At 40.5% G+C, this 288,358-nt stretch overlaps 8 protein-coding genes across 9 annotated transcripts; 6 read left to right on the plus strand and 2 right to left on the minus strand.

The window, feature by feature from the left end:
• Window positions 1-1,978: 1,978 nt before the first annotated feature.
• LOC124281615 lies at window positions 1,979-8,608 on the plus strand. The gene is made up of 7 exons (XM_046717549.1): window positions 1,979-2,377; window positions 3,190-3,588; window positions 4,447-4,639; window positions 5,051-5,155; window positions 5,797-5,981; window positions 6,441-6,693; window positions 7,062-8,608. The coding sequence occupies exons 1-7, from the start codon at window positions 1,979-1,981 to the stop codon at window positions 7,355-7,357; spliced, it is 1,830 nt and encodes a 609-aa protein (XP_046573505.1). The 3' UTR covers window positions 7,358-8,608.
• A 2,031-nt stretch (window positions 8,609-10,639) lies between these two features.
• LOC124281631 (39S ribosomal protein L22, mitochondrial-like) lies at window positions 10,640-15,358 on the minus strand. The gene is made up of 8 exons (XM_046717565.1): window positions 15,288-15,358; window positions 14,610-14,649; window positions 13,935-14,115; window positions 13,185-13,243; window positions 12,991-12,997; window positions 12,661-12,738; window positions 12,228-12,297; window positions 10,640-11,818 (listed from the first exon to the last, which is right to left on the minus strand). Exons 1-8 carry the CDS (start codon window positions 15,307-15,309, stop codon window positions 11,601-11,603), a joined length of 675 nt encoding a protein of 224 aa, XP_046573521.1. The 5' UTR covers window positions 15,310-15,358; the 3' UTR covers window positions 10,640-11,600.
• Window positions 15,359-15,735: 377 nt separating this feature from the next.
• On the plus strand, window positions 15,736-52,938 carry LOC124281616 (gem-associated protein 5-like; the record flags this gene model as incomplete). The annotated part of the gene is made up of 15 exons (XM_046717550.1): window positions 15,736-16,137; window positions 17,596-17,777; window positions 20,622-20,774; window positions 22,572-22,788; window positions 23,374-23,527; window positions 23,888-23,984; window positions 25,059-25,174; window positions 25,434-25,519; window positions 33,481-33,563; window positions 37,119-37,243; window positions 39,352-39,425; window positions 41,395-41,588; window positions 42,371-42,510; window positions 43,055-43,226; window positions 52,574-52,938. Coding segments are annotated over exons 3-15 (1,947 nt in total), but the record flags the coding sequence as incomplete, so codon positions are not given.
• LOC124281630 lies at window positions 52,937-210,268 on the plus strand. 2 transcript variants are annotated; one of them, XM_046717562.1, is made up of 13 exons: window positions 52,937-53,092; window positions 71,272-71,475; window positions 79,065-79,211; window positions 144,829-144,924; window positions 181,982-182,119; window positions 193,010-193,157; window positions 198,620-198,739; window positions 199,465-199,675; window positions 200,032-200,170; window positions 201,039-201,241; window positions 206,618-206,780; window positions 207,245-208,659; window positions 209,130-210,268. In XM_046717562.1, exons 1-13 carry the CDS (start codon window positions 52,939-52,941, stop codon window positions 209,328-209,330), a joined length of 3,339 nt encoding a protein of 1,112 aa, XP_046573518.1. In that variant the 5' UTR covers window positions 52,937-52,938; the 3' UTR covers window positions 209,331-210,268. The 2 variants fall into 2 exon arrangements, with proteins under 2 accessions (XP_046573518.1, XP_046573520.1); XM_046717564.1 differs by lacking the exons at window positions 52,937-53,092; window positions 71,272-71,475; window positions 79,065-79,211; window positions 144,829-144,924 and adding an exon at window positions 178,250-178,385.
• An 8,655-nt stretch (window positions 210,269-218,923) lies between these two features.
• LOC124281618 (E3 ubiquitin-protein ligase RNF130-like) lies at window positions 218,924-221,809 on the plus strand. The gene is made up of 2 exons (XM_046717551.1): window positions 218,924-219,305; window positions 221,481-221,809. Exons 1-2 carry the CDS (start codon window positions 218,924-218,926, stop codon window positions 221,807-221,809), a joined length of 711 nt encoding a protein of 236 aa, XP_046573507.1.
• A 13,799-nt stretch (window positions 221,810-235,608) lies between these two features.
• Window positions 235,609-256,285, plus strand: LOC124281632 (tubulin beta chain-like). Its single transcript, XM_046717566.1, has 10 exons — window positions 235,609-235,745; window positions 244,742-244,850; window positions 245,887-245,997; window positions 246,139-246,383; window positions 247,282-247,489; window positions 247,761-248,004; window positions 248,171-248,184; window positions 248,662-248,847; window positions 251,333-251,451; window positions 255,940-256,285. The coding sequence occupies exons 1-10, from the start codon at window positions 235,689-235,691 to the stop codon at window positions 256,000-256,002; spliced, it is 1,356 nt and encodes a 451-aa protein (XP_046573522.1). The 5' UTR covers window positions 235,609-235,688; the 3' UTR covers window positions 256,003-256,285.
• Window positions 256,286-266,670: 10,385 nt separating this feature from the next.
• Window positions 266,671-267,606, plus strand: LOC124281619 (uncharacterized protein K02A2.6-like). The gene has a single exon (XM_046717552.1). It carries the CDS (start codon window positions 266,671-266,673, stop codon window positions 267,604-267,606), a length of 936 nt encoding a protein of 311 aa, XP_046573508.1.
• A 6,526-nt stretch (window positions 267,607-274,132) lies between these two features.
• On the minus strand, window positions 274,133-277,313 carry LOC124281636. The gene is made up of 4 exons (XM_046717569.1): window positions 277,034-277,313; window positions 276,053-276,282; window positions 275,156-275,265; window positions 274,133-274,291 (listed from the first exon to the last, which is right to left on the minus strand). The coding sequence occupies exons 1-4, from the start codon at window positions 277,068-277,070 to the stop codon at window positions 274,138-274,140; spliced, it is 531 nt and encodes a 176-aa protein (XP_046573525.1). The 5' UTR covers window positions 277,071-277,313; the 3' UTR covers window positions 274,133-274,137.
• Window positions 277,314-288,358: the final 11,045 nt, after the last annotated feature.

A 288,358-nucleotide genomic window follows, 5' to 3' on the forward strand; every position in this document is an offset into this window, starting at 1 on the left:
TTGAAGAATTTCATCACCAAAACATATATTAATTTTCAGTCTCATATAATAAAATAAGAAAGATGGCAACAGCCGAAAACACTTGTGAGTGTCCGACTAAAGCTTACATTATCTGTTCCTATACACCTTCTCTGGTGTACCCTAATATTACCCTTCATTACATTAAAATCATTAAACATTTTGTATAGTGAGTGAATATGGATAAATGCCACTTTTAGCAATATTCAAGCAATATCATGGTGGAGGACACCAGGAATGGCCTTCATGCATTATACCCATGTTGGGAATCGAACCCAGGCCTTTGGCGTGACAAGCCAACACTTTAACCACTAGGCTACCCCACAGCCCCAACCATATTGTATAACTTGTACAATACTCAAAATAGTAATTTCTTCAGTATCAAATATTAATATTGATATCATTAATAAGTGATACAGATAGTTTCCTGTAAATCTGCATTAGAGAGAGCTGAAATTATCTTGCTTAATCATATACTAATTAATATCCACCACTGTTAGTTTCAGCTTATGATGTTTATGTTGTGCATTATACAAGATATAAGACGACAGCCAGTAAATGCCGAAGTCAGGGCAAAATGACCGAGAAATTGAGGAACAGTTCATAGAAACATGACTATCAAATCCATCATGTCACCTACATAAGTGAGAGCAGACTGACTTTATAACTGTTACTCTTAGAAAACAGCAACAATGAGAACACTCGGCCCCTTCATGTTTAACCCTGCAATTTAAGCCTCTGGTATGAAAACAATGTGAAAAGCACAATAAAGAGGTTGCTTTAGGCCCAACTGTTTTCATTTCAGAAAAAGTTCATTTGTATACTAAAAAGAGACAAAAAGTCCAATTACATGATATGACTACACCAGGTATGTGCATGGTCATCAGAGCAGATACTTCCCTCTCAGGTTTGCACAATGACCAAGCTTGAGGATGATAGGTAGTGAAAATTGGTATCAGACTCCTTATTATTAACGTTAATTGAAAATATAATGTTCACATGCTTATATACAGGTGTTAGCGAGTCAAAGCTATTTGTTACCATGCTGTGGTTTTCAGATGGCAGCAGTATAGATTCAATGTTGCAGCAATACGTACATGTTTAAGTATCAGTGCAGTTGACTTTTTGGAGAGTTCAAAGCAGCTTAAACATGGCAAGGTGAGATCGATCACGCTTTGATGAAATAAAAAAACGTGCACTATTCCCTTTGTTGCACAGCTCAGATTATTGTCCACGTGAAACAATTTCGTCATGTATGATCATGTAGGAAAGCTAGTTTGTGAATGTCACCTTCACGGTACACAGCACTACTCTGTAAATAGTTTTTGTCTGAAAACGATTTAGTGGCATGCTATTGTGAAATCAATGCAAGTGGATAATAATTTAGGCATGTCATGTCTATGTAACTCAACAGAAGACACAAGCTCCTAGTCTACTGTTTACTCTTTCGTCAATGTTAGCCGAACTGCTGTGGAAATTATCCGATTATTCAACCTCACGGAGATCGATGGTGTTTCTGTCGTCAGCTGGTGATCAGATATTCAGATCACACGCTCGAAACACTATATCGTAATGAGACATACCTACTAGATACAGCAAAATTAAACGACCTTCTTCTCTGAATACCTAATCCGAGCACATGCCTTGATGAAAATAGGAAGCGGAAGTAGAGCCATGACATGCGCGCATAACGACGACCTCTGACCTCACAGACGTAAACAATAGCACGTGTCTGTAAGGCGTGATGTCGTTCGGCAGAGAAGGGTATGATAAAGCGAAGGAAAGAGCATCGAAACGTTTGGGGAAATGGGCAGACGATACTAGAAATGAAAAGGGAAGTGGAATTGAACGTTTATTGGCAGGATATCCAAACATTTTGCGTAGAATACAATTTGACAAATACCCAAATGTGAGTAACATTTACAACAGACCCATGCCCATCGTTCAAAAACGTCAAGACATGGCACGGACTGATGTCGCACCCAAAGAAAAGAAGATTGTCAGCGCCTCAGCTGAAACTGTATCTCATCAACCAGCCACGGGGCAGAAGAAAGCCATCTCAGAGAGCAGTCTTTGTGAGAGTCGCGTTGACAGTAGAAAAAGTCGAAATAGTCGCGCGTCTCGTGTTTCAGTTGAAAGTCCGTACAGGTTGTGTGTTCTCAGCTCAAGGGACCGAAATACCGAATCAAGACTGCGCGCATCTGAACTCTCCAACTATGCCCAACCAACAGACAACGATCATGATGCGTTGAAAAACATTGATGAAGTAGAAACTTGTCAGATTGTTGGCAGCAAACAAACTGTGTCCTTTGAAAGCCCAACGTGCTTAGAAAGAAATGACTCTCTCAAGACACCAACGGTAAACAGATAGTTTGTCCGTTTGTTGTTTAACGCCGCACTCAGCAATCCTTTAGACATCGTTTGTAAATAATCGAGACTGGATGACACAATCCAGTGATTGACATTATGAACATCTATCTTATCTAGGCAATTGGGCTACTACGACATGCACCAACGAAGTCTGACCACCTGATCCCGTTAGTCACCTCTTACGACAAGCATAGGTTCATAAAGGCCAATTTCCTTACCCGGTCTTCTCGGGTCGTAAATAGACAATGAAAAAAGCCTGTTCTTTATTATAAAGAATGTTTATTGAAGTACAGGCGCTTTTAAAGCTGACATCTAATTTTGTTTGTGAATGCTACGTTCAGCATGTAAGTTTAAATGTAAACTGTGGCTCGGGTGGTCAGGGGCGCTGATTTGGTTGACACATGTCGTCGTATTCAAATTGCGTAGATCGATGCTCATGGTGTTGATCACTGGATTGTCTGGTCCAGAATCGATTATTTATAGACCGCCACCATATAGCTGGAATATTGCTGAGTGCGGCGTAAAACTAAACTCACTCACACACTCACTCTGAATATCGTTCACTGCATGGATCGATTACTGACAGTCTGCCGTCATGTAGCCGGACTAGTGCAGAGTTAAACAAACAAACAAACTAACTAACAAACAAGATTGATAACGACTTGCTGGTATTAAGAAATTATTCTGTATTACTTACTCTCTGACGGTATGTACACCAGAAGTAATTCATAAATTTTCAAAATTCTACTGAATGATCAGGGTGATTCTTGACCACTTTGTCTCAACGATATATGTTCCCAGAATCGTCGGCGAAGTACGCTGTCTCAAGCCTTGTCCAAGACTATAACAATACCAGCTCCGCCGCCCTGTGTCTCCGTCACATCAATTCCCGCTGATCCCGTCGTCCAACCCCAGGAGACGGTGAAGTCCTCTGGTGACAAGCCTAGACTGGTGCAGCTCTTCAAGAAGATTTACAACATCGTCCTGCTGTTTCGTGGCACGAGTCGCCAGTTGGCAGGGCAGGTTCAGAAGGACGACCAAGTGTTCCGGGTGATTGGGCGGGACGGCAGAGCCATTAGCTTTGACTTCCGCGAGTTCTGCACCAGCTCTAAGAACTATGGGGGATTGACGAAGAGAGCTAGAGAGGCCCTCGCACGCAGATCAGGCCAGAGAGGTCAAGGGGATATCAAATGTTTGTTGGTGAGTGCAGGGACTGATGCCATATGACTTGTCTTTATGTCATTTGCATGTGCCCTACATCAGTGTGCTCAGTATCCTCTTAAATATCTGGCCTTCAGTGCAGGTTACCATAGAGAAGGTCATTGTAGCATCCTTAACTCAACTGAATCTCGTATTACTCGAGGTATCGTTTAAGACGATGTGGCACAGAAGTTTAAGACGATGTTGCACAGAAGGGGATTTGGTAGAAAGATTTGAAGAAATAAGAATAAAAATACTTTTGCACTGGGGTTGACTTAAACCACATACATGCTTTACTCTTTGACTTCTTTCTACCCTTGTATTCTTGACCCCCGGCCGCGACCTTATGCACAAAATCATCTTATAAAATTGTATTGCATCATTATGTTAATTGCTCAAGGAACTGCGATTCTGGTTACCGATTCTGATGACGATTCGCGAATTACCGTTAGGACAACCCAAATGTATATGAAAACCGATCTCCCCATCCCTCCCATATTAATTATCCTCGCCCTGTTGGCATACCGAAAATTCAAGTCCAGGTATCCTGCTTGTCTCGATCTTAAGAACTTTCAGCATATTTTAATAGCCTCGATACTAAAAACTATACAAAATCGTATTCGTGTGCATGTGGTGTGTTCCACTCGCTTAAAACCGCGTGGTCATTTGTGACGATGTAACATGATCTTTCTTACCCAAATATCTATGGTCACCAAACTACGAAACATATATCCCTTTCCACATGGCTTTCAACCCATAAGGTTGCACTAAAGATTATCTCATTACCACTTTTTGTAATTACCAGAGGATGGCAGGTAAGCCCCCTGACATTTTCTTATCATTTGCTCTGCTACCCAGGAGGTGATTAATCGACTCCCTGTGTTCGCCAAGTACTCGACGGATGTGAAGGAAGCCCTGGCTGACCGTCTCCACTACGAGCAGGTCGGGGCCGGGAGGGTGGTTATAAAGCAGGGTCATGACGGGACCAATGTCTACTTCGTCGTGTCCGGGTCGCTGGGGTGTAGATTGTCGGAGAAAGACCCACGAACAGGTATTTAAGGGGTTTACTTGCTATATACCTACTGAAAGAGTGTCCCTTGTTACTCATTTGCTGATGGTCAAAGGAATAATTGTTGACGATAGTTATCATGAAATAGTAATAATAATACACGGAAAGGGAGAGTTTTTGCAAATTGAATCAATGTGGATCATAAGGTATTCACCCTTTTCCGTCTATACCCTCCACTGGATATCTGCGGGCATCGTGATGTGTGGTCGACGGCCAAGAAAGAAGTAAGTAGTTGCGAATGGTCGACAGTGTCGGGCATCCTTGCTTTGGACGATCCATCGGAAGTCAAGCGCAACATTCACTCACTCACATAGTTGCTGTAGATGTGGTTGCTTTTCAGACTCAGCTGAACTATTGCTGTTCTTGAACTCAACAAATTCTTTCCTTGCATAGGTGGCGAGTTGGTGACCTATCTCCCCGACATTAAGGCAGGCGCTACCTTCGGTGAGCTGGCCTTTGTCAGAAAAGTCAAAAGAAGCGCCACAGTTATCTGTCACAGTATGTTCCTTGTTCCATTCCTACACACACACTCACACTGGAGAGATACTTTTTATGTAGAGCATGTCCAGGTATACAAGTAAAACATAAAGCTCGACGTGAAGACCCAAAAATATAAACAGTATCTATAAGCGCCGAATAATTCTGATCAGTGGACATTTCAAGAAGCTGGATAATATTAAAGGGGTCTGGGTGGTTATAATCCGTGCCCTTGTGTCCAGACAGCTTGGATAGTTGTTTCAGTCTTTGACTTATCTGATATCGGCTCGATTACTTAACGATAACCGTGCAAAACCTGCAAGTGTAGAACAAAACACGATGTCAGCATATAGAATCTTTTCTTTTAGTATCGTTACACTGTTCTCTTGTGCCTCGTAGATCCTGAGGGTTCTTGTGTTTGGGTCCTGGGTCGCGGTCCACAAAGCGTTCGTAACGTTACGACCTGTCGTAACTCTAGTTTATCATTGGCTTACGAATGTCGTAGCGCTACGAACGCTTTGTGGATCATGGCCCTGGTAGCCTACATGTTCCGAAATCCTTTGCCCATTGATTCTTCGATGAAAAAGGTTGGCGAACATATTCATTAACTGGTCCCCAAACACCATGACTCATTCACTACCCCCTCAAACTCATCTCCACAGCTGACTGCGAGCTTCTGATGTTGAGTAAGTCAGACTTCAACGATGTTGTGAGGGAGGCGTGGGAACAACAGCGGCGGGAGAGGCTCGACTTCCTGCATGGATCTAAGTACTTCCAGTCCTGGACGGAAGCTGAGCTGGGAGCCGTGGCAGACGTGTCCAGTATCATGGACTATAAGGATAATGATGTGAGATTTCAAAATGCCTGAGATAGTTGATGATTTCTGGAGTTTGTCGATACTAGCTCAATTCATTCTTGGTCAAATAAGAACAAAGAGAAAAGGTCTTGTTTTCGTTTACCTTGAGCTCATTGACAGTGTGTTATTTGACAATTGTGTTCTCTACCCTGTTCCAATGTAAGTTGGGTCTCTCTTCCAACTGCCTCTTCTTAAGCATTCACTTGCCAATCTCAACTACATCACAGTAACTCAATAACTGTCTCAGTGTGCTTTAATGTACAATAATATGACGACGGCAGGAACCAGAAAATTGGCTTGAGATTACTCTCATTTCTTGACATTTATTGTATTCAAACCCAAAGTATGGCTTTAATTAGTGTAAAACAATGTCAGAATGTTCTTTCGATGACATAAATATATTTTGTTGGTTGGTTTGCAATTCACGGCCTTTGTGTTCCACGGTTTCAGATCATTCTTGGCAACGTCAAAGGCGTATCACCCAAAATCTATTTCCTCATGTCTGGCAAGTGCCGCGTCATCAAGCAAGTCCCTCTTGTGCGTCTCAAATCCCCTCACAAACCATCGACTCTGGTGTTGCCGAACAAGACGTCACAGAAGGAGTTCTTGAACAAAAACTACGGCCGAGCTTACAGGGTCCATTCACTGCACCCTCGCAACCTCACCATCACGAGGCTGTACGAGGGGGACTACATGGGAGCTGGTGAGCAAGTGAATGTTGATTATGAGTGTAGTCACACCAGGTATTGAGTTATTATAGTTATATAGTACACTGAGGCATGACAGCTCAATACTGTTAAAAACAATGTCAGAGAAAATTTGCCATCCTTGTGATTCATAACGGGTATCATACTGACGTATCAAGGATCACGTCCCACCAATATGCTATTCAAATCAATTGCCAACGGATCGTGGCCCAACTAAAGGGCGTAACTCTGAGACACTGCACCACCAAGTCATATAGTGTGTATATCGAAGATATTGAAATTTAGTTCATGACATTTCTCTCTAGGAATGTGCCTAGTTGTTTTCACTTTCCTATTGACTTTGTTTCCTCTAATTTGTTTCCAGGAGAAGATCTGGAAAATGTATACATGATAGCCGATGGCAAGGCTAAGTGTATATGTATGAACATAGTCCAGTTTGAGATATTTGCCAAGAAGCAGCAACTTCGAGCCATGGCCCAGAAACGGCAGTCCCTCATTCCTGACAACCAGTCCCTGCATCAGCGGCTGATGCTGAACAGGTTGTGGAACAGGTACAAGGAGCAGGTGGTGCTGGAGGTGGTGGGCAAGAAGAAGATCCATGGCAGGGCTACAATGTCCGACGTTCCATGGTCCATCAGGATGGAACCCAGAGCATGGTGAAGCTCAGTGATGTGTCACAATGGTGCAATCTAAGACTGGTGATGTATATTGCGATGATACATCATGAGCATTCTGGGTTGTGCTACTGTACTGGTTTGACAGCATCATGGTCTATGTTGCAATAGTGTTTGGGGACCTTGCTGGCTTGTGTTTTCATGATGTTGAGCACTGCGCATTCTTTCTATATAAGCATAGAAATGACCCAAATATCAGGAAATGTTTTTGAAACGTTCAAGGCCGTGTCCCCTGGAATCAGATAGTTAAAACCAGGAATGATCTGTTCTGAAACTATGGTTTTTCTGTTTTCTTCAAGAAAGAAAGAACGGACAAGACTCAGGAAAATTAGAGCTGATTAATATACTCTGTTATAATCTTTTTTCGTGTCACTCTGAGGACTAAGCGTTTTCACCTTATACAATTTGATACTTTTCAATGAAAGGTATACCTACATGAGTAGGAAGCTACATCTGTGACTTCTGCATATTTGACCGTTTAATTCAAAATGTTTGTTTTTTTGTACCTGTTTTTGAGTTCGTATGTGTATAGATTTGGGCATGCGTGTGTATGGACCTGCAATGCACTGGTGAGAATCCTTGGGGGAATGTAAATGCACTTAGTGTTATTAATTGGAGTTGATAAAAAGGAATCAAAAATATATTTCCTTATGTTTCATACAATCAGGGCATGCTGGTAATATTAGAATGTTTTTGTTTTTTATCTGCACGGAAATTATATAATGCAAATCATTTTTAAATAGGAATGTCTCAAAGCACTCATCAAGTACCTGTTAAAGATTTAGGAGCATGGAGTGCCTTACCTGATTGTATAGTTAGACATTTGGCTGCCCGACATCCCTGGCAAACACAACTCTTTATTCGCTGTCCTTACCTCTAATATCCTATCAGTGGATACTGCCGAGTGGAGCAAACTGTCCTCCAGGTGCATTTATCAGGCCAGGGATGGTCTTTCATTGGACAAGACTCTCCTCAATGCCCGTAATCTCATTATAAGATGCCCTGGAAGCAGGTTCTATGCATCTTTTTCAAGTTTCCATTCCATTTAATTCACCAGTTTATTCTGTTCATTTCAGTTCGTTATTTTTTAACCTTCTGCATAGCAGTCATGTTATTAATATACCGCACTTATTTAAATCATATTTGTTGCATCTGTCAACTATCTGTGGTTTAGTCAACTTCTTGATTGAGCATGTATCTGTTCAACTTAGAACATGATTCTTTAACTTTAATTTCAGTGCAGAGCAATGACAATTCTTAAAGAAAGATCATTACGTAATGCAATTAATGAGCAATTAATGCTGACTCAAGCAGATACATTATATTGTTTATTCTCTTCAGATATTATATTATTTGCCTATTTCATTGTCATGTTACCTTTATTGAGGTTATTGGAGTCTTCTATCAGTGCTTCCTCCATAATCTGTTTGACTCCTGGACAAAAGCCAAGGATGTCACTGTACAAGACTTCAGTAAATATTGGAGACTAAATGTTTGTCTACGTTGTGGACAACACTGGTTCCTGGGGAGCTGGTGCTCAATAGGTTGTGCTGATATTTGTAATATCAGTAGTAATTGTGTTACCTCTTGTTCACAATGGAGTTTTTCATTTCTAAATATTTTGTATACAATTGTATCGATTTGTATCAGGTTTTCATGACTGTGATGTTTTGTTATCCTGTTCTGTGCAATAATTGTACTAACTCGTTTTTATACACCTGTTTCCTGTGAAATATTTCCATGCTAACTGTTCAGAGCAAATGATATCCAAAGCAAGACTTTTGACCTGAATAAATTCCTTGCAAGGGACAAGAGGTTTTGTACTTGAATAACTCAGTGGGTTATACCCATGGTGTCATCTTATAGCTACCGCCAGTTAGTCACACTTCAGCATAGGCGGATCCTCTTTTGTGAAATTAAATGACCATTGAAACTTGGGTGACACACACACACACCCCTTTCTAAAAAAGCTGTATCCGCCCCTGTACTGCAGCAGGCACAAAAAAGGACACAAGACAAGGATGAGTGATCACTAATTATCATATACAGTGGAATCTGTCTATTACGGACTCATTTGTCCGGATTGTAAAGTGGACCGGATTAGACAACTTTTGTCCATTACTGTAGACACTGCCACGATGAGTTACCGTATTTTACCGTAGATAAGACGAATTTTGAGGACCCACCCATCCAAAAAAACAAAACAGTCTGTAGAAGGCGGTCGGCTTATCTATGGGTTACACTATCATAAAACTTTATTTAGGGGGTAAGAAAACCACATCATATCGCTTCATGTGAACAAACAACAGAAAACGACTTACTCAGTAAAGACGTCAAATTTGCAATCAAACATCACTAGACAAGATTATTTACCTTTTCAGTTCTAATTTGTTTTTGCTAGGCATTGTCTTATATACAAGGATTAAGATTACTTTATAAATATTGTAATTTGTGGTGGCAATTCTTCCTTATTGTTGAACACTTTCCAGCTGCTTCACTGCCCACCTCTTGACCATGTCCAAGGAAGGAGCATCACCCCCTTTATATGACACCATGCCCATTAGGGATGCCATGATACATAAGATGGCAGCTGAAGATAAACAAAGACAGCAAGTTATGACCATTTTCGTCATCAGAAAATCATTTTGTGCCTCCTGAAATGCATGTGAGGTCCTGTATTTGCAGGCTCTGATCACTGAAAGGTTTGAACATACAGTGCAAACTGTTATGAATACAGCCACCCAATGTAACTGCCAAATTAATTACACCTAATAACCTTAAAGATGACCTTGACCTGTGACTGACACTGCACTGACATGTCACCAGGAGTTTCCTGCCTCTAACAGTAACAACAGAAACATCCGGAAAGCTTACTTATACTTTCATCATATTTTGACCAAATCCACTTCAGGGTAAGGCTCCATCCCAGACAAGGGACATACAAGACTGAATGACATGGCAACCATCCTCAAACATTTAACATGTTTAAGTGAATGCTTCCTCTCTGTCAACCTCTTCCTTTGACACTTAGCTTGTGCCAAAGAATTCCTCTTGGACATTTGGAATGAAGTCCAAGGAAGAATAATCTCTGATCTGAGAAAACTAACAGTAGCAGGATTTATCTAGACCTGTTTTATCTAGAACTGGCATCAGTAAGTTTTCAATTCATTTTACCACATGTTTGGCAGGATACAGCTGCTGCTGAATTACTATTGGCAATTTTCTCCAGTCAGTAGAACCCAAATTACAACTCCTTAACATGAAAACCAAGATATTTACAGTTTATTCTTCTGTACAAACATTCTCTCACACACACTACTAACTTAGCAACTTGAATATATTATTGTCTACAACTGAGAAGCAGACCCTTGATGCGACACTAGTTTACCACATGATGTAACCCAGATGTTGGTGTGCACTTCTTCGACCTATTTTCCTCAATCTTCATCCTAGTTCCAGGAACAGCTGCCTAGATCAGAGGTGGAAATAACCCATTGCCCGACGCCCCAGTCCAGTGTTTTTTTCTGTTGGGCTAGCAAATTTGTATATCACACTGTACCGGTGTCCAGTTGACTTTCCCATGTTTATTATGTTGTCACGACAAGAAAATAGGCCGGTATAGTGGAAGAATTATCAGGGCAAGTGATTTTACATGTGCCACTGTACCGGAGTACACTAGCAATTTTAAAGTTATTTCCACCCCTGCTAGATAAAAAACATCACATGGAGAGGGAGTTGGTGGACCATCCTTTCTACAGCCCTGCAGGTAACCCACACCAGTTGACTTCCTGTGTGTGCTACTCGACTTACAACTGCTTGAAACATGTCAGCTTTATGATGTATGATGCTGGAAGAGGCCTGTGCTGCACATTGAAGGCATTTACCAGCTGTTTAACACGTCCATAAACCTCAAGGAGGACAGTGATGATTAACCAAATGTCAGTCTGGTGAATCTGAGATTTGAACCAATGACTAGGTGATGCAAGCTGACAACTTAGTCCTCTGGGCCACCCATGCTCCAATTTCATGTGGGAAATTTCAAAATAACATTGGTCACAGATATGAATCACACTGATGAAACTCACCAGCAAGGACCAAACAAAATTCGACCAATAAAGCAAATTGCAAATATCCGAGAACCACTCTGCAAAGACTTGTTATGCAGGTCTAGCTGTGGCAAGTCCTTGTCCCAGGAGTAAAATAAAATAAATGATTTGAAAGGGATAGTCTCATAAAGAGTGAATAATCCTTCTGGATCTCTGGTTCTTGATAAACTCCTCCATCTTTTCGTGTCCTGTGGCAGGAGGGGGGTAGTAGTGTTTGGGAGGGGGTCCCTCCTGTAGTCTGATGAAGATGTTGCAGTAGCGGTAGTGGATAATCCCGTACCTGGGGCCGCGGTGTTTCCGAAGACCCTTCACAGTCTTACCTTTACCAACAAACGACGAGGCTGGAAACATAAACAACCTTTTAGTGAGGGAATGAGTTACGTTTTACGCCGCTTTTAGTAATATTCTAGCAATATCACTGCGGGGGACACCAGAAATGGGTTTCACACATTGTTCCCATGTGGGGAATCGAACCCGGGTCTTCGGCGTGATAAGCGAACACTCTAACCACTAGGCTACCCCACTGCTCCTAAACAACCTTTTAACAAAGCAATGACCAAAACATAAATGCAAATGCTGTTTCTTGCTGCAGTCTGCAATATTCTAGCAACATCACATGGGTCCTGTCAGTATTTTAGTTAAAATCCATGAGCACAGGTATGGTTTTGATAAGCCAAGGATCACTACCTGAAAATAAAAACCACTTAATCACATAAATGAAAACATGCAAACTGACTATAAGCTTCTTACCAATCCACAAATTGGACTTGTATTCTACATTGTGGTCTCGGACTGCCATCTCCTGGGCCTCCTCCAACACCTGTCAACAGTGTACAGATACTAATGTCCAGGGGCACCATGAAATAAAGGAATTTATCAAGCACAGTGTTGTGATTTTAATCTTGTACAAGTCACAGAATGCTTGCCTTAAAAGTAACTAATTATTGCCTGATGAAATAAACTTTTCTCAGATCTTCATGCTCATAGTATGACTGAAACTGACCAGTTCTTTCCATCATGAGATGACGTATGGATAACTGTTTCATGCATTCTTATTTTGTTGTGATACAATGTGAATCAGTCTCACTATTAGTGTATCAAGATATGCATTACATGACAACAAAGTGTGTTGTGAAAGAACAAACCATAACCATTTTTACACTGTTAAGATTAAACAACAAACCTCCTTCATGACAGCAGACCCTTTCCTCTTGTAAAATGACAGCTGTTTCAATGCTTCATCTATTGACATCCCTCGTATCTGCAACATGCAACACACAAATAACTGAAACAGTGAGTGAGTATGGTTTTACGCCGCTTTTAGCAATATTCCAGCAATAACACGGCGGGGGACACCAGAAATGGGCTTCACACATTGTACCCATGTGGGGAATCAAACCCAGGTCTTCGGCGTGACGAGCAAACGCTTTAATCACTAGGCTACCCCAACGCCCATAACTGAAACAGAGTTTCACAAAACGGGTAAAAATACTACATATTCACATTTCCCAACCACACCTCTGTACAAATCTATGAATTCAGATATTTGTACAACATGTGATTCACTCTCACTGTGTTTACAATGTTACATGAAAAGCTTTGTTGTTTCCAAAATAACTGATGAAGTTGTACTAAAGTACAGTGAATTTAACTAGTTCTGTTTTGAATTCATGCACATCCTCTCATGTGAAAAACTCTTACCATTACGCAATGTACCACATCTTCAGGGGACTGTACTTGATTTGAAATCTAGCATGGCAGATTTCCTGAAAACGTTTAAATAGACAGGTCATTTCATCATGTTTGGCAATCAGACATTCAAACATTTGACACTGATACATCCTCGATAATCTCCAGGGTATACATCTCCACTAGTACTCTGGATGCATCTATGGCTTGGCCCGATAATTGTATTACCTCCCTTTGCTGGCCTATTATCAAATCAAGTGTCTACGCTGGGAAGTTGAGCGTACCAATCACAAGGCTTCTATCTTAACTCACTTCCGCTTCTTTTATCTAACCAATTAAACTTAGCAAACACAGTTGTTGCAGAGGTACCCTGAAAGGGGTAGAAGGAGTTCTTGCATATATTTTTTAAAGGTTTCAGACTTGACAACTTGTCTGCATGATTTTCCCCTAAATCTGAGTCGCACAGCCAGCAAACCTTTGCGGCTGTGGCCGCCATCTTTGTTGACACTGGCAAGCTCGGCTGCAACGGCTTATCTGATTGGCTACTGTGAGAAGGTGGAGCCAGCAAAGGGAGGTAATACAATTATCGGGCTGAGCTGTAGATGCATCCAATAGTCAGCAATGAGAGTTGACTAGTGGACGACAAATGTGCAATACCACTTTTCTGTTGGTCTTCAATGTAAACATTTGTTGGATACACATGGTATTCTAACAAGATGCAGCACACCTTATTAAATATATATATTGTCAGAACAAATAGCTACTCACTGCTGGCCTGATATTTTCGCCTTCCTTCTGTGGGGGATACACAATATGGTTATACTTCTCCCACTTCCAAGACTTCATCTTAAAGCCCAAGCTCTTATCAAAGTCTGTGTTTCTGTAAGCTGTGTTGAGGGTATTGCAGGTGTGTATGCAAGAAGCATGGTTAAGTGTGGGGATAAATTGCCTGAAATTATCACAAAGAAATTACATGACAAAGACAGTCACAGCATGTTTACAATCATGCAAACCAATTATCACCTGCAAACACTTTACTCATCTCACAACAAACCTCTGCGGCTGAGTGAGTGAGTGAGTTTAGTTTTACGCTGCACTCAGCATTCTTCCAGCTATATGGCAGTGGTCTGTAAATAATCGAGTCTGGACCAGACAATCCAGTGATCAACAGCATGAGCATCGATCTGTGCAATTAGGGACCGATGACATGTGTCAACCAAGCCAGCGAGCCTGACCACCCCACCCTGTTAGTCGCCTCTTACGACAAGCATGGGTTTCTGAATGTTCATTCTAAACACAGGTACCTCTGCGGTTGAACTTGAGTGTATAGAAAAAACAATCTACCAGAGATAAGTAAGACATCATAATTCAGTGAGAGTGGAAGCAGCTGTTGACTGAAATATGATAAAGAGGAGAACTCAAAGCAGTAAATTTGATGCTCACCGAAACACTGTTTGGTTGCTGGCTCTTAAAAGTCTCAAGCCTACAAAATGAAAAAAAGAAAAATTATCATCACTTCAAGTATTATCATTTGTTTAACTTGATCAAAGTGAGTGTTCATGTTGTATTTGTCATCATTCACTTGATAATCATTTACCCCTGCCTCTGAGGGTGTTTACATAAATTGGTGGTGCATGTCTGGTGGTAATTATTCAATCAAAGACTGCATTATAAATCCAGATCCAATACGAATGAATTACGCATTATGTAATATTAATGCTGCAGTGCAGGAATGGTCAGATGAGTAAATAATTCATATTGATCAAAGGATTAACAAACATAGTTGCCATATGCGCTATTTTAGTTGACCAATGACAGTTAAACGTTAATGTATATTTTAAAATATCAGAAATTACAAAAATGTGCTACATCGAACAGGTTTCTCTGTACAAGCTACAGATTTCAGGATAAGCCAGTTGATACCTGAAATACATAGAAATATCAGCAACACGAAATTTACAATGACAACAGCGGTCAAATGCATTGAATTCGCTTGACCAACGAGTTTATATTGTGTGTGCAACATCTCACCGATGGAATGATCATAACGTATTTTAATCAAGAAAAACTGATGAGATATTTGCAATAAAATGTGGCATCTAAATATGAAAGTGCACTCACATGGCATGCTTATGGACGCCATTTTGATGGTTGCCCTTGATTTACGTACTGTCGTAACAAAAATATGCCGATATATAACAGATTTATGGATGTTATTTGTGGTGTTCACAATACTATAAATATCTAATCCACGGTAATGACATTCACATAGAAAGGCAACGTGAGCAATAGATAAATACGTTGTTTTTCGTTATTACAACGACTTGACATAAATGAGATTAATTAAAACACAAAAACAACTAACACATTTAAAACGAAATAATAGACTATTATTTAGACAAAATTAAGATGTGTCGCATAATAGTGGGTAAACATAAGAATTCGAAATGAATAAAACATATACAAAATCTAAAATGTTTGAGAGGTTAGATATTCTAAAGGTTGGATGCTTTTGATAACATTTATAGTAATCCGTTTTCCAATAACCACTTTTGATAATATCGCGTACTCCTCACGTTGTACCGGGATATTTGCTTCGATTCAAACATTTAGAAGGCTGTTTACTTTTTCATGGAAGCATAACACGTATCATTCACAAAACAGAATGGCCAGCTTGGTTCTTCCAGCTTCACCAAACTGGTATTTGAGTCAAATTAGTGATTCAAATCGCGGTGGGTTCTACGTTTTCGGCGCAAGACACGATGTTGCCATTTTTGACATATCCACTGTACCCCGAACTCCACCTCGGTATGTCAGCGCATTTTCTGGACATAAAGATCGGGTGTCATGTGCTAAGCTTGGGCAGACACAGAGCCAACTGAATATTTGTTGCAGCTCAGCAGATGATTTGAAAGTGAAACTGTGGGATGTCAATACTCAGGTTGAAATCCAGAGTCACTCCGAACACAAAGTAAGAATTAACATAACTATTAATGCCTCTCGTTTTTGCCGTGAGTCTCACCTTGTAAATTAAATCTCACATTTTGTCGTAAAAGTGCTTTCTAAATATCACCATATGTTTTCACCTGAATAACGACTGTGTCCAAATGCATGTGTCTAAAACCTTCCAATAGACAGTGAAAAATACCCCCTATCCCACCATGTTCATGTGTTTATGTACTACAGTTCTGAATGTCCAAGACTGACAGATATCCCATATCCAATATAAACATGATAAAACTGTTATAACTGAAATATGGTTAAAAAAGCCTTACCTCTCTCACACAGCTGTTTGCTTGAACTAACAATAAAACAGCATGTTTAGTATAATGTTTTGCTGTTGGCTTGATGGTCTTGTAACGGGGGATAAGTATAATAGGTGCTATAGATATTAGGAAGGAGTGGGTTGGCGTTAGTAACTTAGCTGGGGGTATAAATCATACATTTTGGGTATATTAAATGGATTTTTCTTACCGGTGTTTGCGGGGACATGCGGGTTACGGCTGTCGCAGGTTTGTTTGGTTTCGCTTGCCGTTTCGGCACAGCGATTGGCTGCACGCACTGGAAGGTTCCATTCCAAGGGTAGGGGTGTGCTCCTCGCTTAGTGGGACAGGTCCGCTATTGCGTATATAAGGAGCGCACCACAGGTGTTTTATTGTCTGAGTTGGAGACACCCGAGGATAGGTGAGCCCTTGTTTTGAGACGAAACAGCTTCCCAGTTGCTTTGCGAAAAAGTAGAATTTGCTCCGTGACGGACCAGTCCTTGCTTCGAGACGAAACAGTTGACCCCCCTCTCACGGCGAAGCACTTAGGAAATAGGAGGGTAGGCATAGGTATAGGTGGTGGAGGGGAATAAAGGTATGTAGTTTTAGGTATATATTTATTTAGATATACAGGGTAATTGTTAGAAAGTGGGAAGGATGGGTGGTTTTATAAACTAACTACCGCTGTTAAAGACAGCTGTAGTATGCTAGATTTATCTTAGGTCGGGATTAGGTGGGAATCATGTTTGTTAATTTAATTTAGATTTTGGTTAAAACTTCCCAGAAATATATTTTGTTACATTTGGAGTTTGTGTAAATAAAATGGTGATATACATTTTGTCTTATGTCCTGAATCGCAAGGCTGCATCTCGTAATCGGGAAACAGCGTAGAGGAGAATTCTGCTCACGGATTTACGGGTTTATACCTGGAGTATACTCTCTTGTGGTAAACATGCCAGTTGAAAGGGAAAAACACAACGCAAAGTAGAACCACACATTGAACACGTAGTTTCCACAAGACAGAGCAAACCACGCCTGTTACAGTCTCCAGCCTTTGAGTGTCACTTCACCAGATTGGTGTGATTTTGGTGAAAATTCTTTTAGTGTCACAGATACCATATGCTGTTGACTGGACATTGCAACTTTGATCATTACTTTATTTACAGGACAAGATCACAGCATTGTCTTGGTCACGCAGCCAGACTGACCTGATAGTCACTGGAGATGAACGTGGGACCGTGGTTGTATGGCGATACCGCACAGATGAACACCAGACCTTTCGACATGAAAAGGATTTCATTTTCAGTCTGGCTTGCTGCCCACACAATCCATCCATGTTGGCTGTAGGGTGGGTTGATATTTGGATATAATTACCCTTAACACTGTAACAATAACAGTATAATAGTAGAAATGAAAGTTAAACCATTGTAGTTCCCAGGTAAATACCACACCCTTTGTGTAGTTATGAAGATGGTAGTGGTGGTCCAATTAATTGAAATAATCAAAGATTGGTCGCAGTGGCTAAATGACCAAGCAATCGATCATGTTTTCTCATAATCGAATACAAACTACAAATACAAAGAACTACATGGTTTTTTTTGTTATTTGTTATTTTTTGTGTGCATTATCAAATTTAATAAATGAAGCTAACCAATTACTTTCGTGGATTGATCGGTTGTAATGAACCAATCATCAATTATGAGATTTTAACCAATTCCCAACACTAGAAGATGGTAAATATCAGGATTTCTTGGTGTCAGGTCACAAGTTGATTGGGGGCGATGGGGTAGCCTAGTGGTTAAAGCGTTTGCTCGTCATGCCGAAGGCCCAGGTTCAATTCCCCACGTGGGTACAATGTGTGAAGACTGTTTCTGGTCTCCCCTACCATGATAATAGTTGTAATACTGGAAAATTGTTAAAAGTGGCATAAAACCGAATTAACTCACTCACAAGTTGATTGATTTTGAATGTCAGAAGAAAAAAAACCCCAGCCATAATCCTTCTTTTTAAAAGTTAAGGTCACATGCAACGTAAAACACAACTTTGCAGATTCTGATACCTTTCAGTATGGACATACAGATACAACTCATCAAAAATGCAAATTCAACTTATAAAGTTCACCTCAGCTCTTGGGGTGAAAAGTGGTTTCAACAGCTGTGCTGCGCTCATAGCGCATACGCAGTGAAATAGGATCGCGCAGCTTGGAAGCGGGATGTCCGGATTTAATATAAGGTCGTGAACAGGAGTAGTCTAATCAAAACAAATAGTAAATAATCTACTCATTACATAAAAGAACCTTGTTAGGATCTAGATCTACTCAGCTATGTGTCAACCAGTGAGGCGTTTGACATTTCAAGATGGAAAACCTTCGCTGGCGGTGAATACTAGGTGAAGGCTTTGATGTGAGCTATTTTTCTAATGCTTTGTTGATATTTCACAGGCGCAAGCTTTTTATATGTTATGACAGTAGATTACCAATTTAACTGTTTTTATAATTTCATTTGTCTATTTCACCACACGCTCTTCTTACCGAGTCACTTTCTCAGTTCGATACTTACAAGCAATGTCATTATTTAGCGTTGACAGAATTTCTAACTGTGATATAGATATGTCGTTGTCACAGACAAACTCAAAGTCTGTTTTATTGACACCTATGTGTCTGCCTGCCTGTCTGCTAATGACCATGATGACAATATTCAATACACAACTTCGAACACCTATCAGGCTATAAACCATAAACAAAACGCATTGATTTATGGCCCGAGTTTGGTCTCTGTCACATTATGTAATTACGCTGACAGGCAGGTGTGATACTTGTACACATGACATGTTTTGATGTCTGTTGATTGCAAAATGTTATACACAAAATATGAGCATGTATTTACAAAACCCAACATCTCTATACACACACACACACACACGCACAATGAGCCATGATGCATCGACAAATGAACCAGCCAATGAAAGACCTCGTTACACTAAAGTCTTGAGTGCACACCAACCCGCTCTGACTGGGATCGGTATCCCGGGTGCTTCGTTTCGAGGAAAGTAAACCCAAGTACAAAATATTGCACTTTTGATTTGCGATTGTACACTTATAAGTTTGTTTGTATTTTTTTTCATAATCAGCAATGTATATTATATGTCATGAATAAGTGATAATTGTGTTTTAATTATGTTTGATTTTTTGGCATGTGACCTTTAAACATAAAATAGAATGAAGATTTCATGCATAGCTATTCAAACTTATTTATCATAGTTATAATGCTTTTGTTATCACATAACTATATGGATGTGAACATGGATCAATGTAGGCAAATTAAGGTCAACCAGAAGTAGGTCAAGTTTAGTTATCCCCTGCCGCACGTTTAACGCGCGAAGCGGGGTATATAGTATTAGTCTCTGTCCGTCCGTACAAATTGGAATATCTTAAGAACCGTTCACTAGATTCTTTTCATATTTGGTACCTAGGTTCTTCTCAGTATAAGAAAGGCCCAAGTCAGGTTTGGTGACCTTGACCTTCATTTCAAGGTCACAAGGGGACTTGAACGTTTTGCCTGCATGTTAAGCTATCTCAAGAACCGTTCACTGGATTTTCTTCGTATTCAATACCAAGCTTTATCTAGGAAGGCGCAGGCCCCAGTCGATTTTGGTGACCTTCACGTAATTTTCAAGGTCATGGCGACACTTTGAAGATTTCAGCATGTAAAACTGCATGTTAAGCTATCTCAAGAACCGTTTGGAGGAATTTCTTCATATTTGAAACCAAGCTTTATCTAGGGCAGGTGCAGGGCCCAGTCGATTTTGGTGACCTTCACATAATTTTCAGGGTCACGATGACACTTTGAAGATTTCAGCATGTTAACCTGAATTGTCAGCAAGATATTTCAAGAATGGTTCACTGGATTTTCTTCATAGACTTTTAAGACTTCCCTTGAATGTTTTCAATAAACAATTTTTTTAGTCCTATTGTTGCATATTTCATACCTATGACATTCATATCAAGGTCAAAGTCAGTCTTGAAAATATGTGCGTGTTTGAACACTTAAAGAGCAAGATATCAAGAGAGGTTGACTGGTCATGTTTTTGTTGACATTTAACTTAAACTTTCATTACTTTATAAGTTTGATTTGATAATTTGCGGCGGGGGATTATGTAACCTTAGTGACTATGCTTGTTTTACTCCTGCCAGGTATAAATCAGGCAACATACTGCTGCTGGATGTGTCATCCCGAGGGTACATCCTGCACCGTCTGCGTGGTCATGACGACGAGGTGCACAGTGTTGTCTGGTGCCCAGTGCCGGGGGGAGAATGTGCTGACCGAGGGAGCTTATTCAGAAGCAGGTTAGTAGGCCAGTGGGTCGAGTGTTCATGTATGATGTCGAAGTAGAGGAGGACATTGGATGCACACAGACTCTATAGACACAAGATGTTTGTTGCTCCAAGGAACATGAATTTTTATGTCATTATTTTAATTTTAGGCACATATTTATTGGAGTAATTAGGCATTAACAGTGTATATAATACAATCATCAATATCACAATAATACATAATAGTAGTTTTAGAAAGACTAACAGGTTTTACTTCTTCAAAGACAATACACAGTTATATCACTGTCACTCTTAACAAGTAGGAACCAAGAAAATAGCACAATGTTGATATTTATTTTAGGTGTAATAAGACTGTGAGTCTCTTACTTTCCCTATTTGTATGGTAAGTAGGTAGCAGACTCATGCTGTTAATCACTAGCAGGGCTCCAGATAAAGGCCGTATCGGCGTATGTATGGATAAAACATAAGCACGATACGACAGGAAATAATTTAGGAAGCGTAGCAGATACGCACCAGAGCAATGGTGTATGGTCTTAGAATCATTTACAGACGTATTTATCTGAAAAATTATTGATTTATTGTATATTGACCGGTTTACACAAGAGTAGCAATGTTGTGGTGCATATATGAAACGAAACACAAGATTATTGATACACCATTAAGTTCCATTCAGTACTCTAAATGTACTCTTAAGTTTTTCCAGTACTCCTATATTGAAAAAATAAGGAGTACGTACTCCTGATGAAAAATTATCTGGAGCCCTGCACTAGATTGTCTGGTCCAGACTCGATTATTTACAGGCCGCTACTATTTAGCTGGAATATTGCTGAGTGTGGAATTATACAAACCAACCAAACCAATCATGTGATAACCATATGACCATATGATTTACACTCTTATCTCTTGTCCATGCAAGGAGTTTTTACAGAGTGCAAACTGTTTGACAAAGGGTTAACCTGCTTAATCATTTGAGCATATCATGCCTTCGGTTTCCTAAGGTCTTCAGGGATTTTACTACTACTATTGTAACCACTAATTATATATATACAAAATGGGAGTCACTAAAAATTTAGTACATATGTACAAAGTTACATCTGCGACAACTGCACCAGGTTCAATTCTGAATCATGGGACATGGTGTTACCTTGTGCTTTAGTGCTTGCTCATCAAATTGATGACGAAAGTTTAGTTCAGCATTGCGCGTGATGGTAAGCTGTTGGTTTGAGCATTTGCTCGTGATGCTGAAGACTGCCTTTGATTTAGATAAGTTCTTGTGACCCCTTTTTGTGACATTGCTGAATGTGGATGACAGATTTCTGAATGTGTCTGCATTTAAATTGATGTCTGGTCAATAACATACATTAACTGCAGTATATTTTACTGTCAGCTAAAAGGGTTTGATCCCGAACATTTTGTGGATAATGAAGACAAAACATATCCATCTGGCAAGTTATTCTCGAAATGTTGGTGGCCCTATGAACTTCTTATGCCCATTCTTAACACATTGGCTACGATCGAAGTTAAGAGTTCTTAGGGCTACAAACGTTTCGAGAATAAGGGCCCTGTAGTGTAAATACGACAGAGAAATTATTTTGAGGGAATCAAGCAGAAAGCAGGACACATCCCCAGCACTTCATGCCCTCTCAAAGGAAGTCTGTATTAGAGTAGTTGATCATGGTCATGTTATTGTGCACTAGTTGGTCTAGTCTGTATTGAACTGTTTACATGTACTATTATATAGCTGTGGTCTTGGTAGTACTGAGACATAAACAATTCATTCACGCATGCCTGACATTCCTGTTTCTCCAGGAGATGATGCGGAAGGTTATCTGCTGGCTTCGGGATCCCGGGATAGAACAATACGAATCTGGAAGTCCAGCCAGGGGAAGCAACTCCAGGTGAAGAAACTCCCACTCAACACAGGCAACCGACGTGACAACACAGATAGTCAAGGGAGGAGCAAGGTGTGGACGTCCCTGTACTGGCCACTGGACAACCCAACACAGCTTGTGTCATCCTCATTTGGGTAGGATTCTTCAAATAGGAGAGCTCTCTTTACTGTATTCTGATGGATATAGGGGCATTGGGGTAGCCTGTGGTTATATAAATATTCCCCACATGGGCACAATGTGGCCCATTTGTCCCCTGTGATATTGGTATTGCAAAAGCTGTTAAACTCAGTCAGTCTGTTGTGGTGGCCTGTCAGGTTCTAAATCTTTCTAATTTGACAGTCAACTTTTCCTTCTGAAATGGCTGCTCATGTGGATAGATATTACTAGATGAAAAGTGAAGAGTCCCTCAAATGAATCTTTTCCCTGGGATTCTTGATTAGAATTGGTCCAACCATTGATTGTCGCACAAGGAGACATTACATCCTGATAGTTGGATATCTGTGTTATCTTAACATCAATAACCATGATTACTTGTATGTCTGTACCAGTTGCGATTATTTACAGGCTGTTTTCTCAAAGCTGGAATATTGCAAAGTGATTAACTCAAAGCATAACATTTGATCACAACCTTTATGTTCAAATGACTGTGACTTAAGTGACTATCCCTTTACTATGTTTATTGTAATGCTAGATATATAACACTGCCTGACTTTCTCTAGGGGTGAGCTTGTGATGTGGGATCTGTCTCCGGTGGGCCACAAGAGGGAGATATTCCAGGCAGGAGACAGTCGTGTCCACTCACGCATCGTCTTCAACATCTGTGCAGGTGGAGAGGAGATGAACACACTGTTTACTGTGGGCATGGACAGGACGGTGAGTGGCCAGCAGTTAGTTACCAAAACTGCAACTTGGAGATCCCACTGGCATCTGTGGGATAAGCTGGTCTTGCATCAGAAAAACATAATGTGCATAATGCCATGAATTTGGATATTCTGAATTCAGAATGTTCATATACTCATAATGGCACAAGGCTCAGACCTGTTCATCCTTGATATATGATCAATTTATTCACTAGCAAGAATGCATCTGGGGATCCTGGACAGGTAACACCTGTTGGTAACCAAGGGTTGAGGGTACCCAGGGGAGGGAGAGACATGTGTTTTGGTTCTGTGTTACAGAATGGTTGTGGTTTGTTATTTGAAAGATGAAATAATTGTGTTGTTTTTCAAACAGATTGTTCTGTGGGACCTTGAGCGTCAGTGTTCCGTCTACTCCATTCCATCACTCGGGGGACACGTGTACAGCTTGGAGACATCGCCACTTGATCCTGGTGAGGAGAAGGATGATTATGATGGTGATGATGATGATGAATTTATATAGTGCCTGTTTCCAAAAAGCATTTGCTCAACGGCACTGAAGAAGAAAGACTGAAAGACTACGAGAGGGATATTGTAAACAGATGGGTTTTTATGGCTTCTTTGAAATGGTCTTTACAGTCAATTTCTCTGATAGTGATTGGGAGGGTGTTAGAGTAGTGTGCGTCCAGAGGATGTACTTCTGTTTAGATAGCTGATATACAACCAGATATGTCCATTGATGTTTCTGCATGAGAATATGTCTGCAGTATCCTGAAGTAGAAGATTCAGATGACTATGACAATATGTGATCTGGCAGATGTCATTGTTCCCAGAAAGCATTTATTGTGGTCATCCTGGTATCTGGTTGTGACTGTAAGACTGAAATGGCCCTGAGGCCCAGATAAGCTGCGTATTTGGGTAAAATACTCACAGAAAATTTCCAATTACACATTGAAAAATAATTGTTGCGTACCAATTACGCATTTAAACTGTTAGATACGCACAAAGTTTAAGACTTATGCGTACGGAATATATTTATAAAAATCACTTGCATAGTGAAAAAGACATCGATTGGTATCAAGTTGTACTGTTAGTATAGGACAAGTGTTGTACTGTCAGTATAGGATGAGTGATTTTTTATGAAATCATTTCCATTATATTTAAGTTGGTTTTGCTTCGGTATGACATAAGGCAGTACATACCTGCTTAGAAAACTTACTCAATGACATATACTTAGGTGAGTAAAATCACTGAAATACCCACATATTTGAAAGCAGTGGGTAACGGAAAATGAAATACCCACTCAACATTCATAATACCCACTCCAAAAAAAATACAGTGGGTACAGTACCCACATGAGCTAAATCTTATCTGGAGCTCTGATGGCATTCATTATCTCTGTGTAAAAAGAGATTATGAGTAAATTCTCTGTAACTGAAGTTACTTAATGACTGAACCAAAACTACCTATCTCACTCACTCACTCACTCCAGTGGTTTTAACCATTGAAACATAGAAAGCTGAAATTGATTGTTTAATGTTGAACAGGTCGGGTTGCTGTCGGTGTTGGGGACAACACCATCCGTGTTTGGAACACCAACAACAAGGTCAACCCTTTTGACATCAACACCTTGTGGCAGGGAATCAAGTCCAAGGTGACCTCGGTGAGTACACACAGTTGATTGTGTGTCATGGGTTTGTGTCTTACTGAAGCCATCAACATATTGTTGGTAGAATCAAGTCATCCCAACACATTAAATGTCAGTATCCACATGATGTAATTTAAAAGTAAAGAAAAGCACTCTTTAAAATGTGTCCTGTTTGTGGATGTATATATATATTATATAACCACCATTATTATGATGTGTCTATCAAGAACAATATGGTGCCTAATGAACATGTCTTTGTGTTTCCAAACAACAGCTCTGCTGGCATCCCACAAAGGAAGGTCAACTTGCGTTCGGCACCGACCATGGCAGTGTCGGCATATATGACGTGATGACAAACAAGTAAGGGCTGCTTCATGATGCGTCTCATACTGCACGACTGTGCATGTCACGTGCATGTCATGTGCATGTCATGTGCATGTCATGTGCAATACAAGTAATAAATAATGCATGATAACAATGTACAATGTGCTCGGAGATATTGCTGATGATGTTTGTTTTTAAAGCATCAATTGTAGTGTTCACGTGTTTGCGCATTTGTTTATACCCCTCACAACGCGTTTTGCGGGGGGTATTAAAATGGACTCCGTCCGTGCATGCGTCCGTCCGTCCGTCCGTCCGTGCACTTTTGTCTTTTCCGGAGCAGAACTCTACAACCGTTCACTATTTCTTCACCAAACTTGGCACATAGATAATTTTTCCTTATCCTGACTCATGCTCTTTTGCTTGTCTCCTTCCTCTTGCGAACATAGTGGAACACTTGTATCTCCCTAATTGAAGTTCCCTTCAATGTAAAATCACTAATTAGTACACCACGAGTTACCTCCCTTCCACAAGCGTGGGAACGAGGGCGCCACCTCTACCCATGTGCCTCACTCTCTCCTTCTTCGCCCAGTGAGCTGGACGTGAGAGCGCCTGTGTCTCCCGACACACTATATCCTTTGATTATATTTAGTTAGTTACCTCGTATAGACATCTATAGAGGTTTAGCTAGTATCTTCAACAATTATATATTGATATTTAGTGGTGTTTCTACTGTTTATTCACGGGCCGTGTTGTTTCAGTGGATTACGTTGATAAAATTCTGTACTGTTGCACATTCGGTTTTTTATTCTGCTGCTGATCCGCATTTAATATGCCTAGCTGTACTGCGCCATGTTTCATGTTATTCACATTGCAGTTGCGGTACTAATTTATCAATTCTGCCTTTAATAAATATTACTTTGCGTTTGAGGCGCGCGCAGCAGATAGAGTCGCGTATGCAGAGTCTAGCCATGACTGATACACCTGAACCCCTCGCCAGTCTACTGCTGTTGGTCGACCCCCCTCCGTCTGGTGTTCGCTAGAGTGGTGGAGGCGTGGGGCGTAGTCCGCCGCCTCAAGAAGCGTCCTGCTTCCCCAGACATCCCATCGTCGCGGCCGAAGACTAGAGGGTTTCTACTGCATCTCAGCGACCTCTGAGGGGAATCAGCGAAGTCTACTTGAACTTTCTCAGCGAGATTGTTCCCGTCGCAGATTTGGGCCTGTATGATGATCAGCCGATCATCATACCTGATAATACATCAAAAGAATGACCGATGTCGACAACAGTGATGTCAGCGCCAGATCAACATGCAGCCTGATGTACCAACGCTGATATTCTTCCTGAGGGTCCGTTAAGCTACCAACACTCAGCAGACTTAGCACCCCCAGGGCAGCGTCGACCTCTGAGGGGAATCAGCGAAGTCTACTAGGACTTTCTCAGCGAGATTGTTCCAGCCGCTGAACTGGGCCTCTCGATGATCAGCCGATCATCATCCCGGCGTCGCATACAAGAAGCGACGGGAGACAGCTACAGTGACATCAGCAGAGATCGCCATGCAGCCTGAGGTCTCTACACTGGCGTCAGGCGACTTCCCTGAGGGCCCGCCCGCTAACATCGCCAGAGAGGGCACCGACTAATTAAATCGCCAGACCATCCCAGATGAACTGTTGCGGCAAATCATGATCATGATGGAGGGCCACTACAGACTGGAGAAGCAGCCAGCCCAAGGCCTGAGCCTTCTCGAAGGTTCCAAGCATGAGCGACACCCCAGAGGCACCCCCATCAGCGTAGCAGCCACGACGAAGCCACCTTTGCGAAGGAAGTCGCCCAGACCACCTCGACGAAGGACCCAGATGTACAGCCTTCCGAAGGCCTTGCTGAAAAGCGGGATAGATCATCACCTTCCTTGGCTTCATCCTTAGATCGCGGACTCAGACCATCAGACCTCACGGAAGCCTTCAGCGAAGGTCAAATCGCCCGTTCCCAGGACCCGGACGCAGAGGAAGCTTTTCGCGAAGGCCTTCAGCGAAGGACACCCTGACTACACAAGAGCTTCGCGAAGCTATCAACATTCTCCTCACAGGTCTCCGAGAAGGTCAACCCATAGGCGCCAGATCACCAACCACGATCTCAGCGCCCGTTCACAGCGCCCGATCTCCTCGTTACATCACCACGCCGTCGATCGTCTCACAGGTCACCACACAAGTCTGCACACAAGTCTACAGTCAGGTCTCCCGGGCGTCACCCGACATAGAGATAGAAATACACAGTCCACCATCAGAAGAGCATCAACCTCTCATCAGCGATGCTGGGATAGAAAATGATGGAGGCATCATTTTCTCAGGCGCTGAGATCGATATTGGATGGTAAACAACCTAGATCTCTCTTCACCTTCCAAGAGTGGCAACTTCGGCGCAGACATACCTGATAAAGGAAGGCGAGGCAGAGCGCCATCACCTTACCTCCGATCGACTTCGATTGCTGCGGTGCCACAGTATGTGGACACAGCCTACCATAAAGCCATAACAGTTCAAAGCGCCAGAGGCGTATGTTCTTAACCTTAATAGATCTAGAGCGATCAATGAGATTCTTATCACCAGATTTAAGTGACCGCGACTTCTGAAAGATGATAGGATGATCTACTCGGCTCTACTTATGCAGAACCAGCAAGAACCACACCCTGTATGAAGCTAGCGCTCATATATTGATCGGATTCTAGACGCCGGCTAAAGGAAGTCCCAGGCCACCTCAGCGAAGGAGCTAGAGCCTCACCAGTTACAAGGGGCGTCCGCGAGGAGTAGTAAGCTTCACCGACCCACATATTGCTGAGTCGCGGTAAAACAAAACACTCACTCACTCACTCCTGTTGAACACAGAGGTGGATTCAGCGAAGCAAGCTCATATATTATATATATACTGATCGGGGCTCTGACTCGATACCTTCGCGAAGGTCGCGAAGGCTAAGTGGCTCAAGTCTACCTCACACAGAAAATCTAGAATGGATACTTCGAGAGCTTAGCGAAGTCTCCGGCGTCCACCGAGGAAATCTCCTCCAAGGTCTCCATATATTAGCCACTTTCGTCATATATAGCTACTTTCGTCAGTCCGTTCAAGACATCGCATAAGTTGTCTATCAACTGTATGCCATATGCGATCTATAAGCCTCTGTGAAGACAATTGCACAGGCTATTTACAACACAGAGCGTCGCTATATTAATTAGTCAGCGGCGTTTCATAGATCTTCACAGAAATCAACCTTTCCGTTATAGATTGCTAGAATATGCAATCCCGGACTCTGATCGATTATCTACATGCGTGACCATTACGCCAATCTGCAGACAATTCAATATCGAAATTGAACAGCAGCCTTGTTACAGCGAGTATAACTCATAATCGTCAAAGTTTCTGAGAAGAAATATGTACAACAAGTTCAGCTTTAATTCTACAATTATGGCGATACATTCATGTATACAGTCTACAAGCTGACAACTTGCAAGTTTATTGTACCTTTATATAAGGAAGTGAATTATATTCAAAACTGAAGTTACTTTCCGACAGCCAGGAAAATAACCTACCCAGCATTAATATTACAGGCGAGGTATTTGGCGGAGGTTTCAGCGTTTACCTTTAACCCTCGAAACAAGTGGTCACTTTCGGGTAACCGAGGAAGCTACGGTGAAGACCGGCGATTATGCTAATATCAGCGGCGGCAAGATTTTATACAAGGTTTTTCCTGCTACACGGTGACATCACAGCGGGGGTATTCTACAGAATCAAAATGCCTTGTTCTGATTGGACGCGTTGGACAGCGACCTCGCGAGAGGTCGATCTTAGTTCACAGTTCAAGACTTACGTTACAAGTGACAACTATATATCAGTGAGCGAGCAAGCCTCCTTACAGTCCAGTTAATCTGAACCTTCATGATTGGGCTGCTTTCTTCAGGTTAGAGACCTCCCCTGTCAAGTTAGGGCGAGGGGCCGCGGCAGTCAGGCAATTTTACATAAAGTTCAGCGAGGACAGACACACCTGGTTGTGCACCTACATCGTCAAAGGACTTAGGCGAAATAACCTAGGCGACGGGATACAAGTGGATCTAAATCCACAGCGTCTCAGACTACAGCTGAATTTCATAATCAAGCTACTAACACAACTAGATGGTTAGTAAACCTACTTAAACTTTCTGATTGGAGAATTAAAGCGGAAGTTTCACCCTCCAACTTGGGGATCTGAATATAGTGCTCCAACACCTCACAAGTGAGGTTTATGAACAACGCCTGGATGACATACTTGGACTTCATGATCACGATGATTCTATCACGATGGCCAGCAAGAGCACTGTAAATTTATCTCCACCGAACCAAACAGAAGGGAATAATGCAACAGATTATTTCCTCTATCATCAACTTCGCAGAATGAAATCTCCGCATTACTATATCTCCGTTTGGATCAGAACTGTCATACTACGTGCATACAAGGCGGATGGACCCAATCCGACCCTCCATGAGCTTTTAATACTCATGATATTAGAAGCTAACTTCTACAATTGATCTACACAATGTTATTTGAAATAATGGAGGTTTATTTTCTGGAGATCGATATGGTGGTTGCCAACCATTATCTGAGAGATATCATCACCGAGGGCGTCTCAGGTATCCACCAATTCGATCCCATGGTCCTCGCACAACAGTTGACAGTTCCTCGGAGAAGATAAGTCAATCTTACAGATTTCTACTTATCTTATAACAGTACTAAATAGCTACATGCTATATATAATTTGCTTAAGTTCTTTTTATCATCACAGTACTATGATTATTACATCATACAATATATAAGTTAACAACTCTACAGAGTTGGTTATTATATATTTACCTTAACTTAATTATATCTTAAGCATAGTACTATACTCAGATTGTAAAAATATATAAGCTAACAAACTCTACAGAGTTTGGGCTATTATATAGGTAGCTTAAGCTTATTCATATCTTAAGCTCAGTACTATGTTTATATCATATAAGTATATTAGCTAACAAACTCTAAAGAGTTTTGCTATTTGGCTTAAGTCTCATCATATCTTAAGCAATATGGTTTACATTATAACATGTATTAGCTAACAAACTCTCTTGAGTTCTTTGCTATTATATATGTAACTTAAGCTTATTCATATCTTAAACGCAGTACTATGTTTATATCATATAGGTATATTAGCTATCAAAACTCTAAAAGAGTTTTTTGCTATTATATATTTGGCTTAAGTTTCATCATAATTTAAGCTTTATGGTTACATTATAACTTGTATTAGCTAACAAACTCTACGGAGTTTTGCTATTATATATATGTAGCTTAAGTTTTCCTTCAAATCTTAAGCTCAATACTATGTTTATATCATATAAGTATATTAGCTAACAAACTCTCACGGAGTTTTGCTATTATATATGTAGCTTAAGGTTTCCTTCAAAGCTCAATACTATGTTTATATCATATAAGTATATTAGCTAACAAACTCTCTGAGTTTTGCTATTATATATGTAGCTTAAGGTTTCCTTCATAAACTCAATACTAGGTTTATATCATATAAGTATTTTAGCTAACAAACTCTAAAGGGTTTTGCTATTATACAATTAGCTTAAGTTTCATCATATCTTAAGCAGTATGGTTACATTATAAAATGTATTAGCTAACAAAACTCTACGGGAGTTTTGCTATTATATATATAGCTTAAGTTTAATTATATCTTAAGCTCAGTACTATGGTTATAACATAAAAGTATATTAGTTAATAAACTCTAAGGAGTTTTTTTTGCTATATACATTTAGCTTAAGTCTAATCTTATCTTAAGCTTAGTACTATGGTTACATTATTAATCTATAAGCTAATAAACTCTACAGATATATATGTAGCTTAAGTTAATTATATCTTAAGCACAGTACTATACTCATATTGTAAAAATATATTAGCTAACAAACTCTACAGAGTTTTGCTATTATATAGGTAGCTAAAGCTTATTCATATCTTAAGCTCAGCACTATGTCTATATCATATAAGTACATTAACTAACAAACTCTAAAAGAGTTTTGCTATTATATAATTAGCTTAAGTTTAATCATATCTTAAGCTTAGTACTATGTTTATATTTTAAAGTAATTTAGCTAACAAACTCTAAGGAGTTTATACTAGCATATTAACAAGCTTAAGTCTATTAGTCTTAAGCATTGTATTAATGTTATATATACTTTATCATAATAAGTACATTGTAATAACCTTTATATGGCAGCTGATAAGTTAGCAGCAGGAATTCATCAGTTCAGTGCCTTTATGAAGTTCCCATAGGGTTATTACAATCATCACAGTTCAAATCACTAATTATTAAAATCCAAAGTATTATATATTCCCACCTCCAATCCATTAGGATTCTACAAACAAAAAGAGCATGAGTCAGGATAAGGAAAAATATGTAATTTTTGAGTAAAATTGATATTTTATACTTATCCTGACTTATGAGGTCAGCCCTCCCTTCCTCCCCAAATAACACTTTGGATTTCCCTGTAAATTCAAATGTTGGGCTCAGTATATGAGGAGAGAGTGAGGCACATGGGTAGAGGTGGCGCCCTCGTTCCCGGGCTTGTGGAATGGAGGTAACTCGTGGTGTACTAATTAGTGATTTTACATTGAAGGGAACTTCAATTAGGGAGATACAAGTGTTCCACTATGTTTGCAAGAGGAAGGAGACAAGCAAAAGAGCATGAGTCAGGATAAGTATAAAATATCAATTTTACTCAAAAAATTACATGATCTGGTGGTGTACTGATGCCTTTTGGTAGTTTTGGATTTCTGAATAAAATACTTTTGGTGTTTCCATGGCAACAATTTCGACTTAGACTGAAATTGGTGGTAGTGCTCTTTTCCGGAGCAGAACTCTAAAACCATTCACTATTTCTTCACCAAACTTGGCACATAGATAGATCTGGTGGTGTACTGGTGCCTTTTGGTAGTTTTGGATTTCTGAATAAAATATTTTTGGTGTTTCCATGGCAACAATTTCGACTTTGACTGAAATTGGTGGTAGTGCTCTTTACCGGAGCAGAACTCTAAAACAGTTCACTATTTCTTCACCAAACTTGGCACATAGATTGGTCTGGTGGTGTACTTGTGCCTTTTGGTAGTTTTGGATTTCTGAATAGAGTATTTTGCCATTGCGGGGGTTATTGATGACTTTGTCTTCTTGTTTTAGTGTGATATGTATTTTAACGGTATGCTTTGTGTAACAAGGCATGGGTTACACTCCTTAAGTCATGGAGCAAGAAATAAGAAACCAAGCATGGTCTATGATACAAGGTCTTTCTTCATTTGTTATCAAGTGTGACACAGCCCACATTCCTTTGGTATAACATTACAGCAATGTGTTCAACAAGTTTGCATGTTACAGTTCTCCAGTTGTTTTGTTCATTGATCATTGTTAGTCAATTTGGTTGGCATTATATCTTTGGCGACTTTTGATTCTTTCAAAATTATGCAGTCACTAACGTGACTACCATCAATAATAAGTGAGGGTTCAGGTAAGTCATCCAAGCAGCAGCTATTGACTGTGATGAGTTAGGTCCCTTTGTTTGCCAGCATCCTGTCTGCTCGGTTTGAATCTGAGATGGTTAGGATTCATGGTATATTTAAAGTACACAAATGGTAATGGGCTTTACCAAAGTGGTAAATGTCAGACAACAATTTGGACTTTCCTCCCACATTAAGTGGACAGAGTGGTATGACTGAATACTGTTCGAGGCAGCATTTAAGCTGAGTTACATACAGTTGTTTTATCTGCTAAGAGCATGGCAGTCGTTTTAACACATTATTCTGATATGTTATTTATTAATCAAAGCAAGTTTGACTTTATTATCTTTTCGATTTCACTGATTTCATTTGGAATGTATACCTTTGTACATAGGCACATTTCTCTTGATAAATCCATTTGATTCAGGTTTATTTTTCTTTATGTGTACTTTCCAGACATCCAAATGTATCTTCGACGTTTCACCGACGAACCGTGTATGTGGTTGCCTTTGGCCCTGGTTCCAGATCTGACGATGCTGGCGAGTGTCCTGTAGCTGGTGTTCAGGGTAATCACTGTACTCTTGTCTGTAAACACTTTTGATATTGGTGCAGGTTATGTTTTTCAGACTACAATCATGTTATGTATTTATTGATGTTAAGACTTTAACTGATTGCACTTTTTGCTCTTGGGTTTAGTTTAGTCTGTGTATACTTGGTGTCCTGTGATCTCAGTCATTCCATTTGTAGAGACTGATAGGGATCTCCTTCATTTGACCGACTCACTGGGTAAACCAAATCAGACATGGATTGTTGGAACATTGACTGTGTTATATGAACAAAAGTTTCCCATAATTTGTTTTTCATTTTTCATTTTATTCATTTTCATCCATACTCATGTACACATCCAATGAGACTCACAGTGGATATTATTTGTCTTCTTTTTTAATCTGTAGAAATGGAGTACACCATTGTTTGCATCCTGGTGAACATTGGTTTGTAGGGCTGTAACAATACATCAAACTATCGGTGGTTGCAATTGTTGAGTCTCCAATAGCAATAAATAGATGGTAGAAACGAAAAATTATTGATGCATCGATAGTATGTGTGACTATCGATAGTTTAATAATTGACGTCCGTTGATAGATGAGCAGTTCAAAATACAGGTGGTACCAGATTCGTTCGCTTTGATTTAGAGTTATCTGCCCCTGTTACTTCTTAAAGGTCACATAAACCCTAGGGGGTACAAATACATAAATCACTAACTGGCATCGTTATAAATGAAACCCCATGATTAAAACTACTCATTTCGACCTTTAATTGACTTAAATCGACCTTTTTGACAACAGTGCACAATTCTCACCCGCGAACGAAATTTCAACCAATCAGAGCGGCGCGTCTCTGTGACGTCATATGAGGAATAGCTTTGAGGGCCGATGCAGAATTCATCTACATTTTAGGGGGTAAATTATCTTGTTTACAGGCTTGTATAAACCTGAAATCGTGACAATTGTTGTGGAAAATGAAAGCTATATGTTCTCACAATCTACTGTCATTTAATTTTGTCTCCTGCTTTGCCTAGTTTCGAGTTACAACTTGTTTTCATAGACGATTCTGTCAAAATCGATTGGTGTCGTTAGGCCCTATTTGTATAATGACTGATCTAAATTGATCCCATTTCTGTGTTTTTTACCTCGATATTTAATCATGTCATGTAAAAATCTGTTTGTATTCTCAAAACAGTGTCGGCCCATAAGTTTTCACATGCAATACAGCAATTAATACTCCTTGTTGTAACCCGTGTTAGGTGGTATAAACCTACACATGTTATTTGTCATCATTCACTTGATGGTCAGTTAATGAATTTATAACAGGTATAATTAGTGGTAACACACTTAGATTACCCGACAAAGGTTCCCATTTGGCATTTCTTGTGTCTGCAGTAAATATTCAACATTATAAACATCGATCAAAGGATTAACCGATAACACGCTGATTGATTAATTACTTTTATCTTACACAGCGGAATTGTCAAAAGGTAGTGTTTATGTATGTAAATTTACTAATCTATACTGAATACACTCTGTCGTGGTATTAGATGTCTAGCGTAAAACAACGTGCTTAGTTCAAAAGATTAACGGGCAATACATTGATTGATTGCCCATTATTGGCTAACTAAATTACTGTTTTTAAAGAAAGGCGGACATTATGCAATTAGTTGCCAGGTGTGCTATCTTGGGTGACCAATGAGACTATACACCAATACCTGAAAAGATTGATCACTTTTTCGTATATTAAACTGTTAAAAGACACATCATTTGGAACAGTTTTGTGTGATATTGATGGATACATTCCTCGAACAAGGTAATGGCCTGATATTGTGCCTATAACTTTAATCTGTTTTAATTTTAATATTTGCATTTTGTTTTATTCATTTGTCGTAGCATTCAACAGAATCATTGTTTTCACCGTGAAGTGTAATGAGACAGACAACATACACTAGGGTGTGTGTGCGGATTATGATTCACATTGGCAAACTATAAAATGTCTAGCTATTACAGTTTTGTTATAAATTCACTATAAGTATCAGCAGATCGTCTGCTTTTATTTAGTTTCAAAATGCATACGTATGATAACAAACTAATTAGGATTATAAGGCCAAATATAAAGGCGTATACATTGACTAGTATCTACATACTGGTGAGTGGACATTAACCATGTGAATGTAGCAAGACATTTACCGCGCCAGTATTGTCACTTAGCCCCCCACCTGCAAGCTTCCATGGAAGAAATCGTTATGTTATAAGTTGTGTCATGCAAAATCCGTTTGGTTATGATTCCAATACATATTTAGCTTCACGAGTAGAAAGTAGTTTTGATTTTCTAACTTGATGAAAACAAACTATAATCTCATTAATTCTAACAGACTTTACGATTTTCAAAATGAAAGAGCACCCTGTCGGGAAATCATCCGCCAGTCTGAGGATAAATGCTATTTAGGTTTGTTTTCACCGAGTTACAAAATCAAAACTACTTTCTACTGGTAGTAAAATATTTATTTTATTTATGGCCAATAGGATTTTGCATGACATAAGCATTATAACATAACAATAACAATTTCTTGGCAGCGGTGGGTGTCAATATAATACTACTTATAATATTATTGTTACCGACCACAACCTCACTTCGAGGAGAAATCGTTATGTTACAAGTTGTGTCATGGAAAATCTTTATGGTCATCAATCATATACATATTTCTACTACAACTAGTAAGTAGTTTTGATTCTTTAACTTTCGTTGAAGCGATCTGAACACAAGTAAGATATCGTTTCAGGCTTCCACAGCGCCAAGCCGCACTCAACAAATATAACCCATTTAGCACGAACTGCGGGTCCTGTGGAAATCTGTGCATGGTGACACCATCGCCCGACCCCTAAGAGCAATTGGCGACAAAGCAGCGATTCAGCATGTCGCCGTTGATGTCGAGAAATCATCAAAGATGAGCATGCTACACACTTTCTATACAACTAACTGAAAATCGTTCCTCATATGACGTCACTGCAGTGCTCTGGCGACAGAGTTACGTAACCTGTCTGTGGTTTTGTTGGCGGGCGAGAGAGAAGCAGGCGACTTTTTGGCCACTTTTAATCGCTCGGTATTAATTAACCACAAGTTTTTAAAGAATAAATTTGGTGTTCAGCATAAGACTAACCACAAATCTTTCATATGTAATGGTTAAAAGAGTAACAAAAAACAAAGTTTAGTGGTTCTTTAAACAAATATGGTGGCAAACACGGCATGGCACTCGAGTTTGAAATTGTGAATAACAATAAGTTTGTTTTAACTGTTTACTTGATCAAGTTTCTTGTCAGTTATTAAAAGAGACTGGAACTACTTGAACTTGTTTTTATTTCATATAACCTTTGGGAAATGTGGGAAATTACTCTAAATGAGACAATTCAAGAAGAAAAAAACCTATTGCAATAGTTGGTCGCAATAGACTATCGCTATCACAATAGTGTGTTGCAATAGACTATCGCTATCACAATAGTTGTTTATCCCTCAATAGTCACCCCTATTGGTTTGTCTGTCTTCAGCTGAGTCGTCCTCCATCAGCTTGTACAGTGTGGGGGACTCGACCGTGCTGGAACACAGGCCCCACGCATTCAACAAGGATGCTGTGGACATCAATCAACTCATTGAACAAGTCAATGGAAAAAGGGTAAGTTTTCTTCAGAGTTAAGTTTGCCATAAAGAATCTACAGGAACACATTTAGGTTACTTTGTGCGCATGATTGAGTGATTGGCCAGGGCTCTGCATCCACAGGTTGGGCCATGAGTGGACCTTCAATCTGGGACACCAGTGAGCAGACTTGAAACCTTGAAATCTGGTTTTTGTTTGTACTAAATACAATGCCATCCGGTAATTCCGCACACCTAAGCACATCAATCGCAACACGGCAACTAGCGTCTCTTATTTTTTGTGGTTTACGTGACTAAACATGCTGGTATGCATCATATTTACCTAGAAATATAGGTTTTATTGACGACTATAAGATTCAGCAACTGATGCGCATAACATCCAGCTGGGGATCCGAAGTATGGAAGCGTATTAGGGCCAAATTATTTTCAAAAATCACTTCATCAATTTACTAAGGAAGAGTGTTTCATATTAAATCCAATTATGAATAATGAAGAAAAAGGTTAAAAAATCTGAAGAAAACAAATTTTCATAAAACTGTCAAATTATCTGTTAATTACTGTTATTTACTTACCTTTAGTGATTAAAAGCCAGTCCCTTGTAGAAATGTCCCGATTTCAAGCGTAAATGTGGTAGCAGACGATGTTTACCTGCGATCGGAAGTTCGCTATTGCAGCTGCGCAGAATTACTGGATGCGCAGAATTACCGGACTCGCTTGTATGTGAAAGAGCTTAATTACTTAAAGGTCACATGCAACCAAAAAATCAAACATAATTAAAACACAATTATCACTTCTTCATGACATATAATATGCATTGCTGATTATGAAAAAACAAATAAACAAAATTATAAGCGTATAATCGCAAATCAAAAGTGCAATATTTTGTACTCCCTCGAAGCGGGCAGCCGGATACCGAACCCAGTCAGAGGCGGTGGGTGTGCACTCGAAACGAAGCAGCCTAGTGGTTAAAGCGTTAATTTCACCGTCCACGCCCGAAGGCGGTTTGACCATGGGCAGTCAAGCCCATTTCTGGTGATATTGCTGGAATATTGCTGCACTCAAAAACTGTAACGGCTGGTTCATTAGCAGATGCCGCCTTCCGGCCTCATTGTGTGTGTATATATAGAGATGTTGGGTTTTGTAAATACATGCTCATTTTTGTGTATAACATTTTGCAATCAACAGACATCATGACATGTCATGTGTTCAAGTATCACACCTGCCTGTCTGTGTAATAACATAATGTGACAGAGACCCGAACTTCGGGCCATAAATCAATGCGTTTTGTTTATGGTGTATAGCCTGATTGGTGTTAAGTTCAAATTGCATGTGGTCAGTGATCGCAGTTGTGTATTGAATATTGTCATTAGCAGACAGGCAGGCAGACACACAGGTGTCAATAAAACAAGACATTGAGTTTTGTCTGTGACAACGACATATCAATATCACAGTTAGAAATTGTGTCAACGCTAAATAATGACATTGCTTTTAAGTATCGAACTGAGAAAGTGCCTCGGTAAGAAGAAGCGTGTGGTGAAATAGACAAATGAAATTATATAAACAGTTTATTTACTGTCATAACATATAAAAGCTCAAGGCTTTGTGAGATATCAACAAAACATTATGAAAATAGCTCACACCAAAGCCTTCACCGGTATTCACCAGACAGCCCGCTTCCAAGTTCGCGCTGAACCTATTTCACTCGCGCCGCATACTATAAGGCGCAGCCCAGCTGTTGAAACCCGTATTCCCCAGAAAAGTCTGGGGAAAATTAGTGAAACGTTTGAACTCCGATTTCGCGCGTTTTTTTTCATCGCGTTATTTTTCAACTTTATAAGTTGAATTTGCATTTTTGACGCTTTGTTTCGGTAAGTCCATACCGAAAGGTATCAGAATCTGCAAAGTTGTGTTTTACGTTGCATGTGACCTTTAGGGCTTGCCTCACCATCGAGCGGAACGTCTGTGATATAACTGGAATACTCCAGTTAAACCAAACTCACTGATTCTGTAGTCAAGGAACTGAATGGAAGATTGTAATTCAACTCCCTGTTCATGTACAGTGTCATTGTTATGAAGCCTTGGGCTATATATTGTGATGGTGGTTCTGATTGAGATTTGTTGTTTCAGAGCCACAGCCAGGGTAGAACAGACATCTGCTGGAAGCCAGACAATTCAGTGGTGGCAATAGCCAGTGATGATGGGTCAGTAGCTCTTTGGGCAGGGCTTGGGTCACTGTAGAGAAGGGGTAACTACAGGGCTAGGGTCACTGTAGGCTGGAGGGAGGGGGGTGTCACAACAGAGTTGGGGGTCGCTGTAGGACTGGGGGTCACTTCAGTGCTGAGGGTCACTGTAGGCTGGGGGTCACTGTAGGACTTGGGGGTCACTACAGGGTACCCACTACAGAGCTGGGGGAGAGAAACTAGGTCTGGGGGTAGGGGGCAATTCAGAGCTGGGGGTCACTACAGAGCTGGTTTTCAATGTTGGGCTGAGGATCACTACAGAGCTGGGGGTCACTGTAGGACTGTGGCTAACAGCACAGCTGGTTTTCACTGTAGGGTTGGGGATCACTACAGAGCTGGGGGTCACTGTAGGGTTGGGGGATCACTACAGAGCTGAGGGTCACTGTAGGGTTGGGGATCACTACAGAGCTGGGGCTCACTGTAGGGTTGGGGATCACTACAGAGCTTGGGGTCATTACAAGTCTGGGGGTCACTGTAGGACTGGGGCTTACAGCAGAGCTGGTTTTCACTGTAGGACTGGGGGATCACTACAGAGCTGGGGGTCACTGTAGGGTTGGGGATCACTACAGAGCTGGGGGTCACTGTAGGGTTGGGGGATCACTACAGAGCTGGGGGTCACTGTAGGGTTGGGGGATCACTACAGGGCTGGGGGTCACTGTAGGGTTGGGGGATCACTACAGAGCTGGGGCTCACTGTAGGGTTGGGTGATCACTACAGGGCTGGGGGTCATTACAGGTCTGGGGGTCACTGTAGGACTGGGGCTTACAGCAGAGCTAGGGGTCACTGTAGATCTTGGGGTCAGTACAGAGCTGGGGGTCACTGTAGGGTTGGGGGATCACTACAGGGCTGGGGGTTATTACAGGTCTGGGGGTCACTGTAGGACTGGGGCTTACAGCAGAGCTAGGGGTCACTGTAGAGCTTGGGGTCAGTACAGAGCTGGGGGTCACTGTAGGGTTGGGGGATCACTACAGAGCTGGGGGTCACTGTAGGGTTGGGGGATCACTACAGGGCTGGGGGTCACTGTAGGACTGGGGGATCACTGTAGGACTGGGGTCACTGTAGGACTGGGGGATCACTACAGGGCTGGGGGTCACTGTAAGACTGGGGGATCACTACAGGGCTGGGGGGATCACTGTAGGGTTGGGGGATCACTACAGGGCTGGGGGTCACTGTAGGACTGGGGGATCACTACAGGGCTGGGGGTCACTGTAGGACTGTGGCTAACAGCAGAGCTGGGGTCACTGTAGAGCTTGGGGTCACTACAGGGCTAGGGTAGGCTGGGTCTGTAAAACATAATGGTCATTTTATCAAGTTTCAGGAAATGTGAATCAGGAAATGATCATCATGCATGCCAAATTTACATTGATACTGTGATTACAGACTGTAAGGCTTGTTTCTGGGTGTGTAGCAGTATTTCAGCTGAATCATGGTGGCTGTTTAATAGTCATCCAGACAAACCAGTGATAGATATTATGAGCAGTGTCCCATGTCATTTGGGTATGGTGACACACAATAAATGAAACCATTCCGTATGTGGTACATTCATTTAATCACCTCTTACAGTCAGTTAACCTGTGAAGATCTTGGTTGGAACTGATCTTCAGCAACCTATGCATGTTATAAGATGTGACTGATGGCATTAGGTGGTCAGGTTCGCTGACTGGGTTAATGCATGTTATTGTTTGCCAGTGACACAGATCAATGCTCATAATGTCAACCCTTGGATTGTCTGGTCCAGAATCGATTATGTACAGACCGCCATCATATAGCTAGAAACTCCTGAGTGCTGTGGTAAATAACAGACAAACAATTGATCATCAGTTAAGGTTGCTGTTGATATGTTTTAACCTGAATCCAGAAAGGTGGCAGGCTATGGCATCGTCAAGATTGATCCACTGATGTCATAACTTAACACTTGTTCTGCCGGCAGTTCTGTGGAGATCTGTCAGTCGGGGACCTTCAAGCTGCTGTGTGTGGTCCAGGTACATCGCAAGCTCATCAACTGTCTCAAGTGGCATCCCCAGTTCACAGCTGACAAGCCCCTGGGCTCTGACTGTCAACACTGGCTGGCATCAGGTGCCAGCGATGCTCTGGTCAATGTTGTTGATCTGTCCAGCACACTAGGTGAGCGACCCGTGACGGTCCGTGTTCAAATATTGATCTTCAGTAACCCATGCTTGTTGTAAGAGGCGACTAACGGGATCGGGTGGTCTGGCTCGCTGACTTGGTTGACTCATGTCATTGGTTCCCAATTGCGCAGATCGATGCTCATGCTGTTGATCACTGGATTGTCTGGTCCAGACTCGATTATTTACAGACCGCCGCAATATAGCTGGAATATTTGCTGAGTGTGGCGTAAAACTAAACTTACTCACTAGATGAGCACACTGAACCTACATTCATCTTTTGGTTTCCTGAACATTGAGAACATTTTGTGGTCACCGGTTGTCACAATTCCTTCACTTCCATATATGGGACAGCCAAAGTTTTTTTGTCTGTTACATGTTTTTCTTATTCTTATTTAGATGAAACATTTTGTATTTTTAGTTCAGATAAGGGGAAGACAGTCTTAGTTAAAGTATTCTTTCAATAGTTCAATGAATTGTACCAAATTTAGGTCATTAACCATTATTCAGACTTGCATATACATATATTGGTGAGGACCTCTGTGTTGAACTGGGTAAGACTAGCCCCAACAAGTTCATGCTTGTTGAAAGAGTTCAATGATGGAATTGATTTTTAGGTGGAAAATTGATTACAAATAACAACTTTCACTCGCTCAATCCTTCTCCGTTTTGGCTGCTGCACAGAAATTTTTATTGTTTCCAATTTCGCCTAATAAACGATTTCAAGTTCTTTATGAATCCTCTAAATTGTAAGGATTTCCATATGTTGACTATTCCTAGATTCTGGCAATGAGGGTGTTGTCAGCCTCACTGACAGCATCCGTCGGCTGGAGGGGCATAGCATCAGGGTGACGAGTATCTCCTGGAATCCCCACATCGAGGGACAGATGGTCTCTGTGGGATATGACAGCATGGCCTATGTAAGTATAAAGAGTCAATCGCAACTACCACCAAACCTGCATGAGTGAAATTCATGATCTGTCAGTCTAACACATGCTTTACAAACCTAGCACTGACATGATACATAATTATGTTGGACCCGTGAAGACCTGGGTTAGACTTGATCTTCAGATACCCATGCTTGTCATGAGAGGCGACTAACTGGATCAGGTGGTCAGGCTCACTGATTAACTGACTTGTCATTGTATCCCAGTTACATAGATCGATGCTCATGCTGTTGATCACTGGATTGTCTGGTCCAGACTCTTATTTACAGACCGCCGCTATATAGCTGTGGAATATTGTTGGGTGTGACATAAAACTAAACTCACTCAATCACTCTTAATTCTGTTGAGAATACTGACAACAGGATCTGAAGGAAAAATAATATTCATTCCTTAAAGTCAGGTCCCAGATGTCTATTGCAATTGCTTGTTTGTGGCAATGCACTGTCAGGTCATAACTGTGTTGAGAGGAAGTGTTTTCACAACTGAGATCTGAAGGCAAAAAATTCCATTATTGCAGGTATGGAACGTGAAGACAGGGGAGGCAATGTATCAGTTCGAGGGTCACATCCAGCGCCTCCTAGCTGTGACCTGGAGTGGTACCGACCCAGATGAGGTCATGTCCGGGGGGTTTGACTCCATGCTGCATCGATGGAAGGTTTCCTCCCTCCCCAAGGCTGTCATAGAAGTTGGTAGGTTCAGATAGTCAATTTCAATTTACAAGCCATTGTGTGTTACTTACCAGACAGCGACCACACTTGACAATGTTTGTGTCGCAGTTCATTCTTACATTAGTTACATTATTATTACTATGCCAATATTTGTATAGCGCCAATATCCAGCTCAGCTGCTTAAAGGCGCTTTGTTTTTCCCTCAAAAATTGGAGGTCAGTCTCAAATGGCACATCACATTATCAATCTCAACTTCCTGGGGAACATACAGCCACTAGGCATACCGAGTTAATGTGGCTTTCCCATCCTTACGAGGAACCAATTCACACGTGTCCAAAGTTAGGAAGTTATTGTGGTTTGACAGAGTTAAGTTTGACACCATCAATTAGCATTGAAAAACAGGTAACCGCTTCTCTGCACAGTACACTTTCCACAGTCAACACAGCAAAGCAACCTGCTAACATTGGCCTGGCCAATTTGGACACAAAATGAGGAAATCAACAAGTCATGAAATTATAAAATAGAAATGGTTGACCCAGTGTAACAATTCATCAGTTTCATGTTCCTGGATGTTCAACATCAAAACATGAAGGAATCTCTGTACCTTTGGCTGAGAAACAATACATGATGTAAATGATGAAATGTTGACGAGCATTGAACATGGTTGACTTTTGTACACAAGGAGTTGACCAGCAAGATATTGACATATTTCCTGTAGGGGCGATGGGGCAGTCTAGAGGTTAAAGCGTCTGCTCGTCACGCTGAAGACCTGGGTTGGATTCCCCACATGGGTACAATGTGTGAAGCCCATTTCTGGTGTCCACCTACCGTGATATTGCTGGAATATTGCTAAAAGCGGCGTAAACCAAACTCACTCAATCATATTTCCTGTGAAAAATGTTCATGTTGATGCAGCAAGTGCAGATACTGTGTTGGTAGTAAGTCTGCCGCCGACAGATGCAATCACCTGGCAAACATGATTTGTCTGTCCATCACAAAACTCAATGTCAAGCCACATTTCCTTCCTTCATGCTGCTCACAATCATTCAATGTATGGGGGCCATATGTTTGCATTCAAAGTTTACTTTTGAAAGAATCTTGAGACATCTTGACTCCATCAAAAACATTGAAGTAAAGGCAGTCTCTTGCCTAATTAAGCTAGCATGAGATGTTTCTGACACAGCCATCAAGAACAGTTTCCAGCACGTTGATATCAAATCAGTTCAGACTAGTGGTGGTCCGATTAACTGAAATAATCGATGATTGGTCGCAGTGAATAAACGACCAAGGTATCGATCATGTTTTATCATAATCGAACACAAACAATTTTGGAACACTTGTTTTCATCAACATCATTTTTCGAAAGGTTGGTTTTGTCTGTTACATTTCATAAGCACTACAAGGTTGTTCCAAGTAATGATTGAATTTATCTTAAAGACGCCAAGAAATTTATGTTCCTAACATACTAGTCATCCTTTAAAGATGTGAAATTTTGCCCCCCCAAAAACAAAACTAAGTACATGGTTTTTTCCTTATTTTTTTGTGCATTAACAAATTTCATAAATGACGCTTACCAATTATTTTCGATGATTGATCGGTTGTAATGAACCAATCATCAATTATGAGATTTTAACCAAATCCCAACACTAGTTCAGACTACAGCTCAAATTGCTGACCGTCTGCCCTCAGAGATGCCACCAGGGCGTATGCTGAAATTCTACAAACTGAAAGCAAAACTGATGATGATTTAATCGTTTTTGACTGTAAGAAAGACACTGGTCATTCGTTTTAGACGTCATTCCTAGTGACAGAGGGGCGGTGGGGTAGCCTAGTGGCTAAAGCATCCGTTCGTCACGCCAAAGACCCGGGTTCGATTCCCCACATGGGTACAATGTGTGAAGCCCATTTCTGGTGTCCCCCACCTTGATATTGCTGGAATATTGCTAAAAACAGCGTAAAACCTCACTCACTCACTCACTCACCCACCCACCCACTCACTCACTCACTCACTCACTCTCACTCACTCACTCACTCACTCACTCACCCACCCACCCACTCACTCACTCACTCACTCATTCATTCCTAGTGACAGAAGTGAAGATGAAACCGATGTTGTGAAGATGAAACCAATGTTGTGATACTACCAGATAATTGATGTTTTGGTTACCTACTATGAGAACATCAGTGTCTTGAAACAAAACCTGTACGGTAATGAAACGTTTGAAAGTAGTGTACATGAATGAACATGTAAGTTTTGTTTCAAATGTTTCTCCTGTTTGACATTCTTCTGTCAGTTGATCCATGTTTATTTATTAAAGAAGTGAAAATTGAATGTATGAGTTTGTTAGAAGCCAACAGAATTTTTGTAGGGGAGGTAACTCTGGTCAGCTTACGAATCATTCCGGTATCCAGAAATGTGTTTATTCAGACGATATTTGAGGAAATAGAAGTGTCTGGATAAACAAGACCAACTTTAGTAGGTACTAAAGATTCACAAAATGTTCTCTTAAAGCTGAGGTGTTTTTAATAATGATGAGGTATTTATATGGTGTTAAGAATTGAGTCTTTCTGATGTTGAAGATGTTTTTGTAAACCAAGGTGATTGCAGCTATTGGTGGTGCATAGGTAGTGCATAATATGAATGTGAACAGAATGCCTTCATATAAACTCCTTTCTTTGCCTAAGTATTGAAAAAAACCTCAGATAAACTAAATACTGAGATGATGAATTCATTACTTCAAAAAATAAACAAACTTTAAAACCTGATTGTTGATCATAGTGTAACTGACTGAAGCTCCTCTAAAATACCAACTGTGCCCCAAGAATGCAGAGTAACAATGGATAGTAGAATGAGGTGTTGCTGTTACATAAGTAAGTCATAAACTGTAACATAAACTGTAACAATCTAGGTACATTGGACGCTTTTAGAATTAGCTTGAACACAGATTGTGTTGTTGAAAATGTTCATTCATTTAAAAGTAATGCAAGCCACTTGCCAGCTTGATCATTTCCAAGTTGTACCTTTCAACAAACTCATTATTATTAATGAATTATGATTAATAATTATGTAAATTATTAGTTCAAAGAGATTTTTCTGAGCTAAAAAAAGTGGAATCTTACAGAACCTTTGCCCCTGGCTTTTAAGATTTTCTTGGCAATAGTCGCCTTGAATCAATGCCACATTGTTTTGGGTAAATGTTTAATGTATGCTTGTATAATAAGGCAGAAGCATGGATCAGCCAGTGTGGCTCAGTGACTTGGATGACTGTGTGTTATTGTACCCAGATGGTGCGGCTGTTGCTCATATCATCACTGGTTTGTTCGATCCTCATTTATTTACAGGCATAAACCTGAAAATTGTTACAAGACTCATCAATCAGCAAACAAACCAAAACAACAGCGCCTTTGATATAATATATATGTGTGTAGTGTTGTGCAGGAATCTGAATGGTTTTCCAGGAGAGTGGTGTGTTGTCCAGGAATCTGAATGGTTTTCCAGGAGAGTGTTGTGTTGTCCAGGAATCTGAATGGTTTTCCAGGAGAGTGTTGTGTTGTCCAGGAATCTGAATGGTTTTCCAGGAGAGTGTTGTGTTGTGCAGGAATCTGAATGGTTTTCCAGGAGGTGGAGTGTGCAGTGTTGTCCAGGAATCTGAGGAATGGTTTTTCCAGGAGAGTGGTGTGTTGTCCAGGAATCTGAATGGTTTTCCAGGAGAGTGGTGTGTTGTGCAGGAATCTGAATGGTTTTCCAGGAGAGTGGTATGTTGTCCAGGAATCTGAATGGTTTTCCAGGAGAGTGGTGTGTTGTCCAGGAATCTGAATGGTTTTCCAGGAGAGTGTTGTGTTGTGCAGGAATCTGAATGGTTTTCCAGGAGAGTGTTGTGTTGTGCAGGAATCTGAATGGTTTTCCAGGAGAGTGGTGTGTTGTGCAGGAATCTGAATGGTTTTCCAGGAGAGTGTTGTGTTGTGCAGGAATCTGAATGGTTTTCCAGGAGAGTGGTGTGTTGTGCAGGAATCTGAATGGTTTTCCAGGAGAGTGTTGTGTTGTGCAGGAATCTGAATGGTTTTCCAGGAGAGTGTTGTGTTGTGCAGGAATCTGAATGGTTTTCCAGGAGAGTGGTGTGTTGTGCAGGAATCTGAATGGTTTTCCAGGAGAGTGTTGTGTTGTGCAGGAATCTGAATGGTTTCCAGGAGAGTGGTGTGTTGTGCAGGAATCTGAATGGTTTGTTGTCCAGGAGAGTGTTGTGTTTGTGCAGGAATCTGAATGGTTTCTGGAGAGTGGTGTGTTGTGCAGGAATCTGTTTTTCCAGGAGAGTGGTGTGTTGTGCAGGAATCTGAATGGTTTTCCAGGAGAGTGGTGTGTTGTGCAGGAATCTGAATGGTTTTCCAGGAGTGGTGTGTTGTGCAGGAATCTGTACTGTTTTCCAGGAGAGTGTTGTGTTGTGCAGGAATCTGTACTGTTTTTCAGGAGAGTGTTGTGTTGTGGTGTCTGAATGGTTTTCCAGGAGAGTGGTGTGTTGGAGGAATCTGAATGGTTTTCCAGGAGAGTGGTGTGTTGTGCAGGAATCTGTATGGTTTTCCAGGAGAGTGGTGTGTTGTCCAGGAATCTGAATGGTTTTCCAGGAGAGTGTTGTGTTGTGCAGGAATCTGTACGGTTTTCCAGGAGAGTGGTGTGTTGTCCAGGAATCTGTACGGTTTTCCAGGAGAGTGGTGTGTTGTGCAGGAATCTATGAATGGTTTTCCAGGAGAGTCTGTACTGTTTTCCAGGAGAGTGGTGTGTTGTGCAGGAATCTGTACGGTTTTCCCAGGAGAGTGGTGTGTTGTGCAGGAATCTGAACGGTTTTCCAGGAGAGTGTTGTGTTGTGCAGGAATCTGTACGGTTTTCCAGGAGAGTGGTGTGTTGTGCAGGAATCTGAATGATCTTACAGGTGTGTGAGATGTTGTACAGGAGGCTGAATAGTTTTACAGGAGTGTGTAGGGTTGTATGTGAGGCTGTATGCTTTTCAGGGAGTGTGTCATTTTGTACACGAAGCTGAGAGGTTTTCCAGGAGTGTGTCATCTTGTACAGGAAGCTGAGAGGTTTTCCAGGAGTGTGTCATTTTGTTTGGGAGGCTGAATAGTTTTACAGGAGTATGGAGGGTTGTATGGGAATCTGATCCTGATCTGTGGATCAGCCAGATCACCATTAAGTGGACATTGATCTATGGATCAGCCCGATCTACATACATTGGAGATTGATCTATAGATCAGCCCGATCTACATACATTGGACATTGATCTATAGATCAGCCAGATCTCCATTAAGTGGACATTGATCTATAGATAGCCAGATCTAGATACTTTAGACATTGATCTATAGATCAGCCAGATCTACATTAAGTGGACATTTACATACATACACACAAAAATGTCAAATCTTAGCTTGTGTATGTACGGATAGATAAAATAACTGAGGTATATTGAGAGGTTCTATTTCAGGACATGAACTTGACAACTTGCAGTCTTTCTTAGTGTTCCTCATATTACAGATCAAATATAAATAACAAGCATTGACATTTAAACTTTATTATATTTTAAAATTAATGGAAAATGGCAAAATACCCAATTGAGCCTGAGTAAGGTGAGTACAGTTTATTTGGTTACTCAAAGGAAAATTAGGATACCCAACTGAGATGAACAGAAGCGAGTACATAACTCAATGACCCCAAAAGTTATCTGTAACTCTGTATGTACCCCGCTGGGAATGCCGAACTCATTTGGTACTTCGTAGTAGTAATTTTTTATCTCGAATAACGTTGAATCATGTATGATGTACAGAAATTACCAATGTTTTGCGAATGCAAATCGATGGAAGGGAGGTAACTCTAAATATGTTTTCTTGTCGCCTTATCGTCTGGTACTTCATACTATGATCCTATACCCGTGCTTCAAACAGTTCAAAATTATCATTGAGGTGATCGGTAAGATAAATACGTTGTTCACTGGTCCCTCGGGGCCCATGGGTTGATGTACCCTCGATGTTTCTTTATGTTCCCCTCGCCCTTCGGGGTGTCGTGTTGTGTGGTGTACCCTCGATGTTTCTTTATGTTCCCCTCGCCCTTCGGCTCAGGGAAAATAACCAAACATTGAGGGTACATCGGCCCATGACCCCCTCGAGACCAGTATACAACTTATAATAGATCAGCCAGATCTATATACAGTAGACATTGATCCATAGATTAGCCAGATCTACGTACAGTGGACATTGATCTGTAGATCAGCCAGATCTACATACAGTGGACATACTGGTAGAGCAGTGAAATTTCATCAGCCGTTTCGGCTGTCTCCCATGGTAGCATCTGGAACTGGTCATTTGTGAAGTCATTCAGACTTTACGTCACAATATGATTTGAATTATGTCATCACAACTGACGACATAACAATACAATGGTGTGAGCGATGTTTGTACGTATTAATACGCAGCGATTTTCCGGGAAGCAAATACCATTCGATCATGTTTTTCAACCAATCATATTAAAGAACACAGTGACTTTTGGTTTACAATACGAAATATCCTCGTCAGACTGAAATGTACCCATGATATCTGAGCATCGTCAGTGCATTTTAGTGTGGTGCATTTCTAATGTTGTTCAGTATATCAACCAGTTATTTTCTGATTTCCATTGACATTAATAACATCTTGACTAATTTCTTGATGTCCAGTTTTACTGTGGTCAGGCTCACTGACTGGGTTGAGCCATGCCATTGTTTCCCAATTACAAAGTTTGACGTTCATGATGTCAGTCCCTGGATTGTCTGGTCCAGACTTGATTGTTTACAAAACTGAGCTGTATAGCTGGAATATTGCTGTGTTCAGTGTAAACAACAAACATTACTTTGGTGAGAAGATATATCTCTAGTTCATATAACCACCATCTTGTGTCTTGTGTCATAGATATGTTAACAATGCCAGTTGTACTTGAAAACAGAGACGCCTGAACCCTGGGATCCCTTTCATGTATTGAATGTTAGGCACAAATGTTCCTTTGCATGTATTCTTTCCATTCTGGCATTTATACACTATTTCCTATTTATCCCTGTGTGACCCAACTGATTCATGTTTTTATCAGCCGGCTTTATCCTGCAGAGAAACCAAGCTATCATATGATATCTTACAACACATGGCACAGTACATTCTTTGGTATCACGGTATATTGAAATACATATCATATTACAGTCTTGAGTAACACAATGTATCACTATACAAAATTCCAGGGAATACTGAGGCCTGGAATCCCAACAAATATCATTTTTTATAATGGGAAAGATCTTGACATTTAACTGTTGAACTGGCTGCCTGCACCTATTTTTCAAACTCGGTGACTGTGAAGTAATAGTTTAACTTCCCTCACTTGGGTGAGCTGATGTCGTCCATCATTTGTCAGCAACATCAGCTGAAGCTTTTTTAATCTTTTACCTCATTTTTTAAACGGCTTGATAATTTCAGTTGAAACCTTTAGTGTGCGTTCTTGATGATAGGTTCTTATGTTTCTTCACAGCATCAAATTGAACATTTCACGAGATGAAAAGGAATATCTTTTTAGAAAATTCAGTTTAGAGGTCTTCTCAGACATGTCAGAAATTACATTTTCCTGTTGCCATCCACATTAAAAAAGTCACAAAGACAAGTTATGATAAGGGCCTTGGCCAACAGAATCTGATGAATTTAGAAAATAAATATGTAAAGCCTAAATTGGAAGTCTTTCTGAAACTTAGCAGTGGTCATCATGTGAAAGAATTACACTCTGCATTATTTAAGTCTCATTAACAGCAAATGTGATGTTGAAGCTGCAAAAAAAGTAACTTTAACATTTGTTATTCCCTTTCGATTCAAAATAGGCCCATATGCAGCCTTGTCCAGTGAGATGAAAAGACAACATATTCTTTATGATCATTCCGGTTGGAAGAAGACATACCAAACTTTGTTTGTTCACTAGTTTGCTATGAAATACCAACATTACGAATTGTCTGGTCAGTCATTGGTCAGGATGAAATCAATGACACTTGCGACTGTCACTTTCTGTTTTACATGGTCAAGACCTGAACTATTCAAATATCCATTATGAAACCCAGTAATGGTGTAAAGAGTAATTAAAATGTGTGCCTGAATTGTGCAGCCATCACTGCAAATATTTTTTCAGCTAGGTCCTTTTGTTGGACGTTAGTGTCTTCATACCTGCAATATCCCCCTTGTACCTCCAGGGATTTTAGTCTGACATACGAATGAATGGCCTTGAATGAAATATGGCATTCTCACAAAGTTCCCTAAGCAGATTAGCAGAATATTGACCATTAATGGGCTGATCTTTACAGAGGTCATCCAATAGTGGGATTCTTTTACAATCCCAGAAAACTGAAGCCATCACCTTGCAAGCTGATGGAACACAGTTTGTGTTCATCAGGAGATGCTATATGGTGTCATTGCTTTGGCCGTCATTTAGTCTCTGCCAGGTAGCGATGAACCCAAGCCTCATCCTTAGTGTTAATCACTCAACCAGATCAGTTGGGGCTGCTTCAAAATAATTTAATATTTCAATAGACATTGAGCATTTCTGATCAAGAGGTCTGCATCAACAACTGTTGGAGTTGGCGGTTGTCAGTTTTGTCCAAGTTTATTAATCGGGAATGCCTAATCTCTTTATTGCCAGCATATAAATGATGCCTGTTCTAGCACATGCCGCCATATAGCTGGAATATTGCTGAGTGTGGCGTAAAACTCAACTCAACTCCAGCACATGCAAGCTGAAGAGGATGTATTGTAAATCCTTTGTACTTGACTCAGAACTCCATGACATCATGTATTCTTTATGCAATTACATTTTACTGATTTTTGTATTTATGACAATATCTGAGTATCAATGCTGGTGTCATGTTTTGTTAAGTGACCATCTATATTTGCCTTTTGGACTATTGCCATGGCACTACTTTTTCTTTACAGATATGATTTGTATTGAAATACATACAATGTGAATGTCACAAATGTTTCATGACACTGAACTCAAGTGTTTGATAATGGCAGCCATGTTTTATTTAGAAATGTACATGTAAACTAATCATTTGTTGTACAGTAATTTGACTATGTTTTAGCTGTTTTCATTTGCTGGAAGACAGAACACACAAAGTAGTTGACCACAAGAGAGATATACGCAAATCACTTTTTGGCTTATTTATGTTACCATATCCAATACTGTTTGCTGAATTATTGTTTTTGGTTGTTATTTCTATAAATATGTTTTAACTGTTTGTGTGTATGAAAAATATGAATGTTTTCCCGCAGTACATGGTGAGCACTATTTCTTTGTTTTCTCATGTTCAAAATAACTGTCTTTGCAGGAAAGAAAAAGAAGAAGAAGAAGAAAGCTATCAGTGCCAATACAGACGCTTGTCTGTTTTCCTCAAAAGGTTCATCACCTGCAGTATCTGAAGCAGCAGACATCGCAGAAGGTGAAGGTAATGGCAGCCTTGTCATTGATGCAAAGGGAGATGATTTACCTGACAAACGGCGTGGACAACCACAAGAAAATTTAGAGAACAGAGAAGGGGACTGGCCAGCTGTAAAAGAGGACATAGCAGAGCGGAGTAAACAAGCAAACAGTGGAAAGAGGTCCAAGGACAGGAAGAAGCTGGACTTCCAGGATGAATTGGCCGAATTGAAGGAGATGTTGGAGACCAGGAAGAAACAGATTGAAGTGAAGGAGATGTTGGAGACCAGGAAGAAACAGATACTGAAGGAACAACAGCAGCAGACATCACAGCACAGTGAACCTGAGGAGACAACTGGAACATCAACAACCCATTATCCACTTGAGCGAGAGTTAACACCTTGTGTGAAGGACGAGAGTGATGATGAAGGTTTGTTGTTTTCCTTTATTTTATCAGCAGCCTATAAAGGTCGGGGAATTCTGTCCATCCGTCCGACATTTTGTTTCATCCAATAACTTGAAAACATTTTGTTGGATTGTTTTCAAATTTGTTAACCATCTCCTTTATCTAAAGGAGAGGTTCTTTACAATTTATGATATTTATATTTTTCAAGAATTACAGCAGTTTACAAATTTGAACATAAAATAGTTTGTCCAACCAGTAACTTGAAAGTATTGTCCTGTAAAAAGTTGCACTTAAATATTTTGATGTGACCCCCAAAACTTTACATGTCCCCAACTATTTAACGTTGCAAAGGACCAAAACATCACAATTGTGACAAAATGTCTCCCAGTTCGTCTTGGATAGAAATCTCTTGAAAGTGGTGGCGAAGTATTTTCATTTTCATTTTGTACTGAATTAATGAGGCTAATTGAATATGAAATGGTAACTATCATACAGTGGTACTCTATTTTAACCTCTTTGGCTGGACGAGGTCTACTACAGTGTGGATGTATCTTGGTTGATAAGCTTGCTGAGCTTACAATGAAAAGGTTGTGTGAGCCCAAAGGACTCTTACAAAAATTGGTTTCTTGTCATTGACATAAGCTGGGGCAAGTACTACAATCAACAATAATGAGGCTATCAACAATACACCATCTCTGAAACAAACTAGCCAAAAACTGTGAGCCCGGCTTACTAATACCCCCGGCCATGACTATCAAATTCGACAGAACATTAATATTAAATATTATCTTACCTTCATGTAAAATACTTTAATTTCATTGGTCAGTGGCGCTTTAACAAGTTTCCATGTCACCCCTCCCAGGAGGGTGACAACTGGAAAAAATATAACGCGCTGCCACGGAAACAGCCGAACTCTCCGCTGAGAAGCTGTATCGCTAACAATTGTATGCATGCAGTGCACAGAGTTCAAAAACCGTTCGATTAGCTGTTACTATGTACACATTTATTTTACCAACTTTCACTGCTTTATTTAAACTATTTGATACATTGAATCGTTTGCGCATTCAACTTAAACATAATTAACCATTTTTATAGCAGTTTTAAGCTTATCAGAATATGTTTCACTGATTTAAAAGATCCAGTCGAGAGACAGGTGCCATTTTGTTTACATGTCATATAGCCAGTAGCGATTATCAAAGTAAAATGATATTTTGTACATTTAACATGGCGGTAGGATAAATACGTAGTATGCCTGCCGGGCTCGGGTGACACTGCTACAAACAGGCGTACATCAGACCGTATTACCCTCGAGAGAAGCATACAACTTATAGTATGTTGAACATAAAACTGCTGTCTTATAATGACATTTAGTGAAACACGAGTGATACACATGAGTGACATACGTAAAGAGGGGGAATTTATGGATGTCGACATCTGTATTATGAGGAACATGACTTTTCGGAGTATCCATACATCATCTGATGAAGGAGTAAGAATATACTCAGAAACATCATGTTCCTTATATCACAGACTTGACATCCATAATTTCCCCCATTTATAAAAATACTTTTATGAACTGTCACTTGCTACAGAATGCATTTTCACAGACTTATCTTATTTCCGGATTTGGAAAACTCTCAACATCGCTTATTGCATAGAACACTGAGAGGAGCTGATGCCTATGTTCTCATTTACTTCTAACACTGACTTTACACCACAGCAATATCTAATGTTTTATGAGCAACTGGTAAAACAAGTGCCCAAATAGTATTAATTTGTGGAATGAAGACCTGTTTTCTGTGTTTACAAATATGAAATTTGAGTATGGTCAACCATTGAAAGACTGTTTCTTGTTTGCGACACTAGGTCGCAGGTATGTGTGACTGTTCATAGATTGACAGTGGACAACATATATATTTGTACTTGACACCAGCACTTATTAGATGCATTCTTTAAAAATTCATACGAATGGACATTTAACAAACATTAGGTAGGATTGTTTTTCACTTTTTATATATTATTAAGGTAACAGTAAAAAATTGAGAACATAACTTTTTATATTTATGTGGTATTATCCTTTGATTAATGCAAAAATAAGTAAAGTTAAAAATTATCTTTAACTATCCCTATTTTCAGTTACTTGTATTTCATTTCTCCAGAGGGGCAGTGGGGTCTCCTAGTGGTTAAAGTGTTCGCTCATCACGCCGAAGGCCCGGGTTCGATTCCCCACATATTGGTACGATGTGTGAAGCCCATTATGGTGTCCCCCACCGTGATATTGCTGGAATATTGCTAAAAGCAGTGTAAAACTAAACTCACTCACTCATTTCTCCAGACCATAGATTAAATTTTCTTTCTTCTGAACGCTTAGAGCTGCTGGTGATTTTCTGCCTCACAACTTCTGTGGTCTGAGTAATTGTGAGTGGATGGCCTAGCTAACTAACTTTCATATTGCTATCCATGGCATGAATCACTGCCAGGATCTTGTCTTGTTAGATGTCCCTTTCCAACAAACATCAATATTGTATTCCCCTGCAAAATTAAATTTTTGACCTTTCTTGCCAATGAGCTTCAGTCGTTTCTTTTTTAAGAAAATCACTGTTCAATATGCTGTTTTACTGCCACAAAGCAAACCACCCAGGTCCTGACTCCCTCCTCATTACTGATTCCTTTGATGTCAGGGCTTCCTATGACGCCTTAACACAACCTATTCCTCGTTGCCCCTACTAATGTCGAAGTTTGAGTTTTCCTTAAGACGTAATTTACTCCATGCTGCTGTTGTTTGTGTTGCTGTTGAAGGGTAAATCTGCTGAAAGAGCTGTTGGTGACGTTGTTGGAGTTGTATTTGCGTCATTGTTTGGGGGAATTCTGAATAATGGCAGCCTAGTTCCTGGATCACTTCTCTGATCCAAATACAATAACTGTGCAGTGGAGGCCACTGATGGCCAAACAAACAGAGCCATGAAGATCTGGGGTAGAATTGGTCTTCAGTAACCCATGTTTGTCGTAAGAGGCGACTAAAGGGATCCAATGGTCAGACTCGCTGACTTGGATGAAACATGTCATCATATCCCAATGACATAGATTGATGCTCATGATGTTGATCACTGGATTGTCTGGTCCAGACTCGATTATTTACAGACCATTGTCATATAGCTGGAATATTGCTGGGTGCGGCATAAAACTAAACTCATTCACTCACCCAAACAAACATGTCAATCTGTCCAGGGCTCCAGATAAGGGCCATATCGGCGTATGTACGGATATAAAATAAGCACGATACGGGGGAAACGATTTTAAAAACGTAGCAGATACGGATGGTGCAATGGTGTACGGTTTCACAATCATTTACAGACGTTTTTATCTGAAAAAGTATTGTTTTATTGTTTACTGACCTGTTTACACAAGAGTAGCAATGTTGTGGTGCATATATGAAACGAAACACAAGATTACTGATACGCCATTAAATTCCATTCAGTACTCTAAATGTACTCTTATTGTTTTCCAGTACTCCTATATTGAACAAATAAGGAGTACGTACTCCTGATCATGAAAGTTTATCTGGAGCCCTGCTGTCATTTGTTTAGTATTGAAAACCTAAGAACTGACGATATGCTTCTCAGCATTTTCATAAATACAACTGCAAACTTACCACTGTTACATATTAGAAGGAAAACTTTATTTAAGCAATTTTGAGACACATAAATCGTCATCACACAGACAAAAGGTAAACAATGAGACCATAATTTTCATCAGTGATATGCACGTTAATATTTCACATCATGTCTCAGGATTTTTTCAAGTAAATAAATAGTTTCCCTGTGGTTGGCATTGCTTGTCTTCCCATAGGGATTCCAGACAAGTTTATGTCCGGACCAATGTGCAAAATAAACACTTGCCAAGTTGCCCATGGCTATCATCTTTTCTTTCTAGCTGTTATAAAAATATAATCTAGGTAGCCTTTCTGGAGGGCTTAGTTTTCTATTAAGCAATAATATATTTATTTGGGCATCAAATATAATTTTAGATGGTTAATTTCAGATTTCAAAGATGTAATGTCATGGTCCCTTGTCTCTAGTTATGCAATGAAAGGAGAATGTTTGATATTGACTCACTCTGAAGCTCTGACAATGCTGAAACTCCAGTTTCGTCTCTATTCAACCAAATTTCTGTGATTGTGTAAGAAAACCTGGCTTCTAAAATAGTCCTGTTAAATGTTTTTCATGGGTCACAGGACTTAACAAAAATGTTTTCATTCACATCTTGATGACAATTTTTACTCTAAAGAAAGATGCAAAATACTGTTTGTCAAACCCACATTTCATTTCTTCTCTTGCAATCTCGTGTTTGAATTATAAATTACATTTTTGAAACATGTCCTACTCTCTTTTCACTGACGAGGTCTTCAAAACAGAGTTACGAGTAAAACATTATTTGCTGAAAGAATTGTTGTCAGTTTGAATTGAATGTAAACAATGTATTTCTCATTGTAAAAGGTTGGTAACTTCTCTGATTGTGTCTTAAATATGTCAGTTATTTCTGATGCTTTCAAACTCTGGCTTAACTGCTCCAAACTTGATTATTTATAGTCCCAGTGTTATAGTTATAGCTGACATCAACATTTCACTCACTCACTCACTCACTCACTCACTCACTCACTCACTCACTCACTCACTCACTCACTCACTCACTCACTCACTCACTCACTCTCACTCACTCACTCACTCACTCACTCACTCATCACTCACTCACTCACTCACTCACTCACTCACTCACTCACTCACTCACTCACTCACTCACTCACTCACTCACTGATGTTACACAAAATCCATTTCCCCTTAGTCTGCAGATGAGCATATAAATGGAGTTAGGGATTATTATAAAAATATTATTGTAATAATATCAATATTTCCTTTAAAACACATACCAGTACCAACTCAAATGTACTTTATTAATAGCATGTCTACAGTTTCTGACTTTCTGAAGAAACATTTGTAATAGATCCTGGCCTTGAAGAATTGTATTGCATGTTTTCCCCTACCAGTGTTATAATGGTTATGTATCATGTTACCAGTAATTCCTCTCAGGCTGTCAATGTTGTACTAGATCAATACAAGGACAGTGTAGGTTGGCAGCATCCACAATCAATACAGAAGCCAAAATATGGTCTTCATGTTAGTATCCAGGATAGAGAAGTTTGATAAAAGGGAACTTATCACGTGGCAGCTTCCTGTTTTGTGAGTGCTGGTCACTGACCTTTGAATTAATGGTTTATCTGGCATTGGTGTCATCTTCCTGCAGGAAATGTTTTTGCATACATGTCTGCTCTTCTGATTTGGGCAGAATCATTTTGATATTTTGAACTGTATTTCTCAGGTATCATTTGGGCGGTGGTGTAGCCTAGTGGTTAAAGCGTCCACTCGTCAAGTCAAAGACCCGGGTTCGAAACCCTACATGGGTAAAATGTGTGAAGCCTATTTCTGGTGTCCCCCGCCGTGATATTGCTGGAATATTGCTAAAAGCGGTGTAAAACAAAACTCACTTACTCACTCAGGTATCATTTAGTGAAATATTTTACAACTTTGGTTCAAGGAAAGCATTGCCAGTGATTTAGACCAGGTTTTGACACCCGTACAACTGAGCACGGACATACAAATATTTGATTGATTCACTTCTGCAGATTTACTATGCAAGGATATATAAATTTGAAAGTTAGGAGCTAGTGACTAATTCTAGATCAATTAAGTTGATACGTTGCTCAATGCATCAATTTTGGGTTGACATCAATATGTTTGCATTGGGAAATACGGTCTGTTGCTATTAACTGTTCTTTCACCTTTTGTTGATGTTAGGTTTCAGTTCAGTTTCATCAAATTTTGAATTTGATTCTGAAGAAAAACTTTCAATTGCTTATCACAGTTTCACAATATTTTAATTGATGTAAACAAAAATCAGTGGATCAGTTTCAAATAGTTTGCTCACACTTTGGTAGATTTTGGGGATAATGATGATACAGTTATTTTGATCAATTGAAGTAATCATAGCATTCTTAATCTCGGAGGTTAGTCAACCAGCTGAGTTAAAAATGGTGGATCCCTAGTTATTCACTAGGTCTCATTCAGAAAAGAGTCTTGTGTACTGTACACTAGGGGTTGTGACAATACCATAGGAGCCTGCAAGTAATGTTAGCTCCAAGGTTTTTACACCAGGTCACAAGTGGGGATCAATCCAGGCACCTTTCGCTTACTAATTAATATCAAATTAAGAGAATGATTCCCAACAGGAAGACTTAGTTTCAACTTCACAAGACTCCACCAGTGGGACTTGTTGGTTCCCTGCAAAGGCTCCTTCAAATACAACTTGCTTTGGTTGTTGTTTAACGCCGCACTCAGCAATATTCCAGCTATATGGCGGTGGTCTGTAAATAATCGAGTCTGGACCAGACAATCTGGTAATCAACAGCATGAGCATCAATCTACGCAATTGGGATACGATGACATGTGTCAACCAAGTCAGCGAGCCTGACCACCCGATCCCGTTAGTCGCCTCTTACAACAAACGTGGGTTACTGAAGACCCGGAATTCTAACACAGACCTTCATGGGTCACAACTTAGTGTAACATTGTACTTGTGGAAGACTGAGCACAGACTCACAGTTGTCCCTTTTTAACGACCATTCAGTGGTCAAACAGCAGGAATCTGGACTCTCGCGATTCAAAGTTTCTCATAGTTGACGTTATTGTTAAAGACTAAACAGATTTCATTTTTGTGACAAGTGAGACATGAATTAGATGAATTCCAATTTTACTCTGCCAAGGATGTGTATGTTTGAATTCCATCAGCTTGATTTACTGTCGAGAACTTTGAAAAAAACCCTGTTTTTCCAGACACACAATTGTAAAAATCAGAGCTCACTAATGTGCGTTTGAAAACAGCATGAGGAAATACTTGCACAGCTTTCAATTACTTGTGATATGAAAGATATTACTTATTTTATTGTTTCACTATTATTATTGTTATTCAGGAAACAGTGTGTCTGATGTAACATTGATTGATGTTTCAACAATAAAACGAAGTCATGACAGAACATGTAGAGATTCCTGGAAAACAGTGTTCTTAGTTTGATGGAAGCTTTATCGGATCAAGACACACTGAAACAATCTGATTAGAAATTTGAAGATAAAAAAATGGTTAAGTTAAATCTCTGCGACTTTGTTGCTTTTGACAGGTTGCACAAACATATTTTGATGACCGCATTTTGATGTTTATGATAGTATTCTTGCAGTGTTTTCCTTCACTAGTTAATGAAATTATTGCAGCAAATACACAATCTCTTCAAGTGAGTTATTGGGTGATACAAGTAAATTGTGATGACGGGTTGAAAGGTGCAGTATGACGCAAACACTCCTGGCAGGCCTTCCGATTGGTCAGCTAATCAGGTCATCTGTGTCTACTGGTCTATCACTGTAATCAGTCTTGTCGTTTATCGGTCTATGACAGCGGAATCAGAGACAGACAGTCCTTATTGTCAGTGCAGTAAGCTATTAATGAAGACATCTCCAAATGTGATTTGCAAAGGAGCTAGGAGGAATTTGGACACCTTCCAAATATGTGAAGTGTAAACAAGAGGATTTGAGACTATATGTCTGCAGATGAAACAAAAAGTTAAACAGTTTGCTGTCTCTCTATTATCTCACTATCTCACTGCTGTCTCACTATTATCTCACTATCTCACTGTGATCTCACTGCTTTCTCACTATTATCTCACTATCTCACTGCTGTCTCACTATTATCTCATTATCTCACTGTGATCTCACTGCTGTCTCTCTATTATATTAATTATCTCACTGCTGTCTCACTATTATCTCACTATCTCACTGTGATCTCACTGCTGTCTCACTATTATCTCACTATGTCACTGTAATCTCACTGTAATCTCACTATTATCTCACTATGTCACTGTAATCTCACTGTAATCTCACTATTATCTCACTATGTCACTGTAATCTCACTATTATCTCACTATGTCACTGTAATCTCACTATTATCTCACTATCTCACTGTTATCTCACTGCTGTCTCACTATTATCTCACTCATATGTCACTGTAATCTCACTGTAATCTCACTATTATCTCACTATGTCACTGTAATCTCACTGTAATCTCACTATTATCTCACTATGTCACTGTAATCTCACTATTATCTCACTATCTCACTGTTATCTCACTGCTGTCTCACTATTATCTCCCTATGTCACTGTAATCTCACTGTAATCTCACTATTATCTCACTATGTCACTGTAATCTCACTATTATCTCACTATCTCACTGTTATCTCACTGCTGTCTCACTATTATCTCACTATGTCACTGTAATCTCACTGTAATCTCACTATTATCTCACTATGTCACTGTAATCTCACTGTAATCTCACTATTATCTCACTATGTCACTGTAATCTCACTATTATCTCACTCAGCTATCTCACTATTATCTCACTTATCTCACTATTATCTCACTATGTCACTGTAATCTCACTGTAATCTCACTATTATCTCACTGTCACTGTAATCTCACTATTATCTCACTATCTCACTGTTATCTCACTGCTGTCTCACTATTATCTCACTATGTCACTGTAATCTCACTGTAATCTCACTATTATCTCACTATGTCACTGTAATCTCACTATTATCTCACTATGTCACTGTAATCTCACTATTATCTCACTATCTCACTGTTATCTCACTGCTGTCTCACTATTATCTCACTATGTCACTGTAATCTCACTGTAATCTCACTATTATCTCACTATGTCACTGTAATCTCACTGTAATCTCACTATTATCTCACTATTATCTCACTATCTCACTATTATCTCACTATCTCACTGTTATCTCACTATCTCACTGTTATCTCACTATCTCACTGTTATCTCACTATCTCACTGTTATCTCACTGTAATCTCACTCACTATCTCACTATTATCTCACTATCTCACTGTTATCTCACTATCTCACTGTTATCTCACTGTAATCTCACTATTATCTCACTATGTCACTGTAATCTCACTGTTATCTCACTGTAATCTCACTATTATCTCACTATGTCACTGTGACTCACTGCTGTCACTGTAATCTCACTATCTCACTGTTATCTCACTCTCACTGTAATCTCACTATTCTCACTCTCACTCATCTTACTGTTATCTCACTATCTCACTGTTATCTCACTATCTCACTGATCTCACTGTTATCTCACTGTTATCTCACTATCTCACTATTATCTCACTATCTCACTGTGATCTCACTGTTATCTCACTGTTATCTCACTGTTATCTCACTATGTCACTGTAATCTCACTGTTATCTCACTATCTCACTGTAATCTCACTGTTATCTCACTATCTCACTGTTATCTCACTATCTCACTGTTATCTCACTATCTCACTGTAATCTCACTATTATCTCACTATCTCACTGTTATCTCACTATCTCACTGTTATCTCACTATCTCACTGTGATCTCACTGTTATCTCACTGTTATCTCACTATCTCACTATTATCTCACTATCTCACTGTGATCTCACTGTTATCTCACTATCTCACTGTTATCTCACTATGTCACTGTAATCTCACTGTTATCTCACTATCTCACTGTTATCTCACTCTCTCACTGTCATCTCACTATCTCACTGTAATCTCACTATTATCTCACTATCTCACTGTTATCTCACTATCTCACTGTTATCTCACTGTGATCTCACTGTTATCTCACTGTTATCTCACTGTTATCTCACTATCTCACTATTATCTCACTATCTCACTATTATCTCACTATCTCACTGTGATCTCACTGTTATCTCACTATCTCACTGTTATCTCACTATGTCACTGTAATCTCACTGTTATCTCACTATCTCACTGTAATCTCACTGTTATCTCACTATCTCACTGTAATCTCACTATTATCTCACTATCTCACTGTTATCTCACTATCTCACTGTTATCTCACTGTTATCTCACTGTTATCTCTACCTCTGAAGGTCCAGGTTAGAATGAACCTTCCATAACCCATGCTTGTCGTAAGAGGCGACTAACGGGATCGGGTGGTCAGACTCGCTGGCTCGGTTGACACATGTCATCGATTCCCAGTTGCGCAGATTGATGCTCATGCTGTTGATTACTGGATTGTCTGGTCCAGACTTGATTATTTACAGACCGCTGCCATATAGCTGGAATATTGCTGAGTGCAGCGTAAAACTAAACTCACTCACTCACTGTTATCTCACTGTAATCTTACTGCTGTCTCAATTATCTCACTGTAATCTCACTGCTGTCTCACTATTATGTCATTATATCACTGTTATCTCAATGTAATCTCACTGCTGTCTCATTCTTATCTCACTGTTTTCTCACTATTATCTCACTCAGCTGTCACAGCACATTGTCACTGCTATTTCTCAGCTATTTCATTGTGATGTGTTGTCTGGAGGTATTGATAGATATATCAGTTTTATCAACAGTGCAGCAGTTATGTAAGCATTCTCTTTGGTCTATTGCTGGTAGTGACATTTATACTACCAAATTTTATAGAACCAAATGTTACACATATTGTTGTTCTGTCAGCATAACTTTGCCATGGTGTTAGACTTCCATTTCAATTTAAGACAGGAACACATGTATCCTCCAAGCAGGTAGTTTCCAGAATGCCCACAAAAGAAAGAACGGCTCATGTATACTAGCAGTTACAGTTCCATAAACTTACACTGCTCATTTTATGGAACAAGCCTTGGAATGGAAGAAACATCTTGCTTGATGAAATGTAGATATCCATTAAGGAAATATTCATGAGTTTATTTTGGAAACTATGGGCAGTCCCCTAACATGTCATCCTGCTGAATTGTGTAAGTTGGTAACAGATGGAAGTCTTGCGGAGCCAGGTCAAGAGAATGAGAAGACTTAAGCAATACTCATGGATTGTACTCCCGGCAAGGACGGATTTGTGCATCAGTACATTCTTCTTTTCTCCGTGTCCAACATCTCACAGTCTCAATTTCATCCATTAACTGCCTTACAAGTGCAGCATGTTATGCTCCACTTTTGTCTGACCTTTTGGAAGATGATCCTTCATAAAGACACCCTCAGCATCCAAGAACATGTCTGATCCCAGCTCATGGGACAGTTTTGGCCTTATTTTGACGTGGTGATGTGAAATGCCTTCACTGTTTTGAATGTTCTTTGGACTAAGCCTGGAAGTGGTTAACACAGGTTTCATGAATTGTCAAGAGTTATTGCTAGAATGTTTCAGGGTCATTTTCAGACAGAGATAAATTATCACAACACGTGTTATACTTAGTGTCTATGAAATGTCAGAAGCTTTGGACCCCAACTAGCCGATGCCTTCATCATTACCAAACCTTCTATGATATGTTCTCCCGTGGGATATGCCTTCTGAACTAGTTATATGACGGTCATTTGCTGGTCGGTCATCACCATAATGTGGACTATTTTTTCTGACATGGGAAGTGTGACACGTGACATGTCCTTTCATGTGAGAGTGAGTGAGTGAGTTTAGTTTTACGCGGCTCTCAGCAATATTCCAGCTATATGGCGGCGGTCTGTAAGTAATCGAGTTTGGACCGTAGCTCCAGTTCTGCTCATTGGTCAGCTTTGGTTCAATCACTAGATTGTCTGGTCCAGACTTACTTGCAGACTGCAATTAATAACTCTAAAAAAATTACTGAGAGCAACTATCAGAAATAGACTATTAGTCTCTTTTGATTTCTATCATGGTGCATATATTTCGGACACCATATTGTACACCGATGTCAAGGACTAACTGCACAGCAATAAGAACATGGCAGATTTATCTTCAGTTAAATGTCAAAGAGCTTCTCTTGACCAATTCTCAACTCTGCTGTTGTCAGAATTATATCAGGTTTCCATTTTGATGAGATTCTCATGTCAGCCATCATAAGACACTGTGACTTATTCAGTTGTTTTCTCAGTTAATGGTCAAATTTACATAAGGGAATGGAAGAATGTAAGTCGCTTGAAACTATCGGGTTACACACTTGTCACACTTGAGGAGAGTGATGGCTGGTTATATCAGAGACCATATAATCTATTATGGGGTCTCTGGTTATATGAACAAATAAAAACGATAAAAGTACAAATTTGATGGAAGGGATTTTAAGGATTGATGAATAACACAATCACGACAGCCCACATATCATGTGTTACCAAGCAACCGATTGCAACTCAATGGCACCTCATTTGTTCATATTCGGAAGAGAAATCTCTGTAGTTTGAAGTTTTCATTGAAGTTTGTTAATGGACAATATCAGTTATACCAGTTCTGGTAGGTCAGCTTTTGTCATAATTCTCATAAAAATAGTGGTAAAAGCACCCATTGAGCACTTTTCAATTCATGGCTACTTCAGTCCTCTAGTGGATGGCGGTGTCAGGGAAGTGCATCACATTCAATATTGCCACGAGGCTGATGGGTTTGTTTCAAGTTTTACATCCTCCTCAGTGTCCGTAACGTGAGACTCTGCTAGGGGAGCGGCTGTCACTACTGCTTAACTAGAACCAAAGTTGTCATATACTGTCTCAGAAGCTGCCAACACGCGTCATATTGGATTTAAGTCAGCCCAGTCATGGTTATTCTATAAATTATTAATATTTTAAATAAAATTCTTTAAAAATGTGTTAATTAGTGTTTGTTGTAATATTTAATTACTGATAATCATTAGCCGTTTATGCATCTACCTGTATTTATATTGACACAATGTATGTATTCAGTGTGCAGTAGTTATAAACAGATACTAATTTCACAGTTTTTCACAACCTAATCAATGACATAATCTGCCTGACCATTAGGGGTGGGCGATACTACCAGTTAACCAGTATAGTGCAATTCGAACTTCACAATATGATATATTGCGGTACACTTTTCGCGAACCGGTTCACCCGATACGATCAGCTATTTCCAGGACCATGATCAGTAATTTTCGTGATGCAGTCAAAAATACTAAGAACACTTGTATTTCCTTTATATTATAAACATTAATATTTTTGAGACCATATAAACCATATCAATAGAAAACTAGATTGGTACTGGCACTCATTGTATTGATAAACAAACCAAACTGGCGGGCGCCGCAGCAGACGCTTTTTCTGGAGTTCAAAACTTTAGAGCGAAGTCTTCAATTTGGAAACATTTTCAATTGATCTCTTGTACAATCACATCTGAGTCATAACAGTGGCCAGTGGCATTGTTTCAAAAGAAAGAAAACGGTAATTTCATTACCTTAACCCATGTGTTACACTTTCACAATAATTTGCAATACGCCAACACATATCACAATATATCGCAATGCGAAAATTTTGCTAATACCCAACCCTACTGACCATACATGAAGAATCTCATTCCAATCAAACATGGGTGAGTGAGTGTGTGTCACAGGTTTTACAGCACTTTTAGCAATATTCCAGCAATATCACCAGAAACGGCAGGGGTGGAAATAACTTTAAAATTGCTAATGTACTCCGGTACAGTGGCACATGTAAATTCACTTGCCCTGATAATTTTTCCACTATACTGGCCGATTTTCTTGTTGATTTTTTAAATGAACAACATAATTAACATTGGAAATTCAACTGGACACTGGTACAGCGTGACATACAAATTTGCTAGCCCGACAGAAAAAACACACTGGACTCGGACGTCGGGCAATGGGCTATTTCCACCCCTGAATGGGCTTCAAACATTGAACCCATGTGCGCGCACGCCCGCATGCATGCATATGTTCATATATATATGTTCAATGTGATGACGTATTTGTTGATTCATGTTTCAATGGTTGGACTGTAAATGCAAAACTTTACATGAAACATCTTTGTCAAGATGATGTTATCCATTGGTGATGATAATGTTTGACATCACGACTGATAGATTTTGGGATATGCACCTGTAAAACTTGTGATGTCGTGACTGATGAACATCTTAAGCATTTTTCTCACACAAAACCTGGTATCTAAAAATATTTTGTTTAGCCCTGAGATATTAATGTTCAACATTAAACTTTCATTGTTGATGTTATTACTAAAGCCATTTATATGTAAATTCTCCCAAGTCGTGTAACTCTCTGAAAAGGAGAAATGGAATTGTTCTGTTACTGCCATGTCTAGTCTAGTACAATGATAAAAGACACAAGTCAGGCAATCCATTATCAGTGAAACTTTAAGGTCACCAACTGTTCAGTCAGCAATATAAAATAGACCAGGGAGCAGCTGTGCACTGAAGCCTTTGTTTTACTGGTTACCTGGGGTTTTTTCCTGAAGGAAGACCCAAGATTGTTTGTTCAGTGTTACTTATTATAGTCCATTTGACTTTGTTTAGACCGATGAATTGCTCACTAACACAAAATCTAATGATTGCAACAAAACCAAATTTTGCACAGTCACATAAAATCAACAGACCAACTCTGATGATTTGTCTCATAATTTTGGACATCCGAATACCAGCAAGTGGTCCTCCCTTCTAAGAAATAGCGAAAAGTGACAACCAAATAATGGTCGTTTGTTGAACAACTTTTTTTATTCAGTTGTCCAAATTATGAGACAAATCATCTGAGATGGTCTGTCGATTTTATATGACTGTGCAAAGTTTGATTTTGTTGCATATGTTAGATTTTGTGTTAGTGAGCAATTCATCGGTCGCAAATGAAGTCAAACGGACTTTAAGTAATGACTCCCGTTCTATTCCACATTTCTAGGGACCCCAGTTCCTGGATGACTACAATGGGACTGGGACTAACACTTAGTCGCTGAAAATATTAAATTTTGATGGAGAGAAAGAACTCCATTAATACTGAATAAGATTGACAGTGAGAACTAGGCTTTGCTTCATTGTCGTATTTTTGCATGACAGTAAGGGCTGGGTACCGGTAAGTGGAAAATAATATGGTTCTGTGAGACAGACTGGGACTGCTTGGTCAGACTCGCTGACTGATTGTATCTTCGTGCCTTGATGGGGCATACAGCTGATCATTCTATCAGTCACAGGTTCGCCTGGTCGGTCATGTAGGAGACATGCAAGGGATTCCTCCCGACTGCTCTGTTAACAACACCATGTTTGGAATTTTGATGACTGCAATGTTAACACCATATCTTGAATTTGCAGATTTTTCTTCTTGACAACATCCTTGGAATATTGCTGACTCCACTGATAACATTTGCAATATTGCTGACTGTAATGTTAACAACATTTGGAATATTGCTGACTGCTGTTAACAACATTTGAATATTGCTGTTAACAACATTTGGATTATTGCTGACTGCAGTGTTAACAACATTTGGAATATTGCTGACTGCAGTGTTAACAACATTCGGAATATGGCTGACTGCTGTTAACAACATTCGGATTATTGCTGACTGCAGTGTTAACATTTGGAATATTGCTGACTGCTGTTAACAACATTCGGATTATTGCTGACTGCTGTTAACAACATTTGGATTATTGCTGACTGCAGTGTTAACAACATTTGGAATATTGCTGACTGCAGTGTTAACAACATTCGGAATATTGCTGACTGCTGTTAACATCATTTGGAATATTGCTGACTGCAGTGTTAACAACATTCGTTTTGGATTATTATGCTGACTGCAACATTTGGAATGTTAACAACATTCGAATATTGCTGACTGTAGTGTTAACAACATTTGGAATATTGCTGACTGTGCTGTTAACATTTGGAACTGCAGTGTTAACAACATTTGGAATATTGCTGACTGCAGTGTTAACAACATTTGAATATTGCTGACTGCTGTTAACAACATTTGGATTATTGCTGACTGCAGTGTTAACAACATTCGGAATATTGCTGACTGTAGTGTTAACATTCAGAATATTGCTGACTGTGCTGTTAACATTTGGAATATTGCTGACTGTAGTGTTAACAACATGAATATTGTGTTAGAAACATTTGGAATATTGCTGACTGCAGTGTTAACAACATTTGGAATATTGCTGACTGTGCTGTTAACAACATTTATTGCTGACTGTGCTGTTATTATTGCTGACTGCAGTGTTAACAACATTTGGATTATTGCTGACTGCAGTGTTAACATTCGGAATATTGCTGACTAGTGTTAACAACGTTTGGAATATTGCTAACTGCAGTGTTAACAACATTTGAATATTGCTGACTGCAGTGTTAACAACATTTGAATATTGCTGACTGCTGTTAACAACATTTGGATTATTGCTGACTGCAGTGTTAACAACATTTGGAATATTGCTGACTGCAGTGTTAACATTCGGAATATTGCTGACTGCTGTTAACAACATTTGGAATATTGCTGACTGCTGTTAACAACATTTGGATTATTGCTGACTGCAGTGTTAACAACATTTGGAATATTGCTGACTGCAGTGTTAACAACATTTGGAATATTGCTGACTGCAGTGTTAACATTTGCTGACTGCCGCTGCTGACTGCTGACTGCTGTTAACAACATTTGGAATATTGCTGACTGCAGTGTTAACAACATTTGGAATATTGCTGACTGCAGTGTTAACAACATAACAACATTTGGAATATTGTTAACTTCGACTGACTGTAGTGTTAACAACATTTGGAATATTGCTGACTGTGCTGTTAACATTTGGAATATTGCTGACTGCAGTGTTAACAACATTCGGAATATTGCTGACTGCTGTTAACAACATTTGGATTATTGCTGACTGCAGTGTTAACAACATTCGGAATATTGCTGACTGTAGTGTTAACATTCAGAATATTGCTGACTGTGCTGTTAACAACATTTGGAATATTGCTGACTGTAGTGTTAACAACATTTGGAATATTGCTGACTGCAGTGTTAACAACATTTGGATTATTGCTGACTGTGCTGTTAACAACATTTGGATTATTGCTGACTGCAGTGTTAACAACATTTGGATTATTGCTGACTGCAGTGTTAACAACATTCAGAATATTGCTGACTGTAGTGTTAACATTCAGAATATTGCTGACTGTGCTGTTAACAACATTTGGAATATTGCTGACTGTAGTGTTAACATTCAGAATATTGCTGACTGTGCTGTTAGCAACATTTGAAATATTGCTGACTGTAGTGTTAACAACATTAATGGAATATTGCTGACTGCAGTGTTAACAACATTCGGAATATTGCTGACTGTGCTGTTAACAACATTTGGAATATTGCTGACTGTAGTGTTAACAACATTCAGAATATTGCTGACTGCTTTTAACAACGTTTGGAATATTGCTGACTGCAGTGTTAACATTCGGAATATTGCTGACTAGTGTTAACAACGTTTGGAATATTGCTAACTGCAGTGTTAACAACATTTGAATATTGCTGACTGCAGTGTTAACAACATTTGAATATTGCTGACTGCAGTGTTGCAGTGTTAACAACATTTGAATATTGCTGACTGCAGTGTTAATAATACATTTGTTTTTAATATTGCTGACTGCAGTGTTAACAACATTTGGAATATTGCTAACTGATCACAACATATTTGGGATCTTGCTGACTGCCGTGTTAACAAGTTTCACTCATTCACTCTCAGTGACGTATATATCACAATAAGGAAGGTCATGTGTTTATAGGTCTTTCACATCTGGCAGTGGCACTGAATGAAATTTGAAATTAGGAAGTATTATTATTTTCAAAGTAGTTCAGTTAGCTATAAGTCCTTGAGAATTAATGTTGTGAAAGACATCCGCTTGGATCTGTATAAAACCTGCCTCTGTAACCCAGATCTTTTTACTCCTTTGATGAACCTGCTAGATAGATGTGCTTCTCCACTCATCACCTGGCTTATCATGAAGCAGTGGAAAACCTTTGAGAGTTTAGCCCATGAGTCACTGTACAGACGAGATGAAATTCCATTTCAAATTGAAGATAGTCTGATGTCCAAGTTTCCCTTGGAACCCTACTGCCTTCCAGTTATCACTGATTACATTCCTTAAACAACTTTCATGAAAAGTCTCCTTGAAATGGCAACTCCTTTTCCTTTGTAAGAATTCACTCAATCTGAGATTCAATAAAACACCCAAGCATTATCCCGAGCCATTAGGGGCCTTGAACATCCCTTGCAGCAACATGGCAGGGATCAGCAGAGATGTAACTCACTTATTTGAGGATTTGTACCCATGTCTTTCTAGGGCTATCAAAGAAGGAAAACTTGCACGATCTTTTACAAGAGGGATTAACTACAAATCTGACGTGGGAGGACGGACAGGCATTGCAGCGTTGTGCCGAGGAAGCTGGGAATCGGGAAACTGCGGCAAACATCCTTGGGACTCGTTACCTGTCAAACAAGAGTAAAGCAGATTATAGCAGCGATAGAGACACCACCAGCAAAAAGGGTAAGTTCTCTCATTGATATCTTTTCAAATCTCAAGCTAGGCTCTTGAACATCATTTCGGGAAGAATACAGATTGGAATAATCTGTTTTTTCATCCTAGGTATTTTTGTGGTTGGATTCATGCCTGTGATTTTATCATTTGCAAACAGGCGAAGGTGTTTTTGTGTAAGACATTTCTAAGATAAGGGAGACTTGTTGTTTGGACTAAGGTTTATTCCCAAATTGAACAGCAACTTGCCATAGTGTTCAAAGTTTGTCCACAGACAGACACTCCTCTTGCTTGCTGTCAGGGCGGTGGGTAAGCCGAGTGGTTGAAGCGTTCGCCGGTCATGCCGAAGACACGGGTTGCTTCCCGCACATGGGTAATGTGTGAAGCCCATTTCTGGTGTTCCCCGCTGTGATATTGCTGGAATATTGCTAAAAGTGGGCATAAAACTAAACCCACTCACTCACTCACTCACTCACTCACTCACTCACTCACTCACTCACTCACTCACTCACTCACTCACTCACTCACTCACTCACTCACTCACTCACTCACTCACTCTTACTTGGTGTCAAGTGTTATGTGTGGGGTTTCCTCATACTATTAATCAGCTGCATGAATGAACAGAGATCACTTGGGAAGTTCACCTCTCTGCGACTGGCTGTCTTGGTGTAGAATTATACTCAGTTGCAGCTAATACTCACAAGTTAGCATGTAACATCATCTTTGTGTATTTATGTCTATTATATTTGTGTGTTTTGGAATGATGAAAAAGAATATATTTCATCAACCTAATGTACACAAGTACAGTAGAGAGATATTTCATAATTAATACATAACAAGCTGCAATAGTGCCTTCATTGTCTGATGAAGGTGTGCACATCCCCCAATTTGTCAGTGTGACCCCTAGAAGGCCCTATGTTTGAAGATGCCTTGAAAACATTGGCAAGTTATACACGCAAGGAGGAGAGTTTTATGGATGTCAACGTCTTTATTATGAAGAGCACAACGTTTCGGGGTAAATCAGGTGTTGGAGTAAGGATATACTCCGAAACGTTGTATTCTCTTAATAACGAAGTCGACATCCATAAAACTCTCTTCCTTATCAGAGAAGGCATTGAATTTGGTGGCCAATCTAGCAAATATTTGGAATTTATCAGGGATTTAACTTCGCACTCTTTTGCAAAATATAGTGTAATGTAAAATACACTGAAAAATTGGTTATGTGTGTGTGCTGTACATGAGGCTGGCTGTACACTAGGGTGGCGACCACTAGTAGTGGACCTTCATATAGAGGTGTGTACTGTACACTAGGGTGGTGACCACTAGTAGTAAACCTTCATATAGAGGTGTGTACTGTACACTAGGGTGGTACACAAAAGAGCTGATGTGAATTGCATTACCATGACATCCACAAACCGCCAACCATCTTAAAAAAACAGGAACAAAGGCTGATGTTATGTTTGTTTCAAATTTCAACATCAGGTCAGTGGTGTCATAGGCACTGAGACAAATCACCCAGAACTGATACAGTATTCAAGATTGCCAGATGCATCATGCACCAGTGAATTACAGCGGAGCCTCTCACATGAAGCTCCATTATGCTGTTGCGTACCATGACAACATGAGCAGGTGGTTCTCTGCTTCTCAAACTGTTTGAAAGATAGCAATTGATAGTCTCACTCAAGCTGAGCCTTTTTTTATCCTGGTTGCCGTTTTGCATTAAACGTTTATGGAAAAAAGAAAGCATAGCCTGCTTAGGCCTGTTTAACTTTACTTGAAAGAAACTGAAGTGGGGGAAGGTTGTTGGGAGCTTGATTTATTATCTGTATGGGGCCCGGAGACTGTTGTGGGACTTGATTTACATATTCATAGTGGTATGTGGAGGATGTATTTGATCTTTTAAAACTGGCATGGAGTTTGAATACCCGACAAATGTGGTGGTGGTTGAAATGTGAGCGTCTTGTGCAATATGTAAGGTTGGTGAGAAATTGTAAGCTTTGAAATCGACAGAAGTATTTAGGCGTATGGCTGAGGCAGTGATTGAAATTTAGAAACCAACAGGCAGTGGTAAATTGTTGTCCATTACATATTACTGTAGTTACTGTAACATGTAGGCAATTTTGAAAATCAGGAAAGTCTATTGTTTCTGACTGATTTCAGATGATGTGTTACCTGGGACTCATTGCTATGATTGTTTTTAGTAGTGATTGTTAGTAAAGGTTTATGCGGCTTTTAGCAATATTCCAGCAATATCACAGCAGAGAACACGTGAAATGGGCTTCACACATTGTACCCATGTAGGGAATTGTTCTTAGTAAAGTGCTCGCCATGATATTGCTGGAATATTGCTTAAAGTGGCCTAAAACTAAACTCATTCACTCACTCATTAAACTGTTGTCTTAGCAACTATTTCCTTTGGCTGCTCCCTATCAGAAGTATCTTTCTGTCATCCCCTTTGACAAACACCAGGTTTCTCAGTAATTCACCTACTTTGTTACATAAACTGTCCTGAGTTTATATTGTGTCCATTGTTTTTTGTTGTTGTCTTATATTGTATAACCTGTAAAGATCCGGCTTAAAATTGATCTCCAGCAACCCGTAGGTAGGTAGGTAGGTAGTATTCACCTGAAGAAAGAGCGAGTGAGTCTAGTTTTTCGCCGCTTTTAGCAATATTCCAGAAACATCACGTCAGAGGACACCAAAATGGGCTTCACACATTGTACCCATGTGGGGAATCGAACCAGGTGTTCGAGTTTAGTTTTACGAAATGAGCAGTGCTTTAACCACCAGGCTACCCCACCTCCCTTCACCTGAAAATGGAGTAAGATGTAACTCTGAAGTGTCGTGTGAAACAAAATACAGAAGTTGATATCCAAACAGTCTGTGATGCTATGCATGTTAATCCCTTGTAAATGCCATTCAAAGAAGAACCACGAGTAATTTACAGTTCACTGACTTATAATGACTGTATCCAGATAGGGTCATTACATATCATCATGATAATAGTACATATATATTGCTTTACACTGTATGACTTTTGAGCAATCATTTATCAGTGTTATCTGTTGTGTCCAAAATAGATCTGATTTGCTAATAATGTCTGTCCGAGATGAATCATAGCTAAAATCATGGACCTGTTTTATCAGGGACACAATTTTATGGATAAATTTTTTGTTTGACTGCCTGACTTTATAAAGGTTTTATTCCAGTAAAGCAATATTCCAGTAATATCACAGCAGGGGACACCAGAAACATGTTTTGCACATTGTACTCATTTATGGGGGTCAAACCCGGGTCTAATTGTCATAACACCAGCGTTTAAAATTCCCGCCTGCCCGACCATCCAGAACGGTCTATTTTCATCGCAGACGGTCAAATTTCAAAAGTAGCCTGTCCGGTGTTCTGGTAGATGTTTTTACCTCTATCAGTAATTATTTCATAATATCAGACAGGTTCTCTGGTCGTCAGTTTTAGGTGTTTAAGGTATTATGATAATTATGTTAACTGATTCACGTCTGGACAGTTCATTTCACAATAACCAATCACAACACATGTACTTTCAGTTTACCTAAACTCGGGGCATTGCCTGTTCAGTACCATGTTGTTCATTGCGATGCCTACAAGCAACAGTAAAGTATTCAGAAACCTGATTATTTTTTTTTCATTAATGAAAGCCGGACAGGCAAGTTTGTATCTGGACTGGTCATTTTTTAAAGTTACAGTCTGGCTGTCTGGCTTGAAATTTTGGGAGTTTTAAACACTGCATAACACATGAATGCTTTAACCAGTAGGCTACCCTTTGGATGACTGGAATACATGTGGAATCTTGAGTTTCTGATTGGTTGATGGAATCATGACAGATTGCATTGTTTTAAATCGTGAAGTCACATGTCAGAGGAATTGTTGATGTAACAGTAATAACATTCTTTGGGGGGGGGGGTGGGGATGGAGCGTTCTTTTAGAATGTTTAGTTAGGGAAGAGTTGTGTAAGAATCATAGACCCATGGTGAAAACTTGTCAGAGGTTGTCCATGAGCTGTGGATGTAGGCCTACGATCTGGTTGATGTAAACTGTTCTAGATTTGAATGGTGCAATACTTGAGCACTTGTAGAGAATGTAAATGACACTCAATATGATCTTGAAGTCAAAGTGAGTTTGCTTTCTTTCATTGATTCAATGCTGCTTGACAGCTTCTCTATGCTTTGTTGTTTTCTGATTTTAGATACATAAGTTATTGAATAACAGTTTCAGATACTCTTCTACTGAAAAGTGTAACAAAGTTGTAACTAATATCACTTGAATCACTGATAAGTTGGGGAAAAATGTTTGTACGGCTGATTCCAGTAATAGTAGATCAGGGCCAGCAAAGGTTTATTCCTGATTTCTCATTTTTCATCCAAGTCAGTCTGCTTCATGTTGATTCTCCAGAAGTCTTTTGTTTGTTTGGTTATCGCCACACTAAGCAATATTCCTGCATCAATGCATTTAAGAACACTTCAGTTCATGCTGACTCCTTGCACCATTTTTAAACCATATGCATGAGCTGGATATAGTGCAGGACTTTCCAATCACTTCAAAACGTTGACTAGTTTCAGATATTCAGTGGTAAATGACAGTTTCTATGGAATAATGAATCGTTTTAGCTGTCCGCTGTCTCTACATGTCACAAGCTGTCACAGCCAACAGACTGTGTTGTTTATGTCCATTGGGGGGGTAACCTAGTGGTTAAAGCGTTCACTCGTCACACCAAAGACCTGGGTTTGATTCCCCACATTGGTACAATGTGTGAAGCCCATTTCTGGTGTCCCCTGCCATGATATTGCTGGAATATTGCTAAAAGCGGCGTAAAACTAAACTCATTCATTTCATTTCTCTGTGTATTCAATCTGATCAAAATTGTATAAATTCACAAACAAGATTTTCGTTGATATGCTGCTAAAGTCTCCACTAACACCGTTATTTAATGCAACTGAAACCTTGTGAACTACCTTAATAATTCTAAAGAACTGTTAATACCTTGCTTGTTTTTAATTTTTAGGTCAAGATAACCTGATTCTTTCATTCCTCGTCAAGCTTTTAATCAATTATCAAGAAGATATATCTTTGATTTCATTTTCTTTGCACTTGACTCGAGAATCAATATTTGTTTGAACAGAGAGAACAGATTGGTTCACAAACAGCTGGCAAAGGCATCCAACTGCATTTGTTCGATATGAAACAACAAAATGCTGCAACTTGATATGGTTGAAAGCTGCACAAGTGATCATAATTTCACCTTTCCTGCCATTGTAACAAATCTATTCCATCAAATAACACAACTTAGAAATATATTTTTAAGTTCTGATTCAATATCTGTGGAACCGCAATTATTTTTAAATGTCACTAGGGATTATTCATGTCTCCTTATTTTCGCATCCCTCAGAAGTCACGTCATGTCCTACAAATACTTCCAGGGCAGTGGGGTAGCCAAATGGTTAAAACCTCCTCTCGTCACGCGGAAGATCCAGGTTTGATTCCCCACATGGGCACAATATGTGAAGCCCATTTCTGGTGTCCCCTGCCCTGATATTGCTGGAATATGATTAAAAGCGGCGTAAAACCATACTCACTCACTCACTCACTCACTCACTCACTCACTCACTCACTCACTCACTCACTCACTCACTCACTCACTCACTCACTCACTCACTCACTCACTCACTCACTCACTCACTCACTCACTCACTCTACAATTACTTCCATGTATATAAAGTGGACAAGAGTGGTCCACATGTCTAAGTTGCCTCAGTTTATTGTGGAGAGTTATATTCCTTGGACTTGCTGGAGACCCTTGTTAGTTTGAATCCCATTTCAAGTTGTTACTGCTTCTAGGTTGGTTAGCACTGTATCCATGCCCATGGGCTTCACCAAACTGCAACATGCTCTGTTTGTGATTACACTTTCTCAGTAAGGGGGTGGTTGGGTAGCCTAGTGGTTAAAGCATTCGCTCGTCACACCGAAGACCCGGGTTCGATTCCCCTCATGGCTACAGTGTGTAGAGCACATTTCTGGTGTCCCCTGCCATGACATTGCTGGAATATTGCTAAAAGCGGTGTAAAACTCAACACACTCACTCATTACTCCAGACCATAGATTAAATTTTCTTCCTTGTGAACACTTGTGCTGCTGGTGATTTTGTTAAATTTTCTGCCTCACAACTTCTGTGATCTGAGTAATTGTGAGTGGAGCTAGATGTCCGGGTCCTTTGCCAACAAACATCAATATTGGACGAGTATTCTCCTGCAAAATTAAATGTTGTCCCCCTGCCATGATATTTCTGGAATATTGCTAAAATCGGCGTAAAACCATACTCACTCACTTTCTCAGTGACCTACAGATTCAAGTACACATTGGGGTTGAGTCCCCTCTGGGATTCGAAAACACACAGGGCGGTAGGGTAGCCTAGTGGTTAAAGTGTTGGCTCGTCACGCCGAAGACCCGGGTTCGAATCCCCACATGGGCACATTGTGTGAAGCCCATTTCTGGTGTCCCCCGCCGCGATATTGCTGGAATATTGCTAAAAGCGGCGTAAAACCATACTCACTCACTCACTCGAAAACACACGCTCTCATTGTAAGGCATCTAACCGCCCACACACAGTAATCTATCACTCAACCACCGCCACTTCGACAAATATATGAAGTCTCACAACTCATAGTCTGGACCACATGCTTTGTTTACCCTTAATTTGGTTACGGCTCCAAAGGCCGAAGCTATGGATGCACCATGAATTTCAGAAAGTGGTCACATGTTTGTATTTGAGATTACAATCTCTCCCTTACACTGAGACCCGTGAAGGTCCAGGTTAGAATTGATCTTCAGTAACCTGCTTGTCTTAAGAGGCGACTAACAGGATCGGGTGGTCAGGCTTGCTGACTTGGTTGACACAGGTCATCGTATCCCAATTGCGTAGATGATGCTCATGCTATTGATCACTGGATTGTCTGGTCCAAACTCGATTATTTACAGAGTGCGGTGTAAAACTAAATTCACTTGTTCCTTTACTTTGAGAGTGTCGGTTTGAATGGCACTCAACCCAATAAAATGAGAAAATGTCATCTCAAACTGAAATGATATGCTATGCCAGGAAGACTCACTCCATGTATTTAAATACTTGGAGATAATTTAAAGATATGTGGTACAGCCTGATTTGATCCTGTTCTGAAGGCACAATTTTCTACAATGTAAATGATATTTGTGAGAAAAAGAACATCATTATGTTGTCATAATCATTTGAGAGCCCCTAAATGACATATAATTATGTTTCCATTCAGCTATGAATAAAATGATCTTCTACATCTCAGCCTCTCTGATCTCGAGAGAAATGGTTTGGAGACAATAACATAGTGTTATTTTGTGCATTACATATCAACAACTTCGTATTGATCTGACAGGATAATGATATTTGCTCCTATTGACCAGTACAACATATTGGTCACAGTTGAACCAATTCTTGCCCCTGTCAAACCCTGTAATTACTTGGCGAGATGAGCATGTCATCTGAAGCTATGTTGTCCTGTAAACCTGAAGAGAGTGGTCATTACTGAGTTATGTTTCTTTAGATTCCAGTTTGCGTGAGTCGAGCAGCACATCCAGAAAGCGCCGGACACGGGCTAAATCATTCTTTCCTGTTTCGGCTAAAGAAGAGAATCGTGGCAAATCAGGAACATTAGAAGACTTGTTGCTGTTGACGAGATTGAAAACAGCAGGTTAGTGACATCTCTTTCAGGACGACCTTGTCACAAGTCATACAGCCATGTCATAATGATTGAAGACTGAGATGGTTGAAAACTGAGATTAAACATCTATGGAATGAAAGAGTTATACTTTTGGTTACCGTACATCCCATTCTGCCTACAGTCCCAATTTGCCTACATCCCAGTTTTCCTACAAAAAAAATTACTGTAGGCGGAATGGGAAATGATTTTTTACCTATAAAAAATAACAACCCATTTACCAGTCACTGAAGGTAAGTTGTTGGGTTAGGAGAAAGGGTAATTAATGCAATTTCACTTATATTAAGCGACATCATGATATTGATGATAGTGAATGGCAAATTAAAGTTAAAAAGTTAAATGGCAAATGTTCATGGTGTTGAATTCTTCACTTGGCAGGCAGGACAGCAAGTATTCTTTGCTGAGTACTGCTATTGCCTTAAAGGTCACATGCAACCAAAAAATCAAACATAATTAAAACACAATTATCACTTCTTCATTACATATAATATACATTGCAGGTTATGAAAAAACATATAAACAAAATTATAAGCGTACAATCGCAAATCAAAAGTGCAATATTGTGTACTTCGGTTTACTTCCCAAGAAACGAAGCACCCGGGATACCGAACCCAGTCAGAGCGGGTGGGTGTGCACTCAAGTGTAACGGCTGGTTCATTTGCATATGCCCTCACGGCTTATTGTGTGTGTATATGTAGAGATGTTGGGTTTTGTAAATACATGCTTATTTTTGTGTATATACATTTTGCAATCAACAGACATCATAACATGTCATGTGTTCAAGTATCACACCTGCCTGTCTGTGTAATTACATAATGTGACAGAGACTAGAACTCGGCCATAAATCAATGTATTTTGTTTATGGTGTATAGCCTGATTGGTGTTAAGTTCAAATTGCATGTGGTCAGTGATAGCAGATGTGTATTGAATATTGTCATTAGCAGACAGGCAGGCAGAATACACAGATGTCAATAAAACACAAGACATTGAGTTTTATCTGTGACAACGACATATCTATATCACAGTTAGAAATTCCGTCAACGCTAAATATTTTTCAACTTTATAAGCTGTTGAATTTGCATTTTGAAACGAACTTTGATTTCGGTTTTCAGTCCATTTTTCAACCGAAGTTGAATCAGATTTGTTGATCCATACAAAGTTGTGTTTTACGTTTGCATGTGACCTTTAACATCAGCCGACAGACTACAACACATTCTACCTTGACTTCAGTAAATACTGGATTGTGATTGGTTAATTAAAGTCATTCAAAGGTATATGATCACGTTATATACCTAGATTTTCCAACACAGTATGTGTTGTTTTTTTTAAATCTTAATAACGCGGTTATGGTAGAATGGTAATAAACATACTGTGTCGGAAAATAAGAGGACTATTACGAATTATAATAGCTCTTAATTTTTTATTTAAAATAAAAACATGAGAGCTATTGTAATTTCGTTATATACCTGATTTTCCAACACAGTATGTTTATCCTCTAATTGGAAGTGTGTGCATTTCGCATGTAAGGGCTGCTGTTCCACAACTGGAGACTTCATTGAATCTACACAACACAGTATCAACAATATTTCAGCTTCAGTTGCGGCCCAGAAACCATTTAGAATGTACCTCAAGGCCATGTGTGGCTGTGTTGCTTAAATATTGAAAAAATAAGTGAATTATTGATATCATAATTAATTTCATTTCTGTCCCTTGTAAGTATAAAGTCTGCAATAACTGGAGACTGCGGTTTGTGTGGAGATAGTCTATGAGCTATGTACTGTATCTGTGTTTGTCATTTTAAGTTGATCTTTCATAAAATGTCTAATTTTATTTTCGGATTCCTCCCACGTCTCGTTTTGTTCACCATTTAGTAGTTGAAATAAAATATAATAACGAAGGGATCTGGACTTTAAATCTTCCATTTGTTCTTCTAATCTCTGTACTTGATCTCTCAAACTTGCAGCCATTGTACAATTTCAGCTGTGTCATGACTGTCAGCAGACTAAGCAGGCATGTTTGAAGTATTTGGGAACTGTGAATGGTGTTGGTCTTTTGCATCAATGATGATTTGATGCTTTTTATCACCTAAATTTTGAAACAAGTGATTATCAATAACTTACAAGGTGCATCATTGCATATGATGACTAGTTCATATCTCATCAAATATGACCTGTAACACATATGCCAGATATCTGTAACATAAATGACATATCACACTTGGTGGAGTGACTGAGTGATCTCAGAAGCTGCTGTGTAGTGATAGCCTTTTGTAGACAGCAGGATCTGCTGATGGATGGACTCCAGATCTTTCCATATGAGTTCACTTGCCTTTTAGAATCCTGCACTAACTTGTGTGTTCTTTGTATTGAAACCCGTAAGGGTCCGGGTTAGAATGAGCCTTCAGTAACCCATGCTTGTTGAAAGATGCGACTAACGTGATTGGGTGGTCAGGCTCGCTGGCTTGGTTGACAGATTGGTCATTGGTTCCCACTTGCGCAGATCAATGCTCATGCTGTTGATCACTGAATTGTCTGGTCCACACTCGATTATTTACAGGCCGCCGCCATATAGCTGGAATATTGCTGAGTCGCGCAAACAACAACCAAAGCAAGTTGTATTTGAAAGGAGCCTTTGCAGGGAACCAACAAGTCCCACTGGTGGAGTCTTGTGAAGTTGAAACTAAGTCTTCCTGTTGGGAATCATTCTCTTAATTAGTGCGACATAAAACTAAACTCACTCACTCACTCACTCCACTCACTCACTCACTCCACTCACTTTGTATTGAATGCCAGCTAAATAGAGATCATTGGTCGGGATTTGTGTCTTTTGATTGACAAGATTGAATGGTGTGGAAAGTTCTCATTACTATCAACCACTGGTTTGACTGGCAATGATGACTTGGGGACTACCATTATATTGTTTAAATGTTGACTGAAGTATAAAACAACATTCAGAGCAGCATGTATTAAATTATAGAATATTCTTTTCTGCTGCCTTCTGATAGAGTACTAGGTGTTCTGGTCACTCGTGATCTGCTCTTTCTCTAAGAGAGGTTGAGTGTTGATGTATCTTCTTGTGCACTGTGATATGACATTCCAGACATGTCTCTACAGTACAGTCATGTATGTATTGTTGCAGACACCAGCTGTGTCTTTGTGACGTTTGATAATATTGATCCAGGTGATCTACAGTTCCATCACACTATTTTGGGGAAATCTATTTTAAGGCATCAGCAGCACTGGGACGGATTATTTGTTGGTCAAGAATGCCATATTTTGCTGTTTGGAAATAGTTGTTCCTGTTTTATGTATCAACCAGTAAAAGATACTGCTTAAAAAAACTGTTACAAATCAGGTCTTGCAGCTTGAAACATGGATTAAGATTTGCGTCAATGCTTCAGTGCCCCGTGCAACAATGAACATATGTTTGCTGTTAGTGGTAATCATGGTTTACCTAGCTCCCTCTGAGGTGTTTGACATCCGTATTTCAACTTCTGGCTGACCTCCCCAAGGTGGCTGCCAGTATGTAAGTAGCTGAAGAATTGCTTATTCTGTCGAAAATTCTCTGACTGACTGCCAACAATCTGCCAACTCCTGATGTGTAAACTCTCAAACTTCCTGGTTTAACCTGCTGCATGGGACATTGACCACCAGACAGGTTGTTGCCCCTCACTTCCTGGTTCAACCTGCTGCATGGGACATTGACCACCAGACAGGTTGTTGCCCCTCACTTCCTGGTTCAACCTGCTGCATGGGACATTGACCACCAGACAGGTTGTTGCCCCTCACTTCCTGGTTCAACCTGCTGCATGAGCCATTGACCACCAGACAGGTTGTTACCCCTCACTTCCTGGTTCAACCTGCTGCATGGGACATTGACCACCAGACAGGTTGTTGCCCCTCACTTCCTGGTTCAACCTGCTGCATGAGCCATTGACCACCAGACAGGTTGTTGCCCCTCACTTCCTGGTTCAACCTGCTGCATGGGACATTGACCACCAGACAGGTTGTTGCCCCTCACTTCCTGGTTCAACCTGCTGCATGGGACATTGACCACCAGACAGGTTGTTACCCCTCACTTCCTGGTTCAACCTGCTGCATGGGACATTGACCACCAGACAGGTTGCTACCCCTCACTTCCTGGTTCAACCTGCTGCATGAGCCATTGACCACCAGACAGGTTGTTGCCCTCACTTCCTGGTTCAACCTGCTGCATGGGACATTGACCACCAGACAGGTTGTTACCCCTCACTTCCTGGTTCAACCTGCTGCATGGGACATTGACCACCAGACAGGTTGTTGCCCCTCACTTCCTGGTTCAACCTGCTGCATGGGACATTGACCACCAGACAGGCTGCTACCCCTCACTTCCTGGTTCAACCTGCTGCATGAACCATTGACCACCAGACAGGTTGTTACCCCTCACTTCCTGGTTCAACCTGCTGCATGGGACATTGACCACCAGACAGGTTGTTGCCCCTCACTTCCTGGTTCAACCTGCTGCATGGGACATTGACCACCAGACAGGTTGTTACCCCTCACTTCCTGGTTCAACCTGCTGCATGGGACATTGACCACCAGACAGGTTGTTACCCCTCACTTCCTGGTTCAACCTGCTGCATGGGACATTGACCACCAGACAGGTTGTTGCCCCTCACTTCCTGGTTCAACCTGCTGCATGAGCCATTGACCACCAGACAGACTGCTACTCCTCATTCCAGGTTTAACCTGCTGCATGAGCCATTGACTGATAGATATGAAAGTAAAGAAAGTTCATGAAGTAAGAGTAAATAGTTTCTCCACAACCAGAAATGTCTTACAATCACTGTATCATAGACTTTTGTCATTGTTTCCTGATTGGCCTACTAAATGACAAGAAAAGAATACCTGCCACAACAACGGTTGTTGAAATGTTGTTGTGCATGGATGGGTATCAAATAACAGAGCTTCATGGTTTGATGCTCACATGTACCGTAAATACCTGTTTGTAAGACATGTCACCCCCGGGCAAAAACCTTCGAAATCCATGCTAATATGTATATATGCAATCTGCAAAGCAATCCTGAAAAAATCCTCACCACCACATCCACAGTCCCTATATTTACAATAAAGAGATGTTTGCCTTCTTTGTGTTTTTTATAAGATGCTTGGCAGGGTAGTACTCCAGCATATGTCACCATTTTGTCGAAACAGATTTAACCAATCAGACATCAACTACTTGTTAGGGTTCGGCGGGACTTTCAAAACGTTTTTGAATTTTCTCTTCCCTGGTCGCTGACACTGGTCTATCAACAAACGAAAATCCGCATATAACACAGATATTTGATCTGCAGTGTATACGCTTATGGGTTTCTAATAACATGATTACTATTAGATTATATTTTCGCAAGATGACATCCTTGAATATTGACAAACACGCTATTTTCAGCGACTGTTTACTCATTACGTGTATCACTCGGAAGCGATCGTGCAAAAAATAGCATTCGGAATCGTTTGAGTTTTTGAGGTAAAGGTTCAAATGGTATGTGCGAATGTTAACTTTTGCGATTAGGTAAGCTGTGTTCTGATTGGTCAGTCCAAAAGGTTAGCTGACGCGACCTTCTACAAGGTTTTGTTAGACTCAGTATAGCAGTGTAACAAATAATACTGAGCCTAAGTTTACTTAGATTGGGTGACTGTGAAATATCTGTGCAATTTATGTATTGAAGTAAGTTAGACGTAGAGAGTCTTTTTCATGTAATTTAATTGCCAGTGACCTTTTAATTTACTAGGCTCAGTTACATTGGCTAAGGTACCTTTAACATATCAACAGATATGTTTGTGTGTACACTGTGCAACTTAAACTGTCCTGGGCCCCGTTCCTCAAAGCGATCGTAGCTCTAAGATGATCGTAACTCCCATACTTTAACATAGACTTACGACAGTCGTAGCGCTACGATCGCTTTGAGGAACAGGGTCCTGTACCCAGTATCAGGAGTCCTTCAGCGACATACTTTTAGTCCATCTGCCACAAACACCAAGTGCTGCAACTGAGAATTGTAAAGTCAGTCATCAAAGATGCAGGGTAATCTGGAAACAAATCTAGCCCGGAAGGGCCTTATTTCATACACTGACGTTAATTCTATATTCGTATGTGGTTAAGATATTTAAAGATATTTAATACAATTAATTCTACTATTATACAGGGCAATGGGTTTGTCCAGTTGCTAAAGTCATTCGCTCATCATACCAAAGGACCAGGTTTGATGATCCACATGGGTACAATGTGTGAAGCCTGTTGTGGTGCCCTACCATGATATTGCTAGAACACTCACTCTCTTGTGTCTAGGCAATGGAAAATTTGGACTGATGCTTAGTGTCTGAATATTATAAGTTTGATTGAAACAAACAATTCCTTTAAACTAAAAAGGAGACCCAGTGAGAAGGTAGATTGAGGAAACCTAAACTTGCTTCATTAGGGGTTTGGTTGAAGGGAAAATAATGCCAATGAGGGACTGTGAGATAATATCATCTGATTGTATTTAAATATCTTTCCCATTCTGAGCAGAGACAGCAGACTTTGATAATGCAGTACCATGTCCAAGTTCAAGTACTAGTAGATAGTGAAATTTGTGTGCAGTGTAGTTAAATGTCATTGCTTTGTTCCAATATTTTGTACAAGGAAAGAATATTTGTGGACATTTCTGACATTCTCCATCTTCTGCTGGTCCTGTCTGAAGTCAGTGGAGCCTGTGTAGGTGAATGAAATCAGCAAGTCCACTCTGTTGAAGACTGCTAGACAACTCTCCAGGGAACACTTTGTATGATCTCAATTTGGGAATCACTACCACTGTAATTGTAGTATCTGGCCGTGATGACTTGACTATCAAGGGAGGCATTGTGAGTTGGAGGTGTTCTGTAACCCATCGGAGACTTATTGGGAGGACTGGTTTGTGAAATGTATACAGTCTGCAGGACTAGACGCTATATGATAGGTCCCCATGGAGACCTGTGCTTGTAGCATTTGTTTATGGAAGGTATGCTGGTGATGTTGGTTTCTTGGATTACTTCATCTCTGATGTGATGACGCTACAGGGAGTTGTGTTTTGGGATGAACCTGGCTTTGTTAACTTGTTGGTGTATAGGGATCAATGTGGGGTCATCAGAAACATGTCTTTTAAATGTCAGAGGCAGGTTTGCATGTTGAAGTCAATGTTTGTTCTGTTCAGGCTGTTTATCAACTAGAGGAGGATTTCATCAACCTGGGTTTGCATGTAAAATGGTCATCACGCCCAACCCGTGAAGATCCGGGTTAGAATTGATCTTCAGTAACCCATGCTTGTCAAAAGAGGTGACTAACAGAATCGGGTGGTCAGGCTCGCTGATATGTCATTGTATCCCATTTGTATAGATCAATGCTCATGCTGTTGATGACTGGATTGTCTGGTCCAGACTTGATTATTTACTAACCGCCGCCATACAGCTGGAATATTGCTGCGACACTCCTTCACTCATCCTGCTCATAGAACTGAAATGATTTTTGTATTTGTGAATGACTATGTATGTTCAATGCTACCTACTTACCAGCTAGGTGGCACTAGCGGTGCTCGTGGGCTTCACCAAAGTGATAATTGTCTGAGACCTGTATCACTGGAGGTTTACTTGCTGCGTCAGACTGATAAGTCATGGTATAAATTAAGTACTGATAAAAGGGGCATTAAAGCATACTCTCACTCACTTACTCACTCACTCCTCTCCATTCTAGCATCCGCACATACACATACACACGCATGCACGTTGTCATATGAGCGAAATATTCCCCAGCGCGACGTTAAACCCAATTTCACCTCACTTCACCTCGTCATTCTATTCCACTCCACTCCACTCCACTCCACTCCACTCCACTCCACTCCCACTCCACTCCACTCCACTCCACCCAAACCCCTCTCTGCTCTGCTCTGCTCTGCTCTGCTCTGCTCTGCTCTGCTCCAATAATTTCCAGAAAATTTATCAAATATCCACTATCCAATAAAAGGGCAGTGGAGTAGCCCAGTGGTTAAAGCGTTCCCTCGTCACACCGAAGACCCGGGTTCGATTCTGCACATATGTACAATGTGTGAAGCCCATTTCTGGTGTCCCCCACCGATATATTGCTGGAATATTGCTAAAAGTGGCGTAAAACCATACTCACTCAGTATCCAATAACAGTTGTAAACCTTTACCATAAAGGTAAGACATATTAGTGAGTGAGTATGGTTTTATATTGCTTATTATATTCCAGCAATATCTCACGAGGGACACCAGAAATGGGCTTCAATAAACCCATGTGGTGAATCGAACCGGTCTTCAGCATGTCGAGGTAACGCTTTTAACCATTAGGCTACCCCACCGCCCCGTAAGACATCTTAGCTAAAGAAGGGTACACTGTATGATTCTGACTCTGTTATAAGCATGTGTTCGTGAACAAGTACCAAGTACTGATGATTAGATTAGGCTCAACTCCAACATCTACAGTGTTTCTGAAAGACTGGTACAGGAGTGGCAGGAAGCACACACACCACTGCCCTCAGTAGAGTCTAGGCAGCTGGAGGCATGTTATCTTGGACATGCCCAATTAGCATCTCCATGTGTGCAGCATGTCATACAGACAGCCCACCTGAAGGGACGTAACAGTTGCTGTTGGCAGTCCAAACAATATTCTCACTTTCTTTTACTTTATTTGCAAATTTGCTTCTCTGACCAACCTTATTTTCAAGGGATTTTTTTTAATGAAAAACTTGTTTTTGAAATTTGAAGTTTATGTTTTGTACAATGAGGATAAAGTAAGTTGCATGAATACATGCAACCTGTCAGTTTGTCAGGGTGAAAAAGAGCATGTCATGTCAATCTGTTTCATGTTTCATTGTTTTTATTTTGTCATTTTCATAAAAATGCTCAGTTCAAGGTTGTAGTAAGACAAAAATGTTGAAAAAACTGTATTTTTGTTCATTGCAACAAGACAGAGTTTTGACAGTGATAGTCTCAATACAATGTGAATTTGGACACATAGCAGTCTGTATGCTAAATAAGTTACAATATGGGTTCAGGGCTTAATAAAAATGTTTGTGACACAAGCCATATTCAGGTGCTATGCTTTTCATAAGCTATTCACCCTGATGTTTGAGATGAATAAGAGAATATAGATGTGGTTTTATTCAAATGGAGTACGCATAATTTAGCCTGTAACCACCTTTCATCAACATAACACTGTGTAAAACATTACTATCAGCAAGAAACATGAACCCTGTAGGGAAACTGGAGAAAATGTTTGCCTTTCGAACTTATGCCTGCTTAAATGAATATGATTATTTATGTACATGCTCTTTCATTGGTTTGTTGGAGAAAGCCACTTGCCACATTCAGAGCTTTTGTAGAAAAGGCTGGGCGGAGGAGAAAATCAAGTGTTTCATTGACTGTGAGACAGACAAGGCTGTAGTGTGTGAAACCCATTTATATGTCTTCTGCTCTGATACTCTCTGAATGTTTCTGCATGTTGCACTTGTTCCACTCCTTGACCTGTCCAGATGACCACCCACACTAGCCAGGTCTGTTCACCTGATTACCTGTGTTCTTACACCTCACGTAAGTCCATGTCTATGTAACCACCACCGTAACACCATCAGCTCTGGCTGAACAAACGCCTGACCTGTAATCATGGATCATTCCTCACAAGTTTCTCTCAGAATTGGCATTGGTTGAAATACTGCTCATTCATTCATTCATTCATTCATTCATTCATTCATTCATTCATTCATTCATCCTTTCAATTATCCATTCTAAATTTTGAAATTTCAGTTTTGATATTCAAACTTCCCATTCAGCAATAGAAGGTGAGCTTCATTACCTAATGTACTGACATTGTACCTAATGGGAGTGCAGTGTTATTAACCCAAATAGCCCAGATTGCCTGGTTGAAATACTGCTCATTCATTTCATCCATCCATCCATCCATCCATTCTAAGTTATGAATTTCAGTTTCAATGCTCAAACCTCTCACACAGCAATAGAGGGTGAGCTTCGGTACCTATTGTACCTAATGGGAGTGCAGTGTGATAAGCCCAGAATGCTTGGTTGAAATACTGCTCATTCATTTCATCCATCTGTCCATCCATCCATCCATCCATCCATTCATTCTAAGTCATGAAATTTCAGTTTCCATGCTCATACTTCTCACACAGCAATAGAAGGTGAGCTTCAGTACCTATTGTACCTAATGGGAGTGCAGTGTGATTAGCCCAGATTGCCTGGGTTCTTCCACCCCACCTGTGAGGACTCGTTTATCTGCTCGTTACTTACAGTGGCACCTTACTCTGGTATGTGGCTATTGCGGGGTCACTCAGCGGTCAGCGCTGGCCACATCAAGGACAGAACAGTGTTAGCTGTGTTGACATAACATGTGCTGTCCAGGACGCCCAGTGTCACAGCTATATGAGTTAATGTAAACCAAGCAATGCTGGATTGTTGTGGGCTAAGTGGAAAATAGGCTGAAAGGGTGGGGTTAGATCACCTAGTTTTCTGTATCCATGTGTGACAACTTCTTTTATTTAGACTGTGGAGTAGAACGGGAATGCTGATGACTGAGTTACATATATTTTAACTCTATCTGACCATGATTACACAATGCCATTCAGAAAGTGGTCAAATGTAACATATGTTAGATTTGGAATTACACTTTCTTAGTAAAGTACAGATTCTAGTACTTTGTGTGCTGGCGATTAAGTGCCTGACTCTTAGGGTGTGGGTTCGAATCCAGATGGGATTGACAAACCTTGATTTTTGACTCATCCTGCTGTTTTGACAACTGAGAGTGGTGTCCATTTTAGTTTACTGATGTTATTGATGAAGTAGAGTCCAATAAGCCTCACATGATTTTGTTCTGAGAGTGACATGGGCTTTCAGAGATGCCAACCCATACGATCTTGTCGTATTCATTCCGAAAAAGGGGCATCGTCACGCAAAGACCGGGTTCAATCCCCAAAGGGTACAACCCATTTCTGGTGTTCCCCGCAGTGATGTTGCTGGAATATTGCTAAAAGCGGCGTAAAACCAAACTCACTCAGTCAGTCATTCCGAAAAAAAAAACACAAAATATGTGACTACGATAGCAGTAAAAATATACAAATTTACAAAAATACATTAATATCAAATAGCATACGTACCATACACAAATTTCAACCACATTTTATTCAGTATCAAGCTATATGTGGATAGTTACTACTGATTTAGGTGAGTACAATGTTAATAACAAGGTCTTAGAATATCTATATATTTTTTATTAAATATGAAAATTCTTTGGAAAAGTTAATACTAATTTTGGCCAAAAAGTACTAATTTTTGTATCAGTTTTTGGCCTAGATACTGATTTGGATAAATCAGGGTTGGCATCTCTGGCTTTTGTTTTAACACCATGGCTTTAGTTCCGTGTAAAACAGGCTGTTACGAAAATGAACCTTAAGAATCTTCACATATATGCCAATGTAATTTGTTTGTACTAATGTTCAAACTGTGTGATTCCACAGCTGAATGTAAGCCCAATGCTCATGTTGATTGGGTGGCCACAATGACTGTTACTGATCTCGTGTCACCATGATACCTGTGAAGATCCATGGTAGCGTTGCATTGTCGTAAGAGGCGACTAATGCCCGGATCGGGTGGTCAGACTCGCTGATTTGATTGAAACGTCATCTTATCCCAGTTACATAGATCGATGCTCATGCTGTTGATCACTGGATTATCTAGTCCAGACTCAATTATTTACAGATAGAGCTGGAACATTGCTGAGTGTGGCATAAAACTGAACTCACTCACTCACTCACGCCATCATGGTCTGGGCCCCGATGTTTCCAAACAGTGGTGTCTTTCAGTGTGGATTGTTTACACATTTGGGAAATTATTGTCGAAGACATTACATAACTTTATTCTCTGTCCAACCACTTAAACATTAAAGAAGAATGAAAGAGAATTGTTTTGCAAGCTTGCCCCACCAGCTTGTGTTGTGTACATAAGCAATGCTCTGCAGCTGGTGTAGCGACTTCAATCAATTAGTGTGGTCTGATCTGTTCTTGTGACGCCTGAAATCACAATTTGATTACACGGAAGACGTAGAAATGGAGGACACAAAGCTGCAGATACAGCAGCTACTTCCTGGTTGGAGCTTCAGTGCCTGAGGACTTGCTTGGTGTCTCAACCATCTGCTGTCAGTCAATACTGTTCCAGGCAAGATGAGGATTCTGTATCTCTATTTGTCTGCATTTACTTTATGTGTCTGTGTCTGTCTGCTTGTGTGTGCATGTTTGTCTGCTCGTTTGTCCATGTTTGTCTGCTCGTTTGTCCATGTTTGTCTGCTCGTGTGTTCATGTTTGTCTGCTTGTGTGTCCTTGTCTGTCTGCTCGTGTGTCCATGTTTGTCTGCTCATGTGTCCATGTTTGTCTGCTCGTGTGTCCATGTTTGTCTGCTCATGTGTCCATGTTTGTCTGCTCGTGTGTCCATGTTTGTCTGCTCGTTTGTCCATGTTTGTCTGCTCGTGTCCATGTTTGTCTGCTTGTGTGTCCATGTTTGTCTGCTTGTGTGTTCATGTTTGTCTGCTTGTGTGTGCTTGTCTGTCTGCTCATGTGTCCATGTTTGTTTGCATGTGTGTCTGTGTTTGTCTGCATTTACTTTGTGTCTGCTCGTGTGTCCATGTTTGTCTGCTCATGTGTCCATGTTTGTCTGTTCATGTGTCCATGTTTGTCTGCTTGTGTGTCCTTGTCTGTCTGCTTGTGTGTCCATGTTTGTCTGCTTGTTTGTCCATGTTTGTCTGCTTGTGTGTCCATGTTTGTCTGCTTGTGTGTCCATGTTTGTCTGCTCATGTGCCCATGTTTGTCTGCTCATGTGTCCATGTTTGTCTGCTTGTACCCATGTTTGTCTGCTCCTGTGTTCATGTTTGTCTGCTTGTGTGTGCATGTTTGTCTGCTTGTGTGTCCATGTCTGTCTGCTTGTGTGTCTGTGTTTATCTGCATTGTCTTGCTGTGTGTCTGTTTTTCTGTGTTTGTGTTGTCTGTTTGTCTGCTTGTGTGTCCATGTTTGTCTGCCTGTGTGTCTGCATTGTCTTGGTGTTGTCTGTTTGTGTGTCTGTGTCGTGTGTGTCTGTGCTTGCATTGTGTGTGTTGTCTGTGTTTGTCTGTTTGTCTGTTTGTCTGTGTGTTTTTCTCTGTGTGTCTGTCTGTCCCAACATGAGAAGGGATCTGACAGGGATTTCACTCACGCGTCAGTCACTAACTATCCAGTATCATTTCATTGTGATAACTTTCTCTATGATTTATTGATTTTGTGCTGGCTGAAAAGCTGCATGAGTAAAGATCATATAACTGCATATAAATCACTTGCCAGGTGCTCAAAGTCTCATATATTCATCATGAGACATTCAAACGGTAAGAGGGGCGGTGGGGTAGCCCAGTGGTTAAAGTGTTCGCTCGTCACGCTGAAGACCTGGGTTCGATTCCCAACATGGGTACAATGTTTGAAGCCCATTTCTGGTGTCCCCCACCGTGATATTGCTGGAATATTGCTAAAAGCGGCGTAAAACCCAACTCACTCACTCACCCACTTACTCAAAGGGTAAGATTTATAATAATTACAGAGTCCTCATCCAAGCCAAGAATAGCTCATTACATTGGTAAGTATGGATGTCATCAGCCAGTTATTGCATTAGATAATGAGCAGACGGTCATTTGAGAAAAAGTCTGCTATTTAACACATAAACTGAGTCAAATGAGTCCGAATCTGAATGACCTGTTTGATCGCACTGTAACAGTTTGTCCATGCTGTCAACCATTGTAAACCACTGTTTGCCAGGCCCAACTCAATTTACAGGCAGTTGTACTCTTGGGAATGATTACTGGACCTGTCTGATGTGACGAAAATGTCTGTTGGTCACCTGTCATTATTGATTCGTGAACACAAGTTCAATTCAGGGTCAGAAGTTAAGGAAATGGGATCAGCGTTAACTGTGGAGAATATTTCTGACCATATCTGGTATAAATAACAAAGATGTCTCTTGGTTACTTATCATTCTTGTGTCATGATCTCAAGTTAGGAAACTGGTGTTCCCGCCGTGATATTGCTGGAATATTGCTAAAAGTGGCGTAAACCAAACTCACTCACTCAAGTTAGGAAAGTAAAGAATAGGAGTTACCATTAGAGTTTTTCAGAAACAGATCTATGACATTTACATGGAAACAGTAAAAGGTCAAAACTTCCCTCATGCACAGTTTACTTGAAAAATATCATTATTGAATTTTCTTTCATTCAGATTTGGCCTTGTCGGTTTTATCTCCTCGTACTTTTGAAGAATGTTATCTTCTATTTATCACAAAACTCTACTGAGTGATTTGTTTCTGAAGAATCTTGTAGGATCATGTGATCATTCCGTAACCTTGTTACTGATAGCATAAAAGATGAATTTTGACTTTATTATTATTGAAACAGTCAATGCAACCTTCCTCACATATATTGACTCTTATACCTTTTTTCTTGTCTATAGTTGTCATGATTTGAGATTATTAGCTGGTTCCATATTGTTAAGATCATATGTAAGGAATAGAAAATAATATATTTGCCAAATTATAGTGATACAGAGTTTATCATATGTATTTATCATATCTATAAAACCAGCAAATTATAGAAATATAATAGAAATATATTTCACAGACATTTTAACATCATAAGAAATAGATGACTTCATCCTATCCAGCCAGATGTAGTGTCATGGTGTCTACGAGTACCAAACGTCACAACCTGTTAGTAACTGGGCATCAATTTAAGGCCATTTTTCATGTTGCCAAGAGGAGAGATTGACCCATAAAAACAACAACCACTCTAATAATTACCCAGTGTCACTGCCGGAGGGACAACCATTTGGTCAGACCAGTTTCTGGTCAAGGGAGAAGCTTCGGTCTGCTTGTACAAGGTTACATCACTGCTGATGGCACATTCACACTGCTAGCAAGGTCAGACTGATTGTTTCTTATGGGGTTCCAGGACCTCATTACCCAATTCAGACAGAAATGTGGATTGTATGGCCATATTTGGTGGTGCTGCATTTGGATATAATGGTGTAGCTGTCCCTTGTTATTTCTCTGAGGTTTGAAAACCTTGCATTGACATTGAATCTAGAACGTCATAATTCCTCTTTGTCAGTAAGGGGCGGTGGGGTAGCATGATGGTTAAAGCGTTCGCTCGTCAAGCCGAAGACCCGGGTTTGATTCCCCACATGGGTACAATGTGTGAAGCTCATTTCTGGTGTCCCCTGCCATGATATTGCTGGAATATTGCTAAAAGCGGCGTAAAACCAAACTCACTCACTCACTCTTTGTCAGTAAACAAGAACAAGAGACTTGACACTTGAGAAAGTGTTGTTCATAATGTTGGTAAACATTGCATTTATTGACAACATTTGTGTGTGACTAAAGTATAAGGCTGCAGGGTGTTGTAGGTGCTGGTCAGTTGTTGCTGAAAATGACCGTCATTGTCCCTGCATAACTGCCAGTGACAAGATTGTTAATAATGTGTATTGCTGTCTCTTCCGGCATTACTAAATCATCCCTCCTAGTGCCTTATACCTCATCCCTCCATCTTTTGCCTCCATTCAGACATTGGATGAGTTACTGAATGGGTTTGGGGGTGGTGGGGTAGCCAAGTGGTTAAAGCGTTCACTCGTCACGCTGAAAACCCCAGATTCAATTCCCTACATGGGTACAATGTGTGAAGCCTATTTCTCTTGTCCCCCGCCGTGATATTGCTGGAATATTGCTATTGAAAGTGGGATAAAACTAAACACACTCACTCGCTACTGAACGGGTTTCACTCTTGGGCAGTGCCTGTGATAATTACTGGCTTCTGGTGGGTCGACCTTCTGTATCACGTGCCCCAGAATGTACAACAGTTTGAGATCTAAGCTCAAGGCAAGCCATCGGGACGGTCATGATTTCTACTGGAAGAATTCTGTCATCTCTTGAGAAGGGTGTGGTCTCACATTGTCACCCAAGCAGACGTATCCAGTAGCCAAAGGGTGTTATGAACATGAGGTACAGCAGTTGAATCCAGGCACCTGTCACTCATCACACGCTCTGTCTAATCATGCCTATTATATGCCTCATTTTGACATCATGTAATCTTCCGTGAACCATGTTGACAACAGGTAATCTTCCGTGAACCATGTTGACAACAGGTAATCTTCCGTGAACCATGTTGACAACAGTTCAGACTATAGTTCAGATAGGTCAAATTGGGTTTGCATTCACAGTCAGTGGTGTATTATTTCAAAGGCTGGTTGGTTTGTACTTCAGTACCACGAAAAGATATTCATATCTAAGCTAGGTATATGCTCAGGCCATTACAAAGATGAATTTACCTATAACATTTGCAGTTGCATGAAGGTGATTCACATCTTTGGTCCAGGTTATCACGTAAGGGTACATTATTTGGATGTAAGCTCCTGATGGTGTCAGGTCAAAATACATGTGAAAGATTAAAAGAAGAATGAAAATTGTGCACCAGTTGCAAGATGGTATTAGGCACAGTTTTCTTTAACGTGATACTGATGCTATTTTGGGGGGGTGTTGGTGAATCTTGAATGAGTTTTGTTTAACTCTGCTTTGAAATATACTTCATTCATATCCTAGTGTGTCAGCTAAATAAGTGCGGGGAGCCTGAGGTGATGTGGGTCTCGGATGTTTAGCACATTTGGGGAAATCCTGAAACATTGGTATAGTGCTTACAAACCTCATAATTAGGGATTCCAATTCCCTGAAATCAGCAAGGAATGGAAGCTAAAGAGGCATTCCTGAAAAGGAAAGTACATATGGAACTTCAGAATGTACAACTTGTACAAATGTACATAGCAAAGAATGTGTTCTACACTGCATCACGACTACGAAAGAGCATCAAGGAAGACATGGTTGGTTGACCATCAGTTAGGATTCAGAGATCTTTTACAAATGGGTTGTTGGGGTGGTTGGGTAGCCTAGTGGTTAAGGCGTTCGCTTGTCAAACTGAAGAACTGGCATCAATTCCCCACATGCGGACATTGTGTGAAGACCATTTCTGGTGTTCCCCGCCGTGATATTGCTGTACTATTGCTAAAAGCAGCGTAAAAAAAACCTCACTCACTCAATCTCTTCCAAGAGTATTACCATGTGACAGCATTTGACTTGAAATGATGAACTTCATGACGGTAACAGGTGACAAAGATGATCAATTAAATGAAATTCAAGCACACCGACTTAATTCCCCTATCAATCTTCTGCATCAGTTTATTGTACATTAATGTCATACTTGGTGAAATTAGCTGTAATCTAAATTGACCTGTCAGTTATGCTTGAAAGACAATCAGGGAATATTACTCTGATCTGATCAAGCTAGGAGTGATACCTCTTATCTGGATGTTTACTCTTCACTGCTTATTTGTACAACAGAAGGAAGGTTTTGTCAGCAAAAGTGTTGTTGAAAACAAGATGTTCATTGATTGTGTTTGAGTACACAACACATCCTGGTAACCACTGTGTAAGTCAAGAGTGTGGCCTTGGTCGGGATAAATATGGTACATGCATTATTGATGATGGTGTGAGTTACATTGTTATAATCCTTGCATATTTGACAGCAAATTATGCAGATACATGCAAGGCATGCAGTTGTCATGGATTCAACGAGAGTATAGGGAGAAATACACACAAGATTACACTGTGTATACATTTTAAAGTTATGATGTTCAAATATACGATGAAGTTGTCAAATTGTCCTGCTGTCACAACTGCAGCGACCACCTCCGTGGTGTGGTGGTTAGAGCATCCGCCGGAGAGTGGAAGGTCGCAGGTTCGATCCCCGACCACGTCATACCAAAAGACGTTAAAATATGGTACTTGTTGGTCCCTGCTTGGCACTCGCCATTAATGGGTACAACAAGGACTGGTCGGCTCGGAGTCAGTATAATGTGTCTGAGTGGGGTATTCATGCTTCACTGCGGCATGGTATCACAGTGGGCTAGCACTATAAAACCAGCATCAGTCTGGGCTAGTACAAGCAGCCGCACATACACATACACACGCATGCATGTCGTCATATGAGCAAAATATTCTCTGGGACCACGTTAAACCCAATTTCACCTCAACTCACCTCACCTCACAACTGCAGCTGACTTGGAGCTGGTCTTCCTCCCAGATGTCATGTCCAGATAGTCTGTCCACATAATAATAAGAATGTGGGTATTTATATAGCACTACATCCAGGTACCAATACCCGCTACAATACAATAGGAGAAAAAAATAGTTTAGACTATATACAGAGAGACAACTGAACATAAAAAGTCTAATAACAGGCAAGACAAAAAAAGTGGGGTTTTAGCGATGGTTTAAATGTGTCCAAAGATTCAGCATTCTTGATGTGAGTGGGCAGGTTGTTCCAGAGACTGGCGGCTGCATGTTGGAATGATCTTTTCCCATAGGATGAGAGTCGAACTTTCGGGAAGAAAAGTAGCTGGTGATTCTGGGATCGTAATGGTCGAGTTGGGATGTACTGACACAGAAGACTGGAGAGGTATTCAGGTGTTTGTCCATGTAGAGTTTTGAAAGTGATACATAGAATTTTGAAGTCAATCTGGAATTTGACAGGCAACCAGTGTAGAGACATCAGTGAAGGTGTGATACGATCTTTCTTGGACTTGAGGCAGACAATGCGAGCTGCTGAGTTCTGTAGTTGTAGAAGTTTCTGAAGATGAGTTGAACTGATGCCAAAGGGCAGACAGTCTGTTACAATAGTCGAGTCGAGAGAGTACAGGGGATCAAACCAAAGAATGAGACCAATCTGTTATGATGAGGTTTCTAATGGAGCTGATGGCCCCTCAATCCTTGATGCCCCCAGATAAGCGTAAGCAGATGTACCCCCAGGGCCCACTTGCAGTAAGTGCTACAATAACACTATCATAATAGTATGACACACATGATGACAAGAATACCAAGTATTAAATCCCAAACAAGATGGTTGTGTGTGATATTGATGTTCATCAACATATATGAAAATAAAAGTTGAATGTGTCAAGCTTGTAAGCAAATTTAGACCTTCACACAATCACTTGATATAAAGGTCAGCTTGCTGCATTGACCACAGCAGTGCTAGAACAACATCAAGGATGATTGTATCTTTGAGATGCAATATGGTGGTCATGGTTGTTGTGGAGGGTTGACTCAGCTGTGAGGAGTAGATGATCTTCGTCAGTTACCTTTGCAGGCTTGTATCCTTCGCCTTCCAGGAGATGCTTGTCAGTGGTTTGAATCCTTGCATCTCTCCTCAGCTTGATCTTTGGTCTGAGGTTTGCCAGGACCATGTCCATGTTTGTGGGTATCACTACCACTGGGGGCAGTGAGGTAGCCTGGTGCTGGCCTCGCTGAAGACCCGGGTCTGATTCCCCACACAAGTACAATGTGTGAAGCCCTGCTGGTGTCCCCTGCAGTGATATTGCTGGAATATTGCTAAAAGCGACATAAAACCAAACTCTCTCTCTTTCTCACAACCTCAGTCTTGTCATGGGAATTCTGAGTGAGAACTGATGACCAGCAACGTAAGGTTCAAATGATTGCATGTGATCAGATCCTATCAAACAGTTACAGCTGCCCTTCTTCATTTAGTTGTCATGCCATATTGTTACCAGAATACTCAGTTGAAAGCAAAGCCAAATTGTGTCAAGCAATGCAATTAGCTGTACAGCTTTGAGTCACTTTGACATGCCAGAAACTTGTGACTGTTTTTCAAATCCAGATTTCCTGTGGTTGTTTCTACGTTTGTCTGGGTCATACCACGGCTGGTAGGAATCATCAAAGTGATGAACATTGAATAAAAGTGACAAAACTCTTCCCACACTCATAAGAAATCTCTGCTAAAATCGATTGTACAATTGTAACTATATCATGAGCATATATTTGCTGTAATAATAAAAATAATAATGCTAATTTTTGCACATTGCTGCTCACTGGTGTTAAACTATTACCCTGACGGAATTGTACTTTCAAAGCCCCAACTAAGTGCTTCGTGCGACCGTATAGGTAAACAAATCGAGTCTGGACCATACAATCCAGTGATTGTCACCATGCGATATTTCTGTGACATGCCTCAGATTTCGACTTTTCTCTTACATCAGGCTGACACTTTATGACTAAACTTCTGCTTAAAGTGTTAAACCAGCTCACTCACACCACATATGTTGCCCAAAGTGGCTCACTCAGTTCTGACCTTGACCAGCACAAGTGCAACCAGTGGACGATATGAAATGCCATGGGAAGCTCCTGATTGGACAGTGTCCAGGAAACCAAATCTGTAATGGACTTGGAGTATGAGGGAGTGAGTTTAGTTTTACGCCGCCACTCAGCAATATTCCAGCTATATGGTGGCACTCTGTAAATAATCTAGTCTGGACCTAACAATCCAGTGATCAACAGCATGAGCATCGATCCACGCAATTGGGATGCAATGATATATGTCAACCAAGTCAACGTGCCTGACCACCCGATCCCGTTAGTAGCCTCTTGCGACATGCATGGGTTACTGAAGACCAATTCTAACCCTGATCTTCACGGGTAGTAATGGACTTGGGAGTTTGTACGCGTACAGCTGGATACCACTCATGATGTCATATCTCAAGCATCCCACCTGCATATTGACCAGTGGCCATCCCAGAATCATCTTAATGATTGATGATACGTTCATGCAAACAGAATATCGGTCATCACGGTTGTGGTGAGAGAAAGTGATGAGGAATTGCTGTGAAATTCCGATGCATGGACCTGGCAGATCATGGACGGATGGCACGCTTGTCCATGCTAATATGAATTGATTTATCGGCAATGTATACAGCTGGGCTTTCAAAAGGACAACGAACTGACATACCATGGAACACAATGCAAGTCAATACAATCCACAATGGTAGCCACATGATGTAGGTATTCATTAATCTCTGTACTGTCTTCTTATCATGGTCAGCCCAGTTAACATATGCTAGTTGTGGACAATCACATTTACATTACAGTTCATTATAATCCCACGGGTGCCATTACTGCATTATATTGGCTGTGGCTATTCCTGACCCGAGTAAACTCACTAGCTCGTCAGGCTGTTACTGTTTATATTGGAGCTGTTTCATTATATCTTGTTCCATTTCAAACAGTCCTAAAGATATTTTGTTGCCTCAAGATATTATATTGAGGAAAGTGAGATGATGATGATGATGATGATGCCACTGGATATTAAATTGAGCAAAGTAAGCTTGGCTAGATGATGATGATGATGCCACAGAATATCATGTTTAGTAAAGTAAGATTTGCGTGATGAGGATGATGATGAGGAGGATGCCACCGCCACTGGATTGTATGTTGAGTAAAGTAAGATTTGCGAGATGCTGCTGCTGCTGCTGCTCATGATGATGAAGATGGTGCCACTGGATATCATTTTGAGTAAAGTAAGCTTGGCTAGATGATGATGATCATGATGATGATGCCACCGCCACTGGATTGTATGTTGAGTAAAGTAAGATTTGCGAGATGCTGCTGCTGCTGCTGCTCATGATGATGAAGATGGTGCCACTGGATATCATTTTGAGTAAAGTAAGCTTGGCTAGATGATGATGATGATGATGATGATGATGATGATGAAGCAACAGGAAGGTACGTATCACTACAATCATTATTACATGCTGTCTTGTAATAACAGTAATTTTGTTTGACCCGTTTCTCTGTGTGTGTGGTTTGTAGAAATAGTCTAAGCCTCATGTCCAATATCTCAATTAGGCCATCTGTGTGGCGGCTTGTTGTTCTGGGTGGCAATTTACAAATGGTCTATTTGTGTACCTATTGATTATGGGTGACCGTGTTTGGCAGCTTGACTCCTGAGAGTTCCTAGGACTTGAGTCCTGCCCCACAACGAAGCACATGTGACACATGTGGTCTCACCTTAGGCAAGTGAGTTTGTTCAAAATTGTCTCTGTTCACCCAGCAGGAAAATGGGTACCCGGTGGAAAAAGTCATATGACTATAACCTTCTAACGCCTAACAGGCAGCTTGGGTTATCCGGGGTAATAATGTGCTGTGCCTTGATTGTTAGCGCTATGAGCATACCTAGTGTGGAGTTTGGCACTATATAAATGGACACATTATTATTATTATTATTATTATTATTATCTGTGGCCTTGGAGAGTACACTGTTGGAGTGGTAGTGGGAGCCAGAGTGGTTAATCCATGTTCCTTCAGTTTCCCATTGGTCAGCCAGTCAGGGATCAACATACCTGAACAAATCATCTTTGTGTTTGTCTTGTTAGTCTTGGTTTATTTGTTCCGGGTTCAAACTCAGTGATGGTATCCAGGCAATTGTTTTTTAAGTTCCTCCTCATTTGTTTTCAGTGATTCCAGGGGCATTTTTATCTGCCAGTCATGTGGACCAGTAACATATGAAAATACTGATCCTGGCTAAAGGTTACTTGTCCCCATGATCACTAACAATAGATTTAAGACTTTGTAATGAAAGTGGGTAAAAACCTTCTTGATTCAGAGTTTTCGTTTTCTTTTCGGAAGAGCTGACATGCAACAGGTATTTGCATTGAGCTTATGGTGTCATCAAATTGTTGAGTTGTCGTGTGCTACTTGGAGTTACTGGAGAGGTAGTTTGAGCTAACTTATGCTTCTTGCCTCTTCATATTGATAGTATACTGGACTTTATCCTTACTCATGAGGGGGCGATATGGTTAAATGTTCGCTCGTCATGCAGAATACAAGTTCAAATCTCCACATGGATACAGTGTTGAAGCCATTTCTGGTGTCCTCTGCCGTGATATTGCTGGAATGTTGTTTCCACATTTGGAAGAGAATGCTACTGTACCTCAATTTGTGTGAAACTAGTCCAGTATGTGTTGATAACAAAACAAAAAATACAAAACAATCCAAATGAAATATTGCTTCTGCAGGAGAATGATCATGCATTTTATAAATGACTGAAATTGTGCTGTATTTTTAAGAAACAGGATTTCCATTGAATTTGCGAAATGTGACATGCCAGCTTTCGAAAAACTGTGATTATATATATACACTGAAAAGTATTTGTCATTCAACAGAGTTAAAAAATGGCTGACCTAAATGCACCATAATGTTAGTTCAATTTGCCTGCATCAATACTGACAGCAAGGGACACCTGTTTCCACTACAGATGTGCTAATTGAGGACTGGTGTGTTTTTCACCAGGGTTCCCTTTCAGAGCAGAATAAAAATCTATATTTATTGTACTTCACTAAACTTTACATAGTGTTTAAGTGACAAGGTCACGATATATTGACCTCTATATGTTCAAAATTACCATGGAAACTACATATTCCTAACCAGAACTTTAAAACCATTTACGATTTGCTCTAGTCTGTTAGCTTAGTTGGTTTCAATTCTTGCCCATGACAATCTGGGTTGGAATTGGTCTTCAGCAACACATGCTTCTTGTAGATGGTGACGACATGGCATGGGGTTGTCAGTAGTGGTGGTCCGATTAATTGAAATAATCGATGATTGGTCACAATGACTAAATCGACCAAGCAATAGATCATGTTTTCTCATAATCGAACACATAATTCTGGAACACTTGTTTACATTAACAATATTTTTCACAAGGTTTGTTTTGTCTGTTACATTTCATAAGCACTACAAGCTTGTTCCAAGTCATCATTGAATTTATCTTAAAGACTCAGGAAATTTATGTTCCTAACATACTAGTCATCCTTTAAAGATGTGAAATTTGCAAATGCATTTTGTACATTTGCAAAAAACAAACAAAAAGAACTACATTTTTTTTTCTAGATTTTTTGTGCATTAACAAACACAGTCAGGAAGATTTGATAAATGACTCTAATTAATTATTTTCGATGATTGATCGGTTGTGATGAACCAATCATCAATTATGAGATTTAAACTAATTCCCAACACTAGTTGTCAGACTTGCTGAGTTGTCATCGTATCCCAATTGCCTTGATGGATGCTCATGATGTTGATCACTGGACTGTCTGGTTCAATTATTTACAGGCAACCACCATCATGCAGCTGAAATATTGCTGAATGGGGTGTAACCCAACAAACAAAGTTTCACTTTTGCTCAACCCTAAGCATGGTTGTTTTAACTTCATTATTCCAAAGGAAGACCATGCCTTGAAAACTAAATTAATTAAAACATAATTCAGTTCATATCCATTCTAATTTATAAACATGAACAAACCAGAATTTTAATACTATTTTACCAGAACAAAACCTTCCCCCCAGTTTGTTAAATTCATGCCTGATAGGCAAGGTCAGTGCTGTGCCAAGGTCAGTTTTGTGCCAAGGTCAGTGTTGTGCCAATGTAGATAACAACTTTTCACCTGTACCATGAGCAACAATGGATTTTATATGATTTAATTAAGCACCTGAGCATTCAGCAAGGACCATGAGGACATTGAATTATGAATAGATTATTACCTATAGTTCCTGTGTTCAATTTGTTGAGAAAACTGTTGAATGCAGATATCATTTCTTCTTTTGTTTGAACCATATCAGTGTTCTTCAGTTATGAGCAAAATGTAATGAAAAAATATCACGTTGCTTTAGGCAGATGTTCAAATAACAGGTTTGCATTAATTCAAAATTATATTTCCATGGGCAGCCTAATGGGTCCAGACACTGAAATTCCCAAAAGCCCATGTCCCAGGTCACTCATAAGAACACAATTTGCAATATCAGACAGACAGACAGACAGACACCACTTGCTGTTTACATAGTCTGAGGGTAGCCTAATGGTTAAGACGCTCACTCGTCACGCCGAAGACCCTGGTTCAATTCCCTACATGGGAACAATGTGTGAAGCCCATTTCTGGTGTTCCCCGATGTGATATTGCTGGAATATTGCTAAAATCGGCGTAAAAGTACATTCACTCACTCATCTAGTCAGCTTTTAGCACAGCAGTTTGCTTCAGACACCACTCCAAACCTTATCCCAAATTTCAATTTCTTGGGATCAAGTGTGCAGTGGGGTATCCTATTGATTTGCTCATCACGCCAATGACCAAGGTTTGTTTCTACAATGGAAGGCAATGACTGAGGCCCACATTTAGTGTTCACTGCCCTGATATTGTTGGAATATTGCTGAAAGCAGCGTAAAACCATCCTCACTCACTCTTCTGATCTACTAAGATGCTAATCTGTACACAGGGATGATCATCTGTTATAAGTAATATACAAAACAAGTAGGATTGGTAGACTTTGGAAAGACAGGTAAAGGTTTGGGGAAATATTTCAGGGATCTGTTGTCCCTTCAGACTCAGCCATGTGCACTTCTCTAATGCCATCAGCTGAGCAGGTGAGCTAAGGTGAAATGGGGTTCAGGGGTGGAAATAACCCATTGCCCGACGCCCGAGTCCAGTGTTTTTTTCTGTCGGGCAAGCAAATTTGTATATCACTCTGTACCGGTGTCCAGTTGATATTCCAATGTTAATTATGTTGTTTATTTAAAAAATCAACAAGAAAACGGACGGTATAGTGGAAAAATTATCAGGGCAAGTGATTTTACATGTGCCACTGTACCGGAGTACACTAGCAATTTTAAAGTTATTTCCACCCCTGGGTTTAACGTCGTACTTACGTAATATTTCCGGCTCATATGACCACGCGTGCTTGCATCTGTATGTGTGACTCGTGTACTGGCCCAGACATAAGCTGGTTTTATAGTGCTAGCTTACTGAGATACCATGCCGTATGAATACCCCACTCAGACACACTATACTGACTCCAAGCCAACCAATCCTTGTTGTACCCATTAATGCCGAGCGCCAGGCAGAGACCAAGAAGTACCATATATAACCATCTTTTGGTTTGACACGGCCAGGGATCGAACCGGCAACTTTCTGCTCCACGGGCAGATGCTGTTACCACGACACCACGGAGGCGGTCGAGTTGAGCATGTATTGATGACTGAAGGATTCAGAACAGTAAATATAGTTTTATTTGCAATGTGAGTATCACAGCAGGTAGAAATATCTTTACTATTAAAAATCTGAGACACAAGCTGAAGAATATCAGAACACATTTTTCCGGCATCTGAATGGCAGGCATTGATACAACATGTATTTTAGGAGTCTAATCAATTATCCAGACTTGCCTGCAAGCATAATTATATGTGTATCTTTTTACAAGATTTGATCTAACAGCAACTAATTTTTTGTCTTTGTGTGTAAAATTATATGAGGAAGTTCTGAAGTATTGATCATATCCATGTCTACATTTTACTGAGTACTGAGGATGTCGATGAATGAAACCCACGAGGGCTCTGCTGAAATTAATTATTTTTAGCGGTAGTGATACGAATGGAGACAGTTTCATTATTATACTGAATTCTGTACCGAATACTTGAGATGTGGTTGTTAAAATAACCATCCCTGATGTAGAAATACCATACAGATAATCCCAACTTCAGGGACGAATCAACAGCTTTATAACCATTTCCACCTCCATTGTGTAGAAGTTACGTAGCTATGTTCTTTTTTTAATCAGGACAACTTGTCTTGTAAGTGCTGTCCAGACTCAAGTCTGGGGGATAATACAGACTAATGCTACATAAAATGTTAGTAATATCAGCTATATTTACGTTGAGTATATATATTTTGAACATGTTAGTCCTGGTCATATTTGTAGTTTGATTCAGTTACGCTAAAGTATTAACCTCACTTTGTTTTCTTTTGCTTATTGATCATGAAAGGTGTAAAAGATAAAATCTGAAACAACTTGATCAGGCTTGATATTGTAGTAGACTACAACTTAATATATAGATGTAGATTTCTATTCAATCCTTGATGAAGACCTCCTCCGTGGTGTAGTGGTTAGAGCGTCCGCCCGGAGAGCGGAAGGTCGCGGGTTCGATCCCCGACCGCGTCATACCAAAAGACGTTAAAATATGGTACTTGTTGGTCCCTGCCTGGCGCTTGGCATTAATGGGTACAACAAGGACTGGTCGGCTTGGAGTCAGTATAATGTGTCTGAGTGGGGTATTCATGCTTCACTGCGGCATGGTATCTCAGTGGGCTAGCACTATAAAACCAGCTTAAGTCTGGGCTAGTACAAGCAGGCGCTCATACACATACACACGCATGCACGTCGTCATATGAGCGAAATATTCCTAAGCACGACGTTAAACCCAATTTCACCTCACCCTTCCTTGATGAAAGACACCGAGGTAGTGGATATCCTTGTAGGCCACACGAATCGGGAGGATATGAATCACTTTTAAAGCAAAGCAAATATTCAGTATGCACTGTGACTGTGCATATAGTTGATTCACAGAACATGACACTATATCCAACATTATAAAGATACACATACGGGTGCACAACTAGACTAACACTTAATCCCTGAAAATGTATTATTTTGACAGTAACAAATTAACCCATTGAGTTGTGAGTTGGGAGATTCAGGGGAAACGTGGGGAAATCTAGACTTGCTTCATTAAGGGCTTTAGCATTGCAGGGAGGGCTAGGTAGTAGGGAAAATCATATGGTTCAGGGACTGTGAGACAGGCTAGATATTGTAGATAAGCACCCTATAGTGTGAGATGGAGTTTGATTGGTTGAGGTATCTCTGACTGTGTTCAGTCAGAGGTCAGTTTCTAAACTGTTTGAGGAACCCATCTGGTGGACATCTTTCTCTTGTGTTGTGTGTCAGCAAAGATGGATTGTACTGTCCCCAAACTGTACCCTATGTTGTTGGTGATATGATGTATTGTACCAGGCCAGTGTGTGGTGGTATAGCTGAAGGATGATCAGGCTGGTAGCTATCTCAGACCTGATGATTCAGGCAGATCTTGTCTCACTCTACTTCAGACCTGCTTAGATTCACCAGAAATGGGCTTATCTTCGCCCACTCACTCACTCACTCACTCCCCACTCACTCTCACTCCTGAAGGATGATCAGGCAGAATTGAAGGATGATCAGGCAGAATTGTCTGGGCTACTTCTGACCTGCTTAGATTCACAACCCATATCACCACTCATCCTGGGCTACTCACTTAGATTCCTCACTCACTCACTTCACTTGTCTGGGCTCTTCAGACCTCACCCATCACTCACTCACTCACTCACACTCACTCACTCACTCACTCACTCACTCCTGAAGGATGATCAGGCAGAATTGTCTGGGTTATGTCCGACCTGCTTAGATTCACTACCCATATATTTACTCACTCACTCACTCACTCACTCACTCTGGGCGCTGGGGTGTGATGAACATATCTAGTGTTCTCTGCCGTGATATTGCTGGAATATTGCTAAAAGCAGCGTAAAACCATACCCATTCACTCACTCTTTCTCTCTCTCTCTCCCTCACTCCCTCATTCACTCACTCAGACTGTGGTATATGTTCCTAGAGTTAATAAACAAAGCATATATATAGAGAAGAAATCATGTAATGCTTTAATATTGTACAAAACTGAATAGAACACTACATACCCAAACTCTAAAACCTGACACAATCTAGCATTCAGTCAGTACAAAGAGGTAACGAAAACAAGTTTGTAAACATGTTATTTTCAAAATGGCAAACAAAACTTCCTGAAAGCTGAGACTTGCAAGCATTTGTATTATTCATGATCAAATGGACAATCCTTAACGGCTTTGTGATATATGACTTTTGTACAAAACATCTGCAAAGAATCAGTTTTTAAAAACAAGTAATACAAAGTATTAAATATTTTTAAACTTGGTGTCATTTCCTCTGTTTACTGAACAGTTTGACTTTTTTAAACAATCCTCTTTGAAAGTGAAAGCAGCATGTAGGTCATTTGAAGAGAAACATGCCACTCCCACTCTGAACCAAACTATAGCTCCAGATTACAAACAAACCATTGTCTACAACTTCCTCATGCCACGATGTCTACTGTGTGACTGATCAATATGAAGAATTGATGGAAAGTGGATGAAAGGTTTTTATGCATGCTGGCTTGCAAAGTCATTTTGAATGTTCCGTGCACTTTCTGTCATGTGAGAAGAGAACGATTTGTCATTCTTGCTTTGACGTTTTGTTCTCATGTTTATAATTTCACTTTGTTTAAGGCATAAATATGCGATTAAAGGTTTTAATGGGAGTGATTTGATATTAATGACTAAAAAAGGCAGAAATATCCTCAACTAGGGAATGATACAGTGTGTCTTAGTGTGGATTGGGAATTTTGTTGTGTCTAGCCCATTGACGAAAGATCAGACCATTGAAGATCCGGGTTAGAATTGATCTTCAGCAGCCCATGCTTGTCATAACATCAGACCCTTGAAAATCCGGGTTAGAATTGACCTTCAGCAGCCCATGTTTGTCGTAAGATCAGAACCTTGAAGATCTGAGTTAGAATTGATCTTCAGCAGCCCATGCTTGTCATAACATCAGACCATTGAAGATCCATGTTAGAATTGACCTTCAGCAGCCCATGTTTGTCGTAAGATCAGACCCTTGAAGATCTGGGTTAGAATTTATCTTCAGCAGCCCATGTTTGTCGTAAGGTCAGTCCCTTGAAGATCCAGGTTAGAATTGACCTTCAGCAGCCCATGCTTGTCATAACATCAGACCCTTGAAGATCTGGGTTAGAATTGACCTTCAGCAGCCCATGTTTGTCGTAAGATCAGACCCTTGAAGATCTGGGTTAGAATTGATCTTCAGCAGCCCGTGCTTGTCGTAAGGTCAGACCCATGAAAATCTGGGTTAGAATTTATCTTCAGCAGTCCATGTTTGTCGTAAGATCAGACCCTTGAAGATCTGGGTTAGAATTGATCTTCAGCAGTCCATGCTTGTCGTAAGGTCAGACCCTTGAAGATCTGGGTTAGAATTGATCTTCAGCAGCCCATGCTTGTCGTAAGATCAGACCCTTGAAGATCTGGGTTAGAATTGATCTTCAGCAGCCAATGTTTGTCGTAAGATCAGACCCTTGAAGATCTGGGTTAGAATTGATCTTCAGCAGCCCATGCTTGTCGTAAGGTCAGACCCTTGAAGATCTGGGTTAGAATTGATCTTCAGCAGCCCATGCTTGTCGTAAGATCAGACCCTTGAAGATCTGGGTTAGAATTGATCTTCAGCAGCCCATGCTTGTCGTAAGATCAGACCCTTGAAGATCTGGGTTAGAATTGATCTTCAGCAGCCCATGCTTGTCGTAAGACAAACCAATAGCCACAGTCACAAGTCTTACTGATGTGTTACGGGAAAAATGGAATTTTTTAGATTTACACATCTTTACAACAGTTTTTAAAAAATAGGCAAATAGATTATGCATTTGATGTTTGGGATGAAAGGCACCTACCACAGTTGTCACCTGGACAGGATGTCATTGAAAATTGAACCCACATTTGTTGGGGGAATCAGTATTGAAAGACACTGTGGGGATTTCTATGTGAAATTAACAGCACCCTTGAAACTGGTCTATACATCAATTTTCATTATTATGACACACCAATCTTCTGTATATCATAAAATCATTTTGGAGGCACACTGAAACATTGTCGCAGACATTGGGATTGTATTAGTGAGTGAGTTACCTCTGGAATATTGCTGAGTGCGGCGTAAAACTAAAATCAGTCACTCACTCACTACTGAGTGAGTTAATATTTAGCGTCACATCGGCTACATTTCAGCCGTATCGTGACGAGAACAATCAGTTATCATATTAAAGATCAATAAATCTGGAAATTAAATACCTGTTGACGATGAACAGTAAAAATACCAGAGTATCACAGGTAAGGTAAAATTAGCATGTTATCATCAAATAATATTAAGATAAGATATAATAATATAATAAGAGAACAAAACAATATAAAAACAGGCTATGGATCGCCAGCAACTGAAGGTAGATCACCATACTCAAGGTCTGTGGGGACTTACAGTACTAAGGCTACCTGCATGCACCCTAGCTGGATTTACATCATACCTTCAGGTGTTGGCGATTGTTTAGCAGACTAGCTATACATTAAAAGAACAGATATGCTACTATTAAAATTCAGAGAATGAAAAATACTTTAGTGCTGTGATTATATTAACTGTTAACTTCAGCACTACAATGATTAATCACCTGTCAAGTCGTGTCAAATGCCTCTCTTCATGTGATGTATAAATAAAATAATAAATTCATGATAAAAATGAGAAATCAATAAAAACATTAAGCATCATGCTGCGTTTTTATTTTCTTTCTTCAGATCAACTCTTGAAAGGATGAAAGCAGGATAGCGTTTAATGATTGTTGACGCCACCAATGCAGCAGATTTTGAGATTATGAAAACCAGCAAAGGTCAAACTGATCCAATCTGTTGTATGAAAATCACAAAATATTGGCTTTCCTTGTTGAAGTGACAAAGTGTAATTAGGGTCATTTACACATCTATTTGTGTCACACACAAACTAAAGTCATTAATAGGAATCTCTTAGTAAACAGATACAATTACATTTTGAAACAGAGTATAGCTTTTAGATTAAACTTTATTAGCCTGTGAGGAGTTGAGTTGATATAATATAAATGTTCTAAACATGACTGATATAATGTTTGATATTAGTCATTTCCTGCAAACAAAACATTAGCAACATGCACACAAAACACATGTTACTTATAAGGGAATGTTAGGAAAATAAATATAATACTAAAATCACTAAATCAATGAAATAAAAATTGTCTGAAAGGAAAAGAAATTAAATATTAAAACTAAAATTGAATATACGTTTCATTTTAAAAACAAACCTTTAATTTGATGTGTTTAATAGATTTAACTGCATCAAAGACCTCAGCACTGATAAGCAAAAATAAGATTGTCTGAAAGAAAAAGCAATATGAAATAAAAATAAATACTTTTCATTTTAAAAACACATTTTTTTTGTGATGTACTTGATAGATTTAACTGCATCAAAGACCTCAGCACTGATAAGCAAAACATGAAAGGAGAGGTGTAAAATGAGTATATTACACAAAGGGAATTAGATAAGATGTCAACGTGTTAAGTTTGCTCATTGTGTTAAGTTTGCTCCATAAGCTGATTGTTTTTTGCTGCGACAAGAAATGTGTTTCTATCCGACATGTAAAAATCACGTCTGTTTGTACACCATGATATTTTTTCCACCATGTTGACCTGCCTCAGGCTCTCTGGCCAATTGTCATCGGGCAGTTATATCTTTTCCACATGTAGGCTAAATGTGTCTAATCACTGTGACCCCTTTGCCCAAAGTGTACAGACTTGCCCCATCTGCGGTAACCACAACTATGTACCTCAGAGGCTTAACCTGATCAGGTCACGGCCCACAACAGAACACACACACATACACAACTCTCAGGCAGTGCTTGTCTCTCGTACTGCCCTGCCTCTCTCTGTTAGCTCTCCTTGTCTCTCTCTGCCTCTTGCGTGTACTGTGGTCCATTGAGCAGCAACTATAGTGGAGGGATAACCCTCAACACGTGGAGAGGCCAGATCGGAGACACACACAGAGGGGAATTGATCTGGAGATCGGAGCTCCTTGTTTCACGGCTCTCCTGGATGGATTTATACAATTCTTCCGTTTGATGTCAGCTGAGCATGTCTTGAGTCTTGAATGTGAGTACTGACAGGTTGTCATTTCGTATTTCCATGAAGTCTTCATGCAGTTAGGAGTACTGTATACTGCCAGTGTTGTGTTTGCTGATCTGTCGTGAAGATGTGGGTGTTTGGGTGATGCAAACTTAGGCCCAAATCAATGCTTCTCTCTACCGGTGTTGTCTGAGGTTTGCCACCAATGTTTTTTGCCTGTTCACCAATACTGTCACAACCATGCTGCCATGCTGTCATTCTGTCAGGGGCAAACAATCACATCCTTCACAGATTCCATCCTTTCATGGTTCTTTACAGTACCAATTTGTAGAACTTTGTACATAACACAAGCATTTAAACTCTGCTGAGAAAGTGTAATGCCATTCTAACATATTTAACATGATATTTTGTATGATAAAAATCAGTATCTGTTATGAATGTCTAATTGTATTATACCTTGGTAGTCTCAATCGTGTCACGTCATTCACTTTGAAAAAGAAAACGGGCATGTTAAATGTCATGGCCAGGAGCAATAATAAGGGCATTTGAATGACATAAAATATCCTCTTAACATTTACAGTATGGAGTAAATGACATAAGGGTTGGACTGACAGTTGGGTTGTGTTCGTCTACTTTATTTAGTGAGAATGTTGTTTTATGTACAATTATACAATGAAACATGACATACAGGTTTGCAGGGTGATGGATTAATACACATGCGACTACATACTGCTCTGTCTTCACTGAGTCTACGCCCCGTGAAGGTCCGGGTTAGAATATTGGCCTTCAGTAACCCATGCTTGTCGTAAGAGGTGACTAGCGGGATCGGATGGTCAGGCTTGCTGTCATTAGTTCCCAATTGCGCAGATCGATGTTCATGCTGTTGATCACTGGATTGTTTGATCCAGACTCTATTATTTACAAACCACCGCCATATAGCTGGAATATTGCTGAGTGCTGCGTAAAAAACTCACTCACTCACTCACTCACTCACTCACTCACTCACTCACTCACTCACTCACGGAGTCTACAGTGACGCACACAGTTTTAATTATCTTTAAGGACAATCATTTTATGTTAATTATATCTTAAAGGTCTGTTTTTGTATTGGTAATTACCAAATTAGTATTATTTAACACTTCATTTTTGCTACAAGAGGGTATTATGTTCAAGATTTAAGCTGAATTAGATTGTGTTAGTGTAGTTTACTCCGTTGATGCAATTTGGAAATAGTTGAAGAATAGAAGAGTCATTGGGATACTTGCGCCAAAAATAGTTTTCCATAGTTTTTTGTTTGTTTTTCTGAGCAAGTTTATGTGTGCTTATATAAACATTATAATGATTATCAGATTTTATCACAACTAGAAGCAGAGGGTGGGTATGAAAGACAGACAGTTCTATATTTTAAAATAAAACAATTTTAAATTTTTCTCCTTATTCAGGGACTTATATTTGGGGTGGATGAGATCATTAAAAACTGTTGCATAGAAGAACGTTACTTGGTTGGGGGCAGCAAGACCTGAGACCATTCTGGCACCCACTCCCTCCCTCCCCACCCCACCCAAAACAACCAGTGCTGTTGCTCTAGACACTGTTTGCTCTTACTTGCTGTTGTAAACATATCTTGGTGTACATGGAGATGAGATAGATGAAGGAAATAAAACACTTCATGTTGACAGGGGATTAGATATAAACTGTGCCAGCTGCCAAATCTCTATTATGTTCATACAGCCAATTGATTTTACTTCATCTCTTTGAACATTGTCATTGTTAGCACAGAAAGCTGGCAAAGTCTCTGATTGTTTATTTCAGTCAGTGTGATGGACATGAGAGACAGCTGTTTGGTACTGAAATGTATGTGTGTTGACAGCAGATGAAGATGTGGAACTCTACGTATTCTGCTGCCAAGCATGTGTGTGCTCTGTACCTGTGTGATGGTCTATTTCGGTCTTCCCTATATATATTGGTAAAGCTTCCTCATCACTTACAGAAAGGATAATAATAAGATGGAATTTTAGTTCACTTTGTCTTTTTATATCCATGGGGATTAGAATAGGTTCCCAGCAAGCTGAGCTTATGTAGAAGGTGGCTGACTGGTCTGGGTGGTCAGGCTCTGTGAATCCATTGATTGCTGGTTATCATTGTCCGTCAGGGTCACTGCAGACAATGTTAATAGCAGATTATTTCCAGGCTGCCGACTCGCATCTTATCTTGTTCATGCTTGAGTATTTCATTTCTTTAGAACATTTTGTTCATACAAAAGAAAAATTTATTTATTTTTCTGAAAACTTATAAATACACAATCGTTGTGTCAGTATAGTTAGCAATGAGGGGGTGATGAGACGTCTCACGGCCCAGGACAGAGCCCTGTTTCACAAAGCGTTTGTACCACTAGGACTGTCATAACTCCTATAGTTTAACATAGACTTACGACAGTCATAGGCCTCCAATCGCTTTGTAAAACTGGATCCTGGTGATCTTGTGTTCACTGTGATTCTGTCTTTGTTATACGTGTACGTGCAGGGGGTGACATACACTCTAACTCAGCATTGAAAACCACACACATTCATTCCGTACTGTCACAACTGTGTACTCTGAGGAGGTGGGGTAGCCTTGTGGTTAAAGCCTTCACTCGTCACACCGAAGGTCCGGGTCCGATTCCCCACATGGGTACAATGTGTGAAGCCCATTTCAGGTGTCCCCCGCCGTGGTATTGCTGGAGTATGGGTAAAAGTGGTGTAAGGCTATACACACTCACTCACTCATTTATAGCATTTACATGCTATAATTTATTCCAACCATGAGAAGCCAGTATTTTAAGGACAGATAGCGGATATGTAACCATCCTGTCTAACAGATCCATATGTAATGCCCCTGGTTGGTCACAAGAGGAACCAAATTATTAGAATCAAAGTTCCAATGTTCTCAAATTAGGAGGATTTTGATTATTAATATCAAATTGTAACATTATATTCATTTTAATGCATTCAACGAAGAAATAACCCAAACTTGAATTCAGATTTTTCTTTATTTCTATTGGAGAATTTGAACTTGCCTTAGGTTTGTCTGTGTCTAATTTCGTGTTGCGTTTTACCTGGTAGATGTTTATTTTACTGCCAACGCAAAGTTGATACATTATGCCAACTATATTCAAATTCATCCAACTGTGGATGTTTTGAAGTAACACTAACACAAACCCACTGTCAGAAAATGTAAACCAGGAGATCTTCATGCAAGCTGATATTATCAAGATTTTGTTGCATCTAGTAAACATCCAACCAATCTATGTTTTTGGGTGCCTGAATGAAATATAGAACTCGAAAATATAAACTCATTTGCTGAGAGCATCACCATGTCCAGCTGCTGAGTGAGTGAAGAAAGGAGATGAAGAGTTAGTGAGTTTAGTTTTTCGCTACACTCAGCAATATTCCAGCTATATGGCAGCAGTCTGTAAATAATCAAATATGAACCAGACAATCCAGTGATCAACAGCATGAGCATTATCTACGCAGTTGGGATACGATGACATGTGTCAACCATGTCAGCAAGCCTGACCACCCAATCCTGTTAGTCGCCTCTTACAACAAGCATGGGTTACTGAAGATCAGTTCTAACCCGGATCTTCAGGGGTTGAAGGAGATGAAGAAGGACAGAAGAACATGAAAAAGAGTTCATAAGGAGGGGGAGTTTTTTATGTTGAGTACTGTAGTTTGGTGTCAGTTTCAGCCTGTGCGAGAACAGTGATGCTTGATTGCCCCTCTGACCCTGTGTATCTGATGATAAAGTATCACATGTTGATGTAGCAGATCTGAAGCAAGGCTTCCTGTCATGTCAACCTGTTCATTATTCCCGGTCACTCAGTATTGTGAGTTTCTTTTCTGCTTTCATCACTTTACTTGTGATTGACAGTTGCATCCTGAACTTCTTTCTGACACTGCTGACATTCGTTGAACTGTTGATTGGAGATTAAATGGCTGAAAGGATAGTTGCAGAAACTTGCCACAAGAATGGACTTGGTGATATATGGTTGATAGTGGGAAAAATTAACACTTAATTAAACTGGCAAAGAACTGTAGGAATTTAGAAAGCTGGTCTTGCTGACTAGTTGAGTCTTATTTAATCTGAGAAATAACAAGATTGTAATAGTATAATAAGGTTAACAAATGGAAGACTGGCTCACAGCAGACACCAATCATGTGGTTTTGTTAATTTGTGTATTGTTAAGGTCTGGTAATAATACTATGGACCACTTATTTACCTGGTTTAACAGTCACTGATTTACCTGGTCATATTGTTATGGTTTAACGGTCACTGATTTACCTGGTCCATATTGTTATGGTTTAACAGTCACTGATTTACCTGGTCTGTATTGTTATGGTTTAACAGTCATTGATTTACCTGAATCCATATTGTTATGGTTTAACAGTCACTGATTTACCTGGTCCATATTGTTATGGTTTAACAGTCACTGATTTACCTGGTCTGTATTGTTATGGTTTAACAGTCACTGATTTACCTGGTCCATATTGTTATGGTTTAACAGTCACTGATTTACCTGGTCTGTATTGTTATGGTTTAACAGTCACTGATTTACCTGGTCCATATTGTTATGGTTTAACAGTCACTGATTTACCTGGTCTGTATTGTTATGGTTTAACAGTCACTGATTTACCTGGTCTGTATTGTTATGGTTAAACAGTCACTGATTTACCTGGTCTGTATTGCTATGGTTTAACAGTCACTAGGTTACCTGAATCCATCTTGTTACGGTTTAACAGTCACTGATTTACCTGGTCCATATGGTTATGGTTTAACAGTCACTAGGTTACCTGAATCCATCTTGTTACTGTTTAACGGTTACTGATTTACCTGGTCCATATTGTTATGGTTTAACAGTCACTAGGTTACCTGAATCCATCTTGTTACGGTTTAACGGTTACTGATTTACCTGGTTCATGTGACATGACACCAATGTAAGTAACCAGATTTATGGACGTCACTAAGCCTTCATATCTCACTTGCTAAAAGGTTGAGGTTGCCATGGCTTCTCTCAAGGGATACTCCTTGTCCCTCTCTGTAGATATGAAAAGAACTGTAAGTAATGCTCATTCATTTTTAATACGGCAGTGGTGACACTTGATGGTATTTCCCTCATTCCCCCATAGTTCTGCCATGTGTCACAGCTATATTATGGATGCTTCTCTAAGTGAAACATTTCTGATTACATAAATTTCGAAATGATGTTTGGACTCAAGGTTTTTCCTTAGATTTTTTCCAGATGCAAATTCCAGCTGGAATAGGTGTTGTAAAGAAATAATTGGTGAGATAAAGAAACAGGGGCAAACCTTACCAAACTGTTCAGAAAAACAGTGATATTTGCCCACAATTAATATTTGCTTGCCCCAGTTACATGATATTCCACAAGCAGTTGTCTACGCCATTATTTAATTGTCAGCACAAGCTGTTTGATGTAGGCCTGTGGAATCTGGAAGTGCATATATTTGCTGCTGATGTCTTTGAAATTATGATTTTCTGACACACTGTTTTTCATATACAAATTTTAGTTGAGAATACATCAAATTCCATTCGTCCAGATTTTTTAAATACAGTCAAATTTCCGATGAGTCGAATCGCTGGGGACCAAGTAATAAATTCGACTTATCGATGTATTGGAGACATAGGTATGTCTATGAGGGTAGAAAAAAAGAGGATCCAGTCCTAATTCCTCCGCCTAAGCATTTGTTTACCTAATGATTTCCCTATCACTAATAGGGGCACCTTATCAGTTCCAGTCTGATTAGCACAGTCAGTGATTTCTGTAAAATCACTAATCTGCCTTTTGAACTCACCCGTCAATGGCGGAAAGGTGTGATCCGCGCTGGTTTGTTAATTGGAACAGTTTGCTACACCAATCAACTTCTCATTGACTGACTTCAGCTTATGTGTACAAGATTGCTGTTGTTTGAATCTCATGGGACCAAATTTCCTTCTCGAGTTATCGTGTGTATTTATGAACGAATTCGTGTAACCGGAAATCAAATGATGACAACTATAACAGGGAATGGTCGGGACCGACAGGTACTTCGAGTTATGCATAACATTCGAGACACCGGCATTCGATTCATCGGGATTTGACTGTATAAAGATTTTTGCCTCTCTTTGACCAATATGGACAATATTTTGACCTCAATCAAGTTCCAGCACAGATGATTAAGTTGTTCTACCTACAACAGGTCTGTAGTGGATGAATATCCATGAAGATCCAGGTGGGAATTCATCTCCAGTAACCCGTGTTTGTCGTAAGACGCAACAAATGGAATCGGGTAGTCAGGCTCGCTGACTGGGTTGACACATGTCATCGTATCCCAATTGCATAGATTGATGTTCATTCTGTTGATCACCGGATTGTCTGGTCCAGATTCAATTATATACAGACCTCCGCCATATGGCTGGAATATTGCTGAGTGTTGTGTAAAACAACAAACCAAACTAAAACCTGAAGTGGATGGTGGGAATGGAATATTAAACTCTCATTCATTAGGCTCTAATATGCTCATGCTATCAACTGTTTGACTCTGGAATATTTCGATTTGGCATTCTTACTATAACCACTGGCTTGGAGATCTCCTGAGGATTTACCTTGTCCAGTGTGAAGCATTACTGTAGGTAAACTTTGTCCAGTGATATGAAACCACTGATTCTAAGGCCGCCTCCGTGGTGTAGCGGTTAGAGCGTCCGCCCGGAGAGCGGAAGGTCGCTTGCTCGATCCTCGACCTTGTCATACCAAAAGACATTAAAATATGGTAGTTGTTGGTCCCTGCCTGGCGCTCGGCATTAATGGGTACAACAAGGACTGGTCGGTTCAGAGTCAGTATAATGTGTCTGAGTTGGGTATTCATGCTTCACTGCGGCATGGTATCTCAGTGGGCTAGCACTATAAAACCAGCAAAATCCAGCTTAAGTCTGGGCTAGTACAATCAGCCGCACATACACATACACACGCATGCACGTCGTCATATGAGCGAAATATTCTCAAGCACGACGTTAAACCCAATTTCACCTCACCTCACTGATTCTAAAATTTGTCGATTATGTTTTCAACATGATTCAGTGACGGAGGGTGAGATACTGCGTCTGTAAATCATGTCTATCATCCAAGGAGACAGTATGCCAAGTCACTTTACTATAGCATTATATAATCGAGCAATGTTCAACTTGAGTGAATTGGGGTATCGTTGAGCATGATATGATGCTCTTGATCGCTTGCTTGACTTTCAGTTTAAACTTGCAAATTTCTGGATCCAAACAGCGAAAAGGTGAAAAATAATATTCCGTTTGGATCTATAGCACAAAATCCTGTGTGTAGGTCAAAGAAACTGAAACAGGTTCATTGCACAGCCTGGATGTTGGCTGTTGTTCTGAGATTCACAGCTCAGTGCTGTTTGACTTATTGTTTGACTGTTTTCTGTACTCTTAATTGCCATTAGTTGAATACATTATTAAACAGTGATCTGAAGCATTGCAGCTGCCGTGTTTGTTCACTGGAACATTTTGTTGATTTGAATGCATAGAAATTCCATGTTTGGTATATATCAACATTTGTGTGGAACTACAGTTACAGCAGGGGCTTTATTTTCAGGTGTGTGTCAGTAGCTTAATGGGTTTCAGATCTATTTCATCAATACAACAATCAGAATTATATTTGTGCAATGACAGAAATGTTTCCACAGCTACTGCCAATTACTGATTTAATGAAATGTTCTGTTTAGCAAATCTACCTTTTTTGCTATCACGTCTTATTAAAGTTTCACAATCATGTGCTTTTCTCCTCATGTCTGAACATGCCTCATGATTAGAATATTCAGAATGGTTACGTTCCTAATGGCAACTGGAGGGGAAATCTTGTGTACATCTGACTGAAAAAATGCTTTTTAATAACACATTCCACCAAAGATCCAGCTTTGAGAAAAAATACAGAGGTAATGTTATATCACTCAGCACAAAAACTAACAGATGTTAAAATGTTTTTGCAATGAATAGGAAAACAAAAATCAACTTTGTGTCAGCTGTGTTTTTAATCATTGCTTTAAAGACAAAAACATAGTGACAGAAACTGTCTTTGTTGTTGGTTCAGTGTCCAGTATGCCAAGGAGAGATAGACTTTGATTTATCGGCCTCTGTGGGAGAGGTATGGGGCTTCATTCCACGGTAATCTGATCGATTTCTGTTTGGATTAGATGTGATCAAATCTTCCAGTTGTTGTGAAATGTGAATAGGGTTGTTTGGACAAAAACATACTAACGTTGAAACTGATTTAGTGAATGCTGTGTAACCTTTTGTGGTCTTATGTGATGCAAGTATGTGTATTTCAGTGTTGGGGTGAGTTGGGCCATGTTTCCTCTGTTAATACAATGTTTCCTCTGTTGGGTGAGTTTTGCTATGTTTCCTCTGTTGGGTGAGTTAGGCCGTGTTTTCTCTTTGGGGTGAGTTTGGCTATGTTTTCTCTGTTATGGTGAGTCTGGCCATGGCTGTTTTTTTCTGTTGGGGTGAGTTTGGCTATGTTTTCTCTGTTGGGGTGAGTTTGGCTGTGTTTTCTCTGTTGTGGTGAGTCTGGCTATGTTTTCTCTGTTGGGTGAGTCTGGCCATGCTTTCTCTGTTGGGGTGAGTTTGGCTATGTTTTCTCTGTTGGGGTGAGTTTGGCTGTGTTTTCTCTGTTGGGGTCTGTTGGGGTCACAGTTTGGTTGTGTTTTCTCTGTTGGGGTGAGTTTGGCTATGTTTTCTCTGTGAGGTGAGTCTGGCCATGTTTCTCTCTGTTGGGGTGAGTTTGGCTATGTTTTCTCTGTTGGGTGAGTGAGTTTTTGCTTTGTTGGGGGTGAGTCTGGCCATGTTTTTCTCTGTTGGGGTGAGTCTGGCCATGTTTTCTCTGTTGGGGTGAGTCTGGCTATGTTTTCTCTGTTGGGGTGAGTCTGGCTATGTTTTCTCTGTTGGGTGACTTTGGCTATGTTTTTTCTCTGTTGGGGCGAGTCTGGCCATGTTTTTCTGTTAGGATGAGTCTGGCTATGTTTTTCTCTGTTGGGTGAGTTTGGCTAATGGTTTTTCTGTTGGGGTGAGTCTGGCCATGTTTTCTCTGTTGGGGTGAGCTGGCCATGTTTTCTGTTGTTGGTGAGGTGAGTCTGGCCATGTTTTCTCTGTTGGTGAGTTTGGCTATGTTTTTCTGTTGGGGTGAGTTAGGCCATGCCATGTTTTCTCTGTTGGGGTGAGTTTGGCTGGCCATGTATTTTTTCTGTTGGGGTGAGTTTGGCTATGTTTCTCTGTTGGGGTGAGAATCTGGCTATGTTTCTCTCTGTTGGGGTGAGTTAGGCTATGTTTCTTTTGTTGAGATAAGTTAGGCTATGTTTCTTCTTCTTGGGGTGAGCTGGGCTATTTTTCCACTTTTAGGGTTTGAAAGAATATGTTTCCTCTGCATGAAAGCATAGAAAATTCAGATGTATTTGCTAACAAATATTTATATGCCAAAAAATAGTACAATTTTGCATCATTTTCTTGATATACCAATGATTATGCAGTAGAATTTGAATGTAATAATGAAATCTGTTACGCATGTTTACAATCAGAATGTTTAAATAACTCCTGATGTGAATGTCAATATTGACAGTTAGTACACCTACACTGACAGCCAGAATGACAGAATTAATACCTTCCTATAGAGGTGGGAATCCAATCTAATCTCTGTGGGCGTCGCTAGTGGAGAAATATCCTGTTTCATCAGTGTACAGTAATGTGAGCACTTATTCAGTTAGTACATGTATGTAGAAGAAGTCGTCTTGCTGTACAGTCTATATCAGGAAACTGAGGAAACATTAGTTGTATTATTTGAAATATACATATTTCCTCTAATAAACGCCCGGGCGCTTATTTTATCAACAGACTTCCAGGCCCTATGCTTATTAGAGACCTGGTGCTTATTAGAGGAAATATGTATATTCCAAAAATCATGTTCTCTGACATGGTATTATTTCAAAGTGGCTTTTTTATGCACTGATTGCTTTAGACTGAAATATACACTGTAAAATTATCTAGTCATCCAAGCTCTGCTTGAACCTGAAGAGCCCTCAGGATATGAATGCTTTAATTTAGTGGTTTTATTTAGCGACTCATTGGGGCTGTTGCCATTATTGTTATTTACATGAATTGCATATAAAATCAGACTGATGAATTTTTGGTTCACCTGAGAGAAATTCAGATTTGCTTTCGTCATGGCCTGTTTGTAAGTCAGGAGCCTGTAAAAAGCATAAAAGTATGATATTGTGATCAGAATTTACAAACTATAGCACCATAGTGGTTTAGTGGTTAACTGTAATATCAATAAAGGTAGTGCCAAAATACATCACTGGCAATATAAGACGTAATGGGTGAAGCATTCTTCCTTATAAAGACCTGGTTCAAGTCATTTCTTGTGTCTCCCACCATGGAATATTGATTGCTTTATGTGGCATGAAATAAAAAACTCACTCACTCTGATGTAACTAGGTCAGACCATTTAGTTGTAAGGTCAGAGAAAGGCCATAGCATCCATGTGATGCACAGAGCTAACTGTAACACTCACTCACTCACTCACAGAATGCCCTCATTTCCATACTTTCTCCTATGACCTAAATCAGCATTTTCTAAGCCCTATTTCCCAATACCGACACTGGAAGTATGGCAGTTTATTTGCCATGATTTGCCAGTCAATCAGTTCCAGTAATAGCCTTTGAGTACCTGTAATAATCGTGAAGAGCCACACACCTACCAGTAGCAATCCGGTTCAAGCATGCGTGTTTAGCCCAAGGAGGGCCGATGATGCTAACAAGGTGAGGGGTGGGAGTTAATGCTGTTAAGGACAGCACTACAGGGATGTTTTGTGTAAATCCACCAGCCTATCTTCACAATACAGCATCATCTGTGACTTGACCCTGCTGGGATTGCGTAGGTATTGTGATGGAAATATCCCGGCCTTCGCTCACGGCTAAATCGGGTTGGAAGTGGAGATATCAGAGGATCGGTAGCATCTTTGGAAAGGGCTCCATGGTGTATCTTTCATACATGTTCGAATCTTAAGATTTTTATATAACGTTTCAGTTCTCAGTTATAAAGTCAAATTTTTTTCCATCATGGTGATAGCCCTTTTTTCAATTGTCCCTGTTGACATTTAAGATATATGGCTTCATATCTGTACTTGACACTGCTTGTATTACGTAGGTATTGTGATGGAAAGCCTGGCCTTCACCCAGGGCTAAACCGGTATCGGCAGATATCAGAGGGTTCAGTAGCATCTGTGGAAATGGCTGGATGGTGTAGCTTTCATACATGGACGTAGGAGCTGACAAAGATCTGTTTGTGATGCAGTTGTACAACCGAGATCAACCTTGTTACAATAGCCTGGCTGGCGATGCTGGGGAGGAAATAATTGTGGTTATTTGGGCTTATTTCTTGTTGTCTGTAAGTCTTTTTTATATGTTAAGCGTTGATGGATTTTTGTTTTGTAAACTATAGGGAAATGTTTTGGAGTCCTCAATGTTGAATCAACTTGGAATCTTTGCTGTGAAATAAGAAATATTGTTTGCTGGCCATACACAGTTGGGGGCGGTGGGGTACCATGGTGGTTAAAGCATTTGTTCATCAGTCACACCAATGACCCAGGTTCGATTCCCCATATGGGTACAATGTGTGACGCCCATTTCTTGGTGTCCCCCGTCATGATATTACCGAAATATTGCTAAAAGCAGTGTAAACACTCACTCACTCACTCATACATAGCTGACTCACATACAACATGACATTAGTTGGACAGTAATTTGAAGTGATTCTAGATGAAGTCTGCCACAAATGACACATACTAATAGAGGAGATTTAAAGATGTTTTTCACAGCTCTGATTTATGCCACCACAACAAGTGAAATATGAAGGGTATGTTTCACGCTGTGATTGTCTGAGAGCTGCAAGGCGAGAGTTGTTTGATGGGTCTACATATTTATTCACTGGGAAAAACTCTCATGCTTTCAACAGGATCTTTTCAAGGATTTGATATTTATTCAGCTAGGAGATTGAAGTTTTGTTTTTAAGTCTAAAAATACAATGCCAAATATTTTGAAATTGTTTTACATAATATCAATACAGGCAATTTTACAGGCAAAAATTGTATTTTTACCACTATTTACATCAATTATTAGTCAGATTTGTCTGCCAAGTTTTGTTGTAATGGTGCTGAATTTGGGTTTGATGTCGCTTCCATCAGTTTTCAGCAGGTTGAACAACAATTTTTGGGCATCCAGTGTGTATCCAATTACTTGTGTTTATTTCTAATGTTTGATATGTACCTGAATCTAAATCTAACTGCTAATTCATTAAGTAAATAATTTGAGGTGTCCAGGCAGCCAAGCCGACTAGTATGTGTAGTACATGGATCCATCATGGCAATACTAACAATTAGATGTTCCCAGCTTCTGGAATAACTAGGTGCAAAACTAGGTGGAGAAAAGGAAACCTTTGTAATTCTCTAGTGATAACAATATCAATATCGATTAATCTCAGAAAGTTGGTCGGGCAGACAGGCTGACAAACATACAGATGTACATATCGTGGGTAAGCTGTATCATGCATGAATACAGAGCAGTATTTGGTTGTTGTGGCACCAGTTTGGTTGATATCTCATGATTAAGTTAACACTAACCATATGGTCAGTATCCTGTGAGATAAAATAGGCTTTACAAGACTTTAATTAAAGTGAAATGTGTCAAAAGGGAGCTATTTTAATTCCTTAGTAATAATTCATCATCTTCATCATCATCATCTACTCGTGAAAATCTAGGTGAGAATATTGATTTTCAGTAACCCATGCTTGTCGTAAGAGGCAACTAACGGGATCGGGTTGTGGTCAGACTCACTGACTTGGTTGACACAGACCGCTGTCATCGGCTTCAACCAGTTATGCAAATATTTGCATGCTCAAATGCTGTTGATCACTGGATTGTCTGGTCCAAGACTTTTATTATTTACAGACCGATGCTCATGCTGTTGATCACTGGATTGTCTGAGACTTGATATTTACAGACCGCTGGAACTTGCTGAGTGCGGCATAAAACTTAACTCACTCACTCACTCACTCATCATCATCATCATCATCATCATCATAATGATGAATATGTTTTTCTAATTCTGTGTCTTGCCATGAGCTATGTTGTTCTGAATTTTGACGCAGGTGTTTTGTGTATTGCCCAGGCTGAAGTGTAATCCAGTTCGTTAACATAACCATTATTTCATGTAAGTAAGAATATCCTTCAGCCAATGTTTTCAATAGTGTTTTAATGTCGCATGACTAAACATAAGCCCCAGGAAATGTTGAGATATTATGATATAACGAGAGTATTACAATAGTTTCCATAAGGATCATATGCTGTAATTGACAGGCAGTCAAATGTTAGCAAGTGTAGTAATCCCCATTAACAGGCCCAGCTTATGTCATACCCACAATCATCTCTTGCATAATACCTACAATCTCTCATCTTGTATAACAGGTCAGTGTTTTGTCACCCACATTAAATTACATTTGTGACGTCCTTCCATTGTCTGTTCGCTCCATTACTTTTCAGGAATGGAGCAATGTGTACCAGTTTCAAAATAAAACCTTCATTTTGTCATTTTGACATTTAATTTTGATAACAGAAATATTCCCAATACTTCGAGTGTAATTTAAGTAGGGTAATATCCTCGTAACTCTCCATTCCTTAAAAATAATGTGCCTCGGCCCCTCGGGGGCCTCGGCTCCATTATTTTTAAGGAATGGGGAGTTACTCGGACATTACCCTCTACAGAAACACCTTCATTTCTGGATCAATAGGGTCGGTGGGGTAGCCTAGCGGTTAAATGTTCGATCGTCACGCCGAAGACCCGGGTTCAATTCCCCACATGGGTACAATGTGTGAATCTTTAAATCACACGTCAAACAATTTTGGAATGATGTCTCACCTTCAACCCATACCCTACTCAATTCTCAAAGCAACCACCAGAGCTCTGCACAGAGAAGCCGGCCATGTAAGCTCTGCACAGAGGAAACTGGCTTCAGTCATGATTTCTATTCGAGGCAACTTGTGTTTGTCTTACGGATGGGTTACATGATACTAGTGTTTGTCAAAGCTACGATTACACTAAAAATGTCCCAGAACTCCCTGCTGCTAGCCTCGTAACTCATTCACTTTTTCACATCTTACGCAGTTCATTCATACGTTTTTCATCTGTTTCATTTTCAACGATTCCACTCATTTACATAAATACATATCATGAAATATTTGACACTCACGGAGAAAAAATGTTAACACCAAAAACCATTTCCATTTGCATATTTATCCTCCACAAGCTGTCATCAAGACCCTACATAGAGCACTTTGATGTGAAAAGTGATATTGTCTTGCACCTCACTGTCTCAGTTGCATTAGTACTTCTATATAATTACAAAAATAGGTATCAGGGTTTTACATCGACTCACAAACATGGAGGTCCTGGGAACCCTAAGTGTCCTTGCAGGCAATACCAGGGTCCTATAAAGTAACAGTGTAGGGAACTGTACGTTGGGATAACGTCTTTAGAGCCTGGAATTGATCTTGATCATGTAGACTAAGGGGTAAAATGATGCAGGTAACTGCTCTGAAAGAAACAACCAAACACTTAGCGAAGTCTGTTGTGGGTACAATGAATGTGGGCCCTGTGAATGTTTTGCCTGCACCCATTCTCTACATTTGTGCATACTGGATGCAAGTTTGCATGTCACTTAAAACTCAGAGTATACATAACAAAGGCTTGCAGTAGGCCTGTCTGTTTGTATTTCAGAATAAGTGCAACTGTTTACAAACAAGAAAAAAGCCAATCATTTGATAAGCCTACACTCTTATGTGGCCACTGATGCAAAATCTTCTCCCATGATTAAGGCATGTAGTGGCAGTAAGCTACATGTATTACAGGGGTTTTAAGCTTTGCAAACAATGCTTCAGAAAGGATGACATATTTTCCCTTTAAATCCACCTTTTCATTAAATCCATACCCACCTGTGAGTTACTGATTGTGAGAGTATTGTGGTTGCGTCTCACCAAGCACGACTGATCAAACCAATTACTGTAAGACCAGAGCTGGCACTGTGAGCCAGAGCTGTTAATAGTGACTGGTCATTAGTACACTTTCAACAGTTGTTGCTGAGCTATGAATTGATGCACTGAGAAAAGTGGCTTCATCTCTGTCGTATAAGATATTACTTGAGTTTTGAGTTAACAATACAAGGTAATGGCATAGAGTATTTTAGTCAATCAGATTTGATATATCATGTCATTTATAAGTTTGAAGTTTATTTAACCTTATATGAAGAGGTGTTTGCAACGGAAGTTTTGGTTTCAGAGATGCTTGGCTATTGGGGTTGAGACATTAAGAGAGTCCTGATCAAACTACACTCTCAAAATGTCTTTTTGTTTCTGCATGGAATTGTTGTACTAAGGTAGCTGGACTTATCTGTGTGTCTCTTTTTGTTCAAATCACAAGCTTTTTATTGTAATTGTGAGTTAATATGTTTTCACCACACAAAAAGCTGAAGCTGAATCATCACACGTTTGTTAACGTTAAGGTGGCATCTGAACTTGTTCTCCCAGTCCAAGTCCAATTTTCAATACGACCATTGGAAAGTTAATTTATGGCCATGAGATTTGGAGATTTAGAGATTCAAAACATATTCTGGGTTTTTACCTTCATTTGACCATATTTGACTCTCAATCGGTTGGTGGGGTAGCCTGGTGGTTAAAGTGTTCACTCGTCACGCCGAAGGCCCTGGTTCGATTCCTCACATGGGTGCAATGTGTGAAGCCCCATTCCTGGTGTCCACCGCCATGATAACTTTGGAATATTGCCAAAAAGACATGTTAAACCAAACTCACTCACTCACTACAGCGGAGTGTTAAAACTGTGAAATAGAGTTTCAACATTTTGTGCTCATGTGCCATATCCACCACAAGCCAGAATCTCCGTGTATATAATTGTTGCTACACAAGGATTTAAGCAGCATGTACTTTTGTACACACATATGGTGTTCAAGGACAAATTATTTGTTTTTGTCACAGAATCTGTTTCTTGTTAGACTCAGCAGAAATACTTGGTGATCTAAATGTTGAAGAGTCATATCAACAAACTAAAAATAAGTCAATTTAGAAACATTCATATCTACGAGCTTGTAAATTGCTTCTATTGACAGTCCATGAAGAACATGTGTTTCCCGAAGGGATGGGTAAATGTAATATTGGAGGAATGATATCTGGACATTTCAGTCATATTGATGTTATTATTATTATTATTATTATTATAGGATATTTATATACCGCACATATCCACGCACTAGTGCATGCTCAAGCCGCTGGTATTTTTTCCCTCGATCATTGGATGTCAATATCAACTGCACATCGTATTAGCAATCTCAACTCCCTGGGGAGTATACAACTCTTGCTGCCACTAGGCACACCGAGTTATTGTGGCTTTCTCATCCTAACGATGTGTTACTAAGGATAAAGTATAGGTGAGTGAAATAAAGTCGTGGCCACCATCTGTCCACAATCACTGCTAGTGTAATTTGGGATCACACTTCTGTCTTTTGTTTGAATTAATTTTTTATCTGTGTGGTGGTTCAGTGGCCCCAGAGTCCCGATATGGCTGAAATATTGCCCATGTGACTTAAATCTTAACTCACTCACTCAGTGGCCCCAGTAAGGCAATATCTTTTGAATTGCACATATTAGAACTAATAATAACAATAATAATAATGTGTCCATTTATATAGCACCAAACTCCACACCAGGTATGCTCACAGCACTAACAATCAGTAGTACAGCACATTATTACCCTGGATAACCCAAGCTGCCTGTTAAGCGCTAGAAGGTTATTGTCACATGACTTATCCCACCAGGTACCCATTTTCTGCTGGGTGAACAAAGGCAATTTTGATCAAACTCACTTGCCTAAGGTGACACCACATGTATATAATTGCATCAGGATCCTATGAGACTGGGTTTGAATCCGTGATGAGTCCCTGGTTGACAGCACCATACCCTTGCTTGTGTTTCATCAAATGTGTACGGCTGAAATCTGCATCCTCTCGGCTTTTCTTCCCACATCAAGCAGGCAGACCACCCCTGAAGATCCGAGTTAGACCCTGGATTCAGCAAAGCCATCCTTTCGTAAAACGCACCAAACGGGATCGGGTGGTCAGATTCACTGACTTGTTGACACATGTCATCGTACCCCAACTAAATAGATCAATGTTCATGATGTTGAACACTGGATTATCTGGTCCAGACTCATTTATTTACAGACTGCCGCCATATAGCTTGAATATTGCTGAGTGCAGCATTAAACAACCAAACAAGCAGACAGACAGACCATTGTATGATGGGCTGTGAGACCAAGTGGACGGAATAATTAGTGTTTGACTTGTTACTTAATTTGCTCAGAGATTAATGCATTAGTGAAACATCTGTACAGAATCTCAAATAGTCCCAGTCAAGTGTTCTTCACTTGATGTAAGAGACAGCTAGTGAATGGGTATTGTATTGTCAGAATGACTTATTGCAGTACGATAATACTCCTGTGAGTGACTTTCTCTCAGACACCACCTTTCTGTACTGGTGAGTGGAATTAGCCTCTGGGTATGGATCTTCAGTTACAATCACTAGTTGCTTGCTCCAGATTCCGGGCCGGAATATGTCCAGGGAAAGCCTTGCTCTAAGTCTGTACTACATGATAACTACATAGAGGTGTAGTAATTCTATCTGTATAGCAGCCAAGTCTAGATGTGTGTACAGCTCAGGACACCAACTTTTTAAAGGGACAGTTTGTTCTTTTTATTCATGTAATCTGGAAATTGTGGTGTAAACTAATATTGCAGAAGAGACTTGAGCAAGTTTCGTCCTTGGACTGCAAGGATAGAACATAGAGCCCTAGCAAAGTATGCACAATGTTAAATGTATCTTGAGGTCTAGCCATTTCTCAGGATGTTTGGGAGCTGTGAATCCTTTTTAGTAAACGTAACTTCAGCTAGAAGACTTCAGGTTTGTATAAGTTCTTGATTGCTTTTCATAATGACGTGAGGGACTAAGATAGAAAAATTGACAAGATTGGTGTGAGTGTCAGCGTGACCAGTTGATATTTAGCCTGATGTCAGATGCTGTACATGGTTAGTTTCATCAAACCTTACACTGCATCATGACTTCGAAAAGAGCATCAAGGAAGACATGTTTGGTTGACCACCAGTTAGGATTCAGAGATCTTTTACAAATGGGTTGCTGCAGGTAATATTTGAATGGGAGACCACCAGGCAGCATGGAGTGGGTGAATGAAGGTGAGCATGAAGAGAAGGTGGCAACCTCTCAGCACTTGAGTGGGTGACCAACAGTGAAGGCCTGGCTGGGTAGCAACCTCAGAGCTCTTGGATAGTAACCACCAAGCAACACCCAGATGAGGGCCCATTAGTGATGAATTTATGTCTATCATTAAGATACAAGCCAGCTGGTCAGTGGGCAACTGAGGACAAAAACAAGAAAGGTGAAATGAGCTGTCAGGCTGTTTTTGCCAGGTTGGTGGTGCTGGGGTCAGTCATGGTTCCAAATCGGCAAGCTGTTTGCTAAAAGTCACCCTATCATAGGTACAATTAGAAACAGTTAAAACACTTTCCTCACTTCCGGAGAAGGAAAACGGTAAATGAAATACAGGGAACATTTCCAAATTCCTTCTTGTGTCCCTATGGTTCTACACATGGTGAGTGGAAGGATGTTTATGTATTCAAGGAAGAAGTAGAGACAGTATGAGGGGAAGACTTACATGTGGCAGCTTCCAGTATAAACAGTCCTTTCATAGCTGATAATTTGGTGTTGACACTGAGTGGCATTGCACTGGTCTACAAATATACAAGCTAGCTTCACAAGCATGCATTATCACTAGTTATGTACACTAGAAAATGTACCGCTCCTGAGGATGTGGGCCTGAGGTGGATGTAGGCCTGAGGTAAATGTACTGCTCCGTATATGGGCCTGAGGTAAATGTACTGCTCCGTATATGGGCCTGAGGTAAATGTACTGCTCCTGATATGGGCCTGAGGTAAATGTACTGCTGAGGATATGGGCCTGAGGTAAATGTACTGCTCCGTATATGGGCCTGAGGTAAATGTACTGCTCCGTATATGGGCCTGAGGTAAATGTACTGCTCCGTATATGGGCCTGAGGTAAATGTACTGCTCCGTATATGGGCCTGAGGTAAATGTACTGTTCCGTATATGGGCTCAGATATATGGGCCTGAGGTAAATGTACTGCTCCGTTATATCGGCCTGAGGTAAATGTACTGCTCCGTATATCGGCCTGAGGTAAATGTACTGCTGGAAAATATCACATCTTCATAGAGTGGCTACATTTATTAGTGCATCTTTATCTGTTCAGACTACTTAATTCCTTTTTGTTTTAGGGTAACATTAGAACAGTTGTAAAAGTATGAGTTATTGGATCAGACTTGAGTGGGATTAGAACTAAGAGGATAGCAGTCCAGATTTGTCATATCAGACTTGAGTGTGACAAGGATTACACAGCAGTCCAGATTCAACAGAATTCTGATTCTGATAGTTCCAGCATAGAAATTTGTTGCTGGTGGACTCTTTGTCACAATGACAATTGCTGATCATTTTGACCTCTAGAGATACTGAGGCAGAGTGGACCCTGTCGGGGTCTGCTTTTGGCTGACGATATTGAAAGTAGACCCTGTTGAGGCCTGCTTGTGGCTGACGATATTGAAAGTGGACCCTGCTGAGGCCTGCTTGTGGCTGACGATATTGAAAGTGGACCCTGTTGAGGCCTGCTTGTGGCTGGCCGATATTGAAAGTTGACCCTTCGAGGTCTGCTTTTGGCTGCCGATATTGAAAGTGGACCCTGTCGAGGTCTGCTTTTTGGCTGGCGATATTGAAAGTGGACCCTGTCGAGGTCTGCTTGTGGCTGCCGATATTGAAAGTGGACCCTGTCGAGGTCTGCTTTTGGCTGGCGATATTGAAAGTGGACCCTGTCCAGAGGTCTGCTTTTGGCTGACGATATTGAAAGTGGACCCTGTTGAGGGTCTGCTTTGAGCTGGCGATATTGAAAGTGGACCCTGTCGAGGTCTGCTTTTGGCTGACGATATTGAAAGTGGACCCTGTTGAGGTCTGCTTTTGGCTGACGATATTGAAAGTGGACCCTGTTGAGGTCTGCTTTTGGCTGACGATATTGAAAGTGGACCCTGTCGAGGTCTGCTTTTGGCTGACGATATTGAAAGTGGACCCTGTTGAGGTCTGCTTTTGGCTGACGATATTGAAAGTGGACCCTGTTGAGGTCTGCTTTTGGCTGACGATATTGAAAGTGGACCCTGTCGAGGTCTGCTTTTGGCTGACGATATTGAAAGTGGACCCTGTCGAGGTCTGCTTTTGGCTGCCGATATTGAAAGTGGACCCTGTTGAGGTCTTTTTACTGAAGATATTGAACTACTGGCCATCACTGACAGGGTGGTTGAGTGTACAAAACACTATAAATGGGACAGGGATTCAAATCGGGTTTAGACTGCAGTCCAGATCAGACACAATTTTGATTCTGGTATAACTGACATAGACTGGCATAGACTAATGACTGGCACAATGTTTGTGTACTAGTAGTAATTGCAGTATATTCTCTCATCATCCGTGTAATGCATCAGAACTATTTTACTGTGGAGGCAAGGTTCAGCATCAGTGTAATTTGTAAACACACTGCTTCTTGCTATAACCACCTTCCCAAATGTGAGATGTGTGAACCAGTAATTAGATTCATATTAGAGAACATCAGTGTTGGTCAAGCACTGCTCTATCAGGCCCAGATTATCCATCAGCAAACATGAGTGAGTGAGTGAATTGGGTTTTACACCGCTTTTTGCAATATTCCAGCAATATCACAGCGGGGGACACCAGAAATGGGCTTCATACATTGTACCCATGTGGGGGATCGAACCCGGGTCTTCAGCGTGACAAGCGAATGCTTTAACCACTAGGCTACCCACCGCCCCTCAGCAACATGATGTAGCAGTAGTATAACTGATACTGCTTGAGCCATCAGCATTACACAAGTCATTCTCCTCCCTGACAAGATAGCCCAAACTTGTTTCTTTACATCTTTCAGTAGACTTTAGTTATGTGGGAACTTTCTGAATTAAGCAAACAAAAACAAACCATGTTTGACAAGTCTGTGGCTTCAGAATCCGTGAAGATCCGGGTTAGAGTTGATCCTCAGCAACCCATACTTGTCCTAAGAGGTGACTAATGGGATTGGGTGATCAGGTTCACTGACTTGGTTGACACATGACATCATATCCCAGTTGCGTAGATTGAGGTTCATGCTTTTAATCACTGGATTGTCTTGTCCAGACTAGATTATTTACACACTGCCACCATATAGCTAGAATATAGCTGAGTGCGGCACAAAACTAAACTCACTCACTCACTCACTGTGGCTTCAGACAAGCTTTCATATATTACTCCCTTTGTCATAAGGGTACAAACATGGAATAGAGATATGCAACTAACATTATCAGGACCTCCCTGAAGTATATTTTGTGGCTAAGTTGTCTGAATGGTCCATCGAAGCTTATATTAATTCAAGAAACTTTTAAAATGAAAATTTCTTCAGACATTCCTGAGACTTTTTATAACACAATAGTTTATTTTACTGCTTGTATGGATTTCTTGTCACTGTCCATAGACGTCTGTGTAGATGGAGAGCTGCCCTGTAGGTAATCCATGGCTGAGTTTATGAACACTTATTATAAATTTGATGTGGGGCCATGCGGCTTGATAGTGTGGGGTACAAGATCATAAAGCATCAGATCTGTCAGTCAGTGTGGGTTTAGGGGTCATAGAATGTGCTCATTGTGGTTTATTTATCAGGTCAGATGTGTTCAGGGTTATTGACCAGATAAATTGTAAACTGGTAGTGGACACAATGCCTATGGTAGATTAATTTTAGTCTGTAAAGGTTGCTGTGTAAAGGGCTTGAGAATCAAGATTGCTCTATATACAGAATGAGGTGTTAGTCAGAGAAATGAAGTTTTTGGAAAAGGACAATCTTTATGGATGAATAACTTCTTTATTCAGAATATAGAAGTTTCTCCTTATCTGAAAATGCCTCTGAAAGAAATAATTTTTTTGTAAGTCTTAAACTACACCAGGTGTAGACTGCAGAGTGATACATTTTGATAAACATGTTTCACGTAGATGATGTTCATGAGTATTTGGAAAACCCTGAAATATCCTTTACTGAAATAACCTTTACTGAAATAGCATGGTTTTTTTCACTTACAACTTCCATACGAAAGAATAGTAAAGTAAGTCATCCACAGTAAAAACAATGACCACTTAAAAAATATTCTTTTGTTTCCAAGAGAAGTTCAAGCCTCTTGGAACAGAAACACATATCATAGACGGATCCAGACTGGGGGTGCGCATGCACGCACGCACGCACGCACGCACGTACACACGCACACCTTTTGTCCTGGAAGTTTATTAAATGACCATTGAAACTCTCGTGAAATCGGGTGAAAATGAACTGTGTACCCCAACCCCCTTTCTCAAAAAGCTGTATCCACCCCTGCATATTTATATGTAGACTAACAACTAGTCTCTGAAATGAACATATTTTACTGACAAAAAGTTCATAGGAAAAAAATGAAAAGGAGCCCTGAGACTTTCTTCATTTTCAGAAGCTGAGGACATCTAGACTTGCGTGGGCTTTCTTGGCTATATTTACTTCAGACGACAGACTAATTTATATGATGTTAACTTTACTTGTGACTATTGACTGACTAACGATCATGATTATCGACTGAGAGGTAGATTTCCAAGTCTAGATGTTTGTCAGACAAACAATGTCTGGCCAATGTCTCTACTGCGTGGGTCTTTAGTCAGGAACAGCATGTGTCACTGGTTGACAGATTGATATCAGGTGTCTTCACAAGGAGGTGTAGAAATGTCAGACACCATGATGTTGATGGGGTCTAGCAGTCCTACTCTGGCCTCAGAAGGAATCAGCTTAGGAATTGCTTCTGTTTCCATTGGCCTCAGTGAATTAACTTGACCTTGAACCCATCTACATGCAAAGGCACAGAACCATTACCATATTGTGAAGGCTGTCAGGACACAGACGTTACATCACCGAAGTTGATGGGGAAATAAAAAGCCTGTTTTTATATGTACTGTCATTTATTGTCATCTGTCAGTGAATGTACGGTTTCCATGGTTATTCAGGTGTATTCTTTGATCATGGTGTTTTTAATTACTGCAATTGAAATGTGTTCAGCATTGTAATCATTACTTGTTTGAAACCACAACAAACAGGGGGCAGGGGATTGCCTTGTGGTTAAAGCATTCGCTCATCACTCCGAAGACCCAGGTTAGATTCCCTACATTCCCCAAATGTGTGAAGCCCATTTCTGGTGTTCCCGCCATGATATTGCTGGAATATTGCTAAAAGCGGCGTAAAACTAAGCTCACTCACACTCTGTTACAACAAACAATGAATTTGCTTGTTGGAAATACCCACTGTTTTTTTGGTTTATATTTTTTCAAACATCCTCCTCACAGTAATGGGGTAATATTAAGCCTAAGACAAGCCACAATACAGATCTTCCGATAACAGTCACGATTTTCTTCTGGAGGCAAAAGGCTAAATTTAATATGTCTTAAGTGCATATTCATGTGTGATGCTTTGTTGTAAGAATTTAGCATAATTAAAAATGAGAAATTTGACTTTTGAAAAGTGTTCAAAATTAATCTTATTGAGTTGATTATTTCTTTGGAATAAAATTAGAAAAATGAATCATGATCAATGACCCCAGGGGCACCTGTATTTTGGACAGTGAGTGGGGTGGTGGGGCTGCTTCGTGGTTAAAACATACACTTGTCAAGTCAGGCAGGCTCACTCACTCACTCAGTGTGATGTGATGATGTAACTAGGTCACCATTTAGCTGTAAGGTCAGAGAAAGGCCATAGCATCCATGTGATGCACAGAGCCAACTGTAATGGCACAGGTGGTCCGGCTCCTGTCATTGAACTCTCGGTGGGAGGGACATAGGGCCATCAACTGATCGCTTCCTGGAGTATTGCCATGCACCCATTTTATAGGTTCAATATTGTTGCACAATACAACAAACAGGGCTAATGACTTTTCTTCAAAGCTAAAATAGTTTTCTCAAGACATTAAGTCATCATTAGTGCCAAATATGACTATAAAACATTCACAATGGCCAATAAAATATTTATTAGATTGCCTGTCACATATTCCCTATCATATCATGTGGTTGTCCTGAAGTGTTCGAAGGTAAGTTATTGGCTACACATATTCCCATGTTTCAGTACTGGATCGCACACAGCTAAAACATTCATCAAAGCGTTCATTCTTCATCTGCTGACAGATGTACACAGATGCCTTCAACAGGTGAATGAAAATCATGTCTCCTGCCTGATGTAGTGAAATGGTAGGGGCGGTGGGGTAGCCTAGTGGTTAAAGTGTTGGCTTGTCACCCTGAAGACCCGGGTTCGAATCCCCACATGGGTACAATGTGTGAAGCCCATTTCTGGTGTCCCCCTCGCCGTGAATGTTGCTGGAATATTAAAGTCACTCACTAACTCACCAAACTCAGATGTACAGTCCTTCAACAGGTCAGTCAGTCTCCTGCCTGATGTAGTGAAATGGTAGCCTTGCTCTAAGGCTGTACTGAAGGCTGAGCCCATGGATTTATAGTAATTCTGTCCTTTTAAGAGGCAAGTCTAGAAAGACGCTAGTCAGCTATTTATAAATTTTAGAAATGATTATTTAAACTTTTAATTATTGCCTTAGAGACTTGTTCAAGTCTAGAAAAATGATAATAAGCCTGGAAGAGTGAGTGAGTGAGTATGATTTTATGCTGCTTTTAGCAATATTCCAGCAATATCACGGCGGGGTACACCAGAAATGGGCTTCACACATTGTACCCATGTGGGGAATCGAACCTGCGTGACGAGCGAATGCTTTAACCACTAGACTACCCAACTGCCCCCCTGGAAGAGTGAATGCAGCTACTTCGAAGACTGTTAGCACAGGGATGGACTGGAATTTTATGTATGTAATGTACAACAAATATTGGGATGTCATGAAAACAGAGGCTACAGTGAATTCGAACACAGGGATAATGGTGTGAACATCTTTAGAAATGGTGACTACCCAGTATCGCCTTGGTGAACCTGTCCTCATCACTTTCAAATATTGCATAAACATTTCCTGGAATGTACACATTGATATGCCTTGGAGTATGAAGGTTGGTGCTTGTCTGTCGGACGGTGTCAACAGTCAGTACAACCTATATATAGTTGTAATAAAATGGGGAGACGTGTTTAGTTCTACGCGTGACCATAAAAGTCGGACGAGTCCATATTCCACAATCAAAACCGAAACCGTCAGCCTAAATCTCCTACTAAGTATGTTTTGTAAAAGAAGGAGAAGGAGGTTACATGGAAATGACATGCTGTGTATCATTTCCTTGAGGTGTGTATTTCTTTTTTCTAAGAGCATTCTAAGGTAACAGGAAGAGAAAAAATGTCAATCAAGTTCAGAAGGGGACCGTTTCTAAAATTTCATCCTCATTTCAAAACAGTTCACACTAAGATAACACCTCATATTCTAATTTCATAGAGACTTTGCAAATTCAAGATAACATTTTGTGTGTAATGCACCAGGAAACCCAAGTCAAGTTTATCCACATAGGTATGTACTGATTAAATGGAAATGATGTAGAAATGTTTGACACATTCCCTGCAAACAGGGTTACAGCCAAGAGTCAATGACTCTATTCCTCCTGTGGTAATGCCGGGGAGAGTTCAGGAGTTTAAATTAGAAACACTTAAAGAACACATGTCATGGGATCATCAACTTAATTGCAGTGCAATGCTACTACCTTGGAACACACACTGAGTGCACTGACAGATACAGCTCAAGTGGCTCTGGAATCGGTAAATCTGTGTTAATGTTGCACATTAACATTGCTGCCATCTTTGTGATGCTGATGAGAGTGTGATTGTTCTGTTGTTAAGCTAGAGACTGATTGTGCATCTGCTTCAAAGCAGAATGAATGAGATGTTGATTGACAATTCATGTGTATGTTGTTGTTGTTACACTGGTCCAGCCATATCATGAGCTCCTGTAAAAGTCAAGTCTGGGCAGGTCAAACCAGTGAGGGAGAGCATGAGCAGGTTCACTCCCTGGGGCTTGGTGACCTGCAGTTAGCCAGGTCACAGAGCCCTATTGCCATTACATTACATTACTTGTTTTTCACAACAGTGAGTGTTTGTTTTTCACACCAGTTCTACCAGAGAATCAATGGGGATCTGTATTGGTAATGTGACTGCAGTCTAAGACAGACACTTAAAGAAAAGTGCCATATGCCCAGTGCAGTATTGCAGCTATATGAACCACATTATTTTTTTCCAGCTGCCTAGCCCTCTGTAAATAAATCGGGTCTTGACCAGACAGTCCAGTGATCAACATCATGGAAATAACCCATTGCCTGATCCGAGTCCAGTGTGTTTTTTTTTTCTGTCGGGCAAGCAAATTTGTATATCACACTGTACCGGTGTCCAGTTGACTTTCTTCCGACCACCTCCGTTGGTTAAGCGTCTGCCATGAGTCAAAGGTCGCTGTTCGATCCCGACTGTGTCATACCAAAAGACGTTAAGATATGGTACTTGTTTGTCCCTGCCTGGCGCTCGGCATTAATGGGTACATCAAGGACTGGTCGGCACGGAGTCAGTATAATGTGTCTGAGTGGGGTATTCATGCTTCACTGTGGCATGGTATCACAGTGGGCTAGCACTATAAAACCAGCTTAAGTCTGGGCTAGTACAAGCAGCCGCACATACACATATACACGCATGCACGTCGTCATATGAGCGAAATATTCTCAAGCACGACGTTAAACCCAATTCCACCACCACCACCACCAGTTGACTTTCCAATGTTAATTATGTTTGTTTATTTAAAAAATCAGCAAGAAAACGGTCGGTATAGAGGGAAAATTATCAGGGCAAGTGACTTTACATGTGCCACTGTACCGGAGTCCACTATCAATTTTAAAGTTATTTCCACCCCTGTATCAAAATTATATATATTCAGAGACTAAGCGTTAGTCTAAGCATATATGTGAGAGTCTGCCTGTAACTGACTGTTATGCAAGATTCACAGTCCATTCCAACTTTATTTAGGTAAAATATTGATTTTTAAATACATGACACTACTGCTATATTTTGGATTTCCGACATGCAGATAGCAATCTTAGCCCATTAAAGCCAGCTGAGCCAATCCATCGGCCTGTTTTAAATACTGCAAAAAGCTGGTTATTGTGTTATTCTATTCCTTGTGCTGTAATATGAGAGGGTAATGAAGTTGTAAGGCATTGTGATGGAGCTTGTTTGTATTTTTGCCATTTTTTATAAAAATCAGTAAGGGAAGCAGATAGACAAATAATAGCATGTAACATGAAATAATCCATTTTTGATAATTCTTGTGTTAATCTTGAAAAAGACATGAAATTGCTGCAATGTATTACTCAAGAATAAACACTGATTGTGAATCTGTGCTCAGTGATTTGTCTCTTTCAGGTTTGATTATCGACATTCTCGTATCATAATAACAGCTAAAATACCTCTCCATGCTCACTCACTTATTCATTGGGGCCTGACAAAATCAATACTATCAAAAAGAATATTTAATAACACCTTTAGGTCGATAAATATTATTGGTTATATTTTCTGAATAAATCAATAACAGAAAATTATGTTCTTCAAGAACTTTGCTCACTCTGCTTTCCTTAGCAATTAGGAGAACTATCAAATGCCTGGTGGGGCTTGTTTATGTTTTGGTGGCCTCAGGAAACAAACATAACTCTCTGTAAGTACTGGAAGTGAGGTCAGAACAATGTCAGGGAGCGAGTTGGCACTGCTATATATTTAGCTGGGCTTCACACCACTGGAGAAGTGGTGTATTTATAGGCTAACTCTCCACTCTATTACATTGCAGTGAATGACTGATCTGAAACACTTACAATAAGATACTGGTGTTGAAGATGGAGAATGGCATTTGGAAGTGATGCCTATTTCTGAAGCATTCCAGGATTTTTGACCCAGTGGAGAATCAGATTTCAATGAAATTAAGATCTTTAGAATTCCTCTGTGTTTGTGGGTACTGTCTCAGTTAATGTAAAACAGTCACATTCACACTTGCTGCAGCTAGTTTTGTGATCGTCTTATTTCACAGGTATAATGAAATTCTTGTCAGGAAAATGAGCAGATTTTTGGGGGTTTGTACTTTTAAATCAGTAAATCTTGTTTGTAGTTGATGCTGATTGCAGATTTGTTATGAATCAACTGACAGAGAATCTGTTGGGTACATGACAGAAGTCAACTAGGTAAGGATCAGTCAACCACGATTAGGGCTGGCGATCGATATGGATCAAGGAAAATCGATAATCGTTAACTAAATATCGATCAATTATTGATAAATGCCTGAGAAGTATATCTAAACAAAAATGTTAAAAAACTCACTATGAAATTAAGATATTTCACATAACTGGTGAGTGGCGATACATTTATTCATGGATTGCCAACCAAAACAGCATCCGGAACACACTTTACAGCAGGTTTTGAATAAAGATATAATGTCGGTGGGTCCATCATGCATTATGTGTGTAAACTGTATTTCTCAAATGTTTCAGTACTGTATTATAGATGACACAATGTTTCTATTGATGATCATTGATAATTCTTCCCATCGATGGTACTTCCAATTATTAATCTTTTTTGCTAGCATTATCAGTGTATGAAATAACTCCCGTCCGACCAACCGAAACTGGCTAGATTTCTGACAGACGGTCTAAATTTACAGCTGGCCTGCCCATTGTCTGGTAAAAATTTTGGATAACATGTTCCATACATCTGAGTAAATTCACCATATCTTAAAATCTATTTTTCAAATTGAACATTACATTTAGACTTGACAATTACTGTTTGAACATTGAACTATCGTATCGCAAGCTCAAAGCACTGCGCTGACGTATATTATCACTAAAACAGCGACACCTATCGATGAGTGGAGTTCTGCAGTAAATACATGTTTCAGATTCATTAAAGTTTTCATTGTAACTAAATATTAAGTTATTGTTTTGGGATTGTCTGGTCTGGTTAAATCTATTTTGGGGTGGTAACATTTTGAAGTTACCAACCCTGATGTCTGGCACAATGGCTGCTGGATGGTCCCTGTTAGATTGATGTACGGTCTGTGCAGAAGAGATGACATCTGTTGTTACCACTTTCATGTACTATTGTGTATTATGTATCAATGATGCTTTGAGGTACACTGAGAAATGTTGTCCGACTGTAGCTTGAATCCCAATACACCTACATATTTACATGTATAATATATTCAGATGGTGCAGTGTGAGATGTAATCTTGAATGGCATGAAAATGAAGTCATTCCAACAGTCTGTAATTCATACACGATTGTTACCCTGTGTTATGCATGCCATCCTCTGAATTTGAGTAATGCTGTGGGGTAGGCTAGTGGTTAAAATGTTCGCTCATCACATCGAAGACCCAGGTTCAATTGCCCACATGGGTACAATCTGTGAAGCCCATTTCTGGTGTTGAATTTGAGTAGATGAAGTTCTGCATATGTCAATGCATATCAAGAGTGCAGATACCATATTCCTAAAAAAACATGTCTTGGTGTTTATTCTTTGATCTGGGTAATGGAGGCCAAGCAGAAGGACAGACCTGGAGCATGATATTTCAACTTCGGTGTTGAATAAGTTGACTCACTATTAAATTGATATACTCTAGAAACTTATGTTCTAGATATGGAATATGTTTAAGATATGTCTCCAAGGAAGTGATTCAAGTCTGACATATTTGGCACATATTGTGTCGTATGCTGCTTCATACCTTGCACTTAGCAGAGTAAAACCTGGTTGATAACCTGTTGGCCTTGTAGTGGGATGGAGGGTGGTTATTACGACAGAAATATGTTGTGTTTTAACCATGCAAGACTGCATTCAGAGTGAATATATTTTAACCTATGATCATAATCATCTTTGAAGGGCAAGAATCCCCTTGCATTGAAGTTGTTTCAATAAAAACTATATCAGTACCATGTTCCGCAATTTGGGGTTTTAATGACCAGGAATGCATGGACTGTTTTCCTAAGTTGCTTGATTTTGAAGAAAAGGACACATCCGTCTCTACATCTGTGAGGTGACAGTGGCTGATTGGGCAGTGTGTTAGACTTGTTTGAAAGTCAGGGTTCAAATCCCTGCAATTCAATTCTTTATTGTCATAAACCACCTTGGTGGTACAAGAGCATATATTGTAAACATATATACAAATACAAATTCAAATTCAAGATGGCAGTAAACAACATATTAACATTTATTTTCTGACAAGAGATGATAGATGTAGGATATATTTTGATAGATTTACTATGTCTCGAGATGATTTTACAGATAATATTTTCGTGAACTTTGTTTCATTGGGAAAAGAGGAGCAAGAAATCAGCTCGAATGTATCATACATTACAATGTATAAACCATGTTTTATGGACCTAAAACTACGGAGTTAGATGTGGAGTCATATTATAGAAACTTTCTATCTGTCCTAGGGTGGTGGGGTAGCCTAGTGGTTAAAGCTTTGGCTCATCAAGCCGAAGACCCGGGTTCAATTCCCCAAATTGGTAGAATGTGTGAAGCCCATTTCTGGAGTCCACTGCATATTGCTGGAATATTGCTAAAAGCTGGCCTAAAACTAAACTCACTCACTCACTCACTGACCCACCTGGTTGTCCCATGTGACTGTCATCCTGATATTGAGTGAACGACAGGCTCTGCATCAGTAATACCTATTTCCATCAGTATAGATGTATATAGCCTGTCTGTGTGTGTAATGAATAGTAATGATGTCAAAACAGTAGATTGAATTATCAAGCGGCATCTTGACCTGTGAGTGATGTATTACAGTATTTCCTAATTAACTCTGTCACATCTGATACCATGTTATAGATTTCCAATTTCTTTTCCTTCACCAAATTGATCCAACTTCCTGGCTTTGTGCTGTATGATTTATTTGCAGGGTTTTCATTGTCGGAAATATCAGCCTATTAGTTAATCGGTCAACAAAACAAGTATGTAGTATTTCCAGTGTAACTTAGGAAGTGCTTGTGATGAATCTTTTCTTGTCCTCACAGACAAGTTTTTCACATTATGCTGTGGCGCAGCAGATGATCGCAAGAGGTATGGAGTCCATGTGCATAACTGTGGGTGTCTGTCGTTGTGGATGGTATGTGTACAATTTGCGTGTAGATGTAACTAGTGATGAGCTCAGTAACTTGTCAACAATCTGTACCACTGGGGTTTTTATGCCGTAAGTATGCAATATTTGAAGAACAGAAAGGGATTTTTCTAGTCTACAGGCAGTAATGTGGCCAAGTAGTTATGTGCCCCTGTCCAGAGACTGATTCAGGCAGACAGTAGGGTGGCACAATAAGGTATCCCGGTCAGATGCCCCGGTCAGGTGGCCCTGTAAGGTGCCTAAGCAAATGGGACCAGTATGGCTCTGTAAGATGAATCAGTATGATGGACTGGTATGGTGGCTTACAACATTGCAAAGTAAGATTGTAAAATTTCCAAAAATGAAGCATGGTGGAAATGAAAAAGACACATTGCAAGAAATATGCATTTTTGAATGACATAACCTGAATGTGAAGATATGACCTCTTTTGTCTCATGACCACATTACACTCTGGAGGTTCCAAGACTCACGCTGCAGTACCTCAGGCTTGTCATGAAGAACCATCTTGTGCTATTACACATGGCACCACTCACTCATGTAGAAAAAGGTATTTCTCAGAAACAGCTGAGTAAGGGAATGTGGTATTTTCCCTAATGTCATTCAGCCACTTGTGTGACCGGGCCCGAACCAATCAAACCAGTGGTTGATAGTGTGAACAACAAACCACAGTTTCATGATCACCAGATCAGTCTTACCATGTACCCTCTACTTTTCAGGCCTATGAACCCTGTGGATACCCGTACCAATTTTCATCACATCTCATTATCCAAGCTAGCAATCCCTACACATATCAAAGCCTTTTAGTGGAATGCTATATGTTCACCAGTATTCCTGTAGCTCTCTTTGATATACGGGGTGGTTCGGTAGTCTCGAGGTCAAAGCATTTGCTCGTCATGCCTAAGGCCTGGGTTCGATTATCCCACATGGGTACAATCAATGTGTGAAGGACATTTTTGGTGTCCCCCGTGGTGATATTTTGCTGGAATATTGCTCAAAGTGGTGTAAAATCTAACTCACTCACTCACACACTCTTTGATATACAGATAAGGAACAGGAGTTGACATACATTACCACTGTGCACTGCCACTTGCTTCATTCGAACAGGTAACAGCTTTGTTAGATCTGCCTGATATGGCCCCGATTTTTTCATGAGATTTTGTTAATCTGTCACTGCATGACAGATTAACTCGAACCAGTCCACTGTTCTCTAACTTCTTCTGAATAGCATACAGCTCTTCTGTCATGTGTTTGATGCATCACTTGAACATGCCAGCCAGTAGACAATGTCATTTTCCATTGCAATGTAAACCAACATGCAGATATAAATACTTGCACCTACCTGGTCTCTGTGTAGGACTTTGACCAGCCAGATTGTCACTAGGTGAAGGTCAATGAGATCTTGAACAATTACATCATAGACTGGGGCCTAGATGACAGAGTCTGATAGCTGTGTGTATGCAGTAACACTGTGTCTGATAGCTGTCTGTATGTAGTAACACTGTGTCTGTTGGTTTACAGATCAAGATGCGGATGTTCGTGTGGAGGATGAGCACAGTGTTCATCTAGGATTGTTTACTGATCGCCGGGGCACGTACAGATGTCTCAACAGAGAAGGTGAGTTAAGTCTTCTGTCAGAAAGTCACACACAGTTAATTATATTTTTCTTTTCTCAACTGATGTTTTTAAAGGGACAGGTGGCATGTTGGAGATTCTTTGATTCATGTGATGGGTCAGGACCTGTGAGTTCACACATGAAGCAATCTAAGCAATCTAGGCACTGAATTTGAAAAGTCCATATTGCAGTAATGGACTTGTGATGTTTGTAGTGCTGTGATCATGCTGTTGTTGAGGTTTTCAGCTGGTTTGGACCCTGTTCCTTATCTTTGTATGATCACTGATGAGAAAAGTCAGGTGTATCTGACCTACTGTAGAAGAAGAATTTGATTATTTTGTGAAATGTAACCGATAGTTTTGTCACTGTCAAGTCAGTTTCCCAGCATTACTCTCATTATGGTTGTCATTGTGCAGATCGATGCTCATGCTGTTGATCACTGGATTGTCTGGCCCAGACTCGATTATTTACAGTCCGCTGGAATGTATAGCTGGAATATTGCTGAGTGTGGTGTAAAACTAAACTCACTCACTCACTCATTACGGTTGTAATGTCAGTGTATGTTTGGGCAAGACTGATTACTTGTTTTTCGTCATCAACAAAATTATTTACATTTTAAAACCCCAGCTGCTGAAATGTTTAAATCACAAATCTATTTAGCAACACATTACAGATAAATGTCTTAAGAAATCTAATGCCCCAAGTCTCATCCTCAGAGCTACAGATAACTTTTTTGGGTCATTGAGTTATGTACTCGCTTGTGTTCATCTCAATTGGGTATCCTAATTTTCCTTTGAGTAACCCACCTCACTCAAACTCATTTGGGTACTTTGCCATTTTCCATTAATTGTAAAAATATGGTAAAGTTTACATGTTGGTTTGCGTGTTTGTTATCTATATTTGAACTGTAATATGAGAAACGATATGAAAGACTGCAAGTTACCAAGTTCATGTGCTGAAATAGAACCTCTCAATACAATGTTATTTTATCTATCCACCGGTATGCAAGCTACGATTTGACATTTTTGTGTGTACACATGCAAAATCAAATTTATTGAGTATTTACAAAAATCCAAGCAAATTGTATGCAAAAGACAAAATGAATTGAGTTTTCACATAAATATTTGCGTAACTTACGCAGATATGCAGCGTATCTCCATTTCTGCTTCCTTATTTATCTATGAATTGAATAATTTGCTTGATCTAAATGCATCCTGACTAAGTGAGTTGCCATGGTTGGCTATGTGGTTTTAAGCATCAGACAGTGCAGAGATGCCAACCACTCCGATTTTGGCAGAGTTACTCCAATTTTCAAATGCAAAATCTGCTCTCCGATTTCTCTTTAGAAAACTCTTATTTGGTCATTTGAGTGAACACTGGTAAAAGCATTCAGAAGCTTAGCGTGTGATCCTTTGGGTGTCAATTGTGTATATTGCGTGTTATTGACGATGAAGTTTCACAAAGTTTTTTCGAATGCATGTCATAGTCCGTATGAAAGTGAAACAAAATGGCAGAGCCACCCCCAACTCGCACCTTTGGTGCTCAGGCCTGGATTTCAGACAGTCATGACTCAGTTTCCCTTAGATTCAGGGTGGGCATCTCTGCACACACCAGTCTGTGCCACTTTTTGTACTGTCACACCAGGATCTGCTGACAGTGGGAATAAACCTGAGGGTTTCTCTTCATGGTCCTTGGTTTTCACACCACCTGACTCTTCATGGGTTTCTCTAAAGTGGTTGATGGCTACAAGGTAAATGTTAAATGGCTACACAGTAAATATTGAATGACTATTTTGGACTTGTCTCCAACCTTAGCTAAAATATTCTTTATTTTTTGCGGGGGGTATTAAAATGGACTCCGTCCGTGCGTGCGTCCGTCCGTCAGTCCGTCCATCCGTCCGTGCACATTTGTCTTTTCCAGAGCAGAACTCTAAAACCGTTCAATATTTCTTCCCCAAACTTGGCACATACATGGATCTGGTGGTGTACTGGTGCCTTTTGGTAGTTTTGGAATTCTGTATTATATATTTTTGGCATTTCCATGGCAAAAAGGTCGACTTTGACTGAAATTGGTGGTAGTGCTCTTTTCCGGAGCAGAACTCTAAAACCGTTCACTATTTCATCACCAAACTTGGCACATAGATAGATCTGGTGGTGTACTGGTGCCTTTTGGTAGTTTTGGAATTCTGAATAAAATATTTTTGGCGTTTCCATGGCAACGAGTTCGACTTTGACTGAAATTGGTGGTTGCGTTCTTTTCCAGAGAACTCGAAAACCGTTAATATTTCTTCACCAAACTTAGCACATAGATAGATCTGGTGGTGTACTAGGTGCCTTTTGGTTGTTTTGGAATTCTGAATTAAATATTTTTGGCGTTTCCTTGGCAACACGTTTCACTTAGCCTCAAATTGTGGTAGTGCTTTTTTCCGGAGCTGAACTCTAAAACTGTTAACTATTTCTTCACCAAACTTGGCACATAGATAGATCTGGTGGTGTACTTGTGCCTTTTGGTAGTTTTGGAATTCTGAATAATTTTTTTTTTGCGTTTCCATGGCAACAAGTTTGACTTAGACTGAAATTGGTGGTTGTGCTCTTTTCCAGAGTAGAACTCTAAAACCATTCAATATTTCTTCACCAAACTTGGCACATAGATAGATCTGGTGGTGTACTTGTGCCTTTTGGTTGTTTTGGAATTCTGAATAAAATATTTTTCGCATTTCCATGGCAACAAGTTTCACTGAAATTGGTGATAGTGCTTCTTTCTGGAGCAGAACTTTCAAAACCTTTTAATACTCCCCTTCCACTTTTCTATATACACACCTTTCTATATATGTCACCATTTGACATAATCATAACTCGTAGACATAATCATGAAGAGTATGTTGCCATTGCGGGGGATATTGATGACTTTGTCTTCTTGTTATAATTGATACCGTGCACTCAAGATGCATTTTGCAACTTGGCCCCAGTCAGTGGAATGTTACAGGTAACCTGAGGGCTAGTAGAATGTTAGGATTTTCACAGAGTTCCATTACTTGTATCACTGTCTTGTATATATGTAGGGTAACACAGCGTGCCTGCCATGCAGCTGTGTCTACTGATGTGGAGTCTGGTCGGACTCAGCATGGTGTATGATGGTGTGTGTACAGCATCTCACAAAGGATGAGCGAAAAGGCTATTCACAAACCTGTTGACAAACCCACCCAACTTGTTCCATACTCTGAAGAACAAGTTTTATGACTTGAGTTTGTGGGTCAGAACATTCATTACCTTCATTAACACCTGCTTTCATCATTGTAACTTTACAGAAACTTCTGAGTCAGTGTCCTTCAAGTTTGTTGCTCTCAGTCTTGGGGAGTCCCTGTATATTGGGTTTTTTTATGATTGATTGTATTTCTTCACAGTAAATATACTCAGCAGCAAAAAAAATGTCAGTATGAATTCAAAATTAGATAGGCACTGTAATCAAATCATTATAGAAATGGACATAATAAGCGGATCAAAAACATTTTTTTGTGTACAATATCCTGACACATCAATTTATAACTCAGCACAATTCCAAGACATTACGTGAACGTTTGCAGTCCATTCAGACTCTTGACTTCAGTATCTAGTGTGACCACCATGAGCGGCAATAACTTCAGCACAATGTCTATGCATGGAGTGCACCAATCGATTGATGAAGGCCATTGGCACCTGGAACCACACTCTGAGAAAGGCCTTCTGCAATAAATCGGCTGTGTTCGGCCTTGGTATGACATTATTCAGTCTCCTCTGAATTTCATCCCAAAGATGTTCAATTGGGTTTAAATCAGGACTAAGGGCTGGCCACTGCATAATGTTGACACCGTTCTGCTGTAGGAAGTCACGTGTAGCTCTGGCAGTATTGGCCTGGGCATTATCATGCTGGAAAATGTTGTTCCGGTGATGTGCGAAATGTGGTATGATGTGGGGTCTGAGAGGTTGGTCGATGTAGCGCACCGCTGTGATGCTGCTTCCTCTCCCTGAACCAAGGTTCTGGAACACCACAGGACCCACTCTCTGGTTCAGGCCTATTCCACCCCATACCATGATGCTTGCACCTCCCCATGAGTCTCTTTCCATAACACATTGGTCTGAGTAACGCTAGCCACGTCGTCGCCATATTATTGTTCTGCCATCTGCAGTTGATACTCAGTACCAGCTCTCATCTGTGAACAGAACAGTTCTCCATTGCCTGTATTGCCAGTTTTGGTGTTGTAGGGCAAACTGTAGACGTTCACGCAGATGATGAGGGGTGAGGATAGGTCCACATTTTGATTGGTTGTGATCTGGTGGTGGGAGGAGTTACATATTCACTGCAGATTATGTGAATTAGTTTGTCACTTCTGATGTAAGTTCTTCCAACTCAATGATTTGCTTTCATGATTTATAAGACTGAGGCTCAGAAGCACTGTTGTATTTGGGCAAAACGTCTGAAGCTCCTTTACTGTTTTCTACAGATCAAGTTAGTTGCGTCTGTCTGCTCTGCCTGGACTCACCACTGACAATTTTGTCATAGTTCACCTGCTGGCACTCAAACACAGTGATGTTCTAAAATTATTCACAAAATGCATTTCTTATCACTGTGACATCATCAACTCAGGAACCACAGAGTCAAAAAAGCTAAAACCTAACATGCTTGTTCCCACCTGTTAGTGATGATATCTGAACTTGCTTGAGACGTTTCAATCTGATTTCAAAATGGCTGCCATTGCAGGCAAAAAGCTATTTGCAGCTGTTGTTCTGCAATCTTTGTACAAAATGTGATGTTTTCATATTTGTTAGCATTTTTTTTTGTATTGAGCATATATATTCTGGGTTGGTTATTTTTGGCGAAAGTGTTCATTCTTTTTTTCTCTTTTGACCCTGCTCTTGAAATTCTTTCACCATTCATTTTTGACTCTGAAATGGCCTGCCCCAGGAATCTATACTTTAGCATATAACTGTTTTTGTGTGTATGGTGACATCTGTTTTGGTTAAATAATTAGATTGTAGTGTAAGGCCTCATTAAGTATTTATGCAGAACTCACTCACTCACTTTACAAGTTGGACACACAGGCCTATTTCAAGTCATGTTTACTGCAGTGATCCTCAACATTGTGAACATTTTCTGTATAACACTCCTGTCTGAGATAACAACATTGATAGAGGTCAACTTTCAGTCAGTCAAGGATATTTCAGGTCAAGTTTGCAAATACCATCTGTTACATTTTGGTATTACACTTTCTCAGTAAAGTACAGATTCCACTGTGAAAGGCATGGCGGCTGAGTGGGTTAGATCACTGACTTTGTGTACTGCGAATAGGTACCTGACTGTGAGGGTTGGAATCCTGCACAAGGCTCCAGTTAAGATTCGTTTCTGTGTAAAATACACATGGATAATTCAGATATACGCATAAAAAGTGAAATCAATGAGTGAAAGATATGCATAACTTTCTCAGAATACGAGTCAGATTTTGTGCATGCATGAATTAAACCTGTCAAAATATTGTTTCAGTCCTACACGTCCGATCTTAAGAACTTGAATATTGTTAGTAGTCTGTATTGAAGCGAAGATTGTCGAGTTTTTACAAATGATCTCGTTAATATTTCTAATCCACGTTTGAGGCTCAATTTGTTTAAAACCTAGCCCTTAAACAACGTTTCTATCACAACGTTTCAAGTCCGTATCAGTAATAATACAGCTTTAGGGCTACTGTAGATTACATGATGGCCCTAAACTAGCATAGGAAAACAATTAATGCGCAATAGCTCAACATGCACTGTCATTTATTTCCTGTCGTCAGCAGTCAGAATGGCTAACCAAAAGCAACTCCAGTTGTTTTCTAAAGGAACAATCTTTCAATTAGCAAGGAAAAGTTAGTGTCTGATATTATTAACGATTTAATTGACAATGTAGCTAAACTCTGTATTAAGAAGAAACACGATGGGAATAGTGTCACTGACAAAACAATTTCTGGTTGGAAGTCAAATTTCCTGTGTTTGCTTGTGGTTATATTGAGCCAGTGCAGGCCAAACAAAAGCTTTAAAAAGCTGCTAAGTGTTATGTGTCTCTTTGAAATTAATAAAACCATGCAACCTGTGAAATACTCCTCCTTTATTTCCATTTGGTATTTTACTCCTCAATTTCAATTTTGAGGAGTGAAATACCCCAAATCAAAATAATATCTGGAGCCCTGCTTGCATAGGACTCAACCTAACAAACAAGTACTGAGAAAGTGTAATCCCAAATTAACATATGTACATTTGACCATTTTCCAAGTGGCATTGTGTATTGACAAATTTGCAAATGTTCTCCCAAAAGACCTGTTTTGTAGGATAAATAACAGTACAATCTTGTGAGATTGTTGTGAGAGAGTTCTCACAATTTTGATGCCATAGGCATCTGTTTTGTATCTGTCCTTTCAGTAATGTTCAAACTATTTGGAAAGGATGATATCAAACTCTTACCAATATGGGGAAAGCAAGAGCATTTAGATGAGTTCTTAAACAGAGACCCCTAGCCATGACTGAACATTTGCAAAGCAAACTATTGACATTGTCGTTCTTGTCCTTTCCTAAACTGAGGTACCTTGTTTCTGTGTAATTTGGACGTCCATTAACTGCTATATCATTTTGATTGAGCTCAAACCTCAATCCGTCAATGAGAAAGTAGACCGTTCTGACCAAAGCTTTCAAGGTAAACATGGTCTGTGATGACAGTATGGTGTATGTGGTCACCAGGGACTTGACTACCTAGTGAGCCTGTGCAAGCAGTTTCTTACGTTACTTTAAGAGCCGCTGCATGTTAAGCCAGAATAATTGATGATTCTGTAGAAATGTTCCCAAGGTTAAAAAAGAAACCCCAAACCCAGTTCAATTGTCATGTTTGTTCTGTTGCTGGGCAGAGATGACGTATGGTAAAATCTCATCTCACAGGTCATGTTCATATTGCTTGGCAAATAGTCATTACAGCGTGTTCAAGACCCGCATCCTGAAACCTTCCACTGTTTTCTTCTCTTCTCGGACAAGGTGACTGATTGCCAGTGCATACAATGTGTTCGACACAGGGACTGATTGAGTTAGGTATCGAGCTGCACCAATACTGATAGCAATACTCATATTTAGTACACTTAGAAGCCACATCTCGGAGCCCTAATCATATTACTGAAAATAAAAGTGGAACATCGTTGTGAGATTGTTGCTAGTAGTAAGTGCTCTCACCATTTTGGCGCTGTCGGCATCCATTTAGTACCTGTCTTTTAAGTAAGGCTGTAAATATTTAGTAAGAATTTTATCCAATTTTCGCACCATGGACATTGCACTTCACAGCAATAATGAGGGTCATCACCTGGCTTGGATTATTAATATCCGTGAATTATTTACCATCTTCTTGACGCCTCTGATGTCAGACTGTTCTTGAGTGACTAGTTTGTTTCTTGTTGAGTAGCTTGTCAATATTGGGACCTGGACCAGACAATTGATAAGATGTGCAATCATCCAAGGTAACAAGCCTGACCACCCAGTCTGACCACCCAGTCTCATGACATAGTCTCACCACCTAGTCTCACCACCCAGTCTCATCTCCCAGTCTCACCACCTAGTCACACCACCCAATCTCACTACCCAGTCTCACCATCCAGTCTCACCACCCAGTCTGACCGCCTGTGCAACAAGCATAGGCTGCTTGAATGTGTTTAAACCCAGAATCATCATGGATGCAGGGGAACAATTTTTGAAACTTTTTCTTGGATTCAATTATTGAGATCTTGTACATGAACTTCCCTCAATAGTCTCTCTCCTTCTCTCTTTCTCTTCTTCTCTCTCATTCTCTCTCCCTCTTTCTACTTCCCTCTCCCTCTTTCTACTTCCCTCTCCCTCTCTCTCAAGGGGTAGCCTGGTGGTTAAAGCGTTCACTTGTCATGCCAAAGACCCGTGTTCAATTCCCCACATGGGTACAATGTGTGAAGCCCATTTCTGGTGTCCCCCGCCTTGATATTGCTGGAATATTGCTAAAAGTGGCGTAAAACTAAAATCACTCTCTCTCCCTCCTCTCTTGTCCTCCCTCTCCCTCCCTCCTTCTCTCCTTTCTCTCTCTCTCTCTCTCCCCTCTCCCCCCTCTCCCTCACAACTGCTGTCATTGTTACCACATGAAAGAAGAAAGGTCAGGCAACTGACTGCAAACTCAGGCATTATATTCTAATGCTTCACAACAGAAGAGACAGGTTAAAAAGCATTTCCAATGTTGAGTGTGTTATTCATGATGGGAACGAGAATCAGGGGTGAAGCATTCAGTTTCTTCATAAAGTGAAATGCATGAGCTTTTGGCGGAAGCACAATATTAGGCCCAGTAAATATGACTACTGCTATTATTCATTCAAATGTAAATATTGTTGACATTTGTTGCTTGAAGGACAAAATATAATCCTTTCCTGATGGCAGAGTGCGAGACAATTTACAACTTGGATCATTCCTGTACTTACCAACTTTCTTACATACACTGTATCATAAAATTGAATGCTTCCACCACACATACACACGCATGCACGTTTTCATATGAGCGAAATATTCTTAAGTGTGGCGTTAGACCCCATTTCATCTCACCTCAAGTGTATGATATAATACTGGCAGCAGACCCATGTAGGGGATTCTATGTTAGAACAGGACTTCAGGTAATGTGCCCTGTATGAAGTGGCTTCATGGTTTGGGTGCTCAGACTCAGTGACTTTGTAAAATATCAATCACTGGTTTGTCTGGTCTAGTTTGGATGTTTTACATGCTTCCTGATAGTAGCAGTGTTAAACAACATTGAAGAAGCATAGAACAGCCACAATGTTCAACAGAATCTCTTGAAATATGGTGATGTCCTTCTCCAGATCAAGGGCAGTAGGGTAACCTAGTGGGTAGAGCATTCGCTTGTCACGTTGAAGACCAGGTTCAATTCCCCACATTGGTACAATGTGTGAAGCCCATTTCTGGCGTCCCTCGCCATGATATTGCTGGAATATAGCTAAAATCGGAGTGAAACTAAACTCACTCACTCTTCAGATCAACAGGTATCACATGCATGTTGGTGTGGAAACTGAAGTTGCAGTTACCGGTAGACCTTATACAGATGCTTACGTTTAATGATGTGATACATATATAGATACAATGTGATACATATATAGATACAATGTGATACATATATAGATACAATGTGATACGTAAGTGTCAATTTTGCTGCAGTTGAACACAGTTCCACAGACTGGTTTCTTTTAGGTTTTTACAAAAGAAATTGGACACCTTGGATAAACATCTGTTTCCTTACTATTCCTTGTGATTGGACATATCCTCCACTGTGTGTTTATGTTGGCGAACATTGCCTTGAGTTCCTTCCTGCCTTCAGGTGCTCATGGTGATTAAGATTACATTTTCAACCACTGTTTACTTGAAAAACTTTCAAGCTATTCCGAGGAACAATTTGCGTGAAGTTTCTCTGGTGTTGAGCAGGATCAGACTAAAGGAGCCATGATAAACATCATGCTGTCATGCTCTTTGCTGAGGATTCGTACTGAAAAGGGATAATTTTACAATTGATTGACACCGTTTGGTTTCTGGGTTCCATACAGGAATTGAGAATCCATTTTGTGATTTTTTTCTGAAGTTTGATATAAGTTTGTAGCTCTTCTGGTAGATGTGGACATCGGCTGAGGTTATCAACTCTTGGTATGTAGAGTTGTGTCCCTTGAACATGCCAGGATCTTATGAGTGATGGTTTGAAATCCAGATTATGCTCCTCAGTTTGTCAGCGCCATGATCTTACTTTCACCAAAGTGGCAGCTTCCAGAGTCTTCTCAAATGCTTTTACATGACCGAAATGATGTCAATCAAAGTTAAACCCAACTCACTCCTGCATTCTGGAAATGAAAACATCTTTCATGCATTAGTATTTGATTTGTCTGAAGGTTTGGTACTATCCTTGTGCTATCAGGTTTTACAAAGTTTTCTAAAGAAACTTTTTTACCTGCCACATTTGAGTAAAGACTTGCACCTGTTGATGCAGTGGCAAGCTATTGACAAACAGATTACCGGTAAATGTTTGCTTCCTTAACTAATTCGGAAATCAAGTGTATCTTTCATGCAGACTCGACCTTGTCAAGGGCATGTTAGAGGAAGAATTATAATTTTTCATTTCAGATTTTGGCTTGTAGTTAAGGAGTTGGTAATTACAGAAAATCATTCTCGCTTTCAAACAACTGCTTAAGACCTGTTTTCACTAACAGGTAACAGATGAGGATTTAGCTCGTTTACCTGCAAAGCAACTACTTTGATGCTTACACATATCCTCTTCCTTAAACCATTCAGCCTGCTCCCAGAGAACCTCATCATACAAACTCAGTCATTTGGAATTCCATTTGGCCATCAGTGATATGTGGTCCAAACAATGTTTTCATATAATGTGTCGGATATCCCCTCATTGTGATACGAAGCCTAATGGCTTAATGTAAAACCTAATGCATCTGAGGACAGTGTGCTCTACCAAATGATATCAATTATGTCAGACGTGTTGACAAGGAGCTCGGCAGTGATGAACAACTCACTTGCGGATTTTTCAATAGATAGGTACGATGGTATTTGTAGAAGTGAGCAACAATATCCGTGGAACAGTGAGCTGTATTTGGAGGACGAGGCAGCACACCAGCGTGTAATCTAGGTAATTATTGATGTTGCAAAGAGAGCTGTATAGCTTACGGCGTCCGGGACAGTTAAGATGTTCCTTTATCTACGACTTGATCTTGCAGTATCTCTTTTCCTTCCCATTCTGTCTCCAATATCTGTGTATTTATCGTGAATTATGTATTTTCGCATTTTGATTGATCTCGTCTTATACGATGCAGACGGCTTATAGATGATGTTCACGATCAGATCAATGCGTAGAATCAGTCTGTGTCAAACAATTTGGAATCTAGTTGTGCATCACTCTTATCAAATATGTTCAGAAGATTTGTGTGTTTTGCAGACTGGTTGAAGTTTAGCTTACAGGACCAAACAGAATTTGATTGGCCTCAGAGACGTGTAATGAAGGTCAGCAACTTGTTACCAAGTTTCTTTGTTGTCATATATCAATGGATGGAAGGAGGACTGTATATCTTCTGATGTAGGATATTGCACAGATGTCTTCTGTTTTAGGGCATTAAAATGTCTTATATAGGACCTTTTGACTTATATTTAGTGCTGATGTTGTTATTGATAACTCTGTTTCACGAGTCCAGCATGGCCTGTCATGGTTGTCAAATATTGAGCAAGAAAGTAGATCAAACCTTTTGAAATGTGTGACATAGATTTACAATCTATCCACTTCTTTATGAGACACATGGGCTGCAAATACCTGTATCATCTCAGTGATACAATCTCACCACCTCTGTATCATCTCAGTGATACAATCTCACTGCCTTTGTATCATCTCAGTGATACAATCTCACTGCCTTTGTATCATCTCATTGATACAATCTCACTGCCTTTGTATCATCTCATTGATACAATCTCACTGCCTTTGTATCATCTCAGTGATACAATCTCACTGCCTCTGTATCATCCAATCAGTGATACAATCTCACCTCATTGCCTTTGTATCATCTCATTGATACAATCTCACTGCCTTTGTATCATCTCATTGATACAATCTCACCATCTCTGTATCATCTCAATCGTACAATCTCACCAGCTCGTATTGCACCACCTGAGGAATAAATACCTGTATCGTGTCAGGGACACAATCTCTGTTCATTCCTTCGTACCCAGCTGTTGCCTGTGTGTGTGTGTGTGTGTCAATTAGTATGTGTTTGTGGGAGACCTGCGTCAGCAGCAGCCAGCTGATGTAGCTGATGTTGCTGATGCTGCAGGCAGACAACAATGAATGACTGTGTCGTGATGAAGGAGCGAGTGCAGAGAGGTGCTTTATATCTCTGTGATTTAACTTAAGACACAGGTGGGTGTCCAACTATCATGTGTTTATACTTGGGCCTTTTGAACCTCAGTGGGGGTGGTGTGATGGTTAAAGTGTTTGTTCTTTGTACCGAAAGTCCAGGTTCAGTTCCCAAGATGGATCAAATGTGTCATGAACATTGGGTGTGTCTCCTGATGAAATTCTCATGTTATATTGATGTGTTGCACTTTGGTTGTGTTGTATTAATTTCAGAATGTGTTCTTGTTCATTCATTCATATTTGAAAAGTAAGTTACATACTAACATGTTCCTTGAGATCCAGATAACTCAACAGAGTGAAACCCCACTTCAAAATTTATCGTCATTTAAATGAAACAAATGAAAAAGAATAAAATCTGCCTGTCTTATTTACCTGCAAAGGCAGTCAGGCAGTTTCTGAAGCTGGCGGAGGTCATTAACATCTCTGTTCTGACACTCTTCTAGATTGTAGCTAGTGTATGCAAAGTTCATCTCCGGGACACTTTTCACCTGATACAAGTCAGATTCATAGTCAATCACTGTCTTTGTTGACACATGTCATCGTATTCCAATTGCGTAAAATGATGCTCATGATGTGTTCACTGGATTGTCTGGTCCAGACTCAAATATTTACAGACCACCGCCATATAGCTGGAATATTGCTGAGTGTGGCGTAAAACTAAACTCACTCATTACTGTGTTTGATGTTTACCACAAGTTTATCTCCAACAAAGACCAGTCAAAGTATCCCTACATGAGTGAGTTGGGCGAGACATGTGACAACCAAGTCAGTGAGCCTGACCACCCGATCCCATTAGTCGCCTCTTACGACAAGCATAGGTTACTGAAGATCAATATTATAAACCGGATCTTCACGGGTATATCCCTACATGAAGACAAACCACAGTGCGGGGATGTATTTAGATACACATCTCATGCAGTAACCTATCAAAGCATGTCCCTCCTAGTGGTTGTGATAGCTTCCAGTTTGTTGTAATGATCATTGCTTGACAATAAGAACAGTTATAATTTGATTATATGCTTCTGAGGAAGTCACACAAGATTGATCGAACATATGGAAAAAATGAACAAATCTTGTGACAGTAAAATTGTTGATAACCATGATTAGTAATATTGTGTTGCAAAGTGGACATTTTCTTTGACATTTCCAGCAAATTGTGTTGAATTTTGCAATAACCCATCAGCTTCATTTGAAATGAAACTTTGTGTTTGACTTGCACAAGTCTCTAAGGTAATAATTATAGTGTATGATAATAAATATTTTAAATGATAATATCTAATAAATATAAACAAAATTATCACATTATCCCTCTAACAGACTGGCATCATTAGATGTACTGTCCGATTATGTAGACTTGCCTCTTTAAAGGACAGAATTACTATACGTCCATGGGCCTGAGCATTCGGTACAGCCTTGGGGTAAGGCTGTACTGCCCACTTAGCTAGACTTGCCTTTATAAAGGATAGAATTACTATACAGTCATTGACTTAGCATTCAGTACAGCCTTGGAGCAAGGTTACATTGTACCTTAAAACGGTATGTATTGTACACAACTGCATATTGGTCACAAGAAACTATGGTAATGATGACGTTTTGCCGGTTTGCTTGTACCGGTCTGCAGGAATTCCAACAGGTGGTCTAGACCACGGCAACAGGGTAATTGTTGATAATCACTATGGCTTCAGTGATAATCACAACGGCTTCATGGAACATTAGGCCAGCCTAATGTGAGGCAAGCTCCAGTAGACTGTTGTCTTCAAGTTAACTTGTTGGCTAGCTGTTGTAATTACTGGCCATTAGGAGAAGCCAGAACTGTGTCTAACTGAGACATCTTGCACGGAACCAGTCCTTGTTGTGAAGTATCTATTTAGCTGATGTAAACACCATCTTTCCACTGCTTCATCTCACAGACTGGTAATCTGTCATACATTGTTCAGGCAGAGGTTCATTCTCTAGGAGTGCACTGAAGAGGTGTCAGAATATGTGTAACGTTTCTGGACAATTGTCTCCTATTATTTGGAAGCCATTTTAGCAAATTCAAACCCATTACGGTCTTCTGTTAGTCCTCCTTGCTCAATCTTCGACATCTTTTCAACTCTTGATGGATTGAGCTGATATGTTTTTATGTTCTTAAGTTTGTTAAAGGCATAAGATTTTGAATAGGTTTTAACCTGAAAAAAGGTATATTTAAAGATAATTCTAGAGGTAAAACATTGTAGTGTAAAGAGTACAAATAGGTTCAAATTTGTTAAAATGGACAGTCATAAGACAGAAGCAATGGGTTGGGGTTTTTCATATTTCTTTTTGAGAACTGCTTGATGGGTTTATATGAAACTACTTGTACTGTACATGTGGTGTTACAAATCTAGGGTTTGTCCAAATCAACAAATATCTTCATTTCTGTTTTGTAGCTATTTTGTATTTTTACAAATTTGATTGGTGGGGGGGGGGGGGGTCCACTCTTTCACATTTATCAGTTCAATTCTAATCAATGAGTTGCTGATCAGTACTGATGAATGAGTTGCTGATCAGTACTGATGAATGAGTTGCTGATCAGTACTGATGAATGAGTTGCTAATCAGTACTGATGAATGAGTTGCTGATCACAGTACTGACGAATGAGTTGCTGATCAGTACTGATGAATGAGTTGCTGATCAGTACTGATGAATGAGTTGCTGATCAGTTACTGATGAATGAGTTGCTGATCACAGTACTGATGAATGAGTTGCTGATCAGTACTGATGAATGAGTTACTGATCAGTACTGATGAATGAGTTGCTGATCAGTACTGATGAATGAGTTGCTGATCACAGTACTGATGAATGAGTTGCTGATCAGTACTGATGAATGAGTTGCTGATCAGTACTGATGAATGAGTTGCTGATCAGTACTGATGAATGAGTTACTGATCAGTACTGAGGAATGATCAGTTCTGACTGAATGAGTTGCTGATCAGCCGCTTTTATGCAATGAGTTGCTGATCAGTACTGATGAATGAGTTGCTGATCAGTACTGATGAATGAGTTGGGAAGTAACTGGCGAATGGTTGACGAATCAACTCTGATGAATGGGCTAGTTGCTGATCAGTTTGATGAATGAGTTGCTGATCACAGTACTGATGAATGAGTTGCTGATCAGAACTGATGAATGAGTTGCTGATCAGTACTGATGAATGAGTTGCTGATCAGTACTGATGAATGAGTTGCTGATCAGTACTGATGAATGAGTTGCTGATCACATTAGCAATGAATGAGCTGCAGGTTTTGCCTTGCTTGGCATCAGTTTCCCATGTCAGCTACAACATCCGTTAAGTATGAGATGACAGCAAGGGTTTTATGTGGCTTTGCCTTGTTTTGTAATGATTGCTATCATTTAAGCTATGATGTCTTGATAACTTGTATTTTCCCTGGTGCCATCTCTGATGTCTACTGATGGTCAAGGTGACAGTAATTACATTTCATCTCCTAGATGCTCTATATAATTACCCCATTAATGTCTTCAGTACTGATTAGTGGCGGGGCTAGACTTCCATTAACCAACTGATGCTAACTTGATGCAGCAGGTGTCCGTAAATGTACAAGATTAATAATGTACTTGCAATGTTAGGGGAATATGTCTTGACAAGTACATACGGTTTTTAAAAATATATTTGTGATTTTTTAAGGAATTAATTATCTATTTTCAAATTTATCTTCTCAAAAAAATTCATATTAGCTGCATCATATAAATCATCAATGTGAAATATGATTTAGTCAGATACAACATATCCACAATGGTTTTCTTTCTCTACTGCAATACACAACAAAGTCAGGAATCAAATATACAATAAAAATATATTAACTACACAAGACTCTTTGTGTAATATATCATCAGTCATGTTCTCAAGATCCTTCTGGATTCATTACTCTGAAAAAATGCTTTGCTTTCTTTATGCTGTCAGCTATATTCAAATATGTCACAAAACCTTAGTACAGATGGGTCACGTTGTCAGATGAGAATAGTTGAAACTTGTTTTCCCTTGAAAGGAATTGGGAGGTGTCAGTGTCACTTTGGCCTTGGGGAATGTAAATCCATTACCTTTGAAGTCATTTAGTTGCTCCTATCATTAGCATATAATGTAAAACTGTTCAGTACAAGCTGGTTAAAAGGTGTATGCTGTGAATCATGTGTGGTAACATGCTGTTGTTTGTGGTAAAGATTGTTAAGATCATGTTTAGTGATATGCCATGTGTGAGTAGTAAAGCTTGTGAAGATCCTGTTTAGTGATATGCTGTTTGTGCATGGTAAAGCTTGTGAAGATCATGTTTAGTGATATGCCGTTTGTGTCTGGTGAAGATCATGTTTAGTGATATGTCGTTTGTGTGTGGTAAAGTTTGTGAAGATCATGTTTAGTGATATGCCATGTTTGAGTAGTAAAGCTTGTGAAGATCATGTTTAGTGATATGCCGTTTGTGTCTGGTGAAGATCATGTTTAGTGATATGCCGTTTGTTTCTGGTAAAGCTTGTGAAGATCATGTTTAGTGATATGCCGTTTGTGTGTGGTAAAGCTTGCGAAGATCATGTTAAGTGATATGCCATGTGTGCATGGTAAAGCTTGTGTAGATCATATTTAGCGATATGCCGTTTGTGCGTGGAAAAGCCAGTGAAGATCATGTGTGCCGATGTGTCAAGTGTAAGGTAAAGCTAGTGAAGATCATGTTGATCATGTGTGTGGTAAAGCTTTATGAAGATATGTCTAGTGTCAAGGTGCAAAGCCAGATGTGCAAGATCATGTGGTGCCAGTGAAGATCATGTCTAGTGTAAGCTAGTGTAGAATGCTGGTGATATTTCTGAAGATATGTGAAGATCATGTATGGTGATATGTCTAGTGTAAGGTGAAGATCATGTGTGGTGATGTGTCTAGTGTAAGGTACAGCTAGTGAAGATCATGTGTGGTGATGTGCCTGCTGTGTGTGGTGAAGCTAATGAAGATCATGTGTGGTGATATTTCTGCTGTGTGTGGTGAAGGTAGTCATGTGTGGTGACATGCTACTGTTGTAGTGTTACGGGTCAACCAAATCAGATGGCAATCATTATAGTTTGCTGAAGAGACACTATAGAATGGATGCCTGGATCCTAGACACACTATAGAATGGATGCCTGGATCCTAGACACTATAGAATGGGTGCCTGGATCCTAGACACTATAGAATGGGTGCCTGGATCCTAGACACTATAGAATGGATGCCTGGATCCTAGACACACTATAGAATGGGTACCTGGATCCTAGACACACTATCGAATGGGTACCTGGATCCTAGACACACTATAGAATGGGTACCTGGATCCTAGAAACACTATAGAATGGGTACCTGGATCCTATAGAATGGGCCTGGATCCTAGACACTATAGAATGGGTGCCTGGATCACTAGACATCACACACTATAGAATGGGTACCTGGATCCTAGACACACTATAGAATGGGTCCTAGACCTATAGAATGGACCTCCTAGACACACACTATAGAATGGGTACCTGGATCCTAGACACACTATAGAATGGGTACCTGATCCTAGTACCTGAATGGGTATCCTAGACACACTATAGAATGGGTACCTGGATCCCACACTACAGAATGGTATCTGGATCCAGACACATATAGAATGGGTACCTGGATCCTAGACACACTATAGAATGGGTACCTGGATCCTAGACACACTATAGAATGGGTATGGATCCCAGAATGGACACACTATAGAATGGGTACCTGGATCCTGGAAGACACACTACATAGAATGGGTACCTGGATTCAGACACATTATAGAATGGGTACCTGGATCCTAGACACACACTATAGAATGGGTACCTGGATCCCACACAATAGACCTGGATCCTACTTGGGTACCTGGATTCCAGACACATTATTGAATGGGTACCTAGTCCCAAGTCTCAGTGTAGAATATGTTCCTGATACCAAAATGCAGAGTTGAATCAGGGCACCAGGTACATACATGCTCTTCATTAAGTACATGTCTACTATTAGCTGCAGTGCACGCAGATATTCACAGCCTTACTCCATTTAATGTTACTGTTACTATGAGTAATTGACTGTATGTATTCCGCAGGTGTATACAAGGTGTATATGACATGATAATGTCATGGTGCCCTTGTGGAGGGTCACAGATACCAGGTCATCAAGGACTGAGTTACAGCCATACACCTGTCAACTGAAGAGTACAACAACATTGACTCAGTTGGTAGTTTTGAAGATTTAGATCATCCCACAAATACACCTGTGTTCATTGTAAACATTGTGATGACATCATGCTGCCACAGTTGTCTGGCTATAATCACTCGAACTGTACCCTTCAGGAGAGGATTAAAGCCAGAGCAATGAAGGATTGATGTGGCACAGTCTTCTCCCTCTCTTCGTGTTCTCTGGGATCTCCAGTACACTAGGGGGATGGGGTAGCCTAGTGGTTAAAGCGTTCACTCGTCACGCTGAAGACCCACATGGGTACAATGTGTGAAGCCCATTTCTGTTGTCCCTCGCCATGATATTGCTGGAATGATGCTAAAAGTGACGTAAGACCCAACTCACTCACTCAAGAACACCATGCCTGTCCTGATCCCATGAATCTCAGAGGTGTACACTACCCTAAGTAAGTGGGAATTCACACCTCAGGCTTGTTTTATATGGAGAGAAATGGCTATAGGTTATCACATCCAGTGTTGATCATTGTTGAGGTCATCATATCCAGACAGTGTTGATCATTGTTGAGGACATCACATCCAGTGTTGATCATTTTTGAGGTCATCACATCCAGTGTTGATCATTGTTGAGGTCATCATATCCAGACCGTGTTGATTGTTGAGGTCATCATATCCAGACAGTGTTGATTGTTCAGGTCATCATATCCAGACAGTGTTGATCAATGTTCAGGTCATCATATCCAGACAGTGTTGATCATTGTTGAGGTCATCACATCCAGACAGTGTTGATCATTGTTGAGGTCATCATATCCAGACAGTGTTGATCATTGTTGAGGTCATCACATCCAGACAGTGATGATTGTTGAGGTCATCACATCCAGACAGTGTTGATCAATGTTGAGGTCATCACATCCAGACAGTGTTGATTGTTCAGGTCATCACATCCAGACAGTGTTGATCATTGTTGAGGTCATCATATCCAGACAGTGTTGATCATTGTTGAGGTCATCACATCCAGACAGTGTTGATCATTGTTGAGGTCATCACATCCAGACAGTGTTGATCATTGTTGAGGTCATCACATCCAGACAGTGTTGATCATTGTTGAGGTCATCACATCCAGACAGTGTTGATCATTGTTGAGGTCATCACATCCAGACAGTGTTGATCATTGTTGAGGTCATCATATCCAGACAGTGTTGATCATTGTTGAGGTCATCATATCCAGACAGTGTTGATCATTGTTGAGGTCATCACATCCAGTGTTGATCATTGTTGAGGTCATCACATCCAGTGTTGATCATTGTTGAGGTCATCACATCCAGTGTTGATCATTGTTGAGGTCATCACATCCAGTGTTGATCATTGTTGAGGTCATCACATCCAGACAGTGTTGATCATTGTTGAGGTCATCACATCCAGACAGTGTTGATCATTGTTGAGGTCATCACATCCAGTGTTGATCAATGTTGAGGTCATCACATCCAGACAGTGTTGATCATTGTTGAGGTCATCACATCCAGTGTTGATCATTGTTGAGGTCATCACATCCAGTGTTGATCATTGTTGAGGTCATCACATCCAGACAGTGTTGATCATTGTTGAGGTCATCACATCCAGACAGTGTTGATCATTGTTGAGGTCATCATATCCAGACAGTGTTGATCATTGTTGAGGTCATCACATCCAGTGTTGATCATTGTTGAGGTCATCACATCCAGTGTTGATCATTGTTGAGGTCATCATATCCAGACCGTGTTGATCATTGTTGAGGTCATCATATCCAGACAGTGTTGATCATTGTTGAGGTCATCATATCAGACAGTGTTGATTGTTGAGGTGATCACATCCAGACAGTGTTGATCATTGTTGAGGTCATCATATCCAGACAGTGTTGATCATTGTTGAGGTCATCACATCCAGTGTTGATCATTGTTGAGGTCATCACATCCAGTGTGTGATCATTGTTGAGGTCATCATATCCAGACAGTGTTGATCATTGTTGAGGTCATCATCCAGACAGTGTTGATCATTGTTGAGGTCATCATATCCAGACAGTGTTGATCATTGTTGAGGTCATCATATCCAGACAGTGTTGATCATTGTTGAGGTCATCACATCCAGACAGTGTTGATCATTGTTGAGGTCATCACATCCAGACAGTGTTGATCATTGTTGAGGTCATCATATCCAGATTGTGTTGATCATTGCTGTTGTTATCACATCCAGACAGTGTTGATCATTGTTGAGGACATCATATCCAGACAGTGTTGATCATTGTTGAGGTCATCACATCCAGACAGTGTTGATCATTGTTGAGGTCATCACATCCAGACAGTGTTGATCATTGTTGAGGTCATCACATCCAGACAGTGTTGATCATTGTTGAGGTCATCATATCCAGACAGTGTTGATCATTGCTGTTGTTATCACATCCAGACAGTGTTGATCATTGTTGAGGTCATCACATCCAGACAGTGTTGATCATTGTTGAGGTCATCACATCCAGACAGTGTTGATCATTGTTGAGGTCATCACATCCAGACAGTGTTGATCATTGTTGAGGTCATCATATCAATACAATGTTGATCATTGATGAGGTCATCATATCCAGACAGTGTTGATCATTGCTGTTGTTATCACATCCAGACAGTGTTGATCATTGTTTAGGTCATCACATCCAGTGTTGATCATTTCTGAGGTCATCATATCAATACAATGTTGATCATTGATGAGGTCATCATATCCAGACAGTGTTGATCATTGCTGTTGTTATCACATCCAGACAGTGTTGATCATTGTTGTGGTCATCACATCCAGACAGTGTTGATCATTGTTGAGGTCATCAAATCCAGACAGTGTTGATCATTGTTGAGGGCATCATATCCAGACAGTGTTGATCATTGATGTCATCTCATCCAGTTTTTGTCATTGCTGAGGTCATCACATCCAGTTTTGATCATTTCTGAGGTCATCACATCCAGACAGTGTTGATCATTGCTGTGGTCATCAGACATTGTTGACTATTCCTTGTATTCCCAACTCATGTAGTTCCTTCCATGGATATGATCATGTAGCAGTATAACACATCTCTCAGTCATCCTTGGTGACTTGGTTCAATGTGTGTCATCATACTCACACAGCATGAATTGTGTGCTCACAGTATCGACCACATGGTTGTCTGGTTCAGTTTCTATCATCTAAAGGCCACAGTCATATGGCTGGACTATAGCTGAGCATGGCTTTCACCAACCCACAAACAAATCATTATTGGAGTCATGCATTCCCTCAGCATGCCATTGTTAACAGAGCTAAAGCATTTGGGGATTTTCAGTTCTATTTCATTTTATATGCTGCTAAACTAGATGTGAACTATGGTCTGAGACTCTCCCCTAGAGACTCCCCTGTTGGTGAGGTGGAGGTCAGGTGTGCAGTACCTCCAGAAGAATCACCATGAGGTCAGTTGGTCCTGGTGCCACTGAAGAACTATTCCTGGCACTATGGATGCATCTTAAAGTTAATCGTGGAACTGTATGTACATGTATTTTAATATATCTCAGAATCTTTAGGTTACAGTGGCATATTATTATTTGTTATTCAAATTTTCCCACCCACATCTATCCTTTGATCATTGGGTTGCATGTTTTGGTAATGAACAGGTTACTTTGTTTTAAGTAAAGACAAAGTGAAAACTAGATGGGCAAATATTGGTATATGGATAACCAAAATCTAAAATCATAACCTGCAAAGTCTTATCTATTTTATTTGGATTTACTAGTATGCAAGATTTCAGTCTGTCGTGAGACAATATCTCGATAAGGTCTCAAGTGTCTCCAATTAGAAGAAAATATTCACACAGAATAACAGAATCTATCTCTTGTGGCTTGTGTATGGTTTCTTCAATATCATCATTTCTTCTGGCATCAGAATATGTCTAAGCTCACATGTTTGCTGGACACTGAATCCTTGTGATGCTGAAGAGGCTGTAGCGGGTCTTCATCTACAATGCAAATCATGACATGTGATAAATTGCAGTAATGTGTAGAGACTTGTGGTTACCCTGGAGACAGTATGGTTACAATGTATTATGAGGGTTCCTTAATGTTGTAATCATCAGCGTGCGTTACAGACACGTGATCAGGGATGTCCATGTGTCACGGTCATTAGTCTGCGATGTCCATGACAGAGCTGCAAAACCTTTGGGAGACTGTCAACAATGTGACTCCGCTTTCTTCAGGGATCATATCAAGAGCTGTAGCCTCCTTTTAATGCTCCTCATGCTTGTAAAATCATGGACAAGTCAGTTTGGACTTGATTTATGTAATAATCAATGGGTTTAATTTGCAAGTGTATTCATATTTTGTTACATCAAATATTTGATGTTTGAGAGGACAAAGGTTTGATTTGATACTAAAACATATCAGTTGTTTTATGTATATTGTAATATTGATACTTGATTCTCATAGAAGTGATTGCAAAATCTATAGGCTTCTTTAAGTAATCTGGGTGTCTTTGTGTGGAAAATATTCTGATTTGTCAGTATTTTGACAGAAGAAATTGGCAGTATGGGCTAAGTAATTAGGAATCTGTCAACTATTCTGTCATATGCAACTAAATGACAATCTATGAAGAATTGCGTTTATGTTTCCCTGAGGAAAGTTAATGTCTCAGATCCTAACTGAATGAGTTTCAAGAGGGTTACTCTCTTTCTTGCCTCTAACCAAATTAAGTGCAGACTTTAGATGTTATTCCAACCCGCCCTGGAAATGTCTGGAGACTGTAACCCAAATGACCGAGTTTAGTTGAATGAATTTAGTTTTACACTGCTTATATCTATATTCCAGCAATATCACTGCCTTTGTGGGGGATCAAACCCAGGTCTTGGGCGTGATGAGGTAATGCTTTAACCACTAGGCTACCCCACCACCCTGTAACCCAAATGAAATGAGTCCCTTCACAAGAGTGAAAAGCATGGCACAGGGTTCCTGTCTAAACAGCTAAAAGGACAAAGCTTACATACCAAGAGTAACCAACCATGGAATCAGTTTATTAGTCTGTCTCACAGTCCCTGAACCACATTATTTTCCCTCCTGCCAAGCCCTCCATGCAATGTTAAAGCCCTAAATGAAGCAAGTCTAGATTTCCTCAGGTTCAGGTCTGGACTCCCTGGGGCTCCTTTTCAATTTAAATCGGTTTGTTTGTTACTATCAAAATTATATATATTCAGAGACTAAGCGTAGTCTATCAGTTTATGAACAAGCAACCTTTTCACAGGCACATCGGAATGTGTGAATAGTTTGCTGTTATCACTGAAACTTAGTATTCTAGTATCAGTTATAAAACATATACAAAAACAACAAGCTGCTGCTTTAAATATATAGCATATCAAATGCAAGTTAAATTTACAAGTCAACATTGAGTAAATAAACATGTGAGGTCAGTTGAGCAAGGTGACAAGTTTTGATGTAACATTACAGCAATTCTGGAGCTAATGTTATGGTTTCCAAGCATTAGGTATGGCCACACATGCATTCCACCATTGAATGGTGCCTAGTTGGATGTGTAATATTTATTATCATGTTGCAGTTGCTTATTGATGCTCCTGGTGTTGATCACTGGATTATCTGGTCCAGACTCGATTATTTACAAACCCCTGCCATATAGCTGGAATATTGCTGAGTGCGGTGTTAAACAACAAACAAACAAGAAACCAAAACAAAACCTATTCAGCATTCTGATCCAGAAGCCTGTCCATCTCATTCTATATCAGTGGTTAAAGCGTCCGCTCGTCATGCTGATTTCCGGGGATGTCCCACATGGGTACAATGTGTGAAGCCCATTTCTGTTGTCCTCCGCTGTGATATTGCTGGAATATTGCTAAAAGCCCCGTAAAACTAACCTCACTCATTCCATATCAACACGTGGATGATAGATTGACAGAAAAACAAATGAAATGTAATACAGGCTACCAATGAAAAGCTGAGTTATTCATAGAAAAACTGTAGTTCCCAAGAGCATCACAGAACAGTAAATACCCTCACTCCAGTGTGTTGGATGAGATGGAAATATACCTTCACTGTGTGCCCACTGGTGTTACCAGCCTCTCATTTGTTCACCGGAAAGAGGTCCGTGAATGGGTTCTTCAGTAAACCATGCTTGTCGTTAGTGGTGGTCCAATTAATTGAAATAATCGAAGATTGGTCGCAATGACAAAACGACCAAGCAATCGATCATGTTTTCTCATAATCGAACACAATCAATTTTGGAACACTTGTTTGCAATAACAATATTTTTCACAAGGTTGGTTTTGTCTGTTAGATTTCATTAGCACTACAAGCTCTTCCAATTCATGATTGAATTTATTTTAAAGACTCCATGAAATTCATGTTCCTAACATGCTAGTCATCCTTTAAAGATATGAAATTTGCACAAAATGCATTTGCAAAGAAAACAAAAGAAATACATGTTTTTTTCTTTACCTTTTGTGCATTAACAAACATAACCAGGAAAATTTGATAAATGACGCTAACCAATTATTTTCGATGATTGATCGGTTGTAATGAACCAATCATCAATTATGAGATTGAAACCAATTCCCAACACTACTTGTCGTAAGAGGTGACTAACAGGATCGAGTGGGCAGGCTCGCTGACTTGGTTGACACAAGTCATCATATCCCAGTTGCATAGATTGATGCTCATGCTATTGATCACTGGATTGTCTGGTCCAGACTCAATTATTTACAGACCACTGCCATATAGCTGGAATATTGCAGCGTAAAACAACAAACCAAATCACAGGAAAGATGTTACCTTCGTATGACTGGAGAAAGCAAAGCCAGTCTCATGTCTGCCTTGATTTGGACGTGTTAGAATCAACAAGGTGTTCAACGATCTTTCCCCCACAGTGATCGTAGTGCTTCAGCAGGCAGGAGTTAATCTCGAGTATGAATTCCCATCATGTAAGTATAAAGATTGCTTTGTGGACCAAGGCCGATTCCACAAAGCAATTTTAGCACTGTAAGTGTTGTAATGAACAGGGCCCTGGATGGTAGGAGGTAATTTGGTGTGGAAACCGGTTAATAATTAGCAGTTCAGTGTAGGGATGATTATTTAAGTATAGAGAGTACAAATTGTTTCGACTGTGTTGTTTGCAAACAATTATTTAAAGCCGGTCTGTCTTCCAATTCCATTACTGCTGGGCGTGCATAAATTTTCAACTGGGATTAGATGGTGGAGACAATCAGGCATTCCTAGCTGCTGGGTCCAGCTTATTGAAGGTGGATATGGTTTACTGAAGGAAAGGGGTGGGTTACTGAAATTAGGGGTTGGTTTATTGAAGGTTGGCGATTTACTCTAGAGGGGTGAAGACATTACTCAAGGTTGGGGATGATGTAACTGAAGATGGGGGATGACTTACTGAAGGTAGGGGATGACTTACTGAAGGTAGGGAATGACTTACTGAAGGTAGGGAATGACATACAGCAGGTGGGGGATGACTTACTGAAGGTGGGAGATGACTTACTGAAGGTGGGGGATGACTTACTGAAGGTGGGGGATGACTTACTGAAGGTAGGGGATGACTTACTGAAGGTGGGAGATGACTTACTGAAGGTGGGAGATGACTTACTGAAGGTGGGAGATGACTTACTGAAGGTGGGAGATGACTTACTGAAGGTGGGAGATTTTACTGAAGGTGGGAGATGACTTACTGAAGGTGGGGATGACTTACTGAAGGTGGGGATGACTTACTGAAGGTGGGATGACTTACTACTGAAGGTAGACTTACTGAAGGTGACTTACTGAAGGTGGGAGATGACTTACTGAAGGTGGGAGATGACTTACTGAAGGTGGGGATGACTTACTGAAGGTGGGAGATGACTTACTGAAGGTGGGAGATGACTTGCTGAAGGATTTGACACTGAAGAGATGACTTACTGAAGGTGGGAGAGGTCGGGTGGGGATGACTTACTGAAGGTGGGGGATGACTTACTGAAGGTGGGAGATGACTACTGGAAGGTGGGGGATGACTTACTGAAGGTGGGGGACTTACTGAAGGTGGGAGATGACTTACTGAAGGTGGGGAAGACTTTACTGAAGGTGGTAGAAGGTGGGAGACTTACTGAAGGTGGGAGATGACTTACTGAAGGTGGGGATGACTTACTGAAGGTGGGAGATGACTTACTGAAGGTGGGGATGACTTACTGAAGGTCTGGATGGGACTTACTGAAGGTGGGGAACTGACTTGTGGGATTTACTGAAGGTGGGGGAAGACTTGTTATTTCCAGTATTGATCGTAGAGTAGAGTGGTTATAGTGTTCACTTGTCACACCAACAGCCCAGGTTTGATTCCTCACATGGCTGGAGTGGCCCATATTCAATTACTGACATGCAACCATGTTACAGCTGCAACATTGATGACTACAGCTCAAGACAACCAACCAACCAACCATTGCTACAGGAAACTGTTGAGATGGCCCCCAGCTTTGTTGAGATGGATCAGTATTTGTCATGTAGTAAGATGCCACCTTGGTAACTCTACGACATTCCTCAGCTAACCATGTGTTATTCCATACCAGTAATTCCACGCCATGTCATTATATTGTTTTTCAGAAGCAGAATGAGCTTTTACAAATGTTAAAGGTCACGTAGGTTTCAGGTTTCTCTGAAATAAATGGTATTGGTGATATGAAAATGGTTATTTTTAATGGAATCCTCAGTTTGAATGGTTTGTTTTTAGGTGTTCAGGCATTTTAACACAGCTGTGCATTTTTCTTTGTACTTTTGTCATCGCAGTTGGTTTTCCTTTCAGTGGATTTCTGCTGAAAATGTCATGATGCCAGGGTGAATAGATTGTTTTTGTTTATTGACTATTGTGGAATTAAAGAGGTTGTTGTGTAAAGGTGACTACCAGAGGTTGGAAGAGGTTGTGTATGTTGACAAACAAATTGATGAATAGTTTGTGTAAGGCTAAGTAATAGTAGTGTTCCGATTAATAGAAATAATCCAAGATTGGTCGCAGTGACAAAACGACCAAGCAATCTATGACATTTTCTCATAATCGAACACGAACGATTTTGGAACCACTGTAATAGAGTTTGAAATACTTGACGAGTGAACATATCTAGGATGTTGTCAGGGCCTGAAAATGTGTTTAATTCTTAGAAAACTCACTTCACTTACTGAAAAGTCATGACTGAATATTTCTTGAGGACTCTTGGAAGTTTTTATTCATGATATACTAGTCATCACTTTAAAGTTGCTAGTTGCATCATTTTACATTGGATATGAAATTTGCAAATGCAGTTTGCACAGTTTCTAGATAAAACAACTAACAACCCAGAACCAAATGTTTTTCTTTATACTTATATGCAAAAACAACCTAAAGAGGAAAATTTAAAAACTGACACTAACTAATATTTTTTTTATGATTCTTTGTTGGTATTGAACCAATCATCAACTGTGAGACTTCAACCTATTCCCAACACTTAGCTAAGTAAAATATTACTGTTGTAAACACGGGCTAACTGGGCTGTTGTGCAGTAGGTCTGAGGTAAGGATCAGCCATGTCTTAGTTCATAATGTCATAACAAGTATGTTGACTGTGACATTGTTGTGGTATTGCTCGGTAACTCTGCGGTGGTGTTGCAGGGATGTTGCTTGCTGTGATGTTGCTGTAATATTGCTAGCTGTGGTATTGCTGTAATATTGCTAGCTGTGGTATTGCTGTGATATTGCTAGCTGTGGTATTGCTGTGATGTTGCTATTGCTAGTTTGCTGTAATATTGCTAGCTGTGATATTGCTGCTAACTGTGGTACCACCATGGTATTGCTGTAATATTGCTAGCTGTGGTATTGCTGTGATATTGCTAGCTGTGGTATTGCTGTAATATTGCTAGCTGTGGTATTGCTGTAATATTGCTAGCTGTGGTATTGCTGTAATATTGCTAGCCGTGGTACCGCTGTGATGTTATATTGCTAGTTGTGGTATTGCTGTGATATTGCTAACTGTGGTACCGCCGTGGTATTGCTGTAATATTGCTAGCTGTGGTATTGCTGTAATATTGCTAGCTGTGGTATTGCCGTACTAGTGCTAGCTGTGTTACCGCTGTGATGTTATATTGCTGTCCCTGATGTTGCACTAATATTGCTGACTGTGATGTTGCTGTGAAGACTGCCGACTGCTGTGCCTCATTCCGCTCACACCTCACCGTATTCCAGACTCTGTACGGGGCGGCTTGAATACAAATCTGCTGGACAAGTAAGTGGATAAAGCTTGGATTATGAGTAAGTTATGAAACTCCACCAGTAGGTCAAGTAACATTAACTGGTGTTCAAATTAGACAAAAGGATAGTCACCTTATTCCTCACTATCAGGGCACGATAACTGTCAATATTTCGGTTATCTGAAAAGGTATCTTGTCAAGTGACATATTCAGTGCAGTGGGACAAATATAGTTGTCTGTATCTACACTTGAGATCCTTATCACATCCTAGATATGCTAGTCTGGTGTGTTCCTCGCTGGGTCTGAAAACTTGTTGACATGAGGTGTACTTGAATCAGGTAACTTCTTCTTGCTTGTGTGCACCAGTTGGGTAGCTTAGTGGTTAAAGTGTTCGCTCATCATGCCGAAGATCCGGGTTCGATTCCCCACATGGGTACAATTTGTGAAGCTTGTTCCTGGTGTCCACTGCCGTGATATTGCTGGAATATTGCTAAAAGCGGTGTAAGTCAAACCTCATGCACTCACTTACTATAAAAGTACTATTGTAAAGGAGAAACCTTTTTGTGTTATCCCAATCGATTGAATATATAGTTAAGTATAACGAAACAGTATTTGACCAGTCAGCACTGTAAGCCAAGCTGTGACATTCAATGGATCTTAATCTCAAAATAGACCAGGTCTGTAACATGTGGTGTGGAGATTAAATAGACACTGTTTAGAAGTAAGCCTGGTTTATACATCGCAAGTAAATAGCATAAAAGAATAGATTTGATTTTCCTTGAACCTCTACAGAGGTCAACAGCTAATTAAGATATACAGTGAAAAATAAGTGGTGATATGTTAACATATATAGTTTTCACAATTGATGTACAATAATTTCGGTGGTAATGGTTGTTAATGTTTCAGTACAGAAGATAGTGATTGCTAAAGAAAAATGCTACGATGCATAAAGATGTGAGCACTTTGGGTAACAAACCACCCATTCACTTTTGTCACACACTGCAACAAAATAAATACATAGGTTCCAAGAAGGAACTGCCCTTTCCATTGTCCCTGCAATGATATTGATGGAATATTGCTAAAAACTGTGTGAACTTTCCTCTCTCACTCATTAGGCGAGCTTACCGATCTAGCCCCACCCATTTGAGAAGGAATGCACTCAAGCTCTTTTCAACTAGTTTCATTCAAGACATTGAACCAATTGGGATTTATCAGATTTGTTCATATGACTGTCATAAATCAGTTATGGCCCTGACAGATAAACCATAGTCATGTAAAAGAGTCAGGTGTTCTCGAAGTTCTGTTAGCTAGTATATTAGTCAATAGATCAAATAATTACAGGTCACCAACTGAAATGTGTCTTCAAAGTTCCTCACAGTATAAATGAGAGGTAAATACATCTATTCTGTGGCAGTATGAATACTACTTGTATGGCGACAGCTGTAAGCAGTGAGTCCCAGGCTCCACACACCTGGACATTCACAATATCCATGTCAGTATTTGAGTTGTATATCAATAGATTGTAGACATTTATGATCTTCATAATAATAATCCCTAAAAAGTATTACTCCCAGATAAAAGCAGATCATTTTTACCTGAATAGAATCTCATGTCATATTACACTCTGTTTCTCAGTAAATAATAGCATTGAAGAATAATTCCGTCATTCATGGCAAGCGTCACAGATCAGGCCAATGAACTCAATAGGCTAAGAATAGTGTTTACTGCATGAATACGACCTTAGACACTGTGGGTCCGATCCATACAGCAAACACTCTCTACAGTCAACTCCGACGAGGAAACGACACTGGTTTGTTGGTGGATGTGTCATGTGATGGACAGGGAGGGTGTAGCTGCTGCTCATCTCATTGACTCCTAAGACCATGTTGATCTCCAGCTTGTGACGGTCATTGATCTGTTGACAAGACAGAGGCAATGATTAGATCTTGTTTGTGACCCCTGGGTCAGTCCAACTGTCACGTGGGCAGTCTGTGGGTAAGGAAGTGGGGAATCGGTAAGCTATGTATGTCAGTTGGGCACTGCAGGGTATGTCAGACTTTACCGGGATACCATGGATACCTGTCAAAGACAGACTGTGGATATTACAGTAAGTCAATCACATTGGTACCTGTGTCTTGATCTTGTCAGTGTTAGGTTTTAGGTCATTTCTTTGGGTTTGAGGTTTTTTCTCTCACATAATTCATCCATTATAAGGTTTGTGTTTCACATGTATTTTTTCTGTCAGGATGGAGAACACATGTCATTTGATTTTTGCAGAATTTAGCTTCTTGAATTTATACATATAATAGTTTTGGTACACCTGAATATGTTTTAAGTTGTTAATTTGAATATTTTTTAATTTTCATTATGAGTGTATTGTAGTCGTTTTGTTACGGATACGTATGAAAATAACATTTACCTTTGTGTTTGTTAGGCCGGAACTCACTCACTCACTCACTCAAACTGCCAAATGATGTGCTGTCAACCATATTTGGTATTCCAGATACCACTGTGTGCCCTACCTGAGTGAGAACCCCATAGTAAACTGTATTTATTGGCAGTTTATTATGTATTCCGAGTAAGGTAAAGTGGACTCTATGGAACAGAGTTCACAGCAGAGATAACTGTTGGAGGGACATACAACTTGGCTGAAACTAATGTAAACATATAGCAAAATGCGATAGGATAAGTATTTTAAGTATACAATTTATAGTTCAAATTTTCAATTATTTAATAAAATAAATAAAATTGATTAAAAACATTTTGTTTACATTATTCCCAGCAACCACAATCCTATTGCCACTATTCACACGTAACTAACTGTAGCTGACAGAGAAGATGGATACGTATCTATACTTGTCTCTTTAAATGTCACTGTTCTTGTAGCAGGATGATCACTGTTTTCGTGGTGGAGGTAACAAGATCACACGCAACCACAGAGATGACAGGTCAAATGTGTTCAAAATGTGTAGGGTAAAACCTGCAATAAAAATATCATAATGCTAAACTGTTTCTCTTGATAAAATAATAGTTCTTGATGCTATTTTTCCAAAAACTGCATTAAAATTTCTGTTATGCTATTGGGTATGTTTTAACTAAATACCTATTAGAAGGGGATAAACGCGTGCACAGCTCATTGCTATTTCCGGCTCTGTTTACAAGACAAATACACACGATAATCTTAATCCCTGCATACGATACAATGCCTAGAAAAAAAAATTAGCACTGAAAAGGTAAATCATCATGACTAGACGATGTTTAATTGCAAGTCTGACAGCTTCACTGACAAAGCTATTTTCTCTTGTTCATTCACAAGAAGCGATACGTAGTTATTGTACCACTGGAAAAAAAAAGTTTGATGAAAGTGTCAGCTTTAGATAAGCCGACCTCTGTCTACAGAATACTTTTTTAGTCCTCAAAGTTTGGCTTATCTGCAGTCATACATGAACTCTTGTTTCCAGGTTGTGTAACAACAAGATTAACTTTCCAGATTGGCTGATATTCTATATTTGATGAAGGATCAAGACAAGAAGATATAGGTATTTTGGCTTATATATAGGACATACTATTTTGATACAGATTTAAAGGATCAAGGTAATGCTTTGGCTTAACTATGTAATTGATTTGTCTACAGACATATACGCTTGCACCTACATAAACCTGTGACATGCCGCAGTGTGATAACACTATTGAAAATAGTATTTGCTTGCAAGTTATACCCAGGTTGGGTGGAGATGTCGCCCAGTACACTAAAGTAATATTAAGTGCAGTTATTATGGGCTATTTTCCATCCATTGCAGTTGCTCAGAGCACAGACAATCTGATAATTATTACCCTCAGATAACTCAAGCTGCCTGTGAGGTGATAGAAGATTAATAGTCACATGACTTTTCTCACTGGGTACCCATTTTCTGCTGGGTGAACAGAGGCCATTTTGAACAAACTCACTTGCCTTAGGTGAGACCACATGTATCACATGTGCTTCTATGATGAGAGATCATTTGTGTTTGTGTACAAGTTGTGAATAGTATGATACCAGAAGGAAAAGATCTGGGTTGGAATTGGTTTTCAGCAACCAATGTAAGAGGCGACTATAGGGATCGGGTAGTCAGGCTCGCTGACTTGGTTGACACATGTCATCATATCCCAATTGCCTGGATCGATGCTCATGCTGTTGATCACTAGTTTGTCTGGTCCAGACTCGATTATTTACAGACTGCCGTCATATTGCTGGAATATTGCTGTGGAGTAAAGCAACAAACAAACCAAACCAGAAGGAAAGACTAGGCCCCCAGGCAACAGTGTAGACTCTTCTGAGTAAATTAGGCCTACCTTTCCATTAAAATCATAATTCCAAGGTTATGTAAACAAGTTGTACCAAGAAAGGACTGTTGTCCTTGTCTGGTTATGTGGATGCCTTGTATAGGAATAGAACTACTGTATAAGCCTGGACTTTACACTCAGTATAGACTTGAGTTGCACATAATAGGAGATACACCTACTCACAGTGTTTTGAAATTAAAGTAGTATAACAGAATTATAATAGCTCTGAGTTTCATATAATAGCTCAAGCTGTGTGTGCTAAACACAGTAGGTTTACCTCCATTCTACCATGACTGCTTTATGAACAATATCAGTTGGAACTCTTTCTTTTAACATGTCAATACGTGATGAGGTCTCGCATTCCAATCTCAAGTGGTATCGCCCCAAATGGGGTGATGGTTGATTAAACCGTCAATAACTCACATCCGGTTCAGTAATAATAAATAACGTTTTCTTTATTCACTGTATTAATCACCCATCATTAACTGAATTTACAAAAAACTTGGTTCACAGTTTGAAATTCATACATAAACCATTACTTACTCGAATAATGGCAGCGACTTATGACCTTGACCTATTTTTGGAAGTAATTGTTTACCGTGACGTTGTAATTGGAAATTTGAAAAGATGCAACAGGAGAGGTTCTGACAGTTTGTACGAGGGTACCCTGGTGGTATGACTTGAGACATCTGATTATTGGCACCTTGCAAAATTGAAGAATAGAGGCGCTTTTGATGTGATGAGGAGTCTCTGTGGTATGAATTTACAGACTTCATTTTTGTGTCCTCTCAACTTTACGATTTCACATGCTTCTTCATCTGCATGCGACAGAAGGTTCACTGTGGTGGCTCTTACACGGTGATTTGTGCTCAAAGTTGATTCTACGGATATCATTTTCATCATTTGAAAAGTGTGTTGCGACCTTGTGGCTTCTCAAGGCTTTCCTTCAGTGTTCAGATGTTAATGCGTGCTCCGTTACTCGGTCAGGGTCAGTGTCATCACCAATATCTGACAAAACACTTAAATGGAAATTATCTAACAAATAATAGCCTGATCAATTTTGGCATAATATGGAATCAACGTAAACATATTTTTCTTGCTGAATTTTATTTTTGGAAAGCAGAAGATGTTTTAGGATTGTTCGAACTGAATATTTGTTTCTATGCTCGAGAAGTAATTTTGTATGTTTTTCACCTGTTTCTGTGATTAACACAAGTTTGGGCTCATCATCGTTAAGTCTATCTGCATTAGCAGATGTGTAATTTCTGACAGCGAAATCGCTATAAGCTATCGATGTATCTTTTGTTTGTTTTGTTTCTGCCATGCTAGTGGGCAGACGAAAATAGGGCATCACTGTAAACCATGTATAATTGCACACGGAAAATCAGAGACCTGTATAACGTGATTATATACCTCTGAATGACTTTAATTAGCCAATCACAATCAAGTATTTACTTAAGTCATGGTAGAATTTTACTTGTCACTTTATTTTTATTTTAACAGCCTTTATTTTTACGGTGACATCAGATATTATAATGTAGGTTATGATGAATGACTAAAAGCTGGCTGAACATTTTGTCGTGACAGTACTTATGAAGCTTCTGATACTAGAATTGGAAAGTTGGTAATAAGTTTTTGAATTTATACTTGAATATGAAATATAATTGTTATTAAATTTGATACGGGATCATTTTTATCTAAATGAAAGTGAATTTGTTGCCTGGCTGTATTAAGTCTTATCTCAATTTAAACTTGATGCCAACTTTAGAGCTCTTGCAAGATTGGTGCCACCTTGCGACAGTCAGGAAGTAGATGTGAAGCTGTTTACAATCACGGTATTTCATGTATTGAATTGTGGGCATTGACGTTATTGGACTTGTTTCTTTATGTTGTACATGGCCTTGAAATATGTCTGGACTTACAGCTGACAGTTTGCAGGGACGCACCAAGAATGATGGTGGAGTGTGAGTCATCATTGTTGTTGCTACAACTCACTTTCCATAGTATACAGATGACCAACCACATCCATAGACTTTGATAAATATATGTCTGTCCCTGCTGTTCAGTGTTTGTAAGGAAACTCTAAAATGATATTTACTATTATATTGGCCTGTTAATATTGTTGCTGTTTTGCTACGACCAGTTTACCATCACACTGATTAAAGAGAATTGGGTTCGGCTGTCCGAGTGTACAGGAGGCTTGTTGTTCATGGCTGATTTATGGACCTGAGGGTGTTATCAGGATGAAATCTTAAGGACAGATGGTGTATCACTCTGTGTACAAGGAATTTCTCACTGAAGATTATGTGGTCGATGTTGTCGAAATGTTATTGAACAGTTCTGGAAGGATTCATCAACTGTACAGGTTCTTATTTTACTAGCAGGTCATGAAATAATGAACACAAAAAGGTCATGAGAAAATTGTTAACATTGTGAAAATGTTTGAAAAAAGAAGTTTTACTGTCAATAGAGTTGGCAAACTCTCCTTAAAATGACCTTAAACAGCAAATCAACATACACTTATTAATATACTTTTTTTCAAAAAGCATGTTCATTTTGACAAATTCAGTTGTTTTTTTACATGTTTATTGAGTGAACTACTGTAAGTATTACAACAGACGTGACTTCTTCCTGATCATATAACATCAAGAGTCTATGTGCAAGATCTCATGTGTCTCAAGTGACTCCTTGAGACAGTTGGCAGGAACACCTCCACCTGTCAAATCCTCGGTACCTGTGACACATCTGGTGTTCTAGGCTGAACACGATAACTGAGGACTGCTCTTGTAAAAATACAGTAAATGATTAAACATAATCTTTTTTGAGTAACCCATGTGAAAATGCTCATCATGATTTCTTAGAGTGTTTATTATACAACCAACATAGAAAGATCATAGAAAGAAACAATTCCAGTTGTCTTCTTTCTATACACCATTAGTATTATAACATTTCTCTAAAACTGTCAATATTCCTCTGTGTCTGCTTCCCACGATTGCTTGTGCAGAAATTTGTTATTATAAATATCTTTGGAGAGGGGTTATAAAAGTGTTTTTGGTTTGTTTTTTTTGGTTTTTGTTGTTGTTTTTTGGGGGGTTGGTGGTTTATTCATCATTTTTTAGGGTACAAAACCATGACATCAAATAGCAGTCAAATATAACCATGCGTCTGTATTCAGAGTTTGGCAAGCATATTATAACAAATGACATTGTAGCAAAAAATGGGTCGGTTTTACGTTAGTATCAATCCAACAATTGATGAAAATCTGACCAAACTCCAACAAATTTGGTGAAATTGCAAGAAGAGATGGCAAGTGTTCTCTCAATATTGTAAACTTTACATATTTCATTTCTGATCATATCGAAACTTGGTGTACAAGTATATGTTCTTATTTTAAAGAGAGTAAATTTGACAACTGTTATCAGGAGATTTAAGGACATCGTTCCTTTTTTCAGAGAATCCAAATATGATTTTCTTTTTATCGATATTCAATGTGATATCTGTTTTGGTTTTTATCCAATTAGAAAATTGATTCCATATGTTTTTAGATTTTGGACAGGTTATAAATGTTGTAAGAACTAGTTCCTGATCCTTTTCACTTTGTGAATAAATATGTTTACATGAAACTACCTCTTTGAAATGTGTGGTACCCGAGTCCCATACATGCTTGCAAGATGCCAGTAGGTTGCATCCATTATCCATGATAGGAGGAAGATAGATATTTCATTGGACTGCTTTCGTTGTCAGCTGTGTATATTATGAATGTGTGTATAAAAAAAATCCTGTTTACGGGCTTGATTGATAGGTAGGTTCTTGGCCATACGAGGCTGCTTGTGCTTATATCATCACTTCAGTTTCATATATTTTTTGTTCTCATAAACAACAACTTTATTGAAAATGAGGGTAGAGCTTGTTCCAGAAGCATTGCTTCAAGACCGTAAAGTATTTCTTGATGAAACTTGCTGTACAGATCAGCCTTCCCTTGAACTGGTGCCATTTGATGATCATTATGTTTTAATGAACTGAAGGTATAATCCAATGGCGATGAACCAAAAGTAGGGTATAAGTATGAATACATGACATGTTTGAAGGATAACAACTTCTTTTTTTATTCTTTACACGACGTTTCAGAGCTAATTCTTGCTCCTTCATCAGGTAAATGCTTAGTCAGTACAGAGAGTGAATATATATAGATAAATGCCTTCCAAAAAACTTCAGGGTATAAGTAGCCAAATTCAATTTCCAAATTGCACCAGATCTGGAGGACATGTCCTCTACTGATGACTTTTGTTTGTGAAGACCATGTTCGGGTTGTTTTTTGTCGTTTTAGTTATTAGTGATGTTGTGTTTGCAGGCGAGTACCATCTGAACAATGACAGCATGGACTACGCCATACAGATGGAAATATGGAAGGGGAACATTGGGGGCGCTCTGCAGATCGCCACAGACAGAGAGGAGCTGTCCGACTGGCTTGTGGGCCTGGCGCCTCTTGGTAAGTTTTGTCTGCTTACTTTCCAGTCCTGGGTTTGGTCTCAAGCTCATTTAGGGCAGTGGGGTAGCCTAGTGGTTAAGGCATTCGCTCATCACACCAAGGACCTGGGTTCGATTCCCCACATGGGGTCAATGCGTTAAGCCCATTTCTGGTGTCCCCCCCCACCGTGATATTGCTGGAATATTGCTAGAAGAGGCTTAAAACTAAACTTACTCACTCAAGGTCATTAGGGATTCTACTAACTTGATAGATTCAAGAATCCCAGGTCTTATTCAGGATACTTCAAGAACATTCATGAGTAGAATCACTCCTTGACAATTTGTTTTACTCATGGTATCAACCACTGCTTATGACTTGATTTGTCTTGGGGTGGTGGGCTAGCCTAGTGGTTAAAGCGTTCGCTTGTCACACCAGGGACCCAGGTCTTGATTCCCCACATGGGTACAATGTGTGAAGCCCATGGTGACCCTTGCTGTGATATTGTTGGAATATTGCTGAAAGCGGCGTAAAACTAAACTCACTCACTGATTGGTATCACAGCTGTCATTATAAAGCTTGATACTGCTGACTGAGGCATAAGACAATAATTATCCAATTTTTCCAGAAATGAAAAATATAGTTTCTTTATGCCCATTTGTTTTCATTGAATACTGTGCACAGGCATGACATAGGTTCACTGGGATGGACATTACTAGTGCCAGAAGTGTCAGTTGGTCTATTTTCCAATTTTCATATACAACTGTCTGTACATTTTCCACTTGAAATAAAGCTCATTGGATTCTATCTCTCAGAATTCCTGGATACTCCTTTATTCAACTCAGAGCATACAACCTTTGTTAATAAAATCTCAAGAATTTGTCAACAAATTGTTTTGCCCTTGTCAAACCAAAATATGTATCAGTTGTTGTCAACAGTTAGTTGATAAACTGTTGACATCTTGTCATCAATATTTTCACTATTTCAAACTTGTTTTTGACCCTGTCTGATCATGCCATCCATTTAATCGCCTTTCTCTACCAATGTAGGGGGCGGTGGGGAAGCCTAGTGGTTAAAGTGTTCGTTCATAACGCCGTCACATGGGGACAACTTGTGAAGCCCATTTCTGGTGTCTCCTGGCGGGATATAGCTGCATTATTGCTAACAGCAGCGTAAAACCATACTCACTCATTCACCCACCCTACCAATATGAGACACTGGGGATTCTCACCTGGAATCCTTCATCCCACTAGGAATACTTGCAATCTCAATAATTTGTCAACAAATTGTTTTGTACCTTGCCAAACCATAATATTTATCCTTTCTCTACCAATGTAGGGGAGTGGGAAGCCTAGTGATTAAAGTGTTCGTTCATAACACCGTTTGTGAAGCCCATTTCTGGTGTCTCCTGGCGGGATATAGCTGCATTATTGCTAACAGCAGCGTAAAACCATACTCACTCATTCACCCACCCTACCAATATGAGACACTGGGGATTCTCACCTGGAATCCTTCATCCCACTAGGAATACTTGCAATCTCAATAATTTGTTAACAAATTGTTTTGGCCTTGCCAAACCATAATATTTATCAGTTGTTGTCAACAGTTAGTTGATACACTGTTGACATCTTGTCATTTCACTATTTCAAACTTGTTTTGGCCATGTCTGTTTAGTTGACAAGACAGTCAAGTCTGTGTTTTGAGTAGCAGTTGAAGTATATTTGGTGTTTAGCTCAGTACTTTGCACATAGTATTCAGCATTATTCCAGTTGTATGACTTCAGTCTGGACCAGACAATCCAGTGATTGATACTGTTATGTGCAACAACCCGAGCCAATGGGACTGGATGTCATGTCATACAAATGTAGTAACAAATAAACCCATTATAATTGAAAAGGAGCCCCAGTTAGATGTGAAATTCAGAACCTGAACCTGAGGAAATCTAGACTTGCTTCATTTACAGTCCATTTCATTTCAATTGAGACCAATGAAATGCTGACTACCACCAAATCTAATAATTGCAACAAACCAAATTTTGCACAGTCACATGAAATCGACAGGTACAAATCCAAAATTTGAAGCAAAAGTTTCCTAATATGTTGACAAAGACACAACCAATATTATTGTTTGTAGGGGTTTACTTGTATTTTTATGATGTCATGAATCATGAAGAATGAGGAAGAGACTTTAATCTACAATGCAAGGTTAAACTACATCTCAACTTGAGATAATCAGAATTTTAATAAATTCTCTACTTTAAACACAATAACAATCATGTTTCAGTTTGCCTGCCAAGGGCACTGTGAACACAAATCCTGGTGTTATTATCCACTGTCCCTAGATATTGCCATGTGCACCATGGGATTGTGTGGTGCAGTCTGATTGGTCGTAAAATATTATAGGGGATTTAAAGTTCGTAAACAGTATGACTTTTCTCTATGAAATAATTCATTTTGTATCATCTGTTTTGTTCTCGATGCAATTTTTTAAATTTGCATTCCTCATGGCAATCTGAATATTATTTTATGGAAACCTTTCAAATTTGATTTGATTAATATTGATGTGAACACTTTATGGGTTGATTCCCCCTGCCTTCTGTTAACAAGGTACCTCTGTTGTTGTGGGAACATTTCACCTTATTTATTGTATGTTAGGGCGGAGGATGAACCTATTGGCTAAAGCGTTCCCACGTCACACTGGAGACCCGGGTTCGATTCCCCACATGGGTACAATGTGTGAAGCCCACTACTGGTGTCACCTGGTGTGATATTGCTGGAATATTGCTGAAAGCGGCGTAAAACTTAAACTCTCGCTATTGTATGTTAACTCATTGATGCTGTGGCAAATCAGCAACAGTCCAGAGAAGAGAGTCCTGTTACATTTACTGAGGACATTTTTGTTCAATGTTTATAGACATTGTTTTCAGATTTGCTTGAGACTTTGGCTGTATGGATATTTAAACATTTGAAATTTTCACGCTTCAAAGCTTCATCAACCCATGTAAGAGGTGACCATAGGGATCGGATGGTCAGGCTCGCTGACTTGGTTGACACATGTCATGATATCCCAACTGCGTAGATCGATTCTCATGCTGTTGATCACTGGATTGTCTGGTCCAGACTCGATTGTTTACAGACCGCCGCCATATTGCTGGAATATTGTTGAGTGCAGCTTTAAACAACAAACAAACAACCCTCAACATATCATAAAAATATTTGCAAATTAAAATACGTTGAAAATGATGCTGTTTCAAATGTAAATACAATAATCTGTTACGTAAAGTACAACGAAAGTGAACAAGACCCATTTATGTTTGTGGTACGCCCGTCACAGAGGATGTAATAGGTATGTCCTGGCCTTGAGCCATCTGCAAGACTCTGATGAAGTACTTCAATGACCTGTATATTGATTCTGAAGGTCTGATAACATGATGCTCTTGGATGAGTGCATTCAGGAAGATTGTGTCTTTTGAAGCTGTAAACGAGCCTAATACAGATCTAGCCATGCAGTGTACACTTACTGTTTCATTTTCTTAATTCTGCTAATCTGAGGAAGTATCCGTCTCTTTTCATGATGTCCAGTCCTTTAGCTGGAGTACACAAAGGTGTGTGTTTCGTGAATATGTTTGAAAGAACAAATGAGTACAATGATTGTCAATCAAAGAATATATATGCAGTGATGAACTATAGACATGATTATTTGGTGTTCTTGATTACCCCATATGATACACAATATACAACATGCAAGTCATCAAAAGATTAAACGTTTCTAGAGACTTTTCTAACTTCAAGAAACCCTTTAATTTAAAATACAACAGAAGTAAAATATATTAATGACAGTGTGGTGTTTGGTTCTCATTCAGATATCTATTAGACTCACTGCTCAATGTTAAGTTTAAAGTGTGATAATTTCCCAGTCATGTTTAGAGGTATTGGGGGGTAGCCTATTGGTTGTAATCTGTGCTGTCACATCAAGCCTATTGGTGTTAAGCCTTTGGTTGTACTCTTAAAGTGTGATAATTTAGCCTAGGTTGTAATCTTTGCTCATCACATCGAGGGGGCGGTGGGGTAGCCTGGGGTTGTAGGGGGGCAGTGGGGCATGGGATAGCCTATTGGTTGTACTCTTTGCTCATCACATCGAAGGGGTAGCCTGATTGGTTGTACTCTTTGCTCATCACATCGAAGAAGGGGCAGTGGGGTAGCCTAGTGGTTGTACTCTTTGCTCAACACATCGAAGGGGCAGTGGGGTAGCCTAGTGGTTGTAATCTTTGCTCATCACATCGAGAGGGGGGGTAGCCGATTGGTTGTACTCTTTGCTCATCACATCGAAGGGGGCAGTGGGGTAGCCTATTGGTTGTAATCTTTGCTCATCACATCGAAGGGATTGGGGTAGCCTATTGGTTGTACTCTTTGCTTTCGATCACATCAAGGGGGCATCGGGTAGCCTAACTCTTTGCTCAACAGCCTGGGGTAGCCTAGTGTTGTACTCTTTGCTCACGCTCGAGAAGGGGCATTGGGGTAGCCTATTGGTTGTAATCTATGCTCGACACATCGAAGGCTGATTGATTAGTGGTTGTACTCTGTGCTCATCACATCAAGGGGGGGTAGTAGCCTAGTGTTAAAGAGTTCGCTCGTCATGCAGAAGACATTGGTTCAATTCCCTTCATAAGTACAATGTATGAAGCCCATGTCAGGTGTCCCCGATGTGATATTGCTGGAATATTGCTAAAAGCTGCATAAAACGATATCTATTTTCTCACTCACTCGTCACATCGAGGACCTGGGGTCGATTCTCCACATGGGTACAATGTGTGTGATACAATGTGTGCGATACACCTGAGATATTGTTGATGATCAGCAACATTCACTGGCACACTTCTAGATACATGTTTGCTCTCTCTATTGGATTTGTTGGATAAGTTGGACTTGCAACTAAGGAGAAAGGTGATTGTACCACTTGCTCCTCGTTACACTTGAAGCTGATCATGAAAATCCGGGTTAGAATTGGTCTTCAGCAACCCCTGCTTGTCGTTAAAGGCGACAAACGGGATCGGGTGGCTCATGTCGTTGTATCCTAATTGCATAGATCGATGCTGATGCTGTTGATCACTGGATTGTCTGGTCCAGACTGGATTATGTACAGATCGCTGCCATTTAGCTGAAATATGGCTGAATGAGGAGTTAAACAGCAAACCAAAAAGCCAACTTGAAGCTAACAGAACAGTCACACCCCTTTAACACCCTTGCCTTGATCCACCAGTGTGCGGGGCGGTGGGGTAGCCTAATGGTTAAAGCGTTGGCTCATCACGCCAAAGACCCGGGTTCGAATCCTCACATGGGCACAATGCGTGAAGCCCATTTCTGGTGTCCCCCGCCATGATGTTGCTGGAATATTGCTAAAAGTGGCGTAAAACCAAACTCAGTCAGTCAGTCCACCAGTGTGCATTCCTACATCACTTCAGGCTTCACATCACACACACGTTCAAGACTGTTAAATCAGGCTTAAACCTAGCTCACTCACTCACTTCAGAACACAAAACTGAATCAACTCACAAAACATGAAGAACATGAAACAATAACACTTAGAGAGAATCTCATCCCCTAACTGACTAATTCTTGTTCATTCATTCCTCTTTAGGGAGTTTTTGTTCCATCTGACATTCTTCAACAATCCTTTTGTCAATAGTTTCTTGTGCCAACAGGTTTCAAGAACTCCTTTTAAACATCCGCACAGCGTTTGCACATGTGTTGTATTTTAGCTGACTCTATATTCCCATCGTGTGTGTTATACAGAATCAACATGAAATATATTGATATGCTTGTTTGGCTTTGTGTGTGGAAGTAAAACACAGTTTATTGTGTGTGTTTTTAAACATCACACAAAAAGGTGATTGTTGTGAAAATGTATTATTTTTTGCTGTTGCCATGGGAACAGGGAAGAATATAACCTGATATGCACGATAGGCTGATTGTTCTCAAAGAAGAACTCCGTTTGACTTGAAGTATTTACATACATCTCCTGGCATAATGCCTTTGACTTTCAGGAATCTTTAAAATCCATTTTTAGGACAATCAAGCAAACATGTATAAATGTGAACAAAAGCAATCTTTTCCATCACATATCGTATTTTTGTATAAAAATTCCCAAAATTCTTTGTTTAAAAAACTAGAATGTATTTTGAATTTATTTACAATTTTGGCATTGTGTGGGGTTATTAGAAATATTTTGGGAATTTGGGGGATATGGAATGGAAAGTACCCAGATGAATCCTTTGAAATAGGTGAAATTACTAATTTCTAGTATGCAGTCACAGAGATAATACCCCAAGGATTTCATACCATATTAGATTTCCACACACTCTTTTGAGATTATTGACCAGGGTCTGATGTTTTGACAGATTTCATACTGTTAAGTTGTTTTTTCAACAGATCTTGAAGTTTATGGGGCTACCGATGACCACTGGCATTAGTCTCAGTGGACAGCTCCCATTTGTTTTATGGAGTGTTACAGCAATCAGCTTTCCCACTCAGAAGGGATTTGGGGTGATATCAAACTCAATTTAGATAATGAGAAATGTTGAGGAAAGATGGAATTCATCAGAGTGTCACCAAACTGGGCTTGGGGTGGTCCTGGAAGCCAAATGCACTGGAGTCACCCTTGAAAGTTGTGTCCCTTTGTAGTTTCAGGATAAACTGATCATCAGTCAAGTGGATCCCTTGTTTGTTATCGATATACCTAAGAGTACCCAACAATGTCTGCAGTTGTATCATCTTACAGGCGCGTAGGTAGCCAATTATTTCGTGTAAGCCCATAGGTTGCAAAGTTTTATATTTAGATATTAATGAGAGCTTGCCCAACCTTTTTAGCAACAATCATGTGTAAGACCGGACTTTTTTTTATAATGGTAGTATGCCTTCCACGGGTACTCAAGTACTCGAGCACGAGTCGGGTTCAGCTGGGTTCGAGTTCATTTACTAGGACTCGAGGACTCGATTTCCCGGAGGAAATTCTTATGCATCCAAACGTTCTCAAAATGAATATATACACAATTCGCAAAAATATACACAATAATTACATGCACAAAACGAATGCTGGTTACACACATATACACAATAAAACTGACATGATACAATACAGTTAACCACATAGGTAAAGAGGCTGAATAATTCTAGTAGTAATCATGATGATGATTCAAAATTCACGAATATTGGATGGTATGAAAGACTGTCAAACTCTGTTTGTTTTGAGGCTAGGTAATCAAAAGCGGCGTCTAGAAGGAAGTAGTTCAAAATGGTGAGATAAGTTATAAGAAGTATCAAATCTCATTTTAGCTGCCTTTTTGAAAATATGGCGCTCATAGGTAAAGGGAATATACTCAAAAGAGTCTCCAGCAATTTTGCTGGCAGTATTAACAATTTTGAAAAAACGTGTATTTTTCGTTGCGAGCAAAACATAGCAACACACCAACAAAGAAAATTGTAGGTCAACACCCTTTTAATAAAGGTTTGATTAAAAAAAACAACGGTCATTATGGTTTTGTCACTAGAAACGTTACCTAAGCAGCGAAGGAAATATGTCGTGTTGCACCTTTTTTGTAAATGTGATGGATATGTTTTGTAAATGGAAGTTTTCAATCTGAAATGACGTGACCCGTGAAGATCCGGGGTAGAATAGGTCTTCAGCAACCCATGCTTGCCACAAAAGGCGACTATGCTTGTCGTAAGAGGCGACTAACGGGATCGGGTGGTCAGGCTCGCTGACTTGGTTGACACATGTCATCGGTTCCCAATTACGCAGATTGATGCTCATGCTGTTGATCACTGGATTGTCTGGTCCAGACTTGATTATTTCCAGACCGCCGCCATATAGCTGAGTGCTGAGTCGGCGTAAAACTAAACTCACTCACTCACTCACTGAAATGACGTCGACATATTTGTTTATGGCCCATAACCATCAGGAACATCCCCAGTCATGAGCTCTGATAACTCCACTCTACTCACTGATCGTGAGAAGATCTTGGAAAGATGGGAAGAGCACTTCGACTCCGTCCTCAACAGACCTTCATTCATCAATGATGAAGCCATAGCTCGCCTTCCGCAAATCACTATAAATGAGACCATGGACACAACACCCTCCACTGGAGAAGTAAGAAGGAAATCAAGCATCTTTCATGTGGCAAATGCCCAAGCTCAGATGCTATCCCAGCAGAAATATACAAAGCTGGTGGAGAAACTCTGATACAACAACTACTGGAACTGAGTGCATCTTGCTGGAGCAAGGGTGAACTACCGCAAGAATTCAAGGACGCATCAGTTGTTCACATATACAAGAGAAAGGGAAACACACATGTCTGTGACAATCACAGGGGCATCTCCCCTTCTGAGCATAGCGGGAAAGATTCTCGCAAGAGTCCTACTAAACCATCTCATCCTGCACCTCGAAGATGGCCTGTTACCAGAAAGCCAATGTGGTTTCCGAGCTAATAGAAGTACTGCAAACGTGGTGTTTGCAGCCCGACAATTACAGGAAAAGTGCCAAGAACAGTACCAAGACTTATACACAACATTTGTGGGCCTGACAAAAGCATTCCATACTGTCAGCAGAGAAGGTCTGTGGAAGATCATGGTCAAGTTTGGATGTCCAGAACGCTTCATCACAATGGTGCGCCCATTTCTACGATGGAATGATGGCTCGTGTCCTTGATGATGGAGAGACATTCCACGACTTTCCAGTCACCAACAGAGTCAAGCAAGGCTGTGTGCTGGCACCTACATTATTCAGCATGCTGACCGATGAAAACTCTTCAACCTTCGGCGCCTAAAGACTATGACCAAGGTGAAGGAAACAGTAATCCGGGACCTGTTGTTTGCAGATGACTGCGCCCTCAATGCCACATCTGAATCTGACATGCAGCACAACATCAATCAGTTTTCCAGGGCATGTGACAACTTCGTTCTTACCATAAGCAAAAGAGAAGACCGAAGTACTACATCAACCTGCACAAGGAAAGCCATACTATAGTATTGTCGGAAATAGAAAAAACTGTTTTTAGGCTGTTACTCTGTATCCCTAAAATTTACACAATTGCAAATAGCATATGTCGAAATAACCCACTTCGGCGTAACTGGGCGTTCAGTGGGATGCGTAATACGATATCCAGAAAAGCATGTTTACTCGTAAAATCGGGCAAAACTTAGAAAAAATATGAATAGCTGCTGAAGACAATAGATCAGACTATAGATGGCAATTAGGTCGCTCAGCCAGGTATGACAACGGACCGTCGACTCACTTGGCATGAAATGCACGTGCTGCCTACAGGTACAAGGGGTTGTCTCAAAGATATTTTGTGCTTTTTCATGTGTGTTGACTATGTCTCATCTATTGCTTAACATCTTACTTGTCTTTCTTTCATAAAGTTTATGTTGAGATTTGTAAAAGAGTATGATACCCGAAAACCATAGAAATGCATCGTAGTATATAGGCGGCATGACCACCCGAAAATCGACAGGACTGGATATTATTTGTAAATTGTTATGACGTGCAATGTACCTCACCAGTATAATTGTCCTAAAGGATTATCTTATCTTAGCTGATAACTCTATCCCCCAGCCCGACCCCAGGTTTTGCTTTTGAGACGACCCCTCTTATCTGTTTCTTTTTATAGTGACAGTGAGACTCCATGGAAGCTACATCCTTAATAGTTTCAGCAAAAAAGTTATTATTTTTTACGTCAGCTATCGTTTATAATGAATCTACGTCTAATTTCAAATTGGGCATTTAAAAAGTGTCCTTTGTAATACAATATCGTCGCACACTAATTTGCATAAAGCCATGGTCTGTTCCAAATAAGTCTTTTTGGACTTAGAGAAAAAAAACGCATTGCTCATTTCTGCACTAATTTCCCCTCAGTAAAGTCCTTTTTCTCCGTTTCCTATGTCCCTACCACTAAGACTGTAGTTAGACCGAACTTATCAACTTTCACATATCAACTACATAAATTGTAGATATAAATGAGAAAATACAGTTTTTTTCTATTTCCGACAGTACTTTAGTAGTATTGAGGGCTTGACGTCATTCACATAGATGTCGATGGAAAAACAATCATCATTGAAAGAAAGATGCCCTTCAAATTTATGATATGTAGAATAACATGTTTATTGTACATGGAGAAGGTATTGGTAATGCTTTGTTATCAAAGGATATTGTAGTCAATATGATTCATAGAGGGATTTCCATTTTTAAATGGTTCTGATAACGTGTTTGTAGGTATTTTTGGAGAGAATTAGAAAAAAAAAATTTTCAGCAAAAATCATGTGAAAGCCCGGCCTTTTTTATATAATGGTAGCTACGCGCCTGCCTTAGTACCTCCTCCCACATCTGACAAACCATTAGAGTCGAGTACTGTCGAAAACAGCATTTAGCACACTTCATTACTACTCACAAACGTATTCAAAGGCCTTATGAGGCTGTGAAATGCTTCTAGTTACTTATGTGGTATCTGACAGGGTTAGAAACTGTGATCTGATTGTTCCAGCTGTATGCTGTATGGCATCTGTAGAGGCTATGGACCCTAACATTCTGGCATCCATGGAGGCTACAGACTGTGATCTGTTTATTCCAGCTGTACTTCTGTATGGTATCTGTTGAGACTCTAGACCATGACTTGTTTGTTCCAGCTGTACTTCTGTATGGTATCTGTTGAGACTCTAGACCATGACTTGTTTGTTCCAGCTGTACTTCTGGATGGTATCTGTTGAGACTCTAGACCATGACTTGTTTCTGTTGAGACTCTAGACCAGCTGTACTTTGAGACTGTATGGTATCTGTTGAGACTCTAGACCATGACTTGTTTGTTCCAGCTGTACTTCTGGATGGTATCTGTGGACACTGTAGACCATGACTTGTTTGTTCCAGCTTCCTACGACACGTGGCTGGGGATGTGTGAGGAGTACGCCCGGCAGCTGGAGGGCGACGGTCAGTATCACAAGGCCACCTCCTACCTGCTGGCCTGTCACAAGGTGTACGGAGCCATCGACCTCTTCAAGCGGCACCGACTCTTCAAGTAAGTCAATCACACCTATAGTACTTTGACAAATGTCTATGACTAGGCCTTTAGTGATTCTGGAGTACTGTAGTTTAGTGTGGGATATGATTGCCTATCTTGGTCATAGAGTTCAGACCAATCGTAGGACTTTTTCAATAGGGATTGAGAGGCGAATGTGTGTGCAAAGTTTCCTTGTCATTAGAGCCAGTGTTTTTATGTCCAAAGTCCATCTTCATCAGAGGGTTCCCAATACATTGAGTTTGCTGTGTGAGGATTGACTCATATTGACATTAGGTTCAGGACCTTTATGAGGTGTCTCAGGATTGTTGAATGAGTTACCTATGGCCGTATTTGTGTCATTTAGCCTTTCAAGATGCTGTGATCCATGATTTGAGATTGGAGCACCATCATTACCCTCAGTTCCAACATTTTCATCATTATATCACTGAACGGATCATAGATTCAAATCATTGTTCTCCTCTGTGTCCACCATAGTTGTTCAGCACTATCTCCAGGCTCCTAAACCAAAAATGCATTCAATGTCTCAGACCAGTATCACCTCGTCTTCCTAAAGGAAGGAAGCTCACTCTTTCACTTTCCGTTCATACACTCACATACCCACACACGCATGCATGCACACACAATCAAACAGAAGGCAGACTTCTTCCTGTATGTTTCATATTTATGGTTCTGAAATGCCTTTTGATAGTTCCATGTGCCCTTTAACAGACCCAGAGGACATCTTTATGCTTACATGTTCCATGCATCAGCCAAAGCACAACTCTTTGATGCTTTGACATTATTCTTGCTTTGCTTCCGTTTTTAAAAAAGAGCAAACATGACTGGAGATTGATTTGACTGTGGGCCCTGCTGTATCTGCCCGATCAACTTCCACCATACATGAGCCTGTCTTATCATATTACAGTATTGTGTTGTGTAGATTGCCAGGCTTGTGTAATCACCTTGATGGACGAGGTGTTATCTGTCTGTGTCAACACAAGTAATCTGGTCACCCAGTATGTGGGGCATTATCTGCCCTACTTAGGATAATCCTCCACAGTCTCTGTGTCAACAACAGGCACATGACGCCTCACGACAGCCACACGAACAAAAGGAATATTTTCCATATTTAATTATAATTTATTTTTAAGAAAGCATATATTCAGTGATTGATACATTTATTCATTCAGCTCACATGCTCACTCATTGGTTCAATCTTCATTCATTCATCTTTGTATTCCATGCAAGCAATTATTGGTTCAATCCTCTGTGGTTGCATCTGTTCATTCATTCCTTTATTTAGTCATTCATTCATTCTATGCATTCAGTGATTGGTTTATTCCTCTGTGGTTCCATCTGTTCTTTTATTCATTCATTTATTCATTTATCTGTGTATTCCATGCACTCAATTATTAGTATAATCCTCCTCGGGACGGTGGGGTAGCCTAATGGTTAAAGCGTTGGCTCACACGCCATTCATTCATTCATTCATTCATTCAAGTATCCATGCACTCAATCATTGGTTCAATTCTCTCGGTGGTCAAGTTCAATCATTCCATTATTCCATTCACTCAGTCATTGGTTCAGTTGTCTTCATGGTTATATTCATTCATTCAACCCTCTGTGGTGTGAGGATAGACTAGTTCCTTTTCATCCATATTCTTCTATGAGAACTGTTGCAATGTGGATGTGAGCAAGTTGTCTGTGTCAGGGTCGTTGCGTGTTGCTTGTTGCACATACCCTAGCTTGAATGGCTGATGACAGTCTTCTGTGATATGGGTGCAATATTAATGTCTGGTGCAGTCACTCACTAACTTATGCCTTCATTCGTTAATTTGTGTTGTGGTGGGTTGGCCAACTGGTGAAAGAGTTTCTTCATCATGCTGAAGACCCAGGTTCAATTGCCCCCGGATACAATGTTTGAATCCCATTTCTGGGGTCCCTCAGCTAGAATATTGTTAAAAGAGATGTAAAACCTGACTCACTCATTATTTTTTTGTTTATTCCTGAATTCTTTCATTTTTAGGATCAGAAATTCATATTAACGCTCAAGTTCAATTAGTGTTGTTTTGAATGTAAAACCCTGATACACTGTAGAAACAATTTATGTGATCTTTTCTCAAGGACAGATTCCAGAATTGTGTCGATAGATTGATATTGTCCTGACAACTTGCAGAGATGTGTGTCACTTTGGCAACAAAAACAACACAAATTAGGTTAATACCACCCACAGTGCATTGATACGCTCAATACAGACTTCCTGTTAAGCTAGACTTGAAAAACAATTTGCTTCAGTGTCAACAATGTGAACATTTGTTAGTTAAGAAGGATGATAATTTTATGGATATACAACTTCTTTATTCTGTTAAAGGCGACATTTCGACATAGATTCTGACAACGACATTAGAATCTATGTCGGAATGTCACCTTCTCGGAATAAAAAGAAGTTGCATATCCATCACCTTCATCACTTCAACAACCCGGAAGAAAGAATAGGTCTTCAGCATGATTGCCCAAAAGGCTACTATGTGGAGCCTCAGGGGATAGATGCCCTTTACAATGATCGTGATCCCAGGATGCGGGCAGCTAGATGTGGATTGGATGATGACCCATTGATGGAGCCTCATAGAGCAGGAAGATGCCCCTCAACTTCTAAATGCCCATCACAATGAGTGTTAGGACCCATTGGGCCTCAGCTAGATGCCCATGGATTGGATGATAACCCATTGTGGAGCCTCAGGATAGATGCCCCTACAATGAGTGTGAGGACGTGGCAGCTAGATGTGGATTGGATGATGACCCATTGTGGAGCCTCAGGATAGATGCCCCTTACAATGAGTGCCCATCGTGGGCAGCTAGATGTGGATTGGATGATGACCCATTGTGGAGCCTCAGGGATAGATGCCCCTTACAATGAGTGTTAGGATGTGGGCAGCTAGATGTGGATTGGATGATGACCCATTGTGGAGCCTCAGGGATAGATGCCCCTTACAATGAGTGTGAGGATGTGGGCAGCTAGATGTGGATTGGATGATGACCCATTGTGGAGCCTCAGGGATAGATGCCCCTTACAATGAGTGTGTGAGGATGTGGGCAGCTAGATGTGGATTGGATGATGACCCATTGTGGAGCCTCAGGATAGATGCCCCTTACAATGAGTGTGAGGATGTGGGCAGCTAGATGTGGATTGGATGATGACCCATTGTGGAGCCTCAGGGATAGATGCCCCTTACAATGAGTGTGAGGATGTGGGCAGCTAGATGTGGATTGGATGATGACCCATTGTGGAGCCTCAGGGATAGATGCCCCTTACAATGAGTGTGAGGATGTGGGCAGCTAGATGTGGATTGGATGATGACCCATTGTGGAGCCTCAGGGATAGATGCCCCTTACAATGAGTGTGAGGATGTGGGCAGCTAGATGTGGATTGGATGATGACCCATTGTGGAGCCTCAGGGATAGATGCCCCTTACAATGAGTGTGAGGATGTGGGCAGCTAGATGTGGATTGGATGATGACCCATTGTGGAGCCTCAGGGATAGATGCCCCTTACAATGAGTGTGAGGATGTGGGCAGCTAGATGTGGATTGGATGATGACCCATTGTGGAGCCTCAGGGATAGATGCCCCTTACAATGAGTGTGAGGATGTGGGCAGCTAGATGTGGATTGGATGATGACCCATTGTGGAGCCTCAGGGATAGATGCCCCTTACAATGAGTGTGAGGATGTGGGCAGCTAGATGTGGATTGGATGATGACCCATTGTGGAGCCTCAGGGATAGATGCCCCTTACAATGAGTGTGAGGATGTGGGCAGCTAGATGTGGATTGATGATGACCCATTGTGGAGCCTCAGGATAGATGCCCCTTACAATGAGTGTTAGGATGTGGGCAGCTAGATGTGGATTGGATGATGACCCATTGTGGAGCCTCAGGGATATGTCCCCCTTACAATGAGTGTGAGGACGTGGGCAGCTAGATGTGGATTGGATGATGACCCATTGTGGAGCCTCAGGGATAGATGCCCCTTACAATGAGTGTTAGGATGTGGGCAGCTAGATGTGGATTGGATGATGACCCATTGTGGAGCCTCAGGGATAAATGCCCCTTACGTTGAATGTGAGGATGTGGGCAGCTAGATGTGGATTGGATGATGACCCATTGTGGAGCCTCAGGGATAAATGCCCCTTACGTTGAATGTGAGGATGTGGGCAGCTAGATGTGGATTGGATGATGACCCATTGTGGAGCCTCAGGGATAAATGCCCCCTTACGCTGAATGAGGATGTGGGCAGCTAGATGGGATGTGGGCAGAGCTCAGGGATAGATGGATTGAGTGATGATGTGGGCCCATGTGGATTGGATGATGACCCATTGTGGAGCTTCAGGGATAGATGCCCCTTACAATGAGTGTTAGAACGTGGGCAGCTAGATGTGGATTGGATGGCCACAGCAGTTAATGGGCATTATTGGGATGAGTGTCAAATGTTGTTTGATAAATTAGTTTGTTTCAGGGTATGATCAGTGTTAATATTTGGCGCATCACTACATGCATCAAGACTCCTGTGATGTTCTATTTAGATTAAGAAGCAATTTAGGTGACTGGGTGTCAAGGTCTGTGAGTTAGTTCATACATGTCCTTGGAACCACTGTGGCAGACATCAATGCTCATTATGTCAGATTGGTATATGTTTTTGCTTGTCAAGATCATGATCAGATTATCAAGACAGCTTCCATAGGTTATGACAGTAGACCTTGTAAGGTTATGGTTGCCTGATAAGAAGATTTTTCTGAGGTTTCTCATCTAATGATGAGGGCTTCCTAAGGTTGTCATGGTCTAATCAAGAAGAGTTCTTTAGGATATGGTTGTAAAAACAAATGAGTTCGTAAGGTTATGGTGGTATTGTCAAAAATACTTCTCACGGATATCGGTTGGTCTAATCAAGAATTCTTCTTACGGATATGGGCCTCCTTTCACAAAGCACTAAGGTGATCGTAAGTCACTAAGGTAACCTTAGTGCAATGTGAAAGAATGGGAGTTAAGGTTAACCTTTAGTAAAGGTTGCTTCATGAAAGGAGCCCCTGGTAGTCTAATCAAGAATTCTTATGGATATGGGGGCATTGGGGTAGCCTAGTGGTTACAGCGTTTGTTTGTCTTGCTGAATACCCGGGTTCGATTCCCCACATGGGTACAATGTGTGAAGCCCATTTTCTAGTGTCCCCCGCCATGATATTGCTGGAATCTTGCTGAAAGCAGCGTAAAACTAAACTCACTCACTCACTCTACGGCTTCTTACGGATATGGTGGTCAAATCAAGATTACTTATGATGTGATACAATAATCAAGGTGACCTCACTCACTGTTTAATGAGAGATGACTTAATAATGAAAATTAATCAAACAATATTTGTAAAGTTGTTTGTGCAGATATGTTTACTATATATTGTCTCATGACTGTGTGTCGTGAACTTTATCTTGGCAGGGAGGCTGTGGCACTAGCTCGTATGAGGTTGTCTCCCCTTGACCCAGTGTTGGAGGACCTGTACATGGAGTGGGCTCAGATGTTGATGAAGGACGGCAACTACGAACAGGCTGCCAAGTGGTGAGGGTGAAGTGTTGTCAAAGGACTTAAGGGGATCGGGCAAAGTAGCCACATTTGTCCATTAAATCTGCAAGGGGGCCATTTTTACGTTCTCTGTATTCATTAGCATCCTTGATCTGTTCATCTGTTTGATACCTTGGGGAGATTCTGTGTAGAATCAGTCTCGTGTACTAGATGTATATAAATGCATGTGTACATGTTAATTGTTTTGGGAGATGCAGCAGCTGGACTGTGTACAAACCCTCAGTAATGAGGCTTTGAATACTGTGTTGCTTAGAAAGTGTAGAACCTCATAGAATCCATTATTATCGTATTTGTTAGATGGAATTGACCAGTTGTCAAAGTTTCCAAAATTAAATGATAAGAATTTTATCCCATTTCTTTCTACCCATGTCCACCAGTGAAGATCTGGGTTAGAATTGATCTTCAGTAACCCATGCTTGTCATAAGAGGTGACTAACGGGATCGGGTGGTCATGCTCGCTGACTTGGTGGACACATGTCATCATATCACAATTGCATAGATCGATGCTCATGCTGTTGATCACTGGATTGTCTGGTCCAGACACAATTATTTACAGATCACCACCATGTAGCTGGAATATTGTGTGGCGTAGAACTGAACTCACTCACTCACTCACTCACCCTCTCACTGAACCAATGTCAAATCATCCATGATATAAATGAAATTCCTACCTCTCTCCAATTCTTAATCTTTGGTTTCAGCTACCTAGCTATGAAACAGATCCAGGATGCTGCCAATCTGTTGACCAAGAGAACTGACCAATCGTCTCTCAAGACAGCCACTCACATGACTCTGTTAGCCAATGAAAAGCCTCAGGGATTTCTGTATGCCCATAGATTGGTTCATCAGTTCATTGCCAAGGATGACTGGAAGCAGGGCTACAAGTTCCTGAAGGAACATGAAACACTGAAGGTTGGTACAGCACCATCACCAGCATTGTCCCCATCCTCTGTGATGGTGAATCATTGTTACAAATAGTTGTGTTGTGGGAATAAACTTACCATACACTCCGTCTCAAAACTTGCTGAGTATTATTGATACTGTCCTGTTGATTGAATTCCTTTCGCTGACAGTAAAGTCCAACTGACAAAGTCTCAGCATCCAAAATAGTTTGCTGACATCTTCATCCAATAAAGACGTGGTATCACTATGAAAAATTGATATTTGTGCACTTTCAACCAACCAACTTGAGATTACCTGATCTGTATATGTCCTGTGCTGATTAGTAGCATGCTGTGTTGAATGTTTGATCTACATTCTGCCGCTAGATGTTGCTGCCGTTCCTCAGCATGCACGAGTTGCTGGTCCGGGAGCTGCAGTCCGTCACGCCGGGGACGCTGAAGGAGGTGGACCCCACCTGCTTCACAGAGTGGGGGGAGGTACAAGCTGGGAAGGGTTTCATTCCAGGTGAGATATTCAGACATACCTTCACCAAACTGCAAATCATTACTGGGAAGTCTATTATAAGTATAACTGTAGGACTGACTGTCTTCATCTCAAGACATGCATAAGACTTGTCTTATATTAACTAATTATGAATGTGTGTGGACAGTAGTATCTGAACTGGTACTTTTCCTATGTATCATTACACCCGTGAAGATCTGGTTACAATTGGTCTTCAGTAACCCATGCTTGTCATAAGAGGCGACAACAAGATCGGGTGGTCAGGCTCGCTGACTTGGTTGACACATGTCATCGTATCCCAATTGTGTAGAACAGTGCTCATGCTGTTGATCGCTGGATTGTCTGGTCCAGACTTGATTATTTACAGACCGCCACCATACAGCTGGAATATTGCTGATTGTGGCGTTAAACAACAAACAAACCAACCAACCCATGTATCATTAGATCAGAGACTCTCAACTTCTGCTGTGACCTGACCATGTATGTTTGAACCATGTTGTGGGTGATTGTTCACTCTATCAACCACTTGTTTATGTGATCCTGGCTCAATTGCTGCTTGCTGGTATATAGTTAGGGCTGGGAATGTTAAACCAGCACTTCCATCATTAATTATAATTATGGTTGACCATAAACTAATGTCTCCAGAGATTTATGTATTTCAAAGAAGAGACTCTAAAATCATTTTTCAAAAGCTCTGCTGTCAACAGTTATGGTTGTTTGATTTACTGAAATGAAATGGAAAAAACTCATCGATTTTCATCAGCGCCTTTCATTAGACAGCTCATGGAATATAAACAAACTGATCTGAAAATAATGTTGACCTTTCAATTGTTCTTGTTTAAAATAAAATGAATTTTTCAATGATTTTCAGATTTCATCCTTGATGTAGCTGAATGTGATCCTGTGTTGCCATGGAAGCCCTACATGGTTGGAGAGCACTCCTTCCCACACCACGTACTGAAGGTCTGGTCCGGTAACCTGGACATTGGCATGGACTCTGAGAGCCTCACTCTGACATACAGGACTCTCCAGCAACTGCAGTCAGGGAGACAGAGTCACATCGACCCCCAGCAGGTAACGGAGGATGTCCAGCTGCATGCTCATACTGAAATGAAAAACTTCCCGTTTTTTTTTAAACAAATGTTCATTTCTAGACTTGCTTCCTATACTTCATGAGTGATGAAGATTACTTAGGGATAGAAGGTGGATCAGTAGTGTGTTGGTTGAAGAGGAAGATAACGTGGATCAGGCTCTTTGATCTGGCCGCTGTAATTAATGGTAATCAGGCCCCAGTGACCTGGATCGTAACTCAATGATGCAGTCATCATCAGTCACAGTGGACGTATTCTTTGTCTCTTGGACAGAGCTAGATAACTCCATATAAATGGTCCCATTGAGGAGGCAGATGCAGCCTGAACCTGAGGAAACTCTAGACATGCTTCATGTAGGGGTCGTGGTGTAGTCTAGTGGTGAAAGTGTTCGCTGAAGACCCGGGTTTGATCCCCTACATGGGTGCAATATGCCCCCTTCTGGTGTCCCCCACCGTGATATTGCTGGAATATTGCTAAAAGCTGCATAAAAACTAAACTCACTCACTCATTAACTCATTAAGGATTTTAGCAGTGCAGATGGATGAAAGGGGAAATTTCTGTCCCAATGTGAATCTGAGAAGGGAAATATGATGACATCGGCAATATATTAGCAGACTGGTTTTTGTGACTGTGTACAATGTAATATGACTGAGAAAACCAGGACCTCATTTCACAAAGCGATCAAACTATCGATCTGCAACTATTATCTTACCTTCATGTAAAATACTTAGTTTAATTTCATTGGTCAATGACGCTTTAACAAGTTTCTGTGTCCTCCCTCCCAGGAGGGTGACAACTGGAAAAAATATTATCTGCTGCCACGGTAACCGCAAAACTCTCCGCCGGGAAGCTATTGCTAATAATGGTATGACGTCATAATATGACGCATGCAGTGCACAGAGTTAAAAAAAACATTCGATTAGCTGTTTTTGAGTTCACTATGTACACATTTATTTTACCAACTTTCACTGCTTTGTTTAAACTATTATATACATTGAATCGTTTGCACACTCAACTTAAACATAATAAACCATGTTTACTGCAGTTTTAAGCTTATGAGAATATGTTTCACTGATTTTAAAAATCCAGTCGAGAGGCAGACAAAATGGCTGTAGTACCCTCGAGAGAAGCATACAACTTATATTGTAACTCATATACTTTAACATATATTTATGATGGTCGTAGCAACTCAAAACAGGGACCTGCCCTCAGAGACTACATCAGTTTCCACTTACTCCAGTGACCTGACTGATGGTTTGCTGGAAAATGAAATCATTGACAAAATTATTCTGACGGAATTACCTTGAAAAATTACGAAATTTCTTTTTTTTCTCTATGGTAGTTCAGCCTGTTACTGGTCTCATGTTATCTATCTGAAGAGAATCTGGTTCAGTTCAAAGATAGCGACACTATCTGTTTCATGACATGAAAAGTCAGAAAATGTTAATAAAAGTCAGGATTAATAATCAGAATCAGAATTTCCCATGACTGATGATGTCTGTTTTGACACAAAATCTGCTGTAACTTCTCCAGCCTTCCTAGACTGTGTGTGTTGGGGGCACCGTGGCCCTGTTGTTGAAGGTACAATGATTTCACTGATTCGCTGTGCATACTTGTGTCCCTTGGGCTCACAAGATACCCACGATTCAGTGCTGCAGCCAGACTGTGTAATTGCGGGATTCCTGCTAATTGTACTTACCATGGCACTTCATTGTATGCGCAAAAATGGTGCAAATTTATTATTTTTAGCGCCTTTTCGTATATTGGGAGCGTAATTAATTTCAAAATACGACTATTTTCTTTGAAAGCTGTGTCAAACATTCGGAAATCAGAATCAAAATATTGAACTTCTGGAATTCTATACGAGGCTTCCTAAACTCTGCACATTGCTAGTATGTCTATTTGCATACGAAACTGTAATATGAATGACTGTAAAGAGCTCGTTTCCCTGTATGAAGCTCATGAGTTTATCATCAAATCTTTTGGGCTGTCAAAATGTCAAAGAGAAGGATGACCGAAAGAAAGAAATACCACACGTCAGCAACAATGAACACTTTTGGTAAGTGGCCAACATTATCTAAAGGTAGGCTCTATATCCTGGCTGCACCACTGATGATTGAAGGTTTGAATGTTATTTTTTAGGTTTGTCCAAGCCATATCAGTGCTTGGTGGTAACTGGTTAAGACCTGAATCATTTGGGGTTTTCTTCCCACAGTGACGCCCATTTCTGGTAGCAATGCCCATTTTTGGTGTCCCCCGCCGTGATGTTGCTGGAATATTGCTAAAAGCGGCGTAAAACCAAACTCACTCACTCACTCCCACAGTGACCCCTCATTCAGAAACTGTCAATGTCAGAAACCATTAAATTGTCAGTGTGTTCAGATTTGACCTGTAGAGTAGCTCTGTGTTGATCAAACATGTGATCCTGAGGTTTCCAATCAGCTGTTTCAACCAGTGTCAGAATTAAATTGGTTAAAGTTTCAGCAACTGCACTACCTAATATAGGAAATCAAGGACAAATGTTTCCAGTTTCGCCATCAGAAACACCATCAATGATAACTGAGTCACAACATCCCAGTACTTGACAGGATGATTTGATGAAATCTATTATCCACAACTTCATCATTGACTATCCAATCATGACCTTGAAACCCTCACCCTGAGGAAGCACAAATAACAATGGTGAACTAAATCTGTCAAATCAATCTGCAAGCGGGTTGTTTTAACCTGCTAACCAATCCAGGATATGCCAGGATCCTGGATCCTGGTAACATCTCTGTACTTGGCACAGCAGGGCCAATCCATACAAAGCCCCATCAGTTCCATGTTACAATTACCTTGCCAGGGGAGAGGAGCGATCAATTCCATCCCCCTCAGAACTCTTGACCTGTCTGTGATTGAACATGGTCACACTACTAGGTTGTAATTACAGATAACCGACAAGTGTTGCTGCTGAGTTTTCAGACCCCTAGGCAGTAACAGTGACAGTGTAGGGCTTTGATGGAAACTCATATTTCTTGTCCGTCAGTGTATGGAGATTAATGTGTTGCCACGTCATGGTGGTCATGCTGGTCAGTTTGTTGGGGCAGGGAATCAAGGCCATTGGTTTCCGTTTGAACTGTGCGAATGATCTCCATTTGTTTTTAATTATAGCACAAGGCATCATTTTGTCATGCTGTGTGGTTGAATGTGTAGAAAGGATGTGATTATTTAGACTTTGTACCTTTGTGACTTGTTGTGATGGTCTGGCTGTAGAGGATCGTTGTGCTGGATTAGTCTGTGTTTTTGTAGAGGATGCGTCTTGGCATAAAACTAAACTCATCATGCTGTCAAGATTCACTCCTCACTCACTTGTCACTCTTTCACTCACTCACTCCTCAACTCCTCACTCTGAAGAGAAGTGGGCTGAGTGTGCCTTGGCTCGTCATGAAAACCAAACTCACTCCACATCTGGTGTCCCCGCATGTTGCTGAATATTGCTAAAAGCGTAGAAAGCTCAGTCAGTCAGTCAGTCTGAAGAGAAGTGAAAGCATTTTTTATTTTGAGCCTGAGCAGATTTTGTAGTAAACAACTTAAGTCTCACTCACTCACTCACCCATTCACTCATGCATTCACTCACCCACCCACCCACATTCTCACTCACTCGTATAGGTTAATGCAGCTCAAGACAAATGAAGGGGCGGTGGGGTAGCCTAATGGTTAAAGCGTTGGCTCGTCATGCCGAAGACCCGGGTTCGAATCCCCACATGGGTACAATGTGTGAAGCCCATTTCTGGTGTCCCCGCCGTGATGTTGCTGGAATATTGCTAAAAGCGGCGTAAAACCAAACTCAGTCAGTCAGTCAAGACAAATGAGCCATGCCAACATAACCCAACTGTATGATTTATTGCAAGCCCTTTTTTTCTGACTTGATCAGTCAATCAATCATCTCTAATTTTTCAGTATTGTAGACCATTGGCCATGATATGATACCTGTACAAGGACTTAGGGTGCAAGTTTGTTTCCAATCCACATTTGCTTTATATGTGTACATAGATAATCTTTTTACGATGTAGTAGCTGGACTATAAACTTGTGTGATGTAGCATACATACGGTATTTTGGTGCCATAAATTGTGCGCCAAGATCACCATATGTTTTGAGGTTCTTGGGAGGCATTAGAAGTTGGTATTCAAGTATAAGACAAAATATTATGGACGTCAACTTCTTGTTTATTGTAAGCATATATATCCTGTATATGTGCACATGTTAGTTAGCACTCACCTGATGAAGGAGCAAGGAAAAGCCCAGAAAGGTTGTGTATACAAATTAAAGAAGTTGACATCCATAATATTTTGTCTTATACCATATGTTCTGCAGTTCAAAATACATTGATAACCATCTTTCATGTAGTTCCTTTTCCAAATATAACTACTTCCATCATCTCTCTTTTCTTCAGTAAAGCTTTCTGGTTCAATTTAACAGTAATGGGAACTGCCTTTAAACAGTGCCATTACATTTCTAAGATTACATGTTAGAGCATGCATATAGTGCTCAGTAGTGAAGTATAATTTATACAGAGCACAACCACATGTGAGTCTGTGTTATCAGTTACCTGAACATGCCAATCCTGTTTGTATGATAGTTTCAATCTTAGAAAACATTCTGACAAAAATGTGTATTTGGAACCAAATGTTGTTCGCATAGATAACCAGAACCTGAAGATAATAATGACTGTGTAACTTTCAAGACCCAAGTTTACCTCTGTGCTGCATTAAGTAATTAAATTTTTAAACTTATCCTATCTCACGGTATGCACCTCTCTTGTTCTTGTATGACCATGTGTGGAAACGTGCTGTAGGCTAAGTTAAATCAAACTTTCTGGCCTCTGACCCCTGACCTCTGCCCCACTCCATAGCAGGACCTGTCAATCATCTCAATAAGCGTGCAGATCGCTTCGATGATCACCTGACAGTCTGCCCTTGTCATTCTCGTCTTGGAGCTTCCAGTAATCTGTGATGTGGGGCAGGTCTGTGGGTATCCATCGCGTGAGATAGGATAAGTATATAAATATACAATTTATGTTAAAATTTCCAAATTTTTAAACTCATCCTATCTCACGGTATGCATCATCCCATGGTTGGGGGGCGGGCCGCAGAATACACTGTGTCAACTCATTGTTTTTTTTATTTCTTATTTTGAATCAGAATGTTGACATGTTGCTTAATAGAAACAGTCTGCAAAAGTCTTGTATCGATCCACATGTTTTTGCTGGGGTTTTCAGACCACACAACTTAGTTTATGGGTGACAGAACTATTGTTTTGCACACCTATGCCCTTCATTCCTCTCCAGACTATCAGTATCCTTGTGGTTGTTACAGTTGATGTTCCAAGTGTGCATGGACCTGACGTTGTCGCTGCTGGCCGTGCTGCTGGGCGAGACCTCCTCTGCCATCAACCACCTACTACACGGAGTGTCCACTCTGCACACTGTGGGTCAGCTTGACCTCATGGAGGCTGTGTGTCAGCTGATGCTGCCCTTGGGTGAGTCCACATCATGGGTCCACACATCATGGGTCTACATCATGGTTCGCTCGACATCATGGGTCTTCTCATTATAGGTCCACATCATGGCACTGAAAATTGAAGACAATGATTAGCACTGTTAAGACCTTTTATGCCAGTTGTGTTTGAATTCAAACGTAGGTACAGTGACAGTAGTATATTGCTATGGGACAGCTTAATGTTCCATAGATCACCCTTGTGTATTACTGGCACATTGGGAGATGCTCACCTGACATCATTTACACGTGTCACCTCTGTTGCTACTGTTATGTTATGTTATATCTTCATTGACCAGACCTATGTGACAAAAATAAGGTTTATAAGATTTTTTTTCAGCATGATGTTGTATATCCAGATTGGTTACATATGGAGAAACCATGATTGCTGAAATGACTTTGTTATTGTTGAATGTCATCAGTGGTTTCTGTTGTTTCTCTGTCCAGGTCCCAAGTACCTGCTGAAGCTGCAGCAGGAAGCCACAGCACTGCGAGTCCTCATCAGCATGGAGGCCCACCTGGAGGTGGAGGGGTCGGGGAAGGCACCCTCACTCAAACGCTACCTCACCGAGATCAAGGAGGATGACAGTGTGTCCACCTCGGGGCTTCGCTGTCGAGAACTGGACTGCCTCCGTGCCTACTACTACCTTGCGATCCTGCATTACTTGAAGAACACCATCAGGGAGGATTCCCTGGCTCAGGGTCAGGCTGCCGAAGCATCAGTAGATGATGACTGCAAGGTCCAGGCAAATGTGGATCTTGAGCAGTTGACTGTTAAGGAGTCCGATAATCCACTTGAAGGTGAAGGTCAGTCTGTATCAGGTCAAGACAAAGACCAGTGTGTTGTTCCTTGTCAGAGTCAGGATTTATCCAATGTTAAAAGTGAAAGTGAACCAGCAATACCAAGTGATGATCAGGGTCAGTGTGTTGTGCAAGGTCAAGGTCAGTCGGTTTCAGTTGGTCAAGGTCAGACAGATATTCCAAGTGATTCCAAAGAGGTTTCTAATGAAGTAGGCAAGGCTGTGGCCAGCAGTGAGAAGGATGTAAGTGACTTGGAGCTAGCAAGTGGGACGGATGCTGAGGGTGCCCAAGGAGGGCAAAGTGCCTTGGATAAGGATTCCATTCCATCTGAAAGCGATGACCAAAGTAATGTATCCAAAAAGTGCCAAACTGCTGACACTGTTCAGTTGTTATCAATCACCAAACTTAAACAGATATCCAGAGGCCTACTGTGGGACATACAGGCCAAAAAACATTCTCTGACAGAGACTCTTGGCTACATCCATAAAGCCATCTCTAAACACCTGCTGGCAGATAAATCCAAGGACTACCAATCAAGTGGATTCAAACGAGTACCTCAACAAGCTGCTGGAGGAGAGAACAGTAACAGTCTCATCAACGGGTTCACCAGTGGAGGGGATGACACCGAGAACACAGGATCAAGTCAGGCTGTTGATGGAGCAAGTGCTCAGGCAGCATCGCCATCATCACCATCATCAGCACATTTCACTGTTCCTAATGGACTCAAGGATGGTCTTGCTGCAGCAGGTACTGTGGCCAGTCTCTGCAACCCTGTTGATCCATCAGACATTGAGTTAGTGTCCTTTTCTGGAACAGAAACTTTTGCCAAGTCTCGGAAGGTTCTCTGGGAAGATGAACCACACAGTTGTGAGAATGTTGACTCGCGCCCGAGGAAGGCCAGCTGTGTGTTGAATCCAGCCAAGTACATCAATGTGCCAGATGAGTGGTATGGCATGCCCGTAGACGAGAAGTATTTCAGGCCCTATGTTACCATGGCAGTACTGAAGGAAGAGCAGGAGTATGTGATGCACGAACTGAAGCGGGTGCCAGACAGCTCTGTGGTGAGTACACTGAGATAAACTTCTCATATGATCTTGCTTTTTATTTTTGAGCAATGCTAAACTGAGTGTTACAAGCAACAGGCATCAGGAGTGATTGAGTTTAACCTGGGAGGGATATGTCTTCAACTTGATTTGTTTCTTGGAAAGGTTCATCAAACCAGTTGAAAAATCTGTTACAATGTCAGGTTTCAAGGACTATGAATTTGGTTTGATAGAAGTTTGATGATTATTAGAAAACATTTTCTCAACTGGCATTGCCTGCGTGGTCATCTTTGAATGATCATATCACGTTAATGTGTGTTGAGGATCAATTTGACTGTATGAGCATTTGATTGAGAGACTTGTTTTGTATCCTGATAAACACGTACCAGTAGGCAGCGAGAAATATATGTATGTTCAGGACTTTATAGTTCAGATTTCTATGGACCATGCTGTATGTTTTTCATGAACATCATTAATTTCTATTTCAGGTATCTTTTCCTAACCCATTTGACAGCGTGAAGGTGTTGTTGGACGTGTGTCGCCTTTGTCCGCACCTAGACGGAGACTCAAAGAATGCATTCAATAACCTGCTTGTCCTCTGGGCTCTGCACTTTGCCGTCACATCACATCAGCGTAGGGAGCTCAGCAAGCTCATCAAATGTTCGCCAGAAAAAGAGAGTCAAGTTTAAATTCAAGTTTTCTTATCAGTATCGACCAGTGTCACATTCTAACGAGACACCAATATCATGTGTGTGGTATAATGAGCATTATTTGTCAACATTGATGACTATTCAGAGCATGTATGTCAAGAAAACTTACCTTAATCCAAAATTGCAAAGGAATCTTAGACCTGATCCCAATAATGTCATGATATCTGTCATGATAAATGTCATGTGTTCTGTGATGAGAAATTATCAAACACATGATAAACATCAATGAAACAGTGAATGTATGTACAGTGTCCTGGTGATCCGACCATACTATAGGATTATGGTCACATATCCACAGTGTAGGTAGCTGCCAGACGTACACAGAAGCTGGTACACGCTTGAACTGTTCTGTTTATCCTCAACTATCCAAGCATCTGTCCATTGTATTATGATAAATACCCGAGACCCATTCTCCACCTTAGCTTCAGAACTGACATTATCATTTTAGTTCCTTTGTCACTGACTTTGTCCAGAATTGATCTTGCTCTTTGGCTTCAAATTGAAAATAGATTGCCTCCTCTTAATACTTTTTTCAGCATATATCTACTTCCAAACGTGTGACCTTGTGCTTGCCCTCAATAAAATTGATGGAATCAGAAGAGATCTGAAGACTTCAAATCTGATTTAAATTGAGTTCAGGGTATTTATCGTAAGATTGGAAATACTCCAGATTTTCAAGGATGAGTTTTGTTCTAAGCATATACTGTTTCATGTAGGTCAGACCTTTCTTTTTTAATATCATCTGCTTCTAAATCCAGGAATGTAACCAAGCACCAGACTTTACATAATGTATTGAATGAAGTGGTCTGTATCGATATACAGATACACAGGTTGTCTTGTTTCGTGTAGCAGTCTAGAGCCCACAAGTCATAATGTGGTACATCTTTCATCTTTTGACCAAGCTAGCTGTGTTATGTTACCCCATGCTTCAAATTAGACATAGGTTGCCTCCTCTTAATACTTTTTTCAGCATATATCTACTTCCGAATTTGTGACCTTGTGCTTGCCCTCAATAAAATTGATTGAATCAGAAGAGACCTGAAGACTTCAAATCTGATTTAAATTGAGTTCAGGGTATTTATCGTAAGATTGGAAATACTCCAGATTTTCAAGGATGAGTTTTGTTCTAAGCATATACTGTTTCATGTAGGTCAGATCTTTCTTTTTTAATATCATCTGCTTCTAAATCCAGGAATGTAACCAAGCACCAGACTTTACACAATGTATTAAATGAAGTGGTGTATGCTGTGAATCGATATACAGATACACAGGTTGTCTTGTATCGTGTAGCAGTCTAGAGCCGACAGGTCATAATGTGGTACATCTTTCATCTTTTGACCAAGCTAGCTGTGTTATGTTACCCCATATAGCCATAATAAGCCTCACTTCGATCTTCAACCTTGTAGTTGGCTTGATTGACACTGCAGTGAGCAATATTTCAGCAGCATCTCAACTGACTGTAGACACAGCAAACCAGTGGTTGAAAGCATAAGCACCAATCAGTGCTTTCTGAGTTTGATTACATGTAATCAGCTATGTCATCAGGGCCTGGCACCTGGTCCTGTTTAATCTGCTTGTACAACCAGTATGTAATACTATGGACCTCGGGGATCCAACAGCAAGGACAGGTAACTCTATATATCCCAACATTCTGTTTCATGGTCAGTCTGCTGCCATTGCTGTTGACCAAGAGACCCTTTTGTTCTTCTGTGTATCTAGTGTATTAGGTTTTATCAGGCAAACAAATTTCAGCACATCCAAACCTCGGGTAGGTAGGGTTTGTTTTTTACATGTTCATTTCTTTGAAAGATATTACTTGCAGGATATCCATGAAGCAGCTCCAAATTAAGATAATGACTGGCTTGTGCGTGGATAAGTGGAACACATTTGTGCTAGTGACTTTAAATACAAACAGAAAGTGTGAACTGGTCAGGGTCTACCGATTACAGTTTTGGTCTGGAAACAAACACATTGAGGAGGGACCTCAACAATGGCACCAGTACAAATGATTTCCCCCTGTTTCAGTTAAGAATGAATGACTTACAGAGTCCACTACTGTAGTGATCCACTATCCTACAGTACTGCGTCGGCGGGGATAATTCATGCACGAGAGACACACGGGTAATTTGGAGGATGACATTTGTTTGTTGTCGACCTGCCAAGGACACTACTGTCGTGCCTGATGTGAATGGCATTGTTGATTTGATTGTTTTATTGTTTGTTCTGTAATTATGAATGACATAATCATGAGCGGTTCTTCCCTGTTGTCTCTGGGTCTGGCTGCCCTTGTGTAAATTCAGACCCAATAATGTGGGTAGTCACTCCACAGCTGCTTGTCTGATGTCCTCATGTCTCATTGCCTCAGTCGTTATCTCCCTATAATAGTATATTGACATTTTTCTGAGACATTGCCAGAATCAGCCAGTATTTAACTCTGAGAGTCTCACCAAAATTATAATAGTCGGTAAATAAGCACCATACCAAGTCTTAAAGTTTTCACCCAAGTCATTCACATCTCTCCTGTCTCTCTCAAAGCTGGCCTCTTATTTTAAATAGCAAAAAAGTTACATTCAACTGACTTACTTACCTCCAGTGGGCCTAGTGGTTAAAGCATTTGCTCGTCACGCTGAAGACCCAGGTTTGATTCCTGACATGGGTGCAATGTGTGAAACTCATTTCTGGTGTCCCCCGCCGTGATGTTGCTGAAATATTGCTAAAAGCGGCGTAAAACCATACTCACTTACCTCCAATGAAGGTCTTTAGGATATCACAATCTCAGTGGTTTTCACAACTTTAGCTTGCTCTTGGGACAACAAAGACATTCAATATATGAACCATTAATGTAATTAGGTCAACCAAATTTTCATGAAATGTTTGTATTAAAGACATTTGTGATCAACAGGCTTGAGCATTGAGGGTGCCCAAGGGCACATTTTCCTATTCTAAGCCCATTTCAGTACATCAGTCCTTAGTGACATGTGGAAATTTCCAAGAACACATATTAAGCAAAAATTTTGTTTTAGACATGGATAGTAATATCGGGACACACATTCATTTTAGACCATTCTTGGAGCAACTGTCAGTAATAAATAGTACGAAAAGCATTCTTGCAAGTTTCAAGAGCAGACGTCCAATCTTTGACATGTTTTAGTGTGCTTCCTCTGCCCTGGTCAACAAACAAGGTGGACAGGAAATTGACTAGTTAGTATGCTTCTTCACCTTGAGCACAGACTTCCATTCTTGGTCATAAGTAGATAGACTTGTTCAATGGATCAAGCACAGCTGATTCTGTCCGGTTGATGGGAAAGACTATCTGCCATGGGTTTGACGCCTCAGTAAGCTCAGGTAAGCCATTTACTGCTGAGTGACCAACAGAGGATACATCTGATTTCAAGCAGGGGGCGATCTGCTGTATGTTCTCTGTTCATTAAAAACTAAATAATGTTTGTTTCTTAGATGTGTGTTTCTGAATATTTGACTGAGAGAAATAGTTTATTAAAGTGTCAGAAGTTTTTTTTTGTTTAAAAAACTGACATCCTTCCATCAGGTTTCTCACAAGATACTGAGCTGGTTTGTTGTTTAATGCCGTACTCAGCAATATTCCAGCTATATGGCTGTACAAGACACTAGACAGTTGGCACTAACACTAAAGTATACAATATGACTACATGTTTACTTGCCATATTTACAGTTGTCATTTATTACACATATTTGACAAAGTAAATGCTGGAAGTTTCAGAACGATGGAGTTCTAAAAATTCATGAGACTCAAATAGCTGTGGTAAAATAGCTGTTTGAAAAATTCAAACTGAAGCCTAGCTACAGGTTTGTGAAAGCTGTAGAGCTTCTGCCTAGGTTATGAAAGCTGTGGTGTTGCAGCCTAGGTTTATGAAGACTCATCTACTATCAACTGCAGAACCACTGTGGCAGCCATATTTGAAACATTTAATGAAATATATGATGATGAAATAAATTAGACCGATTTAATCAACTATGGAAATAGAAGATTTCTGAATATTTGTTATCAAATCAAATTCCAAGGGACTGAGTGAAATCACTTCGTCTGAAGAGCCATGTTGGTGTAAATCAAGGGAGACAACTCTTAAAGCCATGGAGAAGTAAATGATGAGATGCTGCCTCTAACAGCACCGAGGCCTTAAGAAAAGTGCACAATATGAGAGTCCTTAGAGGAACTGGGTGTACTAAGGATGTTTTAAACATTGTACTTGATGTAAATATGTATGGTCCTCTACAGAAGGAATATATCAGGTGATTTTGTTCATTTTCATGTGAAAGAAGTGTTAAGCCTTTCTTGTGAAATTTATGTATGTATCCAAATTGTGTTTTGTTTCTTTTCAAATGTTTTGTTGATTTGTGCATCAAAGTGCTATGCTAGTTGTGATATTTTTTTGTGGAGATTACCTTTTTTGCCGTTTCCAACGTAGTGTTTCATGTGTTGACCTTGATGTGAAATTTGCTGACCTTGACATTGTCAGTTTGAGCTTCTGTCTACAGCTCTGTCTGTTCATTATCTGCCAGCACTGGATTTAACATTTCTTCTACCCTGCTGAGCGTATCAATAGATATTTACACATTTGGAATATGTATTGGTCAGGATTAGGAGGCAATAACTTTAACAAAAGTATCTGTGACCATTGGAAATGCTGTTTTGAAGTTTCTTTTCTTCAATTTCCAACCAAAGGTGACATGGTTTTCGGTTGGAAACTTAATATTGACACAATGTCTTTTTTTGCCAGAAAATATTATGAAACTTGACTTCAGAACATTTTCACTTAAGTGTTAAACCACTCAGTGAAGGTGAACTTCTGTACCTGTTTTGGTTATGTTTATGCCAGTTTTGTTGAAAATATTCAATTCTGGAATAAAATATGTTTGAATTCAGTATGTGTTGCTTTCAAAAAAATTCATGAAGACAAAAGAAAAGATGAACGATATAAATACATGATATTCATAGGGAACAAGTTTATCAAAATCAGTTTACTTTTTTTCACATGACATTATTTTGTATCCACCAAAGAGCTTGATCATTTCCGTGTTACAGATGCATTTCATAATTATTGTTTCATGTGTAGATTGTCAATCACAGCTCATGACTTAAATAGAGCAGAGCCAATGTTTCAAGGTCAAGAATGGGCAGGAAAACATCATTGTGTCATTGAAGGCATGTGCATTCACCTGTTGACATTTTCACCCAGCTTTGACTTTATGTAATCTTTGCCTCAAAATGTTTTGAAGAGATCAAAGCATTGCCTCCTGTTTTCTGCTTGTGTTGACATTGCATTGCCGATGAACATGAAATGGGAAAATATTTCTGTGTCACTGTTGTTTGAATAAGTAAAAATACAAGATTTATGATTGTTAAATTTGTGAATAAAGAAAATTACTGATAATGGGTTATTTTGTATTTGTTTAAGAAATTGATCTCTTTGTGTGCACATGTGAGGGATGGTAATACCAGCTATATCACAGACACTTGTAGACAAGTGTAGAACAGACCAACCAGTGGGTGATAGCATGAGCATCATCCTACACTATTGAGGTACAACGACACACAGTCAACCAAGGCTGACCAGAGAATAGAATTAAGAAGCTTATAATGCAAGGCATAGGTTTCTAGGGATTCTTGGAGGTTTAGCAATGAAACTTCCTGTGGTTGTCGTGACAGGTAACAAGTGGCTTGTATTGATTAATCTGGGGCTTTGCTGTGCTTGTGTGTCATTTTATCATCCAAAACTGTTCCACAGGAGATATTGCCTGTGTGAGATCATACGATATCTCCTAGGAGATATCATTTTGACAGTAGATTTTGAACAATGCTATGACGTCATGAACTTGATGACATCACAATGCTATGACATCACTGCACTGCAAGTCTCATGGCAGAACCGTGTTCAGAGATATACATGTTTCATTGAAAACTAATGAAGAGTGATTTTGGATGATAAACATAGAATCTCACCCTCGTGTCTTCTGATATGAAATATATCAACACTGGTTGATAAAAGTAAAAATATCCTCGGCAATATACCCAAACAGCATGGATGTAAGTTGTTTGGTCAGGCCACTATCAGAATCAATGTGTACCCTCCCAGGCAGGATGAATGTTGTGAAGAGTCTACTCTCATCAGTCTGTTCCAGTGTATGTCCTGGATATTTTTGTGTGGGATACCATGCCATGACAGCTGTGTTTTGCTCACGCTGTCAATCACTTGTTTTCCTTGTCACAGTTACAGGCTGGTTCATGATAGCTTGACTTGTTGACTTCATCAACCAATGTGTACCACTACAGTCCATAAGGCTGTTATGATGAGATTATGCAACTGGTGAGTGAGTATGGTTTTACAAGGCGTTTAGCAATATTCAAGCAATATCACTGAGGGGCACACCAGAAACGGGTTTCACACATTGTACCCATGTGGGGAATCTAACCCAGGTCTTCAGCGTGAGGAGCGGATGCTTTAACCATTAGGCTACCCCCACCGCCCCTACGCAACTGGACAAGCTGCCCAGGATGAATTACCAGATAGTGTCCTGAGCGTTTGGTCAAGCTGGTCCCTGAGGGATGCATCACGTCCTGGATGGGTGTTCTCTGATGCATCATTTGTCTTTATCATGAAATGAACATATGGCAAGAATTAAGTTCTGATGTTAATGAGATTGACAACGACTCAAAATGTCACCAGATCCACAGCAACCTGCACTGATCGAACGTCAGACTTCGTGTCATGACCGATACGTCAAGACCTAGACTAACGCGTAGTCTCTGAATATATATAATTTTGATAATAACAAACAAACCAATTTAAATTGAAAAGGAGTTTAGGGATACCAGAGATTCAGAACCTTAGGAAATCTAGACTCGCTTTATTAGGGCTTTAGCATTGCAGATAGGGCTTGGCAGTAGGGAAAATAATGTGGTTCAGGGACTGTGAGACAGACTACTCAAGACCGGGACAATGCTCGTAATACTATAGTTACTGGGTTCTCTGTCCCAGACTCGATTCCCGCTTTCATATTATATAGTTATACAATTAACAGAACAATCTGGCGTGATTATATCTATCTTTGTATCTACAAACATCTTACGCCTTGTTCAGTAAAGTATATATCTTTCAGGATACCACAAGCCACGGCATCCATTAACTATGACTTGATAGTTTGAGTTTTGAAATCAACTACAGACATGAAATGCTGCATATCCATCCTTATTCTCCCGTGGTTTCAGGAACACCCACATAACCCATTACCATTATCATTAGATGTGGGGGTCCGCACTTACCTGAATCAGATCTCATATTAGTCCACATCATCGTCCACAACCACTGATCCATTACAGCCGCGTGAAGCTACAAGTGCCTGGCTTCTGAACATTTTCGAGCCTAACTGCGTTGCGTGCTAAACGGGCTTACAAAAGGCAGACAGCAGGATTGTGTGGATGAATGGACTAGTAATTTGTCCAGCCAAGACGCGTTACATCAGGAAGTCCTTTATAAACTCCCTGGCTGTAGTCAGGCATTCAAGTGGGTTTAGTAATGATGCGAATAACACTTAAATTACGCATTTTATGTACCACCTGTAATTATGGGTCGTTAATACGTTATTTGCTATCAAGGCCCCGTGGTGATAGAGTTGTATAGGCACATCAAGCCGACACACCGTCATATTACAACTGAAATAGTGTCCATTAGCCAAACTCTCACTGATTCGCATACATCTTTATAACGTACAGTAGACCGCATTTATAACGGTCTATTTTTTAATTTTTTTTGTGTGTGTCGGTTTATTTTGAGTTCCAGCGACTACTGTATAGTTTAGTCGAAATTCGTATAACGAACTACGGTTAAAACGAACTAAACTTAGTTTTAGTTCGTTATAAGCTTAGTTTATTGTGTGTTGTAGCTTTATGACATATACTGTATCACATTCGCACGAAATCTTAAAAACCTTTTATTTTATTACATAGCAACAGTTCGGCATGGAAGATGCAATGACTGTAAAGTGCAAATTAGGTTGGTTTGTTAGTTTACACCGCACTGCTAATTCGAGGGGAATAATCGCCAAGTGATCTTACCTGCCGCCATATGTTGGGATGCTGGTAACGCTACCAGCATCACCTTAGGTACAGTGACTACTGGCGAGAGATACCGATCACTCAGATGTGTAAGGGATCTTGGTGGTGAGACAGTCATTGTAAACTCACTCGTCTCCTTCCACACGTAGTAAGAGACCCGTGAAGATCCGGGCTAGAATTGATCTTCAGTAACCCATGCTTGTCTTAAGAGGCGACTAACGGGATCGGGTGGTCAGGCTCGCTGACTTGGTTGACACATGTCATCATATTCCCATTGCACAGAACGATACTCATGATGTTGATCATTTAATTTAATCAATTTTGAACATAAATATTTGTGCTTGCATATGGGAAGGAGTCGGGTCACTGATTTTGTACATGACATGCAGGGGAGTCACTTACTTTGTACATAAATATTATCGGGTGTTATTCACATTTACATTCACCGTTAAAATCATCATCCCCCAAGCCATAAATTATGAACGGTCCCTAATATACGTTGTAGCAAACCCACTTTCATTCAGTCACTCATGGAAAGCAGTAATGACTGTTCCTAGATGTTATCACCTGTCGTTTGTGTTAAGCTGTAATGCTTTGCTCGTGCCAGATTCGATCAGTTGCAAGCGTGTGAATCATTTCACCACTCCTCAGTTTTGACAAACTTTCTCTCAGTTACATTCCATTTGTCATTCGACTGTGTTGTTAGTCTTTTTCAGCTAAGCTGTTTCATTAAAAAGGTTGGATCCTTTGTAAAGTGAACATTAGGCATTGAAAACATCATCTGTATAGAAATAAAAGTGGATACAACCATGTTGAAGTTACACCCACATGTATGCCATTGTAAACGACGGGTGTTCAAATTCCGATTCAAGGTACGGTCGTGTTAACCCCTTTACAGAAAAGAAGAACTCTCTTCTAAAAACGGACAGTGCTGTATAGTTCTGAATAAAAGAATAAGTCTGTGAGTTAAGTGCAACAGTGTCCACATTAGCATGCGCATAAGCCGAACAAACCCCACCTGACGTCGCCTCACCTTCCCTGTGACCTTGCGCACATTACCGTTGTAAGGCAATGTCAATAGCGTGACGTCACACGACAACTCAACGTGGTTCGGGTCGTAGCGGCCCAAACTACATAATGTGTTCGATGTTAGACTGTTTAGAAGACTGGATTTAGTACTGTTTCAAGACACAACATCAAGTTTCGATGTGTTGTTGCAGATGGAATTCAATGCTAAAATCTGAAACACTGATTGTAAAGGTCATATGTCATAACGTTATGAATTACGATGACCAATGGTGTTTAAAATAGATCATACATTTACCTCACATGACAAGGAAAAGTGCAGAAGTCATTTTGTACTAACGCGGGGCTTGGAAACCCCACCAGTTATTGTAACAGAACGGACGCTGGTTTTAGAATTGTTCTAGAAATGTTCAAATATCCAATATGGCTACCAAAGACAAGTCTCTTCTCCAAGATGGCAATGGTGACAGTGTTAATGTCGCCGTTACTAGCGACGACGTTGGCGGAGACACAGTACAAGGTGTATTTCAATATAACTTACAAACAGGAGACAACCAATGACACGCTGTGGTATGAAAGCGACAAGGGGAGATTCGTAGATGGCGTTACGTCGACAAGGTTGGAACCTGTGACTGGTATTGTCGTCCACGTTAAGACTGATGGTTGCGACCATTACAGTATGGCAGCTCCAGGCGTGAAGTGGGTGGCTTTGGTAGCCCATGGCCAGTGCCCATTTTCAGGGATGAGAGCCAAAGCTGAGGAATACAATGCCTCCGCCATTGTTGTCTATGGTAGCGGACCTGCCTGGAAGGAGATGTATGCCGTGGAACATGACGGTTGGTAATTTGGATCTAGTTTGTATGTCTTAAGGTTTTGGTCTCATCTTGACATGTATACACATGACATACTCGTTGACTAGGTCGATGCATGGTATTATCTGTTTCGGACAGGCCGCCGTAAATGGGATATTGCCGAACACCAAGCAAATAGTAGTAGTAGTAGTAGTAGTAGTAGTAGTAGTAGTAGTAGTAGCAGCAGTAGTAGTAGTAGTAGTAGTAGCAGTAGTAGTAGTAGCAGCAGTAGTAGTAGCAGTAGTAGTAGTAATAGTAAACTGACGTACAAAAGAGAGTACACATCTGATGCTTTGGTAATGTTTATCTTGTCNAAACACAGCGTTAAAATTAGAAAAGTGTTTTGATTATGACTTACAAGTCACAAACATTGTGTACGTGTTGCAATAACACCAGATACTGTACCCAATTACAACGTTGCTAGCAAAATATTTGTTTATTTGGGAATAGTCCTGAAACACCAGGTGTGTACTTTCTTTTGTACGTCAGTATAGTAGTAGTCTGACTGACTGACTGACTGACTGACTGAGTTTGGTTTTACGCCGCTTTTAGCAATATTCCAGCAACATCACGGCGGGGGACACCAGAAATGGGTTCACACATTGTGCCCATGTGGGGATTCGAACCCGGGTCTTCGGCGTGACGAGCCAATAATATAATATATAATATAATAATTGATTTATAGGGCGCCTATTTCCAAAAGATATTGCTCAATGGCGCTATAAAGAGAAAAGATTGTAGACAATGTCTATGGAAGAGAGAGTTTGAACAGATGAGTTTTGAGGGCAATTTTGAAAGCTTTAACCACTAGGCTACCCCACCGCCCCGTATAGTAGTAGTAGTAACATCAGTAGTAGTAGAAGTAGAAGTGGTAGTGGTAGTAGTAGTAGTAGTGGTAGGTAGTAGTAGTAGTAGTAGTAGTAGTAGTAGTAGGTAGTAGTAGTAGTGGTAGTAGTAGTAGTAGTAGTAGTAGTAGTGGTAGTAGTAGTAGTAGTAGTAGTAGTAGTAGTAGTGGTAGTATACCCCTTCTTGTGATTACAGGGAGACATTTGTGTTCTGGTAGCGTCTCACCAGTGCAGAAATGGTGTTCCGGTGGAGCAGAACCATTCAATAATGTGTGCGCTTTGAAAAGAATGTTTTTGCACCCCCCAAAAATAATCGTCAAATGCATACAGCTTGTTTCAAGTAGGCTCTTCCTTTCAGAGAAAGTTGTCTTGAAGCTTTGTTTGTCACAAAATGAATTTCAAACAGAAATCTCCTCCACCCACTCCATCGCCACACTACCTGAATATGAAATGATTGGTGTCCAAATAGACTTTAGTAGTAACGTTGTGTTGAGGTTTGGGTGAGGTGAGGTGAGGTGAGATGAAATTGGGTTTAACGACGTGCTTGAGAATATTTCGCTCATATGACGACGTGCATGCGTGTGTATGTGTATGTGCGGCTGCTTGTACTAGCCCAGACTGAAGCTGGTTTTATAGTGCTAGCCCACTGAGATACCATGCCGCATGAATACCCCACTCAGACACATTATACTGACTCCGAGCCGACCAGTCCTTGTTGTACCCATTAATGCCGAGCGCCAGGCAGGGACCAACAAGTACCATATTTTAACGTCTTTTGGTATGACGCGGTCGGGGATCGAACCCGCGACCTTCCGCTCTCCGGGCGGACGCTCTAACCACTACACCACGGAGGCGGTGGAGGTTTTGGTGAAGTCTTACCTGGTAATGAGTGGTCGTGATAGCAAGCTGCAATGAGGATCAGAGAGTAAGGCTCGGTGACCACCGAGTGTGTGTCTCCGTGGTCGATGACTCGTTTTATTGCTCATGCTTTCAGTCATTAGTTTGTCTGGTTGAGGTTTGATAGTTTTCAAGATACTCCCATATAGCTGGGGTAGTGCAAGCTGTAGCATTAACGACTCTATATATGTTTAGCTATACTTTTATCAGAATGATAAACAGAAGAAAAAGACACTCTCCAGCATTTAGATTCGAAACCATGATCATAGGTTTCTGGTGCAACCAAGGGGCGCAACTCCACAGAGCGAATTTCAGACCCTTATATATATATATATATCTTGGATGTCTGTGTCCTCCTTTAGAAAAAGAAAATAAATATCCTTGAGTAACTTATGTTCAATTTTTCTCCGTGTTACAGATAGCAGGATTGTTGCTATATCTGTTCCTGAGAGCGACGGTGCTCACATCGCCGACCTGGCAGACAAAGGGCTCACCGTTATGATGTACATCGCTGTGAACAAAATAATAAGAAAAAATGACACTCATCATATTTCTGTCAATAACGACAAATACGTCGTCAACAAAACATACGTGTCTGTCTCCTTCGCCGTGATCATCCTTCTGGCCATCATCGCTGCCGCGTGTCTGTTCAAGACCAAGGTTCAGCACCCACCACGTGTATACTTTGAGAGGAGTGCCGATTGGGAGGCAATACCCGAACGAGAACGCATGCGAATTATGCATTAGAGATGCAGATTGTGCATCTTAATCTGTGAGTGAGTGAGTGAGTTCAATTTTACATGCTGTAACAATATTATTATATGTTATAATATCCCGGCGGGGTGCACCAGAAATGGGTTTCACACATTGTACCCATGTGGAGAATCGAGCCAGGATCTTCGGCGTGACGAGCGAAGGCTTTAACCACTAGGCTTCCCCGCTGACCCTATTAATCTGTGACCTGTGACCAATACGTTAGATTCTTGTGAGAAATACACTGCATGGTATGTTTGACCTTACATTAAATCAATTCCATTGATTAGATGGTGCCGGAGACCTGTGAAGGTCCGGATTAGAATCGGTCTTCAGCAACCCATGGTTGTTTTAAGAGGCGACTAACGGATCGGGTGGTCAGGCTCGCTGACTTGGTTGACACATGTCATAGTATCCCAGTTGCGTAGATCTATGTTCATGATTTCAATCAATGGATTGTCTTGTCCAGACTCGATTATTTACAGACCGCCGTCATATAGCTGGAATATTGCAGAGTGAGACGTTAAATATCAAACAAACGAAAGCTGGTGCTGGCAGTCTTGACATTTCGCTGTGGGTACATTCTCGAGACAGCATTTCGCTGTGGGTACAGTCTCCCGACAGCGACATTTTCTACCATGTCTGGAGTTCACGAATGTGTTACGCGCTGCAGTGAACTCTTACAAAAACTTGATGATTATTTTAAGATGTCTATCAATGTCACATTCCGTTTTACACGGGTTGTTGGAATATATTAGAAAGATTTTACAAATATGAACTTACATATATACCAGTTTAACATTATAGTATGGCGCTCCAGACTTATCGACATTGTGATTACTAACTACTAACCCTTCATCAGGCAGTAGGTCTATGGTAACCCAGATAAAGCTAAATATTAGTTTGGCCACAATGGCGCCAGAAATGGGTATTTTTTAAGGGGTGACATTAAGTAGTACAGTTCTACACGGTGACTACTGTAATGATATACACATGTTGTCAGACTAATAACCTGATCTCTTGAGTAAATAGTAGCGGTACAACCGTCTGTACAGTGTACGTACTTTAAATAAACAAACTTAGCCTCTCGTTCATTGAGTCGTCTTTTTGACTTTAAACCGTGCACAGCCTCAGTGGAATATGTCAACACACACACGTGCATTGCCTTGATTGCATCCGCATACAAGGTACCGTTAATAATTTATGGCTAGGGGTTGATGATTTTAAAAGGTGAGTTGTTTGTGCGCGCGTGTGTGTGTGTGTGAGTTTGCATTTTGTCCTTTTAGTCCTTCCAGAAGGAGGGTAATAAATATTGTACACATGTACTGGGGTGAGGCAGCTGCTTGGTACACACAAATATTAATTAATCATGCTTAAAATGTAAGGAAAGGTGTGTGGGTGTGGGTGTGTTTGTAATCGATGTTGTACATAACATGCAGGGGGGTCACATAGATTGTACAAAACATTTTTTATATTTCTTTTGTTGGGGGGTGGGGGTGGGTGGCATCCCCATTGCACATGCTTCTCGTTATACTTGAGTCTCTGATTAGCATGAGCGTGTATCGTTTTACGTCTATTCACTTCCTTAACATTTTCTGAAAGTTTTGCCAAATTATTTAATAATGCAGGTCTCCTTGACCAGAGGGTGCCATTTTCCCACTTTAGGGTTTGGCAACGTTCCAGCAACGCCAACACCGACAGTCACGTCGTCACTGTTGTATTTGCTTCCACAGTCAGCTGACGCGCCCTGGTATAAACATTATGTCCAAAGTGTCCACTGTTCTTACTCCCGTGTTACAATTACAACATGACCTACTCGCAACACGGAGTTGCCTCAATTCTCAACATTACCCCACGCAGGACAGGTAATCTACGATTCCAACAATCGGTAGCCAATCAGAAAAAAGCTGAAATCATAACGGCTCAATGAGAATGTATGAGCCTGACTTCACTTAGAAGGCTATAAATAACGTATAAATGATTTTGTGGCATTTGATTGGCCAGCCAAGAAAGTTTTGTTTTTGTTTTCATGTTACCATACATTGGAAAACGGTTTCCTTTTGTTTAATTACTGGCCATGATTTAAATAGTGTGTTTTTCATGAAGGTACCTGCGTGAACAGTGTCACAGAATTCGAATTTTGTTTCAACAGTTCCGTTTATGTCAAAGAATATAAGCTACCTTTGAAGGTATTGTCGTTTGACATATGTTTTATAAGACTTGATTTCAATATATATTTGGTGTGTTTTAGAAATACAACTGTAAAATCCGATGTGTTCCTCAAAGTGTTCACATCGGATATAATGTCTAAGCTTAAAGAATGAAAAAAAACCCAATTAAAGTCAGTTCTTAAATGTCCCAAAATTATCATTGGCAATATGTATAAGGAGTACTTCCAATGCCCGAATAGTTATTGCTGAAAAAGTCTTATCAGCACAGAGATTTGATGTTATTACCGTCGTAAACACTCTTACTCTGTCAACCTAAGCTCCACTATACATATCATATACATTCCTTCATATGCTACTAAGATATTCCCTAGTGGAAATTAATCAAAAGTGTAGTCTGGGGCTTGGCTGGTAATACCTAATGTCACACACCAAGATCTGGACGTGTCGTATCTTACAGAGCCATTAATCGCTGAAGCAAGCTTCTCAACATTGTGGCCTGTGTATTTAACTGTGAGCATTATCAGTGAGTTGTGAGTCTAGCTGAGCGAGGTTAAGTTCAGCGTTGGGTAGCTAAGTGGTTAAAGTGTTTTCTTGCGGCGCCTTGTTTGTGTACCTCGTCGTGGTAGTAGTCCAACTGTGTTGAACGTTATCTGTTCGGGATAGCAGAAACAGTGCTGAATTACAGAGGTCAGACCCGTGAAGATCCGGTCTTCAGGAATCGATGATTGTCGTAAGAGAAGAATAACGGGATCGGGTGGTCAGGCTCGTCAGGCTCGTATCTCAATTGCGTAGATCAATGCTCATGATGTTGATCAGTTGATTGTCTGGTCCAGACTCGACTATTTACAGACCGCCGTATAGCTGGAATACTGCTGAGTGTGGCGTTAAAAGAACAAACCAAAATAAAAAACTGACGTCGTTTGGTCCAGAAGTGACCAATTTGCTCCAATGCTGAAGACCATTGCCCTTATGTATTCAACACTACTTCTTTTTAGGAAATGTGCGCAATATAACTCTCATTTTAAAAGTTGTACGACAGTACAGTTTTGTGTGGTCCAGATTTATTATGTGTGTTGTTCGTGTATGTGATCTGTGTGCGTGCGTGCGTGCGTGCGTGTGGGATGTTGTTTTAATGAGCTGAATGTTGTGTAGGTTTGTCTGTAATATGTTGGCGAGTCGGTCTGCTTGATGGACACGCCTCGGACAATAACGTACAGTTATCTGTATAATGTATCGAGGACTTGAGAGTATGTCTCTCTACGGGTATTAAGTACAGGGTCTTACACCCGTAAATATATGAGCATACCCGTTACTAAACCTATAACAAACATGTCAGATAAACCCGCCTTTCTACACCAGATGTTGATGTATAATATGGACAATCTGTGCTTACTTGTAGCTTAAGCACGTACAAAGTTCAAGTCAAATATACACAAGAAACTTTAACGCTCTGACATAATCGATTGAGTAGCAAATATTCTGAACGATAATGACACTCACTGTGAGTTTGTGTCTACCACGGAAATATTGTTTCACAGATAAGACCGTCTGGCAGACTCAAGAGTGTAAAAAATCGTAGGTTTCTCAGAAGGATCACGAACCTGGGAGGTTTCTAACCAGGAGTCAAAATCCGTGGAATCCAGCGTTTGAAACATTGTCTTGGCTGATTCATTCAGAGTGTTGTCAGCTATGTCAGGTGTAATGCCTACTGTATAGTCCGTATGACGTGGAGTAAGTCGCAGATTACCCTTACTTATATCACAAATTATGTAAACATTTTTTTCTGAGTTGCAGTTGAAGGTCTTCCTTGTCTATGATCATCTTCAAGGTTTATCTTTAGTTTCCCTCCTCTTAGCGGTGGCATTGGGAACGTCATCATTTCCTCACGCTGGCACCGTGTCCGCTTGGAGGACTGACGCTTCAGCCCTTTCAGTTGGATGGCGTTTGTTTGTTTGTTTGTTTGGTTGGTTGTTGTTTAACGCCGCACTCAGCAATATTCCAGCTATATGGCGGCGGTCTGTAAATAATCGAGTCTGGACCAGCCAATCTAGCGATCAACAGCATGAGCATCGACCTACGCAGTTAGGATACGATAACATGTGTCAACCAGGTCAGCGAACCTGACCACCCGACCCCGTTAGTCGCCTCTTACGACAAGCATGGGTTACTGAAGATGACAGTTCTGTTGTCAGTTATGTCAGTTTTTGCTTCTTCGGAGAATGAATGCCTAGTGTAGTTACCTTGAAGTTTGCAGAAACATACTGTGCAGCTGTGTATTTGGATCAGATAAAGCATGTTAGCATGAGAAGTATTGTACTAGTATTTAAAACATACACGTTGTTGCGGAGTACTCTTAATCCTTGACAGGGAGGCTCAAAACTTTTTATAGTACGTTTAGTATGGGAGTTACGATCATCCTAGCCCTAAGATCATTTTGTGGAGCATGGTCCTAATTCAGTTAACGTAATATCACTTTACATTAGACACATTTTACCTAGCTCAATACAGAGATAACACCCCTGTACAACTGACAGGTATTATCTTATTGTACAAAGACATATTACCTACTGAAAGGTACTAGTGGTTGTATAAACAGATAATACCCAGATACAACTGACAGGTACTATACTAGCCACATAAAGAAACTGCATTGTCAAAATATTATCCCAGTTGATAAGTACGATAACAATGTCAAAGGTACATATAAACTTTAATGGAGGGATCATGAGACCATAACAAGTCGGGAGAATTTCAATTGAAAAGTCAATCACAATGACGTCACGAGTCCACAAGCGGGACAGGGGTCAAACGACCATGTCACAAGCCCAATAACGGGTATGTCCACCATCGGCATTGAGAACAGCAGTGCATCGACGACGCATAGAGCCTATCGAAGGCTTGTGGGATGTCACGCCAGATTCTCTAAAGTTCGGTTGCAAGGTCAAGGACGTTATCTGGCGGATTAGGAAGACGGCGTAGACGTCGATCCATCTCGTCCCAAACATGCTCTATCGGGGAGAGATCCGGTGAATTTGCAGGCCAAGGCAGTAAGTCAACGTTGTGGTGTTGCAAGAAATCCATAGCAACCCTTGCCGTATGAGGGCGGGCATTGTCCTGTTGGAATGTTAACCCAGGGCCATGACGTTGCAGAAAAGGAATTGCCACAGGTCGAAGAATCTGATCCCTGTAGCCCACACCAGTTAAGTTGCCCTGAACAATCACCAAAGGAGTTCTTTGGCGTGCTGTTATTCCACCCCAAATCATCACGGAACTACCACCAAAGCGATTCCTCTCCAAGACACAGGCCTGTGCATAACGTTCTCCCACGCGTCTATAGGCACGTTGACGTCCATCACTATGGGAAATGTTAAACCTGGACTCATCTGTAAAAAACAACATTTCTCCACCAAAACAAGGGTCTGCGGACATGATTTCGGCACCACATTCGGCGAGCTTGTCGATGACGTTGTGTCAGGATAGGCCGTATGGCGGGACGTCGTGGTCTGATCCCGTGATGACGTAAACGTTGTCGAACTGTGTTGGGGTGGATACGGCGAAGTCCTGGGATGGTTCGGGCAGTCATCACTGCAGTCTGAACTCTGTGGCGAAGATGGGTCACCCTTATCCATCTGTCCTGTCTTGGCGTTGTTACACGTGGACGTCCAGAACGTGGCCGATCGATGACGTCATTTGTGTTCTGGTAGCGTCTCACCAGTGCAGAAATGGTGTCCTGGTGACAGTGGAAATGTGCAGCCACTTGTCGTTGAGACATTCCCCCACGGACCATCCCAATGTCCTCATGACGTTGTGCAGACGTGAGCCTTGGCATGCTATGCGTTTCAATAGCCGTTTAATTTTTTTGAACGATCGCAAGGGCAGGGGTTGAGCTTTCCAAAGTGACAGTATTGTGTGGCATTCATTTGCTCTGTTTCTCTTTCCCGGAATGCACGTGCAACAACGTATTGCACGTCTCAAGGACGAACCCACTGACGTCACGGAACGTGGCACGTGCATGCATGTTGGATACATGTCATACATGTCACTAATCTCTGAGTTTAAATCCTTATGTGTCTACACAGGTTCGATAAATTTAGATTTTAAATTTTTGTATGCACAGTTTCTTTATGTGCCTAGTTTATATGGTGGCATATGGCACATTCGTACAACTGCCAACCGCTACCGGGATCAAAAAACAATAAACAGGTTCAATAAAGAGATAAAAAATGTTGATCAGGTGCCTTACAGGTTGCAAGATGTACAATTTGGCAATACGATTACCTCCACGTAGTACTGGCCCTCAGACTTACACTGCCGTGTACAACACAGTTATACATCTCTGTATAAACAGACGGATAAAATATTTAAACAATGTTGATGGTTAATAAATTAATTGAACGTTCTCAAATCCAAAATAATATCGTCTCCACTAAATGTGTTTCATATTTACGCCACTCCGAGTAACTGTTATCATGTCGTATCGGTTTCATGTGGGTGTGGGGCGGTGTGGTAGCCTAGTGGTTGAAATGTTCGCTCGTCACGCCGAGGACCCGGGTCCGATTCCCCACATGGGTACAATGTGTCAAGCCCATTTCTGGTGTCCCCCGCCGTGATGTTGCTGGAATATTGCTAAAAGCGGCGTAAAACAGAACTCACTCGCTCATTTACTCATGTGGGAGTACATCCCCGAGTACTGGTAGACGTTTGCCATTTTCATAAACCCTGCGAGCACTGACATAGTGCTGAAAGACCAAGTCTCATAATCGTGTTCTATCGCAGATTCGAACCACCGCCCAGTTAAACCTCAATTACTGAGCCACCTTCCCATCTCCTTGACTGCTACCAACATAAACACAAGCTGCCTTCGAGATCTTAGGTATCGTATCATATTATAAGAAGTCATCGGAAAACCGTATAAACAAACAAAGTTTCATAAATTGCACTTAAACCACCTTGATATCGTTCGCACAAATTATTCCACATTCACTCAATCAGCACGCTCGCGTTATAAGGTTACTTGACAGTACGTTTAATATCGACCCCACACTGAAGCCGAAAAGGCCTTTATCCGACCCTTAAAATTCCCTTGCTCTCAATGTGTGAAGCGTTTTGTATATCCACATGCGCGCTCCGGAGTATAAAAGCTGGTGTTAATCCCTCTACAAGCAGAGTCTGAATGGAAAACTGGCGGGGATTTCAATACACATGAGAACAGAGCTTCTCGGTTCTTCTACCAATGTGTTTCCGTGATTTTACATAAAGATTTCAATGATATATTCGGAGGTACTTGACATTTTAGAATTTGATTACATGTTTGGAAACGTTTGGAATAATTGCTCTTAATGTGTAAGTAAATTAGTTCAAGACAGATGAAAGTAACTATGAACGGGAGCCGCTGTGTCAAGAAGCTACGCGTATTCCAGTATGTGAATATCTCCCTTAGGAAATAGTTTGATGTGAATATTCAAAACCCCTATTCCAGTATGTGATTATCTCCCTTAGGAAGATAGTTTGATGTGAATATTCAAAAGCCCTTGGAAATAATTAATTAATGAGTTCTAGGGTAACTAATGCTTGATTTCGATATACAAAGATTAGAAATTAAGTATGAACATGGCGTGAAAATAATTAAAATTAAATAGTTTGAATATCAAATATGTACAAACTTAAGGCATATAATTGTTTCGCACTCCAAATGTGTATTTAACATCTAGGTTTTGTTCATCTTACTCAATTTTTGTATAAAACGCACTGTGATATTCTTTTGGAAACTAAGTTTCAAGGTATCTCTTCTGTTATTGTGATTCTTGTTTTTGGTATTCTCAGACAATACATGAAGAAAGAAGAAACTGGTTCATTCTAACACTTTGTCATCTCTCTGGTAATAGATTCTTGTGCCGAAGACCCGTGGAGATCCTGGTTAGAATTGGTCTTCAGTAACCCATACTTTTCGTAAGAGGCGACTAACTTGATCGGGTGGTCTGGCTTCCTGACTTGGTTGACACATGTCATCGTGTCCTAATTGCGTTGATTGATGCTCATAATGTTGATCACTCGATTGTCTGGTCCAGATTCGATTATTTATAGACCGCCGCCATATAGCTGAAATATTGCAGAGTGCGGCGTTAAACATCAAACCAACCAACCAATATTGTGCCGAATGTTTGTTTTCGAATCTCAGCGAACAGGTACCCGTTTGGCTAAATCATTTGACACATACCCCATCCGGCTATTCATTAAGTTAATAAGTTTGTTTCCCCGTGCGAAACGTCCCCTTCCACATAGCACCCCACAATGGCAACACCACCCCACCCCGCTAAATACCACCCATCAACACCCCAACCCTCAACACATATTAAACCTTACCCTGCCACCAGTTTAATGGTATTTCTATCATGTAAGCTCTTCCTAATGACAATTCTCAATATCCCCCTTCACGACCCATAAGAGTTGTTATCGCTAGTAACCACAGAGTCTCTTATTTCATTAGGAAATACCATAAAGTCATCTATTTATCCTAATTACCCTCTGATGCGTAAATAGACTCATTCAGATTTCTCTGCCCCATCGCCCCTCAAGAACATTAATAGACATCCTTCACTCGGAAGACTTACAACGATTGAGAACTACTGTAAACGTATATCACACTTTGACAGGTGATATGACTATATTGTACGGGGTCTATATATTGGGTAGAAAGAAATCGAAATCCACTATCGTGGCGATTTCCCCTCTTTTTGAAGCCGAACAACGCTTTACAAAGATCGTAGAGTGCCTGAAGGTTGATTAAGAACCATAGATTTTGTGGTCGATAGAAAACCGATCAAGACGTCAACACTATTATGTGTCTGTCACACAACAGAAGCCTGGATTATTTCTTTAGTTCATCCATAGAACTTCCCTCGAAGTGATCAGTCATCTACACAACACTTAAGCCAGGTATCTATAACTTTACAAATTATATTACTAGTTTGGGATTAGCTTGTCGTGTCCGCATTGTTTAGGGTAGAAGAGTGACGGTACAGTTTGATGGGCAACCATGCGGCGTGTACTATGGTAACATGGCGTCTAACAACATGTGGAAGAACAAGTTATTTTATGGTATTTTTGCTAACTACAACTGACATATTTCAGAGTCTAAAATAAATATAAAATATTTGGACAATGTTTATATTACTTAAAATTCTCTCTGTTGTGAGTTGTAACAGTAAATCGGTTTGACTGCCATGTGAAAATAGTCCATGCATGGGCATTATCGTACATTATCGTGAGTGAGTGAGTGTGATCTGTGAAGAAGATCTGAAGCCTCAGACGACGAGCCCATTTCATATAAAACCACGAGAATGTGTGGGGTGCTGAGAAACCAGTTAACATGATGGCGAATCTGGGATTCGAAGCTACAGTCAAAGCTTCTGGCACCCCTAAAGCACTCAACTTTGCAATTACGAACTTTACACCTGTATATAGTCAATTTGTTTTTAAGCCATTTTACCAATATTTCATAGCAATGTAACTGCGTCTCCCATATATGCAAGGAGGGGCTATGCAGGCGAAATCTGGTTCAAACTTGAAACGCAGGCATGTTATTTCCATTAATTGTCTTTTCTGCTAACTCTCAACCCTACTATTGATGTGTTGACAGCCCAACCGACCACTTCGTAAAGTCACATATGCCATAATATACTATTCACACTTTGCTAAGGATCAAATCATGGATTCAACAGAAAACTATGATGTCGGGGTCAAACTTTGGTTTAAATATCTACCTCATTTTCAGCATGGTTCCTTGGTTTCAGTATGTCATTGCATCTTGTGGATCCCATACCTGCTATTGACAGGTGTTGTGTACTTGTCAATGACTCGTTCCAAGATTTCCAAATGGTTGATTGGTGCCATGAAAACCATTGTATGGTTACTCATGTTTACACAGTATCAAGCGCATAAGGTTAGAATAAAGTGGCTGTCTGCCTAAAGAAGGGTTACCATATTATTATTTATCCAGGTTTAAATGGATACAATTTCATATTATTCATATATAAATCTACGTTTAAGTAAAGTTGTGAGTATTTGTGATCCTTATCAAAGTGTGAGTAGTATGTCTTGCAAGGCTGACAACGTTTGAAATTCCGAATGAAAATAACTATCCTCTGTCGTATCCCATCTCTGTCTCTTTTGGGCCTAATTGAGCATCGATACAAAGTTAGTTAAAGTTAACTTACAGTATGTTGCTATGAAGTGACGACAACGGGTTCGCGTGAGTACCAGATCTCTTATGTCAATCGTGTCAGATCAACTTCTGTTGTTATTGTTGTATAATGGACGTGGTGAGTTCATTGCGGTAAATGGCTGTCTGTTTTGTTTGATAAAAACACATCTTCTTTAAATCATAAAACGATCAAGCAACTTCAAGAATGAAACCTTTTCATGTTCCTGTCCATCTGCTAAGGAATGATAATTCGACCAGGTTGGTGAACGCTATGAAAAGATTGACAAGTAAACGTTTCATAAGCAGTTTCCTTACATGTGTCGAGGGTCTAACCTTAACATGCGTGTCCCTGTTGAACATTTATCACCAGTTTTCAACACACCCTACGAGAAGAGCCACTCAAACTAGCAGTGAAGTTTAATTTAAACTAACAACGCTTAAGATGCCCTTCAGAGTAGCCACACACAGGGGGAATGCATGTTTAGACGCCCCCATACCCTCTTCATGGTTTCTGTAGGGAGGGTGCAGTCATATCTACACATAGGTCATTTCTCTTATGGAGGACATTATTACTCACGTGGTGTGGACTTGGTGAGCGTCCTCGCTACCTGGGTGAGACACTTGTGTGTCTCATCCGTCTCTCGGAGATGTGTCCCCAAGGGGGTGAAGGGGGTCTGCAGGAACGCTGTCAGATCCTTCTAATCCCCACGTTCTTATGATGATCGTGGAAACTATCTAGAGCTGGGTTCAACTCAAAATACGGGAGGAAAATCGTGTTTAAACTGCGTTTGTTGTTAATTTGTTTATGTCGTTGTACTTTGAGTGTTCATACTGTTTATGTTTATTTTGACAACCGATAATAGTGAGTCCATAGTAATACCATAATGTTATCAAGTTGTTACATTTTAGCAGTTGTAGTTGTTGTTTCGTCGCCCTTACATCTTGATGATTTCATTCACGTGTTCGCTCATTTAATCACTCACTTAAACAACTACCATCCCCATCCATCCATCCATCGATAGATAACTGTTCCTTCATCCATTTATCGATATTTATTCATTCATCGATATATATCTATTCATTCACCGATATCTATACATTCATTCATACATCGCTATCTATTCATTTATTCATATATATCTATTCATTCATTCATCGATATCCTATATTCATTCATTCATCGATATCTATCTATTCATTCATCGATATCTATTCATCCATTTATCGATATGTATTCATTCATCGATATATATTCTTTCATCCATTAATCGATATTTTTTCATTCATCGATACATATCTGTTCATTCATTCACCGATATCTATCATTTATTCATAGATATACTAGCGAACAAAAGAAAGTATAACACCTAATAATGTGACATTATTAGGTGTTATACTTTCTTTGCTCATTATATAGATAGATATTCATTCATTCATTCATGATATATATATATATATATATATATATATTCATTCATATCGTATCTATATCTATTCATTCGTTCATTCATTTATCTGTTTATTCATTCATTCATTCATCGACATCTATTCTTTCATCCATTTATCGATATTTATTCATTCATCGATACATATCTATTGATTCATTCACCGATATCTATTAATCCATTCAAATATATCTAATATTCGTTCATTCGTTCATTCATCGATATCCGTTTATTCATTCATATTATTTGATATCTTTATCTAGCGATTCATCCTTATTCCATCCGCATCACACATATCACACACACACACACACACACACACACACACACACACACACACACACACACACATCAACTTTCCATATCCCGTGTTACAAATAACATATCAACCGTTCATATATTTACTATCGACATAAATTGTCAGTATCACATTCATTTCAGTATCACGACATGTATACACATCGAGCCAGTGGTATAATGATGTTAATTACATGTCTATAGCCAGGCCGTCAGTCACTGCCGTCACATCATAGGAAGGCCATGTTTGATTAGTTCCAGCGTTTGTACATGTAATCCAGACATATAGTATATGGACCTCATTACCTTTACAGGCGAGGTCTCCGCGTTTTGGCATTGGTTATTAACTGTCATCACCGGAATATATGAGCTTAATCATGTTCTAATAAAATGTCCTCTTTCTGTGTGATGTGAGGTTTAATGGTTTTTAATGATAGAAAGACCACCTCCGTGGTGTAGTGGTTAGAGCGTCCGCCCGAAGAGCGGAAGGTCGCAGGTTCGATCTTCGACCGCGTCATACCCAAAAGACGTTCAAATTTGGTACTTGTTGGTCCGTGTCTGGCGTTCGGCATTAATGGGTACGACAAAGACTGGTCGGCTCGGAGTCAGTATAATGTGTCTGAGTGGGGTATTCATGCTTCACTGCGGCAGCGTCTCTCAGTGGGCTAGCACTATAAAACCAACTTAAGTCTGAGCTAGTACCAGCAGCTGCACATACACATACATACCCTTGCACGTCGTCATATGAGCGAAATATTCTCAAGTACGACGTTAAACCCAATTTCACCTCACCTCACCTCATGATAGAAAAATGTACACAGAGGCAGGAAATAACACACTAATACAAGACATTCCAAATATGGATAGAGTCATTAATTGATAAAAACTATCAGGACGAGGTAGAAAGAAATAGACTTCAAACGATGTGGAGAATCGAACTCGTCTCGACGAGCGAACACTTTAACAACTTGACCACCCCATAGACCTTACTGATTATGATAACTGTTGATGTAAAAACAGCTATATGTTTCATGGATGAATTAAACGGGATAAACCAGTGGTAACATGGTAAATACAGACATTCTACTTAAATTGAATGATATCGATCATTCATTGAGATCATATTTTATATCAATCATAGAGATTTTTTTAATATGCAGTTCTGTTAACATGATATACGTCTAACTGTATATGTGTATTTACATTCGAACATTATTAAACTCTAAAGGAAAAAATAGAAATTATCAACCGGCAAAAAGATTAGAAAACGTGTCCTGAAAGGTTAAGTCCTCTTGAACGAAATCACGGAATGATATTTCAAAATTTCATTATTTGGCCATCGGACGCTAGAAACCCATAACATGCCCAAACAGTGTCACCTGTTTACAGTAGCAACCGTCCAACCGCTTCCTACATGTCCCATTCCAACATTTGTCAATAACCCCTCTTCGATATATTCCTGCGCCACAAAAGTGTACCTCCTCATCGAAGGGTATCTACTGTCTTCACACCAAAGCAATTTGAAAACAGCCGAAAGACATATTCTGTTCTTATGTAGGAAATGTATTGACTATGTGAAAAAAGTAAACGGTAACGGTATTTTTAAAACTGGGACTATTTCTTTACGGGTAGTTAAGCCGCTGGTGATTTGAGCGGGTAGTGGCGGGTATAAAACACGGGTATCAACTAACACGAACTGTGGTTGAGGAGATTTGACATTTACATCTGAGGCGTGTGCTTGCAACACAACAGCAGTCATGAGGGAAATCGTACATATGCAAGCTGGACAGTGTGGCAACCAAATTGGTGCAAAGGTAAACAGTACTTTCTTAATTGTTTGTTAATAACTGATATTTCCAGACAAAAAGGAAAAAAATTCAAAGTACACTTTCTTGAACATACAATTTCGCTCAATAACAGTATATGATAAGATCATTACTGATATCCTGGCTTAAAGACTGTTATAACAAAACATGATATTATGAATACATTAATTTTAATTTAGAACCTGATAAATGTCAGTCACAATACCTTGATTTGGGAAATAATCGTAAAACTATCTTTATGTGAACACATCTCATATGATTCAGAGGTTATAACGAAATAACAGTATAATAGAGAATATTTTTTTTAAGAAATATTTTTTTTTGCAATCAACGGTTGAAAAAGTTCTCATTCAATTTAACTTTCTAACTCCTTGTATTAAGCTTTCTTCATTGAAATACACCGGATCCAGTATGACAGTTTCCTCGCTAATACGGACAATGCCATTTAAAAAATGTACCTAAATGAATGTCTCCGTCACAAATCCATGGGTCTAATTGTAAATATGTTCCTCATAAACTGTAGCAGTTCCAACCAAGCGATAAATATTGTTTTCAATGGATTGATTGTGTTAACAAGCTGTATTGTTATATTATTGCCATAGTTATTATAAATCGAAAAAATAATTCCGACAGATTATGTCTTAGTTGTATCATATAATACAATGCTTAATATTCCACAAAAATATCGATAGCGTGCTAGGGATAAATCCATTCAGCCAAATATCAGATCGTAATGAACTCGTCAATCAACGGAGAACTGTTGTTGAGCAAAATTGATTAGTTGTTGATTGCATACAAGTGAACAACTATGGGAACTAGGGCAAGTGGGCTGGGCTTTTTAAAATTTTTTTTATAATAATCTGTACTATTGTATCAATCGGTTATTTTGTTGCTGTATATTTTGATCAGATCGTGCGTGGATACCATATAATTTTAATCACACAGGCCATCAATTCTGCTTTGGTTCTTGCTGAGAATGTTGAGATTCTGGTTTCTGTGTTTAGATGTCGATGTTTCACATCACAATGAATATACAGCGATGTTAGAGTTTGAGGTATTTGATAAATAGGAATTCAATCCGTGAGTAAAGTTCATTTAAAACGTCAGTACCGTTTCAGGATAATAGAATACGTTGATTGCATTTGTAGGTGATCGAATCTTGACACGACGAACCAGTGATCAATATTATGAGAGCACTTTTACTCCCAATAAGCCATGGCATTCAGGCATTGCAACCATTCGATCATTAATTAAACGTTGTTGGTGACGTGGCAATTCTCCAGCCAGGAATCCCCAAGCACATTTTGAATACAGAAATCTTTATTACATCATCAATACTAGAGTGAGCATGCGCGGTCCCGGGTTAGAATACAGAAGATCATCCTTGTCGTAAGAGTAGACTAAATTGGGGATTGGTTGGTCAGACAGTGTCATTATCCCGATGTGGAATGGCTCATACTTCCAGCCTGTGATTGCCAGGCTCCGTGGTACTGTTGGAATGTTGCGATTGCGGCGTAAAATAACATTCTTCGAATTGTCGGAGTCATTTTTTACTGGTTACTTTACAACCCTCACACTGCACTCAAGCAACGGTTATCAAAGGTAGTCCTTTCTAAAGTTCTTTATCAAATTACCCTTTCAGCATTATCTCCGGGTAATCAAACATGTTTCATAAAACTTGCTTTTAAACACACAGAGAGACAGCAACATGTGTGTCCTTATCTATAACCGTCACTTCAAAGAAGCAGCGAAACAAACAAAAAGTCAATATATCCTTCAAGTAAACTGTAAAGATATCCTTCATGTGTGACCATAAGCTCAGGGGGTCTCGCTGTTCCGTTCAAACACAATGGAAATGTTAATGCATGGTTCATTTGTCTCGTAATGACCCTAAGCTTCACACATCTTTGCCAGTGTAAGGAGTTTACACCTCCAAACGAAATCACTTTTGTTATCATAAATAGTTTAATATATTCAGATGAAAAGGTGAAGATTTTAAGTTGTATTATTGCTGAAGTGTCGAATAATTATCGATGTTTTATTGAAAATGATTTAATTTAGTGTTTGCCTGTTAACACATGTCATAACAAGGGCACTCGAGTCAACTAGACGTGCTGATTTCATCTGTCACTCAAATAGTTCCTTTCAAAGAGCCAGACAGTTGAGAAGGACAGATAAACGAAACAGCTCTCTTATTCAAACATTTGACAAGTAACGGCTGGCATTTGTCATGTGACGCAGCGTGAACAAGGAACGAAAGTGTAAACTATCGGAAACGTAGATAAACGTTGTGAACCACTCTTGCATTGTCTGGTGACGGCAGTCTTAGCGGGGTAGCTTTCACCCGTAACCAACCTCGTGGGTAGATCTTCAACAAACCGGAGTCGGGTGGACAGAAATGGAAATTTAAGCCCCTGGAATGGGTAAAGGTTGTCTGGTGTCTGACAGTCCTTGTGGGTCTTTAGGGTTTTGTTTTTCGCAGCTTGTGAAATTTCGGTTGTAGAAGTCTCCCGGAGACCGTGAAGTGGTAACGAGGTTGAGGAAGTCATAGGCCATGCGTTCAGTAGGTGTGTTGGTGTGTGAGTGGTCTAATTGGGCTTAGGCCAAACACTCATGAGTTCTGTGTTTCGTCTTGATTCCCACCATCTCTTCTGTCTGGGTATTTCTGGGGTCGTGAGCCCCGTGAGGGGTGGAGAAGGAGAGAAGTGTTGTTCACAGAATGACTTAACCGTTAGGTATTTGTGTTACGGTCAAACTTGGTTTTATATTCGACCTAACGCGTGTCATTTTTGGGAAGATTAATACAAGACAGCTGATCAAGTTTTAATCCTTCTTCTTCTACTACTACTACTACTACTGCTGCTGCTGCTACTGCTACTGCTACTGCTACTGCTACTGCTACTGCTACTACTACTACAGCCGCCTCCGTGGTGTAGTGGTTAGAGCGTCCGCTCGGAGAGCGGAAGGTCGCGGGTTCGATCCCCGACCGCGTCATACCAAAAGACGTTAAAATATGGTACTTGTTGGTCCCTGCCTGGCGCTCGGCATTAATGGGTACAACAAGGACTGGTCGGCTCGGAGTCAGTATAATGTGTCTGAGTGGGGTATTCATGCTTCACTGCGGCATGGTATCTCAGTGGGCTAGCACTATAAAACCAGCTTAAGTCTGGGCTAGTACAAGCAGCCGCACATACACATACACACGCATGCACGTCGTCATATGAGCGAAATATTCTCAAGCACGACGTTAAACCCAATTTCACCTCACCTCACTACTGCTACTGCTAGAGAAGGACTACTACTACTTCAGTCATGAACTTGTTGAACTTAAACGAGGCGTCTCGGTTTGGTCAAGAATGCAATTTCCTTGCAACCAGTAGAATCAGGAAGCCTTCCCTAAAAATGTAACTGAAGCATATTAGGAAGTGGTAACGATGTGCGCACGACATGCTCAACATTTCAGTTTTGTCGCTTCACAATTCATGATCAGCTACGTAACTAATGTATACCTGGAAGACTTCATCGAATCGTGGAGCACCCATTATTCAGATAACTTCGCCCAGCAATAACAGATGCCTGCTCGTGAGAATATACCGCCCCATGGAAGCGTGTCAAGCTGAGAACATGTTCTGTCAATGGGGACGAGTGTGCACCTAGTTCGTGTTGCAGACTACGGGTAATGGCCTCTCTCCCACACCTAGAACACTTCAGGTGATTAACACCAATACGCCATCCAGCAGACACACGTCACAATCAGCGTTAACCCTGCCATTGAGAAGTCTCACAGAGAATGATAGATGCTTTGGCGACTGCCAAACGAGTACCTCAGTTTTAAGCCTTAATCACTTGATATCTGACACAAATAATTTTTTTTTTGAACGTGTGAATCCGAATGACTATTTTTACCAAGCAATGACTGGGTACCTGGTAGGATTAGGAGGTGAATGGGTTTAAGGATTAAATGCCACGGCTCGAAGCTAATGCGGGTCAATCAGAATGATGATTTTGATTATTATTGTTGGTGTTATTGTCAAATACAATATTTATCGTCATGACGTAACAAGTGAGTGAGTGAGTTTAGTTTTACGCCGCTTTTAGCAATATTTCAGCAACATCACGACGGGGGACACCAGAAATTGGCTTCACACATTGTACCCATGTGGGGAAGCGAACCCGGGTCTTCAGCGTGACGAGCGAACGCTTTAACCACTAGGCTACCACACCGCCCCTGACGTAAATAAAAGAAAACATACTAAAGTGAAGCTCTATATATAATCCCACAGTTAGTTCAACTTGTGAAAACAAAGGAAGCATATTTCCTATTGTTCCACACAATCCGTACTTGCCATGCGGCCTGTGGGTTCCCAGATAGAATCTCACAGAGGTGAGACAATAGTATCTCACATGGAGCTTGACACGGTATATCTCTCCATTACATCTCGCGGCGCTGTTCTGCACATATCTAGAATCTACCTGTTGTATATATGGTTACCTGTAATTACTTAATCAAAGGATACAGCGGTGTTTGTGTTAAGCTCTCTTTGAAGCAGTTTAGACCCGAGAGAGGACGGTAATAATTTGAACTTTGCACGATATGTGCTCAACTGATTTAAGCTAAGACTTGTTATGGAAACACCAGCCGTACATTCGAACCGTTTGTACAATATTTCAGAATAAGTTAGTCATGTTTTTTCTGTTAATGGCATTACATGAATCCATCGTCTTCTTGGAATACACAACGTATATTTGAAGCCAGTTGCAGGACCATTGTCATCTATTCGAAGTCCTGGGTGCCGTTGTACAAAACAACCTTAGCGCTACAACTGTCTAGGTGTTAAAGTATGGGAGTTACGATCACCTTAGCGCTAAAACTGTCGTAAGTCTAGATGTTAAAGTATGGGAGTTATGATCACCTTAGCACCAAAAATGTCGTAGGTCTAGATGTTAAAGTATGGGAGTTACGATCACCTGAGCGCTAAGGTTGTTTTGTTCAACGGCCCAGTGCCCCGTTCCACAAAGCGATCGAAGCGCTACGGCCGTCGTAAGTCTTTGTTAAAGTATGGGTCTTACGATTTCCTTAGCGTTACGATCCCTTCGTGAAACGAGGCCCTGGGCCCCGTTTCACAAAGCTCTCGTAAGCACAAGATCTCGTAACCTTTCTCGTATCATTCGTACTCCCTATGTTACAGTACAGGAGGTACGAATGCTACCAGAAAAGTTACGAGATCTTGGGCTTACGAGAGCTTTGTGAAACGGGGTCCTGCTAGTCCACGCACGCTTGTTTGTATCTCAAGGTCATCCAGCTGATGGACGTTTGAACGGAAAGAATCCACCCCCTCACACCTATAAATCCGATCGTGTGGTTGAAACACTTTGAGTCACCCGTTGTGATAAAATACAACATTGTTTATAAACTGATATGTCGTTTTGACTTTCGGGGTCAGTCATGGATTTTTCTCAAATAATTCTTCTCAGTGAGTCGCTGACCAAATTCGGCAGCTTGTGGATGTTAGAAGTGGTTCATCAAGAATATCATGTGTTGTGGAACATTCATGTCTAACCCTTGGGTCATTCTCCAATCAGCGCCGCCATATAGTTGGAATATTGCTGAGCGCGGCGTAAAACAAAACTCATTCACTCACTCACTCATTCTCCAGTCAGTTTAAATTATGCATATGTGTTACATTTCGATTCACCACCCATTAAACTTAAAAATGGCAATGCATGCGAGTAACTCCGCTCTTGGCTGGACAAGTATAGCTCTTCTTGACGGTGAATTCCTACTACCAGGCTGTAAACCATCGCACTCTGATTAAAAATTTGGATTCACACATTGTGCCCATGTGGGGAATCGAAACCGTGTCTTCGGCGTGACGAGTTAACCACCAGGCTGCCCCATCGCCCTTAATGTGACCTGAACATTCATGTTATTAGCATTCGCGCCCGACTAAAGCTTCATTTTTGCATTCATGCTGTCAACCTGTGACCTGTGCATTCATGCTATAACTCATCGCACTATCTGAGTGAGGTTCGTGCAGTCATGTATTTCGCGTGTTTGATCCCCTGCTGGTATGGTTATGGGCCGGGAAAGCGACATTTCAAATTATATAGGTAGAATACAGAAGGGTTTTTCCGGCAATATTTTTGGTTCAGTGATTTTTTATTGGGGCTTTCCCGGCTCTGAGTAAGAACATCAGAGACAAAAGAATTTGAATGATTTAGAGTTTTATTGAACCGTACCGTAGTTAATATAAATAAATTAATACTATTGATACAGCATATATTTGAACTGATATATTTGATATATGACAAAACATATCACTGCAAATCATGTTCATTGTCACTGTAATCAACCTTGCCAATCTGGTTGCTGATGAGGTCATTCTTCAAGGACTGGAGTGTTAGCCGCCTCTGACCGTCTCCACGAATGTAATTCGAACCTGTGTATTAGCTGGCTGGATCTGTCCTTCACTTCGAGGGGCGGATGGCAGCCTCAGTGTTAAAGCTGTTCGCGCTCACGCCGAAGACGGGTTATTCCCACATGGGCACATTCGAACCTGTGCCGTGATTAGCCATTTTAGTAACTAAACTCAGTCAGTCCTTCACTTCATATTTATAAGGGATGAAACTATAAGGATGAACTCAATGTCAATTTATAGTTTACACAACAAAGTAACAAAATATTAAACTGTCTGATCTATTGTATCAAACTATTTGTTTTAAAATCTTTCTTTACTTATAACATGGCTTCTCACATTTTAATAGGATTAATTTAGATCAAACAGAACTTCTCACATGTTTGTTTAACATACCAAACACATGGACGCTCAACTCATTTACCGTAATCTGATGTTTTCTTTGCAACTATCATGTTGACGTTTTCCCGGCAATACCCCACAGAACCTGGTTTGACGCTTTACCGGGTATACTAAAAATTGAAATATCGCTTTCACGGGCCGACACCGCTGGTGTCCCTTCTACTGACTAGCTGACCAGCGGTCACAACAACTTGACAGGATTGTGGCGGATTAGTCACCTGTCCTTATCTTGACTTCATCGGATTGAAGATTACCACAAATCCCCGTATTCTATAGGCTAGCTATCGGCATGTCCGACATCGTGACAGATACGTTAGTTCTCAGCCTTAAACTTCATTTGACCAAAGAAATTACCTGGATTACGGCAAATCTAGGCAGCCACCAATACCAATAATACTGTATATTATCGTGTGTATACTTGATGCTTCATTAAAGAGTGCCGTACACAAGCAGAGGTTGTTAGCTCTGTTAAGTCATAGATTTATAATTGACCACGGTGCTCCAAGTGGGCCACTTAAACCGCGAATACGTGTGAAATACGTACTAGGTTATGTTTTTTACGGATATCAAGGGTGAGTGAGTGAGTTTAGTTTTGTGCCGATTTTAGCAATAGTCCAGAAATATCACGGCGGGGGACACCAGAAATGGGCTTCACACACTGCGCTCTTGTGGGAAATCGAACCCGGTTCTTCGCCATGACGAGCGAACGCTTTAACCACTAGGTCACCCCCCACCGCTCCCGGATATCAAGAGCTTCACAGTACTTGCATGTTATTAGTTGAACATTGCGCATGCATGTGCAGCAATTTCAGAAATATCACGCGTAGCGCATTGAAATATTGGAGCTAAAAGCTCACTCAGCGGTAGGGTAGCCAAGCGGTTCTAATGCATCCGCTAGTCACGACCAGCCCCTGTTCGATTCCTCACATGTGAAGCCCATTTCTGTCGGACAATAGAACCAGGGTCTTCAGTGTCACCTTCAAAAGTTTCAACGACGAGGCCAGTGCCAGAAGTTATCAGGGTTTTGTCACGGGTCAGGTCAATTTCATCTGTGCATGGTGTGGATGACCAGACGCATGGTGTGGATGACCAGACCAAGATTAAGAAAGCAGTTCTACTTCCCAACCTAAACGGTGTATCTTAATGTTAGGGATTAGCACTTTTCTTGGACAGACTATTGACAATTTCCCGTCCGGCGGGGTGTAATGATTTGGAAATATAGAAGAAAGAGCGGACTATCTCGAGCTATTAATCACGGGCAGAGGGATTAGTTGTCAAGAAACTTACGTTAATGTTCTTCTTGGGCCGTAAAGCAAAATAGTCCATGATGAAAAGAAGGTAGGTGGGTAATGTCGGGGATCAGAGAGTGAGAGACAGCTAATAGAGTATTTTCTGCCCTCGTAGGTCAAATGAGCTAACGCTGATTGACGGATATTTTTGAAACATGCATGGTTCGTTAGTCCGACCCAGCCGAAAAGGATTCGAGCATCCTTTCAGTGTGGTGCCATTTGATTTTGTCTTCGAATATAGATTGTCTTCTTGGTGCACAGACGACCACGTTTGTATTTGGCTTGCGGAGCAGACGATGCCATTACTCAGCAGACGACAACTGTCGAGATGAGAATTAGAAAAACGAGTTTGGATTAGATCTTTCAATTAACTTCGAGTAAAACTGGCAAGTGTTACAAACAACTTTCCTAACAAAAAGTACATTCCCTGGAATGTTCAATGATTGAGTGGAAGGAACTCATTAGGTCTGAACACATGGATTGTCGTCAGTTGGTGATCTGTCTGTCTCGATGAACAGCTGATGGTCTGTTTGCCTTGAGAGTAGACTGACGATCTAAACCGGTATGATGGCAAAGGGGGTATTCCACTACGTGACATTAGTGCAACTACAATCGTAGATGAAGTCGTAGTACTAAGACAACGTCACCGGGACGCTGTATCCCATTTTAATTTTCAACCGCTCGATGTTCCAATGTTCTGTCTTGGATCGATGTTGGTTTGATTTGATCGGAATGATTGATACTCTCATTCCACCAGGTCGACTATAATGTGTTTTTTTATATATTGTGTGAATAATATTCACTTTCGTGAAACGAAACTATTTATGTTTTGAATCCTTGTAAATATACAAGCCATGTTTTGGTTTTGTTTGCGCAGTTCTGGGAAGTGATCTCCGACGAGCACGGCATTGACCCTACCGGCACCTACCATGGCGACTCCGACCTCCAGTTGGAGAGAATCAACGTCTACTACAACGAAGCAACAGGTAACATAACGTTTCAGAATCTCCTTCATATAACATGAAAACAATCCCAACATCTATGCTTCACCTGTAGGCGAGATAGTACGTGATAAGGGAGCATTGCATTCGTCAACATACAAGTTTTATCTGTTTTGCAAATAATCGCGTGGTTAATATCACGAACAACGATCCAACGATCAAAATAAAAAAATCCGATCCTCATTTTACTGGGTTCCCAGGGGTATGATACCATGGTCCTGTAATTCTCAGTGCCATATGTAAATAAGTCTCCCAATCGTAAGTCATAAGAAGATAATTGATTTGAAACAGATACACCACTTACAACACCATCATGTTAAAGCAGTTGTTGCATAAATGAAGTTGATAGAGATGGACTCTAAGCGTTATGTAATTCAATGCAGGCCGCCCGAATATGTCCGATGTGGAAATGTGGCGGATTGTACGTTCGCTTCGATTGATGTCAACGTTTTTCACGTTGATTTTTTTAAAGTGCATTAAGTATCGGGGCTCTTAGTTTAAATACTGTTATGACCATATCGCATCATGCAACATCACGCTCGGGAAAATGGCATTTCCTGTAAAACCAAGTCTCCTAACATTTGATAAAGCATACATATCAATCCCTTTATAACTGCTCTTTACTCCAAATGGTACCTCAGTGCGTGAAGATCTGGGAACTTCTCCGTAGATGACGTCAGGTGAACTTCGTTATCAATTGAAATACAAAGAAGCTTTTATATTATATGTATGATTGAGTGTAACAATCGAACAAGCATATCTGATATTAAAAATAATATAAATTGAGAGTTCTGAATGCCAAAAATAAAACTGCGACAAATATTATTGTGAATATTTGTACCAGCTACCTCGTCTGGACCTGGACTAAAATGAACAATATACTGTCGGAGATAGTTCCAATTTCTCAGAATAATACATATTTCTGTCAAGACTTACATATACTGGTACAAAATAGTGGTTTTACTGCCATTATTAATTTGTATTTTCACTGCAATCATCATTTATGTTTGGTGTTTTGCAGGCGGGAAGTATGTCCCGAGGAGCATCCTGATCGATCTGGAACCTGGCACCATGGACTCTGTCAGGTCAGGACCTTTCGGACAGATTTTCCGACCAGACAACTTTGTTTTCGGTAAGTCTGTCTGGCACTATTCTCAGGAAGCAATATGAACCTTATTTGCCCATATCCTACTATTCAAACTACTTCAGCCAAAGATCAGCCTTGAAAGTTACAAAGTAACTATGGCAAAGTGTTACCTCTCTGGTGCTTCAGGTCAGAGCGGAGCTGGCAACAACTGGGCCAAGGGTCACTACACGGAAGGAGCCGAACTCATTGACTCGGTTCTCGATGTGGTCCGGAAAGAGGCGGAAAGTTGCGATTGTATCCAGGGCTTCCAGCTCACTCACTCACTGGGCGGGGGTACAGGTGCGGGGCTGGGTACCCTCCTCATCAGCAAGATCAGGGAGGAGTATCCCGACAGAATCATGAACACATTCTCAGTTGTTCCATCGCCAAAGGTGAGCATATTACACACCGAAGACATTGACTGGTTACCCTGTTCACAAAACGCAGTTACTGTTTAAGCAGATATGGTACAGACAGACCTAGAAATTATGGAGTCTGACATTGTTTCATCACATACAATCAAGAAAGAAAGTCGATAATCGTTCTAAGACGCCCAGCCAAGTCTAAATCTAACGTTTGTTTGCTTGTTGTTTAATGCCACACTCATCAATATTCAAGCTATATGACGGTGGTATGTAAATAATCACAAGCCAGTGATCAACAGCATGAGCATCGATCTACACAATTGGATACCGTGACATGTGTCAAACAAGTCAGCGAGCCTGACCACCCGATCCCGTTAGTCGACTCATCCGACAAGCATGGGTTGCTGAAGACCGATTCTAGCCCAGATCTTCACGGATAGATCTAGACGTTGTTGCTGGAGATACATGTGAATCGTTAACGTTGTCTGTGTAATTAGCGTATTTATTATGTTAACAGACAATTAAGTGTCAGATGGCCAGCATCCAACATGCATGGACTGCCAAATACGTGCGTGAATTTACGCCGCATGGGTATTATTTCAGCCAAATGAGTGAGTGAGTTTAGGTTTACGCCGCACTCAGCAATATTCCAGCTATATGGCGGCGGTCTGAAAATAATCGAGTCTGAACCAGACAATCCAGTGATCAACAGCATGAGCATCGATCTGCACAGTTGGGAACCGATGAGATGTGTCAACCAAGTCAGCGAGCCTGACCACCTGATCCTGTTAGTCGCCTCTTACGACAAGCATGGGTTACTGAAGGCACATTCTAACCCGGACCTTCACGGGTCTCAGCCAAATGATCTCAGGCTAACTCCATATCAAAGTTCAGAACATAAGAAAGGTGTGTATTGTTGTTCCAGGTATCGGACACAGTTGTGGAGCCGTACAACGCCACCTTGTCTGTCCATCAGCTGGTCGAGAACACCGACGAGACCTACTGCATCGACAACGAGGCTCTGTACGACATCTGCTTCAGGACCCTCAAGCTGACCACCCCCACCTACGGCGACCTCAACCACCTCATCTCAGCCACAATGTCAGGGGTCACCACGTGTCTCAGGTTCCCAGGTAGGGGGCGCGTGAAGGTCACTGATACTGTTACCTGTATTCAGAATTACAAACTCAATCTAATTAGTTTTCCGTATAATTGTTAGTAGGGTTTACATGCTTCATATTACTTCATATTAATTTAAAAGTCCACTTAAAAAACAAAATCAACAACATATACATGTATGCATAAATTTCGTCTGGATATAAGGTGTATAATTGTTAGAAATCTGAATAGCAATACTAATTAAAGTTAATCTATATCAAAGGTTAAGCTGTTGATATTTGACAGGCCAGCTGAATGCAGATTTGAGGAAGATTGCGGTCAACATGGTACCCTTCCCACGTCTTCACTTTTTCATGCCTGGATTCGCTCCCCTTACCTCCCGTGGAAGTCAACAGTACCGCGCTTTGACCGTCCCAGAACTCACACAGCAGATATTTGATGCCAAGAACATGATGGCGGCATGTGACCCCAGGCATGGTCGCTACCTCACAGTCAGCTCCATCTTCAGGGGGAAGGATGTCCATGAAAGGTAGGTAATCCTGCTGGCTCACTATCAGCTCCATCTTCCGGGGAAATGTGCCCATGAAAGGTAGGTAATCCTGCTGGCTTACTGTCAGCGCCTTCTTCCGGGGAAATGTGTCCATGAAGGGTAGTTAACCCTGCTTTTGCACTGTGAGCGCCATCTTTAGGGGAAGGATGTCCATGAAGGGTAGGTAACCCTGCTTTTGCACTGTGAGCGCCATCTTCTGGGGAAAGATGTCCATGAAGGGTAAGTACTCCTGCTGGTTCACTGACAGCTCCATCTTCAGAGGAAGGATTCCATTAAGGACAGGTAACCCTGCTGTTACACTGTCAGCGCCATCTTCTCGGGAAGGGTATCTATTTAGAGTAGGTATTCCCACAGCATGTGTGCAGTATGTCAAGATTTTCGGGTAACAATCGAGGCCAGGCAAACTCTGTATCCTTCCAATACTGATGTCAGACAAACACGCAAGCGACTCTCTAGTTTCTTGTCGCTACGGACTCCCAACACCATTATTCTCAAGAAATGACCCTGAATACACTTTGGAATGAGAAATCCCATTCACAGTGGAGACGGCCTTTAGCTTCGTGGTAGGCAGCTTTTTGACTCGTCACAGGTTGTGGGTATAAAATATATCCGGCATTCTTGATCCGCTGTTTCCAGAGGTTGACGAGCAGATGCTCAACGTTCAGAACAAGAACAGCAGCTACTTCGTGGAATGGATTCCCAACAACGTCAAGACCGCCGTCTGCGACATCCCGCCACGCGGTCTGAAGATGTCTGCAACGTTCATCGGGAACACCACAGCTATTCAGGAACTCTTCAAACGGGTGTCTGAGCAGTTCACAGGTGAGAGCAGCGATCACGTACAGACGCTGGTGTTGTTATGAAGGGTAGACTACTCGTGCAGCCTTACTCTATACTGAGGCACTGCCGCCAAACAGATCGCGATTTCAATGGGGTCTTGCCTGTCGAATTTATCGAAAGTCTTACCACAGAACAATGACAAAACCGAAACGCATGTGTATACACAGTCATCGGATTATTTACACCGTAAATAATGAGTGGTTACCTTCAGTGATTATAGGTGTCAAAATGAATGCAATTTTTGTAATGAAGAAACTATGATGAATTCATAACGTTTACACAAAAGGTCCATTCGTTCTAATATTACAGAAATGTGTTAGAAATTCCTAGGACTAAAAATAAATTAATTTGTAAGAGTTTGATAATTCGGCAATAAATTAAACTTCCATCAGTGTTTGTGTATGATGCAGACTCGGTATCTTATAGAAACAGCTTTCTTTATCGCATATTTAAATCATTTTTAAAAAATCATGCTTATTAGTAGTAAAAAATACAATTATTATGTTATTGAAGCCGTAGTATTTATTTCTCAATCCCTTAAAGATAGAATCGGCAGAATTAATGTCTGGACACACCCTTCACTTTGATTAATATATTTTCTCAAACCGATACATGTATCCAAACCAACCCACACCCTCTTCCGACCAAACCCAAAGCGACCTATGATAGTTGGTCGTACACATAAGTGTGTGTTCTCATACTCAAGATCTCTTCATGGGTCGAAAGCAGGAATATAATGAAACGTCTTAGACAAACTTGTTATCATTTTGCCAACCCTCTCTCGCCTTAAATCCTGCATATTATACACACATGAAAAAACGACATGCAGCCCACAACACGATATTCCAGAACACGAATATGATTTATTATTTTTCATAAGCACGATATGCCGCCTATCTGGCTTGTTATACAGCGAGAGTTAGATAGCAACACGCCCGTTCTCCTTGCCTCCGTTTTTATGGCCTGTTACATCGTTATCTTGCATTATGCCGCGACAAAGGAAACGAAATGTGCATAATAAAATTTAAGCTTGTTCTTTATGGCGGGATATCTGTCCATTACTCTTCAATAGGAGGCAGTACGTTGCTGAGTTTATGCCCAGTTTGTGCAAAATATGCAATTTGATCCTCCCCAGAAATATGATAATACTTGAAAGATATAATTCATGTGATATTACAGTGAAAACAGAACATTATCTGTCCGTGTGTTACAAATTTAGTCAAAGGCGAAACTATCATGAACATGCGGTTAATTTATGAAAACTCAGATTGAAAATTAATAAACGCCTTTGATATTTCAGCTTCCAAGTACACATGTAACGCCCATTTTTTTAGTTCAACTGACACAAAGAAGCCCGTGAAACATGCGATAGTGTATTACCTTCACAGGCCGTTCTCATCTACCTTTGTTCATTGTGTTACAGTTGACATTAATTTCTAATTTATGGTAGAATTTCCTCTTTTAACCTTAAGAGATATTACTTAACATTTCACATATAACATGGTTTAGTGACATTTGTTTAATTATATTCTGAATTTATTTAACGTTTTCCTCATCGTTTTGTACATTCGCCTTTGTCGTAGTGATATTATATTTAGTGTTACATAAAAGGGTCTTGAGGCTGTGACCCAGTCGTATGGGGAGAAGCAAGTCGATGTGCAGAGTTGCTTCCCTTCACATTGCCAGGAAACTATGATCGTATGTTCGAATCCTGGTTTCTTTTTGTATAATTATTTGTTGTTTAACCGTACTCACAAGTTTCCAGCTACATGACGGCGGTCAGTAAATAATCAAATCTGGACCAGACAGTCCAGTGATTGACACCATGAGCATCGATCTACGCATTGGGGGTACAATTACTTGCATGAACAAAGTCATGTCTAAACCACCCGTTAGTCGTCTCCTAACACAAGCATGGGCGGCTGAAGACCAATTCTAACCTGGATCTATATTTGTAAGGGGAGGTTTGGTGGCCTAGTGACTAAAGCGTTAGCTCGTCACGCCGAAGTGCCCTAAAAACGGCGTAAAATGGTTTGTTCAGCAAAATAGTAAATAACCTGCATCTCTTCTAATCTCTCCCTTCCTCCCACCCCAACCCCTGATCCACGAACACATCAAGTCGAAACACCGTGTTATACCTAAATGACTGTTAAAATACACCCTTGCAGATCCGGGGTAGAATTGGTCTTCAGTAACCCATGCTTGTCGTAGGAGGCGACTAACAGGATCGTGTGGTCGGGCTCGCTGACTTGGTTGACACGTGTCATCGTATCCCCATTGCGAAGATCGATGCTTGAGCTGTTGATCACTGGATTGTCTGGTCCAGAATCAATTATATACCGACCGCCGCCATATAGCAGGAATATTGCTGAGTGCGGCGTAAAACAACAAACCAAGCAACTGTTTAAAGAGGTGTTACACCAACTCACTCACTACTTTTACTTCACGTTTGATCCTCCCATTGCAGCCATGTTCCGACGCAAGGCTTTCCTCCACTGGTACACGGGCGAGGGTATGGACGAGATGGAGTTCACCGAGGCCGAGTCCAACATGAACGACTTGGTGTCGGAGTACCAGCAATACCAGGTAATATCCTTATTATATTCAGGACAGAATAACGTTCCGTTTTAGTCAGTCCAGAGCGGCTTTCCACCCCGCGATTGTGGCTTTTCGTATATACCAAGGGCGGGTCACTCTTACCGTACCTCTAAACTAGTTCTGTACCAGCAATGCGCTTTTCTAATACGTATGTCAAACAAACCAGAAGCAATTTATGGCAACTTATTCAAAGCCAGTTGCAGATAGGATCAGCGACCCCGAGTAACATCGACGTCATGTTCGATAATCAAATACAATCAAACACTTTTGTGTCGAAGTTGCAGGGACCCACGTAAATACTTCGGGTAATCCAAACTTCGACAAAGACGTAAAATGATGACTATAATACTATAAATAAGGTATTCGCAGGGACTAAACTTCTATTTCGAGACAGCGGTAAGCTTGGCACATCAAAGTTCGACACAAAGGTGTTTGGCTATATACAATCAAAGACCTTTCGTCACCATGGCCTCTATTTTAGTGGTTTCGAAATACTCGAAATACAGCCTCCTAGTCAAATTACCATTTTGTTCGTCCATGGATGTGTTTAATAGTATATTATGCATCTCATGCACAAAATCAATGCCCCCCCCCCCCCTCTAATTTTTAAGCAGAAATATTTAATGTAGAATTATGTACAAAAATGCTAACCCCCTAGTACATGTGTACAAACTTGATGGCCCCACTACCTTCCCAGAACAAAATGGGAGACCCCTCCAAAAATAAAATAAATAAAATAAACAAAATAAATAAATAAAATAAATAAATATTAATAATAATGATAAAATGGAAAAAAAAATAATTAAATAATTAAATAAGAAGAAAAAAATCCCTTAATTCCTTAAGATGTCTTTAGTATCGATACATCCATGTCTGTATCGGGTATCGTATCACTGCACGGAAACTTTATCGGTGTATCGTTTCACACCTACGCACTACCGCGGCTACTACACCAGCAACAGTTCATCCTCTCGTTCCACGACTACCACAACTCGGACGACCATCCGGGTCCTCTCAGCACCCAGAGTGTTCCCTTCAGTTGTTTCTCTGACACACAGGTCTCCTGCAATGAGCAACGCCCTCTATCTGATGCCTCACGTCTTGACTGCAGGGTCATAAATCACCATGTTTTCCTGAACGTGTAACATACAAGTCGGACACGAACCATATGCACGAACCTCTACTTGCCAAGGGCCCGTGGTACACGTTTAATGTCTCGCAGAAAGAGGTTCGCGAGTGTGGGGGAGAGAGCAGTACTCGCCGTCCTAGACTATCACCGTCCTTGCAGTCGCGGCCGCGGCTGCAGTACATGTCGAAGTAGGGACGGTATATATCCATGGAAGGTACTAGTCAGTTAGTAATACCAAATGTTGTAGGGGTACATTGATGTATATCATTGGTGGTAGAGTGGTAAGCGCAAAATGTATTGAGGCAGCATGTTGGGAAGAGAGAGAGAGTGATTGAGTTTAGTTTTACGCCGCACTCATTAATATTCCAGCTATATGTCAGTGGCCTGTAAATAATCGGGTCTGGACGAGACAATCCAGAGATCAACATCATGAACATCGATCTACGCAATTGGGATACGATGACATGTGTCAACCAAGTCAGCGAGCCTGACCACCCGATCCCTTTAGTCGCCTCTTACGACAAGCATGGGTTACTGAAGATCAGGTCTAACGCAGATCTTCACGGGTCTGTTGGGAAGAGAGGTATTATGGTAGCCATTGTAGCACAGACACGTTTTTAGGAAAAGCGGCATAAAACCATAGTCACTTCTGTAGAAGGAAACACGACCAAGGATCGTAATCGTGGCGAAACTGAATCTCTGTCATAAGCGGATCCTGGTAACAGTCAAAGTGAATTTGCCGACTGAGGCTGGTCTACTGGTTCCCGGGTAGTAGTAGTAGTAGTAGTAGTAGTAGTAGCAGCAGCAGTAGTAGTAGTAGTAGTAGTAGTAGTAGTAGTCATACTTGTGGATATACCTTTTACATGCGCTTCTTAATATTGTAAATGCGTGTCAACATCTGAAATCGTTTTTCACATGATTATAATACCGTTAACGGCATTTTCTCATTAAAGGTATAATTTACTACCGTTATCTTTAGCTATGAATTTTAATTTCGACGCCAGGAGGTAAAGGTATAACGATAGCGCAGTGAACAAGGCACATGAGGAAAACAAATTAAGAACACGTTCCTACATTCTCCATTTTCAAAAGAAAAAAAGATATTCCACATAAACAGATTCTCTTCTTTTCCCGTTTGAAGAGCCAAGGGTAAGGTAATGAGCTTTCAACTAGATAACTCCGTGATTATAGCCCCACGCGGCCAAACATGCTGTTATGTTGAGTATTCGAGCACAGTTAAAACAAAATTCATGTTTCAAATTTACTTTTTCTTCATAATGGGAAAGTCATTTTGCTTTTAAGTTTCAAAACACTGCGATAATTGACGTACGAAACGAAGAAATGGAGTGTGCTCTGTTAGTTATCCTAACCATGCGCCCGTGCAGGTTTGGCTGGGTCTAGGGGACATGAGTTGGGATAATTGGCCAATAAACAAACAACAACATGTGTATAACTGAAAGAATTCTTAGAAAATTGGGATTATGTTTCAACAAAACGCGTCAGCTGAGCGGAAGCGTAGTTTCACTGTACCGCGCCCTCCTTGCAGCATCACGTGCTGCCTGATCCCTGCCCTCGTGGCATCAGCACGTGCCTTATACCAACTTGATGGGGACACTTGAAGTCCGTGCAATTGCGTAATTGTGTGCCATGCTCGCATAGTGCACCGTATTATGTTTTATAATGTGAGTAAATCGTTTTATTTGTTTTCCTCTTGAATGTCGGTGACTCATATACATTCTTACACGTTTTAATGGGCTCGAGATTTTGTTGCTGTCCGTTTTAATATAATTTCCAATTACCTCAACAGCTTTTTTGGAATCACAAAGGGAGCCCGAATGCAGATAACACCTATTTTGTTGTGGCTGTTTTGTTTGTTTATTGTTTAAACCCGGCAATATACCAACTACATAACTGATTCTGGACGAGACAATCCAGTGATTGACATCATGAGCATCAGCTTACTGAACCCCTGGGTTACGGTCTAAAGTACATTATTATGGAATTAGTTTCATTTTGTGATTCAGTGAATAAAATCGTTATAATGAATAATAATTAATTCATTTTGTGACCCATCAAGAAATAAATGCGTTTTAATGAATATAGATGTTGATCGAACACATGTATTCTGACATGCTTGACGGACATACAGTTTCAATTGTAGATTTTAATACTTGTGAATCAATATGTCAGTTTTTATGATGGTTTTGCTTCACTAATGTTCTACGCGTTATTATGAACTTTCTTGTCGTTTTTCATTAAACAGAAAATGTACTATGGCGAATATTTTTCTAAGGATTGAAAAAACTTCTCAATCTCCTGTTAATCTTAAATTGCTGTTGGAATTCTGATGGCGGTTGTGTGATTTCTCCTGGCGGGCGGTGGGGTAGCCCAGTGGTTAAAGCGTTCGCTCGTCACACCGAAAGCCCGGGTTCGATTCCCCACTGTGCACTATATCTGAGGTTGTATGCATGCATTTCGAGTATTACCCAACGTTATCCTTGATTAACACTGGCTCACACACGTTGGATCTTAGTCCACCTTAGTTTCCAGAAATATGGTTAACTCAAATGAGTTTCAATAACTGACCGCATGTACTGACCTCGACCTGGCCACTCCTTGTTTCATCCCCTTTATATTGAGTGCCAGTCGGGGTACATATAGTTAAACCACTAGGGAAAGTTATGTCCATTGTTCTTGGAAGTGTTTATTTAGCATAACTGATTAACTGCCCTAGGGCAATTACTTCTTTTTAAAAACAATAAAATTGTACTCATCTTGATAATCTTCATCATGCCTAATACATTAAACGCGTATTAAATAAGTATGCCCTCGTGGTGTAAGCCGTTTAATCACTCTCACTACGGTAGTTATTTAAATGAACTCTGTTCGGGCTAAAGCCTTTTCGAATCACCTGCCTGACAATGTCCGGGAAGGTATGGAGGCGTGTACATACGCCCAAAGCGGCGGCAAACCAACCTACTCACTCACTATATAACGCTTCAAGTAAAGCATATCAAACCTGTACATGTTTCAGTCACACTCAGGGGCGGTGGGGTAGCCTGGTGGTTAAAGCGTTTGCCCGTCAAGCCAAAGACCCGGGTTCTATTCCCGGCATAGGTACAATCGTGTGTGAAGCCAATTTCTGGTGTAGCCCGCCGTGGTATTGCTGGAATATTGCTAAAAGCGACGTAAAACTAAACTCACTCACTCACAGTCACGCACGAAACAGCGTCCCAGGTTTTAAGTGATGTTCACGGGACTCACGTTGACTTCACATGGTATTATTCCAGCATATTTAACTTCTCACCAAAGCATTTATTGTCTAAAGCCACCATTTCTGTTTGTAGGATGCCACTGCAGAGGAAGAAGGCGAATTCGACGAAGAGGAGGAAGCAGAGGAAGCGGGTTAGAAAACCACATGACTGTCACGTGATCACCGAGGGTCCTTGAGGGCGACTCTGACCATCCGTCCAAGAATTGTTATTACTTGTTGATTATAGCTTCCGTGAGATATTTATTGAAGGAAATTACAAACTAGACTGTCAAAACATGTTAGACTCTCCACGAACAACACCTGATCAAATTAGACAAATGTTCGTCCTTTTGGTATCGTAGTTTTCATAGATCATCCGTGTTATCTTATTATGTTCGTTATATACGCAATAGTAGTAATATAAAAATACAGATTCCGCATTGTTGTGCTCTTTTTGACCCCATTGTCCCCATTGCCTCATCTTGCCAGGAGCTTACATCTGTGCCTACCATCCACATCTGGAGAGGTGGGGACGCCCAATTGGGCCCGTAAGTAGGTCACGTCACTTTTCGAGACCATAGTACTTCCGGTGACAAGTTTCATATCGTTTCGATTGGTCTCATGGTCTCACCTATAATCCTTGCTGGAATAACAAATGTCCCATGTGACAATCCCCAGATTAGACAACTATCACGAATGTCAACAGCTGTGACAGACAAGCATGGTTGTACACTTGGTCTAGCAAAGTCATATTTGGCGGTCGCGCAATTTGGAACCCGAACTGGTTCTTGAATATACGCTTATCACCGGAAATCTGGTACGGGAAGTAAGCTGGACCCCATCTCGCAAGTTGGCGCGCGCAAAGGGAGCCGGGAACCAGCCTAGTATCGGAAGTAGCGCCTGCGAGACTTACAGGCCCTATGGTTAAGGCGGTCACGCAGAAGGCCAGGATTCGATTCCCTACATGGGTACAATGTGTGAAGCCCATTTCTGGTGTCCCACACAACCGTGATATTGCTGGAATATTGCTAATAGCGGCGTAAACCAACTCGCCCACCATCCACATCTCATTTATCACTAAGGTTGACTTTGTGACACTTTGTTCGGTCGTGCATTAGACTATACTTTCTGACCCGACAGTGACACCAGGAAACCGGAAGTGTAACTATATATATTTTCTTATTGGATAGTTCGAGGCATGTAGCTTTCCGTTTCACACTGAATATGCCATACATTTCTCCAACCTACAGTGACACCATGTCACTTTCTTACTAGTGCAGCCAGAGGAGCCTTTGTTTAAACTTGTACTGCTGTATGATTTCCATGGCAGTGTTTATGTAATTAGACTGCAAATGAAAGAAGGGCAAATTCCTTAAGGTACCTCATTACAGGGTAAGTTAAGGTAGCTAGAAATGAGTGAGTTTAGTTTTACGCCGCACTCAGCAATATTCCAGCTATATGGCGGCGGTCGGTAAATAATCGAGTCTGGACCAGACAATCCAGTGATCAACAGCATGAGCATCGATCTGCGCAATTGGGAACCGATGACGTGTCAACCAAGTCAGCAAGCCTGACCATCCGATCCCGTTAGTCGCCTCTTACGACAAGCATAGTCGCCTTTTGTGGCAAGCATGGGTTGCTGAAGACCTATTCCACCCCGGATCTTCACGGGTCCTAGCTAGAAGTAGGAACTTTAATGTAGATATATGACACAGTCACAGGCATCTGTTTCTCCACACCGAAGTTACTGATATCGGGAAATACACTCTGAAATGCAATGATTGTTATCTTGTTGATTGTACTTGGATATAATCACTCGCTAATTTCCTTATCACGCTTGATATCTTACTCTTTCCGATATTTCCCGAGGCCAGGTATCTCTCACAACATGGAATTTAGTTATTAGTTTTATTCATAACTCAACGCTGACTGATTTAGAACATCAGGGCCTAGATTTTCGAAGCTCTCCTAGTGTTAAGATGGTCGTAAGTTTCATACATTAACGTTAACTTACGACTATCTTAGCTGTAAGACAGCTTCGAAAATCTAGGCCCAGGACTTGAGACCGTCTTTGAGGAACAACAGTAGAAGAAAACATGCTAGTGAGTGAGTACTGTTTTACGCCGCTTTTTAGCAATATTCCAGCAATATCACGACGGGAGACACCGGAAAAGGGCTTTACACATAGTACCAATGTGGGGAATCGAACCCGGGTTTTCAGCGTGACGAGCGAACGCTTTAACCACTAGGCTACCCCACCGCCCCGAAAACATACTAAATAGTCACCCCGGAATATCAACAGTAAGGGGTTTGATGTCCATCTTAGACTACAAGAATTATTTCCAAACATTAGAAAGCATGACAAGAGAGCATTTAAATGTTTGCAGAGACATCGATTCAATTAATACTGTGTGTGTCAAACGGCCTGAAGACGCCATGACCCCTCGTTTCATGTTCTGCCAAGCCGACTTCCGTTCCGGAACATACCGGGCACTGACGAATGATCAAGACTTCAATCGGCATGTCGCGGATATGTACGAACTATACACTAAGTTTGACATGAAATACCTCTGCGATGCATTTGACAAACATTTCTCTATGCAGAGCATCATGGAGCTAGTCTGAACTGGCCGTGTGCAATATAAATATAACATTAATCTATTTACTTTTTTACACCATAAACCAGTAATTGTGCTTAATTCCAGTTGGAAGTGGATTAAAGTCGGATACCACTTTAAATGCAATCTTTAATTAGCCTTAGAAACGCGATAATATTTCAGTTTATAACAACGAACTAACGGACATAGATTGGACTGATAATTGGCAAATATGTTATTACTATGAACTCCTGTGCAGAGTTTTGTTAGTTGTTTAACGCCTCACTCAGCAATATTCCAGCTATATGGCTGCGGTGTGTAAATAATCAAATCTGGACCAGACAATCCAGTGATTAACAGCAGGAGCATCGTTCTACGCAATTGGGATACGATGACATGTGTGAACCAAGTCAGCGAGCCTAAACACCCGACCCCGTTAGTCGCCTCTTACGACAATCATTGGGTTGCTGAAGACCAGTTCTAACCCGCATCTTCACGAGTACCTATGCAGAGTACAATGTAATTATACATCTTCTTCACATCTATAATGAGGTATATTAACTTGAACAAACCCCTAAAGTACTAATAGCAAACCCTTGTTCTTACCTATCTTCCTGGATACATCTCACTGTCGCATCTCACGAGAAAAATTTACACATGAAAAATTGTAAAATGGTGATTTGAAACAATGAACAAACTCCAAACAATGTTATTACCGGAAAATGAATAATCAATTGTTGACAAAAGAAGAACAACATCGATGCAGAGATCCACAAGGGTGGTGGCGAACTCAAAAGAATCACCAATTCTAGTTCGTTATAACCGTAGTTTGTAATACACTTTTCGGTTAAAATATACAGCAAGTGTCCAGGACCCCCAAAAGCAGTTCGTTATATCTGTCAGTTCGTTATAAGCGAGTTCCTTAAAAATTCTGTTCACTGAACATGTTTTCCACATCCGAAGTCCACCTCCTGAAAGTAAAGTTACTGTTCTTATATATCGAGAAGACATGACTATTGTCGTTCACAGTATTAACGTTTTGCCGAATGTGGAATCCAACCTAGTTGTTCAGTGAGATGTGCGAACACTTTAACCTCCAGTCCACCCAGGCCTTCTTTGATGAAGACACAACAGACAGATTATATGTTAACTCTCCCCACCTACCTCGGTAAGAATTGTTGATCTTCACCAACGCATACTTGTCACAAGAGGTGACTATGCTTGTCGTAAGATGTGACTAACGGGATCGAGTGGTCACGTTTACCTCGTTTGCGATGTTTGCGTGCATCGATGTTCATGGTGTCAGCGGTCCGTGAAGATCTGGATTAAAATTGATCTTCAGCAGCCCATGCTTGTCGTAAGAGGCGACTAACGAAATCGGGTGGTCAGGCTCTGACTTGGTTGACACATGTCATCGTATCCCAATTCCGTAGATCGATGCTCATGATGTTGATCACTGGATTGTCTGGTACTGACCGCCGCCATACAGCTGAAATATTGATGAGTGAGGCGTTGAACAACAAACAAACCAACCATGTTGTCAACCGTGTGACTGATTGGTGCAGATCCAAATATCTACAGACCGCCGTCGTTTAGTTGGAATACTGCTGAGTGATGTTGTGCAAGAAACAAAACACCAAGTAAGCAAGCTGTATGTGAATCATTAGTCTGTCTCACAGTCCCTGAACCATATTATTTTCCCCAATGCTTCTCCCTGCAATGCTAAAGCCTTAAATGAAGCAAGTCTAGATTTCCTCAGAAATCTCTGGTCTCACTGGGGCTCCTTTTTAATTTAAATAGGTTTATTTGCTACTATCAAATAATATGTATTCCGGAGATAAACGGTAGTCTAGTGAATCATATCCGTTGGCGGTTAATACTCGCAGCTGTCTCCAACTGTTTAAAACATAAATAGGAAATATAAATCTCCCACATTGCTGAAAAATATTTTTGAAAAACTAAGAGATTCTTAATTTGTCAGCTGTTTTCCGGATGTAACGACCGACGGAAGTTATGGGCAATTTACACTCTTCAAAAAAAAGAAACGCATGGGTGATTTTGATAACATTGAACTCATGTAGCTGCGGCAAAAACAATACAAATATACTATTTCTTTCCAAAACGTCATGTTTGTGTGATTGTAAACAATTTTAACTCTTTCCCTTGTGTTAGAAGCGTTTGAAGAAATATTCGCCAAAACGTCACCAAGAAAACATATAAAGCAAAATGCACGTGCAAGTAAGCGGAAAATCATGCGGTGTTGGTCACTTTAAAAAGGCAAACGTTGAGGTTTAATTTTGTAATCCGTTTGGGAAATCATCATGCCACGACTGAGTGCCGCCAATCGAAACATCGCTATAGGCAGCCTTGAAGCTGGGGAGTCGCAGCCTGCAGTTGCCCGACATTTCAACGTTCATCAGAGCACCATATCTCGCCCTTGGGGTCGTTTCCTGAAGACCAATTCCGCCCTGATCGCAAGAGAAGCGTCCAAGAGTTAAAACCCAAGCCCAGGACCGCTACATCCGGGTTGCTCACTTGCGTCATCGTCTTGTCACAGCCGTGGAGACTGCACAACGCATCCCTGGTTTGAGAAAGAATTTCCGACCAAACTGTCAGGAATTGATTGCGTGAAATGGGGATTCAACCAAGAAGGCCATTTGAGAGGCCGGATCTGGAACCTGAGAAACTGGAGGCGGGTCTGGTTCAGGGATGAATCACGATTTCTTCTCCGACGGCGAGATGGAAGACAGCGTGTTTACGGTCGGAGAAATGAAAAAAAGTCTGAGGGAACGGATTTTTGTTAAACGAATCTGTTTAAAAGTCGAAACAATATAAAAAGGAAAATCTGAAACTTTCACCGAATTAAGGCGCATCAAATCTTATCTGACTGTGTTTCAGATAGATGGTGTTTTCGGTCAACGCGGCGACCCGAGATACGCTGATTTATAGGCTTTAAAAGCTGGGGTGTGCCTGAATCGAAGGGGCATAACTCCCCAAGGTCATTTTTCATAGGATCAAATCAAACGCTCCCTTGCACGTGCGGCACGAGGACCACGCACACGTCACACACGTTCGCTGGCAATCCGATAAGCGTTCTGAGCGAGCCCAGGTTAACATCGATGATCTTTAATCGCCTCAGTTCGTTCAGATTACTCAAGGGGGCGCTGTGAATGTCACGAAGGTCAAGATTTAACCTTGACTTTTACATTTGGCTGATGCGATATCTGCTCTCGGTAGTTTGGCAGCGATCTCTCAATGCCGCTTTGGTGTAATTGCCTCGAAATGATACACATTCCGGCAAAGATAATTTTTTTCACCGGTCCGTATAATACACAAAGCACATTGATATATAGAATGTGTTATTTCAATAAAACCTACCTTCAAGAGCCTGCATATATAAGTGTAGTTTACTATAGGTCTTGATTTCAAACATATTCAATATTTAGTTTCATTTGTGTGCGGGCAAAATACAATAGAAGCAGATGTGGAACGTACCAGTGTATGATTGTCGATAATCTTGATGATAATAACAAGGTACATGTATCGCAATTCTCATGATATGTCATTGTACTCTGCCTTTACTTCACGCTCATAAATATTTTTCTGGCACAGAGGCATCTGAAAAATGGCTATACAGAGTCATAGTCATAAAGTAGTCATAAGATGAGAAATGAAAAATAGTTGGATTTGGGATGAGCGTCTAATTATTTATACACTTGCTATATATAGCGTCGTTCCTTGAAATTCCAAAACGAAACAAGACGATTAATCACAAGGGTTCGAATCACAGGTTTGACAATAATTTTTTTAAATAAAAACCTAGCTTTTTGCAGCCGTATATTGTTTTTTTGTTATGAGTAACGTAAATATATATTTCAAATTTGAACGAAATCGGTGAAGAAATGGATTTTTTCGAAAATTCTCTCGCTACACTCATTACATAAAATCTAGATTTATATTTTCAAAAATTATTGTCCAAACTGTGATTTGAACCCCCTGTGCGATAAATGGTTAATAGAAAAATAGATGGGGAAAAGCGGCGCACAACGAGTTACCTCCCTTCCAGGAACTAGCCCCAAAGACGATCCTTTATAACTAAGATCTAAAATCTCTATAGCTCACCAGTCTCAATCTAATGAGCCCCAACAAAAACACTTCAGATATCTGACAATTTCCACACAGTAAAAATCGTACCATACCAAGATGACAGGCGGAAAAGGCTTAATGTAAATAACGATAATAATTTCCTATAACTAGTCCAAAGAGAAAAACGTGCTTTTTAAGATCCAATCCACCTAAAAAAAAAGGCCTGTCTCAGCTAACGAGCCATTTATAAGAGCCAGTTCTCAACAAAAGTCATGCCATATTTACAACAAGCGGCGTGATAGTTCCAGTTTCGCCAAATACTAGACTTGCACAAGTCTCTAAACATTACTGGAAAATCTTCTTCTTATTACTTTACATGGTGTCAGAGATCACCTTGTGTTTGGCATGAATTCAGACAGGGTCAGGAAGGAATGTCTAAGGAAGCTCTTGATGAAGTGATTAGATTAGCCGAAACAGAAGAATCTGCCACTAGACAAATGAAAAGAATGACATTATCATCAGAAGCTGAAGTCAATCCTGTGATGAGAAAACCTCATGGTACTGGGAAGAAGTCTTTTGTGAACAAAGATAATCTAAAGCACAGACAAATAAATGTCAGAGCTGTCTTTTAGAACATTTTCATGGTGCAGGATGCCCGGCAAAGAAATCAAAGTGTTATTTGTGCAAACAAGTTGGACATTACTCTAGAGCTTGTACACAGAAAATAAAGAAGAAAGCCCATGAAGTTCAGGTTGACAGTCTGATGATGAAGATTCTTGTCGGTATCTGGGACAGATATCAGTTGACAGTATTGATACAGTCAGTGATGTTGATATGGTGTGTGTGGTGGATACTGTGCACAAGTCTGACAAAGACAAAGCTATTCTCACAGTGGGTATTTCTCGAGGAAAGGGAACAACAGTTATGTATTGCGACTGTAAGATAGATTCTGGAGCAGAAACCAACATTATTCCTGTGTCAGTCTTCATGATAATATTCCCAAAGGACCTTAGAGCTTGATGAACCTTCAGTGAAAATGAAAGCTTATGGTGGCACGAAAGTCACAAACCTTGGATCGTGTATGGTGTATTTTCATATCCCTGGTACTGAGAAACCAGAAGCAGTGACAGTTCAGGTTGCAGATGTGGAGAAAGGTGTAATCATGGGAAGTATTACAGCACAGAAGATAGGATTGCTTGAACTTTATTTCCTAACAGTCAATATGGTGAATAGTGAAGAGTCACGAGAAGTGAAGAACTTCACAAAGATTGAAGAATCATGTGACCAAAACACTATATCAGAGACTGTGAAACTGTTTGATGTGAATGGTAGGAAGCACCAATTTCCCTTGACAAAAGACTATATTTTCAAAGAATACAAAGATGTATTCACCGGCATCGGTTGCTTTCCTGGAGAGCCATTCCATATAAAAGTTGATGATGGGACGGATTTTTGTTAAACGAATCTCTTTAAAAGTCGAAAGAATATAAAAAGGAAAATCTGAAACTTTCACCGAATTAAGGCTTATCTGACTGTGTTTCAGATAGATGGGGTTTTCGGTCAACGCGGCGACCCGAGATACGCTGATTTATAGGCTTTAAAAGCTGGGGTGTGCCTGAATCGAAGGGGCATAACTCCCCAAGGTCATTTTTCATAGGATCAAATCAAACGTTCCCTTGCACGTGCGGCACGAGGACCACGCACACGTCACACACGTTCGCTGGCAATCCGATAAGCGTTCTGAGCGAGCCCAGGTTAACATCGATGATCTTTAATCGCTTCAGTTCGTTCAGATTACTCAAGGGGGCGCTGTGAATGTCACGAAGGTCGAGATTTAACCTTGACTTTTACATTTGGCTGATGCGATATCTGCTCTCGGTAGTTTGGCAGCGATCTCTCAATGCCGCTTTGGTGTAATTGCCTCGAAATGATACACATTCCGGCAAAGATAATTTTTTTCACCGGTCCGTATAATACACAAAGCACGTTGATATATAGAATGTGTTATTTCAATAAAACCTACCTTCAAGAGCCTGCATATATAAGTGTAGTTTACTATAGGTCTTGAACAACAGTTATGTATTGCGACTGTAAGATAGATTCTGGAGCAGAAACCAACATTATTCCTGTGTCAGTCTTCAGGAAAATATTCCCAAAGGACTTTGAGCTTGATGAACCTTCAGTGAAAATGAAAGCTTATGGTGGCACGAAAGTCACAAACCTTGGATCGTGTATGGTGTATTTCCATATCCCTGGTACTGAGAAACCAGAAGCAGTGACAGTTCAGGTTGCAGATGTGGAGAAAGGTGTAATCATGGGAAGTATTACAGCACAGAAGATAGGATTGCTTGAACTTCATTTCCCAACAGTCAATATGGTGAATAGTGAAGAGTCACGAGAAGTGAAGAACTTCACAAAGATTGAAGAATCATGTGACCAGAACACTAAATCAGAGACTGTGAAACTGTTTGATGTGAATGGTAGGAAGCACCCATTTCCCTTGACAAAAGACTATCTTTTGAAAGAATACAAAGATGTATTCACCGGCATCGGTTGCTTTCCTGGAGAGCCATTCCATATAGAAGTTGATGATGGGGCGATTCCTGTGCAACACCCTGCGAGACAAATTCCTGTTCACCTACAGAAGCAATACAAGGATCAGCTACAAGACCTGGTGATGGGACGACCGAGGAGACAAATTCCTGTTCACCTTGGCATCTTGTGTAAAGTAGAGAATGAATACACTCCTTGGATCAACTCTACTGTGTTGACAACTCGCACAAATGGTTCATTGCGGATTTGCCTGGATCCGAGAGATCTTAATAGATCGCTGAAACGATGTCCATACTACGTCCGAACTGTAGACGATGTCTTACCCAAGATAAATGGTGCTACACACTTTTCCATTATTGATGCTCGAAATGGTTTCTGGCAGGTCATGTTAGATGACGAAAGCAGCAAGCTTACCACATTCTCAACTCCCTGGGGAAAGTACAGATGGACAAGGCTTCCTTTTGGGTTGTCTATCAGCGGTGACATATTCCAAGAGAAGATGGACTCTGTGTTTGGTCATCTGAAAGGAGTGACTGGAATTGTTGATGATACGTTCATCTATGGCACATCGGAATTGGAACATGACAAGTCAGTCATCAGAACTCTTGAAACAGCACGGGAAAAGAATGTGAAATTGAATGCAGACAAATTTCAGTTCAAAACGCCAGAAGCAAGATTCTTTGGTATAAAGTGGACACCAGAGGGTATCAAACCGGACGAAAAGAAAGTTAAAGCGATCAGAGAGATGGAAAGGCCAAAAGATGCAAGTGACGTAAGAACATTCATGGGCATGATCAATTACCTGAATCGTTTTTCACCTGCGATCGCTGAAGCATCAGAACCGATCCGCCAGTTATTGAAGAAGGACAGTGCATTTGTATGGAATGCTGAGCATGAGAATTCATTCCATAGCCTAAAGGAGATCATCACTCGTTCTCCTGTGCTGGCTTACTACGACGAGAGTAAGGACAACGTAATTCAAACTGATGCAAGTTTGAAAGGCATTGGCTGTGTATTACTTCAAGATGGAAAACCTGTTTGTTATGCAAGCAGATCTCTAAGTGAAACTGAACAGCGGTACAGTAACATCGAGAGAGAGTTACTTGGTGTTGTATGGTCATTGGAGAGACTGAACCATTATGTATATGGGAAACATGCTACTGTAGAGACTGACCACAAACCATTGCAAAGCATCTGGCAGAAGCGTATCGACAGCACATCACCAAGGCTGCAGAGACTCCTGCTCAGAATGACGAAGTATGACGTTGACGTCAAATACATCCCTGGTAAAAGCAACGTTGTGGCCGACGCTCTTTCACGCATATCAATATGGAATCTCCTGAAAATGACTTACCTGTGATTGATGTGAACACGATCACCAGCAACATTCCTGCATCACCAGCAAAACTTGACGAGATCAGAGCTGAAACCGAGAGAAAGATGAAACACTATGCCATCTGAAAGATGTCATACACAGAGGATGGCCAGAGTACATCGGTGAGTGTCCTGAGGAATTGAAGCAATTCTGGACGTACAGAGAAGACTTGAGTGTAGAGAACGGCATTATTCTGAAGGGACATAGGATCCTAATGCCGAGCACCTTGAGAGGACAGATCTTGAAACTCATCCACCAAGGTCACCTTGGAACGGAAAAGTGCTTGTTGAAGGCCAAAGATTCAGTCTTCTGGCCGAAGATATCCAGTGATATCAAGGAACTGACTGACACGTGTGAGACATGTCAGCAGTATGGAAAGAAGCAGATCAGAGAACCACTACATCCTCACAATGTTCCTAGCTACCCATGGCAGAAAATCGGCGCAGATCTATTCGACTACAAGCATCACCAATATCTGCTGATATCGGACTATTACAGCAAATTTCCTGTCTGCAGAAAGCTAGATTCTACAACGGCAACAATAGTAATTCAGCACATGAAGTCTGTGTTCGCTGAATATGGGATTCCTGAAATCCTTATTACTGACAATGGTCCACAGTTCAGTTGTAGGGAGTTCGCAACCTTGTTCACGCAGTGGGGAGTCAAACATGTGACGAGCTCACCAACGTATGCACAGAGCAACGGACACATAGAGCGCATGGTGCAAACTGTGAAGAACACTCTGAAGAAAGCTGATGCATCCGGGGAAGATCCATATCTAGCGATGCTATCCTACAGAACGACTCCAGTTGACGGCAAACTTCCATCTCCAGCGCAGTGTCTGAACAACAGGAAGTATAGAACACAACTACCTTGCAGCGGAAAACTACAGAGACTACAGTCTGATGACAACAACGTAGAGCAGCTACAACATAGACAAGATCATATGAAACAGCAGTACGACAAGAAGTGTGTGGTGAAGAAACAACTTGAACCTGGGCAGGATGTATCTGTATTCCTACCTAAATCCGGAACATGGACTCCAGCTACTGTGAAGGAGAAGCTTGATCAGCCGAGATCATACAAGATCGGCATGCCTGGAGGCAATGAACTGAGACGAAATAGAATTGACTTAAACCATTCAGTTTAGCAGCTGGGATACCTTTGTCTCCAAAGAAGTGTAAATCTACTCCACCCAAAACTCCTTTGAAGCAACATGTGGAGCTAACCCCTAAAACTCCACTAAAGACTGAGATGGACATGAACATCGAGGAGCAAACTACTGTGAAAACCACCAGCAGTGGACGAGTGGTTAAACCTCCGTGCAGATATGATCTTTGAGATTATGACTGTTCGAGTTGATCGAAGCAATGACTTAAATTGCGTTGTTGCAGTGTTATATCAGAGTTTTATGCTCATGAGTGAATGAGAAATATCTTATTTTATATAAGAGTGAAGGGCTATCATTCTGCTGTAAGATGCTATTGTTTTGGTTGGATTGTGTTAAAAAAAATAGTAAAAGGGGGAGATGTAAAGATATGAGTAACTATCTTTGGTAACACCGGCTACGGACCTAATTACATGGGAACATATTTTAAGGAGCACCGATGTCGGGTATACAAGATGGCTACCGGAATAAATGGCTGTTGAACGGAGCATCCTCTTCTTATTATTTTACAGAAAACAAAGATAAGTTGGACCGGGTCAATTGTCAGGTCGGTGCTCAACTTATCCTTGTTTGCCAGTAATAGTTTAAATGATAATTTCTAAAATATAATAAAAACAGACTGGGGTCGCTAGACTGTACTGTCCGCTTATCTAGACTTGCCTCTTCGAAGGATGGATATAATTACCGTCCATCCATCTGCTCAGCATTCAGTATAGCCTTGGAGCAAGGCTAGCCAGATACCAACGGCCTCAATCAGTCAAAATGTTCTGTATCGCCTGAGGCTATATGGCTACTCCATTATATGGCTATTTGGGGAATTAGCGCATACTTGTAACCGAATCATTGTAAAATGACACAACGTCTTAAAACGGCAATGCACCATCTTGAAATGTTTTCCAGAGTATGTTTTTCAAGAACACGTTCAGTATTGACTGCTACTTTACAGAAACTTCACTTTGCCAAGTGGATGTTTCCGAGGGAACTTAACACTCGTGACAGCCCAGCACTTCGTATTAAGCAGGAGTGGCAAGACGAAGCTAACACAACAACATGTTTGTCTTCGACACTGTGTTCATTAAATACACTTTCTGAACGGTTTATACCAACGGTTAATAGCTGCCATCATTATTTCTATCTACTGCCGCCCTTTTTAACAGTAAATATCCGTTTTCAACATCACTATATCTTCAGCAGCATCATTAATTATCAACACCATCACAATCCCTCCAATTATCATCGACCCGTGAAGGTCCGGGTTAGAATGAACCTTCAGTAACCCATGCTTGTCGTAAGAGGCGACTAACGGGATCATTCTCGCTGGCTTGGTTGACACATGTCATCGGTTCCCAATTGCGCAGATCGATGCTCATGCTGTTGATCACTGGATTGTCTGGTCCAGACTCGATTATTTACCGACCGCTGCCATAAAGCTGGAATATTGCTGAGTGCGGCGTAAAACTAAACTCACTCACACACTCCAATCATCATGGTTTCAGCAGCATCAGCAACCTCAATGGCTAATGCGGCATAAAGCAATATTCATCCATTCACCGTGCTACTTGAGATGGTTTCTTGATGATTGCTATATGTGCTTAAAATCAATGGTTTGTCTGATGCAAACTTCATTATGTACAGGTAGCCAGCATGATAGTATTTCTGTAAAAATACTGAGGAGTAAACAAATATTCAGCTGTCCTGTTCTCGCCAAAATCGCAAATATGTTGTTCAAGAAGTACACCCTATCACAGAAGCAAATAGGTCTCAACTTCAGTACATATGTACATGTACTTGTAAACTTAGTCTATTCCAAACAATAGGATACAAAATCACGAGTTACCTCCCCTCCAGGAAATAGCCAAAAAGGACGATCCTTTGTAACCGGTTTGTACCTAAAATCAAAACGTTTCGTCTCAGTCAACTAATGAAATCCAACCAAAACACAAATATCAGACAATGTTTACACCTTCTGACGTCATATCTAGCTTAATTACCCGTTCGTCCGAACGTATGCAAATATATAGGCCTACTTCCGGATACGATTGTATTGAAATGGAAAAGGACGTGTGACAGATCCCTTTTTGCTGTCAGTGAAATACACGTGCAACACAAGAAAACGTAAACTGCCCGGATTTATGTAAAGATTCCGATGTTCGGTTTTGTATAGTAGTCACCATTTCTACATCAACCACCAGTCCTCGGCTTACCCATATCTCACAAGCTTAAATGCTAAATGTGTCCACGTCACTGTCATATGTAGGGCGGTGGGTAGTATGTGTGAAGCCCATTTCTGGTTTCCCCTGGAATATCGCTAAAAGCGGCGTAAAACCATACTCACTCACTGCCTTAAGTCACATAATATGAAAGCAATCTGACAGAAGTTGAAAACTTTACGATTTTTTAATATAATTTGATTTAAAACTTATAGATCTAATTTTTCTTAATTACAATATCTTACTTCGTAATTACTTTAACCAAAGTACATCTTTATGTTACAACTCGACCCTCGTGATATGACAGATTACAGCCCAATCGTGTAAAATCACTACACCAATCTGACCGACATGTCCATAACGGAATAAACCGAGAAGATCGGAGTGCAACCAGCAGTTGTCAACAGGAAGACGTGAAGTGCCGCCACCTGTTCTGTCCCGACGTACAGTCAGCGCCCGACCTACTACCGGCCTTACTCCAAGCTCAATATGATTTATAGAAATAACCCATCCAGCAACGCGTGTTTCGTTTGACACTGCGCATTTCAGATAATATGGCGATACCAAGTTATCTCCCCTGATAACCTCGCGGCACAGAAAGATAGGGAAACACATAAAAAATTAATTATCTCTTCTCATTGCAAATGACGGAGAAAATGTGTTCTGATATTATCTGCACGTTGATGCCTGGATCTCACCTTGCAGAGAGTTAGAAATCTGACACTGCTGTGGTCGTGACGGGTGCGACTCGACGATTCATGTGAATACTTTTCTTTTTAGAATGCACAGAGTGCTTTTTAAGTAAACGTACATGCAAGTGATGTACGAGAAGGGACCGTCCAGGCAGGTTTTTAGTCATCTCATCTCGAGTGGGTATGAGTGAGTATGGTTTTACGCCTCTTTTAGCAATATTCAAGTAATATCAAGACGGGGGACACCAGTGATGAGCTTGATATATTGTACCCATGTGGGGAATCGAACCCGGGTCTTCGGCGTGACGAGCGAACGCTTTAACCACTAGGTTCCCCCATCGGCCCATCTCATTTCGAAAAAGCAACAACAAAAGACAAACAAAAAATGAAGATGATGATGACGATGGGATAGTCTACTTGCTCAACCTCATAACCTCAGTGTATGTTTGAAGATGTAAATGGATCCAACAGTGTACACTCGACTTTCATTATCAGCTCCCTGTGGAGTATGCATCGCTATCTAATCCTACCGGGAACCCATTCACTGCTGGGTGAACAGAGGTATATTTCGAAAAACTCTACCCGTGAAGATCCGGGTAGAATTGATCTTCAGTAACCCATGCTTGTCGTAAGAGGCGACTAACGGGATCGGGTGGTCAGGCTCGCTGACTGGGTTGACACATGTCATCGTATCCCAGTTGCATAGATTGATGTTCATGCTATTGATCACTGAATTGTCTGGTCCAGATCCGATTATTTACAGACTGCCACCATATAGCTGGACTATTGCTGAGTGCGGCGTAAAACTAAACTCACGCACTCACTCGGAAAGGTCACTCGCACATGGAGACTTGTGCTTCTGTATTGGCCATTCGTCCAAGTAACCTCTCATAGCAACGTTGCTCATTATCCACCACTGGACGCATCTCGCAAACCAAACCATTGTTTGATGTAAACATTGTAGGGCCATGATTTAAATCCTACGCCCTGCAACTGCTTTTTGGTAGTCGGTGGAAATACCAGCAAGTGAATACGAAAAGTTGTAATTTGTGTGGCTATGAATGTCCGTGTGTTTAAATGCTCACTCTGCGACACACACACAAACACACACACACACACACACACGCACACGCACGCACGCACGCACGCACGCACGCACGCACACTCCATCCTCCTTCGTACACAGGAACACATATCCCCATTTTCTGTAATGTCACATGGTAACTCTGTACATTGTCCAAGTTGAAACTTCTGGGAGAGTAAACAAGCTTTGTACTATTTTGTTAGGATTAATTTTATTTTATTGACAACAACAAGAATAAGTTTACAAGAATATCAGCACCACATAAAATGTTCATAAATGCAATAGACCAGAATGCTGCTGTTCCGGTGTCATGTTGTCGCTCCTGTTGCGGTTAATTTCACACATCACTCAACATTCATACGCTCTCCATCGTTAAACTGAGAAAATATATTCAATAAATATAATATCTATACATCACAGACACCATCGTCATCGTAACGGCGCCATTTTAATGTCCTACGAATACTCACGCTTAAAAAGAAACGCATATGTGGTTTTCAAGAGTTTCATTTTGTGAATTCTGCAAAATGTCTGAAGGGGTACGCTGTGTTTAATCGGTTGCAAGAACAACGCGTTCTATCATTCAGATTTGAGTGACTTGAGGTTACCCCATTTGTGAGGTGAAATAACGTCTTGATTACAGCAGCCCGACAACGTTACGGACAGTCTTTGCAGGCATTAGACGTAGACGTTTGCCAAAGAATTTGAAATTGCGAGTGGCGCTTTTCATTTACCTGCTTGAAGTCAAGCATTAGCGTTCTTTCTCGCTTTAAAACTGAGCCTTGTCATGACCAGTTTTCAAAATAGTTTCGTTAGCATATTTGCGAAAACAATTGCCCAAATGCATGATTTACAGGTGAAAACTGCTTTTATTTCAGTTTCCCAAGATTACGTACAAATGTTAAAGTTCGTCGATATTAACCTCTATCAACTTCATTGAGACCATTTTGTGGCTCTGATCAGTTGAAACGAACTCTAAAAGAATGTTTCTGTTGCTGTGCAACAGGGCTATTATCTATCCACGAAATGTACTTTTGAAAATAGTGGCACCACCTATGCGTTTCTTATTGTGGAGAGTATATTTCGATGTATGACCGTCATCACAGTTGACAGTGTTGTATGGCACTTCCATGAAATGACATTTATAACGTTAACGCAGCAGCATTTGCAGATGTGTAAGAACGAAAATTGCATTTGAAATCCAAGGTAATCTTCCTGTACGACAATCTGGCGAGTCATTCACATTGTCCTGAATTCGTCACAGCTCTTCTTTATACAGCAGATTTCATATACACGTATATACAGATGCCTCCCTTTGTCTTGTGTACTGTATAGATAAGTTGGTGTATGGAGCTTGGGAGAGTGCACGTTATGTTTGGCGTGCGATGACGTCATATAAATCTATGATACATATATCTCTGCACTTGTTTCCTGTCACGTGACAATTCAGGGTGAAGGTCACGTCGGTTACGTGTCGCTGAATACGTATAAGGTCCAGGGTGGAGGGAGAGGTAGAGATTGTTTCCATGGTTACAGATTACCATGACAACACAGTATGACTATTTCCCAGCTTTTTCTTGACCTTTCCTAAGTCTTTTGTCCTTGTTTCTCCCTTTCTTGTGTCGTAAGTGTCGAACATGTCGATCCGTCCGTCGCTCTATCGGAACATCGAATGGAGATCCAAGGCCATCATTTTGAATCGACGGACAGTGACCTGACTGCACATGTAATGTACCATGTGTGCAAACTGGTTTTAGACACGTTTTCGCCTTAATGCACCTGAAAATAAATTTTGCCATTAGTTTTTGTGTAAGAACACAAAACATTTTTTTAATAAGGTATAGTATTTCTCTAAATAATCATAATCTATTTATATAGCGCCGAGTTACAGCTAGGCTGCTCACAGGCGCTTCACATAGTCTTGTAATGTCAGGTTCTTGTACCAGAACACACCATTCTGAGGAAACTAGATGCGTTTCAAGGTGGCGGCGGAAAGCCTGTACAGAAGGTGCAGACTTTATATAAGAGGAACTTTGTTCGTGAGAGTGGGGACTTCACCCATAAAGATCGATCGCCCAATTTAGTCCTGGATATAATAATAATAATAAATAATAATGTATTTATAAAGAGCCTAATATCCACCATAGAGATGCTCAGTGGCGCTGGGACAATATCGGGGAAGGAAATAGTTCACATAACTTTACAGAAAGGCACCAGTGAATAGATGGGTCTTTAGCAGAGATATAAAAGTTTCTTTTGGATCGGCTGTTATCAAGGAGATCTTTCTTGTATCGGTATGAAACAATCATTTTTCACTTTTAACTAAAAAGATACATACATGGTATACGTGAAATATACTTTTAGTAGACTTTGTTAAGCAACAATTATTTTTGATAATTTGGATATCAATATTTACCTAACTGACTCATTTAACGTTTCGATTCTGACACCAATGGCTCCCGGTGACTAATATTTACTCAAATACCACTTTAAAAAGAAATTGATGTCTTTTAATTCCTTAAGATGCTTACGCTAAGTCTCTTTCTTGTAGCGGTATGAAACCATCTTTGACACTCTGACATACGTAGTTGTTTTCATCAGCTGACTGTTCACAGTCACATGCGCACTGAACCCCTTTGCGCATCATCATGAAAGGAAATGGACACTTGTATCTGTCACAACTGAAATATGAATATGAAATATATATATTATGTAATGAGTGAGTGAGTGAGTTTGGTTTTCGGCGCTTGTAGCAATATTCCAGCAATATCACGGCGGGGGACACCACAAATGGGCTTCAGACATTGTAGCCATGTGGGGAATCGAACCCGGGTCTTCTGCGTGACGAGCCCACTAGGCTACCCCACCGCCCCTATATATTACGTAGATCTGTTCTATTGATGGTCTCATTCAAAGATACTGAAACAATGTTAAAGATTAATTTTATTTTTGTAATATTTGGTTTACAAATTATTATGTTCTGTGCATTTAGACATGAATAAAGATCCATAACAATGCCGTTATTCGGGTTCGAAACTCCTTAGATATGTCTCAAGATAGACTTGGGCACAGAGTGAGTGAGTGAGTCAGTGAGTGAGTTGGGGTTTACGCCGCTTTTAGCAATATTCCAGCGATATCACGATGGGGGACACCAGAAATGGGCTTCACACATTGTACCCATGTGGGGAATCGAACCCGAGTTTTCGGCATGACGAGCGAACACTTTAACCCTAGGCTACCTCACCGCCCCACTTGAACAGAGAAAACATGATTATGCGATTACAATGGGTGAAGCCCATTTCTGGTGTCCCCCGAAATGATATTGCTGGAATATTGCTAAAAGCTGCGTAAAACTAAACTCACTCACCCAGTAGGCATGTCCTATTCATGCGACGGTGACATGTAGATGATTTCACCAGCCTGACAATCAAGTGGTTGATGTTATGAACACCGACCAACGCAGTTAGGGTGCGGTGACATACAATCAACCAATTCACCGAACCTAACCACCATTCTGTCACTACATCGAGTAGACTGATACGTACTTGGGTAGACCTTGTTTTTCCTTACAGGCGCATTCTGTATGGTTGATAAATCTCTTTTTCTCGACCATATTTTTGTCTGGAAGGGTATTGTCTCCAATTAGCTGCACGACCTGTCGTTAAGAAAAATCATAACATGCCATTAATTCAGTAACAGGGAGTATAATTTGATCATATAAACTTTCAACTGGATATTATGATAATTTCTCTTGCAATTCACGGGTACACTTGTCAAACTGAAATCTATATTAATACCGCAACATAGAAACACAATTCAATCAAAATGGTATTCATTTGACTTCGCCTAAAATACCATCAGCTACAGATGTTATTCTGTTGGTTAAGCCGGTATTTCTAGACCCATCGGTACAGTTAAGGGCCAACTTTACACAGCGGTCGTAAATTAAAAATAGTAAACAACCCTTCACTGTACGTAGGGAACAGTACCAGCTGGTGTTTGCATCGACAGATGCGAATTGGAAAGGCCAAACAGGTCTTAGACTTTACCAATCTGGTGAAAGCTCTAGAAGCATAACTAGCTTGATTCTTGGATTCGAACCAACAACCAAAGGTTTCTGGTATGTTTGTTGGTTGTTTTACGCCGCACTCAGCAAAAGTCCAGCTATATGACGGCGGTCTGTAAACAATAAATTCTGGACCAGACAATCCAGTGATCAACAGCATGAGCATTGATCTACGCAATTGGGATACGATGACATGTGTCAACCAAGTCAGCGAGTCTGACCACAAGATACCATTAATCGTCTCTTACGACAAGCATGGGTTACTGAAGATCAATTCTAACCCCGGGTCGTTTCTGGTACGCAAAATAGACAAATTCGCCACCCGGTGTCCCTTGGAGAGGAACAGGATAGTTTTACAGAAGGTGTTCTGACTTACAATGAAGGATTTTTCGATGACTTCTATGGTGATAGGCCCACATTCCCTGTTCGTCGCGCCACAACACCCGGATACGTTCTTGCAGCGGTGTACGACAGTGCATTGTGGGAAGTAGACACGGTGTCGGTTTTCTTCGTCTATGACGTTGACAATCTCTGGCTGCGGCGTCTTACACTCACCAAGAGGACTGTTGGCCATTTCGTCAATATGATACATCGCGTCCGAAAGTTCTGGAATGACGAAATATAATCCTATACGTACTCCCAGGTGACAAGCTCTTATTTTATTCTTTAATTGAAAATCAAGCAACGAGAATCAGCTTTTTAACTCGACCAGGGGTTCGAACAACCGATTTCCACTCTCCGGGCAGACACCCTATCCATTAGGCCACGGAAGTGGTACCTACATACTTATACACCTGGTTTCTTGGATTGGTTAGATGGTTGGTTTAACAATAATCCAAGCTATATGGATCTATGAAATTTGGATGATGACATGTGAAAGTCAGCGAGCCTGACCACCCGATCCCGTTAGTTGCCTCTTACGACAAGCATGGGTTTCTTGGGAAAAGTGGGAGATAAGATCAATGGATGTCAGGACATGTGCGACGATGGAGTACGTACTTTTTAGCTACCACTAAACCAGGATTTGCAGATTGGCATACAGTAATACTCAGTATAACGGACACTCGACAATCAACACAAAATATGAGTGAGTTTAGTTTTACACCGCACTCAGCAATATTCCAGCTATATGGCGGCGGTCTGTAAATAATCAAGTCTGGACCAGACAATCCAGTGATCAACATCACGAGCATCGTTCGATGCAAAGAACAAATATGAACAGGTAAAGCAAAAAGGACCACATTTAAAGAATATTTCCTTCAAAGTTCCAATTCATCATGCTCCTCCCAAGACGAGCAAACATCCCCTCCAACAACAACGTTCTATGCCATCCTATCTGACTCTAGTTAGTGTGTACCTTCATCCAGGCGATCCTGCTCTTCATCCATGTGCATGTCCTCTTCATCCACAACCCATTCCTCATCATCATAGTCCTCGCTGTAATCTCTACTCTTCTTCTCCGCTCCTAAGAATTTCTGTATAGTCCTGGCGTTCACTATTTCGTCTATCAATTCATTCGATAAATCTTTCTTATTCAGGAATATTCGTAAAAAGTCATAGTAATTTTTTGTATGCTGTAATTGTCTTTTTAATTCACTTAAAGGCACAGGTTGTAGGTGGACTCCCTGGAAATAAACAGAAACTTGGTCAGACTTGCTTGTGAGTTGAGTATTATTATAGGATCACCACACACCATGGTTAAAGATCAAAAGTGTGTGTGTGTGTGTGTGTGTGTGTGTGTGTGTGTGTGTGTGTGAGAGTGTGTGTGAGTGTGAGTGAGTGTGTAGTGAGTGTGAGTGAGTGAGTGTGTGAGAGAGAGTGTGTATGTGTGAGTGTGTGAGAGTGAGTTAGTGAGTGTGTGTGAGAGAGTGTATGTGTGAGTGAGTGTATGTGTGAGTGAGTGAGTGAGTTAGTATGTGTGGGGGTGTATATTTGTTGGGTTAGTGAGTGAAAGTAATTCCATTACCTCACAATGGGGACCACCGCTATGAACACCGAAAACTTTATGCTTTCGTTGGCAATAACCTTTCACGCTAACATAATCACTATCCAAAGTAGCCTAATGTATTTAAGTTAGGCTTATGTTATTTGGCTTATGTTTACAGAAAGTAATGGGTATTCGTGGTCGTTATGGACGAACAACAATCGAGTGAAAGCAGTTAAAGTTCAAGGAACACCTGAAGGCAGACAAACTACAACATGACATCAGTGACAGCGATATACATTCAGCCGGCCAGTTCGTAAATACACGCTTTTCGGCAGCATGAATATCATCTTGTTACTACCCAACGTTTCACTTGAAAAGGAAGAAGATAAAAAAAGTCCTTGTCAAGTCTATCAGCAACATGTAGAGGGGTATTGCCTTGAATTCCAGGTACATCTCCTGGAAAGTGACGTGAAATTCCTTCCTGAAACCTGCTAGCATGTCAATTTGTTATACTGTCACATCCAGGAACAGTCGGTAGCAATTCATATTAGCGACATTTTTACGACATTCTCTTGCCGGAATTAGGGCCGTGCAACAGCAGAAATGCCAGTTACGACAAAAGCAAAGAGCTGAAGAACTTGGGGTTAAGTCTGAAAGAGATGCTTTCTGGAGAAAGATAAATAACAAATACACCCGTGGCTGATTTTTGCCATTCAGACTGAGACAGAAATATACGCCATGGTGTATTTATATTTGTTGTAAGGTTATCATTTACAAGGCTCACGGCAATGGAAGGATGTGGTATCTTGGGCTAATTTACTGGGTCATAGTGACATTCATTGGGCAGTGAGAGGCAGAGGATCTGACAAGCACGTACACATGGACTACATATATTTTAACTTGGTAAAAGACACCGTTTATTCTTAAGGGTCTTCCGGCTTTCGTGTGATAAAAAGCACTTTTAAATGGCATGACCTTGTGCGGCACCCCCTTCGATTCTTGTAAATGTCCCACAACATCATACCTACATTTACCATGAACATATAGGCCTGACGTACCAGTCCCATAATAACATGCCTACATTACCATGAACATATAGGTCTGACGTACCAGTACCATAATAACATGCCTACATTACCATGAATATATAGGCCTGACTTACCAGTACCATAATAACATGCCTACATTAACATGAACATATAGGGCTGACGTACCAGTCCCATAATAACATGCCTACATTACCATGAACATAAAGGCCTGACGTACCAGTCCCATAATAACATGCCTACATTACCATGAACATATAGGCCTGACATACCAGTCCCACAATAACATGCCGACATTTACCATGAATATATAGGCCTGACGTACCAGTCCCACAACATCATATCTACATTTACCATGAACATATAGGCCTGACGTACCAGTCCCACAATAACATGCCTACATTACAATGAACATATAGGTCTGACGTACCAGTACCATAATAACATGCCTACATTTACCATGAACATATAGGTCTGACGTACCAGTACCATAATAACATGCCTACATTTACCATGAACATATAGGCATGACGTACCAGTCCCACAACATCATATCTACATTTACCATGAACATATAGGCCTGACGTACCAGTCCCACAACATCATATCTACATTTACCATGAACATATAGGTCTGACGTACCATTCCCACAATAACATGCCTACATTTACCATGAACATATAGGCCTGACGTTCCAGTCCCACAACATCATATCTACATTTACCATGAACATATAGGTCTGACGTACCAGTACCAGAATAACATGCCTACATTTACCATGAACATATAGGCCTGACGTACCATTCCCACAACATCATATCTACATTTACCATGAACATATAGGCCTGACGTACCAGTCCCACAATAACATGCCTACATTACAATGAACATATAGGTCTGACGTACCATTCCCACAATAACATGCCTACATTTACCATGAACATATAGGCCTGACGTACCAGTCCCACAACATCATATCTACATTTACCATGAACATATAGGTCTGACGTACCAGTCCCACAACATCATATCTACATTTACCATGAACATATAGGTCTGACGTACCATTCCCACAATAACATGCCTACATTTACCATGAACATATAGGCCTGACGTTCCAGTCCCACAACATCATATCTACATTTACCATGAACATATAGGTCTGACGTACCAGTACCATAATAACATGCCTACATTTACCATGAACATATAGGCCTGACGTACCATTCCCACAACATCATATCTACATATACCATGAACATATAGGTCTGACGTTCCAGTACCATAGCAACATGCCTACATTACCATGAACATATAGGTCTGACGTACCAGTACCATAATAACATGCCTACATTTACCATGAACATATAGGCCTGACGTACCAGTCCCACAACATCATATCTACATTTACCATGAACATAAAGGCCTGACGTACCAGTCCCAAAACATCATATCTACATTTACCATGAACATATAGGTCTGACGAACCAGTACCATAATAACATGCCTACATTTACCATGAACATATAGGCCTGACGTACCAGTCCCACAACATCATATCTACATTTACCATGAACATATAGGTCTGACGTACCATTCCCACAATAACATGCCTACATTACCATGAACATATAGGTCTGACGTGCCAGTCCCACAATAACATGCCTACATTACCATGAACATATAGGTTTGACGTACCAGTCCCACAATAACATGCCTACATTATCATGAACATATAGGCCTGAAGTACCAATCCTGAAACAATATACCTACATCATCATGAACATATAGGTCTGACGTACCAGTCCCACAACATCATACCTACATTACCATGAACATATAGGCCTGACGTACCAGTCCCACAACATCATACCTACATACCTATACCATATAGGCCTGACGTACCAGTGGACATATAGGCCTGACGTACCAGTACCATAATAACATGCCTACATTACCATGAACATATAGGCCTGACGTAACAGGCCCACAATAACATGCCTACATTACCATGAACATATAGGCCTGACGTACCAGTCCCACAACATCATACAACATTACATGAACATATAGGTCTGACATTCCCACAATACCACCATGAACATATAGGGTCTGACGTACCAGTTCCACAATATCATATCTACATTTACCATGAACATATAGGGTCTGACGTGCCAGTCCCACAATAACATGCCTACATTTACCATGAACATATAGGTCTGACGTACCAGTCCCACAATAACATGCCTACATTTACTATGAACATATAGGTCTGGCCTGAATGTACCTACATCCTAACATATAGGCCTGACAATATACCATTTATCATTTATGAACATATAGGCCTGACGTACCAGTCCCACAACATCATATCTACATATACCATGAACATATAGGTCCTGACGTACCAGTACCATAGCAACATGCCTACATTACCATGAACATATAGGTCTGACGTACCAGTCATAATAACATGCCTACATTTACTATGAACATATAGGCCTGACGTACCAGTCCCACAAACATCATATCTACATTTACCATGAACATATAGGTCTGACGTACCAGTCCCACAACATCATATCTACATTTACCATGAACATATAGGTCTGACGTACCATTCCCATAATAACATGCCTACATTTACCATGAACATATAGGCCTGACGTACCAGTCCCACAACATCATATCTACATTTACTTATGAACGTATAGGTCTGACGTACCAGTGAACATATAGGCCTGACGTACCATTCCCACAACATCATATCTACATATACCATGAACATATAGGTCTGACGTACCAGTACCATAGCAACATGCCTACATTACCATGAACATATAGGTCTGACGTACCAGTACCATAATAACATGCCTACATTTACCATGAACATATAGGCCTGACGTACCAGTCCCACAACATCATATCTACATTTACCATGAACATAAAGGCCTGACGTACCAGTCCCAAAACATCATATCTACATTTACATGAACATATAGGTCTGACGAACCAGTACCATAATAACATGCCTACATTTACCATGAACATATAGGCCTGACGTACCAGTCCCACAACATCATACCTACATTTTACCATGAACATATAGGTCTGACGTACCATTCCCACAATAATATGCCTACATTACCATGAACATATAGGTCTGACGTGCCAGTCCCACAATAACATGCCTACATTACCATGAACATATAGGTTTGACGTACCAGTCCCACAATAACATGCCTACATTATCATGAAGAACATATAGGCCTGAAGTACCAATCCTGAAACAATATACCTACATCATCATGAACATATAGGTCTGACGTACCAGTCCCACAACATCATACCTACATTACCATGAACATATAGGCCTGACGTACCAGTCCCACAACATCATACCTACATTACCATGGACATATAGGCCTGACGTTACCAGTACCATAATAACATGCCTACATTTACCATGAACATATAGGCCTGACGTACCAGTCCCACAATATAGGTCATAACAGTCCCACAACATCATACATTTACCATGAACATATAGGCCTGACGTACCATTCCCACAACATCATATCTACATTTACCATGAACATATAGGTCTGACGTACCAGTCCCACAACATCATATCTACATTTACCATGAACATATAGGTCTGACGTACCATTCCCACAATAACATGGCTACATTTACCATGAACATATAGGCCTGACGTAACAGTCCCACAACATCATATCTACATTTACCATGAACGTATAGGTCTGACGTACCAGTACCATAATAACATGCCTACATTTACCATGAACATATAGGCCTGACGTACCAGTCCCACAACATCATATCTACATTTACCATGAACATATAGGTCTGACGTACCAGTACCATAGCAACATGCCTACATTACCATGAACATATAGGTCTGACGTACCAGTACCATAATAACATGCCTACATTTACCATGAACATATAGGCCTGACGTACCAGTCCCACAACATCATATCTACATTTACCATGAACATATAGGTCTGACGTACCATTCCCACAATAACATGCCTACATTACCATGAACATATAGGTCTGACGTGCCAGTCCCACAATAACATGCCTACATTACCATGAACATATAGGTTTGACGTACCAGTCCCACAATAACATGCCTACATTATCATGAACATATAGGCCTGAAGTACCAATCCTAAAACAATATACCTACACTATCATGTACATAGAGGCCTGACGTACCAGTCCCACAACATCATACCTACATTTACCATGAACATAAAGGTCTGACGTACCATTCCCACAATAACATGCCTACATTATCATGAACATATAGGCCTGACGTACCAGTCCCACAACATCATACCTACATTACCATGGACATATAGGCCTGACGTACCAGTACCATAATAACATGCCTACATTACCATGAACATATAGGCCTGACGTACCAGGCCCACAATAACATGCCTACATTATCATGAACATATAGGTCTGACGTACCAGTCCCACAACATCATACCTACATTACCATGAACATATAGGCCTGACGTACCATTCCCACAACATCATACCTACATTACCATGAACATAGAGGCCTGACGTACCAGTACCATAATAACATGCCTACATTACCATGAACATATAGGCCTGACGTACCAGGCCCACAATAACATGCCAACATTCATCATGAACATATAGGCCTGACGTACCAGTACCATAATAACATGCCTACATTACCATGAACATATAGGCCTGACGTACCAGGCCCACAATAACATGCCAACATTCATCATGAACATATAGGCCTGACGTACCAGTACCATAATAACATGCCTACATTACCATGAACATATAGGCCTGACGTACCAGTACCATAATAACATGCCTACATTACCATGAATATATAGGCCTGACGTACCAGGCCCACAATAACATGCCAACATTCATCATGAACATATAGGCCTGACGTACCAGTACCATAATAACATGCCTACATTACCATGAACATATAGGCCTGACGTACCAGGCCCACAATAACATGCCTACATTACCATGAACATATAGGCCTGACGTACCAGTACCATAATAACATGCCTATATTACCATGAAAATATAGGCCTGACGTACCAGGCCCACAATAACATGCCAACATTCATCATGAACATGTACACCAGACGTACCAGTCCTAAAACATCATACCTACATTACCATGAACATATAGGCCGGACGTATCAGTCCCATAACATACATTCAACATGTAAATATAAGCGAGACGTATTCACGTCACATCTGTCCTTTGGCAAGGTGACTTGTTTGAGGAAGAGGGTCACATTGACCTGCCACACACCCTGTGACGTTACTGACGGAAGAGGGGGAGTAGCGTTATGATGCGTTCAGCTGGGTACATGCAGGACCACATGCCATCGACTCGTGACACATTCCATATATAGTTCAACTTTAAATATCCTGTGAAGAATGAAATACCTGTGTCGCAGTTTACATGCGTTGTATGAGCTTCAGCATGTCACATGTAATTGTTACGGCAGGAACTTCGTTTTGAACTTAACTCAGTGGAGCGAATAGCCCCGTGTCTATTTAATGTGAAGCGAAAGAATGTGATGCAACTTGCTTTTGCTATTACATTAGTTCCGGTGAGTGAGTGAGTTTAGGTTTACCCCGCACTCAGCAATATTCCGGCTATATGGCGGCGGTCTGTAAATAATCGAGTCTGGACCAGACAATTCAGTGATCAAACAGCATCGATCCATTAGTTCCGGAATGGGGCTTCTGTTTACATGATTATCGGAATATCCGACAGACAGAATGAGGTGAACAGGTTCGGGATGTTTCCTATCACCTTGCTCTGATGACGTAGCACGCTGCTCATGATTTCGGTCACTGGTTTGCTCAGAGACTAATGCCACACACATATTAGAAATATTTGCACCCATTGCATGGTGTTCCAGAACAGGAACAAACGCGATATCCATTTGTCAGGTCGCAATGAATGCAGGTTCGAATCCCAGCTGAATTCCGATTAAGACCTTTGGTCTGTCGGAAATATACATAGACGTCGATCTACAAACATCCGCATAAATGAGAAAGATATCACCAGGTGTGTGTGTGTGTGTGTGTGTGTGTGTGTGTGTGTGTGTGTGTGTGTGTGTGTGAGAGAGAGAGAGAATGTGTGTGTGTGTGTGTGTGTGTGTGTGTGTGTGTGTGTGTGTGTGTGTGTGTGTGTGACTGAAGTGTATACCACACTTTTGGTTTCGCTTTGATCTCAAAGATGAACGCCCACAAACGTCACAAATAATTCGATATCCACAGATATGCAGTCAAGTTGGTATAACAAACATACAATTATCTTTTTATTTTTTAACGAACTGACTGAACCATGCACGAATCCATGCATAACACGTAGTTGCGACATACTGATAAAGATCACATGAACTAATCTTTTATTTTAACAAGGACATGAAGTGTAGGGAGCTTTTGCGATAAGTGAAATGCATGACTAAGCATTATACTTGCAAGGTATTTAAAAACGTCTTTTCTCAAAGAATCACATTTAAATAATCTTTTGCATGCTTTTGCCACGTGTAGTTGCCGGTCTTGTTCATACACTTTGCTGTTGGTAAAAATAATAGCCCCTGAGAACATGACGCAACTGCTCTAGCCTGTAACGTACTAGCATGCTTCAGTGATTACACTCGCGATATGATCGGCAGACAGCCTGGCGAAAAGGAACATCTCGAGACAGAGTTAAGAGAATGATTATCCGGACGTTAAGAGAATGATTATCCGGACTTAAAGCAGGAAGCACCGGGTGTCTGTACACTTAATGACATTTTGGCATTTACATATCATCTTTGGTATGATAATAACAGTGTAAGAAGTGATAAAGGATGTGTTCACCTTTGTTAACGTTATGTCATGGGGGTGTGTTGGGGGTTCGACCAATCAGCGACGAGGGCGCGGCAGGATATGGCAAAGCTAATTATACGTGTATACATGAAGTAAACACTTGCAATGACGAAGCAAGTCCATAGAGCAGTTTAAGTGTGTATATGTGCGTCACAAAGTAAGACTAGTAGTGAAGACATCCATTGTACGTTTGTTCTGCCATTCAATACATAATATGCCTGGAATTTAATGGGTGATGGTGAAGAAAACTCTTGTTAGGAGAACCTCACGGGTTGTTTACAAATCACGGATGAAAGGATTGTTGTAAAGACGTCAAAAATTAAAATATTCACGTCAGATGTTTATATACTAGGCACATAAAGAAACTGTGCTTACAAAAATTTAAAATCTAAATTTATCAAACTTGTGTAGACACATAAGGATTTAAACTCAGAGATTAGTGACATGTATCCAACATGCATGCACGTGCCACGTTCCGTGACGTCAGTGGGTTCGTCCTTGAGACGTGCAATACGCTGTTGCACGTGCATTCCGGGGAAAGAGAAACGGAGCAAATGAATGCCACACAATACTGTCACTTTGGAAAGCTCAACCCCTGCCCTTGCGATCGCTAGAAAATTTAAACGGCTATTGAAACGCAAAGCATGCCAAGGCTCACGTCTGCACAACGTCATTAACCATTGGGATGGTCCGTGGGGGAATGTCTCAACGACAAGTGGTTGCACATTTCCACTGCCACCGGAACACCATTTCTGCACTGGTGAGACGCTACCAGAACACAAAATGACGTCATCGATCGGCCACGTTCTGGCCGTCCACGTGTAACAACGCCAAGACAGGACATATGGATAAGGGTGACCCATCTTCGCCACAGGTTTCAGACTGCAGTGATGACTGCCCGAACCATCCCAGGACTTCGTCGTATCCACCCCAACACAGTTCGACAACGTTTACGTTATCACGGGATCCGACCACGACGTCCCGCCATACGGCCTATCCTGACACAACGTCATCGACAAGCTCGCCGAATGTGGTGACGAAATCATGTCCGCAGACCCTTGTTTTGGTGGAGAAATGTTGTTTTTACAGATGAGTCCAGGTTTAACATTTCCCATAGTGATGGACGTCAACGTGCCTATAGACGCGTGGGAGAACGTTATGCACAGACCTGTGTCTTGGAGAGGAATCGCTTTGATGGTGGTTCCGTGATGATTTGGGGTGGAATAACAGCACGCCAAAGAACTCCTTTGGTGATTGTTCAGGGCAACTTAACTGGTGTGGGCTACAGGGATCAGATTCTTCGACCTGTGGCAATTCCTTTTCTGCAACGTCATGGCCCTGGGTTAACATTCCAACAGGACAATGCCCGCCCTCATACGGCAAGGGTTGCTATGGATTTCTTGCAACACCACAACGTTGACTTACTGCCTTGGCCTGCAAATTCACCGGATCTCTCCCCGATAGAGCATGTTTGGGACGAGATGGATCGACATCTACGCCGTCTTCCTCATCCGCCAGATAACGTCCTTGACCTTGCAACCGAACTTGAGAGAATCTGGCGTGACATCCCACAAGCCTTCCTTGCACGTTTGATAGGTTCTATGCGTCGTCGATGCACTGCTGTTCCCAATGCCGATGGTGGACATACCCGTTATTGAGCTTGTGACATGGTCGTTTGACCCCTGTCCCGCTCGTGACGTCATTGTGATTGACTTTTCAATTGCAATTCTCCCGACTTGTTCTCCCGCTAGTATATTTCTCATTGAATATGATTGAAGTGGATAAAAAACAATATGTATGAAAAGCTATGAAGCAAATAATCAACCCTGTCTTAACCCTATGTTTTCGTAATTAATTAACGCTCTCCGTCGTAGTATGGTGCTGTTTGGTAATACACTGTCTTAGACGACTGTTAGTAATGTTTCACCTTTCAGCTCAGCATTAGGGAATTGGTTACGAAGGGTCTTGTTTATTGTAAATCTTCGTTTATGGATAAACATTTGGGATTCATTTCGGCTTTTTCATCCGTCGTTTACATGATTCCTTCTCTGCGGTATGCATTAGGTGAGTAGGACATTAACACTGATGAGTGGAGGATGTTTGGAAACACGTGGAAAGTTGTGACGGTAATAAACACTTATCTTTGACTGTTTTAGCCTGTAAGCGTTGTAAGAGGCATATTATTTTGTCTTCCAAGCTGTTTTTTATGTTTGATGTTTCAATGGCGCATTAGAGTTTTTATTCGAACTTTGGAACTTGTAAAGACTTGAGTTATTTGAATTGAATTGGATTTTTAGTAATTTTTGCATGTTGAGCTGTTTAAGCACATGCTTAATTTGGGATTCAATGTTAGCCCTAAGAGTTGATAAAAATCTGTTTTTAGAGTTGGACTTAATACATGCAATCCCGTTAAGTGACTTGTTGGCTCAGATCCATGGACACGTGGGTTGTGTATCAGTTTCTCCATGATACAGCCGAGCTCGACTTGATATTATGAAAAGCAATACAGATTTTTGGACTTTTACTTGACGTGGGAATCCTTAGGTTTTAAATGAAATGCGCAGTTCTGCATCACACCACAGGCAACAGAAATGTGGAACTGCGCTTAAAAGTCCATTATCAGAATGGTGCTGATATTGAGGTAGGCTGTAGTCGGAGTCAGTAATCAGTGTTTCCTGCACATGTCTCTGTTGAACCAAGTTATACGAAAATTCAATTGCCTATCTTCACCTAGGTACCCCAGGCAGGATTCTTATTTGATTGCTCGGTGCCTCGTCCG

Source organism: Haliotis rubra, unplaced genomic scaffold, assembly GCF_003918875.1.
Source record: "Haliotis rubra isolate DU_JTF1 unplaced genomic scaffold, ASM391887v1 Scf286, whole genome shotgun sequence".
In the NCBI taxonomy this organism is placed as follows: domain Eukaryota; kingdom Metazoa; phylum Mollusca; class Gastropoda; order Lepetellida; family Haliotidae; genus Haliotis; species Haliotis rubra.

What these genes read in the sequence shown, in the direction of transcription:
- LOC124281615 (XM_046717549.1), top strand. Translation starts at nt 1,979, where the DNA reads ATGGCACGGACTGATGTCGCACCCAAAGAAAAGAAGATTGTCAGCGCC. An exon ending in ACTCTCTCAAGACACCAACG is followed by an intron (nt 2,378 to 3,189) that starts GTAAACAGATAG and finishes ATATGTTCCCAG; the next exon opens with AATCGTCGGCGAAGTACGCT. An exon ending in CGCCACAGTTATCTGTCACA is followed by an intron (nt 5,156 to 5,796) that starts GTATGTTCCTTG and finishes TCATCTCCACAG; the next exon opens with CTGACTGCGAGCTTCTGATG.
- LOC124281631 (XM_046717565.1), bottom strand. Translation starts at nt 15,309, where the DNA reads ATGGCGTCCATAAGCATGCCAT. An exon ending in AGCAACCAAACAGTGTTTCG is followed by an intron (nt 14,116 to 14,609) that starts GTGAGCATCAAA and finishes TGATAATTTCAG; the next exon opens with GCAATTTATCCCCACACTTA. An exon ending in GCGAAAATATCAGGCCAGCA is followed by an intron (nt 13,244 to 13,934) that starts GTGAGTAGCTAT and finishes AAACGTTTTCAG; the next exon opens with GAAATCTGCCATGCTAGATT.
- LOC124281630 (XM_046717562.1), top strand. Translation starts at nt 52,939, where the DNA reads ATGTTGGAGACCAGGAAGAAACAGATACTGAAGGAACAACAGCAGCAG. An exon ending in TGTGGGCCTGGCGCCTCTTG is followed by an intron (nt 182,120 to 193,009) that starts GTAAGTTTTGTC and finishes TGTTTGTTCCAG; the next exon opens with CTTCCTACGACACGTGGCTG. An exon ending in GTCACATCGACCCCCAGCAG is followed by an intron (nt 201,242 to 206,617) that starts GTAACGGAGGAT and finishes TGGTTGTTACAG; the next exon opens with TTGATGTTCCAAGTGTGCAT.
- LOC124281618 (XM_046717551.1), top strand. Translation starts at nt 218,924, where the DNA reads ATGGCAATGGTGACAGTGTTAATGTCGCCGTTACTAGCGACGACGTTG. An exon ending in GTATGCCGTGGAACATGACG is followed by an intron (nt 219,306 to 221,480) that starts GTTGGTAATTTG and finishes TCCGTGTTACAG; the next exon opens with ATAGCAGGATTGTTGCTATA.
- LOC124281632 (XM_046717566.1), top strand. Translation starts at nt 235,689, where the DNA reads ATGAGGGAAATCGTACATATGCAAGCTGGACAGTGTGGCAACCAAATT. An exon ending in CTACTACAACGAAGCAACAG is followed by an intron (nt 244,851 to 245,886) that starts GTAACATAACGT and finishes GGTGTTTTGCAG; the next exon opens with GCGGGAAGTATGTCCCGAGG. An exon ending in GGTGTCTGAGCAGTTCACAG is followed by an intron (nt 248,848 to 251,332) that starts GTGAGAGCAGCG and finishes CTCCCATTGCAG; the next exon opens with CCATGTTCCGACGCAAGGCT.
- LOC124281619 (XM_046717552.1), top strand. Translation starts at nt 266,671, where the DNA reads ATGCCGAGCACCTTGAGAGGACAGATCTTGAAACTCATCCACCAAGGT.
- LOC124281636 (XM_046717569.1), bottom strand. Translation starts at nt 277,070, where the DNA reads ATGCACATGGATGAAGAGCAGGATCGCCTGGATGAAG. An exon ending in GCAGGATCGCCTGGATGAAG is followed by an intron (nt 276,283 to 277,033) that starts GTACACACTAAC and finishes TCGTCATTCCAG; the next exon opens with AACTTTCGGACGCGATGTAT. An exon ending in TCATCGAAAAATCCTTCATT is followed by an intron (nt 275,266 to 276,052) that starts GTAAGTCAGAAC and finishes TCTTAACGACAG; the next exon opens with GTCGTGCAGCTAATTGGAGA.